This window comes from Ictidomys tridecemlineatus, chromosome 3 (genome assembly GCF_052094955.1).
Source record: "Ictidomys tridecemlineatus isolate mIctTri1 chromosome 3, mIctTri1.hap1, whole genome shotgun sequence".
Taxonomy (NCBI): domain Eukaryota; kingdom Metazoa; phylum Chordata; class Mammalia; order Rodentia; family Sciuridae; genus Ictidomys; species Ictidomys tridecemlineatus.
This window is the reverse complement of record NC_135479.1, coordinates 145,532,714-145,792,610: the sequence shown is the minus strand read 5'-3', so window position 1 is coordinate 145,792,610 and position 259,897 is coordinate 145,532,714. Positions and strand designations below refer to the sequence as shown.

The window sequence follows — 259,897 nt, the reverse complement described above, 5'->3', positions numbered from 1 at the left end:
GCTCAGTCCTTGTCCCAGATGCCAATCTAATAATGAGGACACAGTTTTGAGAAAAAGGAAAAAGAAGGTTTATTGCTTTGCTAGCAAAAGAGAAACACAGGGGTCTCCTATACCAGAGGCTGTGATTCTTCCCATCAGCAGGAACAGGGGGTTTTTAAAGAGGGATTCAAAGTCTACATTCCATGTGTTCTCTGTCAGAGTTATAATTCACTTGTTAATTTGTGAGACAATCATTTCTGAGATCTTCTGGTACCATCCCCAAAGTCTGGATTACTTTGTTCCTATATAGGTGTGTACTCGAGGACAGACAATTTTGCCTAAAATGGGGAAGAAAGGTAATCCTGTTTTCCCTGAGATTAGGGAGCAGAGAGATTAGGGAGGAGCAAGAAGAATGGAAGAGAAAGAAACATACCCATTTTAAAAATCAGTTGCAGTGGCAGAGCAACCAGGGTTATATTCAAAGCATTAAGTAGATCACTGCTGAGTTCTATATTCCATTTCTATGGAAAAATGGGTGCTGACATCTCCAATCTGCTTCCTGCTGAAAGGGGGTGAAGTTGGGGGAAGAAACCCAAAATCTTTGTTCTCTATCAGGTGGGATGTAGACACTTAAAAGCATTCAGCATCAGAGCAATTCAGACGTCCAGAATGGCAGATGGCAGGTGACTGGACAAGGAATACATAGGGCAGGGATCATGCTGAGACAATGATAAACAAGACAGCAAAGAGTTAGATTTTTTGGTAAATAATTAGCACAAAAATAATTAGTATTTCAGCTAGTCTCTGAAAACCACAAAGACAGTAACTTATAATCATATAAATGAAAGATCGAGTTTTATCAATATAGGAAATTAGGAAGATTTGTAAATCTATGAGATCAGGCTCAAATTAACTCAGGACAAACTTGTGACCCTCAAGTCCTTTTCGAACATTATTATTAGCCACTCCAACAATAATCCTTCCTTTATACCCTCCAGCTTTACTTACTTTTGGTAGGTACAAGTGTACCTCTTAAGTTTTATTTAAATAAACCATTGTTTTTCCTTTTAAATGTCCGTGTAGAACTGTGCTCAGGCTGTGTGTGAAGCCTCCTGGCTCCTTTACCTTTCTTCTACCAGTGGTGCCATCTGCTAGGATGGGTCAGGGTCTGGCTGACCAGATGTGGCTTCTCTTGGAAGCATCAAGAACATTTGCATCTCCAATGACCCTTCTCTTTGTAGAATGTGCACTGGTTGGCTTCTGTTCTCTAGGACCCTCACTACCTCCCTGATCAGCAGATGAGGTGACTCACCAGAGTTGTAGAGCTCAGAGAAGCGGGTTCCTGTCATTCTCTTCATCCTATCTGACCTTAGAGAGCAAGGACCAATATGTTGGCTGCTTTTTTCTTGGTCCTTTTAATTCCTTGACTTTGATCTCCAAGTTTTTGGTTTTAAACACCCAGCAAGCTGATTCCACCAGTCTTAAAGAGGGAGTAACAGTTTATAACTTTAATATCTATAATTTTACTGTTACCCCTTTAATTTAATTGGGGTTAGTATTAGAAATCAGCATTATATACTATTTGTCCTGTAGGTGAAGGATTATTGTCTCAAATAAACCTAGTTTTTTTTGTTTGTTTGTTTGTTTTTTTGTTTTTTAGAAGCAGTAGCTCTGCAGTACACTAACAGGCACCAGTTACAAAGTTTACAAGGAAAATATATAATGAATTAACAGGGAATATTCAGTTTGTGTAATAGCTATAATCCAAGTAAAATGATTTTTATAGGGCTGAGGATGTGGCTCAAGTGGTAGCGCGCTCGCCTGGCATGCGTGTGGCCTGGGTTTGATCCTCAGTACCACATACAAAGATGTTGTGTCCGCCAAAAAATAAATAATAAAAAATTCTCTCTTTAAAAGAAAATGATTTTTATAAACCTTAAAAAATATTTTTAGTTATAGATGGGCACAATACCTTTGTTTTATTTATTTTTATGTGGCGCAGAGGATTGAACCCAGTGCCTCATACATGTGAGGCAAGGATTCCACTACTGAGCTGCAATGCCAGCCTGTGATTTTTATAATCTAAACCTTTACTTAGTTATACATGATATACCTTGTTTATTTTGAGATCACAGTAATCTTTACAATAAAATCTGATCTTTTGAAAACAAATCTAAATGAGCTCAAGTCTAACCTATTTTGGAGCCATTCTAACATGGAGTAAAGTGGGAGGCAGAGTCTTAGGTGAGATGAGACTCTTCACTACTAACACAATAGAAAATTACACCTAAAATGAGCATCGAATAAAGGCCAAGATGGCTGGTTGTGGTGGCATATGCCTGTAACCCCAGCTGCACGGGAAGTTGAAGCAGGAGGATCCTGAATTCAAAGCCAGCCTCAGCAACTGTGAGTCACTATGCAACTCAGTGAGGCCTTGTCTCTAAATAAAATACAAAATAGGGCTGGGGATATGGGTCAGTGGTTGAGTGCCCCTGAGTTCAATTCCTGGTAATATAAATAAATAAATAAAGGTCAAGAGAGATTTTACCTTTCTTTTTGTGGAAAAACTAGCAAAATGCTTCCGTGATTTACAATGTCACCTCTAAACAGATCAGGCTCTCCTTATTATCTTTCAAAAATGCATTTATATTCCAATTCCAGTGTGAAGAGTAACACAAAACTGTTTCCCAAAAGCCATCCATGAGCCATATCTGAACAATGTATAAACTAAAATGATGTGGAAGCCATTAGGCAGAAAGATCTGGAACTCCCAGCTGGTTTGAGAGTGCCTGATTCATGTGACTTCCTACCTAGCTCCAGCAGAAGTTTAGCACAGCATCAGAGATGGGGAGACTCTCTGGAGGCACACACCCTCTCAGAGATGGGTGCGATTTGCCACAATGCCAATCAACCTGTTTACTGCAAGACCCCTGCCACACCAAGAAGCAAGCATAGAAGCAAGACTCCTCCCACTGAAATCTTATCCCTGCCTTTGATGTACTCCCCCTTAAATAAAGAACCTAAGCCATTTTTCTGTTCTTCAGTTCTAGCTCCTATCAGGACTTGAAGACCTATCAAGTACTCCACTTTTTTAATCTAATTTCTGGCTCCATCTCTATTTCTTACTAATTATTTCAGACGTTTACTTCCCAGGCAGCTCACATTTCCTGACCAGGAACATATCCTGGTGGACTGGTCACTCCACAAAATATATATATATATAACTTATTGACAACAGGTTACTTTATCCAGCTATAAAACATCAAAGGACATGTATAAATGCCAACCAAATTTGTTACTTTTATACAAATCTAAGACTTTTTCTACACATAATTTTAGTTTGGAGAATACCAACTTGATAAAGTGCCGCAGTCTGGCTGGGCACAATTCAGGAGCCACTTGTCAAAAGAAACTAACTTTATTTTTAGAACTACAAACGCCAAGCAAAACAGCTCCTCAGGAAAAAAGAACCCTCAGAACCCAACTGCCACCACCGGCTTCCACAAGCCTCTCACCCACACCAACCTCCACACCTCCCCCAACCCTCCTGCTCTTGAGGCCGATTGGCTGGGTCGCATGGGCGGAGCCAAAGAAGTCCCCCAATGAGCAGCTCCGTGGTCTGAAAGGGCAGGGAAACAGCCCAATGAGCAGCTCCGTGGAGGAGCCAATCAGCTAGATGTTGCTGGGGCTACTGTGAGCCAATCATCAGCCGGCAGCTGGAAGTTTGCTGGGGCCCCTTTGGCTATGGCTCTCAACAATAAAGTGCTCTCCCCTGAGTTTATATTTAACTAAGTTTAATTTTAAAGTATAATTTAGAATCCATAGTGTATGGCAACAATAATTACAGATCTGCATGGGTTAGTACTAGCAAAAATCAAAAGATAGCCCTAAATCTCTTATACATTTAGGAAACACTGTTAATGATCAGAAATGGACTTAGAGCAAACAGATACAAGACAAGTATTCAAATGTCAATGAGGCCCTTCTATGTCAGATAAACTATATAAAAGATAACACGTATTAGTTATCTTGCCTATAAATTTACATAAAATTTCATTTTATAAACTTTTACATAACCCTTAGATAAGTCTTAGACAGAGTTCTTAGATGCATACCCGTAGTTAGTCACATATATTTGGGGTGTAAAAAATATTGTTATAACCTAAATAACAGTTGTTTATTTAGCCAGTTACAAAGTAATAATTTAAGACTTTAAAACAGGTACAAACAATAATTCCTTTAAGACTTAGTTTCCCCAAGTAATAAAACCTAACAAATATAAGAAAATTATCTCAATAGTTAAGAACAGATCAATGTTTCAGACTTTGCTTTCTATCAAGTTCAAATAACTTTAACTGACTGTGCTTATTATAACCAATTTAATCACAAATGGAAACTTTTTGAGATTTACTTTTCACAAACCTTCTGCAACTTAAACACTCACAACTTCTTTACATCCTTAGTTTTGTCCTCTTTCATCTTGGAATTTAGTACAAGAATATTACTTTATCAGACAACATACTTTTTCATCTAGAAATATTTCTCTTCCCTTCTGATTTTAAGTACTAAAATATATTTCCATACCTATAACTTTCTTTTTGTCTTTTCTAGTTTTTGACCCTTCCTTAAATTAATATTCTAAAACAGTCCTTCTGAACGTTATCTGTACATTTAATTTATACAACAAATTTTATCCCAGGAGAGGGTTGGACAGTCCAGCATATACAAAAACTGTGCCTTAATCTTTTCTCTCCCAAGTTGCTTTCAAGGATATTTTTGAGCTTGACCTGTCTGCCTTATCATTATCATGATGCCATTAACTTGAAGTAAGTTTCCCACTGTCAGTTGTACCCAGAGGCTCCTTGTGGGCCTTTTTCTTGTACTAGGCATATTGATATGCAATGGAAGAGGCCCTTTCCATCCTTTTTTTTAGGCTTCTTTATGGTCCCTTTGCAGAAGCTGCCTACAAACACAGGTTGGCCTTAGTTTCTGTCTTTTTCTTTTCTGGGTGCAGGTATTTATTCTGCCAGTCCCCCAGGCATTCAGATTGATGGGATACTATTATAGCAAGAATTTCTTTGCCCCAGTGGTGATTATCCCCTGACTTTTGGCACCTTCAACTTAGTGCCTGACCATTAGACCCCTTATCATGCAACTGATTAAATGCCTGTACATACAGAACCTTTTTTAAAAAATATTTTTTTAGTTGTTTATGGACAAAATACCTTTATTTTGTTTATTTTTATTTATTTATTTTTGTGTGTGTGTGTTTGTGTGTGGTGCCAGGATCCAATCCAGTGCCTCCTGCATGTTCAGCAAGTGCTCCACCACTGAGCCAAAACCCCAGGCCCAGAATCTCCTTCATATACTTTACCCTTGACAGACCAATTTCAACTTCAAGATTGTATAATAATCCAGAAAAAACAGTTAAAGGCCAGATTGTGTTAGAGTAAACCATCTTTCTTTTAGACAGGCTTATACTTACAAGTAGCTCATTCACCCAAGATCTCTGTGCTCAAGACACTACTGGTAAGAGCAATGCAACATGGCCCATTTCTTAAAGGGCCACTAACAGATACAAAAAGCACAGACAGATGAGAGTGGATCAGCAAAACCAGGGCTGACAGGTGGGAATCTTTAAATAGACAGACCTGTATGTAAAAATCTCTTCCACTTATTTAACCTTTGACAGAACAACTCCAATTGCAAGATTGTATAATAATCCAGAAATCTATTCAAAGATTGTTGTGGTAAAACATTATCTTCGACAGGCTTATACCTATAGGTGGCTCTTTCTTCAACTCACTTTACCTCTGACAGAGCAACCCCAATTGCAAGATTGTACAAAAGGAAACACAGAGAGATACAACCAGAGAGGAGCCTCAAAACCATGGCCAACAGACAGAAACCTTTAAATTGACCAGCCAAGATCTTTCCCAAGAGGCTACTTATAAGGATCAATGCAGTATTGGCCATGTCTTAAAAATGGAAATAACACATAAAAGCAAAGCAGAAAACCAGAGGGAATTCTCAAATCCAAAGTCAAGGCACTCATGAGAACCTAGAAAAGACCAGAAGAGAGTAAATATCCCTATGTTCTTGAGTCACACTTTACCCTGACTCCTACACCAGTGGAACCACAAATGTCTCCATAAAGAGGGAGAAGGTGTTACCATGAAGAGGAACCAGCTGTTTAGAATCAAGGGACTTACCAGATGGCCAAGGGTGTCGTGGCTTTCCTAAGTTCAGTTTCCTTTTTCTCTAAGTGGACCCAGTTGAAGCAACCTGTACCATTCAGGGAGAGAAGGCAGGAGTTCCCTAAAGTAAAAGGAGCTTCAGCAGCTGCTGGGATGGTCCCTAAGTCCCTTCCTTCACTCACAGGAATAGCTCCTCCATTCAACCTGAAGCAAACTCACCCATCTTCTAACTCCCCTGCAGCTGGCTCTCAACAAGTTCACCAGGCACCTTGCATCTAAGCATGGAAGTGGGGCTCGTTGGAGAGCCAGGCCTGCCCAAGTAAGCTGGAGTGGGGGCTGCTCTCTGGTCCCACCTGGGGTATCAAATTTGTTGCTGAAAGCTTGGTCCTTATCTCTGATGCCAATCCAATAACGAGGACACAGTTTTGAGAAAAAAGGAAAAACATTTACTGCTTTGCTAGCAAAGGAGACATACAAGGACTACTGTTCTAAAGGTTGTGATTCTGCCCATCAGCAGGAACGGGGGACTTCCTTTTGTGTGTGTGTGTTTCTTTTTTATTTATTAAATTATTTATTTATTATAATTTGTTATATCTGTCGGAAGAATGTAATTAATTTCATAAGACACACATAGAGCACAATTTTTCAAGTCTCTGGTTGTACACAAAGTGTACAACCATTTGTGTCTTCACATATGTACTAAGGGTTATGATGTCTAACTCATTCCACCGGCTTTCCTACCCCCTTGCCCCCTCCCTTTCCCTTCCTCCCCTTTGCCCCATCTAAAGTTCCTCCATTCCTCCCATGCTCCCCTGCCCCATCGCCATTATGAGTCAGCATCCTCATATCAAAAAAAAAAAAAAAACATTCTGCATTTGTTCTTTTGGAATTTGCTTACTTCACTTAGCATTATCTTCTCCAACTCCATCCATATACCTGCAAATGTCATGATTTTATTCTCTTTTAATGCTCAGTAATATTCCATATTATGTTTATATACCAAAGTTTCCCTATCCATTCATCTACTGAAGGGCATCTGGGTTGGTTCCACAATTTATCTATTATAAACTGTGCTGCTATAAACATTGATGTGGCTGTGTCTCTGTGCCACTGGTGTACTATGCTGTTTTTAAGTCCTTTGAGCATAAACCGAGGAGTGGAATAGCTGGGTCAAATGATGGTTCCATTTCAGGTTTTCCAAGGAATCTCTATACTGTTTTCCAGATTGGCTGCACAAATTTGCAATCCCACCAGCAATATATGAGTGTGCCTTTCCCCCCACATCCTCACTAACATTATTGTTGTTTGTATTCATGATAGCTTCCATTCTGACTGGAGTGAGGTAAAATCAGAGTAGTTTTAAATTGCATTTCTCTAACTGCTAGAAATGTTGAACATTTTTTCATATATTTATTGATTGATTGTATATCCTCTTCTGAGAAGTATCTGTTCAGTTCCTTGGCCCATTTATTGGTTGCATTATATATATATATTGTGTGTGTGTGTGTTAAGGCTTTGGAGTGCTTTATATATCTTAGAGATTGGTACTCTACCTGATGTGCTTGTGGTAAAAATTTGCTCCCAAAATGTAGGCTCTCTATTCACCTCACTGATTTTTTTCTTTTACTGAGAAGAAGCTTTTTAGTTTGAATCCATCCCATTTATTGATTCTTGATTTTAATTCTTGCACTATAGGAGCCTACTTATTTTTTTAAAGAGAGAGAAGAGAGAGAGAGAGAATTTTTAATATTTATTTTTTAGTTCTCGGCAGACACAACATCTTTGTTGGTATGTGGTGCTGAGGATCGAACCCGGGCCGCACGCATGCCAGGCGAGCGCGCTACCGCTTGAGCCACATCCCCAGCCCAGGAGCCTACTTTTTCTTCTATTAGGTGCAGGGTCTCTGGTTTAATTCCTAGGTCCTAGATCCACTTTGAGTTGAGTTTTGTGCATGGTGAGAGATAAAGGTTTGATTTCATTTTGTTACATGTGGGTTTCCAGTTTTCCCAGAATCATTTGTTGAAGAGGCTATCTTTTCTGCAGTGTACGTTTTTGGTAATTTTGTCTAATACAAGATAACTGTAGTTATGTGGGTTTGTCTCTGTGTCCTCCATTCTGTACCATTGGTCGACGGGTCTACTTTGGTGCCAATACCATGCTCTTTTTGTTACTATTGCTCTGTAGAATAGTTTAACATCTCATATAGTAATGCCACCAGCTTTACTCTTCTTGTTAAGGATTGCTTTGGCAATTCTGGTACTCTTATTTTTCCAGATGAATTTCATGATTGCTTTTTCTATTTCTATGAGGAATGTCATTGGGATTTTGATTGGGATTTCATTGAATCTGTAAAGTGCTTTTGGTAGTATGGTCATTTTGACCATATTAATTCTGCCTATCCAAAAACAAGGTAGATTTTTCCATCTTCTAAGGTCTTATTTAATTCTTTTTTTAGCATTCTGTAGTTTTCATTGTAGAAGTTTTTCATCTCTTGCGTTGATTTTTTTTTTAATCTGAAGCTATTGTTAAGTGGGGTGGTTTTCCTAGTTTCCCTTTGTGAGGATTTATTACTGATGTACAGAAATGCCTTTGATTTGTGGGTGTTGATTTTATATCCTGCTACTTTGCTGAATTCATTTATTAGTTTTAAAGATTTCTGGTGGAATTCTTTGGGTTTTCTAGGTATAGAATCATATTGTCAGCAAATAGTGATATTTTGAGTTCTTCTTTCCCTATCCATATCCACTTAAATTTTTCCATCTGTCTATTCAGTCTGGCTAGAATTTCAAGAATTATGTTAAATAGAAGTGGTGAAAAAGGTCATTCCTGTCTTGTTCCAGTTTTTAGAGGAAATGCTTTCAATTTTTCTTCATTTAAAATGATGCTGGCCTGGGGCTAAACATAAATAGCTTTTTCAATGCTGAGATATATTCCTGCTATCCTTAGTTTTTCTAGTGTTTTGAACATGGTGCTGTATTTTGTCAAATGCTTTCCTCTTCATCTATGATCATATGATTTTTATCTTTGAGTCTATTTATGTGATGAATTACATTTTTTAATTTCCGTATATTGAACCAACCTTGTATCCCTGGGATTAACCTTACTTGATCGTGGTGCACTATCTTTTTGATATGTTTTTGTATTTGATTTGCCAGAATTTTACTGAGAATTTTTGCATCTATATTCATTAGAGATATTGGTCTGAAGTTTTCTGTCTTTGATGTGCCTTTGTCTGGTTTTGGAATCAGGGTGATATTGGCCTCATAGAAAGTGTTTGGAAGTGTTCCTTCTTTTTCTATTTCATGAAATAGTTTGAGGAGTATTAGTATTAGTTCTTCTTTAAAGGTCTTATAGAACTTAGCTTTGTATTCATCTGGTCCTGGGCTTTTCTTGGGTGGTAGACTTCTGTTGGAGTCCTATATTTCCCTGCTTGAAATTGATCCATTTAAATTATGTATATGATCCTGATTTAGTTTGGGCATATCATATGCCTCTAGAAATTTGTCAATCCCTTCAATATTTTCTATTTTATTGAAGTAAAAATTTTCAAAATAATTTCTAATTATTTTCTGTACTTCTGTAGTGTCTGTTGTGATATTTCCTTTTTTATCATGGATGTTAGTAATTTGAGTTCTCTCTCTCCTTCTCTTTATTAGCATGGCTAATGGTTTATCAATTTAATTTATTTTTTCAAAGAACCAACTTTTTGTCAATTTTTTCAATTGTTTCTTTTGTTTTAATTTTATTGATTTCAGCTCTTATTTTAATTATCTGTCTTCTACTGCTTTGGAGGTTGATTTGTTCTTCTTTTTCTAGGGCTTTGAGATATAATGTTAGGTCATTTATTTGTTGACTTTTTCTTCTTTGAAGAAATTAACTTCATATAATGAACTTTCCTCTTAGACTGCCTTCATAGTGTCCCAGAGATTTCAATATGTTGTATCTGTGTTCTTATTTATTCTCTAAGAATTTTTTAATCTTCTCCTTGAAATCTTTTGCAACCCATTGTTCATTCAATAGCATATTATGTACTCTCCAGGTATAGGAATAGCTTTTATTTTTTTAATTTTATCATTGATTTCTAATTTCATTCCATTGTGGTCTGATAAAATGCAGGGTAGTCTCTACTTTTTTGTATTTAATAAGAATTGCTTTGAGGCATAATATATGGTCTATTTTAGCGAAGAATCCATGTGCTGATGAGAAGAAAGTGCATTTGCTTGTTGATGGATGAAATATTCTATTATGTCAGTTAGGTCTAAGTTTTTGAGTTCTATAGTTTCTTTGTTTAGCTTTTGTTTAGAAGATCTATCCAATGGTGAAAGAGTTGTGTTAAAGTCACTTAGAATTATTGTGTTGTGATCTATTTGACTCTTGAACTTGAGAAGAGTTTGATTGATGGATGTAGATGCTCCATTGTTTGGGGCATATATATTTATAACTGTTATGTCTTGTTGATGTATGGTTCTCTTAGGCAGTATAAAATGTTCATCTTTGTCTCTTTTGATTAATTTTGGCTTGCAGTCTACTTTATTTCATATGAGGATGGAAACCCCTGCTTGCTTACATAGACTATGTGAGTGGTATATTTTTATCCCAACCTTTCACCTTCAGTTTGTGGGCATCTTTTCCTGTGAGATGAGTCTCTTGAAGGCAGCATATTTTTGGGTCCTTTTTTTTATTTTTAAATACAATCTACCAGTCTACGTCATCGTCTTCTTCTTCTTCTCCTTCTTCTTCTTCTTTAGTTGTGATAGACCTTTATTTATTTATATGTGGTGCTGAGAGTTAAACCCAGTGCCTTACACATGCTAGGCAAGTGCACTACTGCTGAGCCACAGTTGCAGCCCAATCTTTTGATTGGTGAGTTTAGGCCATTAACATTCAGGGTTAATATTGAGACATGATTTGTATTTCCTGTCATTTTTGTTTATTTTTGGCATTTAGTTTGACTTGGTTTCTCCTTTGGTTGGCTTTTCCTTTATTGTAGTTCTTCCCTTTGCAGATTTTCATTGTTTTTTTTTATTTCCTCCTCATGGAATATTTTGCCAAGAATGGTCTGTAGTGCAGGCTTTCTTGCTGGAAATTCTTTTAGTTTTTGTTTATCATGGAAGGTTTTTATTTCATCATCAAATCTGAAGCTTAATTTTTCTGAATATAGGATTCTTGGTCGGCATCCATTTTCTTTCAGAGCTTGGTATATGTTGTTCCGTGATCTCCTGGCTTTGAGGGTCTAGGTTGAAAAATCTGCTGAGATCCGATTTGGTCTTCCCTTATATGTAATCTGATTTCTCTCTGTTGAGGCCTTTAAAATTATATCCTTATTCTGTATGCTAGGCATTTTTATTATAATGTGTCTTGGTGTAGCTCTGTTGTAATTTTGTACATTTGGTGTCTTATAGGCCTCTTGTATTTGATTTTCCAATTCATTCTTCATGCTTGGGAAATTTTCTGATATTATTTCATTGAAGAGATTGTACAGGACTTTGGTTTGACTATCTAAACCTTCCTCTATCTCAATAAATCTTAAATTTGGTCTTTTGATGTTATCCCATAATTCTTGGATGTTCTGTTCATGGTTTCTTACTATCTTCACTATGAGATCAACTTTATTTTCAAGATTGTATACTTTGTCTTCGTTGTGTGAAGTCCTATATTCCAAGTGATCTAGTCTGTTAGTGATGATTTCTAAAGAATTTTTTATTTGGTTTATTGTTTCTTTCATTTCAAGGATTTCTGGGTTTTTTTCCCCCCAGAATCTCTCTTTCTTGAAGTAATCTCTTGCTACCGGTATTTGTTCTTTTATCTCTTTGTTGGTGTGATCCATGGTTGCCTGTATTTGTGTCCTTATCTCTTTGTTGGAATGATTGATTTTTACCTGTATCTGCTCACATAGGTCCTTCTTTAATTCCCAGATCATTTTAATAATGTACATTCTGAACTCCTTCTCTACCATTTCATCTACTGTGTTATCTATGGATTCTATTGTTGTAGTATCTTGGTTTATTTGGGGGCACTTTCCTCCCTTGTTTTTTCATGATGTCTATGTATCTTCCTCTCTTGTAGTGTAGATTCAAGGTATTACAGCTTCTGTCCTATTGTCTTATAGTGTCTCTGCAGGTTACCAATTCCTCACCTTTAAGGGGGAGATCAATATTATAGCACTTAATGTACTCATCATGCAGCCATAGATCAAGTAGCTTCTATTATTAATTTATAGTTTTGTTGCTATAATCAGAAATGATGAGTTCAGTTATCTTCTACCATATAGTCAATAGGTTTGCATAATGGTTTATGCAATGATGAAGGGGGGGGGGCTCTGGGGTTGGCTGAGATGTTTATAAGGTAGGATGTGAGAATATAGAGGTATTAGATTATATGACTAGTGAAAGGGTAATCATAAGAAGTTGGCTGTTAGTAGGAGAAACAAGAGAGAGACAAACACATGCAAGACTCCCTGTTTCCTCAGCAACAGAATAACTTTTAGCATCCCTAGTAGAGAAACCTCTGGTGCAGCCAGGCCCACAGGGACCTTGGTGAGGTTTTACCAGGTCCTTATTGTTGTCCCTTGATAGAATCAGTGGTGTCCTGGTTTCATGGTGGCAGCAGTCTCAAGCCTACATGTACCCTGATGTTGGGCTGTGTAGCCACACTTTGGTGAATAAGAAAACCCAGCAGGGTGCATCTCTCTCTGCGGGTGTGAGGTGCACCTTTCTCTGGGTTGCCAGGCCACAGGGAGCTAGGAACAGGGGACTTCTAAAGAGATGATTCAAAGGTACATTCTGCATGTTCTCTGGTAGAGTTGTAATTCTTAATTTGGGAGATAGTAATTTCTGACGTCTTCTGGTACCACTCCCAAAGTCTGGATTACTTCATTCCTATAGTTTGTACTCAAGGACAGATAACTCTGCCTAAAGTGGGGGAAGAAAGGTAATCCTGTTTTCCCTGAGATTAAGGAGGAGCAAGAGAGAGGAAGATAAAGAAACATGTCCATTTTAAAAATCATTTGCAGTGGGGCTAGGGATATAGCTCAGTTGATAGAATTCTTGCCTCACATCCACAAGGCCCTGGGTTCAATCCTCAAACTCACACACACACATACCAAAAAAATTAGTTGCAGTAGTAGAGCAGTAAAGGCTTATTCAAAGCATAAAGTGGACCAGTTGCAGTCATGAGATACAGTGGTCCTAGAAGACATACTGGTAACCAATTTGAGACCCATGATATGCAAGAATATTCATAATGATCATATTAAAAAGACCCACATTTCCTATGATACTCTACAAAAAAAATTCAGGTGGATTAAGAGTTAAATACTTTAATAATAAAAGCAAATACATGCCCACATACATGAAAGACTAGTAATAGGGAAATTACTTTTGAACTGTTGATAGAAGAGAAATGAAAAAGGACAGTTTCATTACTTAGATAGTTTCAGCTTTGATAGAATGAATACCAATAAAGCTGAGATTTAAATATTCAGAAGAGTGGAGAAAATGTTTGCACTAAAGACAAAATTTCAATAACTAAAATGTATGAAAAAGCACATATAAGGATAAAAGTACCAATTGTCCATTCAATGAAAGATTAAAAGACAAGAAGAAAATCACAGTAAATCATGACTTTAAAAATATGCAATCAACCTTACCAATAAAATAACTACAGACTAAGCCTACTGTGAAGTTTCATTTTGTATGTAAAAAAGAATCAGAAAAACTTCTAAAAGTTATGAAAGCCCAGGCCTGCAAGGTTTCAGGAAAGCAGATCTGCTCATGCATTAATGATAGCAATGCAAATTGACCCAGTCTTTCTGACGGGCAAAACAGTCCTTTATTGAAAGAATCATAAATATGCCTTATCCCTGACCAAGTAGTCGAATTTTTCCTGAGGAAATAATGTTTAATAAAAAACAAAAGTTTACATATATAATGTTTATTTTATGACAGTTAAATGCCAGAAGAAATCTAAGATTCCAACAGCACAGATATAGAAGCTAACTATGGTATATTAAAATGATATACTTTAGTGCTATAATAAAATTGATGAATACAAAGCTGATATAGGAAATAGAAAATATTTGCTTAAATCATGTTGCATAAGAAGAATACCCGTTGAACATATGTGCCCACTACAATGATAAAAGAACCATGAATATATTTGATCATTGTAGGAAAAGGACAGATCTAGGGAATTTTTTATTGGGTTAAGGCCAATACACTTGTAGTAAAATTATTCCATAAATTTATTAAATCATTAGATTTTTAAAAATTGAGTATTTCTCTAGAGACTTTGTAGGACATTGAACTGACTTATAGAAATACAGTTATTGGTGGCCTATATAATCCAGGAAGGTGGACAGATGATGGTGTTTCCATTTAGTTATCTGAACCTTATTGAGATTATACTTTGGTAGAAAGAAAAAAAAAATCCCCAAAGCAAGCGATTCTTGCCAGCGACCCATGCTGACAAGATGAACTGGGCTCAACAGAGCTGGCTGCAATATTAAGCTAAGAAAATGGCAAAAAAGCATAGGACATAGAAGTAATTTTCATATTGAGGGTGGGACTGTCCTGCGACCTCAAGGGTCCTCCACGATGGAAGGCAAGAGAATAAGTGCACCCGGAATCGCTTTATTTTTAGGGAAAAGAAAACAAAAGATTTTTGATAGACTATTTTACACCAAATAAGGCAAGGGATAAAGTTTCAAGGGGGTTGCCCAATCCTATTGGGTAACACTCAAGTCCAGAGCTGAAGCAAACTTCTTTGCCAAGCAAAGGAGAAGGCCACTTGCCTCGCTCAGCTCCTGGCTTGCGATGCCAGACCAACACCCCCTTTACTCAAGGCTGAGAGGGGATGCTCACCCTATGGGCCAGTGGCCTCCTCCAAAGGATGATCAGAGTGCCTCCGCCCACTCCAGGGCAATGTTCCAACTGAGAGTTTTAGTAGAAAAATGCTTCTATTTAACTAGCTGGAAGAAACTGTTAGCTCCTAGCTACCAGGCAGAAAGTAACTTGAGAAGTGGGATTACTGTGGGTAGGACTGTGTTCCCCCCAAAAGATATGTTGTCGTGCTAACACTGAAACCTGTAAATGTGACCTTATTTAAACACAGGGTCTTTGCACACGTAATCGAGTTAACATGAAGACCCTACTGGAGTAAGTTGAGCTCTAACCCAATGACTGGGGTCCTTATAAGAAGAGGAGAATTTGTACACAGGCAGACACTGGGAACATGCCTTGTAATGAAGGAGGCAGAGATTGCAGTGATGGACCTGCAAATCAACAACTGCCAAGGATTAAGGGTGACTGCAGAAGCTGGGTCAAAGGGGGTGGATGGGAAAGTCTGTCTCTCAGAGCCTCCAGCAAGGACCAGTCCTATTGATAACTTGATTTTGGATTTCTGGCCTCGAGAACTGTGAGAAAATAGATTTCTGCTGTTTTGAGACATAAGGTTGGTTGGAAATCAACAAAGAAATTAGCAAAGGGAATTAAATATTTATCTTTTGGTAGAAATACTAAGGACAACAAAAATGGCCTGCAGTTGGCTACTGGCTTCCAAGGCAGTGGCAAAAACCATGGTTCATTGGTTTCAGAAACACACTTAGAGAAAGTCTTTACCCCTCCACTGTCACCCACTCCCATCAGAGTATAGTTCGCGAGTTGCCAAATCCAGTCCACTGCTTTTTTTTTTTTTTTTTTTTTTTAGATATTTATTTTTTAGTTGTAATTGGACTCCATACCTTTATTTTATTTATTTTTATGTGGTGCTGAGGATCGAACCCAGGGCCTTGCACATGCTAGGCGAATGCTCTGCCACTGAGACACAACCCCAGCCCCAGTCCACTGCTTTTCTTTCTTGCTTTCCTTTCCTTTTGTTTTCTTTTTCTTTTAAAATTTTAATGCATTGGGTAACTCTTCTGGCATGTAAAAATGAAGTGAAATTCAACTTTTTGTGTTCATAACAGAGTCTTATTGAGACATAGCCACACTCATTTGGTTGTGTATAGTCTATGGTTACTTAAGGGTGAATACAAATCAAAAATTAAAAATTTAGAGCTGGGCGTGGTGGCACACACTTGTAATCCCAGTGGCTTGGGAGGCTGAGGCAAGAGAACTGAGAGTTCAAAGCCAGCCTCAGAAAAAGTGAGGTGCTGAGCAACTCAGTGAGACCCTATCTCTAAATAAGAAAATACAAAATAGGGCTGGGGATTTGGCTCAGTGGTCAAGTGCCCCTGAGTTCAATCCCAGGTTATCCCTACCCTCCTCCCGCAAAAAAAGCAAAATTAAAAATTTAATTCTCCCTTCCCCATTTTCACTTTCAAAAACTTGTTCATTCTTTTGTTACTGGCAGGAGTTGGATTTGTTTTTCACGGAGTCAAGGAATGAGCACAAACACCAGGTACGCAAGTGAGCAGGAATTTTATTTAAAAAGAGAGTGAAAGAAAGACCCAGAACTCCTGGTGCAGCTCACGTGGGAGGGGCAAGAGTGCTCTTTAAGTCAACAGCATTCCTTCTTCTAAAGGCACTTCAGGAGAAGTTGATAAACTCCTCCTGATTGGTTCTTCACTGTTACCAGGCATGTGCACTTTGTTGATTGGTTCTTGATATTTCCATTATTCCATGAATGTGCATGGACCGGATTTTGCTGTCGCTTTTCATGGCATGAAAACTTACATCCTTTCTGAGAAACAGGAACTGTTTTTTAATGGGGCATGCTAAAACAGCTGTCCTCGTGCTTGCCCTCTTGTCAACCTTCACTGTCCCTTCCTTACTCTGGACTGCCTATCCCTTTCTGTCTTACTCACTTTCCTTTTGAGATGTATATATTTTTAAAGCTTACTTTTAAAAAGCCAGTTTTACACCCCAGGAATATTTTTTTCCAAAATCTTAGGAGCCATCGCTTTGAAATGTAATCATTAAGGAATATGCACCCCCTATCTTTCAGTTTCCCTGGGAAGGCAGGACTTTGGCTGATACCTGGCTCCAAGTCATAACTACCTGCCTGTCAGAGAGATAAGGTTTTTATTTCTTTGAATGAAGGCAATTAGTAATATATGTAGCCACCCCATCACCAGGTGAATTTAGGAAGAACTATATGGTTTTAAACAGAGTTGTCAAGTCCTCTTACTTGAAGATTAGTTATTGTTTGAGAATATGTATAACCAGTTATTTCTGACTGATAGTATTAAAAGGTAAAGATTTTTTTCCATATATTTATTTTGTTAGTTGTTGATGGACCTTTATTTGTTTATTTATTTATATGAAGTGCTGAGAATCGAACTCAGTGCCTCACATGTGCTAGGCAAGCGATCTACCCCAGCCCCTTCTTTCCATCTTTGTAATATCTTTAGTAGATTGTCTGAGATACCATCATACTCTGGCTTAATGGCTCTTCAATAATAAAAGAATTTTCTTTCTCTCTACCTTGTGGAGAGGTTTTCTAGGCGGGCAGAAGATTTGTTTTTTAGTTAGATTTTCCCAACAGCTGCTTTTGGTCTATGATGGTAGAATGGATCAGTTGCGACAGAAATCGTTACCAGACTAAAGTCTGGTCTGCTCGACACTTGAAAGCCAATATTTGTGAACTTGAGCTTTAAGAGTTGGTTTATTCAGGAAGGCAGCATGTTGATAGGTGGAGGGGGCTTTCATACTCAAAGCTCCATCTTGGGGGACTTTTGGGTGCAAGGGGCTCTTACAGGGAGGGAAAGGAGGAGCAGGGCAAGAAGGCTGCATGCTGAGTGGGGTCTTTGTCACCCAGGACATGTGTCTCCCTCCTTTTCCATCTCCTTCTTTTGAGGTGCTGGGATCAAACCCAGGACCTTGTGCATTATGGGAAAGTACTCTACCACTGAGCTGCATACCCGGCCTTCCTTTTTCTCTGGAACGTTAGAACATCCCAAAGGACCTTGATCTTTTGGGGCTAGTTTCTATAGTTCTTCTTAGACCTACATGTCACTTTCCCATAAGTTAAACCTCAGCAATTTGCATGCTTTGTGTTAGTTTATGCAAAGTGAAGACTAAGGAAGGTCATTACAAAAGTCACAAGAAGTTCTGGGTTCTATAAATCGAAAGATTATTTGGCAGTTAGCATCGTAATCAATCTGATGTGGCCTTTCTTTATGATTTTGGACAAAATCTTTATGAGTATTGGACAAAAGGAAGAAGACTTGATACTTGCAAAAAGATCAAGGAGGGGACACAAACTTTCAGAAGGGCAAAGAGAAAGAAGCCAAAGTAACTGTCAAGGACACTCTCAAAGGGACAGTCACTGTTACAGTGTCATGGGTTTGCTGCTGCAGATCTGTGTAGTACAATACTAGAGAAAGCCAAATTATTCAATCTAATAAAATAAGAGGAATTTTTGAGTTCATGTGATTTGTCTAAAAAAGAAATTGTGTCACCTGACAGCACAGTGAAGTAGTGAGAAGAGGAAGTGGATCTTAGGGTAGGGCCTTGCCAATAGAACGGCTGGTGGTTAATCCAAATAAGTGAAGTTGGCCAAATGGAGATTCTGGGGGACCAGATCCAGGAAGCAGCTATCAGTTAGTTGCTGACATATGAGGAGGTAAACTGTTAGCACACAATCCAAAAGAAGTGGGGAGTCTGGGTTTGATATGAAACTCAAACTTTTTAAATGTCTCCATTTAACTCAAAAATTTCAGAAATGGGTTTCAGGATAGGCTTTGGTTCAGTGATCACCAATTTTGAACTTCTGACCTAGAGAGTAGAAGAGAAACTTTCCATGTTCATTGTAACTGAAGAAAAGGTTTGAGTAGGAAATGGTTGGTAAATTGCTAGAAATACTTAGTGTGAACTTTGATGTAGGAGTTGATTCCTTTGTGGAGATGTATGTAGTCTAAAACTCTATTAAATAATATGATATGACATAGCTGCAGTATGGAAACAGGATCACACATGCAGATTTCAGTGCGGACTTTCTCTGGAAAAATGTAGCCCCCTGAAGACAGATGTGTTGGAGAGGGTTCTTCTTCCTGCTGTGCATTGGTTGGGGATGTGAAACATTCTGTTTGGATATTAAATGAAGAACCACTTAAATAGTATAGAGAAGTTGGGGAATTATGACCATGAATAGCACATAGTAGGCCCTAAATAAATGTTGACTGTTGGAATTAGCTATTGTTTTCTGGACTATATAAGGAAACACAGATCACTTGGCCAGGATGCAGCATCTGCCAAGAAAGAAACAGAGGAAGCTAAACTATTTTTCCTCTCAAAAGTAAAGGTTTGGTATATGTATTGTTTTAAAACATGTCTACAGGTTCCTAAACAGTTCTCTCATGAGGATGTGGAGTCTATTTCTCCTTCTCTTGCTTATGTGCTGGCTTCAATAATTTGCTTCTAATAAATAGGATGCTGAGAAGTAACTTTGGAGAGCTATGTCATAAAAAGTGATACCATTTTAGTCTCTCTCCATGCATTAGAAGCTGAGCTACCATGTTTGAAGTCTACCTACCCTTGAGCTACCATGCTGAAGAGACCACATGGGAGTCACATACAGAAGCCTCTGTCATTCCAGCCTTTAGAAGTTTGAGTTGTCCAGACATGGCACGAGGCATAGATAAGTAGCCTTTTAAATGCCTCCAACCTCAGCCGTAGTCTGACTACAAAGAACTGCCTAGCTGAGCCCAATCAACCTCAGACTCTTGAGAGAGAACAGAAATAAATGACCATTGTTTTATACCATTAAATTTTTTTGGTGGGGGGATGTTCAGCAGAAAAGATAACTGAAATAATCTACTCACTCTCATCCTATTAAGAATTTTTAAAAGTTAGATATGGCTTGGTATTAAAAGGAAGTCATTTAAACTGAAATTTCTTTATTTTCATGCCTTTAAGTCACTGACAGATTAGGGGATTTAAGGAAGAAGTTGATATGTAGGATAATAAATTTAATTTATTTTAATTCAGGCATATCACTGACTTATGGAAACAGAGCAAAGATTTTTTTTTTTTAGAATGTACTTTCTGAATGGTGATAGATGAAACATCCAATCACCCTGAACTTGAGACAGCAAGAAGGAAAGACACTAATTTCTTCAAGGAGGTGTTCTGTGAAAGACACACAGATTGAGCAGATGGTACCTGTTCCTAGTCACTGACCTGCCCTCATTCCACGCAATTAAGAGATGCTTTAAAAGATTAGACCCAATTATGTTTCAAGTTGGCTTCTCCAGGTATCAGATACTGATATGATATGTAATGTGCAGGATGTTTATTAGGAAGTCAATACCGGTGGAGGGGAGAGAAAAGAATTGGGCAAAGAGGTGAAGCTACGATGAAGTCCTGACAATAGCCTCAGCTGACCTCATAGGGCTCACATGCTAAAATTGCCCATTAGAGTTGCACTGTATTGAGCCAGAGAGGCTGAGCCCTGTGTTTCCACCTGTATCAGTCATTGGATGGGAACGACCCAGGAAAGTGTGACCTTGGACCAGTGGCTGTGTATCTGAGACAATCCCTAAAGAGGCTGAGAGCAGACAGCACTTCCAGCAATTGAGTTAACACTCCCCTCTATGAAGGGGACTCTGCATGGCACACCACTGTGCTAAATACTTCCAAAGAGATCAAACCATTCTGCTGTACACACCATTCATTTTGTTTCTAAGGAAAATTTTGGAGCACAAACTTCAAAATTCCAAAGAAGTTGGTGAGTTTCAAAAGGAATTTACTGAATGGCGGGAAAAGGAGACTCAAGAAAGTGACATAATCTCCCTGTATTTTAGTGATGATTTTATAAATGCATGAATTATTCTTAATTTTCTAGTCATGTGACTGAATTCAGGGCCAAGGTTTGGTCCATTCAAGTCTGTGAGCGTGTTTTAGTTAATGGCTATGAACTGCATTTCTCTGTTTTTTTTTTTTTTTGGGCTGGGTTTGGATCTGACAACATTCCTGATTACTGAGATTTACTTTTAAAAAAGTAAAATTAGTAAGAACACAGAATTTAATGAAAACAGATTTGGGTGTTGCTTTATATAAAACCATTTGTTGATCCCTATGGCTTCTTTAGTTATAGAAAGCCTATGATTTTAGAATGAACTTTCTGAATGGAAAGCAAATACCTGGGTGACCACATATTTCAAACCAGAGGGACCTTTAAGAATGTGGTGTGAACCAGTTGCCTTGATAAGAACATATTTGTACAGAAAAGAGAGTCAGCACAGCAGGCCTTTGCAAGTCGCCCTTGGTTGGCCTCTGAACTTAGATTAAGGAAGGGTTCCCTCAGTTCCTTAACTCATTAGAAGTGTGGTTCTCAGAGCCTTAAAACTGTTGGTACAACATGGATTGTGCTGAACACCTTAAATTCTTCAAAGTCTGAAATTTTGGTACATGTTAGGCAGAAGGTCCCTACATGACCATCCCTGAATAAAACACCTTGGGCACCAAGGCACTTCTTAATTTTTTGACATTTTACTACTATCTATGCCCTTGCATTATTAATGTCTATGGTGTCTGTATGGCAGAAGTATTGTATAATTCTGTGCTACTGTTCATTTCTTCTCAACTCTGTATTCAAAACTAGGCACAATGGGAATATTTACACAATGGAATTGGCAAACAGAACTTGTTTTGTTTATTATCTAGACTACAGAAAGTAATGAAGAATATGTTCACGCAGCAGATTATTTAAAATTGTATTATGTCTATAGCCATTACATTGTAAAAAGCACAATTGAGGAAATATCCCTCCAGAATTTGAAAGCTAACATCCAATTTAGTAATGAAGGAGTCATGTCATTGATAAGAGTCCTGACATGGCTGGGGGTATAGCTCAGTAGGAAAGACCTTGCCTAACATACTTAAGGGCATGGGTTTTATCCCCAGCAGCCACCAAACAAACAAAAAATAGTTCTTATATATGTCTTCATTGTTTCATTTTCATCTTATCCACTTTTTCCAGAGACACAACAGATTTATTTAGGAAAGCAAATACACGTTCAAGGGAGAACTCAGGCTATCTCAAGGGAGAGAAGTCTTCTTGGGTAAAGAGTGAAATACATATTTGAGGGAGAACACCAACCATCTTGAGAGTGAGAAGATTTGGGATAAAGCAAGGAATGCATATTCTCACGGAAGAACATGGGCCACTCCCAGAGGGAGAGACAGCCTCATCTTACCCATTAATGTAATTACAAGTGTCAACCAACATTTTTGTTAGAACTACACTTAATTATCAATTGCAACCATAGTTGACTACAGATAAGTTTGGCAAAAATCTTTGAAATGTTCTTTGAGAATTAATTTACTATTTTGAAATTATAATCAAGTATTATATACCGGGGCTGGGAATGTGGCTCAAGCGGTAGCGCGCTTGTCTGGCATGCATGCAGCCAGGGTTCGATCTTCAGCACTACATACCAACAAAGATGTTGTGTCCGCCAAGAACTAAAAAATAAAAATATTAAATTCTCTCTCTCTCTCTCTCTCTCTCTCTGTCTGTCTCCCTCTCTCTCTCCCTCTCCTCTCACTCTCTCTTAAAAAAAGTATTATATACCTATTATTATTTATAATTATGTGCAATACAATCATTATATCATTAAAATTCATAATGGACATATACACATGTGCAAACTTTTTTTTTCCAGAGAGCTGATTGTTCAATATTTAATAGCATGTTGCTGGTGGAGACCCTGCATGATATGATGTGTTAGTAAAATGCTGTATGTTTTTCTTTTTAGATATGATCTGGATAGTGCTATAAGAGTTAATGCTTCTCTTGAGATTTATGCCTGTGTGTTTGACTCAATGATGATCCTATTGGATGAGCAAGAATGATCTTTATTCTGCTTTACTCTTCACCTTACACAATTTTGGAAAAATCAAGTCCACTCTGGACTCTTCTGCAGAAGCCACCCTCTAACTCCCCCCAACTATAATATTAATGAATCTACATTAATATTAGGCAAAGTTACCACTAGGGATTAATGCACTGGCAGGATTGAGAGGTGTTGGGGACTAGCCTTACAGAGGTTTGAAGAAGATAAAGCTTCTGGAGAAGACTTGTGCCTAGGGGGAAGGCATTGTGTGGCTGACTCCCTCAGAGGGCAGAGCTCCTAGGAGTGCTTCTTCCTTGGCCTATGGCCATATCCTATTTTGGAGGAACAGAGCAAAGAGGTTGAGGAGCACAGTGAGGTGGAGGGGTGGGCATGAGGTGCTCACAAGTCACCAACTCAGGTCAGACAGAAAAACAGTCCCTTTCCTCCATTTACATATGCTTTCCCTCCAGTGCTCTCCATTTGTAGAGAAGCTAAAAGGGGAATTTAGGTGAAGTAGGTAAAGGGAGCTTCAATCCCCAAATGCAGACATGAGTTATACTAATATAATCTGTGAAGTGGAAAGACAACCCAGGAACAGTGATGTGACATGGCTGCTCTAGGTGTTAGAATGCCCTCTTTCCCCAGGCCATAAGGGGACACTTGCTTCTAGGAAGGAAGTTTCAGGAGGCAGCCACCAAAGGAGACGGAGAACTAAGAGAGAATTAACACACTTCAGGAAGGTTCAAGTGAACAGGATGAAAATATCTTAGAAGATAAAATACTGCAGGGCCTAATGATGTTCAATAGTTTGTTCCTTCTAGAATTTTCTTTCCATGGTTTCAAGACTTGCCACCCTGATCCTGATGGCTCCTTCCCTGTTCACCCAGAAGCAATAAGCAGACCTCCAGTGGCAAGACACATTGCTGATAAATAAATCCTTGAAAGATCCAGAAATGGCCAGCTAAAATTTCTACTACAAATAAGGGTTTTCCTCTATGCCTTATGAAGTGATGAGGTAAGACACTGCCTAGTTCCATAATCCTAAACTTGGTTGTGGTTTGGAGTGAGACAGAGATGACAGATACCCTGGGAGAGAGTCACCATTGTATGGCTGTGGGTTATGACCCACTCTGCTGGGTCCTCCTCACTTGCACCTGCCAGGTCCAGAGTGATTTGGATCTGATGAAGAGAGCGCCATCTGCAGGTAGAAAGCAGAAAGCAGTAGAAAACTATCAGGAAACTGCAAAGCATTATTATAGATCAGGAATAAAAAATCCAGTAAATTCTTTGGCACGTCTCTGGTTCTCTTTGTTCTGAGATTTGGCCTCATTGTGATTAGAAGACAACATGCAAGGTCCAGGCCTGTGAGGGAGAGCAGTTTGATTTTGGCAGGCTCTCAGAGACCTCACCCCCTGCTTCACTGAGAAACAGAACCTGTTAGACCTGCTGTTGCACTCTGGTTCCACCTTGTTGCTGATGCCCTGGGGAAAGACTTCTGCTGCTAATTCTGATGCTATCAGAAAGCCCTCTCACTTTCTCCCACTGCCAGTATCCTCAGCCTTTCCTTCTTCTCACCACATTTATTTACTCATGCCTAAACCTTTTCTGTTTTAAAAATATTTAAAACCGGGGCTGGGGATGTGGCTCAAGCGGTAGTGTGCTCGCCTGGCATGCGTGCAGCCCGGGTTTGATCCTCAGCACCACATAGAAACAAAGATGTTGTGTCCGCCGAAAATTGAAAAATAAGTATTAAAAAAATTCTCTCTCTTAAAAAACATAAATAAATAAAAATATTTAAAACCAGGGAACAAAATAACAATTCCCTGATCCCCCAGGAACAGTGACGTGACATGGCTTCTCTAGGTGTTAGAATACCCCCTTCCCCCAGGCCCTGAGGGGACACTTGCTTCTGTCTGCCCAGGATTCCCAGTGGCTGGTTGCTGCCTAACTCCTTCTCCTTCACAGGTGCACTTCTGGAAATCGCTGCTCCCTCTTCCTTCCCTTCCAGTCAGTCCTCTGTCTCTTCTCCCCAGGAGACATGGTTGCTAGGTCCCCAACAGGTCAACAGACACTGCTGGGATCTGATGAATCATCAGCACTGGAATGATGGTGCCTCCCTCTGAAGATCATTTTTTAATATTTATTTTCTTTTTCAGTTGTAGTTGGACACAATACCTTTATTTTTATGTGGTGCTGAGGATCAAATCCAGGGCCTCACACTGCCAGATGAGTACTCTCCCATTGAGCCACAACCCCAACCCCAAGATCACTCTTTTTGTCATGAGTGAAGGATATACACATTCCCAGCCCCTCTCCCACCTCTCTGGCCGTCCCATAGTCTGTCCATGTAGTAGATTTAACTATTGTTCAGTCACTTGCTGGGGTCGTCTATGGATGCCCCTGAAATCATCTTTGATATTTGCCTTCTCTCTGCACTTACATCCTTCAGCTATTCCTGCCTGAAGTATCTTTTTAGAACCTTACCTGTTCTCTGTCCTCCCCTGCCAGCACCCCACTGCCCCCATCCAACAGTTCAGAAGCCCTTTCACTGGTCTCCCTGCCTCTTCTCTAGCCACCACACCTCAGAGTGATTCTGCATGTGTAAACCACACAACAGAAACCCTGTCCCCTTCTTAACCCTCTAAGATTATTCCTTGATCATTCATAGGCCTCAGGTGACATGTCACCTCCCAATAAACCCTCGGTGATTCTCCCCACTTGGACTTGGAGCCCCTTCTCATTTGTTTCAGGAGCACCTTTGTGTTCCTTTCCAGAGAGCTCATTCCATTGTGTCATAACTCCGGTGCCCCCCAAAGTTGCCTGAGTTTAGTTAGGGCAGGGGTGTTGAATCCATCCCTAGCCCATGTCATCTAGTAAATATGTTCCACAAAAATGGGGGGGGGTCTATCATTTCTCCCATGTTTCTAGATGCATAATATTAACGGAGCAGGAAACAACTCAAAAGAAGGAAAGTAAGGTCAAGGGTCAAGTTCTGATAAGTACATTGATCCTTGAAAGTAGTCCCAAAATGGACAGCAAATGTCCAGAGAGGATCACAATTTGTGAGCCATTTTATTCTTCTGTAAAATGTCGGCCTGTGGCAGAAATGAAACTCTCATTGTGTTGGTTCAAGGTCCAGTGACCCAGGGCTACTGATAGCAGCCCTGGTTTGCAAGAGTGGCAGGCTGTGCCAGAGCGCCGAGGACCGCTATGCACAGGTGGATCGAGACCCGGACGCCTGCAGGGGAAACTGCAGCCCCAAAGGGTTAATTGTCTGCAGCGGGCCAGAGCAGAATGCGGGGGGCGGGGGCTGTGGTGGGGGGGTAACGACTGCAATCCAAGGGCAGCTCTTTTGAAGACTGAAACTTAAGAGCCGGGAGGGGTTTTCCAGGAAACGAAAGCGAAAGAAGCGAAGTTCACTTCCCAGAGTCGGGGCGGCCCCAGCAGTCCCCGAGAACGAGCGGAGCCGGGATGGCTGCGTCTCGCTCCTTCCCGCTGCTGGTGGAGGGGTCCTGGGGCCCCGATCCCCCGAAGAACCTGAGCACCAAGTTGCAGATGTACTTCCAGAGTCGGAAGAGATCGGGTGGCGGGGAGTGCGAGGTCCGCCAGCAGCCCGGGAGCCCGCCACGCTTCCTGGTGCTCTTCTTCCCGGAGGACGGTGAGGGGCGCAAAGGGGCTGCGTGCGGAGGGACACCCCCCCCTTCCCGCTTGCTCTGCCGGGGAAACTAGAGGCAGAGGCAGGCGGGGGAGTATCCGCCGGGCTCTTGCAGCAGCTGTATGGGTGGTGGCCGGGACCGCGGAATGGCCTCGTAGTGCCCCGGGGGCCCTGCGGTTCCTCTGCGCGCTGCGCTTCCAGGCGCTTGCTGGAGAGGTCTGGAGGTGACCGTGGAACTGTGCAAACGAGTCTCTATCTCCTTTTCCAACCCCTTCTATCCTTCCCTGTTGTTATTTAGGTGGAAAAGAAAAAAGGATTAAGAAACGCTAAGAGTCACAGGGATTCTTCATGGGTCATGGAGATTCCCAGCTGTTTGGGGGGGGTCACTTGGGAGAGCAGCAGTGTTGCTGCCTAAAGTCACAAGATCTGGGTGTAAATACGTAGTGGACCTTCCCTTAGGTTGGTATGTTGGAGGGGAAGGCAACAGTGCTGTTGATGAACACACCACGTACCTCTGTGGAGGGCCTATAGTTGCCTCTTCCTTCGGTTTTGGGATTGTCCTGAGATTGGGAGGGTGGATGACGTTCTGAGGTGATTGTGGTTTGGATTTTGGAGCTTTGGGAGAAAGTTCCTTCTTCAGGCCTATTGGCTGAGTTCTCCCCAACTCCCCACCCTTGTTCCTATATGGGAAGGGAGGCCAAGAGCCCCGGATCTGGGTTTGCTCAAGGTGGCTGTCATGGGAAGCTCAAGCGCACCTTTTCCACTGGGATCTTAGAGACTGACAGTGACCTCTCAGGATGTAGACCATCCTTGATCCTGCTTTCTTGTGCTGAATTTGGAGAAGCATTTGGGCCAGAGCAGAGGCAAGGAGGCTTAGGAGGCCATGCAATTGGACTGATGGGATGTCCCAGCAGGGGTTCAAAAAGGAAAGAAATGGAACAGAAGGGGAAGGAAGTGAGGGTGGAAGAGGACAGGAGATCTGCTTGGCTCAGATGCTTCATGGAAAACAAAGTTCAGTGTCTGTGAGGGTTAATTTGACCAGGGAGTGTTCAGAAGGGCAGCAATGGAGCCCTTTCCCTTTCCGTTCCCTTTCCCTAGAGGGTTTCCCTACTTTTGATTCCTACTGTCAACATCACCACTTCAGAGTTCTTTCTTCTTTAGCATCCTCTATCCTCAGGAGTAGCTCTCAGATTGGGGGGCCCAGACCACCTGCATCTCAACCTCCCTGCTAGGTTTCCGTCCTCCACAGAACCTAGTTCACACTGCCCCTCTGTCTCTACCGCAGGCTTCTCTAGTGGCTCCTGGGGTCTTACCCCAGTCAGATGACTCAAAAACTGTTTATAGTCTACATTCCCGGGGGGTGGAAAATCCCTCTTCAGTTTCAGTTTCCATCTTGAAGCTCCTCTTTCCCGTTATCAGGTCATCAGGAATGTGCTGAGAATGAATGGCCTATGCCCTGGCAGAGGTTTCCCTCACCTTCCCCTCTCCACACTCCACCCTCTACCCTCCACACAAGAAAAGACTTCAGCAAGCACAGTCGACAGTGTGAGATGACTTTATTCACATAATTCTGTAAAACCAAATAGTATGAGTGAGCCTACCAGCAGTTTCCTGTAGAAATGAGTGTAGAGCAAATAAGAATGAATAGGAAACCGTAGCTTGCTTTTATATAGTTAACCGAATTTCTGAAAAGTTAGTATAAATTGATTTATAATCTTTTTTTTTTTCTGTGCAAGAGATCAAACCCAGGGAACTGTGCATGTTAGACGAATATTCTATCATTGAGTTATACCCCCAGTCCCTGACTTAAAACATTCTAAACATGATTTCAGGCGTGTACTTTTGTGTGTGTGTGTGGATGGGGTGGAGGGGGGGATTGAATCCAGAGGTGCTCTACCACTGAGCCACACCAAAGCCCTTTTTTAAAAATGTTTTACTGGTTTTTGAGGAACCTTTATTTATTTATTTGTTTATATATGGTGCTGAGAATTGAACCCAGTGCTTCACACATGCTAGGCAAGAGCTCTACCACTGAGCCACAACCCCAGCCCAAGCCCTTTTAATTTTATTTTGAGACAGGGTCTTGCTAAGTTTCCCAGGCTGACCTCCAACTTGCTATCCCCCTGCCTCAGCTGGTATTACAGGTGTGTGCCATCACATCCAGTTAATGATAAAATGTGGACATTGTATCCTACTTGGTGGTCATAATTTGACTCCTGATTATTCAGATACCTTGGGATAAGAGAGCTCATCTTCTTAAATAAAATTAAACATAAGTGACTTGAGGTTGGTGCAGGAGGAAGACTGTCCACATGGGTAACGGAGTCTGGACATGAGAGTGTCTGCTCTTTTTCCTCCCAGTTCCCCCTGTCCTTGTTGGGGATCACATACTGGTGTGACCACTATTGCTTTCCTGAAATCCTTTATACATATTGCACACAATCTGAGAAGAGGCTGGCACAGGAGATGCCTGAACAGGATTTCCTTAACATCTGGGAAGTAGAAATAGTAATGCCACACAGAGTGCACGATGCTAGATAACAGCCTGGTCTTGGGCTTCAGGGGTCACATCCAGTCCTCAGTCCTCACTCCAGCTTAGTCCAACCCTTTAGGGGTCCATGTGAAGAGTGGAGTTGGAGTCTGGTGTTTCTTCCCAGGTTTTTGGAGGCCTATTTCTGAGTGGACATCCAGGTGAGGCCCTACTTGGCCCACCCCCTTCATGGCTGTTTGGAGTGGGAAAGTCATCGAGCTCCTCTTTATGAAATATTCTGACCCCATCAGGCCAGCCACATTAGAGCAGGGCATGGCCACCCAGCATTCGTGCCAGAGCTGCAGCCCTGAACTGTAAGGTCCTTTTCTTCCTGACCTCTTTGCCCCCTCTGCCAATGTTGACCATGCCTCCTTCTTCAAACTCACTCCTTCTCTGTTCTCTGTGGTAGGAGACACTGATTTTCCTAAGTTTCCTATCATCTCTCTCTGGATGCTCCTGATGAATACAACTCACATAAACATCTCTCTCTCTCTCTCTCTCTCTCTCTCTCTCTCTCAATATTTTTTATTTGTAGATAGACACAGTGCCTTTATTTATTTATCTTTATGGGGTGTGGAGGATCGAACCCAGTGCCTCATACATGTTAGGGGAGTGCTGCTACTCAGCCCCAGCCCCAGCCCAAGCATAGCTCTTAAGAGACTTTCAGAAAACATTCGGAGGCAACACTCTAAGTGGGTAAAGCTGCAGAGAAGGTATTTCCTTCCAGTCACTCAGCTAGTTCATAGCAGGGCTGGGAGTCTGACCCAGGCCTTTGGACTTATGTCCACTGTTCAGTTTGTTTGCTATAGCCATCTGTCTGAGGTGCTACTTCTTTTTGTTTGTTTTTGAAAAATCTCTCCCATTTCTTCTTCTCCTCTTCCTCCTCCTTCTTTGTGGTATTTATTGGGGGTGGGACCCAGGGTCTCATACATTCTAGACAAGCACTGTACCACTGAATTATACTCCCAGCCCTTTTTATTTCCTTTTATTTATGTATTTTTTTTTATAAGGTGCTGAGGATCAAATGCAGGGGCGAGTGCTCTACCACTGAGCCACAACCCCAGTCCCCTTTTTATTTTCTTTTGAGACAGAATCTCACTAATTTGCCCAGGCTGGCCTTGAACTTGTGCCTCAGCCTTCCAAATAGCTGGGATTAGAGGTGTGTGTGACTGTGCCCGGCTCTCCTATCCCCTTTTTGTCTACTCCCTTTACTATCAGATGTAAGACCCTTATCATTACCCGCTAAGGAATTGGTCAAAATGGCTTTCTAATTGGACTCCTGGTCATTCTCCTCTTGCCACCCGAGTCACCTTCTAAAAATGGAACTTTCATCATGTCATATTCCAGCACTCAGTCTGCCCTGGCTCTCCATGTGGAATCTTTTAATTAGTTCATTCCTGTGTAGAATGAATGTTGCTACCTTTTTGAGTGTCTACTGGGTGTCAGGTACTCATATTAAGTTCTTTATAATTTTTCCTTTTAATCCACACAACACTGGTACAAAATAGTCTTTATTAACCTCATTTGTAAGTAAGAAGAAAGGCTTTGTAAGTAAGCCTTTTAAAAAACATGCTAAATGTGTAGTCAGCTTTTCATTACTGTGACAAAATACCTGAGGTAATCAATTTAAAAAGAGGAAGGTTTATTCTGACTCATAATTTTTCAAGTCTTAGTTCATGGTTAGTTGGCCTGTTGCTTTTGGGCCATGGTAAGGCTGTACATCATGGTTAGAGTGCTTGGCAGAGAAAGCCCTTACCTCATGGCTGAAAGTGAAAAAAAAAGAGAGAGAGGAAGGGGTTGGGGTATGTGTGTCCCAATATCCCCTTCAAGGGAATGACCCCAGTGATCAAACTTCCTCGCAACAGTCCTTACTTCTGGGCTGGGGATGTGGCTCAAGCGGTAGCGCGCTCGCCTGGCATGCGTGCGGCCGGGGTTCGATCCTCAGCACCACATACAAACAAAGATGTTGTGTCTGCCGAGAACTAAAAAATAAATATTAAAAATTCATTCTCTCTCTCTCTCTCTCTCTCTCTCTCTCTTAAAAAAAAACAGTCCTTACTTCTTTTTAAATTTTTATTTATTTATTTAGTTTTAACTTTTAGTTTTTTTTTTTAAATTAGTGGCTAGTGGATATATATAGTGATGGATTCAGTATGGGTTTTTCTATATGTATATAGGAAAGTTAGATTAGATTCATTCCACTGTTTCCCCTTATTCTGTTCTTCCTCCTTACCCCTCAATCCTTTTCCTCTATTCCATTGATCTATTTTGATGGAATTTCTGCCCCTCTTTTTCCTTTCCATCCCTTTCTTTCTCCCCCACCCCCTTTTCCCCCCCTCTCTTCCCCCCTCTCCCCTCCTTTATTTTGTACTAGCTTCTGAATATCAGAGAAAACATTTGACCTTTAACTTTTTTGGGTCTGGCTTATTTCACTTAGCCTTATAGTCTCCATTTCCATCCATTTATCAGAAAATGCCATAATTTCATTCTTCTTTATGACTTGAGTAATACTCCATTTTGTATATATACCACATTTTCTTTACTTATCCATGTGCCTAGTTGAAGGGCATCTAGGTTGATTATTGTGAATTGTGCTGCTATAAATATTGATGTGGCTTTTTGCCTGTAGTATGCTGATTTTAGATGTTTGGGATCAACATACCCAGAAGTGGGAAAAACAGGGTCATATAGTGGTTCCATTCCTAGTTTTTTTGAGAAATCTCCATACTGCTTTCCAGAGTGATTGCACTAACTTGCAATTCCACCAACAATGTATGAATATACTTTTTCTCCCACATCCTCACCAACACGTATTATTATTTGTATTCTTAATAAATGCCACGCTGACTGAAATGAGATGAAATCTCAGTGTAGTTTTTAGTTTTAAATATTTTTAGTTGTAGATGGACACAATACGTTTCTTTATTTATTTTTATGTGGTGCTGGGGATGAAGCCCAGTGCCTTCCATGTGCTAGGCAAGTGTTCTACCACTCCTGAGCTACAATCCTAGCCCCTCAATGTAGTTTTTTTTAATTTATATATGACAGTGGAATGTATTACAATTCTTATTATACATATAGAGCACAATTTTTCATATCTCTGGTTGTTTATAAAGTATATTCATACCAATTTGTGTCTTCATACATCATCACATTCTACCATCATTAATAACCCCATGCCCCCCTCCCTTCCCCTCCAACCCCTCTGCCCTATCTAGAGTTCTTCTATTCCTCCCATGCTCCCTCTCCTTACTAGGGATTGAAGCTGGGGTTCTTAACTACTGAGCCACATCCCCAGCCTTTTTTTGTGTGTTTTGTTTAGAGACAGGTTCTCGCTAAGTTGCTAAGGCAGGCTTTGATCTTCCTGCCTCAGCCTTCCGAGCTGCTGAGATTACAGGTGTGCACCACCATGCCCGGCCCTCAATGTAGTTCCCTAACATTTTTTCATGTATTTGTTGACCATTTGTGTTTCCTCTTTTGAGAAGAAGTATCTGTTTAGCTCTTTTGCCCAATTAATAATTGGGTTGTTTGTTTGTTGTTTTTTTTTAATTTGGTGGTGTTTTGAGTTCTTTTTATATTCCAGATATTAATACCCTATCTGAGGAGCATGTGGCAAAGATCTTCTCCCATTCTCTAGGCTCTCTCTTCATGTCTTAATTGTTTCCTTTGCTGTGTAGACACTTATTAATTTGATGGCATCCCACTTAATGATTCTTGGTTTTATTTCTTACACTTTAGGAGGTCTTATTAAGGAAGTCAGTTCCTGTGCCGACATGTTGGGCCTACATTTTTTTTCTAGCAGTTGCATAGTTTCTGGTTTTATTCTTAGGCCTTTGATTCTCTTTGAGTTGACTTGTGTGTGAGATAGGGATCTAGTTTCATATATATATATATATATATATATATATATATATATTATATATATATATATATATGTATATATACACACACACACACACACGTATATTTTAGTTGTTGATGAACCTTTATTTATATGCAATACTGAGAATCGAACCTAGTGTCTCACACCTGCTAGGCAAGCACTCTGCCACTGAGCCACAATCCCAGCCCATAGTTTCATTCTTCTGCATATGGATTTCCAGTTTCCCAGCACCATTTGTTAATTAGGCCATCTTTTCTCCAACATGTTTTTGGATCCTTTTGTCTAGATAAGTGTATTTATGTGGGTTTATATCTTTGTATTCTATTCAATTTTATTGCTTTTCATGTCTGTTCGGTGTCAGTACCATGCTGTTTTTGTTACTGTAGCTCTGAGTATAATTTGAGGTCCAGTATTAGGATGCCTCCAGAATCACTCTTTTTGTTCAGGATTACCTTGGCTCTTCTGGGTCTCTTGTTTTTCCAAATGAATTTTAGAACTCCTTTTCCTAGTTCTGTGAAGAATACCATTGGCATTTTGATGGGCAGTGCATTGAATCTGTATAACATTTTTGGTAGTATGTCCATCTTAACGATATTAATCTGCCCATCCAAGAACATGGAAGAGCTTTCCATCTTCTGAGGTTTTCTTCAGATTCTTTCTTCAGTGTTCTATAGTTTTCATTGTAGAGGTCTTTCATTTCCTTCATTAGATTATTCCTAAATATTCTATATATTTTAAGGTTATTGTGAAGGGGATTGCTTTATTTCTTTTTCAGTAGATTCATTATTGTAGTATAGAAAAGCAATTGATTTATGTATGTTGATTTTGTGTTGAGAGCCAGAGCCAAAGAAGTCACCCAATGAGCAGCTCCGTGGAGGAGCCAATCAGCTAGATGTTGCTGGGGCCGCTGTGAGCCACTCATCAGCTGGCAGTCTGAAGGGCAGGGAAACAGCCCAATGAACATCATTTTGTATCTTGGTACTTCAGTAAATTTGTTAATCGGTTCTAGAAGTCTTCTGATGGAGTTTTTTTGGGACTTCTAAACACAAGATCATGTCAGCAAACAGAGATAATTTGAGCTGTTTTCCTATGTGTAGCCCTTTAATTTCCTTCTCTTGCCTGATTGTTCTGACTAGAATTCCAGGGCCTATGTTGAATAGGGGTGGTGCGAGTGGGCATTTGTTTTGTTCCTGGGTTTAGAGAAAATGCTTTCAGTTTTTCTCCATTTAGTGTGATGTTAGTTCTACCACTTCTTGTTAACATCATGGGCTGGCAACTAAGCCTTTAATACATGGGCTCTTGGGAGACCCTCAGAGCCAAACCATAGCACTAAATATTCAACAGTGTGTTTAAAGATGAAATTCTAATCCACATCTGCTTGCTCAACTTTTGTTCTTTTTTACTATACATAGTCTCTCTTGAGAAACTGGCAAAGCTATTGATGGATGATGGAGCTCATAGAGATGATGGTATAATTATGTAAATAAAGATTGCTTGACTTTTTTTTTTTTTTGGATGCTTTAGTTCGGCAAGCTGTTCTGGAGAGAAAGGATCATGAGTTAGTATTGCCAGGAAAAGGAACATTCAAGTTAACTGTCCGGTTACCCACAGCCTCAGAGGAAGCCCCAGTCTATGAGGGGAAAATTTCAACAAAGGTAAGTAAACCTGAGAAGTTGTTCAAAGGGATCTGGGGTGGGGGGTCCTCCCAAGTATGTGGGATGGGAATCTCAATGAAGAAAATACAGTGGAATGAGAAGTGTCAACCAAACTGGAGTGAGAACAGCTCATAAATGCAGAGAAGGTGAGGGTGGTGATAACATGGTATAAAACAATCAAGGATGAAGCACTTTGTTGATTTTAGACACTTTTGGAAAATTAAGATTCAGTGGTTATCCTAATATAAGTTTCAGATATAAAATTTTAGATTGTTTTGTCTTGGCTTCTTTTTGACTGGAAACTTGCTAATCTTTTTAAACAACATTTTGAGGGTTGAGATGAATTCTATAAAGAGGAGTTCTATGAGTATGTGTAGTAAAAAGAATAAAAGTTGAGCAAGCAGATGTGGATTAGAATTTCATCTTTAAACATACTGTTTAATATTTAGTGCTACAGTTGGATCTGAGTGTCTCCCAAACATCATACTACAGATGCTGTGTCCTCAGTTGTCAAATAGATTGTCAGATTACTGGGAGGCTTGAGATGAGTTCAGTGAAGCACACGGCACAGTGCTTGTTATATAGTAGACATTCAATAAATGCTAAATGGGGAAAAGCAATTATGAGCTAAGCTGTTTCCCTGATTTAGGTCTTACCTCATATCCCAACTCCATATCCCAAATACTGTGTGAATTGAGTATTCTGCTATTTTTACCTTTTTTTCCCCCCCAATAATTATTGTGTCTAGTACAGGGATCTGCTATGACATGTGGCACCAGATGCATTCAAGAGCTCCACTAACAGAGCTTTTTGTTATCATTTCTGTTTACCATTCATCTCCAAGATGCTTCCGTGGATATTTTTAAAAATTTTTAGTTGTAGATGGATACAATGCCTGTATTTTGTTTATTTAGTTTTCTGTGGTGCTAGAGATCTAACCCAGTGCCTCATGCGTACTAGGCATATGCTCTACCTTTAAGCCACAACCCCAGCCCAGACATTTATTTTTATTTATTTATTTGTTTTACAGTGCTGGGATCAAATAAAGGAGCCTCACACATGCTAGGCAAGCACCAAACTACATTGCTAGCCTTTTCATTTTGTTCCCTCAAACAGGGTCTTGCTAAGTGGCCTGGGCTGCTCTCCAACTTGTGATCCTCCTGCTTAGCCTTCTGAATGTCTGGGGTTACAGAAGGGCACCACTGCATGCAATGACATTTTCTTTCTTTCTTTTTTTTTTTTTTTTAAATTTATCTTTTTCTAATTGTTTAGTTGTAGACAGACACAATACCTTTGTTTTATTTACTTATTTTTATGTTCCTCACATGTGCCAGGCAAGCACTCTACCACTGAGCCACAACCCCCAGCCCCCTCTCCATGACATTTTCCTAATGTAAAGAAATTATTAGTGATATATTAATGCTACTTTATTGTTTGGGTTTCAGGAATCTAAGAGCAAAGAAGATGTCAAAGAACCAGGTAAAGTCTCAATTGATGTAATTCTGACATTCACCAAGAAGTTTTGCTTTTATTAAGTAAGGAAAGCATTTAGGGGATGTTCCTTCCTCCTCCTCCTCCCTCCTCCTCCTCCTTCCTTCTCCCTCCTCCTTTTCCTCCTCCTCTTCATTCTTTGCATTATAGTTACACATAGTTGTTGGGTTCATTTTGATAAAACCATACATGCATTGGATTTGATTTACTCCATTTCAGTCTCCAGTGCCCCTCCTTTCTCTCTCCTCCTGCCTCTCCATATTCTCTTTCCTCTGTTCTACTGAGCTTCCTTTCTCTGGTTTATTTATTTACTTTTGATTGACACTTTATACATATACATACTGATAGAATTCACTGTGGTATATTTATATAAGCACATTGTGTGGTTTTGTTCAATTCATTCTGTCCACATTTCCTCCGCATCCCTGTCCCCTCTCCCTTCCTTTCCAACTCCTTCTATTTACAGATCTTCCCTATATTTTTATGATATCTGACCCCACCCCCTTTTTCTCCCTATTTGTTCTAGCTTCCATATATGAGAGAAAACACTTGACCCTTTCTTTTCTGAGTCCGGTTTATTTCACTTAGCATGATAGTCTTCATTTCCATCAAATAATTCCATTCAAATGACATGATTTCATCCTTTTTTTTTTAATCTCTTCTTTAAGGCTGAGTAAAACTCCATTGTGTGTGTGTGTGTGTGTGTGTGTGTGTGTATGTGTATATATATATATATCACATTTTCTTAATCCATTCATCTATTATCACAGGGTTGCTTTCCCAGCCACAACCACAGCCATTTTTAAATTGTTTTAGTTTGAGGCTGGCCTCAAACTTGAGATTCTTCTGCCTCAGTCTCCTGAGTGGCTGGGATTACAGGCATGTACCACTGAGCCTGGCTCAAGTGTGCTTTTGATAAGAAGCTCAAGACTCTTATGAGATAGAAATCTTGTGTGTGTTCAGATTAATTCCTGCTTTCCATCCTTCTGATCTGGAGTCGACTTATCAGCTTCTGATGTTTATTATTCTGACCTCTTAAATCCTTATCATTTTATTGGAAAATGCCTTAAGTGCCTGATTCTCAAGCTCAACTTTAGATCAGGGAGTGGCTTTTTATTTATGTATTTATACTCATACTATAGTCCTGGATCTAAAATTTAATCAAGTTTTTGTTTCTTGTTGTTTCATATATCTTACCTTCCCTCTGTCTTAACTGATTGGTTAGTGCTGTTTCAAATTTGCCTAAAATCCTAAGTGTATCCTCAGGAAGAGCCATCCAGCCTCTCTCCACCAATGGACTTTTTATTGTCCTGGAAATGTTGCAACCATTTTCTAACCTGTTTTTACCTGACTCAGACTCTAAGGGGAGTTACCAGCTAGGGAGTCAGGCGGTCTTCATCAAATCTTTTAATGGCTCTTGTGAGACATGAAGAAGTCCTGAGATGAATGGTTGGTCCACACTGAATTCTGATGACGGCCAAAAGGCTAGGACTCTTGAAATGGATTGGAATGGGGTAGATGGTTTCAGAGCTGAGTGAAATGTGGATGGAGAGTGGTTATCTAACAGATCCAAAATCTCAGGGAGAGGTTATCTAACAGATCTAAAATCTCAGAGGACGCTGCCTCACGGATGCATTACACATGCCTGAAAGTCAATGCAGAAAGTTGAAAACCAACTTTGTGGTTTTTAACCCGCTGAGGAGCTGACAGCTCAGGGAAAATCAATAGCAGAACCATGGGATGTGAATATTGAGCCAGTGTTCAGATCCAGCTGGACTGGGCCTGAAAGAGAGAAATCAGCAACTGGAAGATCCTGGAGAAGAGACAAGAACAGAGAAATACTGGTCACCTGTGGTTGACAAATTCTGGGACTTCCAAGTCCGCATCTCAGTTATGGGTCCCTTCTAAGCTTCAGACCTTGTGTCCGACCTTCCTTCTGGGAAGTCAGACCCAGCGTGTCTGAAGCCACCTATGTCTGCTTCCTCCCAAACCAATATCCTTTCCGACTTCCTTATTTTTCTTAAAATATATAGTTTGCTCCTCAACAACTAGAAACTTCAGACATCTTCTCTTTGACCTTCCACATCTCTTGTTCAGAGAGACCTATTATTTTTTGAAGAGTCTTCCTCAGCCATCTTCTCACCACAGGCCCATCTTATTACCTCACAAATCCAACATGGCAGGAGCTGGCATCTGTGTCCCTCTGTTTCTGACACCCTGTTTCCTGATAGCTGAAACAGTTCCCTGTACTATTTCTAAATATCTTCTTGTCCTTTTCACAGAAACCTTCCATGATTCACTTTTATCATCCACTGCAAGGTCAAGTCCAGACCACATTCTGGATCTAGACCACCTCTCTGGTCTTGTTTCTCACATCTCTTGAAAATGCTCCTATTGGAGCCACACATGGTCCTTTGGCCATTCTGACCATTTTCTGAATTGCCTCAGGCAATCACAGGACTCTGCTTGTGCTCCTGTTGCTCTCAGCACCCTCTGCCTGACTTTCTGTATCTGATTCTCTGGGCTCTTCAAGACCTGCTCAGCTTCCTCTTCTTTCCCTGCCAGTCCAGTCCCTTTATCTAATTCTTGGACTCTTTAAATGTTCTGGATGCTTTTTACTTGTCAGTTAACCAAGCTTCTTGGTGCTGAAGCTTCTAAGAATTGTGGGGCCATAAAGCTGTACTGCTAGGAAGACTCTTTCCTGTTCAGTTCCCTTGGTCCACTGTTCTCATTTTACAATTAAGAGACTTGCCCAGGGTTGCATGGCTGAAGAGTCATAGTCAGGGATGGAATTCATAGATCCTCACCCTAACCCAGTACTCCTTCTGGTTGGTCATACTTATCTCATTTAATGCTAAGTTATGTTGTTACTGAATATTTTTTGTTTTTTATTTATTATTTTTGTTGTTGTTGTTACTGAATTTTAAGCTTTTTTATATATATATATATTTATTTTTCAGTTTTCGGTGGACACAACATCTTTATTTTATTTTTATGTGGTGCTGAGGATCGAACCCAGCGCCCCACGCATGCCAGGCGAGCACATTACCGCTTGAGCCACCTCCCCAGCCCCAATTTTAAGCTATTTTTGTAAATTTAGCATGAATTGATGTGCATCATCAGGTATTCTTATTTTCTTCTAGTGAGCCAAGTAGATCTCCAGTTCAGCAAGCATTTACTGGGCCTCAGTATACAGTGTGACAGCAATACTAGGGTGAATAAACATGTGTTTGCTTTGGGGAAGCTTAGTTCAATAACTGTAATGTAATGCTATGATAGAAATATATATCAGGTGCTATGACCTGAAGGATGAGGTAGGTTCGAGGCAGGAAAAGGTGAAATAAAATTGAACTTAAACTACTGAGCTATTATTGGATAGTAGTAATAGATGGTTAAATGCTACATTTTATTTATTTATTTTTTAATATATATTTTTTAACCTGTACTTGGACACAATACCTGTATTTTATTTATTTATTTTTATGTGGTGCTGAGGATCGAACCCAGCGCCTTGCTTGTGCTAGGAGAGCGCTCTACCGCTGAGCCACAACCCCAGCCCCTACATTTTATTTTTAATTAAATAAAGTAAAAAACTATCCAGGACCTGTTTTAAGTTGAGCTAGCTAAAGAGAAGGGGGCAGGGAGGATTTATCTTATGATAATTTACTTTGCTAAGACCATGGTAGGTAATATAATATGTTTTACTTCTTTTTGTCTCCCTAAAATCAGATGTGTCAGAAGAACTGGATACAAAGTTATCTTTCAATAGTGCATCAGAAAAAATAAAAGTTATCCCCAAAGAATGTGAAAACATTTCCTCTTTGGTGGCATTTGAAAATCTCCCAGCAAATGTGACTGACATGATGTTAATCTTATTAGTGGAGAACATAAGTGACTTGACCAGTGATGATTTTCAGGTGGAAATAATACGCGATTTGGACATCGCTGTGGTTACCTTTAAAAGACACATAGGTGAGCTCAAGTGATATCAGCCTTTTTTGTACCACATTTGGGGATTTGGGACACCCAGTTAATGGAATCTCTGAAATTTTGACTCTTTCTAGTAGCTGGTAAAAGAAGACTCCAAATTAATACTGGTGCTTTTTTTTTTTTTTTTTTTTTAAGACAAGCAAATTGGTTTTGAAACTAAATATTCTTGTATGTTTGTCTGGGTTCCTGAATGTATGTGTGTGTGTGGGGGGGGGCGGAGGAGGAAGGGAGGGAGGGAGGGAGGGAGGGAGGGGGAGAGAGAGAGAGAGAGAGAGAGAGAGAGAGAGAGAGAGAGAGAGAGAGAAGTCTAGAAGTCTAGTCTAAGGATACTAAGCATTTTTACGTGTGTTATCTCATTAAAAAAAGTTTGTTTTTATCTCTTACCAAACTGAATTTGCTAGAAGGAAATAAACACTCACATAGTGCTTACTGTAAGTTAGGTAATATGCTAAACACTTTACATGTATTAATTGATTTTTTTCCTTTCAACAACTTTGTGAGATTACTCTTATTATCCCCCAGTAGACAAAGGCACAAAGGTGCTATAAATGGAAGAACTGGATTTGAACCCAGGCAGCCTACCTCTTCAGTCTCTTCCATTATCAGTTTTACCATATGTGTTAGTCAAATTTTTGTTACAAGGACCAAAATACTCAACAAGAACAACTTAGAGGAGAAGAAGTTTATTTTGCATTATGGTTTCAGAGGTTTAGTCCATAATGGGCCTACTCCATTGCTCTGGGCCCAAGGTGTGGTAGGACATCATGGTGGAAGGGTGTAGAGAACAACACTGCCCTGTTATGGTAGCCAGGAGGTAAAGAGAGAGAGGTTGGTGGGGTGGAGAGAGAGGGGAGAAGGGCCACAGGGAAGACGAACCCTTCCAGGGCACACCCCCAGTGACCCACCTCTTCTAGCTACACCCCACCTGCCTACAGGTACCATCCAGTTAGTCTGTTCAAACTAGGATGTACTGATTAAGTTCTAGCTCTCACAATCCAATCATTTCACCTCTGAACATTCCTGCATTAACCCAGGAGCTTTTGAAGACGTTTCATATCCAAACCATGAGCCATATTTTTCCTTAGTCCTTTCATGGTCACATATGCAGGAATAAAAAAGTACATGTGATATGGAAAATGATAGCTCCTTAAAGTCGTGGTCGAGAGGAAGAAATATCTCTACCTAAAACAAGGAAATTTTCCTGTCCTAAGCCCTTATTAACCCATGAAAATAATGATGGAATGATTAATTAAGAGCACAGGTCATGGGCTGGGGTTATGGCTCAGTGGCAGAGTGCTTGTCTAGCATATATGAAGCACTGGGTTCAGTCCTTAGCACAGTGTAAAAATAAATAAAATATTTTCTTAAAAAAGAGCATAGGTCATGGAGTCAAAATTCTAGCTCTGCCATTTAACTAGTTATTCAAGGCTAACCAAATCCTATCTTTCTTGTGCTTCAATTTACTTGTTTATAAAGTGGGATAATAACACCTATCTAAATTTTCTTTAAAGACTAAATGAGAAAATGTTTGAAAGGCATTTAACGTAGTACCTGAGATCTGGTAAAGGTTCAATAAAAAGGCTATTCTTTCTTTTCTTTTTTCTTTGCAGTACTGGGGATTAAACCTGGAACCTTGTGCATGTTAGGCAAGTGCTCTACCACTGAGCTACATCCCCATCCCATTTATTTTTATTCTGAGACAGAGTCTTGCAAAGTTGTTCAGGCAGGTCTGGAATTTGAGAACATCCTATTGCAGCCTCCTGAGTACTGGGATTATCTGAGTGTGTGACCATATCCAGCTAGAGGAGTTATTTATTTCAAGTTTATTATTATTTTTTTACAAGGGAAAATCAAAACAAAAGCAAATTGGATTTGCTTTTGTTTTGATTTTCATGTTACCTTTCAGAGTGCAGCTCTGATTGAATTTTGTGACAGAGAAGGTAATATCTTTTACTGTATCAAATACCTGAGATCATCAGCTTATAAATAGAAAAGCTTGAGAGGCTGAGACAGGAGGATCATGAGTTCAAAGCCAGCCTCAGCAATATCGAAGCACTAAGCAACTCAGGGAGACCCTGTCTCTAAATTAAATACAAAATAGGGGTGAGGAAGTGGCTTAGGGGTTGAGTGCCCCTGAGTTCAATCCCTGGTACAAAAAAAAAAAAAAAAAAAAAGAGAGAGAGAGAGAGAGAGAGAAAAGGTTGATTTGGGCTCAGATATTTGGAGGTTTCAACCTGTGGTTGGTTGGCTCTGTTGCTTTTGGGCCTAGAGTGAGGCAGCACATAGTGTGATAGCACATGGCAAACTTTTCACCTCCTGGTCAATAGAGAAAGAGGAAGGGACAGGGTCCCACTATCTTCCTCCTTCCCCTCAGTGACCAGAAGACTTCCACTAAGTCCCATCTCTCTTTTTTAAAATATATTTTTTAAATGTTGATGGACTTTCTTTTATTCATTTATTTATATGCAGTGCTGAGAATCGAACCCAGGGCCTCACACATGCTAGGCGAGTGCTGTACCACTGAGCCACAACCCCAGCCCAAAGTCCCACCTCTTAAAGTTTCCACTACTTCTCAATAGCACCAAGCTATTGGGGGACATTCCAGGTCCAAACTGTAGCACCTACTATGTACTGGATACTGGTCTAGGTGCTGTGGGCACAAAGAGAAACTCACAGTATGGGAGCAAGGAGGAAGCCGGTATGTAAATGAATCATGAAGATGCAAGAGGAAAAGCCATCTCTCAGCTGTGGGCAACGAGCTGTGAGAAATGGGAGGAAAGAGAATCCAGCAAGATGGCTTGGTCTCCCTCCCATAAAGCCTGTACTCCAACAGTACCTCTCATGTCCAAAATACACTAAGCTATTCTGTGCCACTGCTGTTCCCTCTGCCTGACATGTCTATCGGGTCGACCTCCCTCTTCATCCTTCAAAACCAGAACAGAGACCACTTACTCTGGAAATCAAGTTTTATTCCCAGAATTAGTCTTCCCTCATTTCATCCCACTGCAGGCAATTTATTTGCTTTGAAGACCACCTAATTCCTGGATGATGAACTGGCAAGGACTTGTCATCTCTGTAGCCTTAGATCCTAGAATGGTGCTAGGCATATCTTGGGCCCACTATGAATACTTACCAATTTGAAAGAGATAATTAGGCTGAGTCTTGAAGGATGAATAGAATCAAGATTTAAAGGGGGAAAAATTGGAGAAAAGGGCTGGGGGTATAACTCAGTGGTAGAGTACTTGCCTAGCATGCATAGGACCCTAGGTTCAATCTCCGGCATTATAAAATGCAAAACCAAAAACACAGGATATTATATATACAAAGGCAAAAGAGAAGGAAAATGTTAAAAAGAATGACTATTTTGGGGAGAAGAATGTAAAATAAAATGAATGGCAGAGAATAACCAAAGGTGATGCCTGGAAATTAGTTGGGAGTTAAAAGCTAAGGGCATTGTTAGTTGAGCTGAAGAGAGTGAACTCATACCGGCAGGTAATGGGGAGCCATTGAAGGGTTTGAGAAATGAGTGAAACAAGGAGATGGTATTATAGAGAAAGCCTCAATCAGGTTGGCTAGGGCAGTGACTGGAGGCAGGGACACATTTTAATAGCAGTAAACCAGGTAAGACATTCATGAATGCATCATTGTTCAGAGATGGGCAGTTGCAGGCATGTAAATTTTCAGTAGCTATTAAAATCTTGTCTATAAATGGAGGACTTAGCTCTCCCCCTTATCTCAACTAATAGCCAACTTCTTCTATATGATAGATATAACATAATAATCTTCTGACATTTTTTTTTCCTATTGTAGATGCCATGACATTTGTTGGTGATTGTACCAGGCACCATACAATTCAACAACTTCGGCTCTCTCCAAGACTTCTGGAAGCAACAAAAACAATCAGGGTTGAAAACTTACCGCCTGGTATTGATGACTACCAGTTACAACTTTTCTTTGAAAATCCTCGTAATGGAGGGGGAAGCATTGCCCATGTTGAATGTTTTCCTGAAGAGAGTGCAGCTCTGATTGAATTCTGTGACAGAGAAGGTAGTATCTGTTAACTACCACGTCTGGTATTTCCCAGGCCATTTTAGCAGATCCTAGCAGTTACTTAAACTCTGAAGCATTTTACTTATTCATTCATTTATATTTTTTTTTGGAAATTGAATCAATCATCAGTTCACCTGAGATATGAAACTAAAGGAAGCCAGTAATTCAGAGAGGAACTCTGTCAAATTTTTGAAAGATAAAAGGAAATTCTCTCATGAGTCTTTAGTCCATATAAACTAAAAAACAAACAAAAACTATCATTCTTAGAACTTTTAAAATATTGTATTTAAAAAAAGAGATCTGTGTTTTAGCCATCCACATAAATTCTCAAATTAATTTCAACAAGTTTAGGTAAAGATAACTTCTCTTAAAGGGGCTGGGATGTAGCTCAGTGGTAGAGTACTTGCCTAGCATTTACGAGGCTTGGGGTTCAATCCCCAGGACTGCAAAAAGAAAGAAAGAAAAGTTTTGTTTTGTCTTCATTTGAAATATATCACATTTGGATTACCTTATTTTTATTTGTGTACTTATTTATTTATTTTTACTTTTAAAGTGTTAGACACCATCGTGGCCAAGAAACATAACTTCAATAAGATGCCGCTGTTTGTCTTTCCCTACTATACCTCTTTGGGCACAGCATTGTATGGAAAGGAGAAGCCTCTGATTAAACTTCCAGCACCATTCCAAGAGTCACTGGATCTTCCCTTATGGAAGTTCTTTCAGAAAAATAATCACTTAATTGAAGATATAAATAATGAAATGAGACGTTGTCACTGTGAGCTAACGTGGTCCCACGTCAACAGTAAAGTTACTATCAGACCTGCAGCCACTTTAGTCAATCAAAGAAGACACAGAATCAAGGCCTGGCAGGAAGACGCTTCCACAGCACTCTCCGGCATCAGGTCTAAATATGAATTTACCTCATTTAAAGTGGATCCAGTAGTGTGGGACATCATAAAAAATGACTTAGAAGAAGATAAGATTTTTATTGAATTTGATTCACTTAAGGAGACTGCAACCTTGGCAGGAAAATCAGAAGATGTCCAAAGCATTGACCTGAAAATCAAGGAATTAATAGAAAGCACCACTGAGAAAATTAGAAAGGAAGAGCAAAGTCTAAAGGAAAAAATGACCATTTCTCCAGAAAGGAATTTTCTTTTGGAACACAGTGGTGTCCTGCAGCGTCTACGCACGGAGTGTGGAGAGATGGAGATCTGTTATGATGCAGCCACTCAGAAACTATTCTTGAAGGGGCCTTGTGCAGATGTGTATAAAGTCAAGTGTGAAATCCAGGAAAAGGTGTTCAGCATGACCCAAAAAAACATTCAGGTCTCTCCTGAGGTCTTTCAGTTTTTGCAGCAGGTAGATTGTGAAGAATTTTCTAAATCTCTTTTTATAGTACAGAATATTCTTGCAGTTTTCAAGTTAGAGGATACAACTGTCCTCTTAACCAGTTATACTTTGGCAGTCCTGGTAGAAGCTGAAAAACAAATGCTCCGTACCTTAAATTATAAGCACATTCAGGTTGAGGACAAAGAAGTTCTTAATGGCAAGAAGTGGAAAGGGATAGTTCAAAGTTTACAAAAGAAACATAGCTCCTCTGTAAGTATTGTGGTCGTCAATGAGTTAACTTCAGGAACTCCAGCTGAGGTCATCATTGCAGGCTGTGTGAGAGAAGTAAATGAAATCCATAGCTTGCTTTTTGATTTCCTGGAAAAACATGTGAAAATAGAGAGATTAGTTCAAGTAGAGCCATCCTTGGTTAGAGCCTATTTAAAGGCAGAAAAGCAATTATTTTGGTCAAAGATAAAGAAGGTAAATGTGCAGGTAGTTTTCAAACATGAGAACAAACAAAAAGGCATTTTATTAATTGGCTCCAAGAAGGACGTACTGGAGGGCATGGACATTGTCAAGCAAGTCCGGGATTTGGTCTGCATTAAAAACGTCTGTATTGATAAGCCAGGGGCCAGGCAGTTCTTTCAGGAGAAAGTGAGGTATTACAAAGGAGAGGTCAGACGGATGTTTGGTTGTTTCATTGAACTCCAAGAAGAAGAAGAACAGAAGGTGGTACGCATCCCTGATGGGCAGAAGTGCTTGTCTCAGAGGGATGTGGTCCCTGGAGTTAGACTGATTGTGCTACAGGGTGACTTGGCTCAGTTTCCTGTTGATGTGGTGGTGAATGCAGCAAACGAGGACCTCAAGCATTCCGGAGGCCTTGCTGCTGCTCTCTTAAAAGCCGCAGGCCCTGAGCTGCAAACTGCTTGTAACCACATAGTGAAGACAGAAGGCAGACTCCTACCTGGCAATGTTGCAATCTCAACAGCAGGAAAGCTCCCTTGCCGCCAGGTAATCCATGCAGTGGGGCCCCACTGGAAGCAGGATGACGCTCCATGGTGTGTGCATCTGCTAAGGAAAGCTGTAGAAAACAGTCTCCTTTTAGCTGAGGAATACAAGTACCAATCCATAGCCTTCCCAGCTATTAGTTCTGGAATCTTTGGCTTTCCCTTACAACGGTGTGTGGAGACCATTGTTCGAGCCATCAAAGAAAACATCCAATATAAGCCAGATGGGCGCACCTTGAAAGAGATTTACCTTATGGATGTGTCTGAGAAGACTACTGAGGCCTTTGTCGAAGCCATGAAAACTGTATTTAAAGACCCCCCACTTGGTACAGTTTCCCTGCCAGATAAAGCTTCCTTGCTCAGTGCACCAGCAGCAGTCCAGCCTGTTAAATTATCAGAGAACCAGCTATGTCTGATATCCCCGGAGGGCCTAAAGATCCGGTTGAAGAGAGAAGGTGTGCAGAAAGCTAAGGTGAGTGTCCCTATTTATAGCATACCACCAAGGTGCTCTCATTGTATAGCTCTCTCATTGAGGACCAAAGAAAGTCCAGGATTGAGGGGGAGAATCAAGACAGAGAATCTTACACCCTCCATCTCTGTCTTGAATCAGGTTTCCTTTAGATAATTAGGCTACTTAACCAAATCACTTAGTGAAAGAGATTGGCCAGTTATTTTTGAGAGCTTAAAGTGTATTGAGATCAGATCACTAGGTTTCCAGTAAATGTGAAAATCCAAAGTAATGTTACCAATCATCTGGGTGTTCTTTGGCTCACTTCAGTTAGAATTCGCGAATAGGCAAAGTGCAGCTCCCTTGGTGTTAGCAGCACTGAACTTTGTAATCCACAAATTCTTAGCTCTCAGTGTTAACAGCTCTCCTAGCAGCCAGAGCAGCTTTCTGGAGCTTGCTTGGCTCCTAGACTCTTAATGCCTTCAGTATTACTAGCTCTGGCTCCTTGCCACTTTCCTGGCAGCCTTTTATGTTCAACCAGATCTTGGTATAACCAACTCAGCCTGTTCTACTTGGGATATAAATCACAGATAGGCAAGATAAAGCCATCCAAAAGAAGCCTTAATTAGGACTTATGTTGCAGCCTAAGGGGAAGTGGTACAGAAACTGATCTGACAAGGTTGAGGGGAGGACTGCTTATGTAGGCAGAGACAGTGGGCTCCCATATGCACCCAGGGTCCTGCTGGCTAATTGCACACTTTCTGTTTAGTCGTGGGGAGGAGAGGAGCTCCTCATGGACCAGAATAGAGACACCTGAAGTAGCTGCAGAGGGGAGGAGTCGTCTGGGATGGACACAGGCATTGGAAGCTATGGCAGTCAAAGGCAAAGTATCCCAGAGGGGTCATGGCGTGTCTTTGGTGGCAATCTGGCCTGAGTACACAGAAAAGGTGACCACTTGAATGTGCTCCACAGTGGTGGCTGTCAGCAAAATAATAATCTAAAATGTAAAAAAGAGAAACACAGAAAAAACAAGAGAGCACCTTTTGAGGGAGAGTCAGGTCTTTCTATTTTGTATCAGTGGTATCATACATTTAGATGACTTTTGATACGTTTACTTTGCTTTTACACTTTTCATAGTTTGGTAAAGCTAAGATTAGTTTCTTGTCAAGTGTACTGATAGCAGATCCACAACAGTTAGAGCATGGGGGATGCGGAGGTCAGAAATCTTGCTAATGGAGCCTAGCAAAGGTGAACTTGGGGCCAGAGTCTGACATCAGCAGACATGGACACCCAATACCAGTTTGTTGATCCTGTGTAAGAAAGGAGGGGGTAAGTGGGCCTGAACAAGGTCCAGGTATCATGCAGGAACAATTCTGGAAGGTTGAGGGTGTGTGGGGGTGGAGGGGATAGGGGGCTAATATATATATTTTAAAGCTATTTAATATTCTTTGCAACACAGGCACTAACTAATCAGAACAGCAGCCATTTTTCTGAAGCAGGATCTAGATGCCTCCTACTGTGCCAGGCTGTATATCTTTAAGTGGAAGGTGATGGGAGGGTGAGGGGAGTCCTGGGGAAGGAATTCTTGACAAGGAATGGAGGAGGTGGTGGAAGCACTGGGGGCAGGGCAGTACCTTTTTTACTAAGCAATAGTTCCATTTCTTTGTGTTGTCATGGCCAGCGTGGCCATGGGTGTATCTTCCAGTGAATATTAGCCCCAACCTTTTTCTGCAGGTTTCAGAGGGGTCTAGGGAAGCAGCCAAGGCTGACAGAGGGATTCATGTCCACCAGACAGCTCTGAGGTTTTTTGGTGTCTCCACTTTTTAAAAAATATTTTTCTTAGTTGTTGATAGATCTTATTTATTTTTATTTATATATGGTGTTGAGAATCAAACCTAGTGCCTCACACATGCCAGGCAAGTGCACTACTGCTGAGCCCAGTCCCAGCCCTGTGTCTCCACTTTTTAAAAGGCAAATTTATGGGGTTGGAGTTGTGGCTCAGTGGGAGAGGGCTCATCTCACATGTGCGAGGCCCTGGGTTCAATCCTCAGCACCACATAAAAATAAATTTAAAAAAATAAATAAAATGTACATAAAAATATACTTAAAAATTTTTTAAAGGCAAATTTATACACACACACACATATGAAAATATCTAAAAAAAAAAAAAACTAAAAGAATATACCTAAAAATACCTAGGAAATATCTAAAAAGAATATACCGAAAACAGGCATCACAATACAGTGAAAATTTTAACCAAGCCTGAATGCTTTGTTCAAAGACCAAGACCAAAGTCCTAAATTATCACCACTGGGTGTCACTTGTTCTCATTATCTTTAAATAACACATCGTTAGATATACTTTACATGACATTAAATGAACTAGATTTAATAAATCCACCAAATGTTTTGCTTTGGATTTTTTTTACAAGAGAAAAATATCTCTAAGCTTCCATTCAAACAAGCTCCTATGTAATATAATAAAAGGTGAGATACTAGGGCTAGGGCTATAGCTCAGAGGTAGAGCACTTGCCTAACATGTTTAAGGCCCTGGGTTCGGTCCTCAGCACCACAGAAAAATAAATAGGTAGAATAAAGGTATTAAAAAAAATGACACACTAAAACTGCTTTATCCTGAATATATTTACTGTTTTAGCATATTCCTATAGCTTATCTTGAGAAAAGTTGAAAATTGTTTAATAGTCATGATCAGTCACCCTCTTTTTTAACTTTTTAAAAACTTTTTATTCTTAAGTTTTAGATGGACACAATATCCTTATTTTACATTTATGTGGTGCTGAGGATCGAACCCAGTGCCTCGTGCATGCTAGGCGAGTGCTCTAGTGAGCCACAACCCCAGCCCCCCTCTTTTTTAAGTTTAAAAAAAATTTTTTTTTAAGTTGTAGATGGACACAATACCTTTGTTTTATTTTTCTATTTTTATGTGGGCTGAAGATCGAGCCCATGCCTCACACATGCTAGGCATGCACTTTACTGCTGAGCTATAACCGTCATCCTCTTTTTTGTTTAAACAGCTTTATTGAGATAATTCATGTACCATACCCATTCAAAGTGTACAAGTCAATAGTCTTCATTATATTCACAGAGGTATGCAATTATAACCAGAATCTAATTTTGGAACATTCTTATCACTCCAAAAAGAAACCTTGCGTCCCTAGGGAGCACTTCCCATTCCATCAATTCATTCAGTCCACTCTCTAGCTGTAGGCAACTACTAATTTACATTCTGTTTCTAGAGATTCAGTGACTCTGAAAATTTCATTTAAATGGAAACATAATTTGTGGTTTTCAGTGACTGACTTCTTTCACTGAGCAGAATGTTTTCAAGGGTTTTTCCCTGAAGTAGCATGTATTAGTACTTCATTCCTTTTGTGGCTGAATAATATTCCATTGTATGGATATGTATTTGGTTTATCCATTCATCCCTGGATGAACATTTGGATTCTTTCTACTATTTTATGTGTCATGTTCTTATGGACACTTATTTACAAATTTTTATATGGATAATTTTTTTTTCTTTTGTGTTCATACCTAGGAGTGGAATGACTGGGTCACATAGTAATTCCATGTTTGACTTTGAGGAACTACTAGATTATTTCCCAAAGTGGTTGTACCATTTTATATTCCTATCAGCAGGGTTGAGAATTCCAGTTTCTCCACATCTTTGCTAACCCATGCTATATCATTTTTATTGTAGCCATCGGTGAATATAAAATAGTATCTTACTGTGGTTTAGATTTACATTTCCTTAATGACTAATGATTTTCAACATTTTTTAATGTGCTTTTTGGTCATTTGTATATCTCTTTGAAGAAATGTTTAGATCTTTTGCCCACTTTTAAATTGGGTTGCTTTTTTATTATTGAATTTTAAGTATTCTTTATATATTTTGGATACAGGTCCCTTATCAGATGTTTGATTTGCAAATATGTCTTCTTTTCTGTGGACCAGGTTTTCTCTGTTAAAATAATTAAAATAAATTTAATTATTAATTAAAAAGTAAAAAATTTTTGCTTTAGTTTACAATAGTGTACTGTAAGATATTATATTTCTGCTTATTATAAGCTTAAGTAATAATTGTAAGAATCACAGGCGTCAATTGCATGTTACTTTGTGCCAGGCATTTTGCTAAGTACTTGACATGCATTTTTCTCATTCAGTGCCATAAAGTAGCTTCTAGAATTAGATCATTCCCTTCACAGATGAGGGATCAAGGTTTAGAGGAGTTAAGTAATCCATTCAGTCTCACAGTTAGTGGTTAGTAGAAATAGGATTGGAATTTATTCAAGTTCTTGACTGTTTGTTGTCTTATTTCAAAAATCAAAAGTAATTTTATTGCCATTAAAAAAAAAAAAAAGAAAAAAGCACAATGTTCTTTTGACCATGGATCAGGAATGGGAATGAGCTCTGTTTCTTGCCACCGTCACCCTGAGTATGAAGACATTCTTTCTCTCCCAGAGATGTGTGGCTTCTGCTGCCCCACTAACTGCTGCATTACTTCTCCGTGACCCACAGGGAAGGACACCTTCCTTCTCTCTTTTCTTGGCCTCTCTAAAGTAGTCTGATTAATCAATCGGCTTGCACCAAAGCTCAGGTGGAAAATCTTCCATGGCGCTGTCAGAGGGTCCAGGTGCTTGGATGGAGGTGGGCTTTCTTTGTCCAACTCAGTGTAATAGATGTCGTCTGGTTTACCCCATTTTGCTGCAGAAGACCTCCATCAGGTCAAATGAATCTGCTCACAGCTCACAGTCCACTGTGAGTGAGTTCATGCTATTCCCTGTTGCTCTCTGCCCAGAGTGACTATTCCCATTTCCTAGGTCCCATGTCACCCATGGCATGTTCATCATCACTGAATACCCTTCAGTGAACTATGCATTTATATATTATTTTTTTGACAGCTCTCTTTTGTCCTCGAGTATTACTTAAATAACTGTCTTAAAACACTGTGTTGGTATTTCAGTCTTCAAAATCTCAGCCATCTTAGTTGTCCCCCTTGTGCCGAGCCCAGGGTTCGCACATACTTACCATGGATGAATGTCTTTTGTAAGAATTTGAAACAAATCTTTGGTTTTGTCTTTAAGACCGACGTTATTGTCAACTCCGTTCCCTTGAATCTTGGGCTCAATGCAGGGCCCCTTTCACAGGCCCTCTTAAAAGAAGCTGGGCCGAAACTCCAGGAGGAATTGAATGCAGTTGGACAAGGAGTAAGTGTCAATGTGGGCACAGTTCTCCAAACCAGTGGTTGCAATCTGCACTGCTACCATGTGCTTCACGTGGTGGCTCCGCACTGGGAAGATGGCAGCACATCTTCACGAAAGGTAGGGTCTGCTTTAAAATGTTCTATGACACATTTGGCATTTATTTTTTGGGGGATGGCTAACTTGGCATAGCATAATCTTCTCTAATGCCATCCATTTCCCTGCAAATGCAAGTGGGGTAGGGAGGGAGAGCATGGGAGGAAACTTACCTCTAGATAGGGAATAGGGGTGGGAGGGAAAGGGAGGGAGAAGGGGAATAGCTAGGATGGTGGAAGGAGACGGTCATCATTATACAAAATACATGTATGAAGATGTGAATTTGGTGCCAACATACCTTATATACAGAGATATGACAAATTGTGGTATAAAGGTGTATTAAGAATTGTATGCAAAGAAATAAGAGAGCTCATGTATAATGGCATAATTTGGCATGAACATACTTTATATACAGAGTTATGAAAAATTATGGCTGTGAATGGATATTTATGAATGTAATGTACTCCACTATTGTCATGTATGTAAGAAATTAAAAAAAAATTCTATGACACGGCTCTAGGAGAGGCATATTGTCCCTCTCCTCTCTGAGAGGACCCACCCTTTTCCTTGAGAGTATCCCCTTTCCCTTTTACTATCCATTCAATCAACTCATTTCTATTAGTCTGAATATTTTTTTTCCCTATGACCAGGGTAGCCCCTTGGACTCTTCTTTCAGTGTGCTCTAAGGTAGACCCTGTCTGTTTCTTTTCTGTAATACTGTGACTTTCTGGTAGAAGGTTTTTATCATTATGGCCATTTCTTTCAGCCATAGCTGACTTGTTCTGGGAACTAGTTAGTAATACAAATTGATTATTATGCTCAGTAATTAGTGGGGGTCAGGAAAAGTGACCGAAGATTATACTACTTTTTTTTTTTAAGAGAGAGTGAGAGAGGAGAGAGAGAGAGAGAATTTTTAATATTTATTTTTTAGTTCTTGGCGGACACAACATCTTTGTTGGTATGTGGTGCTGAGGATCGAACCCGGGCCGCACGCATGCCAGGCGAGCACGCTACCGCTTGAGCCACATCCCCAGCCCCGAGATCATACCACTTTATGGAAGGTGAGGGCAGGAGATGGAAGACAGTGAAGGATAAGATGAATTGTTGCTTTTCTTCTTTCCTTCATGGTGAATGGAGTTTGAATCGTTGTAGAAGAGCTCTTACATTCTCATTTCCTTTTCCTCTTCTGTATTTTATCTTTCCTCTTCTGATTTCTCTTAACCTCAGATGAAAGCAAAACGGAGTAGATAGAGATCACAGCCATAGGTGCTAAATTCTCGTCCTTTTGGTCTAACTCAAGATATATAAAGATGTGCTTTGTGCTTTTCAGATCATGGAATACATCATCAGAGAGTGTTTGACGATCACTGAGAAATTGTCCTTAAAATCAATTGCATTTCCAGCAATAGGAACAGGAAATTTGGGATTTCCTAAAAAAATATTTGCTGAACTGATCACTTCAGAAGTACTCAAATTTAGTAGCAAAAATCAACTGAAAAAACTACAAAAAGTTTATTTTATGCTGCACCCAAGTGATCATGAAAATATTCAGGTACAGTCTTGTCTTATTCCTGATTATTTTGGCAATCTCTGTGTGGAGCATCATGATCTCAAATGTCTTCTTGGTCTAATAGGATGTTTCTTTAATGTTGTCCCCCAAGAGGGAAAGTAAGAGAGTCATGTTGACTAGTTGTACATTGACAAGTGTCAAGAAAAATTACAGACATAGAAAAAAGTTTAACTACATATTCATGAAAATTAGAAATACATGCAAAAGTAGATTTAAAAAAAAAAGTCTAAGGAACTCCCTTAGGAACATCCATTATCAACCCGTGGCCAATATGTTTGATCTCTGTCTACACTTATTTCCCCTTCTCTCATATTATTTCCCTTCGTCAAATATTTGAAGGAAATTCCAAAGCATAGTTTTTCTCTAAACATTCATCAATTTATTTTAAATGAGGATTCTTTTTTAAAAATAACATAACTACAATACTATTTCATACCTAAAATCAATTGACAATAATTCCTTTACTTGATCAGTTATAAAGACAGTGTTCAATTTTCCAACCATCTCATAAATGTTTTATTTGGTCTTCACAGCTTTGAATCAGAATCCAAATAAGGCTCACATATTGTAGCACAGTTGACATACTCCTTAAGACTCCTTAAGAAACCTATAGGATTCCTTTCATGGACATAAAAATTTTAATAATATTATAAAAATATAGTTTTTACATTTTTACATAGTTTTAACATGGTTAAATGTCAGGATGGGACACAAGTGCTTCCTGGATTTGCAATGGACTGTAATGTGAAGGGTTGATGAGAAAGAGTAAGCACCGCCCCATGTGAGCAGGAGAGAAATGCCAGCACCATCTTCAGTCATAGTCTGACAATCAGGTCACATGTAGTAAATATCAGCTGTGGGTGAGACCCTGGCATGGGCATGATGGGAGAACCATAGACATTTAAGCCCTCATCCCTGCTCTCTGAGTCTTTATAATCTAGTAGCGCAGATGACAGTAAATGTTTGAGAAGTTACACGATTTTGCAAGAATTTAACAAACAGATTGAAGCCAGGAAGCCAAAAGATGTCCATGGATAAAAGGAGGATCTGAATTTTTAGGTCGTATTTTGTTTTATTATTATTATTTTTTAATCTGGACACTATCTATAAGTTCTTTGGAAGCAAACAAATCTTAACCTCCATTTTAATCAGGCAGCTACGTCACCTGAGAAAAATAGGTGGTCCACTTGCTTGGCCTGTATAATTACAGATACTTTTGCTCAATACAAGACTTTTTAATAATTTCCCTGTGACTTAGATCATGTGAGGTGATGTGGGTCATGGAACAAGGTATGTAGCACATATTTTGCTCTCTATAAATCATACTTCCTCTGGGCACTAGGATCTATACACACAGAGCAAACTAAATCAGAACACGAAGTGTTGAGCATTATTGAATGAATGACTGAGTGGAGAGATGGGAGAGTTTCATGACACAGACCTGAACCATCATATCTCACTATTTTCTAGCAATCCCAGTCTACATTTTTCCCCCTAAACACTCAGAGTACTCTGCAAATGTTCTCTAACAAGCTTTAGTCTCTACAGACAGCATCAATGTCATTTGAAATGCTATTGATTCTACATAAGCATTGTTGTTCCATTTTCTCTCTCTCTCTCTCTCTCTCTCTCTCTCTCTTTTTTTTGGTACCAGGGATTGAATTCCATGGTACTTAACTAGTGAGCTGCATCCTTGGCCCTTTTTATTTTTTATTTTGAGACAGGGTCTCACTAGGTTGCTTAGGGCCTCACTAAGTTGGTGAGGCTGGCTTTGAATTTGTGATCCTCCAGATGTTCAAAAAAATGATGTGAGCTAAAAATTGAAAAGACTTGATAAGCTAGAATGAAATTGCTGCTTGGAACAATTTGCTGGGACTGAGTGGTAGGTGTCTTCTAATTCTCCAAACTCAAATCAGTCCACTTCTACTGGGGTACTTTACCTGCCTGACTCCCGGAGGCTGGTGATTCTGAGACCTCACTAAGCAGTCTCTTCCCATCCCTCTCCCATCACTGTGTCAGACTTCAGCCAGGATTCTATCCCCACCCCACAATAAAAGTCTCTGTTGTTTATTTAACAAGGAGGAAGAAAGTGATGATTTTGCAAAGAAATGAAATTCACATATTCATCAACACTAGAATACATTCACTAGCTATGTTGCTGAGGCTGGCTTTGAACTCACATCCTCCTGCCTCAGCCTTCTGAGTCACTGGGATTACAGGCATGTGTTACTGAGCCCAGCCTCCCATTGGATTTTAACTTATTTTTTTTCTCTATTATGAATAGCACTCTGATGAATATCCTTGTATTTTTATCTGTGTTCATATCTTTGTTAATTTTCATAGCACACATTTGTAGAAAGGGAATTATATGTATTATTTTCATAACTTTAAAAATCCATAAAGAAATAAATAATATTGTTTAACATTTTTTTTTCTAAATCTGTATATACACTTGCAAGATGAAAAACCCTGATAAATCAAACTCGTTCATCAACTGGATGGTAATGGTCAAAATTGTGTTTGTATTTCCAGGCATTTTCAGATGAATTTGCCAGAAGGAAAAATGGAAATCTTAGTGACAAAATCCCCAAGGCTGAAGATACAAAAGGTTCAGTAAAGCTTTTAAATTGACAAATGCTTTCTAGTTTCTAAGTAACTATCCAAGTGACTGGTAGAAGATGATAGTGATGGTTTTTCTGGAAAAAAAAATTAAGTGATAAATAACATAATTATTTTCCATACACCTAAGTGTGCAAGACACTGGCCATGTTTATCTGATCTGGGGTAAAAGAGAAAAGAGGGCCACATTCTGTAATTCAATTAGTGGGTATTTAAGTAGTGACAACACTACTACTTTCAGAGCATAATATAGCATGTATTTTCTAAAACAGACGTGTTGAAAGACCATGTCAACCAAACACTTCTCCTCTGTCAAATTTGCTGCTGCTGCTGTTTTTCAGTTTATCCTGTTTGAAGTTCATTGAGGTTTTTTTTTTTTCTCTTTTTCTTTTTCTTTTGAAGTGAGGTTTCAATGTGGTGCCTAAGGTGCCTCTAACATTCTAGGTGTGCACCACTTCACTTAGGCTTCTTGAGACTAAAAAAATGTCTTTTATCAAATTTGGGAATTTGGGGGGCATTATTTCTTTTTTTTTTTTCTGCACTTTTCTGTTGCCTTTTGATAGTCCAACCATGTGACTGCAAAACTTTTCAGTCATGTCTCTCAGGTCTCTGAGTAGTTGTTCTTCTCCCTGCCAGCCCCCCCCCCCCCCGCCCCGTGCTTTTTTCTCTCTTCTCTACAGATTGGATAATTTATATTGATCTGCCTTCAAGTTCACTGAATCTTTTCTCCATCCACTCTGCTATTGAATACATTCAGTGAAATTTTATTTCAGATAGTGTGTTTTGGAGTTCAAAAATGTCCACTTGGTCCTGTTTTGTATGGTTTCTATTTTTCTGCAAAGAGGTCCTGTCCTTTCATTCATTCAAATATGTTTACTCTGATCTCATGGATCATAGTTACAGCAGATGCTAATAATTCCAACATCTGGATCACTTTGGAATTGACATTTATTGTTTTTATCTTCAAAAGTTGGTCATTTTTTTCTGGTTCTTTATATGACAAGCAATTTTGGAATGTAGACTGGACCTTTGGAATATTATGAGACTTGGGTTCCTATTGAAATCTGAAGAATGGTGGTGGTTTTTCTTGTTTAATGGTCAGTCAGTCAAGTTCATTCTGCGAGTTCTGTCTCGCCTTCTAAGTGGGCAAGGTTCTAAGGTCAGTGAAAGTTAAAGACTTAGCTGGGCTGCCTTGGGCTTGCCCCACACCTGGGCAGCTCTGGGGGAGCTCAGGACTTATTCCAGTTCATGTATAGGATCAGGTGATCCCCTTCTCCAGTGTTCACCTTTCTATGATTCCCTTCTAAATCTGGCTTGCGGAGCCCATTTTTGAGGTCCTCTGGCCAGGGACAGGGATCACTTAGAGTTCAGTTTACCTGTTAGATTGCCTCACAGTTTTTCATCACCAGGGTTGCCCTTGGGTAAAGTGGAGAGAGAAAAGAAAAATGTTCCATACAAACCTTGAGCCTTACCTATGTGAGTGTGTGTGCGTGCATACGGACATTTTTTTTTTTCAGAACACGGGGGACCCCTTTTCTCTAATTCTTTTGGCCACACTTTATAGAATGTCTCTCAGAATTGTAGCTCTCTGCAGTGCCAATGTGCAGTTCTGCAACTGGGGTCACTTTGAGCAAGTACCCGGATTAAAACTGTGTGTGTGTCAGCACACACATGTGTAAAAACAGAGGATTCCCTCCCATAGCTTTCAGCCCACAGAGACCCTTTCCCCAATCCTTTTTGACTGCAAAGACAAGGATCGTGTGAGAGGATTTTGCTGCCCATTATACAGTTCTTTTTACTCTAGGGGAGAAAAAAAGAAACATTTAAAAATGAAACCAAATGTGAAAATCTCCCCTGTACAGATTGCTTCTACATGTTTTCACCCCCTTGCCTAGTCTGCCTGCTGTTTACTTTTTAAAGTTCTCAAGTGGTGGCTTTTTGTGTCTGTCCTAAGTTTTTCTTTGTAATTGTGAGAGACACAGATCCTTAGAAGGCTAAGTTCACCTTGGTCAAACCCAGAGCTATGTTTGTCCTATATTTTCTAATCTTTTTCAAGAAACAGTTCATGCTGACTTGATTATTGACTCTACCTTTTTTCTTTGAAGGTTTCTATGGGACTATCTCCAGCCCTGATTTAGGAGTGCATGAAATGCAGATTGGCCCCATCCTCTTCCAGGTGGCCTCTGGAGATATCACCAAAGAGGCAGCAGATGTGATTGTAAATTCAACATCAAATACGTTTAATCTCAAAGCAGGTACTTCACTAGTATGGTTTTCACTAGTGTAATTATTGACCTGGTAGATCCTATGAAGGAAGGTTTCTATAGCCAAGCTGGTTTTGATAACTTTGGCTTATTGATATTAATTTTTTAAAAAATTATTTTGACAAGTGTTCTTATAATTGGCACCAGTTATTTTATGAGTTTTTCTTCCTCTTATTGGCAATACCTAGGTTATAGGATTTCGTTGAAAATGAGGAATGTGTTTAGATAATAAGCTGATCTTTCTGATCCAAATGCACTGTCATGATTTTATTCATATTTGTTACCATCTTGATTTTCTTGTGTAGGTGTCTCCAAAGCAATTCTAGAATGTGCAGGACAAAATGTGGAGGCGGAATGTTCTCGCATGGGTAAGGCAAAATGCTATCTTCTGGTCCCAAATTATGAGCAGAAGCCTGAATAGGGAAGGCTTTGAAGAGCTGAGGAATGTCTTGGGATTGGGAAGACAACACATTAGTCTTAAAAATCATACAGTTTAATCATCTATTCCTGGAAGATTAGCCAACATCTCATCAATCAATCATCTATCTATCAGTCTTTGGCAAACACCCACCAATTCAAATGGTAGAATAGGAGAAGTAAAAAAATAATCTCACAGTTAGAAAGAGAAATTAAGCCACAATTTCATCAAAGAAGGTTTCTTATTTTTGCTTACTAAACAAAGAATAGCTTCAACATCTAATTTTCTATCTTTTTTTTCTTCATCCGTGTTTCCCAGCTCAACAAGGCAAAAACGAGTATATAATTACAGAAGGTGGATTACTGAGGTGCAAGAATATCATCCATGTTGTTGGTGGAAATGATATCAAGAAGTCAGTTTCCTATGTTTTGCAAGAGTGTGAGAAACGGAATTACTCATCCATTTGCCTCCCAGCCATTGGGACAGGTGTGTAGCCACTGGCTATCAACGCTGAATCCCACAGCGTCGAGTTTCCCTTAGGTCTGGTGCTGAGTGTGAATGTGGATGATACACAACGAATCTGAGGGACAGCAGAGACGGTTAATCTAGGAGTGGACAGATTCCTCACCCCAAGGCGGTCACTTAGGGAATGAGAAAAGCCTGGAGGTGGTTAAAGAGGAAAGAATGAGCTGGGTGCCATGACATGTGCTTATAGTTTGGGTTACTAGGGAGGCTGAGGCAGGAGGATCACTTGAACCCAGGAGTTCGAGGCCAGTATGGGCAACTTAGACCCCATCTCAAAAAATAAATAAGAAAGATAGGAAGAAAGAAAGGAGGGAGGGCAGAAGGGAGGAAGAAAAGAAAGAGGAAAAAGTGAAAAAAGAAAAGAATTGAAGAGAATGTGGGATGTCAGAGAGAAAGGAAGGGAAAGAGAGGGAGAAGAAAAGGAGGTGAGTGGAAGGAGAGACTTTCCCTCCGGCTGTTTCATCAGCTCTCTCTTTATTGACTCCCTGTGTATCCTCCATTGTTTCATTCTTAACTTCCTCTTCTGTCCCCTCCACGTGGACCACATCTGTGCAACTGCTTCCATCTGGCTCATCTGACCTCTGGGTGAGCACCTGCAGCCCTCCACTCAGTGGTTGCCTGTGTCTGCTGGCCTTGGACCTCTGTACAGAAGCCTCTCGGTCCACAGAACCTCTGGGTCAGAAACTCAGCTCTACACCTTCCTTTTTCCAGCCAACTTCTTTTGAGTTTCTTATTTTCCTCAACCTGTGCAATGACTGTGTGGTTCTTTATAGATAAGCATAGTGCTTTGGGTTTATCATTAGTGAGCTGAAGCCCTTCAAGCTCTTCCCCCCAGAATCAGAGTCATGTTAGGAATTTCTGCTTGGTCTCCCTTAGAGAGCAGGCTAGGAGTGGCACCTACTCTCAGGCTGGACGTCTCAGAGGATAGTGTCTGACTGGTCCCAGTGAGTGAGCACTGAGCATTGGAACTGACATTCTGTTGCTGAAAATCTATGAGTATCTTAGACTGGCACCAGCCTCTCCCAAAGTTCATTCTCAATAAGTTTAATCATCCTTGTCATTTTCTGGGCCTTCTTCTAAACTTTTGATCCATATCTTTCTTTCTACAATTCTATGCCATTGCTCATAAAGTTCCTAAAAGGAATTTCATGTCTGCTTTACTACTTTTATTTCTAAAATTATAATTTATGATCCTTATATGTTTTTGTGATCTCCAGTGATATCATCCATTCCTGGAAGATTAGCCAACATCTCAACAATCAATGAATCAATCAATCAATTATCTATCTATCAGTCTTTGGCAAACACCCACCAATGGCTCCCCAGTCTCTGTCTTCATCTTTATTTCCCTGTGATATCTAATCTTGTGTTTCCACCTTAAGTTACTTTGGGACAATAAAGCAGCAGCTCAGTTGTGGCACAGATCTTCCCTGGGTAGAGTTAAAAGAAACAAGGGAAGGTGGACATTTTAGTATTATGTAAATATATACACATCTTGCAGTATGTCTTAGTTACTGCCAACCTGTTGTTTCTTCTGCTGACCTGGTCTGAACAAATAAATCAGGGTTGGCAGGCTCTTCTTGCTTGTCTTCTTTGGCTGTCTTCTTCACCACCTGAGCTGGTCTTTGGACCCCCAGATGGGAAGAGTTATGGTTGGGACCATTAATGTCACCCCAAAAGCTCATGCCCCAAAAGCATTAGACAATGAAGGAATATTCAAAAGTGTAATGATTAGATTATTAGAGTTATAATCTCATTGCTGCGTTAATCCACAAGATGGATTAATAATTTGAGTGAACTACTGGGTGCCAACTATAGGGAGGTTGAGGGTGGTGGAGGAAGTTGGTCACTGGGTGTATGCCCCTGGACAACAGCTTGTCCCTGGCTCCTCTCTTGTCTCTCTCTGCTTCTTGCCAACCATGAACTGAGCAGCTTTCCTCCACCACACTTTTCTATCATAATGTTCTGCCTTATTTGGTCCCAGAGCAGTGGAGTCAGCCAACTATGAACTGAACCTATGAAACTGTAAGCCCCAAATAAACTTTTCCTCTGCTGTTTTTCTGATCAGGCCTTTTGACCACAGTGACTGGGAACATCCACCTTAGTGATGTTTATGAGTTGCCCTGTGACTGTGATCAAGACAGCTTCCTGCAGGGAAGGACTTCTCCTTATTCCTTATAGACACCTGCATAAGGGGAGGGAATGGCTGATCAAAAACACCTGAGAGTCAGTGCAAACTCCAAATTCCCATTCATTGTCTTCCCCCTCAATCTTGCCTTCCCCCTTAAATCCCCAGGTGTGTGAAAAGCTTTACTTTCCATCTGGAATCCTTGAGTCCTTGTCATTCTTATGCTCATTAGATTGCTAGTTAGTTTAAATATATATATGTGCCAGACACAGTCGATAGAAAGATGACTAAGAGTCCAGTCCACAGGAGCACCTAGCCTGGAGGTAAATGAGTTAGGTAAATGAACACCTGCAGTACAACGTGACCCATGATATGGTGAAGGTATGTGGGGGAAAAAGAGAGGAAGGGAAGGGTCAAGGACAAACTCTGCTGGTCATAGTCCTCCTGATTTGGCTTCCTAAATATCTCCCCGTTCCTATACCCTACTCTTCATTATGGCCTCTTGTCTTTCTTAGTTCAGCACTTGTGTTTCGCCTAAAGTCTTATATTAGTTTCCTACCTAGAGCTGGATTCCCCACTCCAGTGCCTTCTCTATCCCCTCCAGATTTATCTTTCTCAAAAATTGGTGTGCTTTCCTGTCCAGGCCAGGCTGAACATACCATTCCTCTGAGACACAGTTCTATCTTGCATAAGTTTTCCAAACTTCCCCCATTGTTTATTCCACATATCCCACACATTCTCTGTGTCCTAATAAGTGGCTAGCTGAATATCTATCCTGTTATGGGACATGGTAGATGTTTATTGAGAGTGAATGAATGAATCTAAATTCTTCCAAGTACCACGTGAAAACCACAGCTTTTTATGGAGTTTCCTTCTGTCCCTGATCATTTCATTTAAAAAGCTGAAAAAACTATCTTGATTAATTTTACATAGGGATCGTTCACATTGCCACAATTGTTTACATTGTCAACTCAAAGAGGTCTACTCTCATTTTCTGTGATGGTGGTAGACACCATCATTAGGGATAATCCAAATCAGCTCCCTAATCAGTCATACCAGGTTTGGTGACATTTTTACATTGCCTACTATGTGACCTGGCCAGCTGACATTCACATGGACCACTTCCATAAGCTGAAAGGGACTTTTCATGATCTTACCTAGGCAGTGGCTTTCATGACTTGAGAAAAACATGCTGAAAACAGGAATGGATCTGATTACTGGGCTACCTTGAACTCTGGTGGTTCAAGGAGGAAAAAACACTTCTGTGTGTGGGAGAAAAGACTTCCTGGAGGCTTAGGATAACTTGTGTGCAAAGAATTATAGATTATGACTATTAGCTGACAGTTCTGGGTATCATATAAAATTATCTTAGTTGAAATCGATTCCCCCAAAGAAAAATAAAAATGGGGACAGATATTATGGAAATCAAAGGGAGATCAGTAGAGGAAAGCAATCAAGGAGTGGGGGAGAAGAGTGCTGGGGAATGATATTGGCCAAATTATATTGTTATATTGTGTGCATGTACAAATATATGACAACAAATCCCAGAATTATGTACAACTATAATGTACCAATAAGACAATGCGGAAAAAATTACACATTAAAAAAATAAAATGAAATTAGGTCCCCCAAAATATCTGTGAAAATACGGACACATGCACAAAATCAAGTGATGACTGAGTAAAAAAGAACCTTTTTCTCTCTAAAGAGCGTATTGTTTCAACATATATTAGCGTCTCCTGCTTTTTATGGATCCTTTGAATCCACTAGTGAGCCAAAAAGAAAAGTTCTCAGGGACAGAACTTTGTACTCTGTAACAGGACACAGTGATCTGGGATCAGCAGAACAGGTCAGATAGAAATGTCAGAAACCAGAAGTTAGGTTTCAGGATCCCTGTTACTTACTCAGTTGTTGGCTTCCTTGACATCCTGGGTGGAAAAACTCCCCATTGCATCCAGGATTTCAAAAGTGTTTGCAGATGTATTGTATTTCAAAAGTGTTTGCAGTTCAACGTTGTGACCCTTGATACGGTGAAGGTATGTGGGTGGCAAAAATTGGATGAACAGTTGGGGAGTGGGCATTTATTCTGTGAGATTTGTAATGCCTAATTTATTCCTGAGCTTTTTTTTTTTTTAATTTTTTTTCCCTGCTAGTCATTTTTTGTTATTTGCTTTTCCAGGACAAGCCCATCAAAACCCAGATACGGTTGCTGAAGGCACAATGGATGCCATTGAAGACTTCGTCCAGAAAGGATCCGTCCAGTCTGTGAAAAAAGTGAAAGTTGTTATCCTTCTGCCCCAGATCCTGGATGTGTTTTATGCCACCATGAAAAAAAGAGAAGGATCTCAGGCTGCCCCTCAGCAGTCTGTGATGTCTAAATTTGCCTGTGAGTTGTTCATTTCTACTTCATATGTAATTCCTAATATTGCCATCACATGAGAAATAGCTAATCTTCCTTTTCTCTTTAGCATTTTTGGGCTTTTCAAAGCAATCTCCCAAAAAACGGAATCCCTTGGTTTTGGAAAAGAAAACAGAATTGGTAGTTTTCCAGGTGTGTGGTGAAAACATAAACAATGTGGACAAAACTATCTCCTGGCTACAAGAACTGATTAAAAAGGAGCAGTGTTCTTACACCAGTGAAGATGAGTGTATCAAAGACTTTGATGAAAAGGAGTACCAGAAACTGAATGAGCTACAGAAGACTTTAAATATTACCATTTCCCTGAACCAGAAGAGACCTTTAATTGAGGTTTTGGGAATTAGCAGAGATGTGCTACAGGCTCGAAATGAAATTGAGGAAATGATCAAGAGCATTCGATTGGCCAAAGAAAAGGAAACCCGGGCAGATTGCATCAGTGACTTTATAGAATGGCAATATGATGACAATAACGTTTTTGTTCCTTTTGACAAAATGACCAGTCTGAAATTGGAGGATGCAAGGAGAGCAAAGATTAAGAACGTTGTTGTCAAAATTAATAATCAGAACTATACAGTGAATCTGAACACATACATTGCCACAGGTCCACATGGACACAGTGTAACTATTCAGCGCCTCACAAAATCTGAAGGTGAGTTAGATTTTCATGCTTGTCATCTGTCATTTTAAACCTTCTTTGGGCTTAACACTATTTGGATATGTATAAAATTTTCAAGTAGATAAAACTCCAGTAACCCTAATGGAATAAACTAAAAGACTTGGTCTCTGAGCTTAAAGAGTTTACTCTTTGGCCAGGGACACACAGCATGGACATAACCCCATAGTCTGAGAATGCCCATCTTAATAATACCAATAGCCAAACCTTGCATTTGTTCCTGTCTCTAATTTATGAGCTTCCCCAGAGCCAGCTCTGCTGGGGAGGTAATGGCTGCATCAGACACGGAAGGGAAGAAAATAGGCCCAAAGAGAAAGTGGCCCAAGATTTTCTAGAGGGGAAAAAACAGGACAGAATGGTCAGAGGGGGCCTCTCTGTGTCCCTGGTGACCCTGGGAGCATCCTAATTCTATTCCCAGAAGTCATCTCTGTCCTGAGCAGCAGTTTCCTCAACACACATCAGGAAGCCACCCACGGATCCTGAGCCATCCCCAAGAAGGGAATGCCTGTCCCATGTAGACCCCATCCCTGCCCTCGACACATAAGTCGCCCAGTGGAAAGCAGTAACTTGGCTTCCCATATACCATGTTCATCTCTAGTGAGATGAGTATGAATGAATTCCAGAGATCCTGAGCACGTTGGGGGAAATGACGTGACCAATCATGTGTAGTAGTCAGGATAGGAGGGAGGTCTGCCACCACAACCTGCCAAATGGCAAAATGTACCCCACACTGACCTCTTAAGGACATCGTGAAAATCAATGAGAAAATAGATGTGGAGTACACTGTGGTGATGGCAAGGAGGGGTTCTGGCAAATTCTATGCATAAGCAAAAGAATAGTAACTATTTCAGACAGGTAGGAAAATAATGTGTTGTTTAATTGTGCCAGAGTAGAGGCTGAATAGAAACTAAAGATGAGGTATAGTGCACCAGTGGTTCTCCCATCTTAGCATGATCAGAACTTAAGATGAAGAGTCTCGGGCTTCACCCCTGGAGACCTTATTCAACAGGTGTGAGGTTTCTGTTTTGTTTGGTGTCGTGGATCAAACCCATTATTATCCTAGCCTCTTTGGTTGGTTGGTTTGTTATTTTTTGTATGTACTTAAGTACTAGGAATTGAACCCAGGGCCTCTACCACTGAGTTACATCCCGAGGCCTTTTTAATTTTTTTTTTTAAATTTGAAACAGTTTCTCTCTAATTGCCTGGGCTGGCCTGAACCTGGGATCCTGTTGTCTCAGCCTCCTGAGTTGCTGGGTTTATAGGTGCGCCACTGTGCCTAGCCCCTTTTCTTTTCTTTCCTTTTTTTTTTTTTTTAAACCTTTATTGTATTTATTTATTTTTATGTGGTGCTGAGGATCAAACCCAGTGTCTCACACATGCCAGGCAGGCACTTTACCACTGAGCCACAACTACAGCCCTTTTTTTTTTCTTTTTTTTTTTTATGTATTTTTTAGTTGTATTTTTTAGTCTGTGAAAATATGGAAATATGCACAAATTCATTTTTTTTATGTGGTGCTAAGGATTGAACCCAGCACCTTGCATGTGCTAGGTGAGCACTCTACCGCTAAGCCCCAGCCCCAGCCCCTCTTCTGTTCTTTTTAATAATAAGAATTAGGTTGGTTCTGATATTGATTGTCTATGATCCACACTTGGAAAAAAAAATATCCTAGGAAGATAAGGAAATGGAATCATGGAATTAGGAGATTGTAACGCAAGAGCACAGATGATGCTCAGTTAATTCAAAGCATACCAAGCATGTGCAGCAGAACCCTCAAATGTCTGCTTTGCAGTTGAAATCCCTGAGTACTGGAGTGACATGAAGCAGCAGAATTGGTGTGCGGTGGAGCTGCAGCCAAGTGATCCAGAATACACTACTGTGGCAAGCAAGTTTAACCAGACCTGCTCACAGTTTGTCATAGAGAAGGTAAGTCAACTGCTGACATCATGTCTCTGGATGGCAGAGATAACTGATATCATGGCCCTGTCTAAATGCATTTTTATTCATTTTCTATTGCATTTTTTAACCAGAATTAGAATATTTATGGTAATTAGATTCTAGATTCTATTTATGGCACCACAATTACTAAAATTTAAAGTCTTGTGTCAGTTGTTATAACACAATCTTAGACGACAATCCCATGTTAGAATATTAAAGATACATCATATTTACTTTGTGAAGCAAGTTAATAAAATTTAATGATATGGCTTCAAAGTTGGATTTGATAACTAGCAAACATGAGATAGTGATGCATGGAGGATCCTCACTCAGGATTCTGCTCTTATTTGCTCCTGTGTTCACAGGTCAGAGGGTGCTAAATGCCTTGATAAACTCTGTAGCCTTTCCCCTATTTTTCTCAATTATTTTGGCATCTTCTATGTTTAAACATTATTAATACTGTCTTTTGAAATGATGTTCCTATATGACTTATGTGAAAAGATGTTTGACTTTTTTCTCCCTTTTTAACTAATTTCCCTCTCATTGTCAGTGTAATCTGTTTTTCCTCCATAGGACTCACAGTTTGGTCTTCTGTCTCTGTATCTCGCCGGGGAAATTTTTACCCCTCTTGCGTTCAGCCATTCTTTCAATCTTGATAATTCCTAAATCAACACCACCAAACTGTATCTTTTACTCAAGTTTCTATAACTTACTCAAGTGGCCTAAAACCTCTCCACTTGAATGTGTAACTGCTAAATCAACTTTTCTAAATCTAACTCATCATCTATTACTTCTGTGTTCTCTCCCTTCCCCACTTTTGTCCTTGATTCCACCATTTGCTGGGAAAATCAGAGATCTTTGATTACCTTCCATTCATCTGTAATAATGAGTCTGCCAGTAAGGCTTTCATTTTTTTTCTTTGCAAATTTTCTTTACTGCCTGCCATCATTCTGTTTATTCATGTAGTTAAACACATGATGATTCAAAAAGATCTCCAGTGTCCTACAAAGATATATACTATACCTTTAGATAAAATAAATAGATGAAGAAAAAATGCATAAAGAGAGAAAGAAGGTAGAGAAAATAAGATAATACCTAAATATTGTCAGGTCACAGTATAACACAAGGTCACAGACAGTTGTACATTTGTCCCTGAGTTTCCTAGTTTCCTAGTGGACAAAGCCAAGAAGTAAATACCTAGTAGTTACAAGACTCATAACATCCACAATAAAAGAATAAACCTTCTGATGACGAGACTCAGGGCTCTTCACAATTCTGAGACTGACTCCTGAGAGATTTCTCCGGTGACCTCAAGTATTGGAGAATATCCTTAACATCATCTTCATGATAAATTCAATATCAAATTTATATCACCTTTTCTTAAACCTCCTTTAATGTAAACAGGTTGAACAAAACTGATGCCTGATTGAATGAAAACAATTCTATGAGGAACCAAGACAATGGGATTCAAGTGTGTAGCTATTTGATGGTCTAGTTCTGAGATGACAAAGTGTCATTCCAAATGCCAATTACAGAAAACTGGTAGTGGCTGACTGGCCCATTTAACGAGATGCCAAATTCAGATGAGCTGGGAATGTGCTAATTGATGAGCAACATCTGTAGTAGGCCCTGGGAGGCCTGCCATGGGTGGACAGACCTCATCAGAGAAATGAATCCAATAATGTTTAAGTAAAATCTTATGTGAAATCCCATTGTAGGAACCAGGAAATCCTAGTGTATGAACCCAATAAAAGCGGAAGTAGGTAGTACTTACTCTGTAATACACCTCGGTGTTGTTCCTGGTAGTATGAAAACACCAACATAAAAAAATTGCTGCTCTGTCATCTTGCATTATTGTTATGTCTTATGATTAAGACTTTTTAATGTCCACAAACCTTGTGCTTAGATTCAACCATTTTACACATTTGCATTTGAAAGTTAAGTTATGGACATCATGACACTCTAAATAATTTAGTACATATTTTTTAAGAACAAAGACATTCTCTAAATTACAAAATACCATTATACTACGTAAGAAAATTACCATTAATGCACTAATATCCAGTATAGACACCATATTCGAAATTCTCCAATTGCTTAACAAATCTTTTTTATTCCTATTTCCCTGCTGTACCAACTTTAGTTATACACTATATTTGGTCATTATATCTTCCATATATTTTCTAATATAGAATCGTACTCCTGCATTTTTTAAAATAATTTTTTCATGACATCAAATTTTTGAAGAGTTTAAGCCAATTGTGTTATAGAGTGTCTCACATTCTGGACTTAATACCTTGGTATTTTGGAAAAAATTTCAACCAGTTTTCTTATAGATTCTAGGTTTATCTGATTCATCATAGAGTCATTTAATTTATTTCTGTATACTCTTTATTTCTGGTAAACTGAGAATTAGATTTAAAGGTTGAGGTAAATTCAGATCAACATTTTTATAATACTTCATAGGTGATATTTCACATCAGGAGTTTCATATGGTAAGTTTGTCCCACTGTTAATGATGCTAATATTAATGATGATGTTGTCCCCAACCATCTTTTATCCATTGATTTTAACACCCCCTGATCATTCTTGCCTGAATCCATTGTGTCTACAAGATGACGTTCTAATGCTGGCATTCCTTTTGTATTTCTTATCTGGCCATTTTTAAAAGAATAAGTTTTCTTCCCTCATGCTTTTAAAAAAAGGTTTATTACATTGTATTTAATTAGAGTGATTATTCCTTTAGATGTAAAAATCATCCTATGTGTGGCTGGTAGGAAATTGGCTTCTATGTCTTTTCCCCTTATACTTGGAACATTTCTTCACTTCCTGGCATAAGGTCACTCATGCCTACTTTGTGCTTTCTCTGTCTCAGGCTTGGAACCAGTTGTTTCCCTAAAAATCCTGATTGCATGTAGTGGGGAACGGCAGTAAGAAAGCAGAGTTGTGTGCCGAGTGAGCTCACTGCTACTGAGGTGTTGTGATTCCAGGCCCTTTCGTTTCTAAAGCTAAGAAAATCATGAGCTCAAATTTATGTTTTCTGTTAAAATTTAATATTATAGACTTTTTCTTAAAATATTTTTATTTGTTTTAATTAGTTATACATGACAGTAGAATGCATTTATGCACTTTGATATATCATACATAGATGGGATATAATTTCTCATTTTTATGAGGATACATGTTGCAGAATCATGTTGGTCATGTTGTCACATATATACATACAGTAATAATGTCTGTCTTATTCTACTATCTTTCCTATCCCCACATTCCTCCCTACCCTCCCATAACTTCCCTCTACCTAATCTAAGGTAATGCTGTTCTTCCCTAGTGCCCCCCTGTAAATTAGCATCTGCATATTAGAGAAAGCATTCAGCCTTTGGTTTTGTGGGATTAGCTTATTTCGCTTAGCATGATATTCTCCAGCTCTAACCAGTTATACCACACCTTGATATTTATCCACTGGCAAATGCCATAATTTCACTCTTCTTTAAAGCTGAGTAATATTCCATTGAGTAGATATACCACATTTTCTTTATCCATTCATCTATTGAAGAACACCTAGCTTGGTTCCACAGTCTAGCTATTGTGAATTGAGCTGCTACAAATATTGATGTGGCTATGTCACTATAGTATGCTGATTTTAAGTCCTTTGAGTATAAACCAAGGAGTGGAATAGCTGGTCAAATGGTGGTTCTATTCCCAATTTTCTGAGGAATTTCCGTACTGCTTTCCATAGTGGTTGCACCAATTTGCAGTCCCACCAGCCGTGCATGAGAGTACCATTTTTTCACTATATCCTTGCCAAAATTTATTGTTGCCTGTATTCTTGATGATTGCCATTCTGACAGGAGTGAGTTGAAATTTTAGAGTAGTTTTGATCTGCATTTCTCTAATTGCTTGAGATGTTGAACACTTTTTCATATATTTGTTGATCAATTGTATTTCCTCTTCTGTGAAGTGTCTGTTCAGTTCCTCAGCCCATTTGTTGGTTGGATTATATGCTCATATATGAACATGTGATCAGTGTAACTCCACATCATGTTCAACCACAAGAATGGGATCAAAATTGTAATGGATTGCACCTCATGTATGTATGTCAAAACGCTCTCTACTGTCATGTACATCTAAAAGCAACAAATAAAAATAATCTAATGCTGCTTTAATATATCAAAAATAATAGATGAAGTGTCACTAGATTCAAAATGAATATTTTTCTAGAAAGAAGGCAATTACTGTCATAAAAACATAGTGTTAGAAAAATTATTATAGCTGAAAAGTATGTGATATGCCTATCTGTGATAGTTAATTTTAAAAGTATCACCAAGCATACAAATCATAAGAATAAAATGCTGAACAATTAAAAAAAAACTACACTCAGATTCCATGTAACTTCAGTTAGACTGGCAATCATCAAGAATAAAAGTAACAACAAATGCCTGTGAGGATACAGGGGAAAAGGAACTCTTGTACACTATTGGTGGGAATGTAACAGTATGGCCACTATGGAAATCACTATGGAGGTTCCTCAAAAGAGTAGGAATAGAACCACCATATAATCCAGTTATAGCCCACCTTGATATTTATCCAAAAGAACTAAAGTCAGTATACTCTAGAGATACATTCATAACTATTTTATAGCAACACAATTCACAACAGCGAAATTATGGAATCAGTTTAGGTGTTTGTCAACACCTATTTATGAATGAATAAAGAAAACATGTCTTATATACACGATGAAGTCTTCTTCCACCATAAAAAATGAAATTGTATCCTTTACAAGAAAATGGAACAGGAGAGTATCATGTTTAGCAAAATATGCCAGATTCAGAAAGTCAAGCATTGTGTTTCCTTTCGAAGCTACAGGAAAAAAGAGAAAAAAGGCGATGTTATGAAACTAGAAGGAAGATCAGTAGGTAGAGAAGTGGCATTAGGGAGAGGGAGGAAGAGGAAAGGAAGGTACTGGGGAAAGAAATTGCAAATTATGTTATGTGCTTGCACTAATATGCCACAGTGAACCCACTACTCTGTACAATTATTATGCATGAATAAAACATTTAAAAAAAGAAAATTTGATTTATAATAACATTAATTTTGTTTTATATTATAAATATGATACCAAAATTATTAGCAAAATTAAAGCAGCAAGACTAACTTTCTTTGGTTAGTTTTTTAGAATGTTTCATCTTTTTCTAGTCTTTGTCTTTTTTTTTTTTTGCATTTTTTTAGTTGTAGTTGGACACAATACCTTTATTTATTTATTTTTATGTGGTGCTGAGGATCGAACCCAGGGCCTCGCACATGCTAGGCGAGTGCTCTACCGCTGAGCCCCAGCCCCAGTCCCGTCCAGTCTTTGTCTTTTAATCATTTTATAGTTATATATTAGCTCATATATTTAAAATGTGTCTCTTAGTAGCAGCATATGAGTTTTGTCTTTCTCCTTATCTTTTAAGTAGAGTATTTAATCTGTTTATTGCATTTAATGTGTTTACTGATGTTTGGGTTTAAATATTTCACTTTAATAATTTTAAAATCATTTTTATAACTTTATTTTATTTCTTTATTTTTTTATGTGGTGCTAAGGGCCAAATCCAGTGCCTCACACATACTAGGAAGGTCTCTACCACTGAGCCACAACCTAGCCCTTAAATATTTTTATCAAATCTGTTCCTTGCTCTTTTTGTCCCTTTCTGACTTCTTTTCTGTTAATCGTTGCTGTTATTCTGTTTTCTCCCCCTATTAGATTGTTGGTTGTGTGTCCTATTATAATTCTTTCCTTAATTACTCTGGAAATTACAAAGTATATCCTTGGTTTATGAATCTTTAATGTAGTATATTTATTATTATTTTTTCAGACAATGCAGCCACTTTTTAAGCCCTATTTACCCCTGTCTGACTTTTTTGCTGCTCTTAACATTGACCAACATATTTGCCTTTTCCTCCTAGTGCTCTTCAATACTTCCTTCATTTCTATGCTTCCGACTGGGATCATTTTCTGTACTTTCTCTAATATTGATCTAGTCGTGGTGGATTATCTCCAGTTTTGGTCTGCAATGACTTTATTTTGCCTTCCATCTTTGAAGGATAGTTTTTGCTGAGTATGGAATTCTGAATTGGCAATCATGTGTTTCAGGCACTTTGAAAAAGTTATTCCACCATGTTCTGACTTTATTGCTTCACTCTGTACTAGATACTCTACTGTTCTTCCCACAGTTACAACATGGCTAGGTCAACCAGTATCCCAGGAGGGCTAGGGCATCAAGAGGCAAAGGGACGGAGCAAGGTTATTGGACAGGGCAATAGAAGCCATTATTGGATGCACATAAATAGCAGTTACTGGAGAGACTGGATCATCAGATTTCTATCATGAGTACTTAAGATCCTAAATAGTTTGCTTTCATGTGTCTGTAGCAGATGTTAAAAAACAAACCAACATTCATCCCAATTTCTGTTTTTATGAAACTAGATATGAAAAGATTTCCAGGCAGAAAGTTGTCATTTTCTGTTGAGTGTAATTTTTATTTATGAAAAATAGTGATCATGTTTCATTGCCTGTATACTTAGCAAGTGCCCTTGGCACTGGCAGAATAATTTTTTTCATTAATTTGTAGATTGAAAGGATCCAGAATCCAGATCTCTGGAATAGCTACCAGGCAAAGAAAAAAACCATGGATGGCAAGAATGGCCAGGTACAAAATGAGAGGCTACTCTTCCACGGAACAGATGGTGGCTCTGTACTATATGTCAATGGAAATGGCTTCAACCGCAGTTATGCTGGAAAGAATGGTAAGAAGTGAGGGATCTACCTGCTCCAGAGAAGGTGTCAGCCATGAGAACCCAAGCTGACTAGGGACAAAGTGGATTTACTTATTTTCCCCATGGTTGGTGACCAGGTTGCAGACAAAGTTTCAGGGTAGGACTTACTGTATTCCATCCTAAAGGGACTCACTGGCCCTACGAGGTGGACAATTTGATTTTTAAAAACGAAACACACATGGATCCAGGCACCATGGTACACGCCTGTAATCCTAGTGGCTTGGTAGGCTGAGGCAGGAGGATTGTGAGTTCAAAGCCAGCCTCAGCAATTTATCGAGGCCCTAAGCAACTCAGTGAGACCCTGTCTCTAAATAAAATACAAAAAGGGCTGGGGATGTGGCTCAGTGATTAAGAGACTCTGGGTTCAATCCCTGGTACCAAAAAAGAAAAAAAAAAAAGACACAAAATATTTAAACTGAACATTGTTTTTTTTTTTTTACATTATTTGACATAGTGGACCAACATGTCAAATTCTACACTAAATTGAAATTCTTAAACGTGTTTTGTTTTTCTCTTCACAGCTGTAGCATATGGAAAGGGAACCTATTTTGCTGTTAATGCCAGCTATTCTGCCAACAACACTTACTCCAGACCAGATGTAAATGGGAAAAAGCATATGTATTATGTGCGAGTACTTACTGGAATCTATACCCGCGGACACAGCTCATTAATTGTGCCTCCTTCAAAGAATACGCAAAATCCGACGGACCTGTATGACTCTGTCACGGATAATGAACAAAGTCCAAGTATATTTGTAGTATTTTATGACTATCAGGCATACCCAGAGTACCTCATAACTTTTAGATGACATTTTGGGTTCTTTCTCAAAAGCCATTGTTCATTTATACCTATCTAGTTGTAAAAACAAGTATCTTATTTTTAAAAACCTCTTAAGAGCTTTTTCCAAGATTAAAATATCCTTCTATGGCACTGAAAACTTCTTAGCTTCTTTTTCATGATGGAGATGAATTATGTTGAGAGCAAATAAACTTGAGAATTTGGGTGGACAACTGTGTGTCCACAGGTATGGACATCAAATCCATGGGAAAGGAACAGGTTTATATATTCAAGAAGGAGAGACTTATAGTCTCACAGACAGTAGACATAACCATACAATTCCAGCTGCCAGTAGCAGGAGGACACAGCTGGAATCATGTCAGGATGCTACAGTGCTCTAGGAAGTATGGTGTGACTAAGTGCTGGGGCTGCTGTCTTCCTTGGGGGCCGGCATGATGTCTTATTCATGTTTTTGTCCTTGGAGTGTGGTCTCTATCTGAGGTGTAATGGATGTTCCATAAGTGTTTGATAAACCAATTTGGAATGAAAAAACCTTCTTAGTCAGATTCCTACCCAAAATAGGAGCCATCTCATCAGTATCCTTGACCTATATTGCCTTTTAATTGAATAGATTCCACTGCGGGGAACTTCTTCCTTCACAAACCAGCCCATGCCATGTGGGAGCTTGAGCTAGGGCTCTGACTACAGTGTGCTTGCACTCTGCACAAATGGGCATAGGTGGATTGCATCTCATGGAGTTGTGCAGCCCAGAAGCCACTCTACCTGCCAAACACTGAACCTAAGTTTGCCTTCTTACCACATCTACTCCCTGGTATTGACACTGTTCCAAGAAAGCAATGGGACAGTCTTCAGTGGATGCCCTCCTATGCAGCTAAGGTGGATGGACTCTCAGGTTACTACACAGTGTATTTCCCTTGGCAGCCTCGCTTTTGACAGTTTTAAAGCCATGTGTATAAATAAGCCAAAGGAATTAAGCAGTCATTTTGCTAATTTGATAACTCAATATCTATTGGATGGTCAAGTTGGTTTTTATTTAACTTCCTCAGATAAACTTCAGATTCAAACACCATTTGTTGAGAACGTAGGTCAAATTAGATAGTATATTAGGTGCTTTCACATACATTATTTTATTCCTACAGACAATCATGTGAGTTAAGAGTTACATTTTAAGGCTGAGGAAACATGTTCAGATTGCAAGAAGCCTCCTTGCCTGAGGTCGCCTAGGCAGGAACCTCGAGAGCTAGCCATTGAGTCTTGGTGCCTCAGCACCCTTTGCTCTTCTTCCCACCACAGAACATGGTCTCTGAATTAATGCCATCGACTTGGGAATATCCCAAATAATCTTTGAAATACTCCCATAATTCCTTAGCTTTTTCCCTTCTGGCTTTGGTTTCCATTACATCTCCTCATTCGAAGTTCTGCAGGCCAAGAAGCCAGAGCCAAAGCTGATGGGAAGCTAGTGCAGATGGCACACCTGGATGCTGGGATGGCGGGAGGATAGAGTCACTCTTCTGAGGCTACAGGGAGCAACACCAGACCTTCCTTCCTGTGGAGGAGGGTGAGGAGGCCACAGGTGCTGCTCCATTGACAGAGGTCTTCCAACTTCGGCTGCTGCCGCCATTTGTCTATATTTGGATGACAAAGACTCTGTATGTCTTGGGGGAGTGGCTTTCTAGCCAATGGCATCTGAACCCAGCACCAACAACTTGGAATAAAAAACACAGACCTAGTCTCATTTGCTTTTGTTCTCCAGGGCAAGGCTGAAAAGCAGAGTGTGGTGCACTTAGGATTAATGATCTAGTCAGTAAATGTTATAGTTATCATCAATCTAAATAAAGATGTCATTTTCCTCCTTTTTGGGTAAAATTACTTGGAAAATTGTCACTTGGTAGAAAACACTTTTCTCCCAAAGGGCACATGTGGGGGATATAATGCTAAACAGTGGCCACTGCTGATAAAAAGCCAAAACAACGTGACAGCATCATGGAATGCTCAAGACTACTAATATCCAGATGGAATGTACAGGAAGGGAGGGGCACAAGACAGGAATAGTTCAGTAAATCTGGAGGGAAACTTGACTCCTAGCAAGTAGCCCCTGCTGAAACAGGTGCACTTTGAGCCTGTGATAGGTCCTGGTGGGTCAGCATAAGGTCAGAGACTAAAACTTCTTGGTATTTAAATTACCAGAGGTGTGAGCTCCATCCCAAAGGAGTCAGTATCTGTAGTTGTAGTGGGCGGAGGAATCTGCATTTTCAGCAAGCATCTCAAATGATTCTGACAGCCCAGATACCCAGGGCCATCAGGACTTCGATGGGCCCAAGAGGCTTTTTTGCCTTTGTAGTACTTTTCCCTTAGTATCTAAAAAAATTTAAAATTTTTAGCAACTGCATCGATATAAAACATGAATGTAGCTGAGGCTGGATTATATTCATTTTTTTCTGGCATTAAAAGAAATTAAGACATTTTTGTGGATTTCTGAAAGTATCACTGGCCCTTGAATTGTGCCTACTGAACCAAATGGATATATCAACTCTGCTGACTCACACCTTGGTGTTGTGACATCAGGTATATGTCTGAGCTTGTGTTCTTGAATACTTTGAAAGTATTCAAGAACACAAGTATTCACTGACTAATTGGTTTCACTCCCTTAGGTGTGCTTATCCATGAGACACAGCATGAAGTGGGAACCAGCTCCATTGGTGGGTGACGGTTCCCCCTTTACGCTGTTCTCTCTTAAAATGTCCCTTTGCTGGTGGACCAGGATCTCTGGCTGCCTCATAATCTCGATCCCTATAAAACCAGGAAATTAACTCCCATTTATACTTAGAAATCCAATTATACCAATGTCTTATCTTCTTCCCAGGCCTCTGCATGTCAAGGACTAGTACTTATAACTGAATGAAAGGCTTTCTCTCAGGAGACCTTTTAAACCTTTCTGACTCCAACCTAACTAAGTACATACATCTAGGCCAGTACATGTGCAGAATAAATAAAAAGTTTTATGATAACTATACTTCACCTCAAAGTAAGATTTTCCTGAAGTTTCACACAATAATGCTTACACTTACTACTGCAAGTCACTAAAATTATCTATAATTTTGAATATTTGCATGATTTTGAGTTGTATTGAATCCTAACACATTCTATTTCATATTGATCTCAGTCTGTAAATCAATATTTTGACTCATTAATGGGTCATAACAGCAAACATAAAAATTACCTGAAGAAAAAGATAAACCTTATATTTGGCCACAATATCCTCTGCCCCAAAGTATGGAGTATTGAAAACAAGTCCTTTAATCTGCTTAGTCAAATATTTAATGAGCACCTATTATGTGCTGGGAACGGATCAAAGTTCTTAGGAATAACTGTAGAATGTGCAGGGCATGCAAAGTCCTGAGATGGGGAGAGACTGACTAGAATGGCCTGTGCTCTATTCTAATTTTCTTTACAAACATCGTGCCCTTCAGTGCTTTAGCCCAGCAAACCATGTGGCCCCCAAGGCACATATCTCAGGGCAGGCTGCTTTCCAGGGTCTCAAGTGGGCTAACTGCCACATGAGACTCCATTTGCCCAGCATAGTTTTCTTGGCCTTGAGAGTCTGATGCACAATGAATCCTAGGCTTCTATTGTCCTTTGCTGCATATCAGTAAGTAATAATTCCACTTTATATAACTTGTGTGTGTTCTCTCTCACTAGAGTCAAGACAAGTTGGTAATCAAGACACTGAACTTGCTACATAGATGGTGACAAGTGTCACAGAAGCGCCCTTCTCAGAGCCTTCTTTTCTTGGGTGTGCTCACATAACAATAGCCTCCCTTTCTCTCTCCCAGAAGCACCTACTTTCTTTGGATTTATTGATACCTTCAGTGTGAGGAAAGATAGATAGGGCCAGTAGTCAGTTGGTTCTAATAGGTGACTTCCTGTATCTTTTTTTATTGAGCATTTGTTTTATGCATGGTTACTCAGAGATCAATATGCTTTCTAATTTCTAATTTCTAAATTGTTAATTATCTCCAGGTCTTCTTACAAATATGAGGGTAGGGTCCATCTCACTAAACTAGGCTTTCAGTCACTATTTCAGCAGTTGATAGCACCCAGTACCATCTAATTCCAGGATTGGTATTCCTGCACAAGGAGAACTCATCTTGGAACCCCACCTGCTTTCCTCTTAAGGCTTGTATTTATATTTCCTCCTTGGTGCTTATATTTAAAATAGTATGGGATGGAGGAGGAAAAGCAAAGTTAACTGAGGAAAGACTTACAATAAAAGGAGTCACTTTGGCCAAAGAGCAATGTGTTTCCTGCTCTGAATGACAGGGGTCACCAGTGAGAATTCTGCAGGTGTCAGAAGTGAGATCACCTCAGATCCAGGCTAGAATCCACCTAATGAATTCATCCAACCAGGAGCTGGCAAACCTTTTCTGTAAAGGACATACAGTAAACATTTTTGGCTTTCTGGGCCATATAGTCTCTGTACTGAACTCTGCCACTGTCATGGCAAAGCTGCCATAGATAATATGCAATAAATGACAAAGGTGTGTTACAGTAGAGCCTTATTTACAAAAAGCAGCAGCATGTTGTTGCCTGGTTGAAGCGGCTGGAAACACCTGAGGCTTATATGTAAAACAGGCTGAAAAGAGGAGGAATGGCAAAGGGACTAAGGAAAGGCTTACAAATAAAAGGAATCAGTCTGGCCAGACAGCAATGGGCAGAGTAAACCAACTGATTTTTAATTAGGTAAGAATAAGTTCATTTACAAACATGTGCAAATTGACCTTTTGCTGTGCATTTTTAAATTGTAAAGTAGTCATATTATTTAGAAATATCCTTAAAATGTTATTTAAAAAGTCATCAATTGGAATCACAAGCTTTTCCCTTGTAACAAAAGTTGTGCCACCATTCTGGTCACTTGTGGATTCACCAAGCAGTCCAACAAGTCGTCTGTGGAAACGAATGTTTGAGAAGGGGCTGGAGCACTGTTTGAAGCTATTTGATCCACCCCAGCATTGTCACTTGTACTCATCGTCTGCTGCCTATCAGCACAAAACAGTTTTGCAAAGTGTTTTCCATCTTTGTCGACAAAGTCTTTGCCATCACTTTCAAATATGCCTCCTCCTTCTGAAGGTGTTTCTTTGGATCTCAGTGTTACAGGGACCAGATCAGGGCCAAAGAGACTTGCTGCCTCCTGTTTTATGGCTGCCATGGTTCCGTTCTGGCCTTGAGTTCCTTCCATCTCCACGCAGTTGCACGTGTTTAAATCTTCCTTTTGCAGGTTCTCCTTACTTGTTCTTGGTGCTTGAATTTCTACTCCCTTGGATGTTTTGTAATGATCAAGAAAGGCAACTATAGCTCCATTTAAGTAGTGGCAATTGACTTCATGGGATATTTCCTCAACCTAAGGAAAACAAATACCCTTTAGAGACATTTAGACAAATGGAAAGCAAGTGCCCTAACCATGGTTGATTTACCACAGAAAGCAACAACCACGATGAGAACAAGAGGGAGCCTACCTCCGTGGGGTTTAACCATGCTCTGGTATTGTGTGGGTCCTCTGCAGTTTTCAGTGCACACACAAGCATGCGGGTGATGGCCTCCTCCACCCGGGCAAGGTGGTCCTCTTCCTAAAGTGAGATAAAAAACTTCATTTTTAGCATTTGTCTCTGTGTCTCATGACTTAAAATGGAGAATAGGGTCCCTTTTAACTTTGTGCTCCATTCTCTCATGAATATAAGTATTGTTAGAGAAGGAGCAAATATATTGACAGAACTATAATTTTTATATATTCTCTATTATCTGCCATCTAGAAGAGGTACAGGATATTTCACCACATTTAAGTGTTCATGTTGTGTATGAGACACAGGTCTTAAGTATGAATCATCTTAAGATGGTTTCTCCATATTTTGACATGTTTAAAAATCTTAAGAAAAGTACTAAACTAAAATACAAAAGAATGATCCCTAGAGTTTGAAAACCAACTTATTTGAGAGATGGGAGAAAAATAATAGTAATGCCTGGCTATAAGAATGAGATAACTAGGGGCTGGGGCTGGGGCTCAGTGGTAGAGCACTTGCCTTGCATGTATGAGGCCCTAGGTTCAATCCTTAGCACCACATAAAATAAACAAACAAAATAAGGTTAAAAAAAAAGAATGAGATAACTATCTATCTAAACAACTTTTCTAAGATATGAAAACTATAAACTGTACAACTAATGATAAATGACACTTAAATCAGCAACTTCTATTCATCAAAAACATCATAAGGAAAAAACCACTACATGTCTATAATATACACGTATAATATACACATATAATATACACAATATAATTGATGAAAAATTAATATCTAGGAGAGAGATCCTGCACATATAAGACAAATGACATAATTTTTTCAAATGGGCAAAAGTCAAAAAAGAGCATTCATATGACTAATAAGTATATGAAAATATACTTAACCTTCAAAGAAATGCAAATCCAGAAGCCCATGAAACTGACAAAGGAGGGTCTCATAATTCTAAGTGTGGAGAAATGTAGGATCCTAGACAGGAGGCTTACTAATGGTGGGAGCTCTAACTGATAGACAAAAAATCTTGCACATGTGTTTTAAGAGACATGTACAAGAACATTCTTTCATAAAAACAAAAACTTGGAAATAATTCAATTATCCATCAACAGAACAATGAATGCATGGTGGAACCTAAACACAAAACAATATTGTAGGGAATGAGTGAAAAGCTACATGTGACAACACAAATGAACCTCAAAAACAGTACTGAATTTCAAAGAGCAAATCCCCATGATAAGACACCACTTCACACGAGGATGGCTTAAAAAAAAAAAAAAGAAATTAACAAATGTTGGTGAGGACGTGGAAAAATCAGAATCTTCATAAATTGCTGGGAAAAACATATAATGGGGCAGTTACTTTGGGAATTCAGTAGGCTAAACACAGAACATAGGTGATAATTAACCTTGACTTAAGTTGGTTAGGCTATAATACCCAGTTGTTTGCCCAAATGCTAGTCCAGATGTTGTTGTGAAGATATTTTCAAGATGCTATTAGCACTGACCATCAGTTGACTTTAAGTAATAAAGATCACTCTCAATAATATGAATGATCCTCATCCAATCAGTTGAAGGCTTTAAGAGTAAAAACAGGTTTCCCAGAGAAGAAATCCTGCCTCCAGAATGGAACAGAAATCCTGTGTGAGTCTCTTCTACATCAATTAGCCCTACAGATTTCAGACTCTTGACTGTAGCTCCAATTCTTGTCTGAGTTCCCTGCCTGCCCTGCAAATTATAGACTTGTCAGCTCCCATAAATCAAGTAAGCCAGTTTCTTAAGGGGAATCTCAATCTTTCTCTCTTTCCCCATTCTATAGACAGATAACAATAATGTCTATGTGTAGACAGAAAGCACATAGATATCTATATATACTTACATGTGGATACCACAAGTATATATGTCTATATATACATAGGAATATAACTGCTGGGTCAAATGGTTATCACCCAAGGTTCCCCAAAGAAATAGAACCAATGGAATATATATATATAGAGAGATAACCGTTAACAGATAACACCATCTACTACTAGATTCACCATGTACACCATATACCATAAGATCCATGTTGTACCATGTACCAATACTTTTTCTTTATTTCTTCTGAAGGCTGAAAAATATTCCATTTGATGTATACACCACCCTTTATCAATTAATGGGTGGTGTTCACTTTTGGCTACTGTTAACATGTGTGTACACAGGTTTTATGTGGATACATATTTCATTTCTCTTGAGTATACACTTACGAACGGCATTGCTGGGTCATATGGTCTGTCCGGGTTCTCCAGGAAAAGAGAAACAACAGAATACATGAATGGATATATAGGTAATAAGACATTTTTTGAGAAAGAGAATGAAATTAGTTAAAATTATGCATATATGAGTATGCCACATTAAAACCCACTGTTCTGGGCTGGAGTTGTGTCTCAGTGGTAGAGTGCTTGCCTAGCATTTGTGAGGCACTGAGTTTGATTCTCAACACCATGTATACATATATAAAATAAGGGTCCACTGACAACTAAAAATATTTTAAAAGCTCCACTGTTCTGAATAATTACTATGCACCAATAAGAATTTTTTTTAAAAGAAAGAATGAAGACAGTGAAAAAATGGAGGGAGGGGCTTGGAAAGAGCACAACATAAAAGCAAGTCTTTGGTGATATTCCTAGTTTGGGGGTTAGGAGATAGATTCACTAATATTCATTATATTATCCTTTATATATTACAAATGTATTACATATATACCCTTTTACATGTAGAAATATTATAAAAGATATACTAAATAAAGATTATGAAAAAAGAGGAAAGCCTTTAAAATTAATGAAAAAATTTTCTAGCAAAGTTTTGAAAAAATAGTGATAAATACATTTCAATACCCCCAAAAATAAGGAGATGAAAAGGCACCAATGAGAATATACTTTACTCCCAGGGAATATAAAAAAAAAAGTCAGAAGCTGCATTTCTTTAACAGAGAAATTCAGAGGAGATAAATATTATATCACCTGCACAGAAGTAGACTCTCTACTTTTTCTGGATCTTTGAACATCATAAACTGGAATTAACTTAAAGTTCTGCGAGTATGGTAGGTTTTAAGACCTAAGAGCTTTTTGGAGCTAAATTTGGCAATAAGAACAAACACTCTAATAATTGACAATACAATAGTAACAGCAACACATAGCAGAGGAAAATGTAATTAGCCAATTACTGTTTTGCAATCTAGTTTTTAAAAAAGGAACATATGGTCTTTAAATTGTGAACTGTACAGAGGAAGGTAAATAAGGAACTGGAGTCCTAATTTGATGAAGGACAAAAATTGTCCACTTCAACTCAGTATTGAGTTCTCAGTAGCGTTTACCTAACTTGTGAGTACCACCTGGAGATCTGTTTATACTCAATGATACCAACCCTCTAGGGAACTAGGAAAAACCCTATAGAAGAACTAGACAGTGTATAATAAGGTTTTAAAAAGACCATGGTGAAATCTTTCAGACTATTGAGACCATGCAATTCAAATCTAAATAAAATATGAACCATCAGTATCTTATAGTACATTAAGACCAAATTGAAAAAAAAAAGATGTAAACTGGATTTATTCTAGAAATTAAGGGTGATTAATATAAAAAATCAAATTATATAGTTTACTACAATACTAGATTTTTACCAAAGAGGAATATCATATGATCATCTCCACTGACACTTAAAATCCATTCAACAAAATAACACCTTTTCCTGATTCTTTTTTCCCCTGTGGTGCTGGGAATTGAACCAGGGCCTTGCTCATTCTGGGCAAGCATGATACCATTGAGCTACATCTCCAGTCTCCCTTTCCTGATTTTGATTAAAAAAATAAATAAATATATATATATATATAAATGAAATAGCATTTGATGGATACTTAACTTGATAAAATATATATATATACTCAATTCTAAAGCTGCATTTTAAAGAGAAATCACTAGAATTCTCTTTAAAGTAAGGAACAAAAACATCTCTAGCAATTAGAGAAATATAAATTAAAACTATCCTGTGATTTTATCTCATTCCAGTCCAAATAGCAAATATCAAGAATACAAGTAATAATAAATCTAATTAGGATGTGGGGAAAAGGATACCCTTATCATTGCTGGTGAGACAGCAAATTGTTGCAACCAATCTGGAAAGCTATGAGAGTTCTCAGAAAACCAGGAATGGAACTACTGTTTGACCCAGCTATTCTCCTTCTTGGTCTATTCCCTAAAGACCTAAAAAGAGCATGCTACAGGGACACTGCTACATCGATGTTCATAGCAGCACAATTCACAATAGCAAGACTGTGGAACCAACCTAGATGCCCTTCAATAGACGAATGGATAAAAAAAATGTGGCATTTATACACGATGGAGTATTACTCTGCATTAAAAAATGACAAAATCATAGAATTTGGAGGGAAATGGATGGCATTAAAGCAGATTATGCTAAGTGAAGCTAGCCAATCCCTAAAAAACAAATGCCAAATGTCTTCTTTGATATAAGGAGAGTAACTAAGAACAGAGTAGGGACGAAGAGCATGAGAAGAAGATTAACATTAAACAGGGATGAGAGGTGGGAGGGAAAGGGAGAGAAAAGGGAAATTGCATGGAAATGGAAGGAGACCATCAGGGTTATACAAAATTACATACAAGAGGAAGTGAGGGGAAATGGAAAAATAATACAAGGGGGAGAAATGAATTACAGTAGAGGGGGTAGAGAGAGAAGAGGGGAAGGGAGGGGAGGGGGGATAGTAGAGGATAGGAAAGGCAGCAGAGTACAACAGACACTAGTATGGCAATATGTAAATCAATGGAAGTGTAACTGATGTGATTCTGCAATCTGTATACGGGGTAAAAATGGGAGTTCATAACCCACTTGAATCAAAGTGTGAAATATGATATATCAAGAACTATGTAATGTTTTGAACAACCAACAATAAAAAAAAAATAAAAAAAGAATGAGAATAAAGACTCAAAAAAAAAAAATGCAAATGAATATGAAGTGATCCAGCTTCTAAAAGAAAACATCGGCAAATTCCTTTAGGACCCAGAAAAGGAAAAAGTCTTTCTCACTGTAACCCCAAAACTAAAACCAATAAAATCTGACAACACATTCTGTTTATAAGGCTCTGGAAGAAACAGGCACTCTCCTACACCCCTGGTAGGAATGCAAAATGGCACAGTCACACTGGAGTGAGATTTGGTAAAACCTAGTAAAATTAAAGATATATTTATCCTACGACTTGGTAAACCCACTTTCAATCTTCCCCAGGGATGTTCTTCAACAAACAAAAAATGCACAAGGTTATTCACTGGCATTATTTGTAATTACACAAGATTGGAAAGAATGCAAATGTCCATCCACAGGGGGTCTACTGAATAACAGTGGAGTGTTCTCATGATTGGGTACTATATAGCTGTTTAGAAACAAATGATGATTTCTCTGTACTATTATGTAGGCAAATTGAGGATATCATTTTTAAATTAAAAAATAAGGCACAGAACACTATAGTTTATTACTTTCTGTGTAAGAAAGAGAGGAAGTAACTATATATGCACAAAAGTAAATTGTATATACTTATTTGCACAGATAAATATACTCGTCAGTTTTACACATACACAATACACACACACACACACACATTTGCAGACAAAAGACACACTTGAATGATGAACTAGAAATGAATAAAAATGGATCCTTACAGAGGCAGGGAGGAATGGGGTGGAGGAGACAGGGATGAAATGGGGATGTCTGTGAGCATACCTTTTAATACAGTTTTGACAAATCAAATGATTTACATGTTGATTATTAAATTAGACCAAAAAATGAAGAAAAACTCCTAAAATTTTAAACAAACTGCAACAAATGGAATATCATCAACTCAGCCACAAATGAAAAGAATTCCTTTATAATGAAACTTTTTTTGGGGTGGGGACAGTTCCAAGGATTGAACTCAGGGGCACTCAACCCTTTATTTAGAGGCAGGGTCTCACTGAGTTGCTTAGCACTGTGCTTCTGCTGAGGCTGCGATGTTCCTGCCTCAGCCTCCCGAATCACTGGGATTACAGGCATGTGCCACTGCGCCTGGCTACATTGAAACTTTTGAACAAAACCCTTTGTACTCTCCTCCCTTTCATGGGCTATAGTCTAATGATGAAAATAATTGCAATGAAATTTCCAATTCTACTTACAAGTTTTATGCTTAATAGTAATATCAGTATTGGGATTTTAATGTAAATGGAACATCTTAAAAATATATTATTTGGGGCTGGGGTTGTGGCTCAGTGGTAGAGCACCTGCCTGGCATGTGTGAGGCTCTGGGTTCGATCCCCCGTACCGCATATAAATAAATAAATAAATATCCAGAACAACTAATAAAATATTATATATATATATATATATATATATATATATATACACACACACACACACACACACACACATACATATATACACACACAAACACACACATATATATAGGACTATACGCAGGCAGATGACAGCTCCACTGTTGAACAACAGAGGAGCTTGCTTTAGGGCCACTGGAGATGTGACATTGGCACGGACAGCAGAGGTGGGCTCTAAGGACGGCACTGCAAATCTACTCCAACTCCAGTTAAGCAAGCTTCAAGCAGATTCCTGTGTCTACTCACCTCCTGCCACACTTTTCACCTACACTCCAAAGTTTATACCACTCCCCTCACCTTCGTCTATATGGAGCAGCTTCCTGTGCAATACTCCTTACTGCGAATAGCCCTATCCATTGTTGCTGAAACAGTACATTTTCTTTTTCAAGTATTTGAAGATACCTGCCACATGTCCCCTGAATCTATTCTTCTTGCAAGCCCCAAACCTCTAGTTTCTTTACTGATATGTTTTTATGTTCCAAAGTCCTTCCTGTTACCAAAGGAGAGTGAACATTGACTGTGGGGGAGGAGGAAGCTACAAAGAGAGTTAGAGAAATGCAATCAAGGATTTGGGTTAAGGAGATCAGAGATGCAATGAGGCCCTGGGATTAAAGAGGGCACAGATGCAATTAAGGCCTCGAGTTAAGGGGACAGACATGAGCATAACAGGCAGCTATTGTAGTTGTCAAACAGAGCAGGCAACCAGGATTCAGGATACCATATTGGTGAGGAAAGGTTTCTTGCAGAAATCAATGATAAAAACCAAGTACCGAAAGACTCTACTTTGAAAAAATATATAAGTTGAGACTAAGAATTCTATAACTAGTAATGAGGGCCCTGAATCCAGAAGCAGATACTTCCAGAACAAGACGGTGTGGGATGGGACTGCCTCCATTGAGCACATACAGCAGATCTCTCCAGTTCCAACACAATCCTAACAACACTGGTGACGGCAGAGGGCTCTGCATGTCAACAACAGTACCCATCACGTAGGTCCTTTGAAAAAGGAGAGTGGAGCGCCTCTAAGAATTCTATTTCCAATGTAAATGTCCATCAACAGAAGACAGAATCATAGCATATCAAATCAAATCAATCAGAGTGTCAGTTAAATAAATTAATTGCCAAATTTTATAGACAGGCTTTATATATCAAAAGCAGGGACTTTGTGCATTTTTATAAGGATGACAACAACAAAAGAAAGTACCAGTTCAATCCATGAGTTTATACTGACAGTGACAGGATCAATGGACTCGACGTAATGCCACCAGTGTCTGGGGACAAACAGAACCTGAAAACCAAACAAAAAAGAGTTAGCACAAGAACTGGACATTTCATTATTAAGTTAGAATCAGACCCCGATTGAGGCTGCTAGAGGGGGGGAAAAGCCAAATGAATTCATAAAGGAAAGGGAAAGAAGAAAAAAAAAAAACCACAGTCTTTTTTTCCTTTTATTCCTTTCTTCGTTAAGTTAATGTGTTGTACCTAGGCTTCTGCCAGTTTCTCTACTCTCCTGCTCCTGAGCCTCCCCTGCCCACCTTTTAAGGCTTCTGAGATTCAAGGTTTTCCTCACAGAACAGCTGAATGCAATCTGAGGAAAGGCACAGGCAAAAGTGAAGGACACAGTTTCTGTCCTTTTATAGTCCCCAGTCGAGCCCAGGAGAAGACACATGTAAGAAGATGGCCCGAGTAAATGAGAGGACATTCAGGGCTTGAGAACTTCAAAAGTGGGAGAAGCAGGATGCAACTAGGGAATGGAGAAAGTGTGATTTGAACTAGGGCACAGAGAGAAATTAGAGAAGAGAATGAGCACATGCCAGGAAGAAGAGAATGAGCACATGCCAGGAAGAAGCGACACTGGCAGAAGAGGTAGACGGTTGAGTATGTCAGACTTACGGCTGCAGCAGGAGTGATGGGAGGTAAGTTGGGAAAACCACGTGAGGGCCTGTGGTGGACCCTGAATCCAGAATAAAGAATGGGGATTTCATCCTGTAGCTTTGGAGACACTGAGAAATTCTGAATAGGAGGATGGTTAGAAGAGTAACATTAAGAGCAAGTCTGAAAAGGACAGGAGATTCTTGTGATGGTCCAATTACTGAAAGATCTAAACAGGAAGTTTTACTAGTCAAAAGCAATGTGCAAAGTCAAGAAGAATGGTAGGTAACTGCTCAGACTCAGTATGAGACTGCCTACTGAAGGCTGAGAACGGCAAATGAGGATGATCTGAAGCTTTTGGATTTAGGAAACCAGTGACACTTGCTCTAATGGGGAAGAGTTCCTTTTAGAAGTGGGCATTAAAAAGGCCATTGGATTTAGTTACAAAGAGGTGGATATGGGCTAGGTATGGTGGCACATACCTGTAATCCCAGTGGCTTAGGAGGCTAAGACAGGATCACAAGTTCAAGGTCAGCTTCAGCAAATTAGCAAGGCCCTAAGCAACTCAGTGACACTGTGTCTCAAAATTAAAAAACAAAAAGGGCTGGGGATGTAGCTCAGTGGTAAAGTACCTCTGGGTTAAATCTCCAGAGCTTCCCACACTCCTAATAAAAGAGGTTCATATAGTTTGAAGTGTCCCCAAAAAGGCCCATGTGTTGAGAGTCTGTGGTGCCACTGGAAGGTGGTAGGCCTTTTAAGAGGTGGGACACAGTGCAAAGAAGTTAGGTCACTGGGGGTGTGCAATTGAAAGTGATATGGGGGCCCAAGCCCCATTCTGTCTCTATCTTTTGTACCCCTACCACCATAATGGCAGTATCTACTTGTGCTATGCACTCCTATCACGATGTGCTGTGCCACCACAGGTCCAAAGCAACAGAGCCAAGTGACCATGGACTGAAACCTCTGAAACCATGAGCCAAAACCAATGTTTTCCTTTATTAAGTTTTTTTTTCTCAGTATTTTGTCACAGTGATTGAGAGCTGAGTAACACAGACGTGAATGTCTTATCATAAAATACAGTTTCAGTAAAGTGGTGAGAGAGAACTTGTACATGGTTAACCAAAGAACAGGCAGCATGTAAGGAAATCTGATGGACAAAACCAGTCATTCAAACTTGGCTACTAAAGATGGAAGAAAAAATGAATTGGCAACTATCTCATACCCACTAGAATGGCTATAGGAATTATAATAATTAAAAAAATATATCAAGGGTGGGGGAAAAAGTGAAAAAATTCTTCACTCACAGATTATTGGGGGAAATGTAAAACTGTAGAGCCTCTATAGTAAATAGATTGGTAATTCTTCAAAAAGTTAAACATAATAGTACAATATGATCTACAAATTATACTCTTAGGTACCTAACCCAGGAGAAATGAAAACATATGTTCATACAAAAATTTGTACACCAATGTTCAAAATAGAATTATCATAAAAAGTGGAAATAACCCAATGTCCATCAACTAATGAATGAATAAATTCATTAAATGAATAAAGACATGTGAATGTATATAGAAATGTATAGATTCCTTTAATATATACAGGAATCTATATAACAGAATATTATTCAATCTTAAAGAAGAATAAAGTGATGTTAACATACATGTTAACATAACATGGATGATGCTCAAAAGAAACCATACATAAAAGGTCATATGTGTCTGGTCTCACTTATGTGAAATATCTAAAATCACAGCAAACCTATGCAGACAGAAAATAAATTAGTGGTTGTCAGAGGCTGAGGGGAAAGAAGTCAGTGGGGAATGAGCTAAGGGTGGAGGAAACTTGATCAAGTCAAATTGTATGAGTTGGCAGTACCTGAATGAGAAAGAAACAGGAAGAGGGCCAGTTAAAAGGGAGTGATGGAAGGAAGACAGACAGGGGAGGGGAATAATCAAGGGAATAAAGCATCCATAATAAGAGATTATGAAAACCTCTTAACAGACATCTAGAGAATAGATGTCAAAATCATTTTCTTCTCAATTGCCCATGGAAAATTCTGCAAAATAGACCATATTTTAGGCACCAAGCAACTTTAGCAAATATGAAAAAAAAATCAATATAATTCCTTGTATCTTATCAGATAATAATGGAATGAAATTAGAAATCCACATCAAGAAAGACTACAGAAATTATACAAACACAGGGAGATTGAAAAATATACTTTTTGAATGATGACAAGAGAAATCAGAATTTAAAAATTCTTAGAATCAAGTGAGACTACAGACACAACATATTAAAATCACTGGGACATTATGCAGGTGATTTTTTTCTTTTCTTTTCTTTTTTTTTTGGTGTGGTGCTGCAGATTGAACCCAGGGCCTTGTGCATACGAGGTAAGCACTCTACCAACTAAGCTATATCCCCAGCCCTGAAGGTGATTCTAAAAGGAAAGTTTACATCTAGGAGTGCCTATATAAGGAAATCAGAAAGATCCCAAATTGACAACCTAAGGATGCATCTTGATGCCCTAGAAAAACAACAAACCAATTCCAAAACCAGTAGGAGGAAAGAAATAAGACCAGAGCCCAAATCAATGAAATAGAGCATTAAAATTACAATTAATCAACAAAACAGTTTGTTCTTTGAAAAGATAAATGAGATTGATAAACTCTGAGCCAAACTAACCAAAACAAACAAACAAAAAACAAAAACCACCAAATTAATAAAATTAGAGGTGAAAAAGAAAATATCATAAAAGATATCACAGAAATCCATAGGATCACTAAGGGCTATTTTGAAAACTTACATTATAATAAATTGGAAAATATAAAATAAGTGGATACATTTCTAGACATATATGACCTGTCCAAATTGAACCGAGTGGATATAGAAAACCTGAACACACTAATAACGAGCAATGAGATTGAAGTAGTAAATAAAGTCTCCAAACAAAGAAAAGCCTAGGATCACTTCAGCTGAATTCTACCAGATCTTTAAATAAGAACTAATACCAATGTTCTTCAAACTATTACATTAAATAGAAAGTAGCAGAACACTTCCAAATTCATTCTATTAAGCCAGTACCATCCTGACACCAAAACCAGATAAGGACACATCAAGGAAAGAAAACTGTAGATCAGTATCCCTGATGGACACAGATGTAAAAATCCCTAGTAAAATATTAACAAATTATATTCATTACTATATTAAGGAGATCATACATAAAGACCAAATGGGTTTCATCCCAGGGATAAAAGCATGGTTCAATATATATAAATCAATAAGTGTAATTCACCACACAAATAGAATTAAGAACAAAAAAAAATCATTTAGTCATTTCAGCAGGTGCAGAGAAAACCTTTGACAAAATTCAGCACCTGTTCATGATAAAAGCAATGAAGAACCCCTAGGCATAGAAGGAACTGACTTTGACATCATAAAGTCTATATACAATAAACCCAAAGCCAACATAATACTGAATGTGGAAAAACTAAAAGTATTCCTCTAAAATTCAGAACAAGACAAGGATGTTCATTCTCACCATTCCTATTTAATTTAGCACTTGAAATTCTAGCCAGAATAATTAGTCAAGAGAAAGAAATAAAAGGGATACAAATAGGAAAGAAAGAAGTCAAATTATCACTGTTTGGAGATAATATGATCCTATATTTAGAAGATCCAAAAAGCTTCATGAGAAGACTGCTAGAACTAATTTAAAAAATAAGCAAAGTAGCAGGATACAAAATCAACATACAAAAATCAATAGCTTTCCTATACACCAATAATAAATTTTCTGGGAAAAAAAATCAGGAGAACAATCCTATTCACAATACCACTATCTCCTTGCCCCCCATCCCCATAACCAAAAACAAAATGAACACACAAAAAACACCAGGAATAAATCTAAGAGGTGAAAGATCTCTGTAATAAAAATGATAGAACAATGAAGAAAGAAATTGAAGAAGATGAAAGACCACCCATGTTCATGGATAGGCAGAATTAATATTGTTAAAATACCCAGACTGTCCAAAGCGATATATAGATCCAATGTAATTCCTACCAATGACATTCTTCACAGAACTAAGGAAAAAAAGTCCTAAAATTCATTTGGAAGAATAAAATATCCAGAAAAGCGAAAGCAATTTTAAGCAAAAAGAGCAATGCTGCAGGCATCACAATATCTGACTTCAAATTATATTATAAAGCTATAGTAACAGAAGCTGTATGGTACTGGCATAAAAACAGAAACATGGACAAATGGAACAGAAGACACAGAGATAAAACCATACAGATATTGTCTGCTGATCCTTGACAAAGGTGCCTAAAACATATATTGGAGAAAAGACAGCCTTTTAAACAAATGGTACTGGGAAACCTGGAAATCCATAACGTAGAAGAATGAGACTAGATTCTTATCGCATGCTGCGCAAAGATCAACTCAAAATGGATCAAAGACCTAGGAATTAGACCAAAACTTTCCTAACTCCTAAATGAAAATGTGGGATCAACACTCAAACATTTAGGCACAAGCAACAACTTTCTGCATGGGATTTCTAAAGCTCAGGAAATAATACCAATAATGGGATAGCAGCAAATTAAAAAGCTTCTACACAGCAAAGGAAACAATTTAGAGTGTGAAGAGAGAACCTAAAGAATGAGAGAAAAGAAATTTTCCTGGCTACTCAGTCAAATAAGTCAGACACAGAAAGTCAAGGGTGGTATGTTTTCTTTTATATGTAGAAACTAGAGGGAAAAAGATTAAAAAAAAAAAAGATGGGAAGAGGAATCTTGTGAAAATAGAAAGGGAACCAGCAGAATAGAGGAAGAGAACCAGAAGTGGGGGAGGGAAGAAGAAGGGGAGAAACTGGGGAATGAAACTGACCAAATTATATTGTTACACTGTGTGTATATACAAATATATGACAAAGAATTCTACTATGATGTATAATTATGATGCAAAATTAAGATAAATTTTATAAATTTATAAAAATAGAAAAAATTTTTAAAAGATTATGAAAAAGTTTTCATATTGCTAATAAAATATTGGATAGCAATGCCAATGTGGTAAAGAAGTTTTCCCCACTGAGTAGCAGCATTAAGTATAATGCCTTTAGAAATAGTTCAGAAATAGTCAACATTCTTTCCCAGAAATAAACCATCCTTAATTCTGTCTGCATGTGTTGCCCACTACCTGGATACATTCCAACCTAGTTTATGTACATAGGTTCAGTATTATTGTACTTGAACAGATATTTAAAAAAAATTTTTTTTTAGTTGTAGATGGAAACAATATCTTTGTTTTATTTATTTATTTTTCTATGTGGTGCTGAGGATTGAACCCAGTGCCTTACGCATAGGAGGCGAACACTCTGCCACTGAGCTACAACCCCATCCCTGAATAGACATTAATTGTGAATAAATACTGCAGAAATGCTCAGGTACCCATGCCTTAAAACTCTCTTAACCTCAATAGAAATGGCTTTGTGGGCTCATCTTTTTCCAAAGTCTATTTCCCTCTTCACCAATAGAAGGCGCTGTGTTCCCTCCCCATCTCCTTTCCAGGGGTTTGTAAAGCAGAGATGCAGGTGCAGGAGCCCCAGAGTTGGGGAAGCTATGCCAACAGCACAAAGGAAACCATTCTCATTTTTACTGAGGGAGAAGAACATGAAATAAGGATTTCAGAGAGTTACAGCTGTGGTGTCCACTGATGGCTCATAATGTTTTAAAGCCCCATTACCTGTCCTGGGCTCAGCGTGACCGTATGTCTTCGAGCTTTCTGGAACTGAGGAAAACGCTTTAAATCAGGATTGACAACATTGATTTTACTGAACACGCTAGATTCTTCATAAGGGATTCTGGTTGGATAAAGGAAAGGTGTATCTTCAGGAGGAAAGAGATGCCATCTTTTCCTAATTGAAAAAATAAGATATAAGTTAGGATTGTGAACTTGAGACAAAACATGTAAGAAGGCAGCAGCTAAATGCTCATGTTTACCCATTTACAATCAATCCCTGGAGGAACACAGGCACCTGGTTGTCTCTTATTCAATGCTCTACAGATACCTGGTATAGGTTCCTCACTACTATTGGACTTCCTGACCTGCTGAGGCAGCCCCTTTTATGCTGGGACAGGACATAGTTTGTAAGATCATTTTTTCATATCTCCAATCAAAGTGTGCCTCCTCATACATCACCTTGATTCTTGAGCTACTGAAAATAACCCTCACCCTTTCATATCTGTATTCATACCATATGCAAACTAAATGCCCATAATTCCATCCACCAAATTGTTTCCAGACTCCTCCCTCTCTGAATGTCTTAAGCATTTGTTAAGTTAATCCATTAAGGAAGAGAAATGTACAAATAAAGTCACATTAGTAAAAAGTGGTATGATATAGGAAATTTCAAATAGAGAAAACTGTAAAATGTTTTATTCATTTAGGCTTTTTTGAAAAAAGGAGATAACAAATCTTAATTCACAACACACTTGACACATCCATACTTAGGCCAATAGAGGGAGGACATCAGAGGCCAAAGGGGGAGAAGTGTGAGAACAAGAGATGCAGACAGGAAGACACAGATAGGAAGCAAAGAAAAAAAAACAAAAAACAAACCCTACTTCTGAGAAAAGAAGTCCTAAAGCCCTTCTGTGACCCCTGGCAGTTATCCCTGGGGTTACCAAGTCCTTTCTGAACAGGGAAACAATGACTACTATTTTCAAATTAAAAATTATATATTAAAGGGCTGGGGGTGTGGCTCAGTGGTAGAGAGATTACCTAGTAGGTGTGAGGCACTGGGTTCGATTCTCAGAACCCCATAAAAAATATATAAAGTTATTGTATCCATCTACAACTAAAAAAATAAAAATACATATTCAAGTCATTTTTAGTTTAGAAATTTGAAGGTTTTACAGAAGTAGTAAATAAAATACATTGTTTTGCAGAAATTCAGTTTGAAACTAAAGGCAGCTTATCAATTTACAAAGCCATCAGCTGATGGCCTCATCTCAAAGCTCTGAGATAACAAACCTGCTCCACTCCACTGTATCTATGGCTAGTTTAGAACAAATTTTCAGTATTTAATTTGTTTAGAATGCTAGAGCTCGAAGGGCTCTGAAAAGATCATAGGTCTAATTTCATTTTCAAAACAGTGGCAGAGAAACCCAGTGCCTGCTCAGTACCACTGAGCAGCCTCATGTTATTGGGGACAGGAACTAGGGTTGCAGATCTGGCTTCTCCAGATCTTGGCTCCTCCCACTGCACCAGGTCAGTATTTCACAAAGGAAGAGTCAACCCATCCAATCTGCTTCAAATGTTAAATCTGTGTGTCCTTCTAGCTGACCATCACATCATCCCCTTCTCAAAAAAACTCTCATGGTTCTGCATGCTGAAGGAACAGAGAATAAGCAGCTTTTGTCTGGGAGTTAAGACCTTCATGCTCCAGCCTGCTTTTCCTGCCCAATCCGGCTCTTCCTGGTGCAAAACTTAACAATGGATTTTTACAAGGTCTGCTACACATCCCAAGCTTTCGAGAGCTCCTCTCATCTGTCATTTGAGCACTCAAACACCCTTTAAAGCTCTCCACACCCAGCAGCTCCTCCATGAAATCATCTTTGATCTTTCAATGGAAACATTACCTTTTCTTTTCAGTCCAGAGCTCAGTGAATTTTTCCTCAAGGGCATGTACAGTCTGCCTTCTATCTCAGCTATCTGTGGGCCTGCCTGCACTCCAGCTGTAAGCCCTCCAAGGGTAGAGAGGTACCTTACTTCTGTACTTACTGTAACACGTGGAACCTTAATGGACACTTACTAAAAGTATTTTATTTCTCCAGAGCCATATGAAGACAGAATATATGCTCTATTACAAAGTTACAGTAAAGTTTATTAACTTCATATTATAGAAAGGACTTGAGCACTTTTTGGTAATGTTTTTCCAACTGGAATTTCTTTGGCTTATTTCCCAATTCAGAACACACGAGAAGTAACTGCTTAAAACAAGGTCTTCTCTTAGCAGATTTCAGAATTAACTCCATAAAGGCAGAGACCAGCACACTTGATTTACTGTTGCATCTACAGACTGCAGCAGTGAGGCCCAGACATTCTAAGCCCTCTACAGTAGAGACTTGATGGATCCAATAGTGGACTCTCCCAGACCACTCTAGTTCTGTGAACCCTCACATGTGATGTTCTCTTGGATCTGCTCCTAATCATTTCATGTCTAATGATTCTGAGAACTTGCACATAGCCATTTCTGTTTTCCCCTAGTGCTGCCCAACAAAGGACCAGAAGGCCAGAAGAGAACACTGGGGCATCATTAATTAGGGGAAAATAAGGCTGCACAGAGGACATCTGAATACATCCTCTAGGCAGCCGAAACCTTACACTCTCACGGAGCTCCAGAAATCTAGGGCTATCAAAAGTACTGTGGTCTTGGCCCTTATATTTTATGGGTCCACAGATGGAGATAAAAACTGATCTAAGGTAGTACTTTATAGCACTGTGTCTACAGGTAGGTCCAAACTGAAATTTATAGTTGAAAAGTACCATAAAAAGGATTTGATCCAGACTCCTTGGTATCCCCTCGGGCTTGAGGGCAACAGTTGAAGTACTCCTCCTTTCAAGTAACTGCTCTGCTTTTATTTACTGAGAGCTGAAGAAAGGGTGCTCCTGCTTTTAAAGAAAAGTTTGGAAAACATAAACCTATATACTCTTAATATAATATAAAAAATCCAGTGGAGCCCAGCTGAAATGGGAGTTCTGAAGACAATCCTGATCATGGCTGAGAGGCTTGGAAACCACCATTTCACCTGCTACCCTCAGTTCACAAAAAAGGAAACAGACCCAGAGGCAAAGAGGACTGTTCTGGCTTAAAGCAGGCTAACAGGACAGGCTGGGAGTAAGGCTTGGGGTCCTCCTGCACACTCAGTACACATTCCTCTGTCCCTGCTTGCATGTGCACATGAACACACACACACACACACACACGCACACATACGAACCCTTGTGCATTACCTTCCTTGTACCTGGAATACTAAGTTGCAACCATAGGAGTCCAGATGACAGGGGGTATGGGCTCCCAAGGAGCCAATCCACAATGTACTTTCCTGTCCATTTCTTCCAGGAAAACCAAAATCAGACCATATCACGTCCTGTTTTGAAATGAAGGTACAGTCCATCAAGAACTAACAGGCCCCTCTGTTGGCAGTGTTGTACATTTTCACTTAACACATCTGTTTTTGGCACTTAGAATAATCTTTTGCAGAAAATGCTACTGATGATGAGGAGGACAGGTTTCCAGGGCAGTGTAAAAACAATCATTTTAACCAAAAACATATCTGAATACCCTCACTAACAGTAGTTATTCACTAAATATACACTAACTACTTACAACATGCCAGGAACTGTTCTAAAGCTTGCGATGAATACACAAAACAGACAAAAATGCCTGCCCAGATGAAGCTTAGATCTGTTGGAGATAATTAGCAACAGACATAATTATGCAGCTACCTGGGGAAGAGTGTTTCATGCAGTAGGAACAGGGAGTGCCGTGGACATACTGTAGAAGCTCAATTTAAGAAGTCAGGAAGCCAGAGTCCCTTTAGGTTGTGCAGATATTTGTAGGCATGAGCAACTTACTAATTTTTTTTACTTCAATGACCACATAAAAGAAGCCTGTCCTAGATTAGTAGAATCATTTGAAACTATCAATGCTGGATCCTTAGCTCTTACCTACGAAACCTGAGTCTTCAGGTGGATGTGTTACAACATGGCTTTTGAAATACACACCAAGATGACTTTCGCTCCCCCCCCTCCCCCCCCGCCAGTCAAATATTCCTCAAGTGTAAAGAATTTTAGAATAGATGGCTCAGAGCTCTGGACTTGGATTCTCCTTGACTCCTGTAGTCAAATCCTGCCTGTCAACCACTGAGAAAAGCCTGTAATTAGGAGTCAGTAGCTTGTAGCTCAAGAAAATAGGGCCAAATCTAACCCAAATCCATGGGATTAAAAATACTTATGAGCATGGAACCACCATTTGATCCAGCTATCCCACTCCTCAGTCTATACCCAAAGGACTTAAAAACAGAATTCTACAGGGACACAGCCACATCAATATTTATAGCAACACAATTCATAATAGATAACTGTGGAACCAACTAGATGCCCTTCAGTAGATAAATAGATAAAGAAAATGGAATATTACTCAGAATTAAAAGAGAATAAAATCATGGCATTTGTAGGTAAATGGATGGAGTTGGAGAATATAACGCTAAGTGAAGTCAGCCAATCCCCCAAAAACCAAATTTTTTTCTCTGATATAAGGAGGTTGATTCATTGTGGGGTTGGGAGGGGGAGCATGGGAGGATTAGACGAACTCTAAATAGGGAAAAGGGGTGGGAGGAGAAGGAGAGGGCATGAGGGTAAAAAAGATGGTCGAATGAGATGGACATCATTACCCTAAGTACATGTATGAAGACATGAAGGGTGTAAATATACTTTGTATATAACCAGAGATATGAAAAATTGTGCTCTATATGTGTAACGTGAATTGTAATGCATTCTGCTGTCATATATAACAAATTAGAATAATAAAAAATAAATAACTAAAAAAAATACTATGAGCCCAGCACAGTGGTGCACGCCTGTAATTCCAGTGGCTGATACAAGAGGATTGCAAGTTCAAAGTCAACCTCAGCAACTAGTGAGGCCCTAAACAACTTAGCGATATCCTGTCTCAAAATAAAAATAACAAATGACTGGGGATGTGGCTCAGTGGTTAAGTACCCCTGGATTCTATCCCCAGTACCAAATAAATAAAAAATAGAAAAATAAAGAGACATATAAAAATGTTTTTGAGGAAGACTAGAAAGAACAAACTCATAGCTGTTACAGCGGGGTCAGTCCTATTATACAGTTTGGAGTGGGTGGCAAAAATCCCTCTGCATGGATGCCTAACATAGTACCTGGCTCAGGGTCAGCGCTTGAAATATACAGGCTGCGGGAGGGAAAGTAGAGTCTGTTGAATTATGGGTAAATGGTTCAACACTTTTGAGCATCCATCATATACCTGGTGTGATGCTGAATGCTGGGAATTAAAAAATAAATATAACACAGGCCTACCCTTCAAAGCCAATAATGGAAGATGGTCTCATCAACAGAGCCTTTTGATATAACATGACAAGTGCTATAACAGAAATAAGCAGAGGATATTCTAAGATCATAATAGAAGGGTCACAGGCCCAAGCAGGGAGCTTAAGGGAGTTTTCCAATTAGCCTACTCCTCAAACAACTTTTGATACCTCAGAAGAATTTAACTAAGGGCAGCTGAAAGACATTCACTATAAAAAGGAAAAAAAGGGAGATTTGCCTTAGTTAAGAAAAGGACCACTTAACTTGATTCTTAATTTTAAAAGATATAACCCTTTGGGAATCTAATGAATGCCAATGCCCCTCTTAGAAAAATGTATACAACCAGAATATTTCAGAAATACTTCAAGGACTTCATAAACCAACCCTGGGTGAAAAACTCTGTTCTAGAGCCCTGTTTCAGAAAGCATTACCAAGGGAAGATTTTTTTCTACAGAGTGGGGGTTATGGCATGAGAAACTGAGAAGTCAGGAGACTTCTTTTCTGGCACATTAATAACTTTAAAAAAGCAGAATTATTTTTAGAATGATTTGACCAGGGTGAACTACCTACAAATCAGCTTTCCCTCTATAGTCTCTTCAGAGTTGGGATTTTCTTTCTAACCCTAACCCTAACCCAACTGAGTTCAGTTACTTTTGGGTAACTACAAATGTCTAGTTAGTACAGGTCCAATGGAATCTTCCTTGAGTCTTGCTAGAAACTGGGAACCTGTTTGGCTGTGAAACCAAAACGTGTACTTGGCGGAGTCTACTCACATTCATTCAAGAGCTAGAAAAGTTGTGAGAAACCACCTAACTATCTCCAGCACATTCTATTTACACCATCACTGAAAAAGGGTAAGCAAGTATGTGTTGACTGCTCAATATCTACTTTCTTCTAACTCTCAGGAAAGGGTCCCAGATCTACTTTCTATAGATACAGAGAACAAACTTATTTTCTCTTTTTCCAAAAATTGCAATCTTTAAATTATCTGGAAAACTACTCCTCCTTTATGGTTGTTGTTTCTTAAACCTAGACTTGGTAACATTAACTTTTCTTTCCAGTGGTTCTTTCAACTTCCTTTACACCTCCATAGTCTGGCTCCCAAACTGAACCCTCAGCAGTATTTTGTACATGCGCCTGAACCACCCATGGCCAGGACATCATACTGCTAATATACTGTCAAGACAGCATGCTTATTTTTAAGCAACTGAATTATACCAAGTTGGGCCTGCCTTTTTTTTTTTTCCTGTTTGACTGCTGCCTAGTCATGACTTATAAGTAGATTCTAGTGAAAAGCCATGAGGATCCTATATTTATTCCTCTTAAATTTAATCTTGTTGATTTTTGTTTGATGTTTTATAATGTTTAGATTAACCTCTACGTGATTCCCAGAATTTCATCTCCAGTGCTAAATTCTCTATGATTGGGAGGATTTTATACCTTGTGTTTCTGTAGCTTTATCAAGAGCTGTTCACCATTTTGAAAAATTAGATCATTAATAACACAAACTCATGACATTTGGATCAGCAATATACATATCAAGTATCAGTCTGTACTTCTATCACTTCACTGTGAATGATTTGCCTATAGCCTGTAAATATACAAATATACCCATTTAGCTATGATTTTAATGTTAAATACAAAATGTTGGAAAGATTCAATGGAATTTTAATTCTTTTACACTGAACTTTTTTCTCACTGGTAGGCACAAGCATCTGATTAGTTCATGGCTTTTAGTCAGGAGTGAATATCTACACATATTTGTTTAGGTTCTTCTAAATTTACAGTTAGGGCATTTTAAAGACTGGACGTGAAGGTAATTATATCATCCACAAATTATTTCTCAGGACTGTGAAGGGGATACAGGTTCTGATATGAGAACTGTTATCATATATTCCATTTCTACAGCTCTCACATCCCCATTCAAATCTGTCCTTTAAGATGCAATTTAAAAGTCCTGCTTTGAACACTTCCATTCTCTGTCATGAAAAGTTAGTCACTCTCTCTGCTGGATTCCCAACACACTGTCCTCTGCTTCAAGCAACAATAGTGATCTTCTGAACATAAAATCCAAGTCCCTCCCTGGCTTTGCCAGATGTTCTCTCTGCATGGGGGGCCCCCCCTCAACTCTCCAACATCTCAACCATTCTCCACCTCGGGCTTCAGTCACACTGGCCTTCTTTCTCTTTTCCCAAAAAGATAAATTCTCTTTTCCAGGGCCTTTGCACATACTAATCAATATGCCATTGTTTTCTATGTACTCACAGAGCATTTACACATCAAAATATTATTTTGTTGTAAATTACTACCTTTTAAATTCTCCTTTACAGGTAAGGCACTTTAATAATTCTTTAAAATTACATGTGTAGGTAATTACATTATCTACAAATAGCATTTCTGGATCATAAACAGTAAGCAGGATCTGAGACAGCTGAGAATCACTGATGTAACATGCTAGTCAAGGATGGAAACAAAAACATGAAAGGCACAAATGTCTCCAGTATCAAGAACTTTACAATCTAGTTGGAGACAACAATTTAATATAAAAAAATTATTCCCTCCCCACAAAACAGTCAAATGGCCATTTCTATTGCTATTGTACAACTGCATGATAAATTAAGAGGTCAGAAATGGCTGAAATTTGGTTTTCCTCCTTCTCTGTCTTCATCATTCAACAATGAATGAATGCATCAATACTTAATAGCACTAACAGTACTAAAGGAACTTTGCTTTTTCCTCTCCTGTGCTTCAGGGAGGACAGCAGATTGTCAACCTATTAACTGGTAAATAAAATGACTGTTAGGTGGCTTGCCCCAGGCAGCTGGCCAGAGCATCTCCCCTTGAAACTGCTGTTCCTGTGGTTGCATGAAAATTGCTATTCCTACTGACTTTAAAAGCCTCCCTCCCCTACTGGGAAGAACATCCTTGGCCATGCATTAAGAATGACCTCAGGATGATGAGACAAAGGACAGCACTGCTCTTTGAAATCCTCCTTGTACTGCTACAATTCTCTGAGTCCGTCTAATTGCTGCACACAGAGACCCCAGAGGAACTGTCCCTTTTACAATGTAAATGCTTTTACAATGTAAATCTTGCTTCAATTTTTCATGACTTTCCATGAACAGAGTCTGGCAGAAATTGCCTATCTTTCTTCATACTTAATCCCTGATTTCTTTAGGGGAGATAATGTGTCCACCTTAGAGACCTCCATTTCCCAGCCTCCTCTGTAGCTAAGTGAGGACATGAGACTGAATAGCAACCATATGCAGAAAAAAGTTTCAGTGAGACCTCTGGGACACTAGCTTAGAAGGGAGACAGAGCTGAGAGTATACTTTTGCCCTTCTTCCTTTCCGGAATATAGCTGCGATGGCTATTTTGGAACATGAGAGGGCTGGAAGATGGAAGCATGCACGGAAAGGAGAGAGCATAAAGACAGGAAGAACCTGGCTGGGTTCTTCAGTATGATGGAGCCTCCATTTCAGCCCTCTCTGTATAGAATGGTAGTCAGTCCATCTTTCAACTTTCTTTACACAAGGAAAAAGATCACTATTAAGCATTTAGTTAGGCTAATTCTATTCTGAGTTTTCTACTATAAGTAATTAATGTATATGTTTCAACATTCTTTTTTTTAAAGAGGGAGAGAGAGAGAGAGAGAGAGAGAGAGAGAGAGAGAGAGAGAGAGAGAGAGAGAGAGAGAGAGGAGAATTTTTTAATATTTATTTTTTAGTTTTCGGTGGACACAACATCTTTGTTTGCATGTGGTGCTGAGGATCGAACCCGGGCCACTCGCATACCAAGCGAGCGCACTACCGCTTGAGCCACATCCCCAGCCCCGTTTCAACATTCTTGATAAGGTACTATATTCTAATACATTAAGTAAAAAAATAATGAATTACATTGAAATTCAGTAGGCAATTTTATACTCTTCAAAAGCAAAGCTTGGTTTCCACATTAGACTTTAAAGTCCTATGACATCTCAGTCTTTTATTTTACTCAAAATGGCTTCTTCAATTTCTTTCACAGTGAATATAGCACATGCTCAAAAGTTGCTGAGTTACTGAGATAGATTATTTGATCTATTTTTATTCTATACTTGAATAGCTCTTAAACCTATTCCAATTAATGAGTTAAATAACTCTTACAGGATAAGACACCATTTTTAAAATGCTGTATAAGTAACTGAATCATCTGTAATCTTACAGTCTCCATCAAACAAAAAAACCCAAAAAACCTGAAGAAAAACTGGTAAGATGGTTATATAAGAGAGAATGGTAACTTCTTTCAGCCTACCAGGCAGTTCATAACTCAAAATAATTCAATCTTAAAAAATAATTAATTCTTAAGTTGTTTTGTTCTAAAAGTATATTATTTGGTGAAATAGTTTAAGAATACCTTTACATAGTACCTCCATCTCTGCTTAACAGATAAGAAATCTAGGTTTCAAACAGGTTAAATGAGCTCAGGTTAGCTTATGCAGGATATGGGAATGCCCCAACTCAGAAATATTTATTCTTTCACCTACAACAGGCTAGTGATCACAGAGAATTTCTGTTAATTTGTCACATGAAAATTTGTCTCATTCTAACATTTTCCATGCCTAAATCATAAACTGGTCACATATAATTCCACAATGACCTTACCTCTTTTAAAAAATATTTTTTAAAAATATATTTTTAGTTGTCAATGGCCCTATATTTTATTTATTTATATGTGGTGCTGAGACTCAAATCCAATGCCTCACAAATGCCAGGCAAGTGCTCTACCACTGAGCTACAATACCAACCATTGAAAAAAATTTTAAGTGTTTTTTTTAGATGTAGATGGACACAATACAGTTATTTTATTTATTTTTTATGTGGTGCTGAGGATTGAACCCAGAGCCTCACACATGCTAGGCAAGCGCTCTACCATTGAACTATAATCCCAGCCCATAAGCTTACATCTTGATTAAAAAAAAGAAAATCAACAAAAATGGAACTTTGAAATATAACATAATTAGCTATAACTATTATATAAAACTTATAAAGGGAAGGTAGAGGGGAGAAAAAGTTAAAGTATTGGGAAATGAGATTGATTAAATTATGTGCTTATATGAATATGACATAAAGAATTTCACTATTATGTATAATTATAATGTCAATAAAATTTGAAACAATTTATGAATGATAAAGATTTCAATTTAAATTTCATCCAGCCCCTTAAATGGATATTATATATTAGCAAGTACTTACTTAAATTTCGTTTTTCCTTAGGAAAATTACCTTAGGAACATAAAGAGAACAAGACAGGTAAATACCTAAATTCTTTCATGTTAACTTGCCTCATCAGAAAGCATCACTGGCCTTTAATCATCACCAAATCACCTGCCTCAGTTTCAACATACCCCCATGTTATAAAGTCAGGACAAGTTAGAACCGATCCACCACTTATTGCATTTTGGGATGCTGAATCCTGAGGACTTCATAAGACTCCTGGCTCTCAGCTGCCAATCCAAAACAACACAAGATGGAATCTACTTGAGAAACATTCTTGGGGCTAAATTCTTTTTTTGTTGTTGGTTTTTTGTTTTTGCTATATTGGGGATTGAACCCAGGGCCTTGCACATGCTAGGCAAGCACTGTATTACTGAGCTACATCCTCATCCTTATATGTTGATTTGTACTATATATATTTTTTTAAACTGGGGATTAAATCCAGGGATTTTTTTTACCATTAAGTTACATCTTCTTTAAAATTTCTTAATTTTTTTTTTTTTTTAACTTTGAGTCAGGGTTTCACTAAATTGCTTAGGGACTTGATAAATTGCAAAGTTGGCCTCAAAACTTGTGAACCTCCTGCCTAGGCCTCCAAACTACTGGGATTATAGGCATTCACCACCATGCCCAGCTATGTTGATTCTTCTTCTTCTTTTTTTTAATATTGACTCTTAATAGCATCAATTACAAGGATACTAACTGATAACTACAAAAGGTAAAACTTGTCATTCTTACCTAAGGAGTCAGAGATAAAGAAATTTTATGTGATACTGTCACAAATTCCCCATCTCCTTTGGAAGCAGAAGGTGAATTGTTTGAAAATGCTTTACTTAGATTGGTCAATGATATGATACATAACTAAAATATAATGAGACTAATTTTATGTGCGATATGTAAAGGTCTGTTATGTGTCCAAATCCTAGTTTTAGGCCATCTGTAAGGTTACCAGATATTTTCCAATCATATCAGCATTTATATCAGTATATTTATCTGTATAAATAAATATTATATATTTACCAGCAGATGAATTTAATTTGTGGGAGAAAAGGGCTAATAGAGGGAAACTTCAAGAAAAGATCTTAAGTATAATGCTAATAGAAGGCTGAAGAGGGCTAAGAATGTCTTTCTTTTTTTTTTTAAAGAGAGAGAGAGAGAGAGAGAGAGAGAGAGAGAGAGAGAATTTTAATATTTATTTTTTAGTTTTCGGCAGACACAACATCTTTGTTTGTATATGGGGCTGAGGATCGAACCCAGGCCGCACGCATGCCAGGCGATCGCGCTACCGCTTGAGCCACATCCCCAGCCCCAGAGCTAAGAATTTCTTATCATGAAAGGTAAACACTAAAAGAGAAGGAAGATCAATAGAGTAAAAGTAGAGAACCAAGGGCAATGGAGGAGAGGGAAAGGGGAACAACTAGGGAATGAAGTTGACCAAATTATGCTACATGCATCTATGAATATATCAAAATCCATTCCAATTTTATGTATACTATAATGTATCAATTAAAATAGATGATAGATAGATATAGATAAATAGATAAAAGGAAGACCAATAGAATAGAGGAAGAGGACTGGGGGAGGGAAGAGTATTAAAATTAAATGAAGAAAACTATGTAATATGCATTTATAAATATATCAAAAGTGAAGTGTGTAACTATAATATACTAAAAAAACAAATAAAAAGACTGAAAATGCTACCCTTGATTGATCAACTAGAATCAATAAATTTAATTCACTGACAAGAATGAAGCTAAGGTTTAAGTCAAAACATTTTCTGAAAGGCTCTAAAGACTAAAGAAATAAAAAAGATATGGTAAAACTAGGGGGAAAAATATACTCAAGTAGTCATTCAAATACCTATTATGTATTCAGCACTATGTCAGTGATTTGGGAAATAAATAATTTTAAAACATAGTTCAAAGACCTTATAATATTATTAGAGGCATAAGACATAAGGTTTTATGTCATGGACCATTTAAATAAAAATCTAAATAAAAGTTGGGAATGGAGGCAAGGGGCACATGGATATGGGTTCAAGTGGCTGAGGTTTCAGAGTCAAGGCTGAGTCTGAGCCAGGCCCTAAAAAGCAGGACTTCAATAAGCAGAAATTCATAAGGGCAGGAGCAGAGGCCAGAAGGTGAGAGGGTACATTGGTACATCAGCAGTCAGTGAGGAGACTGGACGAGGCTTGTGTAGAGAAGACAGGTAGGGTAAGTCAGTGGGTGAGAGACTTAAATACTATCTACATTAATTTCAAATCATAAAATGTTTTGTTAACATGATTAATATATTTTAATATTTAATCTGGAGCATGATACAAAGAGTAATAGAATTAGAGGAGGAGTTGGAACTGGAGGAGTAATTACTGAAAGGGAGGCTGTACACCAGAGGTTCAGGGGATCTGTGAGGTCCAAACTATTTTTGTGTTATTTGTCTAATTCATTGTGTTGAGGCTCACATTGATGGTGCATAAGCAATGACAAATTAAATTGCTAGTGTCAAGGCAGTGGGACCAAAGTGTTATCAGGAGCACTTAATTCTTTAAAACAACAACAAAAGATTTATTGGGGTATAACATAAGTACAATAAACAGCATATATTTAAGGTACATATTATACCCCTGAGAAACCACTGCCACATTGAGATGAAATTCTGATCTGTCCAAAAGCTTCCTGGTGCCCCCTCACCCTCATTCTCATACAACTACTTTTATCACTATAAAATTAGTTTGCAAGTTCTAAAATTTTATAAAAATGGAATTATACAGTAAGTATTTCTTTTCATACTAAGACAAAGTAAACAGAACAAAGGAGAACCCAAGATGCAGAGGGTTGATTCACCAAGAGGACATCATAAACCTAAACATATACGAAACTAATAACAGCTTTCACATGCATGAACAAAAACCCCAAACCTGATACACCTAAAATGATGAAAAGACAAGTACATAATTATCATTGGTGGGTCTCAGTGCCACTTTCTATATAATGGGTAGAACACATATACAGAAAACTACTGAGGATGCAGGAGACTTGAACCATCACCCTGACTTGACATTTATACACTCCACCCAACCACAGAATACACAATATTGTCAAGGATACATGAATGTTGATCAAGATTAACTATATTCTGGGCCATAAGATAGGTTTCAATAAACTCAAAAGGACTGACTTCATACAAAGTATGTTTTCTGACCACAATGGAATTAAATTAAAAATCAATAACAGAAAGCTGAAAAATTCCCGGTAAGTCAAAGATGAAATCACTAGATAAATTAGAAAATATTTTGAACTGAATTAAAATGATTTTGCAAGCTGTATTTTGAGATATATGACCTTGAAAGTTTTCTAATGCTAAAGGTTTTGTAATGAGAATGGTGATGATATTAGCAAATATGACTTTTTATATTATGGAATGTATTGAGTACACTGAAATGCACCAACATTTGCAAGACCTACACAGCTTAGCAAAGCAACATTTTATAAATAGTCAATGAATTATATTACCTCGGATCTATTCTGTTCAAGATAGATCAATGAATCTTATTATGTAAAAGTACAAAGAGTTTATTCATTTTGGGTTGAGATTCTACATGGCAACTAATGACCCTTTAAGAAACTATCCCTTGCTGGGTACAGTGGCTCATGCCTGTAATTCCAGGGGCATGGGAGGAAGCAGGAGGATGCTTTGAGACCTGCCTCAGCAACTCAGTGAAGCCTAAGAAACTTAGTGAGACCCTGTTTCAAAATAAAAAATAAAAAGGGCTGGGGATGTGGCTCAATGTAAAGTGACCCTGGGTTCAATCCCTAGTAACCCTCTCCCCACCTACACACACAAAAATCACAGATATAAAGAAGAATAACAAAGAAAAAAGGGGAAAAAAAGAAACTATCCCTTGTCAAATGTGAAAATTCCACAATTATCCGAAAAGGCTATTAAAATACTTCTGTTTTCTTTTCTTTTTTAGCTGCATATGTGTGTGAAGCAAGATTTTCTTCATATCCTTCCAAAAGATCAATAAATCCAGCAGCTTGACTGAAAAAGCAGATGTGAGAATCCAGCTGTTATCTACAAGCCAGACACTAAAGGGCTGGCAAGAATGTAAACAATCTTCTCTTGTAATAAAAAAGCTTGAAACAATGACTAATAAGATTTAATGACCTAATGGATTATAGTAGTCAAAACAAAACGACAACAGCTTATGTGCTTGTGATATAAGAAGACTTGGTACCCAGAAAACTTTAAGTTAAAAGAAGATATGATCTGAGTAGACTTGGTCCTTCATAGCAGAATTAATCACCATAATATGAGCTGACAGAAAATTCATTCAACTAAAAAGATCAGATTTTATAAGGGTTTAATTAGAATTCCAGCACATTACCGAAAGGCTGTCTCTAAATAAAATACAAAATAGGGCTGGAGATATGGCTCAGTGGTTGAGTGCCCCTGAGTTCAATCCTCGATTACCCCCTCTCCAAAAAATGTAAAATTATTCAAGCAAACATTTGTAAAAGTTAATAAAGGAAAGCTGCAAAATATTAGTTGAATTATAATAACCATATAAATACCTTGATGCAAAGAGAAAAACGAAAATGTAGGCTGAATGGAAAAAAATTCTTTGGCTCTGGAACCAAAGAATAATCATCCCACATGAAAGGAAAGGCCAGAGGGGTGGTGGTAACAGGTGGGAGGGGAGGAGCAGGGGGAAGAGCCTGCAGTGCTGAGGGTTTTTGTATACTTGTCTCTATACAAAACTAAGAACAGAGTGAGGAACTCTGGAGATGTGGTCTGATTATGGGCAAGGCAGAGCCATCCAAACAGGCTCCCTGGGGCCGGACTCACCCTTGCCCTACACCTAAGACAAGACAGAAATCAAACCTGGGAGTTTGCAAAATTACCCCACAAAACAAACTGGCATTTTGAGGTAGAAGTCATGTAAAAGAAAAAGAGGATATGGTAATCTGCAAACTGTTGACAGTTATGTCAACACACAGCAGTGAACTTCCATATTCTGCACATTTTTTGCAGGTCTTCTACTACCAAATACCAGGAGCCCAAAATTCTCTGTCTCAGGCCATAAACCACCAGAGAAAAATTAGCTGTACTAAACCCCAGAGCAGACAGTATGGCAGAGTGACATAAGTAATGCTTCCTGGGAGAAACTTTATATCTCTACCTGCCTCACTGATGGAACAAGAACTTCCATGTAGGTCAGCAGCAGATGAAGTTTTAAACACAGGTATTTTTCTAGTATACTCTAAGCTACTCAGTACCATTCAAAGGCAAAGGAGGGGTGAGTAGCAAGTCTAATGAGTAGGAAAACAAAAGCCTGCTGATATGCGTCAATCAAACATACTTCTTTTGAGTAGACCTTTGGCTTTATTGGTTAAAATGCTCCAGACTCACAGTCACTATTTATGAGACAAAAAGGCAGTCAAGGCAGAAAATACCAGGAAGATTGTAATTTAGGATCTTTTGGTAAAGCATATTCTTTCTAAAATTTTTTTTTTTACTGGTGTCTTATAATTATGTGTAATAGTGGGATTCATTATTATATATTCATACATGCATAATACAACAATATAAAATGGACAACTTCATTTCCTAGTATCTCTCCTTCCCCACACCTCCTTCATCCCCCTGGTCCTCTCTTCTATTCTACTGATCTACCTTCCATTTTCATGAGACCACCTTCTACCTTTTTTCTCTCTAGCCTCCATATATGGGAGAAAACATACCACTCTTAACTTTCTTCGTCTGGGTTATTTCACTTAACATAATGCTTTCAAGTTCTACCCATTTTCATGTAGATGACATAATTTTATTCTTCTTTGTGGCTGAATAAAACTCTGCTGTGTACATATATCACATTTTATTTATCCACTCATCTGCTGATAGACACCCAGGCTGGTTCCATAATTTGGTGATTGTGTATAAACATGGGTACGCATGTATCGCTATAGTCTGATGAGTAATTGTTTTTAGGATAAATCCCTAGGTACAGCTGGATCATACGGTGGTTCCATTACTAGTCTTTTGAGGAACCTCCATACTGATTTCCATGGTGGTTGTACTAATTTGTAATCCTACAACAGCATATGAGTGTTTCTTTTCCTCCACATCCTTTCCTGCATTTATTACTAAATAATTTGTATTTTTGATGGTTCCCATTCAAGAGTAATTTCTTACCAAGATGAAAAGGAATGTATTACCTACCTGGAAAATATCTGTCTTGTCTTCAAATAGACTAACAAAATATTTGTAGTCAGCATAAGCCCAGAATTTAGAATGATCATAATCTTTAAATGGTCCAGAATCACTAGACTGGTCACAGTTCCAGGTCAGAAATTCTTCAAGTGTAGCTTCCACATAACTACAAGCAGTTTCAAATTGGGGAACTGTAAAGTAAGAGAACACACTTTAAAATTTTTACTTATTTTTAAATTTTTTTAGTTATAGATGGACAATTCTTTCTTTCTTTTTATGTAGTGCTGAGGATTGAACTCAGTGCCTCATACATGCTAGGCAAGGGCTTACCACTAAGCCAAAACCCCAGCCCCTCGAACACACCTATTTTTTTTTTTTACTTCATCCTAAAGAGCATTATTTACTTATGGTTTGTACAATGAAATAATATTTATTTTTAAAAAGGTTTAAGGAGCACTTCAATATATTGAGCTGATTATACATATATATATGTAATATATATATGTGTACATATATATATATATATATTTTAAATATCAGAAATTTATTAGTTGCTCAAAACATTACATTGATCTTGACATTTGTTTCAAATGGGGTATGAATTCTTAATATTCCCACGTGTACAGATTGCAGGATCACATTGGTTATACATCCACGTTTATACATACTGCCAAACAAGTGTCTATTGTAATCTGCTGCCCTTCCTATCCCCTTCCTATCCCCCCTCCCCTCCCCTCCCCTCCCCTCCCCTCTCCTCCACTCCTCTCCCTCTACCCCATCTACCATAACTCATTTCTCTCTCTCTTATTTTTTTCCCCTTCGCCTCACATCCTCTTATATGTATTTTTGAATAACAATGAGGGTCTCCTTCCCTCTTCCGTGCAATTCCCCCTCTCTCTTCCATTCTCTCCCACCTGTTTGATGGTAATCTTCTTCTCATCCTCTTCCTCCCTGCTCTGTTTTGAGTCGCCTCCCTTATATCAAAGAAGACATTCGGCATTTGTTTTTTAGGGATTGGCGGACTTCACTTAGCATAATCTGCTCTAATGCCATCCATTTCCCTGCAAATGCCATGATTTTGCTATTTTTTAGTGCTGAGTAATATTCCATTGTGTATATATGCCACGTTTTTTTTTATCCATTCATCTATTGAAGGGCATCTAGGTTGGTTCCACAGTCTAGCTATTGTGAATTGTGCTGCTATGAACATTGATGATGCTGTATCCCTGTAGTATGCTCTTTTTAGGTCTTTGGGAATAGTCTGAGAAGGGGAATAGCTGGGTCGAATGGTGGTTCCATTCCCAGCTTTCCGAGGAATCTCCATACTGATTTCCAAATTGGCCGCACCAGTTTGCAGTCCCATCAGCAATGTACAAGTGTACCCTTTCCCCCACATCCTCGCCAGCCCTTGTTGTCGTTTGACTTCATAATGGCTGCCTTTCTTACTGGGGTGAGATGGTACCTTAGAGTGGTTTTAATTTGCATTTCTCTGATTGCTAGAGATGGTGAGCATTTTTTCATGTATTTGTTGATTGACTGTATATCTTTCTCTGAGAAGTGTCTGTTCAGATCCTTGGCCCATTTGTTGATTAGGTTATTTGTTTTCTTATTGTTTAATTTTTTGAGTTCTTTGTATACTCTGGAGATTAGGGCTCTCCAATCTGAAGTGTGAGGAGTAAAGATTTGTTCCCAGGATGTAGGCTCCCTATTTACCTCTCTTATTGTTTCTCTTGCTGAGAAAAAAACTTTTTAGTTTGAGTAAGTTCCATTTGTTGATTCTTGATTTTAACTCTTGAGCTACAGGTGTCCTATTAAGGAATTTGGAGCCCGACCCCACGAGGTGGAGATTGGAGCCAACTTTTCCTTCTACTACATGCAGAGTTTCTGGTTTGATTCCTAGCTCCTTAATCCATTTTGAGTTAACTTTTGTGCATGGTGAGAGACAAGGATTCAGTTTCATTTTGTTGCATATGACTTTCCAGTTCTCCCAGCACCATTTGTTGAAGATGTTATCCTTTCTCCATTGCATGCTTTTATCACCTTTGTCTAATATAAGGTAGTTGTAATTTTGTGGATTGGTTTCTGTTTCCTCTATTCTGTACCATTGGTCCACCAGCCTGTTTTGGTACCAGTACCATGCTGTTTTTGTTACTATTGCTCTGTAGTATAGTTTAAAATCTGTTGGAACACACCTTTAAGTGAACAATGAAAGTGGTTTCCAATGTTTTTTTTTAAATAAAGATAATTCCAACCAAAAAAGAACTATTAACATTAATTAAATATTAATTTTATACTTGCTTTATTGTTAAAATAATTTATAATACTTGGGCTGGGGGTGTGGCTCAAGCGGTAGCGCACTCGCCTGGCATGTATGTGGCCTGGGTTCAATCCTCAGCACCACATGCAAAAAACAAAGATGTTGGGTCTGCCAAAAAAACTAAAAAAAAAAAAAATATATTAAAATTCTCTCTCTCTCTCTCTCTCTAAAAAAAATAATAATTTATAATACTCATAGTATTCACAATAAAGCAGAAAATACAGTTTCAACATTAACATTAAAGACTGCCTTCATCATAGCCTGATTTAGTGAGCCAGTGGAATGCCTGAGATTATCAGCTGCCCAAGACCTTTCTGTGAGTCTGTGAGGTCCAAACTACTTTCATATAGCACTAAGACATCATTTGCCCTTTGCATTTTCATTCCCTCACAAGTTTGCCAGGGAGTTTCCCAGAAGCCACATGACATGTGTTGGTGTCACTGCTCTGACAGATGGTGGAATACATGCTTATGTTCTCATGTTTTAAATTTCTCCATTTTAGTTTCTAGTATGGCAAGTATCACTAGGGACAACCCACACCAGCATAGGCTCACTGGGGAACTCAATCATTTAAAAGGGGATCTTGAGCTCAAAGGGCTTGAGAATCATTGCTTCAGCTTAAAAAAAAAAAAAAAAAAGAAAGGCAATAACAAAATAACTGTTTTTTGAAAATTTTTGGACTTTACTGCACATTTAGCATACATAGCTCCTCAGACTCATTAAGTGGACAATAATGATTTAACACCTGTTCTTCTATTCATTAACTCAGTTATTTCAGAATCACTTATTAAGCACAAAATCTGCAATTAGCATGATACTCAGGCTTATAGGAACATAAAAAATAGATAATACTATTGAGTGGATAGTATATTTAGATAAAGATAAATCTTTAACTAAAATGGTAGAGAACTTGAAGCACCATGTAATTAAATACAAAATTTTGTACCACAGACATTTAAAAAAGGGAAAGGCAATCAGAGATAAGGGTCTGTTATCTGTCTGCAGTGGGTTTGTTAGTATGGGTATGATACCAACGAGTTAAGACTACAGTCTTGGGTTGATATGAGAACTATTCTTCTAAGACAGGGATGAAATTACTTTTTTTGCAACTAGCAGAATATTTTAAATGAGCACAGGGAAGTTAACAATTTGTTAAGAAATCTGATTGTTACCTCCTTTGCAAAGCATAAAATCCTTTGAGGGATGTAGACCAGTTAGCACAGTGCCTGACATGGTAGATGCAGGCACTATTAATGGTACTTATTATTAATTTATGTATTTACTTGGAAGTTTTTAACAGTTAAGTGAATTAGTAGAAGGAGAAAGGTATTCAAACTCTTCTTTCAATATTTTTTATCTTTTTCCTTCCTTTCTTCCTCAACTGCTTAGGATTATCTGATCTCTTTTTCCCTTGCTTTCTTCTTCCTAAATTCATTTCTGCACAATGGCAGAGAGGTAACAGAGGCCAGGGTGTACATCAAAGAATCACTCTAATTTGTCTACTTGTCACTTGATGTTGAGAAGCAGAAGTTTACTAATACCATTGATCTAAAATATAAAAACTACATACTCCAGAACTATTTAACTTTTCCCTTATTTTATGAAGCACTTCGAATAGGGCCTGGCACACAGTAAACCATTAATAGATACAAGCTCTTAATATCATTGACATCATCAAATATTCTCCACTACAGCATAAGAGTCCATAAAGTTAAATTCTGACAAACAAAAATGCACGTGGCAAGAAAGCTTCATGATGCTGGGAAACAGGAGTCATTTCTGAATCATCTCATAAACTCCAATGTTGGCCTGAAGACATTGCACTGTCTTGTAAGTTTTCATTTCACAGCGCTTGATCCAACCACAGTACTAAAGCCATTAATTGAGTTGGCTGCCCCGGGGTGGACTGAACAGCCCTTTTCCATTAAGGCCAGTTATCACAAACAAGTCTGCATGGCAGACCTCAGATCCTGGCCTCATTAGAGGACTTCATTTGCTATCATGGAAAGTTCTGCATGTTAAAAATGAAAATACAAAAATGTGAAAATTGCATGCAGGAACTGTTATCATCAGAGGAAAATTAAAATGAAAGGACTGAATGGAAACGACAGACCTTTTCATTTACATAATTATTTTGATAGAAAATCTTCTCACTCTGACTTGGTGGTAGCAGGACAAAGGGAGCGTTCTGATTTTGTTGAAATGACAGTTTCTCTCCAGGTAGCGCAGTTGTTTTTCTTTCCTGCCCACCCGCCGCCCCTTTCTTTGTAATGATACTGGAGATGGAACCCAGAGTTTCATATATGCTAGGCAAGCCCTCTACCACCTAACTCCATTCCTAGGCCTTTTTATTTTTTAATTTTGAGACAGGGTCTCACTAAGTTGCCCAGGTTGGTCTTGAATTTATAATCCTCCTGCCTCAACCCCAAATTGCTGAGGTTATAGGTGAGCACTACTGTGCCCAGCAGTACCGTTTTTGTCTTTATGGAGTGGCATTATTCCTTTCTAATTTCATTATTATTGTTCTTTCATTTAATGATGAAGTACCTAGGAAGCTACAACTTCCATCCCACTTACTGTAAATGTTAGGTAAGAAGACGTTCAGCTGAGTACAAGACTTAGCAGTAGTACACAAACCGAACTTGCTTTTAACTCTCTTAATAAAGGTCCTAAAATATTATTTTGCCCAGCAGGAAAACAAATACTTCTCCATTTTGTTGAACTTTCATCATTTTTCAAATAAGAAATAATACGTTGGGTGTAAGCTCTGAATAGGACTTTGGATCACTCACTGCTCCATTGCCCAACTTACAGATGTTTAGGGTTATTTCTATAACTGCTTGCTGAAGTACAATGCCACCACTGAGCACATATCTCGACAAATGAATATGATCCCAAATCATTTCAAAGACCTGTGTGATGCTTACTGCTTTCTTCCTACAATAAACTAAGGAACACATAACATTTTAAAAATGCCAATTATTGCCAGGAGCAGTGGTTTATACTTGTTGTCCTGCTGCTTAAGAGGCTGGTGTAGGAGGATTGCTTAAGCTCAGGAGTTTGAGACCAACATGAGCAACACAGCAAGACCCTGTTGCAAAAAAAAAAAAAAAAAAAGAAAGAAACAAAGAAAAACAACAACAAAACTTGTCAAATTACTAACACTACTATGCAGGCACCCTAGAAAAATTCTAACAAAACCTAAAACAGAAATAAGAAATATAGGGCTGGGGATGTGGCTCAAGCGGTAGCGCACTTGCCTGGCATGCGTGCGGCCCGGGTTCGATCCTCAGCACCACATACCAACAAAGATGTTGTGTCCGCCAAATACTAAAAAATGAATATTAAAATTCTCTCTCTCTCTCACTCATTCTCTTAAAAAAAAAAAAAAGAAATAAGAAATATAGTCAACTGAGAGGACAAGGTTATCATTGTTAATAAGATCATACGCCTGTCTACCTAGATGATCACCAGAACAAAGAAAAAACTAGCTAGACTAATAAGTAGCTGAATAAGAAATAAGCATATAGAAATAAATAGCTTTTATCCATGTATCAATCATAACCAGTTAGAAAAAAAGCATAGGTAAAAAACATTGCCTTTGGATCACTTTCCCTTTCCCTGCAGTTTCCCTTCTCTCTCCCTTTCCCTCCCCCCTCTCATCCCTATTTAATGTTAATCTTCTTCTCCTGCTCTTCCTCCCTACTCTGTCCTTAGTTACTCCCCTTATATCAAAGAAGTCATATAAAATTACATACAAGAGGAAGTAAGGGGGAAGGGAAGAAGTACACAAGTGGAATAAATGTTTTACAGTAGAGGTGGTCGAGAGAGAAGAGGGGAGGGGAGGGGAGGGGTAGGGGGATAGTAGATGATAGGTTAGAGAGCAGAATTCATCAGACACTAGAATGGCAATGTGTAAATCAATGTAAATGTAACTGATGTAACCGATGTGATTCAGCAATCTGTATACGGGGTAATAATGGAAGTTCATAACCATTCTGAATCAAATTGTGAAACATGATATATTAAGAAAGATGTAATGTTTTTAAAAAAATAATAAAAAAAAAATAAAAAGTCAAAAAAAAAATTGGCCAATTGAAAAAAAAAAAAAACATTGCCTTTAGGGGCTGGGGATGCGGCTCAAGCGGTAACGCGCTCGCCTGGCATGCGCAGGGCGCTGGGTTCAATCCTCAGCACCACATAAAAATAAAATAAAGATGTTGTATCCACCGAAAACTGAAAAATAAACATTAAAAAATTCTCTCTCTCTCTCTTTAAGGAAAAAAAATTGCCTTCATAACAGCTATAACAAATTTATAATAGTTTAAGAATTTTTGTTATTTTATGAAAACTATAAATTTTTTTGCTGAGAGGCAGACTTGGTAAGTGAAAATAACATGTTCTGATGTAGGAATATATACATACACAGACATTTTTTGTTCTTTTTAGTTATATATGACAGTAGAATTTATTTTGACATATCATACATATATGGAGTATAACTTCCTATTCTGGTGGTTGTATATGATGTGGAGCTACACTGGTCGTGTATTTATATATGAACATGAGAAAGTTAAGTCCAATTCATTCTATTGACTTTACTACTCCTATCCCCCCCATCCCAATCTGGTAGCCCTCCTCCATTCCTCCCCTCTCCTACCTATTTTGAGTTAGCAGCCTCATATTAGAGAGAATATTTAGCCTTTGGTTTTGGACGATTGGCTTATTTCACTTAACAAGATAGCCTCCAGTCCATACATTCCAGCAAATGCCATAATTTTATTCTTCTTTATGGCTGAGTAATAAGGAATATATATTTTTATTATTATGTAATTTTTCCAAATTAATTTATACAGCTTCATATATGTTCATTTAAAATCCCAAGAGAATTTCTTTAAAAAGTGAGCACTTTGTATAAAACTCTAAAGTTCATTTAGATGAATAAAATTCAACAATATCTAAGAAGGAAGAAAAATAGAAGTTCAGAGTACACCAGTAGTTACCACAGGCTGGGGAGAGAAGGGAGGAGAGAGAGACGGGAAAGGCTGGTCAGTGGGTACTAAGTTAAAAAAAAAGTAAGTTCTGCTGTTCTATTGTACAGTAGAGTGACAACAGAAAACAACAATATACTATATATATTTTTAAAAGCTAGAGGAAAGGATTTTGAATATTTTCACCACAAGGAAATGATCAATGTTTGAGGAGGTAAATGTGCCAACTCTGAACTAGACAATACATATTGCATACATGACACTGAAACACCACATAATATATAAATATGTACAATTTTATGTGTCGATATTAAATATGAATAAATAAAAATAAAATTTAAAAAAGAAAAGTATGGAGAATGAGTTGTACTTTCAAATATTAAAATATATACTGGTACTGAAATAGCATTTTAACTTGTTACTGGCTCCAAAACTGATCTAAAAATGTGGGCCAGAAACTGATGCTGAAATTCACACAGGAAAAATAGCAATATAATAAAGTTGATTTCCAAAGAGAATAAGGTACAAAAGAATAAAAGTACCCAACTATTTGGAAAAAACCCACTGAATATCACATACCAAAACATATATGAACTAAATAAAGAATAAAATGTATATTAAAAAAGGAAACCATTAAGCTACTAGAAGAAAATTAAGCTATTAGAAAAAAAATTAGAATATCTACTTTTGGGAGAAGGAATTCCTAGGGATAAAATAAATAATAAAAATGTCACTTGAGCATTATTTGATTTGGCACTGGGAAATGTACTAGTGCCAACAGAATATTCTTAATATGTAAGGAATTTACTAACATAAAGTTAAACCCTAAATCTCCAATGAAGAACTAATCAAAGAACAATTATCAGAAAAAATACAAATGACCAATTAACATTAACATATATATGTTCAACAATGCCAGCAATCAAAGAAATGCTAACTGAAATTATGAGATGCTATTATTAACCTATCAACAAGATTTTCTTAAAAGAGAAATCTCAGTTTTGGCAAAGCAGTGGCAAAATAGGTACTTTTTTCAAAAAAGTGTCAGTGGAAACAACTTTTCTCTAAGGTGCTTGTCATACATATCACTCTTTCATTCCACACATATCTGAATGTCTATTAGGTGCTCTGCCCAGGATGAGACATGGCCCTTGGTCTCACAGAAAATGACCTTAATCAGGTGATTACTTACACAACTGTCCATGTGATTAAAACTGTACTCAGTGTGGCTAAGAAATACAAGGCGTTCTGGGATAATCTGAAGCCACACATGATTTGGGGGGTGGAGGATGATAGATATGGTCAGGAAAGAATGCCATTTAAGTTAAGATTTCAAGGAAGAAAAGCAACTAACCAGATAAATCTAGGGGAAAGGAAAATGGGGGGAAAAAAACCCACAATGACTAGAAATACAGAGAGCTATGGCTAGATACATACACAAAGGCCCCAAAGTAGGAAAAAGCAAATCCCCAGAAATAGAGAAATTGAAAACACACATCTCTGGCCCAAGCTGGGGGAGAGAGAGATTATGCTGGGCCTTCTACACCACAATAAACAATTTGGATCTTTAGCCTAAGGGTAAGGAAAATCATTAAAGGGCTTTAAGTAGAATTATAATATTAGATTTGTTTATTTAAAAATTATTCCTGATTATAGCATGAGGAATGGCCTGGGGGCTGGGGATGTGGCTCAAGCGGTAGTGCGCTTGGCTGGCATGCGTGTGGCCCGGGTTCGATCCTCAGCACCACATACAAACAAAGATTTTGTGTCTGCCGAGAACTAAAAAAGAAATAAATATTTTAAAAATTCTCCCTTTCTTTAAAGAAAAAAAAAAAGAAAAGGAATGGCCTGGGAAGGGTAAGACAGGAGATGGATGGAGAAACTAGACTAGGGAAGAGGCTACTTAGCCATGGATGGAGAGACAGCAGGATAACGATGACTATGGGCTAGCCATGGAGAGAGAGGGAAGCAGGTGCTGCCAGATGTTCAGAATGTGAGTCACAAGCCACCAGAATGACAGGGCACTCAGAATGACTCAGAGGTTCTGGTGTAAGAAACTTCAGATAGTGCTGCTGCTGCTGATGATTTTCATATCCTCTGACCCAGTAATTCTCCTTCTAGGAATCTCTCTTAAGGGAAATAACCAGGAACTTGGACAAGATTTGTTTGCAAAGATGTTCCCTACAGCAGTATTTATAAATTTAAAGCTTGTAAGAAATATAAATAACCCAAATAGAATTTTTTAAAAAATTATCATACTACCATAGAATGGACTAGGTAGCCATTTAAAAGTCACATTTAATGACAAGAGTAGCTGCTCAGAATATGTTAACTAAAAAGAAAAGCAGGTGTGAAAAATAATTCATTTTTTGAATACAAAAAGGCCCATATTGATGAACATTAAACTGTAACTAAAGACTATCTACTTCTAGGTAGTAGTTCAGGTGTTTTTCAGGTTCTTGGGATTTTTCATTTTTTGTCTTTTCTACATTAAAGAAGTCATACTTTTTTAAAAAGAATTTATTTATTTTTATGTGGTACTGAGGATCAAACCCAGTGCCTTACAATGTGGAGGCAGGTGCTCTACCACTGAACTACAGCCCCAGCCCTAAAGAAGTCATACTTTTATTTTTATATTTTAAAATAACATTTCTTGAACACTAACAATAAGCTAGATACTATTCCAAATGTTCTAGGCATATGAAATCACTTACTCTTGAAAATATTTTTTTTTTCTTTTTAGTACTGGGAATTGAACCCAGAGGCGCTTAACCACTGAGCCACATCCCCAGCTCTTTTTGTATTTTATTTGGAGACAGGGTCTCACTTAGTTGCTTAGGGGCTCACTAAATTGCTGGGGCTGCCTTTAAACTTTTGATCCTCCTGCCTCAGTCTTCCAAGCTGCTGAGATTACAGGTGTGTGCCACCATGCCCAGCCCTCTTGAAAATATTTCTAACATTCAGAGAAGTTAATTGACTTGCTCAGGTCCCACAGTAAACCAAAATTTAAACTCATACAGACTGACTCTAGTGGCTCTCTCATACTATTATTCTATACTGCCTGTGGTAGGATTACATTTATTTATTCAGTAGTGATTTTGAAAAGAACAAATTATCAGGACCATGCCCTAAATGGGACAAAACATGTGCAAGTCATATATTTGATAAGAACCTTATACCTAGGATATTTAAGAACTCTAATTCAACAATAAAAAACCAAAAACCCCAATTAGAAATAAGTCAAGGTTTGAATGGACATTTCTATTAGCCAATATATACATGAAAAGATGCTCAACGATACTGATCATAAGGAAAATGTGAATCAGAATCACACTAAGATAACACTTCACTGTACTAGGATGGCTACAGTTTTCAAAAATGAAGTGCTGGCAAGGCTACAGGAAATTGGAACTTTAGTATATCACAGGTACAACCACTAAGGAAAACTGTTTGGCAGTTCCTCAAAATGTTAAACATATTTACTGTATAACTTAGCAATTCTGCTCCTAGATACCTATTCACAAGAAATGAAAACATATATCCACACAAAAATCTGTTCACAAATGTACATAGTAGCATTAGTCATAATTGCCCCAAAGCGGAAAGAACCAAATGTCCGACAACCGAACTGATGAGTAGATTAAAAAAATTACGTATATTCAAATAACAGAGTATTATTCAGCAACTAAAAGAAGTACTGATGCACAAGTTAAGCATCTTTTATCTGAAATACTTGAGACCAGAAGTGCTTCAGGTTTCAGATTCTGGAATGCTGGCACATACGTAAGTGTATATGTGTGTGTGTGTGTGTGTGTGTGTACGCGCGCGCGTGCGCGCGTGCATGTGTATTAATAGAGAGAAGGGAATTTTACACATCTGTTGATGCACCTTCGTTTTGACTATGATCTGTCATATGATGTCAGGTATGGAATTTCTACTTGTAGCATAATTTTAACACTTGAAAAGTTCGAATTTGGGATCATTTCAGATTTACAGACTAGGGACATTCAGCTTGTACTAGTACATGGATGAACCTTAAAAACATGCTTAAGTAGAGGAAACCAGACACAAAAGGCCAAATCATGTCTGATTCCATTTTTATGATATATCCAGAATAGGTACATTCATAGAAAGTAGAGTAGTGGTCGCAGGGATAGGGTAGGGCAAAATGAAGTGGCTGCTTAAAGGGGTACTTACTTCTTCATGGGATAGTGAAATGTTCTGAAATTAGACAACAATGAGAGTATACTAACAAATTGTACAACACTGTGAATATACTAATAGCTACTGAACTGCATACTATTAAATATCTGAAATGCAAACTTTACCTGAATTTTTAAAAAGACCTAATCATCTTTACTAAGAACTCAGTATAGTTTCTTTTTTTTTTTAATTTTTTTTTATTAGAGAGAGTGAGAAAGGAGAGAGAGAGAATTTTTAATATTTATTTTTTAGTTCTCGGCGGACACAACATCTTTGTTGGTATGTGGTGCTGAGGATCGAACCCGGGCCGCATGCATACCAGGCGAGCGCGCTATCGCTTGAGCCACATCCCCAGCCCTCAGTATAGTTTCTTACAATTACAGAGATATTTTCCTTTTTCTTTTATGCTTTAGTATTAACTTGAACATATCAAATTACTACGTCTCATCTATAAAATGGGATAATGGTAGTACAATTCTAGGAAGTATGAGCAGATTAAGAGAGTGGATATGCATAAAGCACTTAGAACAAACCTGAGGTGATAGCTCTCAGCAAATGTCAGCTACTAGTAGTAGGGATGATGTGTCTGGGGTGTATTCAGAATGTGAAAAAATGACAATTTCCATTTCTCTCCAAATTAGTATCTAAAAGATGCTTCAAGGAGTGGCAGATATATTTCACTAAAATCAAAAAAGGAAAAGGCACGATCTCATTTTATGTTATAGATGCTAGTCTAGTGTTTAATTTTAAGATACAATAAAGAGTTCAGTCTGTGACTGGAATGAGATGCCAAAGAGTTCCAGGTATAACAATCCTGCTCTATCTATCAGAAATTCAAGAGGCCTCCAGACACCAAAAATTAATTAATCTCACAAGATATACTAGAAGGTCAACATGAGAGAAAAATGTGGAACTGCTGAAAGAGAAAATGGGGAATTTTCTAGTTCCTCTTGAACTATTAACAGATTGTTCATGAGTCACTTCACTGTAATTCCTTTTTTTTTTTTTTTTTTGGTGGTGGTGGTGGGGATTGAACCCAGGGCCTCGTGCTTGCAAGGCAAGCAATCTGCCAATTGAGCTATGTCCCCAGCCCCTCTTCACTGTAATACTTAAAAACTGAATTTCTATGGTGGGGGTATGGCTCAGTGGAGAATCATGTGAGGTCCACGATTAGATCCCAAAAGAAAAAAAAAAACCCAAAAAACAAAAAACAAAAAACCCCCAAATTGACTACAAAACTTGAAATACAAATTAAAACACCAGACAATGGTTATGGATTCCTTTAGAGTAGAAATAGCACTGTTCCTTCATACTAAATTTAATTTCACAGTTAATAGTAGCTGCTTAACCTGATGAAAGAGGGGAAAAGGAATGTTAGAAGTCTTCAGGCAAGTAATGGGAGCAGACAAAATCAAACTGCTCAAGAGAATAAAAAACTAGCTTGCATAGTGATGCTCAACTAAAGTCCCAGCTATGCACAAGGCTGAGGCGGGAGGATACTTGAGCTGAGGAGTTCAAGACCAGCCTGAGCAACAGACTTCACCTCAAAAATGGAGTGAGCATGGAGGTATAGCTCAGTGGCAGAGCGTTTGCCTAGCATGCATAAAGCCTGGAGTTCAATCCCCAGCCCACATACATACACACAGAAACAACTCTGCATGTTTTTCATTTTTGTGTAGTGCAATACAGGCCAGGCAGCTGATAAAGCAGTACATAAAATTAGGAGCAAGACTAAGCACTATAGCCTGAAGGACATGTTCTCTGTGAGTCAAAAGTAGAAGGGACTATTAGATTGTATTATTGATTATTACACTGTAGCACTGGTATTGTATTATTACATCATGCTATTGAATTATTTTGCAGTGTTGCTCTTTCTCAGTTACATGGGAAGATAAATAATAGCATAGTAACAAATAATTATTAAATATCTACTGCATTCAAGGAATCACAAGAATGCCTAGCAACTTACATTACAATACGTGAACAAACATTATCATTTTGTATGGGAGTTTAAACTATATTGCTTAGTCTAAAAAAAAAAAACACAAAAAAATCTGCCTCAAGTCAAAGTATTCCAATAAAATTTTCCTATCTTTACTCTAAATGGTCAAAAAGCAGATCAGAAATAAAGGATTCTCTAAAGATAAGGAAACCAATGCTGAGGGTGTACAAGAGCTACTGAAGAGGCATTATCACTATGATGATTACCGGGTTTACCTGTGTCTGTGTTTTTCATTCCCATTCTGAATCGTATCTGCTTGCCGTGAAGGACCTCAGAAAGGTGTTTAGCAGTCCAGTGTCGTGCTGGCCAATCAAAAACCATGTTACAGAAGATTGCAGGCTGTTGTAGAGACATTATAATTTCCTTTGCTTTCTCTGGGGTAAAAGGTTTGACACGTTGACCTAGAGCAGAAATGAATAGAGCAACAGATAACCATAAAGTCATTTCATATCACAGGCAGAAAAAATAGCTAATGACGTTTCTGTGCTGGCAAATCTTACTATGTAAATTATATCATACTGACAGGTGCAATGGTTCATGCCTAAAATCCCAGCTGCTTGGGAGGCTGAGACAGAAGGATAAGAGTTCAAAGCCAGCCTCAGCATCAGGGGAGGTGCTAAGCAACTCAGCGAGAGACCCTGTCTCTAAATAAAATACAAAATAGGGCTGAGGATGGGCACAGTGGTTGAGTGCTCCTGAGTTCAATCCCTAGTAACAACAACAACAACAATAACAAAATTACACTGTACTTACAGTTCATCTATCACTACATACATATATACTTGACCTCAAAGGATCATAAAATTCTTAAATTATTTCTTTCACATTAAATTTTGAATGTTTTAATATGGTAAATATTTATCATTCTCCATGTCAAATATGAAACTTTGGTATTCAAACAAAAGGCTTTCCAACTGTTTTATAATTTAGAAGATGACAATTTTTAGAAAAAATTGCGACTACAGCTCGGAAGTGACTCAGTGGTGGAACACTTGCCTAGTATACACAAGGGTTCAAGCTCCACCAATGCAGAAAGAAAAATTGTTTTGTAATTTGAGAATTATGTAAAAAAATAAGAAATGGTTGGATACACAAGTTAACTAATCTAAACTGTGCTGCTATAAACATTAATGTGGCTGTGTCCCTATAAAATGCTGTTTTTAAGTCCTGTGGGTATAAACCGAGGTGTGGGATAGCTGGGTCAAATGGTGGTTCCATTCCCAGTTTTCCAAGGAATCTCCATATTGCTTTCCAGATTGGTTGCACCAATTTGCAGTCCCACCAGCAATGTAAGAGCGGGCCCTTTTCCCCACATCCTCACCAATACTTATGTTTGTAGTCTTAATAACTGCCATTCTGACTGGAGTGAGTTGAAATCTTAGAGTAGTTTGATTTGCATTCCTCTAATTGCTAGAGATGTTGAACATTTTTTCATATATTTGTTGATCAATTGTATTTCTTCTTCTGAGACGTGTCTGTTCAGTTCCTTGGCCCATTTATTGGCTGAATTATTTGATTTTTTTTCTTGGTGTTAAGATTTTTGAGTTCTTTATATATCCTGGAGATTAATGCTCTATCTGATGTGCGCGTGGTAAAAATTTGCTCCCAAAATGTAGGCTCTCTAGTCACCTTACTGATTGTTTCTTTTGCTGAGAAGCTTTTTAGTGTGAATCCATCTCATTTATTTATTCTTGATTTTAATTCTTGCATTAGAGGAGCCTACTTTTTCTTCTATTAGGTGCAGGGTCTCTGGTTTAATTCCCAGATCTTGACCACTTTGAGTTGTTGCATATGGATTTCCAGTTTTCTTAGCACCATTTGTTGAAGAGGCTATCTTTTCTCCAATATATGTTTTTGGCACCTTTGTTTAACATGATTATTTATGTCTCTTTGTCCTCTATTCTGTACTGTTGGTCTACAAGTATATTTTGGTGCCAATATTATGCTGTTTTTTGTTACTATAGCTCTGTAGTATAGTTTAAGGTCTGGTATAGTGATGCCACCTGCTTCAATCTTCTTGCTAAGGATAGCTTTGGGTATTCTGGGTCTCTTATTTTTCCAGATGAATTTCATGACTGCTTTTTCTATTTCGATGAGGAATGGCATTGTGGATCCAACCTAGATACCCTTCAGTAGATGAATGTATAAAGAAAATGTGGTATATATATATATAATAATGGAATATAACTCGGCATTAAAAGAGAATAAAATCATGGCATTTGCAGTAAATAGATGGAGTTAAAGAATATAATGCTAAGTGAAGTAAGCCAATCCCAAAAAACCAAATGCCAAATATCTTCTCTGATATAAGGAGGCTGATTCATAATGGGGATGGGGGGCGGGTTGTGCAGAGCATGGGAGGAATAGATGAACTTTAGATAGGGCAAAGGGGAGGGAGGGCAATGGAGGGGGCATGGGAGTAGGAAAGACAGTGGAATGAGACAGACATCATTACCTAAATACATGTATGAAAACACGAATGGTATGATTTTACTTTGTGTTCAACCAGAGACATGAAAAATTGTGCTCTATTTTATGTAATATGAATTGAATTGCATTCTCCTGTCATATATAGCTAATTAGAATAAATTAAAAAAATAAAGTAAGAAATGCTGATGGGGGGGCCTGGGGTTGTGGCTCAGCAGTGGAACGCTTGCCTAGCATGTGCAAGGCCCTGGGTTCAGTCCTCAGCACCACATAAAAGTAAATAAAATAAAGGTATTGTGTCCAACTACAACTAAAAAATAAATATTAAAAAAAAGGAAAAAGAAATGCTGATGGGAACTACTCTGAAATAACCAGAGTTGCTAGAGTCAGCCATAATTCTATTTGCTCTATCACATGTTAAATGCGGGGGAAAAAAAAAAAGACAAAACTAATACAGCAGTCAATCTGGAAGAAGAGAGGATTTTTTTTTTCCACTTAAGTTTTAAGAATAAAAGATGTGCTAAAATGGCAACCCATAGTAATTCTTGGTTTCAATGCATCCATAAACAGTACTGGGTATACGTATAAACACAAACTGACTTACTGAATACTTAAGTTTCACAGAACAGAATATTAATCCTAGGTAGGATAGTAAAGATTAGTATTCTTTAGATAAAAGAACCAGAAAGTGTCTCTCTTTCTTTCTCTCTCTCTCTCAGTTCTTAAGACTGGATCCAGGGCCTTGCCCATACTAGGACAATTTTCTACTACAGACAAATTTCTACTACCTCCCTAGCCAGAAAGTTTCTCTTTAAAGACATCTTAAGATGGAAACTTTGGGAGGTAGGTTAAAAATAGCTTCATACTCTGACCCTCAAACATATACTTACGGTTCTCAATAATAATCAGCAACCTTCTATTTGGTTATTTCATCTGTACTTATACTTAATTCAAAAAATTCCAAAGATCTCATAAATAATCTAAATTCCTTCCCCACCCAACCTTCTTATAAACTGATAAAGGAAGAGGATTAGGGAAGGACTCATGGAAGAACTTGAGTAATTTGTGCCTGTTTAAATGTAAGGCTTGTTTTTAAAGGAAATGAAAAGTGAAGATGAAGAAGGCCCCTTGAGATCTTTAATGTGAAAGCCCCAGGTTTCTGTGACATTTACATGATGAAAAGTCCCATAAAGGACAATATGATGTGACTAGAAATTAAATTTTGTCTTGACCTTAAAGATGGTTGGTTTTAATTTTTTTTACTTTGATGTGTGTGATAACTTTATTTCAAGGTATTAATCTATACCTGTCAACGTAAAGTACATAGCTACCCAGACTGCAATACACCCCATCTTCTTAGTGCCAGGATTCCATGTGGATGAAAATGGATAAGTCACACCTTTTATTATATATTTTTAAAGTTTTGTTAAACTATTGAGGGGAAGGCAAAACTTCTCCCTATCCTAAGGATGTCTGGCAGGGACTGGCATAAAACAGGTCAATAGGAGAAAAGTGTACTTTTACATGTCTATGGGAGCCCTCACAAGAGAAATGAAGACCACCCCAGAAGCAGCTGGATCATAAATGCTTAGATACCACGATGGACAAGGTATTAAACTAGGAAAGCATGACAAGAAAAAGGGGCTTGGGCCAGGGCAGTTAAATGAAGAAAAGTGACAACGGACATAAGGGTTAGTTTAACAAAGTCTGATTGCACAGATTTCTCTCAGCCTTGAGCCCATACGGTTGGTTTTAAAAATGACTTTCTTTTTCCTGGCATAGGAGGGTACCTTTCCCATAGGAATTTTTTTCTCCTGCTTTTGGGAGAAAAATGAAAGTCAAAGAACCCTTTTCCTGCATCTGCTGTTCTTCAAGTGTCTTTAACCCAAAATAATCACTATGTCCAAGTGGCATATTTTGACCCCCTAAACTATGAATGATACTTGCATTCATGATATGTCATGATATGCTCTTGTTGTTCATGACACAGAAATTGGAACCATCCTTTGAGAATCAATGAGGAAAATTAAGCAAAAGTCTCAAAAGAATCATTCACAATGCCAGTAACTCAAATTATAGTAATTCATTCTAACAAAATAATTAATCGTATGTTATATATCTATCCAAATTGACATATAGTACACACATCTACTACCACTTTGTAACAACTAAAAATATAAACAACCTCATGCCTCAAAGTAGGAAAATGCTTACTCAATTATGATATAGCAATCCCATGGTGAATCTATTAAACATAAAAATGAAAACTATGTGGCAGTGTGTACAGATGTGGGATGAGAAGGGCAAACAGGAACTAAAATTAGCTCAGAGAGTTAAGGTAAGTCAAAGGAGAAGTGTGACAATAAGGTCCTAAACAAGGGGTGGCAGTGAGTATGGCAGAGATGGAGAATTAGTAAAAGAATAATCTCAAGGACTATTTCAACCACAGATGTGGGGTGGGAAGTGGCTATGGTAAAAAGAAAGACTTGGTGGAATTACAGACTGGTGACTTGCTGTAAGTCAGAAAAGTCAGAAGCAACAGCTTGTTCTGTTGATTTTGAACATGATCATCATTACATTACCATTTATTTGACTGAACAATGCTTAACTGTTTGCCATGTACTGTTAAATACATTAAAACAAAATGCTCATCTGATCCTCTAAGAAGCCTAAAACACAGAGAAGGTATTTTATTTCTATTATCCAAAGGATGAAGTGGAAGCTCAGGTGTCAGATGAACTGGAACTGGATATCAGGTCCCTTGATTCCAAGTCCAGTGTTATTCCTACTGCACAATCCTACTTCTAGAGAATTAAAACTGTGGGAATAACCTCAGTCTTACAACTCAGGAGAGAGAGGATGATCTGAAAAGGCAAAAATAAGAAAGCTTAAGATCAATTCATAGGCAATAATCCAAGTGTGCTCTGAAAAGAAAGGAATGTTTTGGGGAGCAACTGGGTTTCGGTATGTGCTGCACTTGCTATAGAGACTACTTCTTGCCTACTGTTAATGGTTTGGATGTGAGATTCCCCATCAAAAGCTCATGTGAGACAATGCAGGAATGTTGAGAGGTAAAATGATCAGATTGTGAGAGCTGTAACCTAACCAGTGGACTAATCCACTAGATGGATTAATAATTTGAATAGATTACTGGGTGGTAACTATACGGAGGTGGAGTGTAGCCAAACAAGTAGGTTACTGGGAGGATGCCCTTGGGAATTATATATCTTGTCCTTTGGCTCAGTGTGCTCTTTCTTGGTTTCGTGGCTACCATGAGCTAGCAGCTTTCCTCTGCCACACCCTTCCACCATGATGTTCTGCTTCATCTCAAGCCCAGAGTGATGGGTCATGGACTAAACCACTGAAACCATAAGCCAAAATAAACATTTTCTCCTCTAAGTTGTTCTTGTCAGGTATTTTAGTCACAGCAACAAAGAGCTGACTAATTCACCTATCTACTCAACACCCATTCTGTCCTTCCTCGCTAGCAAAACCCTACCCAAGGAGAATGGCTGAAAATTGATTTTCCAGATTTCTTTGCATATAGGAGTGAGCAGAGGTATTTCTGGAAGTTGCTGAATCAGCTTTTTTTGCACTTATCCTGGAATATACTACCTGGAAAGTAGACATAAGGGTTAGCCAGCTTGGGAGACAACAGAAAGGCTCAGAAAATTGTGAATCTTGGCCAAAAGAATGCAAACATGTCCACCTTTATGTCAGGGCACCAACACCAGCAAACTTTGACCTCTTGAATCCTTTTGCATAAAAAATAATTGCTGATAGTCAAAACTCTGTCATTTGTTCATAACTGAAAGAACACCTTGTTTTCTTAGGCAAAGATATTTTCAAAGATAGTTATACTCTCCCTATCAAGTGCTCTGTGGCTTAGACTGGATAAACCTTGGCTTGTGTGACACACCATAGCATTCTTTCAACTCTATGGTTGTAAAATAATAAACCTTTGAACATTTCAATACTTTAAAGGGCAGAGAAAATCAAAACCATCTGTCCTTCTAAGATAGGGATTTAATGGATTACACGGCTTTCAATATTCTCAAAACAGCTCTCATATTTGAGCATATTTGCTACCCTTTTACAAAAACCCAACATTTTGTTTTGACAAAATGGCTTCAAGGAAGTAAATTTTTCTCTTTATCATAATGTTACATTTTAAAAAAAATATATCTAATGATTTGATCTAAAAATCTCAGATATCCCAGAGATTATTTAATAGAAGACCCCCCCAACCAAAATTTGCTGAGAAAGAAACTGGTCTAGTGACTGATATATATTAAAGGCCCAAACATTTGCTAAATGAATGAAAAATGCTATAAAGCTTGTGCACACCAAAGCAGTAGGATGTTCACCATAATAAGAAATTAGCATATGTTCCAGAATTTCAGGCCCAACAGTGAAATAAAACAATCCACTGGTTGTGAGATAAAACTAATTTGGTTTCTGATAGTTTAATCAACAATGAACTGGGCCATTAAATTAACAAATTAAAGTGTTACAATTTAAAGAAGAATGCAAGGCTACATTAGATTAATTAAACAGCCTCCGGATGTACCCAGTCATTACAGGAATATCTGCAAAGAGCTATAAAAATTCTGAAGTAATATCAACAGCATTTAAAGGATAAGTATAGTTATGTCTAAACTTGCAGCAAGCAGAAATTTCTAACTAGATGACCTGAAATTGCTGAAAAAACAGATTACTGATATAGGTGTTGCACAACAGTCTTTTCTTCTTCCAAATGTAACATATTCAGTCCAGTTATTACAGCCTGAGTTACAACCAGTTTTTTAAAAAAATTAACACAAAGTACAAGATAATTTGAAACCTTATTTCTTTGAATTTGCTAGCAATCTGGATTCAGTCAATTAATACCTGGCGTGGATTTGAACCTGAGACTTAGACTTTTAAGACAGGAATAAGGTACATTTACCAAGTCTCCAGAATACTCTCCAAAAATTTATAGAATAAACCCATGACAAATATCCTGAAATTGAAATTAACTTGTCTCTCATGTCAAGTATAAAATTAATAGAAAAATTGTAGGTATTCAAAAACTCTCAGAAGGTGACAAGAAGAGTCATGATATTGAGAATATTCATATAGTGATACAGCATGTATAAAAAAAACTGGGTCCTGGCATGGTGAGATAATTTATCTCTGAATATATACATGCCAGTGGACCCATATCTAACAAAATAACTGTATTGGTGTTAAAGACTAAATGGGAAAACTTACACCAAAGGTAATTTCCCATCTTGTAGCCACTAATTTAACTTTTTTTCTCCAGTGTTGGGGATCAAACTCCAAGAACCTAGGATATATGCATGCTAGGCAAGCACTCTCCCACTGAGCTACAACTCCCAGCCCCCTACTACCATTTTAAAATGTCAATACAAACTAAATTGGAAGGTAACATAATGCTTAAGTAAAATGACAAAGAGTCATAAATGCTTTGAATTTCAAGGACTAGAAGGTGTTCCTTTGATACCAAATAACCATAGGTATTAGTGTTAAAGTTAATGTGACTTAACACTATCAATGCCACATTTGGTGAGGGAATGAACACCCCACCAGGATCAGGTTGGGCACATGGGACAGTTATAGGCTGAAGAGTTACCAAGGGTTCATAAGTCTTTTAGATTCATTTTTATCCACTTATACTTCCAACTCTTGCCCAGTTAACCCAGAAAATTTGTCCTCTCTTCAAAAAATAACTCATAAATAATGTTCACAAGTTCAAAAGTAATACTGATCTTGAACCTAAGGCAAGGAAAAGTGTATCTATCTATATTTTAAATTAAGTTAACACTAGAAAGAATGGTGTCTAATGCTCCAAAGTATCTTCAGAATTTCTACCAAAATATTTTCATCTAACACTTGTTTTTTCTATCTTTCCATAATTCAAAATAAACTGGTTATTTCATCTTACTTTTCATTAAAGATATTTGAGAGTTGGGTCTCAAAGAGATCTTTGCGCACCCATGTTTACAGAAGCACTAATGAAAGAGCCAAGTGGTGAGAGCAACTCTAATGTCCACTGATGGATGAATGTTTTTACATACTGGGGAATATTATTCAACATTAAAAAGGAAGGACATTTTGTCACATGGATGAACCTTAAAGACATCATGTTAAGTAAAATAAACGAGTTGAAAAAAGGTTAAGTATTTTATGATTCCCCTTATCTAAGGTATCAAAAGTGGTTAAATTGATAGAAACTGAAAGTAGAATGGTAGTTACCAGCAGCTGGGGGTAGGAGAAAAGTTGGAGTTCTTTAATGGATATAGTGTGCTTCAGATATTTAAGATGAAAAAATTCTGGACATCTCCTTCACTACATTGTGAATCTACCTGATACTACTAAACTGCACAGTTAAAAATGGTTAAGATGACTGTTATGTTTTGTGTCCCCCCAAAACTCAGGTGTTGAAACTTGAGGTCCAAAGTGATAGTGTTAAGATGTAGTATCTTGTAGAGGTAGTTAGGCCAAGAAGGCTCCTCCTGCATGTGATTATAGCCTTTATCAAAAGGCTTTGCACAGCATTAGGCTAGCTTGCTCTTCCCTCTTCTACCATGTGAGGACACAGCATTCCTCCCTCTGGAGGATGCAGCCAAAAGTGCCATTTTGAAGCAAAGAGCAGCCCTCATCCGACAAGGAAAATTGCTGGCACCTTGATCTTGGATTCTTCAGCCTCCAGAACTATTAGAAAATAAATTTCTATAATTTATAAATAAACACAGACTAAGACAACAATAAATTTTATGTTATGTGTTTTTAAAACATAAAAAATTCAATCATATTTTTCTGATACTCATCATTACTGAATATAAAATATTTTAGTGACATTATGAATTGCACATGTGCTTTAGTATGAGAATTCTTTACTTTGGAGGATTATGTAGGACTTTTGTTTTCTTTAAACTCCTCTGCCTGACCTCCTTTTAAAATTGAGAACAACAATGACATAGAGAATATGATGTTTTCAACTGAAGAGAAGTAAATCCAGTTATGTTAGAGTGTCAGCTCTACATGAAACTCAAGTTCTTGCAACTCTGGAATGAGACAATTCCTTGAGAGTGACCAGAAGAAGAATACTAAGGATGTATTCTTCTCTTTATCAAGGCATAGCCTGACTGTAACTGTAAATACAAAAGCTCAGTAGAAAGAAATATAATGATGTCTACCTCAAAGAACTGCAATTTAAAATTCATCAAAATGCTTCAACCAATGTGTGACCCTGGAAAAGAAACATCTCACACTCAATTTAATTTGATTCTTGACAGTAAGTAGTTTTATGTTTCTTTTTAATAATTTCCAAGCTATTACTTCAAACAAAAAATATCACATCCTTGAAGGCAAGCCTCTACTTTTACACCCCTGGCATAAAGCAATGCTAAATAAAGTTTTCTGAATTACTGAGTAAGCAGTGCACTGAAATTAACCACTTCTTTTTGCTACTTTTGCTTAATGAGCTATTAAGCATAATCAGAAACAATCTCAAAACAAAGGGATCGGTTCTACAGTTTCATGCTCATCTTCCTCTGTTCTGTTTCCTGTTCCCAATCACATTACCATTAATTGATAACTCCTAATTACCCCCCACCCTAGGACAACCACTCTAAAGCTTGCTCACACTCATATCCCCAAAACTCTTCTCCACTTCTTCATTTTTGCCATGCCTTGCTTTATTTTTCTAAGAAGCTTTTTTCACCCACAATTTCCCTCTTCTTCACTTCAACATTTCTATTTTGACCCTGCTCTTCTCTGGACTCAGTGGACATCCTCTTCCTCATTTCCACCAGCAACTCCACCACTACTTCCTCCCTACTAGAACCAGTCTCCTCATCTTCTTCTAAGCCCTCCAGGCCAGTAGCCCTTGGGGTTCATGCTTACCACTTCCCTTCTACTTCAATTCACCAAAAATGGTCTCTTCCATTGATTCCCATTCAAAATATACCAACCTTCAAGAAATTGATCTAAGCAGCACAGATGAATCTTATTTGTATTAGTTTTCTCAGCCCTCAAAGTATTTAATGAGTGCAATATTTACATCCCAATTAATTATGTCCTACCTTTTGGATGTATCTTCTACTACAACTTTTTCTCTTTTATTTATTTATTTTGGTACCAGGGATGACCCCAAGGGTGCTTAACCACTGAGCCACATTCCCAGCCCTTTTTATTATTATTTTTATTTTGTAACAGGATGTTGCTAAATTGCTAAGGCTGGCTTTGAATTTGAGATCCTCCTGCCTCAGCCTCCTGAGTTACTGGAATGACAGGCCTGCACCACCACAACCAGACTTACTACAACTTTTTTCACCTACATTCTCTTTCCCACCAAAAGTGATATTTATAACAGTTATAAGCTCTTTTAAGGCAAAGACTGTCTTCTGCCTCACTGCATGAAAGTCCCTTGTTTACAGTATGCATTCATATATTTTATGATAATAAAGTAGTAATAAGTTTGCTTAAAAATGAACTTTTCTATGACTCTCAATAGAGTCATCATTGTACTAAAGGTATTAACCCTTTCACTTGCATTTACTTAACAAATGTATTTTTCTTACCTTCTGTTCACATCAGCAGTACATAATTGAAGGCAAAGCCTTCTCTTATAGGAGCATTTTGCAATTAACTTAGTTTTTAATGATAATAAGCAGGGTCACTCTAAAGTGGTGTTGCTGGAGAGGATGACATTTTAAAATAGGATTAAAAGTTCCATAGACAGTTTCAGATGACCCTTTAACACAAAATTTGAAGTTACCTGCACAAATGTTTATGCATGCTGTGTTTTTTTCATCAAATTTTTTCCTCTCCTTAGGACTTCAGATTAAGAATCAAGGATGTCCTCAAAAAGTTAATAGCACATGACCCAGCAACTCTACTCTGCCTAAGAGAACTTAAAACACATGTTGACAACAACAACAACAAAACTTGTACCTGGATGTTCATCGTAGCATTATTCAGGATAAAAACCATTATTCACAATAGATAATAAATAATTCTAAAGGCAATCAACTGATGAATGGATAAGCAAAATGTGATAGATCTATACAATGGAATATTATTCAGCTAGAAAAAGAAAATTAAGTATTGATACATTGTACAACATAGATTATGTTACAGGAAAGAAGTCAGACACAAAATGCCATGTATGGTATGATTCCATTTATATAAAATGTCCAGAATAGTCAAAAACATAGAGAAAGAGAGATCATGGTTATCTTGGATTGGGAAAAGAGGTAGTGAGCAGTGACTGCTAATGGGGAACATGTTTCTTCTGGGGGCGATGAAAATGTTTTGGAATTAAAATAGTGATGGTTATACAACCTTGTGAACACACTAAACACCACTGGATTGTATTGTAAGCTATAAAATGGTGAATTTTATGATACCTGCATACTATACGTTAAAAAAAAAAACCCAAACCTCCTCTTTCCCATTTGTGTACCTGACTTTCTTCTGCATCATCATCCTGTACTTACCCTCTATGCATTCATATTAAAACTCAACATTGCTTCCAACTTCCTACTGTTCTTCAGCTTCCAAACTTACACCTAGTTTCTCTTTTTTCCTCCCAATTTCCTATTGGTCACCAAGGCTAGCACTGTCTATTACTAATAAAAATTGTCACCATTCTTGAATATTTAATCCTGCCAGATATTATGCTGGATGAACATATATGGTCTTCAATTTTCACAATTATCATGCATTTCATAGAAGAGGAAACTGAGGCACTGATTAAATACTCCCTACAATTTCTTCTGCAACCCTTCAGCCAGAGTGATCTTCCTAAAACTACAACTGATCACATTACTCCCCTAACTAAACCTCTTCAAAGGCTTCCTGCTGTTTTAAAGGTCAGGCTTCTTAAATGGTATAATGTGACCTTTGGGATCCCTCTTTTTTCACCACTTCTCATAGCAATCTCTTTTGATTCCTGGATTATGTCAACACGCTTTCTCCTCTTGTCTCTAGACTTGGCACAGAGATCTCTTACTCATTCACTCAACAAAATATTATATCCCGATACTTTACCTTTTAATGGGCACACAGTGATGAATGAAGCAGATATAGGTCCTGCCCTTAAGTATTCAAGGTCAAATGGAATAAAAAAGTAATTACAGATGGTAATAGTAAAATGATGAAATAGATGCTGCATTATAAAACATCTAGGGGCGTGGAGGGTGGGGACACCCACAGACTGTTTTAGATAGATTGGTCTGGGAAGGACTCAGGTGCTGACATACTCTGACACATGAAGAAGTCAACTATGTGAAAAGTAGGAAGAGGTGAGTGAAAGTTGGCAGAACCTAAACTAAACATTTTGTAGGGCATAGTTAGAAATTTGACATTTATTCTAGGTTCTAAGTGCAATGAAATTAATTCAAAATATTTAAGTAAGCGAGTGACACATTTTGTTTTTTGGTTACGCTAGGGATCGAACTTAAGACCTTGAACATGCTAAGCAAGCCTTTTATCACTGAGCCACATCCTTCTCTTCCTTAAAAAAATGTCAGCTGCTGAACAGAGAAGAAATTGGAGGGGTACAAGTTAGGAAACAGGGATACTGGTCAGGAAGATATACTAGGGGTTTAGGTAAAAATATAGATGATTTGATCTAGGATCTGATGATGCAGGAGGATAAAAGGAAGATAGACTAGATAAAGAACTGTCCTGACTTAAAAGGTCATTAGCTGAATTATAGAGTTATAAACATGAAAGAGATGGCAAAAGGAGTTAAAATTGAAGAAACTGTCAAAGGAGAAAGTTAGAAAGGAGCATCAGAAGAATCTCAGGTCCATCCTGAAAGAATATTCAAGAGCTTAAGCATTCTCCTTTTATACTGCCATCAACTGGTGCTGGGGATGGAACCCAGGGTCTCCCCTATGGTAGGCAAGTGCTCTGCCTTGGAGATACATCCACAGGTCCATGCAGAATTTTTCCAGCAATGTTCGGCTAGACAGGTGTAGATACAGAGAGTGCAAAAGGGTGCATTCATTCAGTGTAAGTTTTGTCAGAATAAAATGCAGGGAGGGCCAAGAGAAAAGTGTATTTTCAAGAAAGAACTCATAATGATAAACTATGACATGCCCTCAAACATGGTCAGAGTGAAGTGTATAAAAATGGAAGGGTCAATGGATTGGAGGTATAACGGAAATTCAGGAATTGTCTCCTGGGGTACATAAGCTAATGAGCTATAAAGGCAGGAGAAAGAAGTCAGAGAGTAGGAGGTTATAATTTATTCCTTCAGCTGGGAATGGGCATCTACACCTCTGGGTAAACTATTTGATCTCCACATACATCCATCTTGTGTTTTTCTGCTCCCTGTCTTCCAGAGCTCCCAGCACCAGCACCAGAGTTTGTCACTATCCTGTCCAATCATAAACATTCACCTCAAACTATTCCCTCCTTGAAATATTTTTGTTTTTCCCATTGGGATCCCTCCTCATGGTGACAACTGTCACTGAGTGAGTGTGTTCTATGGATAGCAGTAATGAGACCACTTATTAGTCATTCTTTTTTCTTTCCAGGTTCCTTTATTCACTGTGAGTTCTCCGGATAGGCTCTGTTATAAACATTTAAAAGTTTCTGGATCCCGTGGCAGTATGCAGAACAGGGCCCATGCAAGGAGCAATCATTTCATTAAATGCTAACAGGAAACTCCAGCTCCTGGGCCAGCAAACTTCACCCATTCACTAAACCAAGGTTCCACAGAAAACGAATAAAAAGCCCATGATCCCTGTTCACAAGAGTCTCACACTGTTTCCCCTTACCTCCAGTTTCACAAATTTAATTCTAGTCCACTCTAACATTAGAACGCCCTTGTGCGTGCAACAGCACTGCCCTAGGATTTCTGTACAACGATCAAAAATCTGGATACCACTATTTGCGAAAACTCCCATTTATAAAAACAAGTTCTTTTTCTTCATAATTGAATGCAAGGCGGGAGAGACCTGGGATGGGGCTAATCTCAAAGGGCCACAAGAGAGGAGCCCGGTGGATCCCTAGGGACCGGGTTTGCATTTAGGGGATGACCTCAGTCTGGCACCTACCTTGGTTCCCTGCAGCTGTAGCTTCCAGGGTAAAGTGAGAGCTCACCTCTGAGCCCGCTGCCATGGAGAGCGCGAGGCGGCCTCCGCTCCGCCAGAACCCAATGGAGTGAACGTGCAGTGGAGTCCGCGCAGGGCCCGCCTGGGGTCCTCAGCGGCACCACAGGAAGGAATCGCAGGGGCTCCACCAGCTTCGCCGGAACCGCCGCCGCCGCCGCGGCCTCACGTGACCAGCTCTGGGCGGGGCCACACGGGTTTGTTTTGGTCCCAAGCACCGAACGCGTGGTTTGAGGGGTGGCGCTCCTCACAGCCTCCAGACCTTAGCTTCTTTCGCTTAGTCTTTCGTTCTCTAGTCAGATCCTTCCTTGGCTTTTCCCCACCCCACAGGATTGGAGTCCTAGGGGGTGGTTTGTTGTTTTGCGGGGCTCCTGGCGGTGGGCCTGGTCTGTGCGTTCGCTGTCCCTGCAGCCACTCTGACCAGCCGCGGAGACCAGCACAGTGACTGTCTTTCACTTCTCTGCCCCTTCTGGCAGCAGCGTGACTCCATCTCGTTTTTGTGACTGCCGGGAATAGGAACCTCGGGCAGAGTGTCCTTTGATTGCTCTCCCTGTGACTCATTTCCCGATCCAGACAAGCCAAATTGCTCCACTTGAGTTCTTAAGGACTCTGACAGCTGTCAGGCTTCTGGATTTATAGATCAAAACAAACAAGTGGCTGCCTGGTCAAGAGATCAACAACCCCCAGTTTTTTCCTTGTTTACCCTTAGTCTGTTCAAAATCATAACCGAAGATGGATCTAGGTCACTTTGGGGCAGAAATCTTACAACCTTAACACAATCTTACTGTTCGCCTATTAAGTGATAGACAAAATGGGTAAAAATACTACATGTGGCATTGGGTATGTAAGACAAAAAGGTGACACATTATACTAGGTAGTACTTATTTACAAAAACAAAGGCACAAGATATCATTTTTGTAATACCATCCCCTGGCACGCTCCTATACTTCGATCTAATTCCATCAATCCCCACCCCCCCCCTATAATTTCTGAAGTTATAAACCAAATAAAACTAAACCCAATATAGTAGCAAGCATTAGGTTAAGTGGCCTGAGGTCACCGAGTTGTTTATTAGGCACATGATGCAAACTTGGGCACTTCCTCCAGCAACCCCCGGGTGGCTTGCCTAACCTCCTCTACTGCAGTTTCCCTGGGAGTTTCCCTCTCCCGGGCCAACCGGGCTCCTCACTGCCTTTACAATTCCTCCCGGTCCTCTCACTGCGACCCCAGCTCTTCCACGTGCGGGTGTTTGCTCGCAGTGCCTGAGGGCGGGGCGGACCTCAGCCTGCCCCCGCCTCCCCACCCACCGGCTCGGGTGGCGCAGGCGCACCAGGCACGGCCGGGAGGCCGAGGGCGACCACAGCAGCTCCGACTGGGGCTCCTCCCGCCGCGTCTGAGTGGGCTGGTAGGCGGCCACCGAGTCTGCTCCGGGCAGGGGCCGGCGGGCGGCGTGGCCATGGGCGCAGGCTGGAGTAGCGACGAGGAGCGGCAGCCGCTACTGGGGCCCGGGCTCGGGCCTGGGCCCGGGGCTGCGCGCAGGAGCCGGGAGGCGGCGGCGGTGGCGGTGGCGCTGCCCGCCGCTGGCCCCGGTCCGGGACGGGTGTACGGGCGCCGTTGGCTGGTGCTGCTGCTCTTCTCGCTGCTGGCGTTCGCGCAGGGCCTGGTCTGGAACACCTGGGGCCCTATCCAGAACTCGGCGCGCCAGGCCTATGGCTTCTCCAGCTGGGACATCGCGCTGCTTGTGCTGTGGGGGCCCATTGGCTTCCTGCCCTGCTTCGCGTTCATGTGGCTCCTGGACAAGAGAGGTAAGGGGTCGCGGGGTGGGCAGGGTGTGTGTGGGGTCTCTGCAAGTGCTGTCACTCCCTGGGGAGTCAGCGCCTGCCCTAGCTCCAGGCCTGCCAGCCGCCTCTCTGGGCTTGGTATTAGGGGTTGTGTGAGGTGACCCAGTGTTGGTGGCATCCCGTTTCTGAGTTAGGAACCCTCTGTCCTCAAAGAGACAAGTAAATATGGGGAAACTGCCATGCAAATGTTTATTTATTTATATTTAAATCAAGGCCCTTTCTGCAACTGTAGGGATTTAAGCGATCTTTGAATGTTTCGGATTTTACACATTGTGGACATCAGAGCATCGAAGTGCACATGCTATGAATGTTTTTTACACCTGACAAAAATGACTAATGCTTTGACTTCAAAGGGATTTGGGCATGTTGAGGGTGAGAGGTCAGAAAATAGATTGATTATGTCCAGATGTAAGGAAGTAATGAGTTGGCTTTGATCATAGATGACTCCAGCCCTGGAAAAGCTATTGGAAAACTCAGATCTGACGCTTGGTTTTCTGAAGGTGGTGCAGGACAGGTTTAAAATGTGTGTATGTGACCAGGTGGCTTTCTCAATTGAGATGCATAGGATACTATGTACATCTAATTTTACCACCTGCCAGTATGATTCTGATAGGAGCAAAAATAAATAAAAGTTCACAGGGCTGAGAAAACATTGAATAATCCCATGTAAGTATGGGCAAATAGATTTATAGCGATAATTTACCCTCAAGAGGCTGTTGTACAAGACTTTAGGTTTATTAGTTGGATAATGATTTGGGATTACTTTGTATCATTTCTGTTAGTTCAGCCTTTTTATAAGTATTTATGAAATTAGTTCTTTGATAAGATTTGGAACATTGTCTTAGTCCACTGGGGCCATTATAACAAAATGCTATCAATTTGGTGCCTAATAAACAACAGAAATTTATTTCTTTTTTATTTATTTATTTATTTTAGTTGTAGACGAACAATACCTTTATTTTTTTATTTTTATTTTTTTTAATGTGGTGCCAGGGATTGAACCCAGTGCCTCACACTTGCTAGGAAAGCGCTACCACTGAGCTACAACCCCAACCCCAGAAATTTATTTCTAACAGTTCTGGATGATTGGAAAGCCAAGATGAAGGCCTGGGCAGAATCCATGTCTGGTTAGACTTACTTCCTGCACAGTGGTCTTTTCTTTGTAATGTCTCATGGGGGAAAAAGCCAGTAATCTCTCTGGGATCACTTTCATAAAAGCATTACTCTTATTCATAAGGACTGTTCCCTCATAACATAATCAATTCCCAAAATTCCTCCTCCTAATTCCATGATTGTGGTGGTTAGGATTTCAGCATATGGATTGAGGGAGATACAAATATTCAGATTATCACAAGTCAAGCATAGGTAGACATAGAATCGCAATTGTCTGGCACATATTATTAGCATTCAAATTATTTGTTATTAAGAGACTAGAATAGGGTGATGGTCTCCCATCCTGACAGTTCCTTCATAGGAATATTCTATATAGAAAAGACTGTGGAACTGTTGATTTGAGAATTCATTCACAACCAATAATGTGATATAACTGCTAAAAGAGGAGGACAGTTTTGGGCACAGAGCATAGTGTCCAGAACGAGAAGAGAAATGGTTTGAAATTCTCTATACTAATGTTTGGTATTGAGCATTGATATTTAAGGTCATTTGACAAACCAGATTTTAAAAATGTGTGACAGTAATGATAATGGTTTTAAAAACCATGGTTGTAAAAAAAACCAAAACTTCCCCCCCCTAAAAAAAATTATGGTTGGGTAAAAATCATAGAAGGGAACAGAATATGTTAAAACAGTTTGAAAAAGAAACTTGAGGCAGAATGTAGAATATGTGATGGTCAAGTATAAGAGGAATTAGACTATAATATATATAGTTCTAGAAGGAAGAACTGAAGTGCATTAAGTTATAAGGAATGTGACACCACAAAATACAAGGAAGAACCTTCTAACAATAAAAGTTATTCAGTCTTGGAAGGGTGTGTCTTGACTGGTATAGAACTTTCAGGTTGAGTAGATACTAACACAGAAGATGTGCGCAAAATGCTGAGAAAGGATTTCATGTTCTGAATGGAGACATTCTGTTTTGATGTTTTTTGTTTGCTTGCTTGCTTGCTTTTTAATGAAATTAGACTTTACTTGGACTTCATCAATTTTTCCAATTTTTTTCCTAGTCTAAGATACAGTCTAGGTTTGCATGTTGAACATATTATTTCTACTTATTTTTTTCTCTAATCTGACAATTCTTTGTTCATTCCTTAAAAGTTTAGCCAAGAACAACATTTAGAAGTGTCAAAAGACAAGATTACAACTAATTTAATTATAGGTAGAATAGGAGTTTATTTGTGATTAATGAATTGGATAGCTTCCATTCTACAAAATAGAATAAAAGTTCTCCTTGGAAAAAAACAAAGAGTAAGTGTGTGTGGTGTTTGTTTGGTACCAGAAGTTGAACCTAAGGGCACTTCACCACTGAGTTATATCCCCAACTCTTTTTCTTTTTAATTTTGAGGCACAGTCTTATTGGGTTGCCAAGCCTGGCCTCAAACTTACAATCCTCCTCCCTCAGCCTCTTGAATCATTGAGATTACAGACAAGCATCACTGTACCTTGGGTAGAGTTGGTTTTATAAGGTGTAACAAGGAAACAAAAATAATAGGAAAAAAACCTGATTGGTTAATGTCAGATTACTGCTATTCACTTTTTAGTAAAGGTCAAAGTAATGGGGACTTCCTTTTTATACTGACTCATGTAAACCAAAATCTATTTTCAGGAAAAACTAGCCTGTTTTTAATAACATCCTTAAAGTTTCCATTTGATTATTTAGCATAAGGGGCTCCATTTTGGTTTGTGGTCTCACCTGTTGGATCATAGTATAGAAGCTCAGTCCAAAGCATAATTTTTGTTTAATGGGGGAAAATGCTGTTTTGTAGTTTCTTTTTATTTTTCTTTTCATCAGAAACTTTTTCAATATTCTTTAAATTTAGTCAACCTTGATTTTGTGGTAGAAAAATGTTAATTTTCCTCATTCTTATTATAATTTTATCTATTATTCATGACCAGATATATTAGAAGCTACCTAATCATTTCATAAAATAAAAGTTTTAGAAATTCATTCATAGTTCTTATAACTATATGGTGAAATCAATTTTATATTTTATTTTAGTTGTAGATGGACACAATATTTTATTTATTTATTTTTATGTGGTGCTGAGGATCGAAATCAGTACCTCACACATGCAAGGCAAGCGCTCTACACCACTGACCTACAATCCCATCCTTCAATTTTAAAATTTTTTTCCATTGGTCGAAGCAATAAAAGATAAATTTGAAAATTCTGTTAGGAAGTAATTTTTCTTTCCAGATGTGTTCTGCAGGTGTCTCATCTGTACACACAGAACACAAATTCTGAGCTTTCACTGGGGGCTAAATATCTCGCTCCCTAGAAAATAAATGGTTGTCCGGTGATCATGCTGCAACAGATCTCACCCAGCTTAGCATAGAAGACCTTTTATCTTCCTAAGATGTATGTTACACCTTCCCTCCCCTCTTTATTTACCAGCATGAAACAGAAAAGTACTAGCTAGTGAGATAATAGGAGAGTCAGAACAAATGTAACCTAGAAACTAAGAGAAGAAAGCTTCAAGACGATAACAATAAATGTATGCAAAGCACTGGGGTAGAGTCTACAACTAGTGAGAAGATCCAGGAAGCTAATTTTAAAATTCAATATTTAGTATGTCAGAGGTTAATATATGATTTGGAAAAAATAAAAACAGGTTAAAGAATGAAGGGAGCCAACGCTGTGGCACATGTCGGTAATCCCAGCAGCTGAAGAGGTTGAGGCAGGAGGATTGCAAGTTCAAAGCCAGCCTCAGCAAAAGCGAGGGGCTAAGCAACTCAATGAGATCCTGTCTCTAAATAAAATACAAAATAGGGCTGGAGATGAGGCTCAGTGGTCAAATGCCCCTGAGTTTAATGCCTGGTACCTCCCCCTGCTGTCCCTGCCCCCCCCCCAAAAAAAAAGAATGAAGGGAACATGATCAGGTGGTGTTATATTTTGCAGAGGGTGACAGGGAAAGCCTCACTTAGTAACAGTGTTTGAGTAGATACTTGAGGGAAAAAGGAAGCCAGCCTTGTAGATTCCAGATAAGACTGTTTGGGGCAAAGGTAATAGCAAAGACAAAAGGTCCTAAACTTGTTTGGCATTTCCAAGAATAAACAATGAGACTGGAGCAGAGTCCTTGAAAGAAACAGTGGTAAGAGGATCCCTGAGGGAATGGGAAACTGGCTCAGGGAGGGCCTTGAAAGCCAAGGGAAGGCCTTGGGCCATTGAAAGGCTCTGAGACATGAGCAAAATGAAGACTCTACCAGTGTTGTCTTAAGAATGTGAGCCAGAGCAGGGAGACCTGTTAGGCTAGTGGAATAACCCACATGGGAGCTGATGGTGGCTTCCTTCAGGTTATGGCAATGGAGGATTTGAGAAGTGGTTAGTTTGTATATAGATGTTGAAAGTAAACTCAAAAGTGTTGTTAATGGGTCTGTTATAGAGTGTGAAGGAAGGAGAGGAGTCTGTAATGTTTTTCAACCTTATAATATTAGTAATTTGGGGAATAGAGCTTTGATTTACTGAGGTCAAGATTGTGGAAAGAACAGTTGGGAGGCGGATGGCATGGAGATTAGGAGTTGGAAATGCCTATTAGATATCTAAGAAGATTGATTAAATGTTGGTTGGATAAACAAGTATGGAATTCAGGGGAGACACCTGCACAGTAATTTCGGGAGCTGTCAGATGTAACAAACTATAGAAATGATCCCTGAAACTATAGTCTTTGTCAGATGTAATACTATTTAAAGTCTTGGGGCCCAGTGGGATCACCTGTGGAGAGAAATGTAGCTTCTGAAGAGGTGAGGACTGAACCCTGGGGCATTCCAGTATTTAGAAGTTGTGTAAGTAAAAAAGAACAAGCTAGGGAGGATTGAGAATAGAACATTGGAGTTAGCAACATGGAGATATTTGGTGTCCTTTAAAAGAATAGTCTCACTGGAGTGGTGGGGTAAGTTCAAGATAAAATGGGAGGAGAGGAATTGGAGATGGTGAGTGTAGATGCTTCTTTCGAGAAGTTATGCCTTGTAGGGCAACAGAGAAATGGGACTGGAGTCAAGAAAATGTGCTACTGGGTTTTTTTTTTTTTTAAGTTAAGAGATATTGAAGCCTATGTCTATAATGTGGTATTCTAATGGAGTCAGGAGGAAATTGATGGTGCTGGAGAGGCAGAGTGGAATTGCTGTAGCTGTGTCCTTGAGTAAGCAAGATGAGATGCAGTCTTCTAGAGTACAGGTAAACAAATTGACCTCAGAAGCAGTAACAGCTAATTCTTCAGTAGTAACAGAAGATACTGAGTATATAGATACAGATGCAGATGGTGGTTGGTAGAAGCTTGTAGATGTTAATTTTGCTTTTATGCCTCAGAAAAATGGAAACAAAATTATCACCTGATGAGTGAGCATAGGGGAGTATTTCTTGGGGAGAGAATAATTTATGGAACTGTTTTCTAGGAAAGTGGGGAACATGTGGACTGGGAAATTGTAGCAGGATTAATTGGCAACACTGAGGGCTTGGCCATTGGTGATTAATTTGAAGTGAGACCAGTTATCATGGTTGTGTGTTTTCCTCCAACCTGTTCTGTTGGGCAAGTGCAGGCATGGGCAGAGTTGGCAGAGACATAAAGAGAGAGATTTAACCAGAGTTGCAGTTTTACCAGGTGAATGGGATTAACAAGGAATGAGATGAATGAGATAAAGTTGTAGTCTCTAAAATTGTCATTCCTTATTATAGTAAAAAAAATCATTGTCACTTGGGAGTCAATTTAACAAAAGGGGTGAAAGACCTCTGTAAGGAAAACTAAAGAAGAAAATTGAAGAAGATCTTAGAAGATGGAAAAATCTCCCATACTCTGGGATAGGCAGAATTAACATTGTCAAAATGGCAGTATTACCAAAAGTGCTATACAGATTCAATGTGATACCAATTAAAATCCCAACGTCATACCTCATAGAAATAGAAAAAGCAATCATGAAATTCATTTGGAAAAATAAGAGATCCAGATTAGCCAAAGCAATCCCTAGCAAGAAAAGTGAATCAAGAGGCATCACAACCAGCCTTTAAGTTAGAGCTATAGTAAAAAAACAAAACAAACAAACAAAAAAAACAAAACCAGCATGATTTTGGCACCAAAACAGACATGTAGATCAATGCAACAGAATAGAAGACACAGAGACAAACCCATATAAATACAGTCATCTCATACTAGACAAAGGTGCCACAAACATGCATTGGAGAAAAGAGAGCCTCTTTAACAAATGGCGCTGAGAAAACTGGAAATCTATATGTAGCAAAATGAAATTCGACCCCTATCTCTCACCATGCACAAAACTCAACTCAAAGTGGATCAAGGAGCTAGGCATTAGACCAGAGACCCTAGGCCTACTAGAGGAAAAAGTAGGCCCGAATCTTCATCATGTTGGAGTAGACGCCAACTTCCTTAACAAGACTCCTATAGCATAAGAAAAAAAATTAAGAATCAATAAATGGAATGCATCAAACTAAAAAGCTTCTTCTCAGCAAAAGAAACAATCAATGAGGTGGAGAGCCTACAGTGTGTGAGCAAATTTTTACCACACACACATCAAATACAGCATTAATCTCAGGATATATAAAGAACTCAAAAAATTTAACATCAGTAAAACAACCCAATCAAATCAATAAATGGGCTAAGGAACTGAACAGATACTTCTCAGAAGAAGATATGCAATCAATCAACAAATATATGAAAAAATGTTCAACATCTCTAGTAATTAGAGAAATGCAAATCGAAACCACGCTAAGATTTCATCTCACTCCAGTCAGAATGGCAGTTATCAAGAATACTAGCAACAATCAGTGTTGGCAAGAATGTGGGGGGAAAGGCACACTCATACATTGCTGGTGGGACTGCAAATTGGTGCAACCAATCTGGAAAGTAGTATGGAAATTCCTTAAAAAAAAAACTTGGAATGGAACCACCATTTGATCCAGCTATCCCACTCCTTGGTCTATACTCAAAGGATGTAAAAACAGCATATTACAGTGATGTAGCCACATCAAAGTTCATAGCAGCTCAATGCACAATAGCTAAACTGTAGAACCAATCTAGATGTTCTTCAGTAGATGAATGGATAAAGAAACTGTGGTATATATAAACAATGTAATATTACTCAGCAATAAAAGAGAATAAAATTATGTCATTTGCAGGCAAATGGATGGAGTTAGAGAATATTATGCTAAGAGAAGTAAGCCAATTCCAAAAAACCAAAGGTCAAATGTTCTCTGTGATAAGTGGATGCTAATCCATTAATGGCGGGGCGGTGGGGGGGGCATGGGATGAGTGGAGGAACTTTGGATTGGCCAAAGGGGAGGGGAGGCAGCATGAGGATAGCAAAGATGGTAGAATGAAACAGACATCATTACCCTAGGTACATGTATGATTGCACAAATGGTGTGACTCTACTTTGTGTACAACCAGAGGAGTGAAAAATTGTACTCCATTTGTGTACAATCAATTGAAGAGCATTCAGCTATAATGTAAAACTGATTAGAACAAATAAATAAAACAATTAAAAAAATCATTGTAATATTAGTATATGAGAGGAAATGAGTGGGAAGAAGAAGAGGATGGTTGAAGAATGGGATGCTTGGGATTGAGATTATATTGTAGATGCAGTTATGGTAAATATATGGTCAGAGTGTAATTGAAAGTGTGGACAACCAAAGTAGGTTAAACATGGTCATGGAATAAGAGGTCAGGATATTGAAAAATCCATCAGTGGGTATTGAAATCAACAGATTTGTGAAAGTGTGGTGTCCCAAGGAGTAATAATGAGCCAAGACATCTTTAAGCAGTGGGGGTGAGTGACCTGGAGGCAGGTGTTTGGTGGTCTGTAGACAATCACAGCACAGAGTAATGGTTGTGATTACACACAGAATAGGCCATGAGGGAAAAATATGAGCTGAATTTATCCTTTCATCTTAAACAGCTAAAACATACATACATACATACACACACACACACACACACACATTTATATGAATGAAATGGTGAATCTCAGACACTGGACAATGGAGAAGGCAGAACAATGATCCCTACCATTGCTTCATTCTACTACCTAGATAGAATTTCCAGGTAGCAACAGAGAAATGGGATACCAGACAAAACCCAGCAGTTTTCTTAAGTTGAGGACAAAAAGTTAAGAATTGGAAAAGGCCAGTGTAACTGGAGTCTTGGGACAGAGTCCCACAGAGGAAGAATCTCAGAGAAAGTTATGGGTCTGTAGGGAGTGCCTCTTGAGTCTTCACCTGAGCACAGGTACATGTGAGGAAACTACCTAAGATTGGAGAGGAGCAGGCAGTAGAGTTCCCAAAGTTCACATGTGGCTGGAACAGTTCATATTCCCAAGGGTCAGAATGGAAAAAACCTCTGTAAGTAGGGGATTGAAGAAGGCTTGAGCATGGTAAGAAGAGACATAGAAAACCTAGGAAGAGATGTGCTTGGTAGTGCACACTTGTAATCCCAGCTACTTGTGAGGCTGAGGCAAGAGGATTTCAAGTTTGAGGCCAGCCTGGACAATTTAGCAAGACCCTGTCTCAAATTTTTAAAATAAAAAGATGAGGATATAGTTCAGTGGTAGAGTGACTGGGTTCAGTCCCCAGTACTGCCAAAAATGTAAAAATAAAACATAAAAAGATCAACATCAACCTTCTACAGATGAAAATTTTAAATTGATCATGTAGGTTTTAACAGGAGATTCAATGTTGCAGAAGAAAAGATCAGCATGAGTGTGAAGGTTTAGCAACAGAACCTATCCAGAGTGGAACACAAAGAAATAAAGACTAACAACAAACAAACAAACAAAAAACATGACCAACAGTGAGCTGTGGGGCAGTTTTATGTGGCCCAATATACATATCATTGGAGCCCCAGAAGACAAGAGGTAAGTGAGAAAGGCATAGAACAAGAAGGAGTGATGGGGGGGGGAGAGATTTTTTGAAATAATAGTGGCAAAAAAATGTCTGTACTTTATAATAACTATAACCTCTCATATATAGAAATCCCAGCAGAAGAAACATGAAGAAACTACATAAAAACACATCATAATCATATTGCTTAAACCAATGATGAAAAAAACCATCTTTTAAGCATGAGAGCAAAAAAGACTGGAGAATTTTGGGATAGAGAGTAACAGTGATTGGGAGGTTGGGAAACAGAGAAGATACCTAAGTGGAAATAAGAAGGTGGAGACACCCTTTGGAGACAAACTTGGGAATGTTCATGTTATACTGATAATGACTGAGCCCTCCAGAAGGCATGGGGGAAAAGATTCTGGAGTTGGAGGGTAGTAGAGATGAGGTCAGATTAAGGGATGCAGAAATGTATCCTGGGTTAAGGATGACCTGTGCATTTTAGAGTGCTTATGTCCAATATAATGTGATTAATCTTGATATTCTCCAAGGTGAATTGGGGTGGGAAGACTGTGACATTGTAGGGAGCGAGGAGAGAATATTGTCAGGAGCAGAAGAGCTTGTCTTTATTCCATCTGATGGAATTATGGAGCCTGGGCAAGGATGGTCCTCCCAGGTGAGCTTTGTGGCAGCAGCTGACTATTCCCTGCTTCGTTTATGTGTTTATGGAGACTTCTATATCTAGTGGGTACCCAGTAAAAGGAACTATCTCATCTATTGAAAGGAAGCTTCCTGCAGTGTCTGGGTGCCATATTGATTTATTTTTATTTTCAATTATTCTTGTGTAATGAAATTGTTCTGATAATATTTTTCATCATGGTATTTGTATTCATATCCCAATACTGTGACCTTTGAAATATGCCTATATAGAAGATCTACATGACTATTTTTTTCGAATAGGAACACAAACCATTTATTACCAGTGTCTAATATTATATATACTATACCTATTGTATGTACTGTACTTTTATATGATTAGCAGTGCAGTCTACTGTTTTGCTGGAGTCCTTATTAACTTCTCGTCCCTGGGGGAGATGACATCTTTTTGATTACATGGAATTACATTCATGCCATGTCCAAGTATGAGTAACATGAAGAAAGCATTCCATTCAAGATTGGGTACCTAACTGGGATAGATTAAGCAACACTTGGCAACAATTAAACAAGAAAGCTTCCATGCTGTGTAAGATTGTTTTAATCAGCTTTTCACAACTTCTTCATTCTTTAAAGTTTATAGTAGCTATTATATTGTCATGCATTTGATTAAAAAGCACAATTTAGTAAAAAGTGTGTTAGCCTTTAGTAGTAACAATGAAAATCTTGGTTATTTGGACCATATGGCTGTAAACAATGCCCCACTACATGTTTACTGGCTCTTACCTTAATTACAAAATATTTAGGAAAACATAAGCATTATGTACAATGTAAGCTTTTTAGGCTCCCAAATCTATAAAATTCCTTTTGGTATAACCTTATAAGATCAATGTTTGCAATTTTAGGATATTTATCACTGTGTATGTACTTTTCATTAATTACATTCTATTTCCTGTGGCTATAATGTGGTTTTAAAATCTATGCTTTGTTAGTAGAAGCAGTAAATGAGCAATATGTATGCATTACTTGTTGCAGAGAAGCACAATTATCTGTGGTATTTCTTCTGCCAAATTATATTTATAATATTCAGATTATATAAGAATATTATAAAGTTAACTCAGTTGATATCACAAATTATTCTTAGTGTAGCATTAATCTGCCTAATCTGGATCTCAAATTTATTTTCCTTGCTGTGTTTGATATGTATAATTATAATTTTGTTGACTCAAAATTGAAGAAGCCTTGTGAAAACCAAACGTTTAACCCCATACTCTCTACCAAAATTAATTTTTTTCTGGAAAAAACCAAACATTGCATTAATCATTTAGGTTTATTGTTCATATGAAATGGTTTCAAGGTGATAACTGGATTTGGGAAAAAAATTGAAGGTTTGTAAATTGTACCCAGACTTGTTATAAGCCACCTGTGTGGTGTGGCTGCCACAAACAGTAAGATAATATTAGTTCAGTATTAACAAATGTATTGCATTCCAACAGTAGGAAGACAGAGTTCCATTATGTTATCCTGTCAGTATTGTGTCTATTTCTGGTTACCTTGTTTGTATACCAAACATATTTGTATATTCTTTTTTGCCCCTTTTATCCACATGACTAACATTGGCATACATTTTAAAAGTAGCTAATTATATTTGAAATGCAAAAGCCCAAACTATCTGATGCATATTATTTTCTGAAGTTCTAAGCCATGCTTTTTATTTTTTAACACCATTATCCTTTAAGCTGAAAACCATCTGATAAATTAAAAAAAAATTTAGAAAACTGTTATTGTATTAATCACAGAATCCTAAGGGATTATTTTCTTTTTTTTCCTAAGAGAGGGAGAGAGAGTTTTTTAATATTTATTGTTTAGTTTTCGGCGGACACAACATCTTTATTTGTATGTGGTGCCTGAGGATCAAACCCAGCGCCCCGTGCATGCCAGGCGAGCGCGCTACCGCTTGAGCCACATACCCAGCCCATAAGGGATTATTTTCTATGACCCCATAACAAGCATTAGTATGAGTTTGTCCTGATTATTAGATAAAATATGTAGTTGGCTAGTTACTTTTTTTGAGAAAATTTAAATTAATAGAGTTAATTAAATTAAAACTTAATTGCATCTGGGCTTGGTGGCACATGCCTGAAATCCCAGTGGCTGGGAAGGCTGAGGCAGGAACATGGCAAGTTCTTGAGTCAAAGCCAGCCTTAGCAACTTAGCAAGGCCCTAGGTAACTCAGAGAGATCCTGTCTTTAAATAAAATCAAAATAGAGCTGAGAATGTTGCTCAGTGATCAAGTGCCCCTGAATTCAATTCCCGGTACCTATCTACCCCCCAAAACACCTAGTCACAGTACACCAATAAAAATAGTAATAATCTGTCACATTAAAATACTCTTTAGGAACAGAATAGAGGTTTTCTTTATTAGCTCCTTACATTTAAAAATTAGAATTTTTATATTGGAGATACAAAGTTAAAATATCTAGTCTTTTAAAATTATTTTCTATATTTTTACTATTATATCTGAACAAAATATTCTATATATTCATTTTATAAAATAAGAGTTTTATCATTAATATAATCATTCCAGTTTTCTATTAAAATTAAAATCATTTCATTTTCAGCATAGGGTTGTTTGTATTCCTTTTTCATGTTGGGGGTTATAGAGAAGAGTCATAATATTAGAATATAATATTTATTACATTAGTCATTAGTAAGAAAAACATTTATTTTTAACCTTGAATTTACTTAAGTGAAAATAGAGACTAATATGGATGTTTTGGTTTCTTTATAGGACTTCGGGTGACTGTGCTTCTGACGTCGTTCCTTATGGTTTTGGGAACTGGTCTAAGATGCATACCTATATCAGACTTAATGCTGAAAAGACGGTAAATCCTCTAAGTTTTAAAAAATTTTCCTGCATTTTTATCTTTTATTATAAGCACATAGTATATGTTTAATTGTAAGCTTTTAATAAACAGTTACATTTTTATGGTCAGTGGAGGGTTACTTTATAGAAGCATTTATTTTTTTACCCTAAGTGATGATTTGTTCAGTTTCTTGTCATATGTAAGGCACTATACCAATTGTTGTGGAACTAAAAGAACAAGTTAATTTTCATACTCTTCTGAAGCTATAATAACTATGATAGAATACACTCTGTAAGAGAATATGTGTGTGTATTATATATATATATATAATATTTTATATATATACACATAGAAGAGGTATAAAATTACCCCATGAGACAAGGAAAAGTTTTAGCTGAGGGTATCAGAAAGAAGTCTTTTTGAAGGAGTCAAACTAGGCACTGAATGATGAATAGAATTTTTATTTATTTTTAATTTGTTCTTGTTAGTTATACATGACAGTAGAATGTATTTTGACATATTATACATACATGGAGTATAACTTCCCCTACTTGTAATTGTACATGATGTGGAGTTATATTGGTTGTGTATTCATACATGAACATAGGAAAGTTATGTCTGATTCATTCTACTGTCTTTTCTATTTCTACCTACCCCTTCATTCCCCTTTGTCTAATCCAATGAACTTCTCTTCCCTCCACCCCTTATTGTGTTTTAGCATTGCATATCAGAGAAAACATTTGGCCTTTGGTTGTAGGTGATTGGCTTATTTCACTTAACACGATTAGTCTCCAAATCCATTCATTTACCTGCAAATGCCATAATTTCATTTTTCTTCATGGCTGATTAATATTCTATTGTGTATATATACCACAATTTTTTATCCATTCTTCTGTTGAAGAGCACCTAGGTTGGCTCCATAGCTTAGCTATTGTGAATTGAGCTGTTAGAAACATTGATGTGGCCGCATCACTATAATATGCTGATTATAACTTTTTTGGGTATATGCTGAGGATATAGGATAACTGGGTCAAATGGTGGTTCCATCCCTAGTTTTCTGTGGAATCTCCATACTGTTTTCCAGAGTGGTTGCATCAGTTTACAAACAGCAATGTATGAATGTATCTTTTCCCCCACATCTTCACCAACATTTATTGTTACTTGTGTTCTTTAGTTGCCATTCTGACTGGAGTGATATGAAATCTCACTGTAGTCTTAATTTTTATTTCTCTAATTGCTAGAGATTGTGAATATTTTTCTCGTAGATTTGTTGACTAATTGTATTTCTGATGTGAAGTGCCTGTTCAGTTCCTTTACCCATTTATTGATTGGTAATTTGCTCTTTTGGAGTTAAGTTTTTTGTGTTCTTTATATGTCCTGGATATTAATGCTGTATCTGAGGTGCAGGTGGCAAAGATTTTCTCCCACTCTGTAGATTCTGTCTTCACATTCTTGATTGTTTCCTTTGCTGTGAAGAAGCTTTTTAGTTTGATACCATATCATTTATTGATTCTTGATTTTACTTGTTGCTCTTTAGGAGTCTTGTAAAGGAAATTGATTCGTAAGTGGATATGATGGAGATTTGGGCCTACTTTTTCTTCTCTCAGGCACAGGGTCTCTGGTCTAATGCCTAGGTTCTTAGTCCACTTTGAGTTGAGTTTTGTATGGGGTGAGAGATAGGGTTTTAATTTCATTTTGCTGCTATTTCCAGTTTTGTCAGCACCATTTGTTGAAGAGGTTCTCTTTTATCCAATGTATGTTTATGGCACCTTTGTCTAGTATGAGATAACTGTATTTATGTGAGTTTGTCTCTGTGTCTTCTATTCTGTTGCGTTGATCTACATGTCTGTTTTGGTGCCAATACCATGCTGGTTTTGCTACTATAACTCTGTAGTATAACTTAAAGTCTGGTTATGATGCCTCCTGCTTCACTTTTCTTGCTAAGGATTGCTTTGGCTAATCTGGGTCTCTTATTTTTCCAAATGAATTTCATGACTGCTTTTTCTATTTTTATAAAGAAAACCATTGGAATTTCAATAGGAATTGCATTAAATCTATCTAGAGCTTTTGGTAGTATTGCCATTTTGACAATGTTAATTCTGCCTATCCAATACCATGGGAGGTCTTTTCATCTTCTTTTTTTTTTTTTTTTTCATCTTCTAAAGTCTTCTTCAATTTCTTTCTTTAGTGTTCTGTAGTTTTCATTGTAGAGCTATTTCACCTTTTTTGTTAGATTGATTCCCAAATATTTTATTTTCCTTGAGACTATTGTCAATGGGGTAGTTTTCCTAATTTCTCTTTCAGTTGATTCATCACTGATGTATAGGAACACAATTGGTTTATGGGTGTTGATTTTATATCCTGCTACCTTGCTGAATTCACTTATGTGTTCTAGAAGTTTTTTGGTGGAGTTTATTGGGTCTTCTAAATATAGAATCATGTCATTGGCAAATAGAGCTAGTTTGAGTTCTCTTTTCCTGTTAATATCCCTTTAATTTCTTTCTTCTGACTAATTGCTCTGGCTAGAGTTTCAAGGACTGTGTTGAATAGAAGTGGTGAAAGAGAGCATCCCTGTCTTATCCCAGTTTTTAGAGGGAATGTTTTCAATTTTTTCTTCATTTAGAATGATGTTGGCCTTGGGCTTAACATATATAGCTTTTATAATGTTGAGGTATGTTCCTACAATCCCTAGTTTTTCTAGTGTTTCGATCATGAATGAATGCTGTATTTTGTCAAATGCTTTTTCTGCATCTATTGGGATAATCTTGTGATTCTTGTCTTTAAGTCTATTGATGTGATGAATTGTATTTACCAATTTCTGTATGTTGAACCATCCTTGCATCCCTGGGATGAACCCCACTTGATCATAGTGCACAATCTTTTTAATATGTGTTTGTATGCAATTTTTTAGTATTTTATTAAGAATTTTTGGGGGCTGGGGATGTGGCTCAAGCGGTAGCGCGCTCACCTGGCATGCGTGCGGCCCGGGTTCGATCCTCAGCACCACAAACAAAACAAAGATGTTGTGTCTGCCAAAAACTAAAAAATAAATATTTAAAAAACACTCTCTCTCTCTCTCTCTCTCTCTCTCTCTCTCTCTCTCTCTCTCTCTCCACCCCCCCCTCTCTCTTAAAAAAAAAAAAGAAAGAAATTTTGCATCTGTGTTCATCAGGGATATTGGTCTGAAGTTTGTTTTTTTTTTCCTTAATGTGTTTTTGTTTGTGTTTGGTATCAGGGTGATACTAGCTTCATAGAATAAGTTTGGAAGGTTTCCTTCCTTTTCTGTTTCATGGAATAATTTGAGGAGGATTGATGTTAGTTCTTCTTTGAAGGTATGGTAGAACTTGGCTGAGAAACCGTCTGGTCCTGGGCTTTTCTTAGTTTGTAGGCTTTTCATGGTCTCTTCAGTTTCATTGTTTGAAATTGATCTATTTAAATTTTCCATGTCTTCCTGATTCAATTTAGGTAGAATGGAAAAATCTTATCTGCAAGATTTTCTATTTTCTTAGAATATAAATTTTCAAAATAATTTCTTATTATCATCTATTTTTCAATAGTGTCTTTCATAATATTTCCTTTTTTGATAAATGGAATTTTGAGAACCATCATTAGGGGAATGATATTCCAAATTGGGGAATAGCAAGAGTGAAGGCCCATAGAAGACAGAAAACAGAGGCCTTTTCTGGATGGATAGGTAGTTTAATGTGTGTGTAGCAGTGTTCGCAACTGGGGTCCATGGACTTATTCTTGTGGGATGCAAGGTATATAAAGATTTTAAGATTTTGTTTTCACTTTGCTTATGATATTAAAATTATTTTACCAGTAATAATCTGCAATAAAAATATATTTATATTGATTAGTCTATAAATTACTTAAATTGATGTTTCTCAAACTGAAGTCCTTGGATATGGCCTTGAGAGTCCTTGAGAAATATTTTCCCTTTTAATAAGATCCATAAATTATTTAAATTTGGGTGACTCTGGTCTATAGACTAAGGTGTAAGAATGGATATAAAAAGATGAGGTTAGAAAAGGATATTCTGATGATGAAAGTTATTGATATCATCCTGGAGAATTGTTCTATCTTCCCTGGCAAGGTGAAAGCCACTTCAATTCTTATACAGAGAAGTGATAGTATCAAACCTGTGTTAAGAAAATTCCTGATGGAAGAATGTGGGGTTGATTTCAGCAGGTAGAGACTACCATCAGAAGACAGGAAAGATGCAGTGAAAGCCCAAGCTGAAGTAATTCTTTTGTTTATTTACTCACTTATTCATTAATTCATGCACTCAACAAATTCAGTGGGTTCCTACTATGTGCCACACTCTCTGCTGGGAATTGGAAGTACAAGAGTGAGCAAAATAGATAAAAATTCCTACCTTGTCGATTAGGGGAGACTGGCAGTAAACTAGATAAGTAAGTGATTTATATTATAAGGAGTAGGGGGAAATAGAATAGGAAAGAAAGCTTTGAAATGTTGAGGAAAGGATGGCGAGATTTCAGGAAAACCTTACTGGGAAGATAATCCTCTGGGGTAAAAACTGGAAGGAAATTATAGATGATGTAGTATCTAAGAGATTAGCATTCTGTGTAGAGAGAACCACAGTGTAAACAGACCAGAGGGGGAAAGAGCATACCTGGAAGGGAGGCCATTGTGGCTGGAGATAAATGAGTGACTTCATGGGAAGCATAAAGCCTGAGGGTAGAGCAGTTATGGGTGGTGGTGGCAAGTTGGGATCCAATCTTTAAGACCTGTCAGCTCTTGTGAGAACTTCTTCTTCCTCTGAGCTAGGAAATCACTGGAGTATTTAAGCTGAAGAGTATCCTGGTTATAGACTGTTGTATGGGGAAGAGACTGTAGCTGCAGGCCACCAACATAGGCAAGGAAACCAGTTGAAAACCAGTCAATAAACCAGATGAGAGATGATAGTGGTTTGGGCCATTAGGGTTGCAGTGGTGGTGTGAGAAGTAGCCAAATTCTGATTGTTATATTTTGGAGAATTTGTGATGGCCCATGAGTGGGAAAGAAAAGGAAGAGGAATCCAAAATGCCTTCTTGCCATGAAAGTTGTGGGAATGGAGACAGTGACACAGATGCAAGTGAGAACCTGAGAAAGAGATTGGAGGCAACATGGTTGAATCTCCAGTCTAGACCGTGAAACTGTTAGTTCTGTTAACAGAGAATACAACAGAAGGGGGAAGTAGATTTTAGCAATAAGATGTTGACATCTGTTTGCAAGAGAAATTTTCAGTTTCAAAGTGGATATTCATTTTTTAATTTTCAAAATATGTTCTCTTTTCAGGAAATTCAGGGTACAAGTACTTTAAAAGGAAGATAAAAAAATAATTCAGGTTCCTGTAGAAAGTTAGTCATCATTTCTCATCGTTCTCAGTTAGGTCTGAACACATAACTTTTATTATTGATTTTGAGACAGTCTTAATTTTCAAATATCCACAGAATGTGTTTTTTTAAGATTCACAGTTTTTAAATATAAATTAAATTCAATGATGCATTCTTTAAAGGTTTCTATTAATATTTATGTTAGCCTTTAATCTGCTTGGGGCCATTTATGCTATTATTGATTTCCATTCTTATCTCTTATATCATTTCTACATATAAAATATTAGAAGTAAAGATTTCATTCTGCATGATGGTGGAAAAGATCATATGAAGAGAAGTAAAACTCTTAAAGAAATGTAAACCAAGATAGGACACATAGGAAATAGAAATGGGTTCACAGGATTGAATCTTTCATAAAAAGATGGTATAAATTTAATTTTCAACCTCTTGTGTTCATCTATAAAGATATAGGAATAGTTCCCAAGACTTTATTTTCTGTTCATATAGTATTTCTTTTAAGTAGTATCATAAAATTTTACAGTGCAGCTGGGAAAATTTAAATACTACAATTATTACAGTTGCAGCTTTTCATATTAGGAACTTAATTACTTTCATGGCCAATGTACCATCTAAATGTTCATGTTCTTGTGGTAGTTCAGGCTTCTCAGAAGTTGCCCACTTTGTCCATATTGTGTGGTTTGTACAGTGTTACTTAGGTTAGTCTTTGCCTTTTTTTTTTTTCTTCTCCTCATGTTGGTTTTGGGTTTATTTTGATCATCATTTTTTGTTTCTGAAAGTGGGAGTTTAGATTATTGATTCGAGAATGTTCTTCTTGCCTAACATAAGCATTTGATGCTATGAATCTCTCTCTAAGCAATGTTTTCATTGCATCCAAACATTTCCTTCCAGTATCATTTCCTTCCTGTCTGAATTCCAGAAATTATTATTGTTAACAAATCTATTGTCTCTTAGTTTTTCTTTGTATGAAGATAGATATATTTTTCCTTTCTTTCTGAAGAATATTTTTAATATGTGGATTTTGGTTTCCCTGTGTTTTCCCTTTGGGCACTTTAAAACTGTCGCTTCACTGTCTTCTGTCTTACCTAATTTCTGAAAAGAATTCCACAGTCGTTTAAATGGTTCCATGTCTGTCAATGAGGTATCATTTTCTTCCAGTTAACTTCAAGTGTTTTCCTTCATCCTTGGTTTATAGGTACACTGAATGTGTCTGGATCCTACCTATCTGAGAGTTTTTATCAATAGGTGATGAGTTTTGCCATGTAATTATTCTACATCTTTCCTTACCATCATGTATCTTTCTTGGCTTTTCAAGAAAGTGCATTATAAGGGATATTCATGTCTGTATTCATGATGGACTTTGGTCGGCCAATCTTGGGCTTCTTTCATGGATTTATTCTGGCATCATTTTTTCTGGTTTGCTGGTTGAGTAATAGCAGCTTCATAACACACATTGCAAATTGTTCTCTCTTCTACTGGAAATGTTTTTGTACAGTTGGTACTAATTTTTCCTCAAATGTTTGGTATAATTCTCCAGGGATATTATCTGTAACTGAAGATCTTTGGGGACCTTTTTCCATTAATAACTTAATTTCCTTGATGGTCCCTGGACCATCTAAATGTTTGTGTTCTTGTGTAATTCATACTTCTCCAGAAACTATCCACTTCATCTATACTGTACTTTTTGTATAGTGCCACTGATGTTAGTTTTCATCTTTTTTTCTCTTTTTTTCCTTGTGCTGGATTTGGGTTCATTTTGTTCATTTTTGTTGTTGTTGTTGTATTTGTATCTGAAAGTAGAAGTTTATTGATCTGAGCATTCTCTTCTTACCTAACATAAGCATTTTATGCTATGACTCTCTAAGAAATGTTTTCATTGCATCCACAAATTTTGATATGTTGTATTTTAATTTTTGTTCTGTTCCAGATGTTTTCTCAATTTTTCCTTTCAGTGGTGAAAATGTATCTCAAAGAACTCAAACAGAGAAAAATGGCCTCTTGTATTTACCCACATATTTATTAATTTGTTGCTTTCTCTTTATCCCTGGTGCCCACATTTCCTTCTGATATCATTTTCTTTTTGTCTGAAGGACCAAAGGTTATTTTTGCCCTTAAATTTTCTTTATAGGAAGATATATTTATTTTTACCTTCCTCTCTGAAGAATTTTTTCTATATATGAGATTTTGGTTTTCTTCTGTTTTTCCTTTGGCCACTCCAAAAAAGTTGTTTCACACTGCCTTCTGTCTCACATCATTTCTGATAAGAATTCCACAGTCGTTTAAGTGGTTCCAGGTCTGTCAATAAGGTTTCATTTTTGTCTAGCTGACTTCAAGTGTTTTCCTTCAAGCTTGGTTTGTAAGTGCTGTGGGTATGTCTGGGCGTGGACTTCTTTGGGTTTCTTCTTGCAAGTTTTACTAAGCAGCTTAAGTCTGTGGGTTCATGTCTTTCACCATATTTGGAAAATTGAGCCCTAATTTTTTTCTGTGCCATACTCTATCCTCTCATTTTGGATCTGTGATGACAGTAATGCTAGACCATCTCATAGGTCCCAGCAGCAGCAACAACAAAGTTTCTTCTCTCTGGTGTTTGGTTTTTGCAAACTCTATTGAAAGATATTGGGGTTCATTCATACTTTTCTGTCATTTCTGTTCTGCTCTTTAGTCTGTTTAATAGGTCTTTTCTTTTTAATTCTGAAATTTTATTTTGTTTCTTTTGTTATCTTCAATTTTTTTACTGGTGTTCCTTGAGTTTTTATATTTAAAGAACTTTTGTTATTTCTTTGTGCAGCATTTGAATAATCATTTCTTTAAATTCTTCAAATAATTCCTGAATGTGTCATCTTGTCATTGGCTCTTATGATTTTCTTTTCTCATGGATTTGTCAGATTTATCTAATTTTTTATATTGATTACTTTTTAATTGTATTCCTGATAGTTTGAAGAAATAAGATTTTTAATATTCATATTAACAGTTGACCTAGTTGAGCTCAGGTACACATTTCAACAGTCTTCTATGCTTTCAATGCAGTTGCTTGTATAAGAGCCTTTTCAATCATATTCAAATATGGCTTTCATACATTTGTAAGGTTATTCTGGAACCTTGACAGTGAATTGTCCTATAGTCCAACCTTCACGTCAATGATTTGGTGTTTATGCAGATCCGTGCATGTGCCACTTGGAAATGAGTTCAGGAGTATCTTTATCAGGTGGCTTTCCTGATCTCTTTTATAGCAATCTCCTCATTTTTATTTATCTGGGCTTCCTTTTGGGTTCTCCAATCAATAAAGATGAAGCTCTGTTTATTCACTGTGTTGTTCACATACTTTTCTCAAGTTCACTTATATGTGGAGCCATACAGCACTAGGACATAAACCAAAAAAAAAAAAAAAAAAAAATCTGAAAATCCCAGCTCTGATCAGAGTGGTAGGTTCTCCTCCCTTCATCTACACTTTGGACTCCTGCACTCCTTGTTTTGGCCACTGTTGCTCACTCTACTGTGCTGGGTTGCACACGACTAAAATACTCAGGGGTCATTTCAGGGAACTGGGCTAATTAGGCTGCGAGAAATAACCACACAAGAGACAGAAATACCTATTTCTTTGGGGGTGCTGTGATGGCTCCTCTGACCTTAAGGGTCTGCAGAGAGAGAGAGAGAGAGAGAGAGAGAGAGAGAGAGAGAGAAAGCACATGCTGACCCCTTTTATGGAGGGGAAGCTAATCAAATGAGGCAAGGGGTCAGGTTTCAAGGGGCTGAGTCTAGCTTTATGATGTCTGCTGTCAGCAGGTTGACTAACATCTAGATAAGCCACACCTAAGGGCACAGTAAGACAAGGGGACACACAAAAGGCATTTCTATGGAACATTCTATCCCAAACAGGGCAAGGGGTAATATTACAAAGAAACTGGTGAGCATAGCTCCACTCATGGGGATGTAAGGAAGGCATGTCCATGCACAAAGACATATTTACTCAAACCCTAGAAGACAGGGAGCTATCCAGCAGCATGACCACCAGATGTCACACCGCTCAGCAGGGGAGTCAGATCCAGTCATATGCTAGTTCAGCCCCCAACAACCATGGGATTTCTTTGGAGCTGGGTGTGAGAGAATGGAGAAAGAGAAAGACAAAAAGTTATTTTCTCTCATTCTCTCTGATCATTGGATGACCTTTCCTTGGTCTTTGAACCAGTTCTAGAGGGTCCTCCTCGGGAACTCTGCCCAGGCAGATGCCCACTTCCAGCTTTTGGGTAGAGTTCAGCCTGATTGTATTGAAGGAAAAAATTTGTCAAATCATCACATTTTATGGTATTGATCTTCCCCACTCTTAGGTGCCATTTAATTTTCACAGTATTTAAATAGCTACATTTATTATTTTCTCCATTTTGCCCAGAATTGGATAGTTCTTTTGAACTACTGAATTATTATTGAGTTGTTGTTGTTTTGGTTTGTTTTTTGTTTGTTTGTTAAAGCAGCGAGGTCTTTCCTAACTTACTGAGTCCATTCCACTACCCTTTGTTCTTGCATTGCATATTTTTTCGATCCCTTAATCTTAGATCAATCCTAAAACCCACCTTTCTGCCACTTTCTACCCCTTGCCTCATTTGATTAATTTTCTGGAGAAAATTAACTTAGCCATGTGGCCTTGTTAGTTCCACTTGAGAAATATCTCTTCTCCCATTTTTCATTAAATTACTCTTAATATTTGCCTTATTCTGCAAGACTCTCACTGCCATCCTCATACTCTCTCAGTAAATGTCTTTAATATCCTACTTCTCAGGGAAAATGTAGCTAGTTGGAAGCTTCTTACTGGTCACTTAAAGGTTTATCTATCTATGTATCATTCCTCCTGTTTAATATGAAAATTAATTCCTCCTTCTCTTCTCCAGTTGAAGAGCTGTTGCTTCCTATGCTCTGCCTTCTCATATTATTATCCTTCTGCCTTCTCATATTATTCACATGTTATTGTCTCTCTTTATTCCATCTCGCCATGATCTTCTCCAAGGGCTTTATGATGGTTATTTTAAGGGTGAACATGACTAGAATAAGGGATGCCTAGATAGCTGAAAGAGTATGACTTTGGATATTGTCTGTGAGAGTATTTCTAGAGGAGATTGGCATATGAGTACTGGATTCAATGGAGAAGAGTCCCCCTTAACATAGGCAGACATCATCCAATTGGCTGAGGACCTGGATGGAAGAAAAGGCAGATGAAGGGTAAATGGACTTTCTCTAGTAAAGCTGGGAAGACCTTCTTCTCTGGCCCTTGAACATCAATACTTCACCATCACTGGCATTTGGACTCTGAGACTTGCACTAGTGTCCTCCACTCTATCTTCCCCTCCCCTGCCTATATTCTCAGGCCTTCTACCTGAGATTGAGTCTAAATCATCGGCTCCCTAGTTTCTAGGGATTTTGGACTTGTTTTGAGCCATGCACTGTCTCCCTGGGTCTCCAAATTGCAGGTGTCTATCAGGGGACTGCACAGTTTCTATAAGCAATAAATTTTCTTATATTTATCTGTTTCCTATTAGCATACTCTCTCTCTCTGCGCCCCACCCCCCAGAACTGACTAATTAGCTTGACTGATGAATCTGACTAATACAGGTTCCTATCCTTCAACATATTACATAAAAAGTCTGTATTTTACTTCAAATATTGCCAAATTTTCTAATGTTCCTCTTATAATAGGGTAATCTAGCAATAATAAGAGTATTTAGATCTATGAAACTTAGTATAAGAAAATTCATTTTTTCCTCATGAAAAGTTCATTGTAGGTATTCTTGATTGGGTTGCTCTTCTGGATACTTTTTCTCTGACTCAGGGATTCAGATTTCTTTTATCCTGACCTACAGCCATCTTCTACATGAGGAATTCCGGGTTGCTGTGGAAGGGAAGACATCATGAAGTAGTTCTCTGCACATTTGGCCTGAGTGACCTACATACTTTACTCACAGTCCTTAGCCAAAACTGGTCCCATGGCCCTGCTTAGAAAGAGCTGGACAATGTCATCACTCACTGGGCAAATGCTTCCCAGCCTCATGTCTACATTACGGAAGGGAAACCCAAAACTTCAGTGTTCAGCAGTCCCTCAGCTGCACCTCTTGCCCCTGGTCCTGCCACACATCCATCCACACGGACTGCACCATGATCTTTCCAAACTTGAGACCGATCATGTCCCTTCCCCATTTGGTACCTATCAGTTACTCCACTGCCCACTGAAAGAAGTCCAGCCCATTCATCAAGGCATTCGAGACCATTTAGGATTGAGCCCTTCCAGCCCCACTTCCTACAGGGTCTTATCTTAGATACTAGTCCCACCAAACTCCTTCTAGTTCCCAGAAGCTACAATAATGTAATGTGCCTCTGTTCATTAATATATGATCTTCCATTTTTCTGAAATGTTAGTCTTGGCTGTGTTTAGTGGGCAAATTTCTACCTATCTGTCAAAATCCAGTATAAGCACCTTCATTTGGAGTCCTTTCCCGACACCTAGGTATTGTTGCTCATTTAATTCATTTGTGTCACCTCTGAGTTTTTGGAAACCCTCCATAGTGGGATCCTCATGCTTGGAGGTTGTATTTTTACATATCTGTCTTTCCTTCTTTAAACTGAGTTCCTTGAGAATTGGGACCTTGACTCACTATCTTAGTGTTTCCAGGCCCTAATACAGTGTTGGCCATATGATGGATCTTAATAATGTTTGTGTAATGAAACCTAAATTATTGAATCGGTAGGATAGAATTTCTAATATTCCTTACACTGGAATTTTAGTTTAATATCTACTTAATATTTTAAAATTCTTGGGCAAAGTTATGAACTGGTACTGTACTAATTGTATTTTCGTCTAAAGAACAAGAATGGTATTAAATCAAGATCTTATAGACGTGCACTCACATAAATTCTTGATTTGGTGAGGGAAGCTTCTTCACACTGCATCATTGAAATTCTTGAAGGGATACAAGGTGAGCTGATGTGACAGGAAGTTAAAGTGACATGGATTCTTACAGAAAGAATAGCAAATATTTCAACTCTGGTAGGTCAAAGGGCATAGAGAACAACCATACGAACTAAGAAAACTTGAGTGACTGAGACAAAAAGCTTGAGGAAACATTACTAAAGTCCGGAATATAAAAATGAAGGGTGCAGAAGACCACACTTCCCTAACTCCTCTCTTCTGAGCCATCATAACACATCTAGTTTAATATAGATTTGAATTAACTATATTTCATTGGTAATTCTTCAGAAATCACTCTCCATCTATGTTGCATATGGTAGTCTTTAAAGTAGTTGATCAGCTCATCACCACTCCATCTCTAGCCAGTCTGTGTAAGTGGAAGTAGCCAAGTCACTATATGTTGAAAAAACAAACATAAAACCAAATACCTCAATGCCCAAATTATGTCCTCTGAAACATAGTGAGTTACTGTGACAAAGTGGGTGGTCTCCAATTTGGTCTGTTCTTGGACTTTGCCTCCCAGGGGGAGAGAGAGAGTGAGGCAGGAATCTGATTTACCAAACTGAGATAAGGATCAGGAAAACTGTCCTTGCTTTGGAGGCTGGGGCAGAGCAGGAGAGGAGTCGAAGATGATCTCAGTCCTCATTTTTGACATCAGTTATGGCAAGGGAAGGAAGCAATGATGGGAAGCTTCCCTCTCTATGAATTTGGAGATCAGGGTCACAAAAGTCACCTTCTGAGTTGAACTAATGAAATTCACATACAATGGATGAGATTAGCTATCTATTTAAGAAATGCCAGAGACTGTGTGAAATAGGTGGGCCTCCCAAAACTGCAATCAAGGTAGATGATATAGATGTAATCAGAGAAAGGTAAGTCAAGAATGTGCCAGTCGTTTAGTAGAAGACCCTTAAACAACTGTATTGTATGTTGGTAACTGTAGGCAGGAGGGGTATGACTGGAGAAGGTTGGTCACTGGAGGCATGCCCTAGAAGGGTACATCTTCCCTGTGGCCCCTTCCTTTATCTCTTTCTCTTTCCCTCCCTCCATCCTGCTCTATCTCTGCTTCCTGACCCCATTATGAACTGAGCAGCTTTTATTCACCGGATCCTCCCAACAGTGTTCTGCTCACCCTGGGCTCAGAGAGAGCAGTGGAATTGGCCATCTGTGGACTAAGACATCTGAAATGATGAACTTCAATTAAACTTTGCCTTCTCTAAGTTGTTCTGTTCAGGTATTTTGGTCACAGTGAAGAAAAGCTGAATAAAACAGTATGATTCTAGTAAACATAAGTTTTCTAGAAATATACCCCTTTGTGAAATCTTTTGCAGCTGGCAAAGTTGCATTTAAAATGACTGTAACCAGGGAGGCAAAAACATGTGGATCTTGAGTTCAGAGCCAGCCTGGGTAATGTAGGGAGACTATGTGGGGTAGTGACAGGTGGGGTGTGTGAAAAAAAATAAGAAAGAAAATTATAGAAAATGGCTATAGCAGAAAAGATGATTTGTTTGCTAAATCATTTTATAACAGCTACTTAACTCTTGAGGGGAAGAAAAAAAAACCTTGCCTTAGTTCTTGCCTTACCACTTAAGTAAATTATTGTTGGGTTGAAGACCTACATGTAAAAAACAAGCCATAAAAATATTAGAAAATGATTGTTTAGAGAACCTGAACATGGAAAGGCTTCACTAAGAAAAAAATCCCAGAAGTCACAAAAGAAAGGCATAATACATTTGACTACATAAAAATGTAGAATGTCCTCATGATTAGATATAATATAAACATATTATAAAACATAGTCAGAAGCCAAGTTAAAAAGTAGGAAATATTTGCAAGAATAAAACAAATGGGTAATTTTTTTAGTTGAAAATAATTTGAGTCAATTTAAAAAAAATAGCAACTCAGTAGAAAAGTGGGTAATAGATATGAGCAAGCAGTTACAGAAATTATATAAAATATAAGTGACATAAACTTAAGGAAAGGACACAACTTTCTATCATAATTAGATAAATGAAATTTAAAACAGCAATTAGATGCCTCTTTACTGACAAAGATGAAAAAATATGGTAATAGACTATGTTGCCTGAAGTATAGAGAAAAACAGGCACTGCTGATGTTTGAACAGTTTGTATTTGGAGGGAATTTTGGCATTATATCAAATTGAAAATATACATTTTTTTTACCCAGTATTTGCACTCATAAAAAATTAGCCCACATATGAAGTTCTACCAGTTTGCAAAGACTGCCATATTCGTACAACCTAACTTGGAATAGCAGAAGGCTGGATGCCTTCAACAGACAACTGGTATGGTGTAGTATATCCTGGAATAGTATGCATCTGTAAAAGGAGGTAAATGTTCAGTAAGTACTGATATGGAAATATCTCCAAAATACATTGTTGAGTGAAAAGAAAAAGTTTAGAATATTATGATGAATTTGCACCTAGAAAAAAAGGAGGGAAGGAGATATATGCCAGTTTTTGGCAAAGAATAATTTTGCAAGAATATATTGTCCCATTGCCTCTGGGTGAAATGCCTAAGGAACTAGAAGTCTGGCCTAGAAAGGAAATTAACTTTTTATTTTATCCTCTTTGCTACTTTTGGAAATATTTTTGCCTTGTGTATATATTACCTTTTTGATTAAGAGCACTAGTTAAATAAAACTAAATGCCTACATCAGAGTTTCAATAGTGAAAAAGAAGAAAAAGACAAGGAAGGATTGTTATGGTTTGGATATGAGGTGTCCCTCAAAACTCCTGTATTAATGTAGGAATATTTGGAGATCAAAATTATTGAGTTATAAGAGCTATAAACTAATCCTAGCTTTGAATGGACTGACTTGGTGGTAACTATAGACAAGAGGGCTTGGCTGGAGGAGGTGGGTCACTGGGGCCAGTCCTGTAAGGGCATCTTTCCTGTAGCCCCTCCCCTCCCTCTCTCTGCTTCCTGATCCCACTATGAACTAAGCAGCTTTCCTCCACTGGGCCTTCTGCCATGATGTGCTACCTCACCTTGCTCACCTTGGGCCTAGAGCCAAGGTGTAACAGTGATCTACTTTATGCTTTGAATATAACCCTTGCCACTCTGCCACTGGGACTTATTTTTAAACAGCACATTTTTCTTTCTCTTCCTCTATCTCTGCTCCTCTCTAATATCTCCCCACCCCAGTCATAGAGGACATAGGATTACCTTTCTTCCCCATCCTAGGTAGAGTTATCTGCCCTAGAGCACATACCCACCACAGTAACAAAGTAATTCAGACTTTAGGGGATGGCACCAGAAGTGACTATTGCCCAGATTAACAATTGAACTACAACTCTGGATAGAACATGTGGAATGTAGCTTTTGAACACCTCTTTAAAAGCCCCCTGCTCCCTTTGATGGGCAGAATAATAGCCTGGGAGACAGGAGTCCTATGTGCTTCTCCTTTACTAGCAGAGCAATAAAACTTTTTCTCAAAAAACTTTTTCTCAAAACCACGTGGGGCGGGGGCTGGGGTTGTGGCTCAGCGGTACAGCGCTCGCCTCGCAAGTGCAAGGTCCTGGGTTCGATCCTCAGCACCACATAAAAATAAATAAATAAATAAACAAATAAAATAAAGTTTTAAAATAAAAGAAAGAACATGTTTTTAAAAGAAAATGCAAATCAAAACCACCCTAAGATACCATCTCACTCCATTAAGATCGGCAGCCATTATGAAGTCAAACAACAATGAGTGTTGGCAAGGATGTGGGGAAAAGGGTACACTTGTACATTGTTGGTGAGACTGCAAATTCGTGCAGCCAATATGGAAATCAGTATGGAGATTCCTGGGAAAGCTGGGAATGGATCCACCATGTGACCCAGCTATCGCCCTCCTCGGACTATTCCCTGAGGATCTTAAAAGAGCGTACTATAGGGATACTGCCACATCAATGATCATAGCGGCACAATTCACAATAGCTAGACTGTGGAACCAACCTAGATGCCCTTCAATAGATGAATGGATAAAAAAAAAAATGTGGCATCTATACAAAATGGAGTACTACGCAGCACTAAAAAATGACAAAATCATAGAATTTGCAGGGAAATGGATGGCATTAGAGCAGATTATGCTAAGCGAAGCTAGCCAATCCTTAAAAAACAAATGCCAAATGTCTTCTTTGATATAAAGAGAGCAACTAAGAACAGAACAGGGAGAAAGAGCATGAGGAAAAGATTAACATTAAACAAAGACTAGTGGGGGGAGAGAAAGGGAGAGAGAAGGGAAAACATATGGAAATGATAGGAGACCCTCAATGTTACACAAAATTACATAGAAGAGGATGTGAGGGGAAAGGGGGGGAAACAAGGGAGAGAATTGAACAACAGCAGATGAGGTAGAGAGGGATGATGGGTGGGGAGGGGAGGGGGGATAGTAGGGGATAGGAAAGGCAGCAGAATACAACAGTCACTTATATGCCATTAGGTAAAAATGTGAGTGTGTAACCGATGTGATTCTCCAATGTGTATTTGGGGTAAAAATGGGAGTTCATAACCCAATTGAGTCAAATGTATGAAAGATAATATATCATGAGCTTTGTAATGTTCTGAACAACCAATAAAAAAACAAAACACAAAAAACATTGTTGGATTGGCATTGGGAACAAGGACAGAGCTTTACATTACAATGGGGTTAGCCATCTATAGACTGACCTCTGAAACCATGAGCCTCATGTAAACTTTCCCTCCTCTAAATGTTTCCTGTTAGTTGGTTTTCAGGAGGAATTTTGAAGTTTGGAGATGCAAGCAGAAATGCTTTAGGATGTTATAAGTAAAGCTTAATGAGTGATTCTGATAGAAACTCAGAAAACCAAAATGCTGATAGGAATTTGGGCTGTGCTCATGAGGTTCCAGAGGGAACTGAGGACTCTATTGAAAATTGGACCAGAAACCACTCATATTATATTCTGCACATAATTTGGTTGTATTTTTCTCATGTCTTAAGACGTTTGGAAGGCTGAATTTTAAAGTGATGGGCTGACTAATCTGGCAGAGGAAATTTCAAGGCAGCATAGCATTTATCTAGTGACATTGGTATTTCCCACTGCTTTTGGCCAGTTTTACTTGAGAATCATGAGCAGAAAACAGAGCTAAAGGATTTTTTAAAACTTGCAATTTGGACAGAAAAGTACACATAAAATTGGGACCAAGGAAGTTGTGCTGTTGAAGAGATGATAACCCCTAAAGAGATGCTAATTACTTTGCACAGAGACAATAAGAAAGATGCCTAAAAGTCATCTCAGGAATTTGCAGTTCCATATCCATTGTAGGCTCAAGGATGAAGGAGGGAAAATTCCTTTGAAAAAACATCATGAGAGCACACTGGTTATACAAAGGGGCCTAGGAGGTTGTTTCACCATGCTGAGTTGTATAGGCACTAAGAAGCTTCTGAAAGCTATGATTCTAGGGGACTTGGGTATTATTGCACAAGCTGGCAGCAGACCTTGGTGTCATCCACAAGGTCTGGTTCTTCAAGAGTGCAGGATGCAAGAGATAAAGTATTATGGAAGCTTCCACTGAGATTTCAAAAAAGGCCTCGGAGGCCAGGCAAAGTGTAGCAGGGTTGGGAGTCCCTTTGTGAAGCGAAGAAGGTGAAGTCAAAGCTGGAATGGAAGAAACCCCAGGAATTAAGAGATTCCCGTAATATGAACTATCTCCCAAGAAAAACTGCTTACTGCAAAGGAAACCAGGTTAAAAGAGAACCCTAACCTAACCCTAACCCTAACCCTAACTGACAAAAGCCAAAGATGAGACAGGGGAGAAGGACAGGTAGTCAGTATAGATAATGAATGATATGGACAAAAAGATGGGAACTAATTATCAAAGAAAAGGAAATGGCATGCTAACAACTCCAGAGCACTCCCCTCCTCTCAATAGATTACCAACACCTCCTGGGAATTACTCCTCTTAATTCAAGGTGTTGCTACTGAATACAACTGGGCTGCTCTTTTCCTGCCTTTTGGTCACATAGGCAAGAGAGGAAGAGGAGGGCCCAGGGAGGAAAGGAAACTCAAGATCTATGAAGGAGTAAGACATCCCCACTCCCAAGGATACCAGCTCTGAGTCCCCTTCTCTGTGGAGAAGTCTATTTCTGTTTCTTCCCTGAAATAAAACTTACTTTATATGCTTGCCTCAGCATTTTCAGGTATTTAATCTTCAACAACAGGGGAACAAGGACCTGATCTCCTGAAATGACACTCAGAGTCTCCTCAGAGCCCAAAACCATACCACACACTGAAATCTCACTCAAGAGATTTATTGCCAGCAGCACTAGGCAAACCGACAGAGCTGCTCAGGAGTTGTGTCATAAGCTGGGGTGGGGCTGATCTTTTAGCAGGTACATGTTCTTATGGGAAATTAAGCAGCATTGCCTCAGAATCAAGACTTTGGAGCCTCTAGATAAAATGGCTCCTGACCCAAAATAGTGAATCTGTTGCCAATATTGATTTGATGCCAATAGATCCTAATTTCCAAGACCAGTATCAAAGGAAGGGGCAGGGCTGCCTAAGCCTTTTGAAGAGCTTATCTCCCTGCCATATGTCTTAGATTCTGTATGTGAAGTTACCAGACCTGTTTGCTCAACTTGGTTTAGTTTTTGGACCCATCCTTTTTTCTATGCCCCTGTTCCTGTCTTTTGGAATGGGAATTATAACATTGGTCCACTTTATGTTTTGAATATAGCCCCTGCTGCTCTGCCAACACCAATTATTTTTAAAATGGAATGTTTCTTTCTCTCCCTCTCTCCCTGCTCCTCCCTAATCTCTCTGCCTCCCTAATCTCAGGGGAAACCGGATTACTTTTTTTTTTCCCATCCTAAGCAGATCTATCTCTCCTTGAGTACACACCCACTATGGGAACAAAGTAATCCAGACTTTGGGGATGGTACCAGAATATCTCAGAAATAACTGTCTCCCAAATTAACAAGTGAATTACAACTCTGTGACAGAGAATGGGTGGAATGTAGCCTTTGAGTTACCTCTTTAAAAGCCCCCTGTTCTTGCTAATGGGCAGAATCACAGCCTTTGGGACAGGAATACCCTGTGTTTCTATTTTGCTAGCAAAGCCATAAACCTTTAACCTTTTTCTCAAAACCATGTCCTCATTACTAGATTGACATCGGAGACAAGGACTAAGCTTTCACCAACAGAATGTTTACTCTGTGCCACTGTATATTTGGTATATATAACTTGCTTTAGATTTTTACTGGGGCTCACAGCCATGCATTTTCCTTGGGTCTTGGAGGAAACTTTGGACCTAGGCAATGCTAAAACTGTTAAAATAGGTCATGAGCTTTTGGGGGATAGGGGTAGAATGCTATGGATTGGGTATTGACTGTCCCCCAAAATCTCCTATGTTAATGCAGGAATGTTGAGAGATAAAATGATTGGATTGTAAGAGATGTAACCTAGTCAGTCAATCTTAGTTTGAATAGACTGTCTGGGTGGTAACTGCAGGCACATGGGGCATGGCTAGAGGAGGTAAGTCACAGGGGGCTGCCCTGGCAAAGTGTATCTTCCCTGTGGACCTTCCCCTGTATCCGCTCCTTCCTGACCCCACCACAGCAGCTCAGCTTTCTGCCAGTGAGCCTTTCCCCCACAGTGATCTGCCTCATCTTGGGCCCAGGGCAATGATGTGGGCTGTTTATGGACTGAGGCCTCTGAAACTAGAACCTCAAGTAAACTTTTCCTCCTCTAATTTGTTCTTCACAAATGAAAAAGCTAACTAAAACAATGATTATATGTAAATTTTCTCAGAAATGTAAACCTTTTGATATAAAATGAGTAATTGGTAGATTTAGGAACTAAGACTTTTCTCCGTAAAATGCATAAGGTTCAGATTCTCCTAGATTTGTATTTTTAAAAATAAGATCTACAGCCAAGTACAATGGTGCACATCCCAGCAACTTTGGAAGCTGAGGCAAGAATAGCAAGTTCAAGCTCAGCCTTAGCAACTTAGTGAGACCCTATCTCAAAATTAAAAAAAAAAAATTAAAGCACTGGGGATGTAGCCTTAGCCCTTGTAAAGGTAGAGTATCCCTGGGTTCAATTCCCAGTACTGCAAATAAGTAAGTAAATAAGTAAATATGATCCATTGACTGCTTGGTTATTAAAATTGCAGATTTTGGCCCCATGCAGGCCTACTCAGGATCTGGGGAAAACCATGAGAATGAGCAATCTTAACAAGCTCTTTTAGTTAATCTTATGCTCATATAAGTTTGAGAACTACCATTCTAAGAGCGTCTTTGTTTTAAATAGTAATTGATGAAGTAAATTGCATTGTGCTTGTCCATTCTGCAGTATGATCCACATAATGATTGGCATATTTTAAAGTAGATTAAGGTTTAGCTTGTATGTAATAATTCTGTTTTCCTCAATTTGACCATAAAAATTTGAGATCAGTTTTCATGACTTTTTTTCCATGGTTGGTCAGACAGGTTTCAGACAAGAAAGGTTAGTAATAGAAGGCAACCAATCATAAGCATTTAATGGAATTGGGGGTTAAAAGGTATGTGAAATTATTTTTAGAGCTTAGAGTAATGCATCCTTTTCCCCTTTTGTTGGCCTTGTGATATCATAATGTCTGAGATATTTTTTCCAAGGGTCCCCCAGTGTCATACATGAAGTTTTTTCTTGTTCAATATGTCATACATACAGATAGTATATAAAATATATTTGCACTGTTTAGTGAAATAATTATCAAACAGATACCCATGTATCCATCACCCAGGTTAGAACTTCAGAAGTCCTTGATGCACTCCTTCCTAATCATAATTCTCTTTATCCCTCCTGTATAGCATCAAAATCATAAATATGAAAAGGATTTTCTGGATAGACTGAGTTAAAACTTATTAAGAATATTTCAAAGACTATTGCAAGTGCCTATCCATTTTTTCCTTCAAAGTAAGGATTTTCCTTAGATTTTTTATTTATTTATTTATTTTAGTTTAGACGGATACAATACCTTTATTTATTTATTTGTTTGTTTATTTATTTATTTATTTTATGTGGTGCTGAGGATCGAACCCAGTGCCTTACATGTGCTAGGCAAGCGCTCTACCACTGAGCCACAACCCTAGCCCTGGGCTTTTTTTCTTTTAGTACTTAAAAAAAAAAAAAAGTGAAAATTTTATCTGCAACAAAATGATTATATGAACAAAATAGGTCAGAAGCAGATGTTGACAATAATTTAACATGTAATAAAAGTCATAAATCAGTAGACTTATTAAATAAACCTCATTTTATGAAATAGAAGTTTAGCTCATAAGTGTTTTTGCAAATTGGGTACATATTAGAAATTAAACATTGAATTTTTGATGCATCCTTTGCAGCAGGCATCAAAATATACTCCTGATGAGGGGCTGGTGTTGTTGCTCAGTGGTAGAGCACTTGCCTAGCATACATGAGGCACTGGGTTCAATCCCTGGTACCACATAAAAAATGAACAAATAAAATAAAGGTATTGTATCCACCTACAACTAAAAATATATTTAAAAAAAATATATTGCTGATGGATGGGAAAGCTATATGTTTAAAATGAGACAGTATAAAAGAAAATAAATCTTATCACCTAAGAGATTAGATTTTTTTAAAGCATAAGAAAATGAAAGAAATCACAAAGGAAAATATTTAGGGTTAGGGTTAGGTTAACATTTTTTAAAAATTTTTTTTAGTTATAGTTGGGCACAATACCTTTATTTTGTTTACTTTTATGTGGTGCTGATGATCGAACCCAGTTCCTTGCACATGCTAGGTGAGCGCTCTACCGCTGAGCCACAATCCCAGCCCTAGGCTAACATTTTGAAAAAAATTTTTTAGTTGTAGATAGACACATGATATCTTTATTTATTTTTATGAGGTGCTGAGGATCGAACCCAGGGCCTCACATATGCGAGGGAAGTATTTTACCATTGAGTACAGCCCCAGCTCTAGGCTAACATTTTAACATCAACTCTTTGAACCTTTATACTTCAAAACAAATTATAAAATTAAAATGCAAACTGGGAGAAATATGTTACAAATATGAGAGATAATTTATAAGTAATATGCAAGTATATTAGCATTTTTAAAAATTAAATGGAAAAACAGCTGAGTTAGATATACTTAACAAATGTTGATTCCCAGATTTCATCATTCAAATTGATAATTCAACAGTATTTATTGGCAGTCTATGTAAAGTACAGACTAAGCTGTGTAACAAAGAGACCAAACATATAAAGCCTCAATAAAAAGAAGTTTATTTTTCTCTCAAGATACAGTCTTTAAGATAGTGGGCTATTTGAGGCAGGTAGGGAGCTCTGTTCCATAAGGTCCTTGAAGGATGTAAATGCCTTCTCTGTTGTTGCTCCCACACCCCTAGGGTGATCATCTTATCTACCTGGTCAAAGCAGGCTCATTATCATGCTGTTGGACTAGTCTAGAGAAAGGAGAGGTAAGACATCCAAGACAAGTGACTGCATCTTTAGGTTTTATGTATAATTTCTAGTTATATCTCATTTGTATAGACTTAGCACATGGCCAGGCCACACTTATTAGCAAGAGAGGCTGGAAATAACATTTCTGTTACCAAGCAGGCTCTGAAGGACATTTTATTTCCTGCCATTTACAACTTAGGAACAAACTGAGGCTTCAGACTCAGGCACTTAGATTCTCATTAAGTATAGATAGCAGGCCCCAGATGGAGAGAAACTGTCTTAGCAAGCTCTTGCCCCATCCATTTATGCTTACAAACCAGTGCTGTTGCCTGACTCCTGTAATGCCATACTCAAATCAGCTTTGTGTTACTCAGTTGTTAGTCAGCTTTCTGTTACTGTGAAAAATTACCTAAGACAACAACTGAAAAGGAGGTTTATTTTGGCTCATGATTCCACAGGTTTCAGTCCATTCTCCCTGGATCCTGTTGCTCTTAGGCCTGTGGTGTGGCAGTACATCATGGCACATGTGTGCAACAGAGGAAACCTGTTCACCTCAAGGTAGTTGGGAAACAAAGAGAGGAAGATACCCCTGTTCCAGTATCCCCTTCAAGAGCATTCCCACAGTGGCCCACCTTCCTTTTGCTGAGCCCCACCTACCAAAGGTTTCATTAACTCCTAATAGTGCCACAAGCTCGTAAAAAGACCTATAACACATGAACCTTTAGGGAAACTTCCAGATCCAAACTATAGCAATCAGCAAGGGGCAAAAAATAGACCAATGTTCTGATTTTTTTCCAGTCAATTCAAAAGTATCACAAACAATGATTTTACTGTGGTTTACAGTTTAACGCTTGCTTTTTCAGCCTATATCCTAACCATTAAGTCAGTGCCAATGTGTTGTGCCTTTGTGAATTCTTAAACTAGCTCTCAATGGAGAACAAGTAAAGCTCCTATAATGAGGAGACTCCAAAATATAATGGCTCAAACAAGATAGTATTTTTTTCATATTTAATATCTGGAGTGGGCAGATGGGCCAGGGCAGGTAGGCAGTTCTATTCTGCAAGGTCATGTCAGAGTCAAACTTCCTTCTGTCTTGTTTCTCCCCTAGGGATGACCTTATCAGTATAGTTCACAGTTGTCATCACATTTTATCTACAGGAAGAGGGAGACCATGGAGAGCAGTTTTGTCTTCATGGAGATAATCTCCACGTCCTCTTACTCTAATACCACTGGCCCAAACTTAGCTACAAGGACCCAGCTAGCCACAAGGTGGGCTTGGAAACGTAGACAGTGTCTTACCCAGCAAGAACTGTAGTCACGCTCAGTAACTAAAAAGAAAATAGAATGGAATTTGGAGATAGTTAATTTCTCTACTACAAACAAATTGGCTTCCTATTTGGGAGGAAAATACCTTTTTGTATTCTCACCTCATAATCTGCATCGAAATAAATTCAGATGAACTAACAGTTAAACATTTAGCAGAAAAACTGTAGTTTAGAATATCCATCTGATCACTAGATGGGGATTTTTCCCCCTAAGCATGAAAACAAAGGAAACAAAAACAAAGAGAAAAAAAAAAAGATAGATTTGTCTACTTATAAATTGTTAAATGCTTCAAAAAAATAGATTAACTGGAAAAAGTATTTGTCAAAATAAGAACAATAATAGGTAAATAATGTAGATAAATATATAAAACACTCATTTAAAGTAAGAAAAAAATGTAATATACCAAGAGAAAAAGACAAGTAGCAAAAAGAAATGCAAGTTAAGATAAGGAAATGCCTTTTGGCCTAACAAATGTGAATAAACAGAATAACTCCCCCTCCATGTCCATGTCCTAATCTTCTAAACCAATAAATGTGACATTATGTGGCAGAGAGAACCATGGTTATAGATGGAATTAAGCTTATGGTATGCTTTGGATATGATTTGGGTGTCTTCAGTAGGTCCATTGTGATTGAAGGCTTGGTCTACAAGGTGGCAGAATTGAGAGGTCATGGAATCATTAAGAGGTAGGACGTAGTGGGTTGTCTTTAGGTCATTCTAGGCATGAAGTATTTCTTGAGGGAACTCTCTGGTTAGTTCTCCAAGAAAGCTGTTATGAAAGAAACTGTTGTTCCCTTCTATCCGAGCCACCTGTACTCTCCATGCTTCTGACTGTTCCCACCTTCTCCCACCATTGCTGTTGGTGCCACCAGATGATACAACTAAGTAAGCAGCCCTCTCCACAAGTCGGTGCTTGTGCCATTTGGACTTTCAACCTCCAAAACTGCTGGCCAAAAAACTTGTTTTTCTTATAAATAACCTGTGTCTGATATTTTGTTTAGTAACAAAAATATGACTGATACAGCTCGCTAATCATAATCAACTGACCTTAAAATAGGGAGCATGTCCTGGGCTGTCCAAGGGGAAGGGGGACTGATGCAATCACAAAAATCTTTAAAACAAAAGAGGAAATCAGGGAAGGACTCAAATCACAGTTGCTGGCTTTTTATTTTTATTTTTTATTTTTGGTACTGGGGATTGAACTCAGGGGCACTGGGCCACTGAGCCACATCCCTAGCCCTATTTTGTATTTTATTTAGAGACAGGGTCTCATTGAGTTGCTTAACACCTCACTAAATTTCTGAGGCTGGCTTTGAACCTGCAATCCTCCTTCCTCCACCTCCAGAGCTAATGGGATAGGGTGTGCGCATATGGGCATGCTACTGTCTAGGGGTGCTGGGTTAATTGTTTCTGCTCAGCAAAAAAGATAGCAAGCAAGAAGTAGGTTTATTGCAAAAGCAAAAGAGATATAGAAATAGACTTCTCTGAACAGGAAGGGCCAGAGCTGGGAATTCAGTGGGGGAGTATATGGCCTCTGAAATTTCTTCCTTTCCTTATCACCTCTCTGTCCACGTGCTCCTCACTATTATTGATTGATGCCCCCTCTATCCATGCGTCTGTTTGTCTGTTTTAGTTTTTCTATTGTGGATCCCCACTTAGGAGCAAAAGTATAAATAAAAATATCTGTCTGATTGGGTCCGCTGCTTGTATCCACAGGCACTTTCTTCAAGTAGGAAGTTGACCTCATCAGAAGACCCTCTCCAGCTCTTTTTGGCTCTGCCCCCAACCTCCTTACTCACCATCTTGCCCTGATTGCCTAATCTCTTCTTTTCTTTTCTTTTCTTTTATTTATTTATTTATTTATTGGTTGTTCACAACAGTACAAAGCTCTTGACATATCATTTTTCATACATTAGATTGAAGTGGGTTATGAAATCCCAATTTTACCCCAAATGGAGATTGCAGAATCACGTCGGTTACACATCCACAATTTTACGTAATGCCCTTTTAGTAATTGTTGTATTCTGCTAACTTTCCTATCCCCTACTATCCCCCCTCCCCTTCCCTCACATCTTCTCTCTCTACCCCATCTACTATAATTCATTTCTCTCCTTGTTTATTTTCCCATTCCCCTCACAACCTCTTGTATGTAATTTTGTATAGCAATGAGGGTCTCCCTTCATTTCCATGCAATTTCCCTTTTCTCTCCCTTTCCCTCCCATCTCATGTCTCTGTTTAAAGTTAATCTTTTCTTCCTGCTCTTCCTCCCTGCTCTGTTCATAGTTTCTCTCATTATATCAAAGAAGACATTGGTATTTGTTTTTTAGGGATTGGCTAGTTTCACTAAGCATAATCTGCTCTAGTGCCATCCATTTCCCTGCAAATTCCATGATTTTGTCATTTTTTAGTGCTGCGTAATATTCATGGTGTATAAATGCCACTTTTTTTTATCCATTCATCTATTGAAGGGCATCTGGGTTGGTTCCACAGTCTAGCTATTGAGAATTGTGCTGCTATGAACATTGATGTGGTAGTATCCCTGTAGCATGCTCTTTTAAGGTCTTCAGGGAATAGTCCGAGAAGGGCAATAGCAGGGTCAAATGGTGGTTCCATTCCCAGCTTTCCCAGGAATCTCCATACTGCTTTCCAAATTGGCCGCACCAATTTGCAGTCCCATCAGCAATGTACAAGTGTACCCTTTTCCCCATATCCTTGCCAGCACTTGTTGTTGTTTGACTTCATAATGGCTGCCAATCTTCTTGGAGTGAGATGGTATCTTAGGGTGGTTTTGATTTGCATTTCTCTGACTGCTAGAGATGGTGAGCATTTTTTCATGTACTTGTTGATTGATTGTATATCCTCCTCTGAGAAGTGTCTGTTCAGGTCCTTGGCCCATTTGTTGATTGGGTTATTTGTTATCTTATTGTCTAATTTTTTGAGTTTTTTGTATACTCTGGATATTAGGGCTCTATCTGAAGTGTGAGGAGTAAAAATTTGTTCCCATGATGTAGGCTCCCTATTTACCTCTCTTATTGTTTCTCTTGCTGAGAAAAAACTTTTTAGTTTAAGTAAGTCCCATTTGTTGATTCTTGTTATTAACTCTTGTGCAGTTTAGTTGGGTAATTTAGTGACTACCTGACCCATCACTTGGATCAGTCCATGCATTCCTAAGAGCATCCACACTGCCTTTGTGGAGGCACTGTGGAGACTTTAGAAGCCACGGTTCTGACCTACAACTTAAACTTTTATTTGGCAAAATAAACCTAAGGTTTGTAATGACGACACAGAAAATTTAATGTTGAATTATGTGATGGACTTCACTTTACCAAAGATTGTGAGTTGCCTCTCTGTTTTTCTATGTCTTTGTTAACAGACAGATGCATAGGTAGAGGGTAGTTTCTGAAAACCAGCTTCTAGACAAGTATATTGAGCCAATCACAAATTACATTTCATATTTTTTATTTATTTATTTTTATACAGGAATTGAATCCAGAGCCCCTCTACTGAGGTGCATCCCCAGTCCTTTAACTTTTCTTTTTTTTTTTTTTATGTCATCTGGCTAAATTGCTAAAGAGTCTTTCTAAGTTGCTGAGACTGGCCTCAAACTTCTGATCTTTATGCCTCAAGCCCCTGAGTCACTGGGATTACAGTTGTATGCCCTGGCTCATTTTATCTTTTAATATATGAGATAGAGAAACTGTTCAGTTCAAATTGTCTGTTTATCACTTTGCTAAGCTTGTACAAGTTGAGTAATCATTATGTAAAATGCTTAGAACCACAGTTTTTTTTTTAGAGTTGGGTGTTTTCAGATTTTTTTAATAGTTGCATATACATAATAAGGTATCTTAGAGATGGGGCCCAAATGTGATATATATATACATTTTGTATACATAGCCTGAAAATAATTTTATAAATTACTTTCAGTATGCCTGTATTTTGCCCATGATCTGTCACATGAGGTCAAGTGTGGATTTTCCACTGATGGTGTCATGTCAGCACCCAAAGTTTTAAACTTCGTTATTGGTTTTGATGCTAGGGTAAATTTTAGACTTTGGTGAATTTCAGATTTCTGACTTTCAGAAATGTTTTGTTCCTGACTGTTTCCAGCCATTAGAATGAGTAGTCTAAATCTAAATTTCCATTTCTTCACACATCTGCCCTCTAAAATAAACACTCTGCTGATACTGCTTCTATTCAGATCACAAATGACCTTCTTTTTGCTGAACTTCAGTGGTTCCATTTGTTTTTATTTTTGTTTTATTTTTTTCCCAGTGGTTACATTTGTTATCAGAAATGTTTTTTTTATTTGGCTGGACACTGTCAGCCATTCATTCTTATCTTCCTGAAACCCTCTCCTTGCTTGTTGTGGCACCTTTTATTTCCTTCCTGCCTCTGTCAGAGATCCTTCTCAATCATCTTTCTAGATGACTCTTCCTTTGACTATTTTTACTTTGTTGGCATTCTCCAGTCTTTATGCCTGATGCAGTCCAACTTCAACATGTAAGTTTCAGCTCAGACCTCTTTTCTTAGCTTCTGGCCTGAGTCCAGCCCTTTCCTTGACATGTTTACAGAATTATGGATGCCTCCCTTCCCAATATCTAGTCATTTCCATGGCCATAATGATGTAACATCAGTTTAACAGTTTGGCAAACAACCGCTACCTTCATCTCCCCACTATTATTGCTAGTACCACCTTAAAATTATGCCATAGTCCCTGTCTTGGACTCCATGCCTGCAGGTGCCCCACTGTGGCTTTTCTTTAGGCTCATCATTCTTTGAGGGGTGAGGAGTTTATAAGACCAAGGAGATACACCTGCCCTGTTCACCTCCTTCTAGTCTGTGCTAGCCGTTACACAAGACCCCACAAATTCCTGCATTAGGCTGCTTTCCCAGACCAATTTTTCCAAGGGTAGACTGAATCCTTAGTGTGTATGTCTAGGCCCTAGGGGTAGCTAAGGGACAGATGTTTGAAAGGGAACAGCTGGAGCTTAGGTAAAGCCTGGACCCATAGCTACATACACATACATGCAAAGCCCTTGATGTTATAGACCAGAGCTAGAGGTTGAAGAGAAGGACATGCAGGGACCTGCATTTGTATTCTTTGTCTAGGCCCCACAAGCATTAGGGCAGGCCGAATTATTGCCTTATTTTTCCTTATGTTCCTGATATAGGCTGATAGGTCATTCTTCACCTATTTTTAGAGATTTTTAAAAAATGTTTACTTTTTTTTAGTTGAAGTTGGACACAATATCTTTATTTTTAGTGGTGCTGAGGATCGAACCCAGGGCCTCGCATGTGCTAGGCGCTCTACTGCTGAGCCACAATTCCAGCCCCTACTTTTAGGGATTCTTAAAAGCAAGGACTTTGGCTTTTAATTTTTCTATATCCATATACCTATCACAGTACCTACCCAACACAAAGACAATACTTAATACATGTTTGTTGAGAGAGTAAGTAATAAATGCAGTTTATATTAAAATTTTATTATTTCATTTCCTTTGTTGTCATTTTAAAGAGTTTTTGGTAGCCAGGCACAGTAGTACAAACCTGTAATATCAGCTGTTCAGGAGGCTAAAGCAGGAGGATCAGATCAAGCCAGGCCAGACTATGAAAATTCATGAGACTCTGTCACAAAAGGGCTGGGATGTAGCTCAGAGGTGTAGAGCATTTTCCTAGCATGTACAAGTTCCAGGGGTTGTAAAAAGAAAGTTTATAGTAATATCTAATATCTAGATGACTTTATTTTATTATGCCTTAAGGTCAGCATTTTTCTAGAAAAACATCTCTAAATTTGCATTGCCATTAAATGGAAAATGTAGATTTTATATATTAAACAATTTTATTTTAAATATATTTTTACAAATTTATTTTATAAAATGGGATAATTTAATGGCAAGGAATAACAAATAGTATCTGACATATATGCAAATCTTGATATTACAAATGAATGTACCATTACAGTTACTAGAACAACAGTGCTTTTGGTCAGTTATATCTGTAACTGCCAAGTCCTAAGATGCTCTGTGGTATAGGTCTAAGGAATAGCACTATGTTTTGGAAAACTTCAAGATGCTGGGAAGAGTGGAACTCAATTTACCTACCAGGTTTTTCATTAATTTAGTGGGTAACCCCAAGATCCCATGGACCTCTGTTCAACTGAGCTCATTTATGAAGAGTACATGTGTATATGATTACTTTTAATGCAAAATGCATATAATTATTTAATAATAGAAACTTTTAAACACCAAGTCAACTTGTTTTACTTCCTGAGATGACCCTTTACTCTGCTAATTCATGTGCTCTAGGTTAGCTTCCTGAGTTTGTAGTTCATAGACCTCTAAACTTAAAACCCATCTGCAGTGACACTAGTGCTCTACCTTCTGTGGACATTACATTAGCATATGTGTCATGTTGTGAGATATTCTGATCTGAGAATGAGTAAACTGGTCTTACTTGGTCCTTAAGTTGTCTCACATGCACACATTCTATGACTTGTGTTTGATGCTTAGTCTATTCATGATTGTACTGAGAGATAACAAAGAGTTAAGTCTGCATAGTAGTTGGAGTTTTACACCTTAACTCTGATAATTCATACTACCTTTGTTTTTTGTTGTTTATTTTTTAATAAGTTATACTCTATATATGAATACCTTTAATTTGTTTATATATATTTATTTATTTATTTTGTGGTGTTGAGAATTAAACAGTGCCTCACATGTGCTAGGTGAGCACTCTACCAGTGAGTCACAACCTCAGCCCCTGTTTGTTGTTTTTGATAGATTATTTCTTCCATGTTCTCCTTTACCCTTGACAGTTTTAGGCATAATAAACTTTACTCATTCTAACCCTTCTTCTAGATGAGTCTTTCAAGAACACCCTATTAAAAGTATTAAATAGAAAAGAAGTTGCCTTTATGAGCCATCATGCTCTGATTGTCGTGCCATCATAAGTCATGGCTAGGACCACTTAAGACTTTGCTTCAAGAATATTTCAAATGATGAATTGTGGTGGGGTATCATGAGATCCACTGGCTTTTGGAGGAACTATTTGATTTCAGAAACAGTTTAAAATCATTTCTATCATCTAGAAAATTGTTCTCTTTACATGAGAAGATTTTAAAATCTCTCCCATTTTCTTAATTTAATAACATTAATGATACTTGGAGATATTTTACTTTCACATAATTTTCCAACATGTATGATGATATGGGCAGATCTAAGTGACATATTTTACTTCTCACTCATTTCTACATTAGGGCCCTACCTCTCCCCATAAGTTTGTGATTTCTTTCTGCATTCATAAAATGTTTTTTCTAAGTGACTTAAGCTGCCAATTAAAAAAATATATATGAGACTCACACGCTGCTTAAAAAGCTGAACAATAGCTGGGCATGGTGACAGTAATCTCGGTGTCATAAAAATGTCAGCTATATTGTCTCTTCCCTTTCCTCTAACTCCATGGCAAAAGAGTTTGACCATATTCCATTCCTTGTCTAGACTTTTTTTTTTTTTTTTTAATTTGAGACTTCTTTTTTCCTTCAAGTCTTCTCTTGAATGTGAAGGTGTATGTTACGGGTAGCAGGAGCAATGGGGCAAAGGGTTTGGTCAGCAAGGCATAAGAGTGTTAAGTAGACTATTGAGAAAAGATGAACAAAAGAACAAATGGAAGGAAAACAAGAAAGTACTCGTCACTAAAATCAGAATCAGAGTATTAGGACTGAAAGTATGTATGCATATGTTCAATCCAACACAAAGATTTGTCTTACCAGGTGCTCAAGAAATACATGTGGAATTTAAATTCATCTCTTGATTTTATGGGAGAAGACATGGAATTCCACCAAAGTTATATATTTCCTAGAGTCATTTACTAGCTGGTTATAGAACTCAGCTGGAACCCAGGTCCTCTGATCCTCAACCAATTTCTTTGCTATAAGAAGATACTACATTGACTTTTTCCCCCCAGTACCTAGAAAAGGGTAGGTATGAAGTGTTGAGCTCAGTTGTGTCCAGTGGCACTTATTATGTCTATTAACAAGTGGCAAGCTAGTAGATAGAGCACATATTTTGGAGTCTGACCTGAGTCTAAATTTTAGTTGTGTCTGTTGGTACTTGGGCAAGTTTCTTAATCTTTCCAAGCGTAAGCTTTTATGTTTCAATAGAAGGGGAAAACAATTGACATTATTGTTTTCACATTATTGTTATGACAATCAAATGAGCCAAGGCTATAGTAAGTATTTAGTTTTGTATGAGGCATAAATCAGGGGATTCAGTAAATATTTGTGAAATAAATAAATGGCAACTATTACTGTATTTGATCTCTCTTGTGGAGGATTAACAAAACTTTTAAGTAATGTCAGCTTACCTTTTGGTGCGTTTTATGCTTTACAGAGATCTGTTTTTATTGCCATAGTGAAATTGCTATTTGGCTAATTTCTTCCTGTCTTGGTAAATTCCTGCTTCATATACCTCACATTGTCTTAATTGTTTTAAATTCCAGATTAATCCATGGAGGACAGATGTTAAATGGATTGGCAGGTCCAACTGTAATGAATGCTGCACCATTCCTCTCCACAACCTGGTTTTCTGCGGATGAACGGGCCACTGCCACAGCGATTGCTTCCATGCTCAGTTATCTGGGTGGGGCATGTGCATTTTTAGTTGGACCTCTTGTTGTTCCAGCTCCCAATGGGACTTCACCTCTTCTTACTGCAGAGAGCAGCAGGGCTCATATTAAAGACAGCATTGAGACTGTGTTGTATGCAGGTAATTTGAAGTCTTTTCCTGATAATACTTTAGTCTATTCTTTGTATACCAGATCACCTCAAATGAAATAGTTAGAAGGACTGACATATGCTAATGCACATAATGTGCTTTCATTGTTTTATAATATGGAGATGCCTATTTAAAACCTACAGCCTTCCCGGGAAGTTACTAAATTTAACATATATTCTTGATACACAGTAGATCTTTCTTAATTTTACTCTTTACATTTGTTTACAGTGAAGTATTACATAACACATATTCTAATGTCTTTTCTAAATATCATACCCAGTTTGTAAAACTACACATCATGGTTGACTACAAACATTTGTCAAGCATGATTGGTAGCTTGCAATTTTCCCATTGTTTGTCCTGTTCTCAATCATATTAACCTTGATTGCCTGTAGTTTGTTTGCTTGTTTCTTTTCAAACAGATGTCACTGTGTTACCCAGGCTGGACTCAAGCCATCTTCCCACCTCACCTTGCTAAGATCTAGAACCTAGGCATGCATTGCCATGACCTAGATTTCTAGATTATTCTTTTCTCTCTCTCTCTCTCTCTCTCTCTCTCTCTCTCTCTCTCTCTCTCTCTCTCTCTCTCGTCTATTAATTAGGGATATTGACTTTCCCAAAACATTCTCTTTGGACCTTTTTGTTTCTGAAGTTGAGTCCCAGGCCACCCTGTTACAGTACCCTATAGATTTTCTTAAATCTGTTCTATTTTCTAGCTGTTTATTTTTTGCATAAAGAATACTTCTTATAAGAGTTTGCTATATAACAATCACTGTGCTAAGCAGTAGGAATTGTTGAAATCAATGAGGAGACAATTATAATACAAATAAAGCTATACAGAGATAGGAAGACTAATTTGCCTGGATTTGGAGAGAAGTTGAAGAGTCAAAGAAGGCTTCACCAAGATGTAATAATTCAGAAAAATTAGGAATTTTATAGGAGTTCACTGACTAGTCAGGTAGGCCAGGGTATTCTATACAGGGAGAATGGCACTGCAAAGTCAGAGAAGGTATGCGAGAGCTCAGCATGTCCAGGGCACTACATATAATTTAATATAGCTGTAGTGGTGTGAATTTGTGTTTGAGTATTGGTAGCAAGTGATAGGAAATGAAGTTAGAAAGACAAAGGAACAGATTATGCCAAGCTTTGTCTTAACTTGTATATGCACTTATGAATTTAAAAAACATTTTGAGCTCCTGTGTATTTGTCATTGTGCTAGGCACTGAGGTGGATATGGTTCCTGGTCCAACAGACCTTTTGATATCCTAAAGAATACAGAGAGGCAAATAAACAGTTGTAGAACAGAATGCTGGGCATTAGTTGCTCTAACAGCTTGAAGGAGATGTGCCTAGCTCACATTTTGGTTGTGAAGTAGTTTCCTAGAGATGCAGCATCCAAGGTTTCCCAGGGATGAGACTTAACCAAATAGAGTGAGCAGAAGGAAGAATAAAATAGAACCATGAAGAAGAAGCCCAATGAAGTGACAGAACCTGGTACATTCAAGCTACTGAAAGCCCAGAATGGCTTAGATCTGGTGAGAATAGTGATAGGAGAAACTAGAGAGGGAAGCCAGGACATGAGACCTCAAGCAGGAGTAAAGAAAAGGTTTGAAGTTCACTATGGTGTAGGCAAAGACCACACTCTGAAGTTTACATCAGATTTACATTTCAAAATCTGGTATTTCTTCTGAAGAATAAAACTGAAAGTAGGGGTAGTGGCAGTATAGAAAGTATTTAACCCTTGTTGTCTACAGACTCCTTTTGAAGAAAAAAACTGAAAATGTAAAACTACATACATACACAAGGAAACCTAAAAACAGAAAACATAAGTTTTAAAACTTCATGTTAGTAATATTATTCATTTCATTGAAAACCTAAGCCATGATTGTATCTTTTAAATATCTGAGTTTTAGACACCATTAGGTGTGTATTAATGCCCTGCATTTACCTGGTTCAGGGCTCCCATGCAGTCAGGAGGAAGCCCTTGCTCACAGCTTCCAGTCACTTCCTCAGTGCTTTCACACCTTTTCAGTCTCCCAGTCTGCCTTTCTGAAATATTGCCCCATGAATCTTCAGTATGTTAAAAATACTTTTGCTAGAATTGCTGCCTCAAATAGTTAGAGACTCTTAAATTATTCTAGGTAAGAGCACATAAGAAAATTAAGCTACAGACAGATCTCTTAGGAATATAGACACAAAGATCTTAGACAAAATACTAGCAAACCAAATCCATCAGCTTATAAAAAGTATGGTATACCATGATCAAGTAGGATTCATCCCAGAAATACAAGATTGACTTAACATTCAAAACTCAATTAATATTGTTATATATCATATCAATAGAATACAGGGGGAAATGTGCTCATATGAAGAGATAAAGAAAAAGCTTTTACAGATCCAGTGTCCTTTCAAAATAAAACAATCAAACTAGGAATAGACAGGCATTCCCTCAACCTAATAAAAAATATACAAAAACACAAATGCAGTATATTTAATTGTCAGATACTGAAAGCAGACCCCTAAGATCAGAAACAATACAAGCATGTCCACTCTTAGCACCTCTGTTTATCATTGTGTTGGAGGTTCTAACCAATATCACTGGGCAAGAAAAAAGAAATTTAAATGTAACCAGATTGGAAAGAAAGGAGGGGGAAAAAAGGAAATTTTTGAAAAATACATGATTTTAATTATAGAAAAATTATCTAGAATTCACTACCAAACTGTTAGATCTAAAAGATGAGTTCAGCAAGATTTTACAAGATTAATGTGTAAAATCGATTGATTGTACATTAGCAATGATCAACCCAAACATGAAATTAGAAAAATAATTTATAATACTATCAATAATATAATATATTTAGGAGTAAATTTAACAAATCTATAGCATACTCTAAAGACTACAAAACAGCATTGAAAGAAATTAAAGGCCTTCAAAATAGAAAGTCATCCCATGTTCATGGGTTGGAAAGCTTAATACTGAAAAAATATTCTCAAATTTATCTACAAACTTGGTGCACCCCTATTAAAATCCCAGCTGCCTTTGTTGCAGAAATTGATGGAAATGCAAGGGACTAGGAATAGCCAAAACAATCTTGAAAAAGGTGTTGGACAACTCATGTTTCTCAATTTTAAAACTGAGACAGGAGGATCGAGAATTCAAAGCCAGCCTCAGCAACTTAATGATCCCCCAAGCAACTCAACAAGACTGTGTCTCTAAAAAAATTTTTTTTAAAAGTCTGGGGACACTGGGGAAGAATAGTATTACCTTAGATTAGGTAAGAGCACATAAGAAGGGTTAAGGAGGGGATGTGGGGGTAGGAAAGACTGTAGAATGAAACAAACATATTACTGTATGTACATGTGTGACTATATGACCAATGATTCTGCAACATGTACACTCAGAAAAATGAGAAATTTTGTCCCATCTATGTATGATAAATCAAAGTGCATAAATGCATTCTGTCATGTATAACTAATTAAAACAAATTTTAAAATTAAAAAAAAAAATAAAAATCTATGACTCATTTTTCCATTTAAAAATAAGAAAGGGCTGGGAATGTAGCTAAGTGGTTAAGTGCCCCTGGGTTCAATCCCTGGTACAAAAATAAATAAATAAATAAATAAATAAATAAATAAATAAATGCCTAATTCAAGTACAAAACTAATCAAGACAGCATGGTATTGACAATTATAAAAAGTATAGTACTGATTCATGCTCCAACATGGATGACCCTTGAAAACATGCTGATTGAAAGATGCCACTCACAAAAGACTGGATATTCTGTGATCACTTAAATGAAATATCCTAATACTCAAGTCCGTAAAGACTAAAAATAGGTTAGTGATTGTCTAGAGCTGGGAGATTTGGAATTAATGGGTTATAGGGTTTCTTTAGGAGATGATCAAAACATTCTAAAATTGAGCTGGGCATAGTGGCACATGCCTATAATCCCAGTGGCTCGGGAGGCTGTTGCAGGAGAATTGAGTTTAAAGCCAGTCTCAGCAAAAGGGAGGTGCTAAGCAACTCAGTAAGACCCTGTCTCTAAATAAAATACAAATTAGGAGCTGGGGATGTGGCTCAGTGGTCAGGTGCCCCTGAGTTCAATCCCAGATACCTGCCCTCCCCCAAATTCTAAAATTATAATGGTTGCACTGTTATATAAATGTACTAAAAACCATTGGACTGTGTACTTTAATGTGTGAATCGTATTTTATATGAATTATATCCCATGAAATTGTTTACAAAAATGTCTATATAAAGATGGTCAATGAGGCTGGGGTTGTGGCTCAATGGTGGAGTGCTTGCCTACATGTGTGAGGCACTGGGTTCAATCCTCAGCACCATATTAAAAAAATAAATAAAATGAAGGTATTGTGTCCATATACAACTAAAAACATATTTAAAAAAAGAAAGATGGTCAAAGAATATGAATGAGGATATCACAGAAGAACAAATACAAATAACTAATAAGTATATTCAAGATGCTCAGTGTTACTAATAATTAAAAGAAAGAACTGTAAATAACTCATTAACTTCTTGTTGCTCTTTAGATTGACAAAGAATAAAGAGATTGAGAATTCCAAAACAATTTGGTAACAATCTTGTCTTTCAGAATTAGGAATCTATAAATTTACAATTGAATTAACTAAAATGATATATGGTTAAGTGTCTTATAGAATTATTGTCCCTTTTCCTAAGAAAATATCCCTAGAAATAGAATTATCCAACAGAAAAGACCCCTAGAAACCACTAAGTCAACTCCCTTTACTGGGATTCACTTGTGTTACTAGTCAGTTAATGGCACGGATGAGTCTGTCATCTAAGTTTCCAGCATTTTTATTAATGCTGTGCTTTTCTACATAAAATTGGGCATAGGTAACAAAATCTGTGCTGTGGAGGGAAGAATTGAGAGTCCTAAGAACTTTCCCTTTTGTAATGAGGCCAAACTAGTATGGTTTGACTGTTCATTTTACTTCTGATTAATATTTAGCTAGACTTATTAAAATACTCATTAAATATTTTTATTTAGCTAAGCTTGTCCTTTAATTTGCTGCCTCTTGGTTTCTTTTTTTCTTTTAATATTTTTAGGTATAGATGGACACATACCTTTATTTTGTTTATTTAATTTTTTTATGTAGTGCTGGGGATCGAATCCAGTGCCTCATGCATAGAGCAAGTGCTCTATCACTAAGCCACAACCCCAGCCCCTGGTTTCTTATTTTTGGATGCTTTCTTGTCTTGTTCAATTTTCCTGTACTGTCTATAAATTGGATCTGTCCTACATATGGATCAGAAATCCTATCCTTGATCAAACAAATGTTCTATTTTTGCCAAATTTCTTTCATATTCTTTCTTTCTGAGTACCATACTTACAGAAAACCATCTTAGACCTCTTTTATAGTAAGATGTTGTTGGTTTGAATGAGATTTCTTTGTAGAGTAACAGTTGTGTATTCCCTTGATCTTTTTGACTATGTGCTGTGTCGTTGGACTACCATGCTTCTTTATTTATAGCCTGACTTCTTACCTGTGACCTGCTGAACTTTGTATCTGTACATATCTGTCTTTCCCACTAGACTGAGCTATCTTGGCTAGGTGCTATGTTTTGCCTATCTTTATATATCTAGGACTTATTTGATGCTCAGTAAATATTCATTAAATAAATAAATACTTGAAGTATTCAACTTTTCGTGTCACTGGTTAACACTTTACTAATTTTTTTTCTTTCAGAATTTGGAGTTGTCTGCTTAATATTCTCTGCAACACTAGCTTATTTCCCACCCCGGCCTCCTCTTCCTCCCAGTGTTGCTGCAGCTAGCCAGAGGCTAAGTTATCGACGCAGCTTTTGTAGGCTATTAAGGTAAATATACTTGTGGTCATTGGGTGGTAGTGACTGGCATCTCAATATAATTCCATTTTTTTAAAAGTTAATTTGAGATAGTAATTTTCAGCAACCATTAATCAGTTTATAATTAATAAAATACTCATTAAATATTTTTATTTCCTATGAGAAATCTATCTTGAAAAATCACCCAAAACAAAACCTCTCTAATTTTTGCCTATCTACATAATACCTATAGTGTTATTTATTTACTGTGTTTAAAATCAAATTTTTTTTTTAAGTAATTTTCTTTTATAAAGAAACTTATACTGGGGGCTGGGGATATAGCTCACATGGTAGAATGTTTGCCTTGCATGGCAAGGCCCTGGGTTCATCCCCTGCACCACCAAAAAAAAAGAAAAAAAGAATCTTATACAGTAGTGTCCATGAAAGTATGGGTTTATGTATTTATTATATTTTTCTAATATGGAGATTATTTTATTCATTATGTATTCATCAATGCAAAATGAATAAAATAAACAATATTATTCCTTTATTACCTAAAGTCTTCTCATGTGCCACCAGTAGGATCACACTTTAAGAAACTTATTAATGTATTTTTTTAATTTTATTGGCATAACTTAAATGTAGTTAGGTAAATTCTACCCTTGAAAGCTCAAATGATTTGATTCTTAAAAGCTAAATTTGATTCTTGGGAGGCATAGAACATCACCATTGATTATGATTTGTAGTTGCACTTTTGAACTTACTTTCAGAACATCAGCAGCTCTCTCTGGTTGGTTCTTTCTTTTCTTGTCTTCTTTCCCCTCAGATGGTAAATTCCTCTATAATACTACTATCCAATATAGGAATATAGGAATATAATTTGACTCACAATGAGAATATGAATATAATTTGAATCACATATGTAATCTTTAATTTTTCTAGTAGTCTCCTTTTAAAAAGATAAATAGAGATAAATAAAGATAATGTGTAGCATATTGTACTCAATCCACTATATCTAAAACATCATTTTAACATGTAATCAATATTAATGATTGAGATATTTGACATTCTCATATTCACACAATACTCTAATATCCAGTGTGTATTTTTCCCTTACAGCACATTTCAATTTGGACACTAAATTTTTATTGGAGTATTTGATATATATTTGGATGTCATTAAATTTACAATTGAAAAGTATTCATTGAACAGATTTTCCCATTTTGCACTAAAATGAAAATAAGTAATTACATTTTAAAATTTGAATTAACACAACTTTGATATTATAGAATAGTCTCAAATTCTATAGACAGTTGTTTAGAGCTTAATTGAAGATCTGTCACTTCTGTAGGATATAGTTTTTTCCTCATAATTTTTAACAAAATTTCCATAGCTTAAATAACATTTTCATCTCTCCATTGAGAAATGGTTTTCTTTTTGTATAAAAATCCAAACCATTTTATAGCTTACCAAAATTATAAGCTCAAATCCGTTAAAAATTTGTTTTAGAATGTTTGTTGGACATTTAATTCTGATTTCCAGCAACTAATTTTCTTAATACTTTTTTGACTGTTGAAAAGAAACTTCTTATGCATTTGCTGAGAATGTCTCTCTTTTTGTGTTTTTATTAGTGCATTATAATTATACATAATACTAGGGCTCATTGTGACATATTAATATGTAACATAATTTGCTCCATATCCTTCCCTTGTACCTATCCCTTTTCCTACCCTCTTCCCTCTCCCAACCCTCTTTCTCTACACTACTAATCTACCTTTCATTTATTTTTTAAATTGATGCATTATAATTATACATAAAAATAGGGTTCATTGAGCTATATTCATACATGCATGCACATAGCATAATTTGGTTGTTCTATATCTAACATAGATAGATATAGATACACACATGCACACACATATAAAATGGCTCTTAATATTGTCCACTTAAGTAACTTAAATATTTTTTCTCACATCAGACATTTCATTTTGTTCTGCTTCAGCAAATTGCAATTGTCATTCATGGTGAAATTTTCAACATGGCTTTTTCCATTCTAGTCTCATATTTTCTTTCTATGTGAAATATTCAATTGAGCAAATTATAAAGTTATATTAGTGTGTATGAAAAAATAATTGGAACTGAATCAGTTCATTAATACCAGGGAGATTGGAACTGAATAAGTTCATTGACACCAGGGAGATCAGTGGTGTGTAATGACACTAGAAAACTCAGGTGCCAATGTGCTCATTCTGCCTTATGTATTGCAGCTGGTAAAGTGAAACATATTTCTACTACAAAATGCAGTTTGGGGGGCTGGTAATGTAGCTCAGTGGCAGAGCACTTGTCTAGTGTTACAAAGCCCTGAATTTGCCAACACCACAAAAAAAAAAAAAAATTTAAAAAAAGATTTTTTAGTGGAAAAATACATTTTAATCCCTGTTTTATAACTTAGACTTAAATTAGGCAAGATGAGATCAAATTTTAAAATTTCTCCTCAGTTACCCTAGCCACATTTCATTATTTTTCAAACTTTGGTTCATAGCTAAATGATTTGGTGAGTTGACCATTACTTTTTTTTAAACAAAGTGGAGTGGAACACAAGAAATAATTTTTTTTTCTTTTTAGAGGTATCAGGGATTAAGCTCAGGGGCACTTGACCACTGAGCCATGTCCCCAGCCCTTTTTTGTATTTGATTTTTAAACATGGTCTCACTGAGCTGCTTAGTGCCTTGTTTTACTGAGGCTGGTTTTGAACTCTCCATCCTCCTGCCTCAGCCTCCTGAGCTGCTGGGATTACAGGTGTACACTACCTCGCCCAGCACAGAATAGAAAATATTGTATCACATGTAGTAAGAATATTTTTTGTGAGACTTTTGTTTCTGTATATAATGGGTAAGTCACAAAGTAAAAATAAATTTCTTATTCTGGCATACACTAAGAAGCTTTGAAAACCATTTCTCTATACCACTTGATACATTGCCTTCAACATAATAGACAAAAGAAAAATGTTAGTTAAGTTGAATTATGGTCAGTAATATACATTTGTAAAATGAGATTTTAAAATGGTTATTAAGAAAAACACACTATTTAACTAAATTTTTTCCATGCAAAGCCAGCAGCAGAAGTTTGATACAGTAGATAAAGCTAGAGAGTTAGATGGTAGTCATATAATAGTAACTTTGAACTAATAATTTTGAACTATTCTGTGGGAAATAGGAGTCAATAAAGGCTTTTAAGCTTACTCAATTAGATACAAGATTTTTCTGACACAGAAGGAACAATAAATTATCCCTCTGACCACAGTATACCTGTGTTGGCTTCTAATTATCCAAGAATCAAGATCCTCATTCTGTGTTTGAACCTAAAGTATAATATCTTTCTGCTCCATAAAAAACCTTTTTCACCAATGCCTGACCTACCTTTCTCTCTTCCCATTTGGTCTGTAACTTCTCCATTGCTACCTCTGCATCCTCCAGAGGAGGTTTGTGTGCCTGCCTTGCCCCAGTTCCCTTATCTATAGTATTAATTTTTCATGAACTTTTCAAAGAACTTCCTGAATTAATCAAAATAACTGCCTCTCTAAATTTGACACATGACAGTAGAGTGTATTTTGACAAAAAGGAAAAACCATCAACAAGTATGCTCCATGTTTTTCACCACAATTATTTATTTAATGCCCATATGATTCCCTTCTCTTAATATGCTTTTAATCTGTATAACCTAATGTAATTATTCCTTTCCCTTTTTATGTTGGTGTCATGTTTGATGATAGTTGGGTTTTGCCTTTTAAACTTTAAGAGAAGAGCATTAAGTTGAACATGTTCTTTATTTCAGGGCACATAAACACATTTATTCATTTATTTTTCATTCACTCTTTTGTTTATATCTTCTACTCCCATCCCACTCCCTCTACCCAGGCCACCTCTCAAATGCCTTTATGTGCATCTCTTTTGTCTTTTTATATGCAATATATGTATTGTTTACTATGGATCTATGTTCAATTTATTTAAATAATGGCATATTTTATATATCATTCCATTTTAATTTTTTCATTAAGCATTATATGGATTTTTTTTACTTTCTATTTTGAAATGTATGATAATATACAAGGTAGAATAGCATAACCCCCATATGCCCATTAGCCAATGTCTGTTATCAAATTGTGCAGCAAATTTTGTTCTATCTCTGCCTACCCTCTTCCCCTCTTCTTTGGAACACATCATTTCATCCAGGTATATTTCAGTATGTACAATATATTTTAAAAATACAAGGATCCTTTTAGCATAAATATAGTGCCATTATCTTCCCTAAAAAATTTTTAATAATAATTGGCTAATACCAAATCAGTATTTAAATTTCCTATTATCTCATAAGTTTTGTTAACAGTTTGAGTCAAGATACAGAGTAGGTCCACATATTGCATTTGGTTCAAATGCCTTAAAATCTAAAGATTTCCTTTCCATTTCTCTCTCTCTCTTTTTTCATTATAACTTATTTGTTGAGGAGCTAGCTTTTTCACCCCCACAGTCTGGATTTTGTTGCTTGTCTCCTTGTGTATTTTAACATGTTCCTCTGTCCTTTGTGTTTCCTGTAAATTGTTAGCCAGACCTATCTTCTGATTCCGGTTTAGTTTTTGATCTTCATGTGGACTGTTAGCAGATGAGGCTCCCTTCTTCCATGAGGAGGTATATGAGTTCTGCATAGTGATATGAGCTCTCTATTTTGAAGATAGGTCCCCCCCCTGCTCTATTTGCATCAAGTACTGAGGCTCTTATTTCTGTGCGGGTGGTCGCAGCGCTGATGATTTCTGCAAAAATTCGCTGTATAGGGGTCCTCTCACACTGTTGATGTTGTATTCCGTCTAGGCTAGACCTTGTGGAGAAGCTGCCTGTCTGCTTTCTTGGTTTCATGCCACAAAGCAGTCAGTAACAGGACCTCCTCTATTCCGCCATCTTGGATCTCCCCTGTTACTTGTATTCTTGATTGTTGCCTTGCTGAATAGAGTAAGATGAAATCTCAGTGTAGTTTTGATTTGCATTTCTCTAATTGCTAGTGATATTGAACATTTTTTCATATACTTGGTGACCATTCGAATTTCTTCTATGAAGTGCCTGTTCAGTTCCTTTGCCTATGTATTGATTGGGTTATTTTATTTTTTTATTATTATTTTTTTTTTGGAGGAGTACTTTTTAGTTCTTTGTATATCCTGGAGATTAAAGCTCTATCAGAGGTGCAGATGGCGAAGATTTTCTTCCATTCTGTAGGCTCTCTCTTCACTCTCTTTATTGTTTCCTTTGCTGTGAAGAAGCTTTTTAGATTGATACCATCCCATTTGTTGATTCTTGATTTTCCTTCTTGTACTTTAGGAGTCTTGTTGAGGAAGTTGGTTCCTAAGCTAACATGATAAAGATTTGGCCTACATTTTCTTCTAGTAGGCGCAAGGTCTCTGGTCTAGGTCTTTGATCCTCAGTGGCCTTAATTAAATTAAAGGTGGCTCCCCGCTACACACACACACACACACACACACTCACACACACACACACGGACCTCCCACCCTACAGAGATTCCTGGCCTTTCTGGTTTATTCCTAGATACTTTATATATATATATATATATATATATATATATATATTTTTAAAAAAGCTATTGAATGGTATCTAATTTTCATTACATTTTTACATTATATTTAAAGTTCACGTTAAATTTTTTACTCTGAGGTAATTATAGATTTCCATGCAGTGTAGGAAATAATAGAGAAAGGTAGCATGTACTGTTCACCCAGTTTCCCCCAGTGATAACATCCTGCAAAAGTAGAGTATCACAGACAGAACACTGACATTGATACAGAAAGGTTCCGTCCTGCAAGGATCCCCCCTGTTGTCCTTTTACAGCCACACTTACTCCTCTCCCACTTGACTCCTCAATTCCTAGAAAGTACTACTCTGTTCTCTGTGACTACAACTTTGTTATTTCAAGAAGCTTATATAAGTAATATTTGGTACATAAAAGTTTGGCCTTTTTTACTCGATGTAATTTTCTGGAGAGTAATCCAGGTTATTGGCTACATCACTAGTTCATTGCTTTCTATTGCTGAGCAGTATTCCATGGTATGGTTGTACCAGTTTACTTAACCATTTACTTGCTGAGTGATATCTGGGTTATTTCTACATTTTGGCTTTTACTTAAAAGTTTCTATAAACCTTTGTATACAGGTTTTGTGTGAATGTAAGTTTTAATTTTCTGGGATAAATATGCAGCAGTGCATTTGCTGGATTGTAAGGTAGTAGTAGTAGTTTGGGATTGTTGTTGTTGTTTGGGTTTTTTTTTTTTCTCCTACATTTATCAGTGTGGTTTTACCAATTTTTATTACCATGAGCAGTGCAAGTCATCCACTCTTTGTGCATCCTTGCCAGATTTTTGTGTTATCACTATGTTTTTATTTTAGTCCTTTTGATAGGTGTGTAGAGATATAATTCTGTGGAGGATACTTAGCAGTATCTAGTAAAGCTACAAATATACAAATGCTTTGACCTGGCAGTTGCATATTGGAATTGATCCTACGGGTGCACTAGCACAGATGTGAAATGACTTTATAAGATCAAAAGAGTAAAAGTTCATATGTATGGTTACATAAATTTATGATAAATCCACATCGTGGATACCATGCAGCTCTAAGAATGAACAAGGTATTTATGTACTGTTTATAGAAAGAGTTTTAAGAACTCTTCATTTTAAAAAAGCAAGGTTCAGGAGCTAGGGATTTAGCTCATGGTCGAGCATATTGCACAAGGTCCCCAGCCCTGAAAAAAATAGCAAAGTTCAGCAAATGTAGATTGGAAGGAAAATATACATATATTTGCATTGGACAGTTACCCACAAGATTGACAACATTGGTAATTATAAAAAGAGGAAAATAGAAGTAAAAGGGATATTTCCCCCCATATTTTTATAACTTTCAATTTTGAGCTACTTGAATTACATTGCCTATTTAAATATTTTCAACAGAAAACTTTAATAATAATAAAACAAAAATGAAATCTACTATCTAAAAATTTTCAAACTAGAAAATTGTACATTTCTTTTACTTTTCTTTTACAGCAATTTGAGATTTTTGATGATTGCTTTAGCATATGCTATCCCACTTGGTGTATTTGCTGGCTGGTCTGGAGTTCTGGATTTAATTTTAACGCCAGTGCATGTCAGCCAAGTAAGTAATTTATTTTTTTATATGTAATAGGTACTTTAGTTCATTTAATTTATAAATACTGATTACATGTTCTTAGTTTCAGCTTGAAAGACTGAGTAAAATGTTGTCCTAAATCACTGTTGCAAAATCAAGATTCTTGTGAACAACAGTTTAAAACTTGATTTTGATAACAGCCATGAATTTTACATTTTTGGATGAAATTAATGATGTAATAAACAGAAATCTTTGTTGACCTCTTCATTTATCCTTGCTTTATACTTCATAGAGGAGAATATTCGTAAAGAAAATTATGGGGCTGGGGTTGTAGCTCAGGGGTAGACTGCTTGCCTAGCACTTGTGGGGCACTGGGTTCAATCATTAGCACCAGATGAAAATATAAATAAATTCATAAATTTATGTATTGTGTATTGGAATGTGTGTGTGTGTGTGTGTGTGTGTGTGTGTGTGTGTGTTGCTAGGGATTGAATCACTTTCTGTGTTCCATGATTTTTGACTGAGTGCTAAATATAGCATATGAAAAGGTGTAAAAGAACTTAACCTTCAAGATGATGTTATTTTCTTCCAGAGAGAATTTGTGAGGTATTTTTTTCTGACACAGATCACCTTAATCTAGTTTCAGGGATTGAGATCATTTAAGGCAAGGCTTTGGTCCCTCAGAGTGATCTTTTTCCAGTGCCTCTTACTCTTTGAAAATGGTTCTTCAGAGTGCCTGGTTGAAGTCTGTCATTGTTACAAGGCTACCTTACCTCAAGCAGGCCCCAAATTCATATTTTTTTTTAGGTCAATGAGGCTTATAATAATTTTTCACTCCCTCAGCCTCATTTTCTTCTTTTTTAAAAATTTTTTAAAATTTAATTTGTTATATATGTCAATAGAATGCATTACAATTCATATTACACATGTAGTGCACAATTTTTCATGTCTCTGGTTGTACACAAAGTAGAGTCACATCCTTCATATCTTCATACATGTACTTAGGGTAATAATGACCATTGCATTCTACCATCTTTCCTACCCCTGTGCCCCCTCCCTTCCCCTCCCTCCCCCTTTCCCCTTTGCCCTATCTAGAGTTCTTAGCCACATTTTCTGGAATCAGGAGACACCTCTAAATGGAAATTGTCTCCAAATACTAGGCATGTCTTTCTGGCTTTCCTTCCCATCCTAGATCATGTTTTCATAATTCTGGATTACCCTGTGGAATCTCTCTTCAGGTAGATTTTCCACCATATTTTTTAGTTCTCAGCCAGAATACTAATTCAAGTCACTACTGTACTTTTGTTAGTCCATCCAGGCCTTAGACTGGGTAATTTATAACAAGAAAAACTTATTTCTCCCTGATCTGGAAGCTGGGAAGTCCACAATCAAGGCACCCGCAGATTTGGTATATGAAGAGAGATGGCCCTCTGCCTCAAGCTGGAGCCTTCTTACTGTGTTCTCACATGGCAGAAGGGTCAAGGCATTACCCTTTGACCTCTTTTATAAAGGGCACTAATTCTGTCCATGGAGGAAGAGTTCTCAGGACTTGATCATCTTCTAAAGCCCACCTCTTAATATTAAGACATTGATGACATTGGAAGTAAGTTCTAACGCATGAATTTTAGGACACCAACGTTCAGAACGTAGTGGTATTTTTACCATAAAAGAAATGCTTTCTCTTTGTTTTCTAACCTGTTTTTCTGGACAGCAGATATTCCAAGCATGCTCAGTTCCGTTAAGGAAAAGTATAGTACCTGTTTAAATGGTGCTAATTTTGCATGTCTATGCTTTGTATTGTAAACCCTAGGAAGCCCTTTCAAGAATCTTTTGCTATACAAACACTGCCAGATACAGAGACCTTGAATTAAAGGTATTAAGGCAAAATTTGAATTAAAGCAAAGAAAAATTTTAATTATAAAATAGAATTTTATTAACCAGGATATCATGAAGAAAGGAGGCAAAATGCACAAACTGGCCTGAAAGGCCAAGCAGCAGAACCACCAGCTCACAGAGGTTCTTAGCCAGGCACAAGACCCCACTCACCTAAAGGACAAGTGGGAATGTCTGTAGGGGCCTAATAGCATTAAGTAAACCTTAGACAATGGATATTAAATGCCCTAACATGAGAGGGGTAGTCCTGCAGAGCCAAGAGTCCTCCTGCCCCAAATGCCAGTAGTATAAAAAATTCATGGTAATATAAGTTTCAGGATGTCATCTTTCTCCAAAGCATTGTTTGTTTCTGGTGGCAAACACTGTGAAAAAACCTCTGTGAAGCTCTCGTATTCCTTAGAGTAGACTAAGCTGCTGTTCTCCCCATATTTTGAGACTTCATGAGAAGTTTCTCTTTCACATAGAATCTAGGACAGCATGCACAATGATCTATGAACATTGGCCAAAGTTGGGACAATTCTTTTCCTAGTGCTGATATAGAGACTTATATATTGCTTCTGTCCCCCAGGACCTTGTCATTATATGCATGTGTGCTTCTGGGTGACCACATTCAGACTGTAGTAGTGGGAAGGGAAAGAAAGCATGGAGGAAACATATAGCTGTCTTCAGGTTCTATTCTAACCTGTAGGTGGCATACCCCGCTTCTGCTCACTTCCATCAATGAGAACTTAGTCACATGGTCACATGTACCAGACAGGAGTGGACACACATAATTTAGCCAAGTACCCAGATAGAAGAAGATAACATTTGAAAGATAGCTGGCAAACCCTGATACCAGTATATGATTCAAAGTAATAAAAGATAAAAATTAGTTTGGACAACTCTCAAGTGCCAGGTCAAGTTTGAACTTTGTCCTGTATCCAGAAGGACAGCTGGGGTAACTATCCTGGCAGTAGTGGGCAAAATAAATTGTGAAGACCATTTCAGAAGTTTTTACAGGAATATGGAAATGAGAAACAAGATACTAAGCAAGTATGTTGGCCCTGGGAAGGGAAAAGAGAAGAAACAAATGCAACAATGTTAAGAGACACAAACAGCAACTAACATGTATTGAACACTTTACATTTACTAACTGATCTGACTCTTAATAAGTGTATGTGGAGAGAGAGTGTGTGTGTGTATGTGTGTGTGTGTTTGTCCTCATTCTACTAGTATGGAAATTGAGTATGTCTATTGAGTATGTCTAAATAGAGTATGTCTGGGGGCAGAAGGCAAGTCATAATAGGAGTTACAGTTATATTTTATCTAAAGAAATTACAAAGTCAGCATACTATAGCAATACATATATACTTGTGGTTTTGGCAATGACCAAGTTATGGAGCCACAATGGAGTTTTGCTCAGCCATAAAGAATGAAATTGTATAATTTACAAGAAAATGGATGGAACTTGAGGGCATTATGTTAAATAAAATAAGCCAGACTTAGAAAGTCGAGGGGTCATATGTCTTTTTTCTTATGTGGAATTTAGAGAAAAGAAAGGAAAAAAGCAAAGGATCAAGGATCTCATGAAATTAGAAGGGAGACCAGTAGAGTAGGAGAGGGTGTTCTGGTCAGCTTTTGCATCACTCTTACCGACATACCTGACAAGAGCAGTGAAGAGGAGGAAAAGGTTTATTTTGGCTCACAGTTTCAGAGGTTTAATCCATGTTAGGCTGACTCTACAGCTGTAGGCCCAAGGTGAGGCAGAACATCATGGTGGAAAGGTGTGAAGGAGGAAAGCAGCTCAGGATGGCAACCAAGAAGCAGAGGGAGAGCTCCATTCACCAGGGACAAAATATAAACACCAAAGTCACACTCCCAATGACCTACTTACTCCAGCCACACCTTACCTGCCAATAGCTACTGCCCACTTAATCCATCAGTGGATTAATACACCGATTAGGTTGTACCTCTCATAATCTAACCATTTTACCCCTGAAAATTCTTACATTGTCTCACACATGAGATTTTGGGGGACACCTCAACTAACCAAATAACAGAAGAGGGTAAGGGGGAGGGAAAGAAGGGAGGAGAAAGGGAGATACTAGGAAATGAAATTATTTATCCCACTAATATGCATAATTGTCATTCACCAATTTAAATTACTTTTTAAAAGAGTTAAAGTACATGAGTGATGAGGAAATGTAGCAGGATTTGTAGATTGCCCTGAAAGAGTGTGGCCATAAAGAATATCGTAGAGAAGCATCATTGGGCAATAACAACAGTTGACATTTATTGAGTACTTCCTGTGTGCTGGCCATTGACCTTAGTCCTGTATACTCATTATCTCACTGCATCCATTTTATAAGTAAGAAGACATAATTTGCCCAGAATGACAAAACTAGTAAATGGCAGGAATGGAAAATGTTTAGTCAAGGGAAGAATATTCTTTACACTTGAACCCAACTCAGCTTCTCTTTCTCTATCCACTCTCTTGCTCAGCCACATATTTCTCCCTCCCTCCCTCCTTCTCTTTCAGTACATTTTTAGATATTGCCAAACATTTTAGCCCCTAATTATTTCCTAATAGTTTCATGTATGCTGGTGATATTTAAACTTTTTTTTTTTAACTCAGTGATCATTTCCTCTCCTTTTCCCATTGTCTTAAGCATTCCTAGTACAATGAAGAACATAATGGAAAATATATTTAATGACATTGATTACTTGGTTGCTTTAAACATTCCAATAAAAAATTAATCAAGGACATGCTTACATTAGTTTGTGTTAATCAGCTACATGTGAATCCTTTCATTTTGTCCATTTTCTTAAATGATATTTCCCAGATCTGTTGCCAATTGTCTGTTAACACATTGTTCATAAAGGTTTTCTTTTTCATTTTCTAAATTGCAACATGAAAGTCTTGCCTTAAATGTGTCTGCTGCTTGATTAACAGGTAGATGCTGGCTGGATTGGATTTTGGTCCATAGTTGGAGGCTGTGTTGTTGGAATAGCTATGGCAAGGTAAGAATATTTTATATCAAATGTGAGTGGACAGAAGAGCAGGAAAGCCCAAAGAGAAATAGGCTCTCCTAAAGAAACATTAAAACTCAGGAGAAAGTAGAACTGGCAAAGGTTGGAAAAGGGCACTTGTTTAGGCTATAAGAAATTCACTTGAATGAATAGAATTTACTACTACAGGAATCCTTCTCAGGTGTAGTTCTTCCTAAAATGTTTTTTGCAGATCAGAAATGTATTTCCAGGGTAATTAAGCTGTCTCTCTCCATATTGTTAGAGAGAAACATCTCCATGAAACCCAAAGAAAGGTAAATCAATAGTTAACAAGAATAAGAAAGAATCAAATAATTTATAAGAGCATCTCTAGAACATTTCATAAGAAGGCAATCTCCCAGTAGCAGATAGGTGTTTCTGGTTTTTTATGGCAGGTATGTCCCTATGGGATTTTTGATGAAAAATGTTCATGTAGGTTTCCAGTTTCATCAAACTCCTTTTGATCTTAACCTATTATGACAACACATTTTTAGAATGAATCAGAAGAAGGAAAAGTGTCTGTTTCATTTATTCTAAAAAAGAAAAGAATGGAAATGTCACTCTTAGGTTGCTACCTATAAAACTACTCTTGGTGTTTCCAAAGAGAGAGTATTCCTTCAACTCCCAAGTCATTTAAAAATTAGACAATCAAATTTGCCAGGAAGAAGAGAATCTAATTACATATTTGGGATAATCAAATAAAATGTGTAAATCACCTCAGTAACTAAATACTTAAACATAATTGACACAGATAATATATCTAGACCTTACAGTTTGCATAGTGTTTCTGGGATAATGAAAGAATAAATTGATACCATAACTCCTAAATTTTCTTTATTTGAGGTTTGTATAAGCTAGGAAATTATAAGAATAAAATCTAAAGGCTAAAGAAACAGGATAGAAAGTATTATTTTTAGGAAATCACTGCTAATAAAAAACATTGGCCTGCACATTTTGACAAGAGTCATACCTAATTTTTCTAATTAAATCTCTAAGTAGATTATAGTGAATTTTCATTAATCAAATCCTATTCTGAGCACCAAATATGTCAAAGAGGGAATAAGAAATGACATCTCACATGCTTCTCTTTATTTTCTTTCTACAACTCTTTAATTTTTAACAGCAGATAGATTCATTTAGGGGGTTAAATTATAATGAAGACATTTTGCTTTTTTAATTTGTTGAAATGGAAGTTCTAAAAAGTGCTTCTCTTATTCTGGGTTCAGAAATCAAATTTTAGTAATTTACAATGCCTAAAATTAATTTTTGAAATTATTTTCAGAAGACCGGGGCTGTGGCTCAGTGGTAGAGTGCTTGCTTAGTACATGTGAGGCTGGGTTCAATCTTTAGCACCCCATAAAAATAAAAAATGAACAAATAAAATAAAGTTTGCTATCCATCTATAACTAAAAATATTATTTTCAGAACCCCATTTTTCAAGGATTCCCTAGAATGGAATTTCCTTACAGACATGAGTGCTTTGGGTAGTTTTTTGTAATTATGTTGCTAAAGACCACTAATAAAGGTATCATTTGGTCCATATATTCTTCATGGTGGTATCAGCCATTTGAAAGGACAGTGCCCTCAAAAAACAGACCCAGCTGGGGCTGTAGCTCAATGGCAGAGCACTTGCCTAGCACGTGTGAGGCACTAATTTGATCCTCAGCACCACATAAAAAAATAAGTTAATAAACAAAGATGTTGTGTGTCCTTCTACAACTAAAAAAAAAAAATATTTTAAAAAAAGAGCAGACCACTGTGGTCAATTTATTCTTATATGATCAGGTTCTATAAAACTTTCTTGCAGTTCAACTGTGATTTGTACCTGAACACTGTTTCAGTCTCTTATATCTTGTCACCTGCCTCTCTGATGAGGAAGTTTATTTAGCACCCAGAATGTAAATTTGAAAGTGTTCAGCCAGCTTGCATTAAGACCAAGTGTTTTGCATTTTTTTGAGGGACATTTCTCTCAATCTGTGGAACCTTTTACAGAGTACACAGAATTTTCTGCTTCTGAATTGTTATATGAGAATGAACTTGTCACTGAGCAAAAGTGCATCCATTTTTCATACCAAAAGATGGCATCAGCTCTCACAGGAGAGTTTTTACTAACAAACATGATTAACCATATCATGTTAAATTAGTGTAAAACAAAGGATAATATAGAAAGTGTTACAAAGTACAGCCACATAATTACAACAGAGATTATAAATCTGTTTTTAAAATTTCAAAGTGAAAAGAACATGGGAAATGTCATATTGGGGACAGGATCAATTTTTCTATAAGAGGAGCATCCTTTCTGAAGGATGAAGTAAATGGTATAGAGGCACAGTCAGAGGATTGTGCCTTAAACATTTAACAGTCTGCATGTGAGGAAAAGCAATTGGCAAATGGAAAGTTTTTTTGGCATGCTATTTAGTTTCATGTTGATTCTGGGAAAAGGTAATGATTTGAGAATTTAAAATGCTACGACAGTTCCAAACTTCATAGAATATTCAGTGTTCCTAGACGCTGTATTCTTGCTTTTCGGAAACTTACAGTCTAGTAGGGATAAATAAATAAATAAATAAACAAATGCAAAAATAAGACAATTTCCAAAAGAAAAATAAATACTATAGAGAAATAAAGCAAAATGTGGATCCAGGATGAGGAGGACTCAGTGAGCCTGGAGAGCCTTGTTGAACTGAGACCTGAATGAGCTGAAGGATAAGCAGAAGAGCCAGGTGAGGGTCTGGGAGCACCAGCATTCCAGGCAGATGGGACAAGTGCAAAATATACCCATTACTGTGGGAAGCAACTTTAGCATGTATGAGAAACAGAAATACAGCCATCCAACCGGAGCATAGCGAGGAAAGGGGGAACAGGCAGATCATGTCACTTAAAACCTCAGAGGCTCTGGTGTAGGCACTTGTGTGTATTCTCTGAGCCTGAATTTTGGGAGAGCCATCTTTGCAAGTTTATGTCAACAAAATAGCCTATTTTCTAAAACTGGGATAATGTGTGTTCACTGTAGAATGTTTTAAAAGTATAGAATATATAAATAAAATTAAAGTTACATTGAAAAATTCAGAATCCATCCTATGAGTTATAGATCCCAAAGATGACATTTTATATTTAATAAGGAAAAAAAATAAAGTAACATCATAAAAACAAGAAAATATGTCAATTAAAAAACAAAGATATAGCTAGTTTTTAAATAAAGCATGGGGAATTCTTTGCATTGTTTAAGGAAAGCATGTTCTTAAATGTTATTTATAAAAATTAAAGGTTCAGATAGAATTAATAGAACAGTGTTTCTTTTCAGGTTTGCAGATTTTATCCGGGGTATGCTGAAGCTAATTCTTCTCCTCCTATTTTCTGGGGCTACACTGTCATCCACATGGTTCACCCTGACCTGTTTGAACAGTATCACACACCTGCCTTTGACTACAGGTGAGCACAGGCTATTTTTGAAGTTTGAATAAATATTTTTACTTCACGGAAGTAAACATTCTCTGATAGTAGGACTTTTTTTGCTTTCCATTTTTTAAATACACAATGATTTTCCTTGTTCAATCATCCTGCCATCATCCCATCTAAAAGGAGCCCAAGAAATAATAAAAAATATTTTAATTGGTATTCTGCATTTGAAAAAGAAGTATATTCTTTGGTCAAAACTCATATAATATGAAAAGCTGATTTTTTAAAAAATTCATATCAGAGCATAATACAAAGATTTTATGATCTTCATAATAATTATTATATAATAAACAAAACAAGGGCAAACAGCTAAGATATTAAATGTTTTTGAACCAACACCTATAACTGTATTTTATATTTGGCTTTCTTTATTAGTACAAAAACAAAGCTTACTGAAAATATCTGTTCAAAGTATGTTATAGCCAATTTTCTTAGCTCATCTAGTTTCCAAAACACTCATAGTTGCTGTTCTTTATATGATTATCATTACTATGAATTCAGCCTCTGTTCTCTATTGCTATTCTAAGTTACATAAATTTAGTGACTTAGCATGACTTTATTATCTTATGTATCTGTGGGTTAGAAGGAGATTCACCATTGGTCTTCCTGGGCTAAAATCAAAGTGTGAGTAGACTAAGGGAAAAACCTGTTTCCTCACCTTTTCTAGCCTCTATAGGTAACTCCCTATTCCTGACTTATGATCTGTCCTCCATTGTCAAAGACAGCAGGAGGAGGCCAAGTCCTGTCACACTGCTCCCTACCTTTCTCCCATAGTCTGTCTCCCTGTCCCCTCTCCCTTCTTCTCTTCTCTCCTCTTCTGCCTTCCTTTCTCAGCTCCTTATTCCACTTTTAAGGAATCAATTGTGATTGATTACACTGAGCCCTCTTAGATAATCCAGGATAATCTCTCAGTTTTAAACTCAGCTGATGAGCAGCCATGATTTTACCTCAGCCTCAATCCCCTTTGCCATGTAAGACAATTTATTCACAAATTCCAGAGACGACAGTGTGAATGTTTTTGTGGGAGAGGGGACATTATTTTGCCAATCCAGGATCTCTTTAAATTACTATGACAGATTATTCTCTAAATCCAGGGGACTCTGTTATTGCTTTTTCCTTTCTTCTAACAAATGACTACTTAAGTATTTTTAATTCCATTTGCAAGTTAATAGTCACCTTTTGGATTAAGTAATAAAGGATTTTTGTTGTAAAGTAGATTGTATGATTAAAGGTCATAACAAGCCTTCATATGAGTAGAAACAAATAAGAATCTGAAGACAGCTCCATTGGAACCCAGTGGCATGTACATTCCATGGGAGTCCATGAGAAAGAGAGTTTCTTTTGTCTCTGTATAACTAAGGACTATGTGTCCCAATTTGGATCTCTGCTTTTGTAGAACAGAACCAATAGTTTACACTTCAGAGGCACGTCTTTCAAAGACAAGCCATTTCTTTGGGAGTTCCTACCACTTTTACGAAGATAAATAGGGCAATGGGACCAGGTTACCTTATACCCTCAGTGGCCAAACTACACCAAACCAGCTGTCCTGAGTGCTGCAGCAAAGTCAATGGAACCTCTGCTCCAAAGAAGTTCCCAGTGTCAGCAGTAGACTATGCTGCATTCTTTTTGATAACACATTGTACACATATTTTTGCAAAGTTAGTTTTTTGGTAATTGCTGTGATAAAAAGCACAAAATCAGTGTAAAACAGGAAATGAGGGTGATGGTACTCAGTTCACTTCCAAATTTGAGAAGTTGTACAAGGCTCAACAGATGCACACATCCCATTATTAAGTAATGTGGTCATTTAGGAATGATGGGGCTGTGGTTGTATGTAGCTCAGTGGTAGAGTGATTGCCTAGTATGTGTAAGGCACTGGGTTTGATCTTCAGCATCACATAAAAATAAATAAAATAAAGGTATAAAAAATAAAATAACAGGGCTGGGATTGTGGCTCAGTGGTAGAGCACTTGCCTAGCACTCATGAAACACTGGGTTTGATCCTCAGCACCACATAAAAAATAAATATTGTGTCCATTAACAATTTTTTAAAAATTTAAATACAATAACATAAAAAAACTTATAAATTTTTCTATGAATTTTTTATTTATATATGACAGTGGAATGCATTATAATTCTTACTATACACAATTTTTTATATCTCAGGTTGTATACAAAGTATATTCACACCAATTTGTGTCTTCATACATGTACTTTGGAAAATAATGTCTATCACATTGGAGTTAGAGAAGATAATGCTAAGTGAAGTTAGGCAATCCCAAAAATCCAAATGTCAAATGTTTTCTCTGATATAAGGAGGCTGATTCATAGTGGGGTAGGGAAGAGAAGCATGGGAGGAATAGATGAACTCTAGATAGAAATGATGGTAAAAACACTTAAATTCTTAAGAACAAAATAAAACTGTATTTCTCTCAGTTTATGGGTATTACTTTTCAAATGGCTAGTTAATTGTTAATTGTTAATTGGACATGTATATTTATTAAATTGTTGGGGCCTAACAGTATAATTAACAGAAATGTTACCTACTTCTTTTGGCCTTGGCACACCTTGAAAAATTTACTGGAACACTAAGAATGCTAAGAAGGAAGAAGATTTAGAATCCTCTGCTTATCCCATCCTGCCTGCAGTCCTCTCTTCAGTATGCACATTGCTTTGCCTGAGAAGTAATAATTAGACACACCGTGCATTATTTATATGCCGATGTGCCTACATTGGTGTTTTGAGCAATTGTAGCAAGTATTCTGGGCCACAAATTTTTAAATTTTTATTCCAGTATAATTTTATAATTTAGCAGTTGGACGACATTCTGGTAGAACAGTTTTAGTTTACAACTCTTCTTATCCATGGCATTACACTTAGATTTTCTCATGGTACTTTATGTCAAGAAAGCATCTGTGAATTTTACAAGAACATAATTGTGAGTACATGATGAACAGATTTCTTTCTTTTGAATTAAGTGTAGAATATTCAATATAAGATAGTTTATTCATTAAAATTTAGCTGTTTTCAGTTTAACATGACAGAATTAACAGTTTTGTCTCTGAGTGAAGGCTTTAGTAAATATAATTTCCTACTACCTTGTCTGAGTTAGTGTAGTGACCATGTTTTTCTTTTACAGGAAATGTATATTTGAAAACTCTATGTCTTTTTAATCTTGAAAGAACATTGGTGTGATTGGCCCTGGTCAAGACCATGTTTTCCCAGTCTGTTGTTGAAAATAATTATGTTGGATAATAAGAAAAGCAGAATTTTTGGGCTGGGGATGTGGCTCAACTGGTAGCGCGCTCGCCTGGAGTGCGTGCGGCCCGGGTTCGATCCTCAGCACCACGTACCAACAAAGATGTTGTGTTCACCGAGAACTAAAAAATAAATATTAAAAATTTAAAAAAAGAAAAGCAGAATTTTAAATTAAATCAAGGCCAGAATTGAAAGGTTGAGTTTGATGTGACCATCTTAACTTTCAGGAGACTTATAAATTTTTCTGTCATTTTCAATTGCAGGTCAGTTTTTGAATGTCACTTAGATATTTCTGAAATTTATAGTTTTAATTTATCAATGCACTGGGTGAAGAATTAGATTAGTTCATTTCCTTCTCTAAATTGTCATATCTTTCCTGATAGTAGTTATTTGAGTTTATGTCTTATTCTTCCTACCAGTCTGAACATAGGAGCATGGATTTGTACCTTATAAATTCTGCCCTCCACTCTGGTATTGAGTACAGACCCTAAGGAATCAATGAATGAATGGAGTGTGTTACCTGCATTTGAGCCCTAGTAAATAGGACTTAACTGCTAGTGGTGGTCAGCAACCACAGTGTCTCTTCATTATTCAGCACTAGGTACAGGAAGGCAAAAATGGCACATTTTAGTGGAATAATGGAGAATTTTTTTTTTATTGTAGATGGACACAATATCTTCCGTGTGTGTGTGTGTGTGTGTGTGTGTGTGTGTGTGTGTGTGTTGCTAAGGATTGACCCTGTGCCTCATACGTGCTAGGTATGCGCTCTACCACTGAGCCACAGCTCCAGCCCAACAATGGAGAATTTGAATAAATCTATCACAAACACTCTCACTGCCTTTGTAAAAATCTGATCTAATTCCTTTTAAGTGAAAGAGGTTTCATGAAAGGAAACTTGCTACGAAATCTAATTATAGACAAATTAGATCTTTAGGTTGCTATTTAAAGTCAGAAATGGCAAATTCATGTTTCTTTTTTACTGATCATTATTACTTTAATCAGGAAAATATCTAGTCTTTTTCCTCTTTCTTATTGTAAATTTTTATATATCAGAAGAATCCACATGAAAAGTGTTTGAGATACATTTCTGTGCCACATAACACTGTTTCAGTCAAAAACAGACAATATATATGATAGTGGTCCCATAATAGGACATCACCTGGTGATATCTTAGTTGCCTAACTTTGTGTCATACACTCTGATGTTCATACTGCAAAAATCATCTAATGATGCATTTCTCATAACATGTCCCATCATTAAGCAATGCATGACTGTACATGCATGATTGTAACTGTTAACGTAAGAAATTCAAAGCTAATAAAAGTTGAGAGTACTTTTTTCCCACATCCTTGCCAACATTTATTATTGCTTGTATTCTTGATAATTGCCATTCTGACCAGAGTGGGAGGAAATTTTAAGAGTAGTTTTGATTTTTCATTTCTCTAATTGTTAGAGATGATGAACATTTTTGCATGTTTCTTGATCAGTTGTATTTCTTCCTCTGTAAAGGGTCTGTTCAATTCCTTAGCCCATTTATGGATTGCGTTATTTAGTTTTTCTTGGTGTTAAGTTCTTTCAGTTCTTTATATACCTTGGAGATTAGTGGTAAATATTTTTTTCCATTCTTTAGGCTCTCACATCATGTTTTGATTGTTTCCTTTGCTGAAAAGAAGCTTTTTAGTTTTAATTCATCCTATTTATTGATTCTTGATTTTACTTCTTGCGCTTTAGGAATCTTATTGAGGAAGTCAGGTCCTAAGCCAACATGATGAAGATTTGAGTTTACTTTATCTTCTTCTATTAGTTACAGGATCTTTGTTCTAATGTCTAAGTCTTTGATCCACTTTGACTTGATTTTTGTGCAGGGTGAGAAATAGAAGTTCAATTTCATTCTGCTACATATGGATTTCCAGTTTTCCTAGCACTATTTGTTGAATAGGCTATCTTCTCCAATATGTTTTTGGCGCCTTTGTCTAGTATGAGATAACCATATTTATGTGGCCTTGTCTCTGTGTCTTCTATTTTGTACCATTGGTCTATGTGTCTATTTGGGTACCAATATCCTGCTGTTTTTGTTATTATTGCTCTGTAGTATAGATTAAGGTCTGGTATAAATTAGTTTTGTTCAACCTGTGTTACTAAGTACTACTGTTATCTCATTAAACTACTTATTGCAGTCTTCCTGTAGTCCACTAATCTTTTCTTTTAATTTGTTCTAATTAGTTCTGTATGACAACAGAATGCATTTTAACACATTGTACACAAAATGAGAGTACAACTTCTCATTCCTCTGGATGTACATAATGCAGACACACATGACACCAGTCACGCACCATATATGTATATAGGGTAATAATGTCCATCTCATTCTACCATCTTTCCCATCCTCACACCCCCTCCCCTCCTTTTTACTCCCCTCTGCACAATCCAAAGTTCCTCCATTCTTCCCTACCCTCTCCCCATTATGAATCAGCATCCCCTTATCAGAGAATTCACTAATCTTAATATTATAACTGTTGCCATCTCTGCAGAAGAAAAACTGGGTCAGTATATTCTCTCCAAAGGCATTCTGTGTTGATATATGTGCTTGTTTACATATATCTTCTTAGAGACTATCAACAGTATACCATTTTCCTTCCTTAGGTAAACTTTGTATTTAAAATTGCATTATTAATTAATTGAAGTACTTACAATAGGGCAAATAAATAACCTCATGACTAGATAACATGCACTTCAAAATCTTGAAGCTTATACCATAAACAAAATTATGAAAACACATTTTTCACCTTATCTGAGAATGAGATGTCTAGCCCTGTTAGCCACAACTCACACGGTCATTTTTTTACTACAGTTGAATGCTAGGAAAATGGCATTTTGAAAAATGTTAGCACTTTGGTGTTGAGTTTGCTGAAACAATATAATTTGACTGTTTGACAGAAGTTGCCGTGGGAGAGATAATTCATCTAATTTCATCTAAAGTTACTAGAAGGCCACAATGGTGACATCAGAAACAAATACAGAGTGAGGGGTAAGGAAAGATGTCTAGCTAGACAGAATCCCCTAGGGAGCAACAGCTGGCCTCAAGGTGACTTCAAGTGCTGTTTAAAGAAAGGGAGCATACTCAGTTATATTGAAAATTTATGTGACATATATAGACTAAAGAGTAATCCTCTTGTTCATGACACCACTGCCACTAACCCACTGCCACTGCTACATCAGCCTCTGACCTGCTGCCAGCTATGCTAATCCCCCACCACCACCGCTGCCACAGCCTCTCAGAGGTCCACTGCCAGGGACACTACAGGCTTAATTCCATGCAGCCACATCCATCATGGCATTCCAGCCAGGAGGAAGCTGAGGTGTCAGCAGGTTTGCTGCCACCACCATCTTAGGGTGCAGCTGCTTCTGTCTGGGGATGACCGCCAGGGCCTGGAGATCCAGTGTCAGGGTGCCTGCGGGTTTGGCTGTGCCTGGGGTCTTCCCACTGAGAGTGCTGGTGCCACCATCTTGCTGCTGCTTCTCAGGATCATTCCTTTGTGTGAGTGTATCCCTGGAGGTCTCTCTGCAAGTTGGAGCAGCAACTTGGCTAAGCCTGGGGTATCTGAAGGCTAGATCAGTGGGATAGTGACTGGGTCTGTGAGGGCCAGGCCAGGCCTGGCAATCCTGTGAGAAGTCAGAGACAGGGCTGAGAAACTACTAAATGCTGATGGAGACAGTTGTTCCATTTTCCATCGAGACTTATTTTATTTTATTTTTTTCTTCTCTAATATCTCTACCATAATCAGAGCAAGATATTTTTCATGCATCAATTTGTTGTTGAGGACGATGATATATGAATGGTGTTTTGTAGTTTTGTTGTATATTCTTATATTTTTAATTTTTTTTCTTCCTTTTTTTCTGTTTTCCTAGATTATTTATCTTTTCTTTAGCCAACATCCAATCTCTGTTGGTTCCTCTTCCACTTTTCCTGTGGAATTTTAATTCTAGTTTCTCTCTTCCTCCCTCATGATCATCATATCCTACACTACTTCTGCTCTCTCTTTGTCTATCATTTGAAATAGTAAATCCATTAACAAATTTTCTGTTTATATTGTAGACAGTGATTGAACTCATCATTTTTGTTTATTGTGAGAAATCAGTAGACAACTTAGTGGGAGCTATTAAGTTTAAGGCTATGTATTGTTTACACTGGGTGTTGTTGATATTAGTCAACCTTAAATGCGAGGTACTGGAAACCTTCAGGGACAATATAAGACTACAGGGCAGAATATGTATGCCTCAGATCCATCTGTTAGATGGGAAAACACACAAACAACATGAAAAAACAAGGGAATAAAGCACCCCAAACAAACCAAGATGCTCCAATAACAGAATCCATTGACAACACAGTAGAGGAAATATCCAAGAAGGAGTTTAGAATGTATATAGTTAAACTGATTTGCAAAGTAAAAGATGATAGACAGAGTGAAATCAAAAAGAATATAGGAAATAAAAAATAAGTAAAGAGAAATTATGAAAAAAAACTAGCAGAAATCCTTGAAATGAAGGAACCAATAGACTAAATTATAAACTCAATGGAAAGCATCACCAACAGACTAGACATAAATGGATGTCAACCAAGAATTTTATATTGAGCAAAATTAAGTTTCAGATTTGAAGATGAAATAAAAACCTTCCATGATAAACAAAAGTTAAAAGAATTCACAACTAGAAAACCTACACTACAGAACATTCTCAACAAAATATTCCATGATGATGAAGTGAAAACCAGCAAAGTGAGGAACTACACTAAAGGAATAGTCAATCAAAAGAGAAACTAAGTCAAATTTAAAACCAGAAATAAACCAAAATGACTGGGAATACAAATCATATCTCAGTAATAACCTTAAATGTACCAGCCTAAACTCATCAATCAGACGAGATCAGGCGCATTCAGGGTGGTATGGCTGTAGACTAAACTCATCAATCAAAAGACATAGACTGGCAGATTGGATTAAAAACAAGACCCAACAATATGCTGTTTCCAAGACACTCACCTCACAAGCAAAGAATCCACAGACTGAAGGTGAAAGGATAGGGAAAAAAATATAACACTCATATGGATCACATAAACAAGTACAGGTTTCCATCCTTATTTCAGATAAAGTGGACTTCAAGCCAAAGTTAATCAGAAGGAACAAAGAAGGACATTTCATACTACTTAAGAAAATTATACATTAACAAGACATAACAATTGTAAACATTTATGCCCCAAACAACGGAGCATCTATGTACATCAAACAAACCCTTGTCAATTTCAAAAATCAAATGGACAACATAATAATACTGGGTGACTTTAACACACCTCTCTCATGACTGGACATGTCTTCCAAACAAAAACTAAACCAAGAAACTATGGAATTAAATAATACAATCAATGATTTAGACTTAACATATATAGAATATTTCATTAATCCACGAGTGAATACAGTTTCTTCTTAGCAGCACCTGGATCCTTCTCTAAAATAGACCATATCTTATGCCACAAAGCAACTCTTAGTAAATAGGAAAAAATTGAGATAATACCCTGCATTCTATCAGATCATAATAGAATGAAATAAGAAATCAATGATAAAATAAAAAATATAAGCTGCTGTAACACATGGACACTAAATAATACACTATTGAATGATGAATGGATAGTAGAAAATATCAAGGATGAAATTTTAAAAAATACTTAGAGGTAAATGAGAACACTGATACAACATATCAAAATCTCTGGGACACTATGAAGGCAGTACTAAGAGAGAGTTTATTGCATTGAGCTTATTCATTAAAAGAATAAAAAAAATCAACAAATAAATTACTTAACATTATATCTTAAAGCCCTAGAAAAAGAAGAACAAATCAAGACCAAAAACTGTAGAAGACAGGAAATAATTAAAATCAGAGCTGAAGTCAAGGAAATTGAAACAATTGAAAAAAATGGACAAGACAAAAAGCTGGGTTTTTTTGAAAAAAGTAAATAAAATAGATAAACCCCTAGTAACGCTAACAAGAAAAAGAGAGAAAATTCAAATTACTATTCTATGTGATGAAAAAGGAAATATCACAATGGATATGACTAAAATACAGGAGATAATTAGAAACTATTGTGAAAATTTATATTCCAATAAAATAGAAAATATTGAAGACATCAACAAATTTCTAGTGACCTACCCAAACTGTATCAGGAAGACATACATGATTTAAACAGATCAATTTCAAGTAATGAAAGAAAATGACACCAAAAGCCTACCAACTAAGAAAAACCCAGGACCAGACAGATTCTCAACTGAGTTTAAGAAGATCTTAAAAGAAGAATTAACATCAATACTCCTTAAAGTATTTGATGAAATAGAAAAGGAAGGAATCCTTCCAAATTCATTCTATTAGGCTAGTATCACCCTGATACCACAACCAAAGACACATCAAGGAAAGAAAACTTCAGACCAATATTCCTGATGAAAATAAATGCAAAAATTCTCAATAAAATACAAAAACATGTTAAAAAGATAGTGTATCATGATCAAGTGGGGTTCCTCCTAGGGTTGCAGGGTTGGTTCAACATATGGAAATCAATAAACATAATTCTTCAAATCAATAGACTTAAAAACAAGAATCATATTATCATCTCAATAGATGCAGAAAAGCATTTGACAAAATTCATCATCCATTCAAGTTCAAAACACTAGAAAAATTAGGGATAGCAGGAACATACCTCAACATTGTAAAAGCTATATATGCTAAATGCAATACTAACAATTCTAAACGGAGAAAAATTAAAAGCATTCCCTCTAAAAACTGGAACAAGACAAGGATGCCCTCTTTCACCACTTTTATTTAACATCATCCTTAATTCTAACAAGAACAATTAAAAGAAAGCAATTAAAATGGTACAAATTGGTAAAGAAGAACTCAGACATCACTGTTTGACAATGACATGAGTCTTTATTTAGAATATCCAAAAAGTTCCACTTCAATGTTTATAGCAGCTGAGTTCACAATAGCTAAACTATGGAACCAACCTAGATGTCCTTCAACAGATGAAAACACATATATATGTATATGTGTGTGTATATACACAGAGAGAAATTAGAGAACTTAAACATATGCGTATACATATACATATACACAGACACATGATGGAATATTACTCGGCTTTAAAGAAGAATGAAATTATGGAATTTTCTGGTAAATGGATGGAGTTGGAGAATATCATGCTAAGCAAATAAGCCAATACCAAAAAACAAAGGCCAAATAATGTTTTCTCTGATATGCAGATGCTAATGAGGTGGGTAGCTAGGGAAGAATAGAGTTACTTTAGATTAAGTAGAGGGGAGTAAGGGGAGGGGATGTGGAGGTAGGAAGGTTAGTAGAATGAAACAGACATTATTACCTTATGTACATATATGACTGCATGACCTGTGTAATTCTACAACATGTACAATCAGAAAAAATAATTAAGTTCTATTTAGGTATGGCATATCAAATTGCATAAATGTATTCTATTGTCATATAACTAATTAGAACAAATTTTTTAAAAGTAATATTTTTGTTATATTTTTATGTATTTTACCTTAAATAATTGAAAATTATGTCCCTTTTTAATAGCATTCAAAGAAATAAAAATATACACATGCCCAAATTGGGGTGAAAAAGGAAAATTTTAAAAAAAGAATAATGAATATGCTTAAAGAAATGCACACTATTAAAGCAATTAAGGGGTAGAGGGTGGGGATATAGCTCAGTGATAGAACATTTGCCTAGTATGTTCAAGGCCCTGGATTCAATCCCTAGTACTGACCACACACACACACACACACACACACACACACACACACACACACACACAGAGAGAGAGAGAGAGAGAAATCAGAGAACTTAAGCTTTAAGAAAAGATGGCTAAAAGCCTTAACTACTCTTTTTAACTTTATGAACTAAAGTAGCTGTTACTTATAACTAACTGCTCAAGAAAGGAAAAGTAGCATAGGTATTACAAAAAGAGAATGGATTTGTGAAAATGCGTACATAAGAATCATGAACTGCTCAAAGGACATTCAAGGAAGATTGTGTAGATCTTTCTTTAAGAGAATAAGCCTTCAGATCATGGAGACTTTCAATAAGAGAATAAGCCTTCTAGCAGAGTTCATGTTTCTTGCAGGTAAAGGTTTTGACCAGGTGATCAGTCAGCATTCCATGATTTAATAGTGCACTGTCTTCTTTATAACCATAAATAATTCTTTGGGAACTTGAAAGTTATTGATAAACATGTACCAATGATATCTGATTTCACAACCAGTCTACACTCTAGGCCCATTCTTTCCAAGGATTATTAGTTATACTTCATTTCAAGGTAATTATTTTACCTTTCAGCCATGAGGGATTCTAAATGTAGCAGTCTACCTTTATAGGATTGAAGTATGCAAACAAAGAGGCTAAACAAGGACACCTGAAAATTAATAACAGAGAAAGAAAAATCATAGCCACTGATGAATACGGCAGCAGAATATGCCCCATACTCTTCTGTAAGCACAGTTATACATACAGTATATTTTAATTAATGGTAGTTTCTGAAGGCTACAGCATTCAGTTTTTTAAGAAGAAAATGTGACAGAAGGACAGCTCAGTGATATAGAAATGTATATTTGTGTGTACAGGTATTGTATATATTCAACATTCTCAATACTTATGCAAAAATTATGTAGTTAACATTGTGAATATTTCTTACTTACTGTTTCTTTACACATGTGTCTTTATTTCCAAAAGAAATATTTTCACTTATAATATCAAGTTTAATTTAGATGGTGAAACAGTTATAACAATAAAGGTCTAATCTAATAATTTGCAGTTAACTTTCCTACTTGATCATAAATTTCAATGAGTATGCTCAATATTAATAGTTTATACATTGTGTTAATATTATAAACCTTGGGCTGGGGATGTGCTCAAGTGGTAGCGCGCTCGCCTGGCATGTGTGTCGCCCGGGTTCGATCCTCAGCACCACATACAAACAAAGAAGTTGTGTCCGCTGAAAACTAAAAAATAAATATAAAAAAATATTATAAGCCTTTTAGGGAAATTTCTTAATTCTAATCCTTAAGATAATTCATACTAGATGGAGGCGGTCTGCTTAGCGCTAGGGTGTCTGGTGTGGTGTGGGGAGCCAAGCGATGGCGTTGTGCTGTTGGGTAGGTAGCAGAAGTCTGGTAGTTCTGCAGAGGTGCTGATAGGAATATTTTCTCTGATATAAGGAAGCTGATTCATAGTGGGGTAGGGAGGGGAGCTTGGGAGGAATAGACCAACCCTAGATAGGGCAGAGGGGTGGGAGGGGAAGGGAGGGGGCAGAGGGTTAGCAAGGATGGTGGAATGTGATGGACATTATTATCCAAAGTACATGTATGAAGACACAAATATATGTGAACACACTTTATATACAACCAGAGATATGAAAAATTGTGTGTATATGTGTAATAAGAATTGAAATGCATTCCGCTGTCATTTATTTTTTAAAAATCAATTAAAATTTTTTAAAAAGATAACTCATACTAAAATCTGTTGGGTTATTTTATAGTGTTTCTTATTTCTTAATAAAATTGTAAACAAATCTATTCTCATCCACCTGGAAGTACCTGTAAGATTTTATTTTTTATATCCTGGTTAAGCTCTCCTTGCTACATGAACTTATATTTGTTACTCATCTCTTTAACTGAACCTTACTCTGATAAGCAAGGTTATCATCATCTGATATAATTATCATTCAATAAATGAATCTCTTCCAACATCCCAGATGAATGTTCATCTGAACTAGATCTTGAGTATCTCCAACAAGGGAACGTAGTACCTATCATGTAAGTTGGTCAGTCCCAGATCCTAGAAACTATCTTGCCCCACCAGTGAGTTAGAACTGATTTGGAGCAATGAGTTCCAGAGGGCAAGTATTCTCCCTCCCCCTCCATGATCGCCCTCAAAACATTGAAGATCTCTTTCCTGTCTGGCCTTAGCCTTTCATCTAAACACCCGCAGGTCGATAGTCATTCTTCATTGGATATGGATTCCAAACCACTGACCAACCTGTTTCCTCTGTCTAACCTCCCCCAGTGTGTCAGAGTTCTTAAAACAGATTTCCTTGCCTTAGCACTTTCTGCTTCGCTTACACCTGAGGCTGGGAAGCCATTGATGTTCATTATCAGACATAGCTTTTTCTTAACACTATACACCTAAGTGGCTGCTGAGCCAGAAGGTATCGGTCATATTTCTTCAGATTGGGGGTGATTTCAAGATAGAGTGTGTCTGTTTACTGCTCTAGAATAGCAGCTTACATGAAACAGACATCTGACAAATAGTTTTAAAGACAGGCACGAGTTTTAAAGACAGGCACGAGCTAAGCTTTCCCTCTTACATACTTAAGCAATAATTTTCAACCTATTTTGCATTCATCATGATTAAAATTCATCTTTTTGTTTATAACCTTTTGATGCTCTCTACTTTTGATTCTGTCATCCATCTTATGCACAATCATTTCCAGCTTTCCTGTTGAATACAGATATGGGGAGCATGCTACTTGTGTAAATCCTATTGAATTAAATAGTACCAAGCCTTGGTATTCTTTTTTTTCAGTCTGATACTGTGACTTGGCAGAAAACATGCTAGAATCTGTAAGACTTAATTATGTATTATTAACACTACTAATTCACATTGTATCTAAATAAGCTATGTTTGACTTTCAGAACTTTGATCAGTTAATCTACCTACCTCAAAGAGTTGAGAGGATGATCAAATAAAAGTGAAGGCTGTTTTGAAAATTTATATAACTCCAAGATTATTGAGTTGTTATTATTATTAATGGTGTCTTGAGACTCTCACCTAGTTGCCAAGTGGAATGACTCTTACTGGAATTTTGTGACTTGTTTTATAGCTGCTTATCATGTAAGGTTTGAGTGTTTTAGTTAATAAAAATAGTTTTCTTTCCCTAAAGTTTAATAATCTGGTTTGTCATGGGAATGAGAACTTTCAGGCTTATGGTCTAATTCATTTGGTTGAAATTCATCCTTTGCAACTAGATTTTGTGCTAAACAGGATTTTGTTTTTTGCAATCTAAATTGTGGACCCAGGAAATGTCATTAGCTTCTTTGAAAAAAAAAATCTGCATCAGCACTTCAGCTATGTTTTGTTCTGTTAAATTGCCTTGACTTTTTAATTGAAAGGCAGTTTATTATAATTTTAGTATCAGCATTACAGAAAGTCATGGAAATATTTAAGGATCGTGTGGTTTGAACTCTCTCTGACGAGCAGGAAATTATCTTGTCTGCCTGGCTTTCAACAGATGACATTCACCCACTGGATATATCAGACATTAAACTGAAAATTCAAATAGAAGTCAAATTCAGACTTGTAACAATCAGCTTCTACTTTATGCATGTCCCAGAACAGTGGGGAATATATTAAATCAGTCTTGACACTGCTGTCTTTCACCCATTCTAATCTTGAAGATCTTTATTTAACCCTTTCCTGTGGTAAATTATTTTGATTTTTTAGTTTCTTCAATGATTTCAAATGATTTCAGCATATCCATGCAATGTTTTTAAAAACTCTCTTGGTTATCACTTTTATATTAATGAAAGAAGCAAATACCAAGTTTGAGGCAGCTAAATGCAGCAGTACTGGGGATCAAACTCAGGGCCTTGCACATGCTAGGGAAGTGCTCTACCACAGAGTTAACATTCCCAGCTTGAGGTTTTTTCCCAGCCTGATTTTTTTATTACTGGCCTCAAAATAGTTATATCACCCATTTATCATACATATAATTTATCCCACCTATAATAGCCTCATTTTACTACATTGTTATGGTTTGGATGTGAGGTGTCCCCCCAAAACTCACAAGCAAGACAATTCAGGAAGGTTCAGAGGAGAAAGGATTGAGTTGTAAGAGTCTTAACCCAATCAGTGAATTAATCCTTGATGGGATTAATTGAAGTAATAGGGTGTGGCTGGAGGAGGTGGGAATTGGGCATGGCTACGGGGTATGTACCTATATTGGTATTTACCCATTTTGTATCTGGAGAATGGTATTTCTCTCTCTGCTTCTTGATCACCATGATGTGAGCTGCTTCCCTCTGCCACACATTCTGCCATGATGTTCAGCCTCATCTTGAGCCCCAAGAAATGGAACCAGCCTTCTATGGACTAAGACCTCTGTTTCATGGTTTCCATGAGCCCTCAAATAAAACATTCTCCCTCTTCAATTGTTCTGATCAAGTCCTTTAGTCTCAGCAGCAAAAAAGCTGACTAAAACCTACACATTACAGGAATTTTAATAAGTAAAGTAAAAATATTTATCTTAAGGATTTTGTTGGGATATTTGCTCCTAGGTGGACATGAAGTTTTTGGGATCCAGTGAAAATCATCTGAGTTAAGGAAGTAACAAACATTTGAAGTGGAGTTGTATCAGATGTCAGTGTATTAGTTTGCAATGAAATGTCTCTATTTTGTTAAAATAAATTGGATAAAATCTTCATATAGTAAAAATTTCTAATAGTAGAAAGATAGTATAAGTGAAAAGTTTCTCTTCTGTGGCCCCCAGCTTCCCATCTAGCCACAATTCTGATGGCCAATCTCTTCTGCCTTTACACAGAGAATACTGTACCTTTACAAATAGATAAAGGATGCACATCATTCTTTTTATTTAAAACTTACTTTTCAGTTCCTTTTTAAATTTCACTTATGTATCTTAGATACCCTTAATATTGGTATTTTACAGAGTTACTTTATTTTTTCCATTTTAATTTTTTGGTATAGGGTTACTTAACCACTGAACCACATCCCCAGCTTGTTACTTCATTTTTAATGGTTGCTCAGTGTACCTTTGAATGTTTCATGAATGTTGAACCAATCAACTCCCTGATGATAGATATTTAGCTTGTTTTTAATCTGTTCATACTACAAACAATATTTGATAGTGTTTTTTGTGTACCTATGCCTCCATAGCTGTACAATAAATTCCTAGAAGTAGAATTGCTGACTCAAAGAGTAAGCATATTTATTTTGTTTTGATAGTCATTTCCAAATTGCTCACCAAAAGATGAACTATTTATAGCTTAATCAACAAAGTTTAAACATTATAGAAATTTTTATCTTTCCAAGGACAGTTATTTGTGCCCCTCTTCCAAATCACTCCCAGAATTTAAATACCTAGAAAACCAAAATTCAGAGATTCTTAATGATCATGAAATGAGGGCCAAGGGAGCTGCATGGTCTTGAGGGGTCCAGGCAAGGCCTCAGCTTCACCAGCCTCTACCTTCTCGCACATCCCAGGTCTCTTTTTTTTTTTTTTTTTTTTGTACCAAGCTTGACAAAAAGCAGCAAAATCAAATCTCTTTTTTCAAATCCCTATACCAGTAATCCCCTTTCACTATGCTGTACCATTATATTTTCATTCTTTCTTTTACCATATATAATTCTATTATATATAGATTGTGATTTTTTTTAATTATTACATTTTAATTTGCCTGATTACAATTACATGTAGGGTACAGTTCCTTCAGAAATAATAACACAAAATAGCATAGAATGGATTATCAAAACAGCATATTCCATCAGTGGTTCATGAATCTATACTCAGAAATAGCACTTACTGGTTCCTAAAAGCTTGATTTTTCTTGTCTTCTATTTGAATATTTTGCTTGTTTTCAACTCCTAGGCTCAACTATATTTGGTCAGTAGTCCTCTCTGGCCTGATTACCACTGACTGATCAATATACTATTGTAAAGTGTTTTGGCAGCAGCACTCTATAAAAGCCACCAGTGATATTTCATCCCTAGATTTCCAAATGTACACTAATGAGTCGCATGTTAGTAGAGTACATTGACTTGTGTGATCCATGTCTAGCAAATATATAGTGATCACAAGATGGTAGATTGTGCTTTGTTTTTAAGAGTGTCTTCAAAATTATGTCATGTTTTAAATGGTATTTATATAACTATCCAGTGCTTCCCATGTAATTCTGTGAATAATTTGGTCACTGTATTACCCAGCAGTATGTTCTTTTTTCATTAAATCATTCTTTTATTTTCTATTTTCATGACTGCTATTTCAAGGAATAAAAGGAAGTCAAAGTAATTACCATTTATTTACATTATTAGAATGTACTAAATATTTCATAGTCTTGGAAATAAAGACACACGTGTAATTGGAGAGGGATACAGCAGCTAGGTTAGAGGAATTCTGTTAGAAATCAATGGGTACTGTTTTTTTTACCCCTTTGACAATGTCATGGACTGACTATTAATGATTATAATCAGTAATAGTAAGTTCAGAGGATTTGATGTGCTCCATTAACCTAGTACATAACAGATTTAATGGCACTTTTACCTCTTGCAGTCCCTATAAAAGCACATTTTTCTAACTGGGTGCCATGACAAATGCCTCTGATCCTCAGGGAGGTTGAGGCAGGAGGATCGAAAGGTTAAAGCAAGCCTCGGCAACTTAGCAAGACCCAGTCTCACGAAACTAAAAACTGGCAGGAGATTGGCTCAGTGGTAAAGTGCCTCTGGGCTAACGTATCCCTAGTACCCCAAAGAGAGAGAGGAGAAGGTAGTGGAGAGGGGGATCTTTTTCTTAACAAATACTTTTCTTAAAAATATTTTTCTTATAACCTTAAGCTTAGAATAAATTCTACTCTTTTTTAATCAGCTAGTATGATATCTTTGTTAGGAAATAGGTGTCAGTTTTAGTTTTCTAAATAGAATCAGTTTCCCTCATTGAGTCTGGTTTCACCTTCAAATTAGTGAAAGTTTGTAGATAGTCATTAGCAAGGAAGAAATTTTTTAGAATGAGCTGCTCCTCTCTAAATATTAAGAATAACATACTTTATCAAAAAGATTTCATTGTAGAATTGTGTGAATGGACTTGGGGAGCTGATCTGGAATCTTGATTGCTATAAATTTATGTTTTTCTAGATGAAAGAGTTCCTTAGTTAAAAAGAAATCATGGAAACAAAACTCTTTCCAAAATTGAGAACTAATCCTATTGTAAGCATTTCTCTAGGAATTGCATACTGAATGATGTTTATTTTGTATTTGAAAGCTATTATGAACCAGTCTCTTTAAATGCATAATTTTCAGTTATATTTAATGTTTCTTACAGTTACTCTTAGATATTAAGCTATCTTTAAAATTATAAAATGAGTAGATTTAGTATGGCAGAGGAGAGTTCTTTTAATTATTTTACAGTGGCATATTGTTTTTGTGCTGTGGAATAAGCCACCAGAAAGGTAAAGCAAATAAACTGGTAATAATTCAGCAACAAAACATTCCCAAACTTATTCCAGAAAATCTGAGCCAAGAGCTGATAGATGTAAGATACTTTGTCCAGCATTATCAACTACCACTGAAGAGAGATGGGATTCCAGAGTTGGTACTTAGGAAAGAGAACACTCAGAAGATCTGTCTGCTCTGACTCATTGCTGCTGCTACGGAACTCAAATGTTTGTGTTTTTATTTCAGTGACATTGTATGCCTCCTGTATTCTCCTGGGAGTGTTCTTGAATAGCAGTGTACCTATATTTTTTGAGCTTTTTGTGGAAACTGTCTACCCAGTTCCAGAAGGAATTACTTGTGGAGTCGTCACTTTTTTAAGTAATATGTTCATGGGAGTACTTTTATTTTTTCTCACATTTTATCATACAGGTAAGAAATTTGATTTTTATTTGCTATCGTGATGTGTTATTGTAGAGGTTCATGGAATTAATATAGGAACTTTATATGGAGAATGCTCACTAAAACAAATTATGTAAGTATTCACATGCCAATAAAAACAAAATCCACAATTATGTTTCTTGAAATGTATTGTAGCCTACATGCACCCTTATCCTTACCCCCAGAGTTTCAGAATTAACCTGATGAACACTGAGCATTTGTATTTTTAAAAATCTCTTCCCAACTTACCCCCTGGACAGATAGATAACTCTAATATTCAGCTTCTTATTGAGGACTAGTGGTGAGTATAAATTAATGTCAAGAGGGTGTATGTAGTTTAAAGCCATAAGGATGAATAAGAGGTTGCACAATATAAGAAGTGCTTTAAAATATGACACTCCAAGAGGCTACGTTGTTTATAAAGAACTTTGTGACAGGCTTATAATTAAAATAATAACTATGTTAACCTCCTTGACTAGACAATAAATTTTTAAAACTTTCAAAGCAATGAAACAGATCTTCCTGGGTTTTGGACAACTTCAGGGATAACACTCTCTGCTAAATGCAAAAAACATCCAAATGATAGAATCATAATATAATTAACAACAAACTAGATTGTCCCTGTAAGTCAGTAGTGCAGATAAAGTAGGTCTTAACTCTGCTAAACCTGATGCAGGTTAGGTGTCCAGTGAAGGAGAGTGATAATACAGACAGAATCCATTCTTTTTATTGTCCTGGAAATATGTCTCCAGTAAGGAAAAATGGCATCACCAGGTATTGGATGATCTTTGCTTCCAATTCACTTTCTAAACAGACTCTTATGACAATTATTACGTATAAGTTTTAATCTAGTTCACTTGTGTCACCCTGGAAATGAAGAGGTTTATTGCTTCTCTTTGCCTGGCAAAACATCAGAGATGACTATGAAGTCCCCTTGCACAATAGAAACAGTTTTCTAGCTGATGGGCACAGGTTTGCTAAATGGCCTAGTAGACATGGTTTTCCCAATCAGCTAGAAATAGAGTATTGTCCTTACAGTATTTACAAACAACAGTAGATGTCAGACAATGATATTCCCTGGTAAATCTTGCTTGTTATCTCCAATGTACAAAAAACACATATTCATTAATCTAAGGCAGAGAAAACACCAATATAATGACAACTATTCTAAAATATTTATATTAGTTTTCTGTTGCTATAACAAAATACCTGAGACTGGGTACTTTAGAAAGAAAAGAAGTTTATTTAACTCACATTTTTGGAGACTGCATCAGATCAACTCTAGTGAAGACCGCATGGCATGTGGTATCACAGTGGCAGGGAGCATATGAAAGAGGGTGAAATCATATGGCAATATAGCCAGCTAGAGAGAGGAAGGGCAGTAATAACCTCCCACTGGGACCCACTTCTTAAAGGACCCACGTTAATATCACCACATGGGACCAAGATTCCTATGCATGAATCTTTAGCACACTCAAATCATAGCACTGTCTGACTGCAGAAAAACTCCGTGCATCCCTGAGCATTTCACTAAGTCAGTAGAGTATCTGTCACTCTCCTAGGTCCAGCTATAGCTTTTGATTTGTACAACAGAGACTGATATCTGGCACAACTTAACTGTAACTATTATTAATTATTGTCCACTCCTCATTTTGCAAATTCACAATGGCCAAATGCTACAGGCATATATTTTTGTTTCTTTGCTAGGTAACTGAAGAAACACCATTTTAACTAATTCTTATCTTACAATACAATCAGGGATTTATCTGGCTGGGATTAAAAAAAAAAAGTCTTCCCTCCTTTTAGGTGCTTTCTCGTCACATGGTCTTATACATACCTGAACAGGCATTAAAAGATTTCTGCCTAAACTCTGATTATTGTGACCACATGAAATTTGAAATTGTAATTTTAATACACCAATATAATTTCTGGGACACAGGGGTGTCTCAGTAAACTTTGATATTTTTGATGGTTGATGAGATGATTTGTATGAAAGAGCCTGTATGTCCAAGGAATAGCTGGCACTCGCCAAGTGTTTGTTTTGTTTCCTTCTAGATGATTAGTTGGTTGATGTTAGGAATTTAAATATCTAGGCTTCTGTTTTAAAGAAGTGCTCTTGTGTATATATTTGTAGGTCTGTATAAGAATATACACAAAGAGGGACTGGGGTTGTGGTCAATGGTAGAGAACTCACTTAGCGTGGATGAAGCACTGGGTTCAATCCTCAGCACCACATAATGATAAATAAATAAAGGTATTATGTCCATGTACAAATAAAAAATTTTTTAGAAGAATACACACAAAGATATCAACATTTCTAAGGCAAAGTTGTTGGAACCATGAAATCACTCTTGAAATTCTTTTTACATATGATTAATTGATCCTGTCCTAAAATTCCTGCAGCACAGGCCCCCATTCTTTATGGAATGAGATATAGTAATATACAAATAGCAAATCTGAAAATTCTGTAAAACTGTTTCCTTAAAATAAATTCTAGTTCTGCAGCCTAGTACACTAAACATTTTCATATGATAAACTGAATTTCTTTCCAATTGAGACAGTATTCATATGTCATAATTCAGCAATTTTAAAACTTGAGCAACTCACCCAGTAGTTATAAATAAAAATTCAAGTATTAATTACATGATTACAAGGCCTGGTTGTTTTGTTTTTGTTTTTTTCTTTCTTTTCTTTTAAGAAGGTCTTGGGGTTTTGTTTTGTTCTTGTAGTTTTAAGAGACAGGGTCTCACTATGTTGCCCAGACTATTTCAATCTCCTAGGCCCAAGCAATCCTCCTACCTCAGCCTCCTGAGTACTGTGGGACTACAGGTGCACAACACCATGCCTGGGAAGAAGTCCTGATTTTTTTATTCATAAAAATATGTAGTGCTTTTGGTCACTTCTCAAGGTACTACTAAGCTTCCTGACTAGGATTTTTTCCCCACCCACAGAGTGCTATCTGGGGTGACTGTATCAGATAATTTTTCAGGACTGTGCAGCTATCCCCAAAATGATCCATTTGAATGCCTCACTTAGCAAGGTAGTTTCCACTGGCGACTTGTTGCAGATTAGGGTCATTGCTGTCATGGAGGGCAATAGTTTCTCAGGCTTAGGCTCCTATACCAAAGTCACTGGTTTATTTGGAGCCCCAAGTCCCAGTATCTGCACATTCTATTTCAGTTCTCCTTTGGGTATCTGAATCCATGTCAGAAGTTTCCTAGAGTTTTTCTGACTTGGATTTTTGAAGGTCACTTTCAAAAAAAAAAAAAAGTTACTTCATCTTCATCCCTAATATCAACATATTTGTAAACCTGAGTTGCTTCCTACAATGTTTGCTTTGAGAATCTCAGTGAGTTGAGACAGCACAGTGATGCTTTTTTCTAATAACTTCATATACAAAATCAATTTGCAAATGCTGTTATGTCCTTTATGTGTTCTGAAATGTATTCTATTTTATATTCTGTGGTTTGTGTTATCTGGTATTTTTTTATAAGCTTTGCATCAATTTCTGTCTAAAAATATAAAGATTTTGAAGTGGCTTACTTTGATTTTGAGGTTGCACCATTACCTAAAAGACTTAGGGGCCTGGCTGAGGTGGGAGACATTGTCTAATGGTTACCGGGAGAACAAAGGTCAGGTTCAACAGATGTGGTGTAGTGTGAAGTAATTTTATGTCCAAGAAGTACAGTGGTGCAGTGTGGAGGTGGTAAGAACAAGTGAGTAATTCATTGGCACCAAGAAAGCAGGCTTTTAAGCTGGAATATAGAGGTCAGCTGACTGCTCACCCTGGGTTTAAATGGAGATATTTTTGTTAAGTCATCATGAAAGAAAAGGAGGGTGGTAACTAGAAACCAAGCACTTGCAGGTGGTCTAAGTGGAAAGTGTGACCTCACTGAGGGAAGACAAGATGAAGAGTGTGACAGTGCTTCTAGAAGGAAGAGGTAAGAAGATGAGCAAAATCTTAATGAGTTCCGTCCCTACCAAGCACCACCACTAGCAGAGTCCACCGACGCACTGAGGGACAGGTGGTGCCTAACTGCTGATTGACCAAGAGGGGGCCAACTGTGGTATGGTGGATGACAGGGAACCAACAAAGGCTGGGATGAGTTGTGTGTTCCTGCCTTTGGGTGTGGATTTGGCTTTCCTCCAGGGAGCAGCAGAGGGAGGGAATGCCAGTAAGCTGCTCCCAGACAAAATGGGGGACAGGAGCACTTCAGTGGAGCAGGAGTCTGTTGATTCAATTATGTCCTGTGACATTAGCTCAGAAAGGACAGTGATTGACTCTGCAAATGTTAAGCCAAATTAAATTTTTAAGCAAGTCATTTCCTGCTTATTAGAACACGTAAACTGTGGTTTCTATAAATGGTTTTCAGGGGGAAAATGTAGCTGTTTCCCTGTCTCTGACCTTCTGCTTTCTGAAAAGGCAAGTAATCAAAGAACACTTGCAGTTGTTTGAGACAAGTGATTTACCGAAAGGTGGATTTGCCTTTCAGAGAGGAGCACACAGTAGAAACCAATCAACAAACTGTGATATTAAAGAGCAATTATGAGGCATTTTAGAGATTTCATCTGACCCAGGTAGAAGGGGTAATTTTACAACTCTGATGAAATAAACAGACTGCTTTGGCAGTTTGACAAATTCCTCAATGAAAGAAGAGCAACGACAAGTTGATGGTTGCCATCTTTGTGTTGCTTTGGCTTCCATAAATTATGATTGCTAAGATTTAGCGATCATAGACCACGGTGTTAATATCATACTGTCTTTGAATTTTTGCTTAAAATGCAGCCTTGAAATCAGTGTCCTTTCTTACTATGAATACAGATAATATGCTTTTACTGCTTTTTTTCTTTTCATTTTTTTACTATATCATCAGAAATCCAAGTTATATGGTTAATATAAAAGCAAACAAAGGTCTAGTGTGTCATTTCAAGGAATATCAGAATAAAGACAAGATCCCAGAGGTCAAAGCTTTTCAGAGTATTTAGGTTATATGCAATCCAAGTAAAGCACAGGAAACAGCTTTGTATAAAAATGCCATTAAAATATACATCTTGTTTCACACTATAGAATAACTTGCCCAACTTTTTTTTCTTTTCTTAATTTAGTAACTGAGAGATGAGATGGATGCTTTTGCTGGGGGGGGGGAACTATTGCTACCCTTTATTGGTTGGTTTTCTGATTTCCATTCCTGAGCATAAATTGCTCTTTTAGGCCATATGAATTATGGATTAAACTAAAGCAGCAGTGTGGAAATCTTTAGGATGATTTTGAAGATTAAGAGTGTTAGCATTCGGTAGAAGTACAAAGCAAAAGATAAACCTATGCAAGTGACCAAAAAAAAAAAAGAAAGAAAGAAAGAAAGAAAGAAAAGAAAAAGAAATATGTTTCTCCTATTCATTTTCATTGGATATGATAAATGGATATTAATCTAGAGAAGTGTCCCCAACAATAATCTCTTTACCACCAAGGAGCTGCTCACTTCAAAGCCTTGTGACTGATGGGCATGTGGTGTTGGGGTAGCAGAAGCTGAACAAATGCTGATACTCAAGGGTCCCTGGAGCTCTTGGAAGCAGCCAGGGGCAGCCATAGTTGGGCGGAATGTGTTAGGCAAGGGGGTCCCAAATTGTTCTGTTAGTCCTGAATTCCTAAGAGCATTTTTGAGGAAGCAGATCCTTGATACCATTAAGTCGGGTAATGGTAGAATTGCCTGTTTAAATGACTTCTGTAGGTTTTCCAATAATTGACATCATACATAATAACCATTCATGCTAGTAGAAGAGACAACTAGAAAGAAATAAACCAAAATGCTCACAGTGGTCTCTCTAGGGAGAGAACTATGATTGATCTTTTCTTTTTTGAGTTTTTATGTTTCCATATATTTCCTAATCTATTTTTCAGTGATTAATACTTAATATTTCTGCAGAGAAATACATATAGGAATACATGAAAATGAACAGGGGAAACATATTTCTTTTTTTTCTGGTTACTTGCAAAGGTTCATAAACGTGTATTTCTATACATATTTCTATATGCATTTCTCTGCAGAAACCCCCAAAATATAAAAGTGTTATCTTGAAATTCAGCTGATTTTCCTGTTTGTCTTTTTAATTCAGACATTTCTAAACAAGGACAAGAGTGATGGTGATAGGGGGTACTTAAAAAACAATTAACAGGGCTGGGGTTGTCGCTCAGTGGTAGAGCACTCACCTAGCATGTGTGAGGCACTGGGTTCAATTCTCATCACCACATGTAAATAAATAAAATAAAGTTCTTTAACAACTAAAACTATTTTAAAAATTAACAAACTAACACTTAAAGGCAATCATTTTTTTTCTTTGGAGTGGATTGATTTACAACCCAAGTCAAGGTGGATAGATTGATGAAAAGTTATTACTAATATTGATTTAAAATATTCCCCATGAAAGCCCTATATTACACACATCACTGAGTCTCCAGATCATCACTGTTTATCAAAAGCCAGTTTCCAAGCCTTCCAGGGTACATTTATTATAAGTGCTTTTGAATGCATAGCAGATTCCTCCCACCATATAAGTGGTGATCTGCTAGTGCTACATGAATGCTTAAAACTGCACATTTTTGTCTTACAGAGTTGTCTTGGTTCAACTGGTGCCTTCCCGGGTCGTGTTTGCTCAGTCTCCTCCTCATTCTGTGCTTCAGGGAATCCTATGACAGACTTTATCTTGATGTGGTTGTCTCAGTTTAATAGCACAGACTCGAGGGAGTTTGAATGGAGACTGGAAATCAATACTGCACACTGCAGATTTGCTTGGAATTGCACATCTAACAGGAAAAAAGGAGAAGAAAGAAACTTCATTCAGAGGTTTTGTTAGGTTACAGATTATTGCATTAATTTAACTACTACTAGGTAATAATAATGTGGGACTTGAGTGGTAATAGGGGATTTTAAAACTCTACAAGTGGCATACCTGTGCCCAATTCTGGGGTTGGAAGAGTGACGTCTTACACATTCAGCACTACCTAAGGAATTCCCTCTGTGTTTTGTGCCAGTGCTAAACTACTGATAAACTGTAATTATGAAAAGAAAAGAAGGCATCTATCACATGAAGATAACGCCTCCTGAGGTCACATGACAGAATAGGAAGAAATGCCACTAACTTCTAAAGAAGTTTAAACCCTGTATCAGATTTTAATGAAAAAATAGCCAACAGTATATCGATAATAGAAATTAGCCACGTGTACACTACATGTTTTTTCTAATAAAAGCCATTTCTTATATGACTCCTCATTTTTAATCAGGTCAGAAGCCTTTGGCCATCCATGTCATGGGGATCAAGTGCTTTCCAGGGACTTCAGAGCACAAGCACTGTGTCTCCATCTCAACTCACCCTTGTTTCTCTGAATACAGTTTCATCTGCGAGGCCCTTAAATATCTACAGTAAGGGTGACTAACTGCTTGGTAGGGTTGCAATAACTATTGTATGAAGAGTGTGGTTCCGTTATGGCTGAGCACTTTGTTAAAAGCAAAATGACCAACCACACAGAGCATGTGTGTCTTCAGCCTACATGTGGCGGCATAAGCAGTAAAGTTCAGCGCCAACTGTTATTTAACCAGGGTTAGATTTTATTAAATGACCCTGAAAAGAACAATTTCTAACATCAGAATTTTCCAATCTGTTGAGTGATTTCTGAATCACACCCTTGTGTTCCAGTTCAGGTTGTAAATATTCAATTCTGTATGAAGTCAGTATATTTGAGAGGGCAGCATTTTGCCAGTACCTATTTTTTTTTCTATGAATGGTAGATTTTTTTTTTTTAAATAGCAGTAACTCGTTGGACAGCTCTCAGACATGATTTCACTATGACATAAAATCCACTGTGGTGGTAGCATGCTAACTCAAATGTTTAACATTTACATGATTCCCCTCACACAGAAAAAACAAACACTTACCCCAAAGTCAAGAATGACACTACCTTTATTACTCTCTGCTTCCTCCAGCTCCCTTCTTTCACCTCACTTGAAATTGTCACCCCATTTTCAGCTAAGTGTGTATTTTACTTGTCTTTCTGGACAGTGTAAGCCAGTCCCATGTCAGCTAGGGTGGGGAAGCGTGGTTAAGGAAGCTGGCAGCCCTCACTCCTGCTTGTCAGGGCATGTGTGCATACCATCACACTCCACAAGCACCTCAAATACCTCACCCTACCCTCTGAGCAAGCTCAAGACTATGCATTAACTCACCTCAGGCCTGGAGGAGGATTCTAGGACTGCCTGGTGTCTTCCAAAAATCTGATTGTGAAAGTAGAAAAATAAGAAAACCCTCGAAATGAAATGAACATCCTTCATTCACCTTTGACTCATCTCCCTTTTTTAAAAAATTTTTTATAACCTTTATTTTTATGTGGTGCTGAGGATCAAACCTGGTGCCTCACCATGCTAGGCGAACGTTCTACCCCTGAGCCACAACCCCAGTCCTGAATCATCTCCCTTTCTAACCACCTGCTCACTTAGCATCAAGAACTGAAGGAACTTGGGAAAGAGAAGAAATCCTGTGAAAGCTAGTCTTGGTTCCAACTGACTCTCTCGTCCTTATTAAATAAAAATGAAATAAAGTGAAGTTAGAATTCTTGAAGATGATTGAAAGTCAGCATTAAGGATATTAGTAGTCCATGACCTGGATGCTAAATAATCACCACCCCTTTCCATTTAGAAAGCAGAAAAGAAGCATGGAGTATGGGGTTTAGTCACACCATTGTGTTTAAGGACTATGCTATATCAAATCCTGTTATAATGAGACTTCTGACAAAACATTTTAATTAACAGTTCATTCTACTTTTAGCAAAGTACAGAATAACACATACAAAATGATACATACCTCAGTAACTGATTAGCTGGAAGACATCCCAAGTGGGCAGTGATTAACAGTTCTTGCTTTGGACCAAGCACCGACTGCTCTTTGGCCTAGGTGCAGGGAGCCAAGTCTGCGGGTCCCCTCCAGGTCAGCTTACCCCTCCAGTTGATCATTGTTCTAATCACAAACTGCAGCTGTTTTAAATGATCAAAATTTCATCTGCCAGGCCTGATAGGAAGAAAACCAAAGGCTTGTGTGTAGGGAGAGGACCATATGTTACTTATCTGAACATTGCAAATCATAATTTTTTGGTTTTTATTCCTAGCCTGCATCAAAATAGACTAGCTATTATCTTTGTACTTTTTGAACACACATTGTAGAACCCAAATGAAATCTTTTTTTTTTTCCAAATGAAATCTTATAACTGGAAGAAATTTTAACCCTCCACTAAGCCAAGCCCTCATTTTAGAATTTAGAGAAATGATCCTAGAAAGGTAAAGTATCTTGCCAAAGTATTAATTACAGTTATCCCCCAATATCCATGGAAGATTGGTTCCAGGACAACCCCCCATACACAGATATCAAAATCCTCACAGATCAAAATCCTTTGTATAAAATGTATTAGTACTTGCAGATAACTGATTTAAATCCTCCCCTATACTTTAAGTCATCTACCTATACAATGTAAATACCATGTAAATAGTTGTTACACTGTGTTGTTATTAAGGAATAATAACTTTATCTGTCTTTAGTACAGGTACAATTTTTTTTTTCAAAAATGTTTTATCTTTGGTGGGTTAAATCCACAGATAGAGAAACTGTGGAGAGGAAGGACCCCATGTAATAAAAAGGTAGAACTAAGACCCACATTTTTATTCCCAAAATAGTTTCTCCTCCTTACCTCACAAATTGGAAGGTTAATTTAGACCATTTCATGGGTTCATGAATATTCTTCTGTGTCCAAAATTGATGGGGCTTATGAGTGAATTGTCATTATCGAATATGAAAAGTTCAGGAACTAAATCGAGGTGATCACTGATTTACAAGTGAGATTATAAGTAAAATTTATAAATAAATCATTATCCTGTAGGTGCTCTAACATCTCTTAAGTCTTAACTTGCAGTGACATTGTATGAAAGATTCTGATGAATAATTCAGTCCTCATAAACCCAGCTAACATCATTATTAATTGGTAAGGACATTTATAGTGTAAGTTCCCTGTGGCTTATCAATTAATACTTCACAGTTTATGGGAAGAAGCAGTTTTTAATATGATCCATGGTAGAGGTAAAGCAATAAGATAATTACACAAGTGCATTTCACTGGAAGATGGAGCTATTAAAACAACAAGAGGGAATCAAGTGCACATGTAATTTTGTATATTTAAACATATGGCCTGAGGGCCAGGTTTTATCATGGATCATATATTCATGTTTAATTATTGAGAATGTTTACAGCTTGTTTTTATGAAGCTTCTCTAATGAAGGATCCAAGCTAAGGGATTTTAAGTTGAAAAGATTAAATCCCCATCTACTTATCTTTTAATTAGTTTTTTTTAACTCTTGTTTGTACTAAAATCCAGGCATTTGTCTTGCAATCTGCCTGAATACAAGCTTCATTTTAAACTCAAGATCAAATAAAAATGTATAGCAAATTTGTTTTCAATTTAGGTTAAGAATCACATTAATTTGTCCCTGAAATAATAAGTACAGGAATTACTATGATCATACCATATCACCAGGCAAGTACAGGAGCTGTGATATGGGGAACTGCCCATCTCCTAGCCCAGCATTCTTTCCAATAGTAAGAGCACTTACCTCGCACACACAAGGCCCCGGGATAGATCTCCAATACTGCAAAAACAAAGACATAAAGAAAACAATATAATGTCACCTTAGAGAAACAGATCATTTGATCAGACTTATAAATACAGAAAAGAGTACAATTCCACAATAATTTGGAATTATTGAACAGAAGGGAATAAGACAAAGTTTATTTCTATTACCATCAAGCAGTTTTGCCAGTCTGTAAGAAAAGATAAGCACTGGAGCTGGGGATGTGACTCAATCCGTAGCGCACTCGCCTGGCATGCATGGGGCGCTGGGTTCAATCCTCAGCACCACATAAAAATTTAAAAAATAATAAAGGTTTTGTGTCCACCGAAAACTAAAAAATAAATATTAAAAAATTCTCTCTCTCTCTCTCTTAAAAAAAAAAAAAAAGATAAGCACTACTCAGGGGAAAGTGTGAGACCATCCTAGAAGAGTGGAAGTTCACTTGGGGTGCTGCTTTAAGAGCAGGCCTGGGGCCCCGTGCTCAGCAGAGGCGAGTGTCTGCTCACCCACCTCTCAGCTGTCCCGAGCTCCCATTCTTGCTCAGAGTCCTCCTTGTTCCACTGGAGCCTCAGACTTAGGAGAGGCTCTAGGAATGAAAACCAGGCTGTGAGGAGACTCTGGAGGCGTTACCTCTGGCCAGGAGCTGGGAGTGAGGGAGGCTGGGAGCAGAGAGGACAATTACATGTTTCTCAGTCTCTCCAGTTTAAGCTCTTTCTTGATCAGAACTGAAACAACAGCAGCCCCTTCTCACCGTACTGTTTTCTGAGGCTCTGACTCCTTGTTGCCTGAGGTACCTCAGTTTCCAGAACTTGTGTGAATCTGAATTCAACTTTGGCCCAGAATTCTGGCTTCCTTGCCCTGATGTTCTAGCACAGACCTTCACCCCCAACCCTCCCCAGACTCCTGTGGAAAGCAAGGCCACACATCTGGGCTTCTCTCTCCTGAACAGGACACTGGCATAAGCAAAACCTAAGTAAATCCAGGGAAAAGATTAAACAGTTCTCACAGCTAAGTCTTGTAAATTAGAATATTTCCCTGAAATGGGAATTGCAAAGGTCTTGGATAGTGTGTAGTTATTATTTATTGCATTTTTTAAAAGATGAGCTAATTGCTTTATGTGCCTTAGAACCTGGTAGACCTCAAACAATAGCCTTCCATCTCTGCCCTCTCTCTAAAAGAGCAGAAGTTATCTCAGCCCTAGCTGTTCTGTTCATTGAACAAGATTTAACTTAAAAAATTTAAAGCCTAGCTAAAAAATGAAAGAAAGCATGAAATTGATTTTTAGCAACTTTGATAAAATACTAAGACACATCAAACCATTTTAGCTCTAAATGTGTTGGACTTAGTGCACTGTAAGTCTCAGAACCCTGAAGGGGTTGCCAGAAAATCTACCCAAACATTGCAGCACTCTTAGGATGCCCTGCAAGCTCTCCTAATTTATACAGGATATCTCACAGTCTTTAACAAATTGGCAAGGCTAACTTATAAATACTTCATATTCACCCTAATGTTAGAAAACTATTTTAAATTAGTATTTAATTTAGGCTTGTCTAATTTACATTAGCTTTCTTCTTATTTACTTACCAGGAATATGGAATGAAAGAAATGATCTAATCCAACCAGCATGTTTTATAAAAGGATAGACAGACAGCCTTTTATGTTAAATGATACAGCTGGGTTTTAGCAGATCCCCCAACTCCTAGACCAGCATTCTTTCCATAAATGATCAATGTATTAGCCAGAATTAATCCTTTTAATTTCCTCTCACATCTTTTCAAGTTTTTTAAATTACACAAGGCATGCATGAATGTATAACAACTATGAAATAGCCAAGACAGGAACAGAGCAAAGTCCACCTCTACATAAGTACGTGCTATCTCACTGGTTCTTCTCTCTAGACAGTCATCATGAATTCTCCTAGAGGACATTTTAAATAAAGTCATTTAGGGAACTATTTCTTGGACCATGCCAGCATAAACTTTATGGGCAGAAGCAGGAATTTCTGAGACCCCCCAGATGACTCTCAAGGAGAGCAGTGGTTAATACAGACACTTCACACACCTGGCTCTGTACCATCAAGTTCTATCATACGCTGAAGTTTGATAGAACTTGATGGTACAGAGCCAGGTGAGTGCAGTGTCTGTATTATCCTGTTTTCTTATACAATACACACTTCTGTATTTGTATTGGAAATATAGTTTCTATTCTTATACCTCCAAGTAAAGTTCTTGTGCTATGAGAGAGAAAAAAAAAGCAAAGCAAAGCATGACCCTCCCCAGAATCCAAATAGAGTTTCTTGACAGGGTTTTCTTGACTCCTGCAATATTGTAGAGAACAGAAGGTTGAGAGAATAAGTTTGTGTCTTGTCATTTTTTTTTAAAATAGAGATTCTGGTAATTCTTAATATTTTTGTGACCACCCTACTTTTGAAGCAATCTGCAGAACTGATGAACCATAGCAGAACAAGAATTTAGCTTCATTTGGTCACTTCTTTCTTTCCTGTTCTCTTGCCCATCCAGCTTTCTCCTTTCTGGTCATTTCTCTGTATTTCTGAATATGCTTGGAAGTGAGCTGTGTGAACTAGGTTATCTGAGTTACCAGCAGTAGAGAAGAGAGCTGGCCCCACAATTTCCTCATGGACTAGAGAGGGCACAAAGAGTGAGCACTGGCCTAGGAGCCCGAGGGCCTGGCTCTTATCCCAGGCCTGGTGAAGTCATTTCTCACTTATGAACATCTCTAAAATAAGGGGAGAATTGTAATGTTTTGAACAACCAAATTAAAATAAATAAATAAATAAAATAAGGGGGAGAATAGAATAATGATGTTCCCCTAGGTTTCTTCCAGTTTAGAAATTCCAGTCCATGCTTATTTCAGTGTTAGAAAATGACCAAAGCACCTGCAGTCTATAGACTAAAGAGCTTCCCAGTGCTTTCATGTTCCATTTGTGCAGCAGCCCCCTCATCACGTGAACACATGAAATATTATGCTGCATACATTTCAACAAGAAAAAAATGTCTTTTTCAGTGTCTGTGGTAGGAGATAAGCTTCAGGTGCTGTTTATTTTCCCGTAGGACTTTATATATGAAATTCAGGATTTATTAAATTTATCAAGGGCAATAAGAGAAAAGCTGTCATCTGATGTTGAAAACATTCTGGGAGCCAGGTGGGAGTACTGCATTTGCTCACCAGAGTCAGACACCTATCCTGTAGTCTGGTTTGATTCATTGTGAGGTGGCCTGGATTTGCGACTGTAGAAATCAAGCCATCAGGTCAGATAGCAAGGCTGATCCTTGAACTTATTATCTAGAGTTATGGTACCAAACAACTGTGAGATGCAACAGTGTCATCTCTACAGAGCCAGATTCTTCCAGCAGAGCTATGCAAACACCTTCCTGGGTGAGGGCAGAGGAGCAAGCACGTTAAGATGTGATCTACCTGCAGGTGTAGTGTATGCAGCTTCACTGCAACTCTAACACAGAGCAATGAACCCAAAGAAGACCACTGGGAAGTAGGAGGCCTGGCCTTTGTCCTGGGTAAGTGGACTATTCTCTGTGGACTTGTGTGCCTCTCTCATGGGAGGGTCAGAGTGGATTCTCCTTTGGGCTGAAGAGTTTTATAGTTCTCTGATCTATATCTGTTAGTCGCACACAGCAGAAAGCAGAAAACCATGTGAATTCGATACTTTTCTACTAGTTCTCCCAGTTTAGACACTGTGTTTTCAAACAAACTGGGAACTTCTACAAACTCCTATTCCTTGTGGGCTAGGAAGTTATGGAAACTCCTTGAGACTGTTATTCTACCCATTTTCTGCTGCCTGTCTAGTTGGGGTAAAGGTGACTGTCTTGAACCAGATTCTGATTCCCTTTCCTACTCAGTCATACTTTATCAGTATTCCTTTACCAATTTTTGTTATCTAGATTCTGAAAATTTTTTTGACTTTTAATTTTCTTACACAAAACTGTACCTTTCATCTTAAAGCAGAATATGATCTTTTTCCTTCTGCTTTATAATATAATTTGAACATATCAACATTCTAGAATAAAATCAGGCATAATTTCATCATAGCCAGTATCAAATACTAGGTGAAGCAGATTATATAAAAATTTTTAAAAGAAGAAGGAAAAGAAGCAGGATGGAGAAATCTGTATCCAATAATTCAACCAGTATATTTTGGTCTCCTGCTCTATGCTGGCCACTGGGCTAGACACTGAGGATGAAGACACAAATAAGAGGTCACCTTGGCCCTCAGATTTGCACTCCATTGAGCCTATTCATAAAAATATAACTAAAAGCCAGCAACCACCCCAAAATGGCTGTTGGAATCTTTTGTAACTCATATCTATGCTGTCTTAGTTTCTGTATGTGGAGTCTTACTCTCTTGAGAGAGTATATTCTAAATCCTGTTTTCATGAGCCATTAAAAATTTGTGCTAGGCCAGATGTTGTGGTGCACACCTGTAATCTCAGCAGCTTGGGAGGCTGGACAGAAGGATCACGAGTTCAAAGCCAGCCTCAGTAACAGTGAGGCACTAAGCAACTCAGTGAGACCCTGCCTCTAAATAAAATACAAAATAGGGCTGGGGATGTGGCTCAGTGGTCAAGTACCCCTGAGTTAAATCCCCAGTACAAAAAAAAAGAGAGAGAGAGAGAAACATATTTCATGCTTATCCTTAATCAATGTACACTTATGTGTGGACTTCATTGAGTAAAAAATAACCGTGGACAAACTTTGAAGGGAAAGGCAGAAAAATCTGTTTTGATGGCTTGAAAATAAGTGGAAAGGTTTTTAGGGAAAACCAAAAAACTTCTAACGATTTCAGACCTGCCAGTATTCATTCAGGCATGAGATTAGGCCAGAAGAAGAGCCTAGCAAGGGAGAGGTTGGAACCATGTAAGGAGATCCATGAGACCATAGGAGATGAGTTATTGAACTATAAACCCGCCCTGAGGACTGGGGGTATCGCTCAGTGGTAGAACAAGTACTTAGCATACACAGGCCCTGAGTTCAATTCCCAGCACCACCAAAAATAAAATAGCCCTGTAGACCTGTTTGTTAATACGTCTGCCAAACTGAGGTAGAAGAGGAGGTTTGGAGGTATGGAGTTGTGGTAGAAGCAGGTTCTGGAAAGCAGAGCCAGAAATCAGCTCATTCACACTGAGTCATCTGGCCTGGTCTCTTGCCTCCAAGCTCATCCTGCCTGCAGCGTGTCTGGCCAACTGTTTTTTCAACTCTCAAGGGATGGAGATGCTTCAGCCTCCCCAGAGCCATTCCTTTTGCCCTTAGAAGTAGTTGCTTTCTAAGAATGGCAGTGGGAGGGAGGGGTCCTGAAAGAGTGGCAGAGGGGAGACAAGACAAACAGAACAAATCAGTATAAAGAACCCTCCAAAGGAAGAGTGGGGAACAGCCTCCACATTTCACACTTCCTTTCCTCACTTAAATGTGAGCAGCTGGCTTCAAGAATGTGGGGATTCCAGAAGGTAAAACCAGCCATCTGGGAACCCTGTTCTCCCAGATGCCCTGACTGGCACAGGGGAGGGTCCTATTCTGCTCTGAGAAAGCAGCGTGGATCTAAACATCCACCGCTGCCCAAGGGAAGCTGTATTTTGTCCAAGATCTGTAACTTTCACAAATCTCCCTCCAAAGCAATGTTCTGTAAATGAAGGCATGCCTTCCATACCACTTGGTTGTCTTCCATGCACTCTGCCAGAGGAACTACTTTGCATAGCAGTTCTCAGATGCAAAGTCATCTTGGCTAGTCCAAGGGGATTCCATCCAAGTAAAGTTACCATCTCTTCCTCCATTCAGACCTTTCCATCTGCCTCCACCCTCTCAGTCACATGCCCAGAAATGAGTCAAAAAACCTGTCCAGCCAAAATCACTGTCCAAAAGCCCAAGTGCTCTGTTGTTCTCCCTCTATTTTCAAGTTGAGTACTTGGCCTAGTCTTCTTATGCCATTTGTCATCTGGCTTTCAAAGGTCTGCACTACGTCACAGAGCAGACAGGCAGGGACAGGTTACAGGTGGAGGAAGAGGAAGCAGCCGCAGGGAGCTGGAGACTGTCCAGCAGCCACTAGGCCCCACCATGCCTAACTGGCTCCACCTTCCCCATCCCCGGTCTTGGCCTTCTTGATGCCTAGAATCTCATTCCAGTTCACTCCTCCCCAAACCTCTCCTGCCAGGCCCAGGCTGTGCTGAAGCCCTTATCTCCTTTTCAGTTTGGAAGAATAGAGTCCTTTCCTTTGGGGATCTGGGTCAGTCCTGGAAATGACTTTCAGCTGAGATTGCAGCAGAGGAACTTCTGATTGCCACTATGAAATAGTACTCCAGTAGGCTGCCATGGACCCCCTGCCTCTGGAGATCAAAGCAAGAGAAAGGGTCAGGACTGTCCCAGAGGATGGGGATCATCTCTTGAGATGCCTCCCAGCTCCAGGACCTGATTTTTAAATGGCAACACCAAGATGTAGATAAAGGCTATATGCAGGCTCCTTGGAGGCAGGGGCTGCCCCTCCTGTGACATCCCATGTGCCTGAGCAAACTTTCTGTACCCTGCAGAGACGGTGCAGCATATAAGGGTGCGTGGAGGGAGTTCAAATCCTGTCCATGTGGAAACTAGATGCTGGGGACCAGTGGGCACTGGCTCTGCCACCTGGTAGATCTATGCAGGAGGGTAGGCCAGAGTGTGGATGTGTGATGAGTCCCTCACCCCCGATTGCAGCACATTACAACCTATGAAGTGTCCTGTGTGTTTTTAAATAATTCTTACCATGTAAAGATTGTATTACATTTTAATAAATTTTTTTTTCATTTTACTTTTGTAATATTGGGGTTTTATAGATTTTTATTTTATGGCCAACTATACTTTTGTAAGGAAATGTTGAAGTCTTGAGTATTTTTATCCTTTTAGAAAACTATGGTTAATGTCAACTGTAAGCACTGATAAATATTATTCATGTGCAATTTTTCTTCCTTTCACTCGGGACTTTTTAAGAAACTGTGTTTTGGCATAGTGTTTTATTTAAAATGCTGCTTCGTTTTACACATTGTGAATACTGAAGATTCTGAAAAATAAAGATGCATTTAAAATCTCTGTGCTGTTACATTGTGGAAATGGTAATGTGCATTGCTTTGCCAAAGTGGTAATTAAATGTTTAATGGTTTAGAACTCCTAGTTCAGAATAGGGGTTCTAGTCATCACTCACAGTGCAGGGCTTCCAGACAAGCCTCCGTTTCCTTGGAAAATGCACTTGGGAATGGTGATCTCCTGCTCAGCTAGGAAATATGGTTATGTTGACAAGATGGTTGTCATGCTTGTGGCTCTGCAATAAATGTGTACTGAAAGCACTTGTGATAACGTGGTCCGCATTTTGTTTTTAATCAAACTCCAAATGGCAAGAGAAGTGGAGCCAAAACTCCCTGAGCATTCAGGCAGCAAGATGTGGTGGGAAAAATAGGAGCTTGGAAGCAGAGGAGACTGGGCCAAGTCCTGCTCCTTCAACTACAGGCCCTGAGACTTAGAATTCTTTCATCGTTTGGTCATGACCATTTCCTCATCTACTAAAAAGTATATATATATATATATATATATATATATATATATATATATATATATATATATACATGTGTGTGTGTGTGTATCTAATTATAATTATTGAGAAATTGTATAATTATATTTACCTCACTTGTGTGAGAGTTTTCAGAATCAAAATGGCATCACTTCTGTCAAGGTCCTTAATAAATGGAGCAGGGAAGTCCAGGAAGGAAGATTCTCACCCACAATTGCTTGATAACAAGAATGATCACAAAAGACTCTGTCAAGGGGGTTGGAGATACAACTCAGTGGCAGGACATTTATCTAGCATGCATGAGGCCCTGGGTTCCACCCCTAGCACCACAAAAAGAAAGAGAGAGAGAGAACGAACTACCAAAACCATAACCTTGCATAAAGGCCTCTGCAAAGATATCTGTCCAGTAACTGTTCCACCTTGGACTGGCACCCCTGCTGTTATTGATCTCATAGCTAAGGATGATTGTTTCAAAAGAACCTGTAATCCACCTCAGTTTGCCTTTAAAAATGTACCCTTATCTCAACCTTCTTGAATAAACTATAGTGTTTCCTATGACACACATATTCCATTGCAATGTTCACTCCAGAATAAATTCATTCTCTCTGGAGAATCTTGGTTTGTATTGAGGTGCAGGGCACATGGATGGTGTGATGATGGAATAACATAATGAACATCAAGCACCTGGAAAATGAGCTGCTCAATCGATATTATTTGCTTCTTCCTTTCTGTCCCTTCCTTGTATCCCTCTCAGAGTCCTCTGCGTCTACTCCATGAATGCTGGTGGGTAAACACACAGTGTGTTTTTTCCTCTGCCATGTAGGGAGCAGAATTCTCATCCCAATTTTTGAAATAATTTTTCTATTATAAAATAATATCTCAATGAGATCCTGTCTCTCAATAAAATATAAAATAGGGTTGGGGATGTGGCTCAGTGGTCAAATGCCCCAAGTTGAATCCCCAGTACCCCCCAAAAAGTAATACTAATAATATACTGAAGACTTTTAGCTACAGAAAAGAATAAAGTTTTCTTCTCGCTGAATATTTTTAAATATAGTATAGTTCATACTGTACTTTTATATCCTTAACATGACATCCTGAACATTTTCCTGTGACAAGGGAAAATTTTGTAATTTAAAATATTATATTCGATTGTTGGACGTAAGTTGTCCCTGAGGAGATGTATTCTGGGGAATACATAGTTGTATATTTATCCTTGTCCTAGTTCCTAATTATTAGACTGAGAATTACTTAGAAATTTTCTCTACTAAGAGAATTACTGATGATTTTCTACCTGGAAGGAGAAACCCTTAATTCAGATTTGAAGACTTTTGGCTCTTGCTATATATCCCGGGGTTACTCTTCTTCCAGTCCCATTAGGCTCCCCCAGTAAGCGAGCCGGCCCTTAGTCAGGGATCTGCTCAGGTGGGAAAGGTGAAGTCACACTGCCTCCTCGCCCTTCCTGTTATTTCCTCCACTTAAACTGCACACCTGAATATGCATTGGCCATGATTCAGCCTTTTCGCTCTTATGTAAAACTCTGAACCTGCCAGGCACAGTGGTGCACCCCCATAATTCCTGCTTTTTACAAGGTTGAGGCAGGAAGATCCAAGTTTGAGGCCAGCTTCAGCAACATAGGGAGACCCTGCCTCAAAACAAAATTTTAAAAAGAGCTGGGGATATAGCTCAGAGGTAGAATGTCCTGGGTTCAATCCCCAGTACCAGGAAAAAGCCTGTTCAACCCCCAGTACCAGGCTGTAAGAGCCTGTTCAATTCTGAATTCTAGCAAATAAAAGCAGAAAGGGGGCAAATGCCAGAAGTGTTGGAGGGAAATACTCAAGTTTGGATAAATGGAGTTGGGGAGGTTCTATAATGGAGATTTATTTTTCACCAGTGGTTTCTGAGCTGTTTCATGCATAATTTAGTGGTTGGTTATCATTTGCTCCCCAAAGGAAGGTAGGGCATATTTTGAAATTTTGTCAACCAAGCAAATTTTGCGAAGCCCCAGATCCTATTTTCCATATTTACTTTGACATACCAGTGAGTCAGATTGCAGGAAGAAGCCTTAAACCCCCAGTGCTTAGCTCAGTAACAATGTTGAGAATTTCGGGAGCTTGCTTGGTGCCTAATACTGTTCTAAGCAATTTCTATGCTTCAGCCCTCACAGCAAAACCCCAAGTAGTTTCTATTATTAGCTCCATTTTGCATGAGAGGAGCAAACCGCCCAAGGTCAAATAGCTGGTAAGCCCAGGAGCTAGGATAGAGCCCAGGCTGCAGGCTGCAGAGACCCAGGCCCCCACCACCAGCAGCAGGTGCAGGGAACCCTTCCTCAGACACTGGTAGGAGTCTTCCCAAGGGCTGTTATTTGTATTGCCCGGATTTTGAACTACACCCTGTTCAACAATCAATTTGCTCTTCACAAATCCTTGCAAGATGAATGTCACTGCCCCCAATCACACAGCTGAGAAAGAAATGGTGGGGCTGGAGTTTGACAGTCCAGGGTCATCTTTGTGCATCAGGGAACCTCAGTCAGGGCATGGGAATACTCACGGTTCACAGCCTGAGGGATGTGAGGGCACCGAGAACTGTCCCTAAACCTCATCGGAGATGCTCACCCTGACAGGAGTTCAGGGCTGTGCTGTTTCCCACTTGTTTCATAGTCTCTCTTCCTCGCTTTACCAACCAGACACATCTCACACTTCAGCAGTACTACTGAGGGGGTCCTGAAATGTGGAAACCTCCTCACTGCCAAAAATAGCGGGAGAGGACATTTAACAATCCACGTCCACGATGACTGTCGTAACAAGTTATCATGAACCAGGGCACAGCTCCTTATCCACCTCTCCTACGCATTTCTGTAACAGGCGACATGGCACTGTGGATGGGGACTTGGACTCCAGTTGAAGTCTCAGACCTATCATGGAATGGGAGATCAGGCAGGATATCAATGCTGTTCAATAACCTCACCTCTTCCATTCCCCAAGGAAGAGTTGTGGAAAAGCAAAGTACAGTACATCAGTGATTGACAATGAAGGTGACAGGACTATGTTCCTGGGACACTCTTGTCAAGAATGCACACCTTATCTAACTGTGTTCCAGGCTAGAATAAAGCACACTGATCTTGAACCCATCCTCTCTGCCTCTTCACCATTCCCAGGGGCAAGGACAAGCTTCTAGCCACCTCTCCTTCACCTTGACCTGTTTTCCAGGGGAGGAGACTTGAGTATTGATTGCAAAGAGGGGGAGGTAGGGGATTCCCTATTTGCTTCTGACAGATGAGAAGTACGCCTTCTAGTAAAAGGAACATTGAAAGAGGTAAGCTAGTCTCTTTTGTTTTCTTGGACTTTTAATTCAAGTTTCTTTAATACTTTGTGGAAGTGAGGTATAGTTGTACAATTAACCTCACATATTTAAAGAGTGAAGTTTGGACACGTGTCCACACACCATAAAATCATCACCACCATCCAACGAGTGAACACATCCATCACCTGCTTTAATGTCCCTCCGTCTCTTCCCTCCTCCTTTCTCCATGCCCCATCCCTAGGCAGTCGTGATGTGCCTCTGCCACTACAGTTTCGTTTTAGTTTTCTGGAATTGTACATAAATGGAATCATACAGAATTCTGCTGTTTATTTTTGTCTGGCTTCTTTCACTCAGCGCAAATGCTTTGATATTCCTGCGTGAGGGTGCTTGTATCAGTAGCTCACTCCTTTTTATTGTCGAGTTATATTCCATTTAATGGATATACCATGATTGTTTAATCTATTCACCTATGCATAGATATTTGCTCCATGTGTGGTATTTTTATTATTACAAATAAAACTGTGATGAACATTTGTGTACCTTCTTTCTTGGGTAAGTACCGTGGGATCCCCAAAAATATGCCATCCCAAAATAGGTTTCTTTGGCATATTTGAAGATGGCTATTCTGAGAAACTGCAGACAGATTAACTCTGAAATTCTGCCCCTTTGTAAAGGAAATTTATGTCTGTAAAAGAAATCTGCATTCATAAAGTAAACAACCAGAGCATATGTAAACAGGCTTTTCTATCCCATAGGCCCTCTCCTATCTAAGAAAGGTTTGTTGTTGTTTGTTTGTTTGTTTGTTTTGTACCAGGGTTGAACTCAGGGGTACTCACCCACTCAGCCACATCCTCAGCCCTATTTTGTATGTTACTTAGAGACAGTGTCTCACTGAGTTGCTTAGCCCCTCACTTTGGCTGAGGCTGGCTTTGAACTGCAATCCTCCTGCCTCAGCCTCCCAACCCCTGGGATTACAGGCGTGGGCCACTGTGCCTGGCTAGGAAAGAGCTTCCCACAGGAAAAAGAGATTGGGGTATGACACCTGGCCTGGACAGATGACCACATTTGGCAGCTCTCTGGGAGACTGTCTGCATAACGTGACCACCCTTGCTTTCTATGCACCTGCTCCTTCAGCCTTCCATGGCGTGCTGTACCTCTCTTCTGTTCCCCCAGACCCAAACCCCAATCCCACTGTCCAGTTCAGACAAGCTTCCATTGCCCAGCCCTTCTCTGAATCTCATTCTTTGTGTATGGCTCCCATGTTTCTTCCTCTTATTTTTTCCTCCTGTTAACCTACCTATTGAGAGCTTATTTCACATAGGAAAATTATCAAAATCTCACAGTGGAAAGAGTAAATGTAAAGCTTCCCTATGACACGTAGGAGTGGCTGGCTGATCGTATAATAAGGGCTTGCTGCACTGAGAACTGCCTCACTCTTTCTCTCTCTTTTTTTTTTTTGATTTAATTTTTTATTTGTTATTTTTAGATAGACACAACAGTAGAGTGGATTTTGACACATCACACATACATGGAGTATGGACCTTTGCATTCTTGTGGTTGTACGAGATGCGGAGTTTCACTAGTCACGTAGGCATATATGAATATAGGAAAGGTACGTCCAATTCCTGCTACTGTCTTTCCACCCCCCCTCCCTTCCCCACTCCCCCCTTCCTCCAGTGAGCCTCCCCCACTCTTCTCCCCTCTGGCCTATTGTGAGTCAGCCTCTGTGTATTAAAGAGCACATTCGGCCTTTGGTTTGGGGGGATTGGCTTATTTTCCTTAGGAGGATAGTCCCCAGATCCACCCATTTACTGGCAAAAGTCATAAAGTCATTCTGTTTTATGGCTGAGTAATACTCCATTGTGTATATACACCACATTTTCTTTATCCATTCTTCTGTTGAAGGGCACCTAGGTTGGCTCCATAGTTATTGGGAATTGAGCTGCTATAAACATTGATGGGGCCGCGTCATTGTAGTATGATGATTTTAAGTCCTTTGGGTGTAGACCGAGGAGTGAGATAGCTGGGTCAAATGGTGGTTCCATTCCAAGTTTTCTGAGGAATTTCCATACTGCTTTCCAGAGTGGTTGTACTAATTTGCAGTCCCACCAGCAATGTCTGAGTGTGCCTTTTCCCCCACATCTTGGACATATTTATAGTTACTTGTATTCCTCATTTTTGCCATTCTGACTGGAATGAGAGGAAATCTCAGTGTAGTTTTGACTAACATTTCTCTAATTGCTGTAGAGGTGAACATTTTTTCATATATTTGTTGATCATTCATATTTCTTCTTCTGTGAGGTGTCTGTTGAGTTCCTTTGACCATTTATTGATCGGGTTACTTGGAGTCTTTGTTGTTGTTGTTTAGTTCTTTGTATATCCTGGAGATTAATGCTCTATCTGAGGTGCAGGTAGCAAAGATTTTCTCCCATTCTTTAGGTTCTCTTTTCATGCTCTTGATTATTTTCTTTGCTATGAAGAAGCATTTTAGTTTGATGCCATATCCCATTTATTGAGTCTTGATTTTACCTCTTGCACTTTAGGAGTCTTGTTGAAGAATTCGGTTCCTAAACCGACGTGATGGAGATCTGGGCCTACTTTTTCTTCTCGTAGGCACAGGGTCTCTGGTCCAGTTCCTAGGTCTTTGATCCACTTTGAGTTGAGTTTTGAGATAGGGGTCTAATTTCATTTTGTCTCACTATGCTGTTTCTCAAAGTGGTTGTTCATTTTACCTTGTCACCAGCTGAGGTCGGAGAGCTCCTGGGGTTCTGTAGCCTCCCCGTGCTTGGTATGGTCAGCCTTTTACTTATATTTTTACTACTAATAATAATTAGTAGTAGTAATATCGTTGTTGGTGGTGCTGGGATTGAACACAGGGCCTTCGCACACTCCACCACTGAGCCTCACCCCCAGCCTTTTTAACATGAGCCGTTTTAAGTGTACAGAGGTGCTGTAAGGTGTTAATTTGCATTTTCCTAATGACTAATGATGTTTATCATCTTTCCACATGTTTATTTGCCATTCATAAATCCTCTCCAGTGAAGGGTCTCTTCACTCTTTTCCCCTCTTTTCTTTTAATTGGGTGGTTTGCTTTCTTGTTGGATTTTAGGGGTTCTTTGTGCATCCTAGATTTGCCAATATCTTAAGATTTTCTTGTATTTTTTTTCTTGAAAAAGTGTTACCATTTTTATTAAATTCTGTCAAGACTGTTGAATACCATAAATTCATATTCATCTTCCATTTGGGCTCAAGTCTCTCCTTCACTTCTGTGTGTGTGCGTGTGTGCATTTTCTGTGTGTGGGAGTTCTGTATGTGTGTATGTGCTCTGTGTGTGTGTGTGTGCGTGTGCATTTTCTGTGTGTGTGTGTTCTGTATGTGTGTATGTGCTCTGTGTGGTGTGTGTGTGTGTGTGTGCTCTGTGTGTGTGTGCTCTGTATGTGTTGTGTGTGTGTGTGTGTGTGTGTGTGTGTATGTGTGTGTGGGGCTGGGCACAAGACCCAGGGTCTCACACTTGCTGGGCAAATGCTCTGACACTCAGCTACATCCCAGCCCAAGTCTCTTCATTATCATTGACAACTTCTCTATTTTAAAAAATTTCTAACATCGATTTTAACACAGATCCTCTAGCAGGAAAACACTGTAAACTCTTCTGTAAATGGTTCATTTAACAATCATTAACACATAATTTTGTAAATCCAAAACCTATCTTGTACTAAGGCACTTCCACACTTTTGTTCCCCTCTCTGTCTTTCTCTGAATTTTCTCATTCTAACAATAACTCACATTTACTCTAAACCCTTCCTCTCTAACATTTGGCTTTGTGTTTAATAATTGTCAAACTTTGACTATCTCTCTAATGTATGATATCAGTAATAATCATGACATCTCGATGCCAAATAAATTTTTAAACTTAGATCTCACAGAAATTTTTTTAAAATTAAAAATACAACTCAAATTTATATTTCAGATGCAGAAAAAATAACAAAAGGCTTTCAAGCTTAAAAATACATTACATGAGGGTAAAATTCTGTGGGGGAGGTAGAATGATATGCAAGTTCAGAAAGTAAAAGGAATAATGTAAAATTTCCAATTGTTACAGAACTTGTTGCTGTATTTTTTTTAGATTCTATTGGCTGCATTTAAAAGAATAGTTTCATTTTTTAAATGTCGGTATTTACAATATGCCAGAAATTATATCTTTTACAGCTTTTTAAATCATAATGACTCTTTCTACATGTCAACATAAAAATGGTGAGGGTGTAACTAAGTTTTTCAGAGAATGTGTGGTTAAAAAATATGGTGTACTGGAGAAAAGATAACCTGTTCAACAATGGAGCTGGGAAAACTGGAAATCCATATATAGCAGAATGAAATTGAACCCCTATCTCAGACCCTGCACAAAACTCAACTCGAAGTGGATCAAAGACCTAGGAATTAGACCAAAGACCCTGTGCCAATACTCCATCATGTTGGCTTAGGAACCAACTTCCTTAACAAGACTCCTAAAACACAAGAAGCAAAATCAAGAATCAATAAATGAAATGGTATCAAAAACTAAAAAGCTTCTTCACAGCAAAGGAAACAATCAAGAACGTGGAAAGAGAGCCTACAGAATGGGAGGAAATCTTTACCACATGAACCTCAGATAGAGCATTAATATCTAGGATATATGAAGAATTCAAGAAACTTAACACCAAAACAAGCAAATAACTCAATAAATGGGCAAAGGAACTGAACAGACAGTTCACAGAAGAAGAAATATGAATGGTTAACATCTCTAGCAACTAGAGAAATGCAAATTGAAACTACACTAAGATTTCTTCTCACTCAGTAAGAATGGCAATTACCAAGAATACAAGCAACAGTAAATACTGGTGAGGGTGTAGGGGGAAAGATACACTCATATATTGCTGGTGGGACTGCAAATTGGTACAACTACTCTGGAAAGCAGTGTGGAGATTCCTGCAAAAGGTAAGAATAGTTCTATCATTTGACCCAGTTACCCCACTCCTTGGTATATATTCAAAGGATTTAAAATCAGAAAACTATAATGGCACAGCCACATCAATGTTTATAGTGCTACAATTCACAATTGCTAAGCTATGGAACCAACCTAGGTGCCCTTCAATAGATGATAGGATAAAGAAATTATGGCATATATACAGAATGGAATATTACTCAGCCATAAAGAAGAATGACTTTATAACGTTTACTACTAATGGATAGATCTGGAGACTATCATGCTAAGTGAAATAAGCCAATCCCCCCAAAATCAAAGGTCGAATGTTTTTGCTGATACGTGGAAGCTAAACCACAATTAGGAGGTGGAGGAAGAAGAGAAGTTCAGTATATTAGACAAAGGGGAATGAAGGGAAGGGGGGAGGATAGGAATAGAAAAGACAGTGGAATGAGTTTGACATAATTTTCCTATGTACATACATGAAAAAAACAAGGAAATCCCACCATTGTGTGCATCCACAAGAATGGGGTTCTGATTAGAATAAGATATAAATATGCAAGTATAATTTTATCCAAGATGATTTTACTGTCATGAATAACTAAAATGAATCAATTTTAAAAAAAGGAAGAATACACCCTGAGCAGGAGGAAGATTCCCACCCTTCGCCTAGACCATTAGTGCCAGCTGTGGAGGGGCAGAGGGCACCAGGGAGGAATTCTAGGACCCTGGGCCTTTTCCCAGCACTTGAGATAGGAAAGGGAATGAAGAAGAGAAGGTAGTTGAATCCCAGGAGCTTTGGGAATTCTGTCCAAAATGCCTGTCTCACCTGTTAGTTTCAGTTCCTGAGAGCCCCAGTCCCTTACTTCTTTGAGGTGAGGTCCTGAAAGCCTTTATTATAATACATAGATAGTCACACTTTAGTAAAAATTGGTTTGTCTGATGATATTTTAACAACCCAGGAAATCTAGGACATCAAAACAGACTAGACGATGGGAGAGAGGGGGAGAGGGAGAGAGAGAGGGAGAGGGAGAAGGGGAGGGAGAAGGGGAGGGAGGGGAGGGGAGGGGAGGGGGAGGGAGATGGGAGGGAGAGGGAGAGAGGGAGAAAAGGAAAGGAAAGGGTAAGACAAGAAAAGAAAAAATAAAGAAAAGAAAAATCAGAGGTGTGGTAGGAGCCCCAAGGGTCATCTGACCAAGCACCTGGCAGGGAGCACAGAGCCACTGGGGAAAGGGAGCATCTGGGAGGGACTGAGTTATCTTTGCTGACCGCCTTGTTCCCCCAGAATGAGCCCTGCCACTCCTATTGAAGAATCACCTCCAACAAAGAGAAAGACATAAGGCTACAAGATGTCATGTGACATTACATTGAGATGGACAAATCTATTGAAATTTAAAATATGCATACCTACTCCTTAAGCAATTTTATTTTTCAGAATTGTGTCTGTCATTATAGGTGTGGTATCCATATAAGGATAGTCTTTGCAACCTTGTAACGTAAGGTTGAAAACATCCTAAAGTCTCCCAGGAGGGATTTGGTTAATTGGTGGAGTGATTATTGGGGAAAAGACAACAGGGACACTCTTGAGGATTTAGTGTGAAGCAAAAAGAGCTGGAGCAGAAGTCATGCAGGTGGCGGGCATACTGCTGAGGACATACTGGGCATCAGGTTCCAGTTGAGGTGTAACAGCACTGTGTCAGAATAAAACTTCTGAGGTGCAAGAGATTTCAACCCAGTGTATGTAATCATTTTTATAATTTTACTATTAAGATTGGTAAAGTCAAAAGTTTGACATCATCGTGCAGATACAGTGACCGCTCATTGTGATCTCCTGTATGACTGCTCTCGTGGTCACTTGGCTGCAGCTTGGTCGTAAGCAACAGATGCCCCCTTTCCACTAAGAACAGTAGAGAAGTCAGAGATTTCTTGCTGTTACATTTTCTTGCACTTTTTCTTTTCTTCATTCTCTGTAGATTCCTTATTATGTCTGGATCAAAGGTGATTTAATCATGGATATTGTATAGGATTTGGTAACTTTTCTGCTTATGAAATGTTTAAGTGGAAAAGCTGATGTTCTTCCTTCACAAAATTCATTTTCATTAGATGTGAATTCCCCAAAACAATTTTTTCTTGAAAGATTCATAAACTAAATGGGATTAAGTTCCAAAAATTAAACATAATTCTTAAAGATTATTCTATTTGATAAAATGAATGCAAAATAGACATCGAACCAACTGACAAATATTAGAGTTATGATTTAATCAAATCTCTATTATTCTGCCTTGGATTATTGAAAATTGTTTAACACGTATTGGCTCACCAAGATTATAATATTCTTCCTTGAAGTTATCTAGCTAACATTCTCACTCAGTATTCTTTTTAACACTCAGTCTTTTTCCCAATTTATTTGCTATTTTATTTTTTTAATATTTATTTTTTTAGTTCTTGGCGGACACAACATCTTTATTTGTATGTGGTGCTGAGAATCGAATCCAGTACCTCACGCATGCCAGGCGAGCGCGCTACCACTTGAGCTACATCCCCAGCCCCTATTTGCTATTTTAAAATGTGTAATTGTTTTTGAACACGGTTACAATTTGGAAATTCCCCCAAAAGCTCCTGTGTTGATGAAGGAACATTCAGAGGTGAAATGATGAGATTGTGACAGATTGTGATTGTAACCTAATCAGTCCATCCCAATTTGAATGGACTGACTGCAATGGTAACTATAAGTGAGATGTGGATAGAGGAGGTGGGTCCTGGGGTCTGCCCTGGAAGTGTTCCTCCTCCCCGCCCCCCCCCCCATTTCCGGGTGGTCATGAATGGAGCCATGCTCCTCAGCCACATCCTTTCACCTTGACGTTCTGCCTCACCTTGGACCCGGAGTAGTGGGCAGCCCACCATGGAATGAACTTCTGAAACTTAGAGCCAAAATAAACTTTTCCTCTTCTAGGTTGCTTTTATCAGGTATTTTGGGGACAGTGACAAAAACTGACACAAACATAAAAACAGCAGTTTTCACAACCATCATTCATTATTGTGTCACGTTAGTCTTACAGTTTCACTGGCTGAAAGAACTTTAATATATGAAGCATAAAAGAGATTTTCCCCCTTAGTTTATCTAGACATTTATAGTGAGGATCATCTATTAATAAATCTAGATAGCAGGTATTGTGCACGTTGCTGATATTAACATTCTAAGCACACACAATGATGACCTTGTGTAACCATGACTGTGGACCAGGCACGGGCTCATGTGATGCTGAAGTCTGCCTTCAGCTATTTTGACTTCCAAAAGCTAAGGTTGAAGGTCAATTCCTAGATTTGAAGCTGAAGATAAAGACCAAAGTCAAACTTTGATAGATTCTCTATACACACATATAGGTAAATACAGACAGTCCTCAGCTTAATAAGGTTCCACTTGGGATTTTCTATTTTTTTTTGACTTTGCAATGGAGTGAAATCAATATGAATTCAGTAGAAACCATACTTTAAATTTCCAGTTTTGATATTTTTCCCTGGCTGGTGACAGACAGTTTGATACTCTTTTAAAGTACAACACAGTGGCAGTGAGGTGAAGTTCTCCGTCAGCATATGAGATAGTCAATGTCTTCTTATGCAATAGGCCTTGTGTTAGATGATTTTGGCTAATTCTACGGGTTCTAAGTGCATTTAAGGTGGGTAAGGCTGAGCTATGATGTTTGTTAGGTAAGGCATATTAACTCATTTTGATTTATGATATTTTCAATTTACAATGGATTTATAGGGTTGTAACCCCATTGTAATTTAAGGAAGATCTGTGTACATATACCTGTATGCATATATGTTCCTGTCTACTTCCAGCTGTCTCAAAAAAGGGAATTTAGGACCTAGGAATGAGAACTGGGAAACAAATATAATGATAATGCTATGTATATTTATAATATATTATAAATTTACACACACACACACACATACACACACACACACACACACACACACATATATATATATATATATATATATATATATATACTTGAAGTTAGAAGAAAGTATTTTGAATGTATTCACCATAAAAAATGATAAATGTTTGAGCAGATAAAGGTTTACCGTGATTTGAACATTTCACAATGTATACATGTATGGAAACATCACATGGTGTCCCATAAATATACACAATTTTTATGTGTCAGTTAAAAATAATTTTAAAAGAAAAGAATAAGAGACTTGCTTTTTAACTGTATATACTGTATACTTTTGTACTGTTTTGTTTTGATTTTTTACCCTGAATTTCAGTGTTCCAAAAGGGGAGCTTCCAGCAGAGAAATGACACCCAGTTCTATCAACTGATGGGTCATGTATCTGGGTTCAGAGCCCCAGCAATTCCTGAGACTTGGGGGAGTTTATCCACTCAGCTCTCCCAGGAAGACAGGTCCCTAGGTCCCTGTGTGAGGCTGATGATAGATTCATTGTCTTCTAGTTTTCCAGATGAACCACCCCTGTGTAGTTTTTATGTCTATGGCCAAAATTTCCTTCGGAGGATTAAACTAGGTACACTCCCACCAGTAGTGAATTCTCGTTTTATTATTACTAACCCTAGTAGCTACCACTGATGGGTACTTATAACCTAGCAGCCTTCACTTCTGGGGATGCCTCTTAAAGACAAGATATATGTATAAGGTCTGTTTTAGTCAGTTTTTCCATTGCTGTGATTAAAAGACCAGAACAACTGTAGAAGAGGAAAATTTTCCGGGAGCTCACAGTTTCAGAGACTGAGGTCCATAGAAGGCCAGCCATTCCTCGGGGCTCCAGATGAGGCTGAGCATCCCCGAAGGAGAGTGTGTCAGAGGGAGGCAGCTCACATGGTGATCAGAAAGCAGAGAGACTTCACTCTCCAATACAAATATACACCCCAAAGCCACGCCCCCATGCCCACCTCCTCCAGCCACACTCTACCCGCCTTCAGTCACCACTCAGCGAATCCCTATCACGGGATTAATTCAGATTGGGTTATGATTCTTAAAAACTCAGTCATTTCTCCTCCGAACCTTCTTGCATCATCTCACACAAGAGCTTTTGGGAGACACCTCACATCCATTCCATAACAAGGTCCCTAATAGTATGCTTTGGTGAAGGAATTTTTGAAACAAATGAGAATGGTTTAAATAAATTATGACAAATTTATGTAGCAGGAGGCTACATTTATATAATAGAGGATAAATTTAAGTAACAGAATGAATACTCTTATGTAATGAAATTTATATAATAATGCCTAGGATTTTCAACCTTTTAAAAGTAAATCAGTGATGTAAATAAATGAAACATATAAAAATCGAACTTTCAAGTTCTCTCAAGAAGAGAGAAAGGGCAGCAGCAGAAAGGGTTCCTGGGGTTTCCAGAAGAATTTTTAAACAATGTTAAGTATATAAAATTATGGGTTAAAATCAAAACAAAGCCATACACACAGTCTGCCTTAATTTCATAAAATATTTTCAAACTCATATATAACCGTAGAAAAAGTCTAGAAAAGAACGTAGTAGAATAATGATGATAGTTTTCTCAGTTAGATATCGGGATATTAATATTTTCTTTTTATTAGGTTTATGCTTTTGTTTTCCAAGATTATTTGTTCTCCTCCTCCTCATTCCTCTCCCTCTTGCTCTTCTTTTTACTTACAAAGAGAGGTGCATGTTGCATGGAGCCTGTTCCCATCTTGGCAGCAGCCTGCCTGTCTTGGCTGGGAGCATATATGCATTTCTGTCCTCCAAAACTCTTTATTTAACATGTACCATGGTCAAAATCAGGGTGAAATTATTTTAAAGAGGTTTTTATTCCTTTCTTCCCTAATATTCACTCCAACATTTAGTTGGTAACAAGATCTCAGAGACTTATTCTTCTGATGTTGTCTCTCCCATGATAAAAAATATTATAAAATACATTTTACAAAGTTATGATTAAGACTAAATGCAAAAAAGGGAAATTGCATGGAAATGAAGGGAGACCCTCATTTCTATACAAAATTACATATAAGAGGTTGTGAGGGGAATGGGAAAATAAACAAGGAGAGAAATGAATTACAGTAGATGGGGTAGAGAGAGAAGATGGGAGGGGAGGGGAGGGGGGATAGTAGGGGATAGGAAAGGTAGCAGAATATAATAATTACTAATAGGGCATCATGTAAAATTGTGGATGTGTATCCGACGTGATTCTGCAATCTGCATTTGGGGTAAAATTGGGAGTTCATAACCCACTTCAATCTAATGTATGAAATATGATATGTCAAGAGCTTTGTAATGTTGTGAACAACCAATAAAAAAAAAAGAAAAAAAAAGACTAAATGCAGAGTTTCCGTTGCTATCCTTATACAGAGGCTCATGCTCTAATCAAGTGGTTAACGATGATTACATTTCTTTTCCTGTGTTCTTTTTGTTCTTCCTGTTGCTGATGGTTATCCATCTGATTGTTGAATGGAGGAGGGGAGAGGGAAGGGATGAAGCAAAGGATGTTGGGACGGTTGTTAAAGTTGTTTCTTGATCCAGGGGGTTGTTACAAAGGTGTTGGCCCTAAGTCCACTAACTATACTTTCATATGGTTTTTCTGTGCTTTAGTTTACCCACAAAACCAAATGTTTAGATAAATCATGAAACAAGAACAAAACTTGAAGGTCTAGCTTATGCGTGGATCTCCATCTTCCTCATACCTACTCCCTTCAATTTTTGATTCATTCTGAAATCCCTCGGGTATTTAGGTTTGACCCACATCCACTCTTAACAGATGACTGCTGTCACTCCATCTGCTTTCTGTCTTTATGTACAGTTGGTCCCCTCTGTTCACAAGTTCCACATCCACAGAGCCAACCAACCACAGATGGAGCATATTTCA

General features: G+C 37.9%; 3 protein-coding genes across 7 annotated transcripts; 2 read left to right on the top strand and 1 right to left on the bottom strand.

Annotated features, from left to right (window-relative positions):
* The first annotated feature begins 26,289 nt into the window (after positions 1-26,289).
* On the top strand, positions 26,290-74,728 carry LOC101962583 (protein mono-ADP-ribosyltransferase PARP14). Of its 3 annotated transcripts, XM_005327669.5 has the most exons (17): positions 26,290-26,611; positions 34,546-34,676; positions 36,122-36,155; positions 39,897-40,139; positions 43,968-44,204; positions 44,761-47,021; positions 52,099-52,335; positions 53,642-53,863; positions 56,414-56,489; positions 58,606-58,755; positions 59,070-59,132; positions 59,501-59,668; positions 64,015-64,221; positions 64,304-64,903; positions 66,718-66,851; positions 73,475-73,649; positions 74,201-74,728. In XM_005327669.5, exons 1-17 carry the CDS (start codon positions 26,425-26,427, stop codon positions 74,485-74,487), a joined length of 5,412 nt encoding a protein of 1,803 aa, XP_005327726.2. In that variant the 5' UTR covers positions 26,290-26,424; the 3' UTR covers positions 74,488-74,728. The 3 variants fall into 3 exon arrangements, with proteins under 3 accessions (XP_005327726.2, XP_077900244.1, XP_077900245.1); XM_078044118.1 differs by lacking the exon at positions 39,897-40,139 and having other exon boundaries at positions 26,291-26,611; XM_078044119.1 differs by lacking the exons at positions 26,290-26,611; positions 39,897-40,139 and adding an exon at positions 34,001-34,076.
* A 4,457-nt stretch (positions 74,729-79,185) lies between these two features.
* Hspbap1 (HSPB1 associated protein 1) lies at positions 79,186-139,511 on the bottom strand. Of its 3 annotated transcripts, XM_078044120.1 has the most exons (9): positions 138,936-139,511; positions 124,647-124,832; positions 110,928-111,109; positions 97,339-97,475; positions 94,066-94,237; positions 87,661-87,744; positions 82,287-82,322; positions 79,991-80,101; positions 79,186-79,875 (listed from the first exon to the last, which is right to left on the bottom strand). In XM_078044120.1, exons 1-9 carry the CDS (start codon positions 138,997-138,999, stop codon positions 79,342-79,344), a joined length of 1,506 nt encoding a protein of 501 aa, XP_077900246.1. In that variant the 5' UTR covers positions 139,000-139,511; the 3' UTR covers positions 79,186-79,341. The 3 variants fall into 3 exon arrangements, with proteins under 3 accessions (XP_077900246.1, XP_077900247.1, XP_077900248.1); XM_078044121.1 differs by lacking the exon at positions 82,287-82,322 and having other exon boundaries at positions 138,936-139,509; XM_078044122.1 differs by lacking the exons at positions 82,287-82,322; positions 87,661-87,744.
* Positions 139,512-140,295: 784 nt separating this feature from the next.
* Slc49a4 (solute carrier family 49 member 4) lies at positions 140,296-244,555 on the top strand. The gene is made up of 9 exons (XM_078044123.1): positions 140,296-140,794; positions 153,282-153,375; positions 185,920-186,185; positions 191,924-192,053; positions 199,119-199,227; positions 204,026-204,093; positions 207,425-207,552; positions 226,360-226,542; positions 233,161-244,555. The coding sequence occupies exons 1-9, from the start codon at positions 140,446-140,448 to the stop codon at positions 233,274-233,276; spliced, it is 1,443 nt and encodes a 480-aa protein (XP_077900249.1). The 5' UTR covers positions 140,296-140,445; the 3' UTR covers positions 233,277-244,555.
* The last annotated feature ends 15,342 nt before the right edge of the window (positions 244,556-259,897 follow it).

What these genes read in the sequence shown, in the direction of transcription:
- LOC101962583 (XM_005327669.5), top strand. Translation starts at nt 26,425, where the DNA reads ATGGCTGCGTCTCGCTCCTTCCCGCTGCTGGTGGAGGGGTCCTGGGGC. An exon ending in GTGATCATGAAAATATTCAG is followed by an intron (nt 53,864 to 56,413) that starts GTACAGTCTTGT and finishes TTGTATTTCCAG; the next exon opens with GCATTTTCAGATGAATTTGC. An exon ending in CAAGGCTGAAGATACAAAAG is followed by an intron (nt 56,490 to 58,605) that starts GTTCAGTAAAGC and finishes TTTTCTTTGAAG; the next exon opens with GTTTCTATGGGACTATCTCC.
- Hspbap1 (XM_078044120.1), bottom strand. Translation starts at nt 138,999, where the DNA reads ATGGCAGCGGGCTCAGAGGTGAGCTCTCACTTTACCCTGGAAGCTACA. An exon ending in TACAGCTGCAGGGAACCAAG is followed by an intron (nt 124,833 to 138,935) that starts GTAGGTGCCAGA and finishes TTTCTGCTCTAG; the next exon opens with GTCAACGTGTCAAACCTTTT. An exon ending in CATGGTTAAACCCCACGGAG is followed by an intron (nt 79,876 to 79,990) that starts GTAGGCTCCCTC and finishes TGTTTTCCTTAG; the next exon opens with GTTGAGGAAATATCCCATGA.
- Slc49a4 (XM_078044123.1), top strand. Translation starts at nt 140,446, where the DNA reads ATGGGCGCAGGCTGGAGTAGCGACGAGGAGCGGCAGCCGCTACTGGGG. An exon ending in GTGGCTCCTGGACAAGAGAG is followed by an intron (nt 140,795 to 153,281) that starts GTAAGGGGTCGC and finishes GTTTCTTTATAG; the next exon opens with GACTTCGGGTGACTGTGCTT. An exon ending in TCTCACATTTTATCATACAG is followed by an intron (nt 226,543 to 233,160) that starts GTAAGAAATTTG and finishes TTTGTCTTACAG; the next exon opens with AGTTGTCTTGGTTCAACTGG.